The sequence below is a fragment of the Echeneis naucrates genome, chromosome 21 (genome assembly GCF_900963305.1).
Source record: "Echeneis naucrates chromosome 21, fEcheNa1.1, whole genome shotgun sequence".
NCBI classification, from domain to species: Eukaryota; Metazoa; Chordata; class Actinopteri; order Carangiformes; family Echeneidae; genus Echeneis; species Echeneis naucrates.
Genome location: NC_042531.1, coordinates 16764285 through 16999392, shown reverse-complemented (window position 1 = coordinate 16999392; position 235108 = coordinate 16764285). Strand labels below are relative to the sequence as shown.

Genomic DNA, 235108 nt, shown 5'->3' with positions numbered 1-235108 from the left:
ACTTCATGCATGTGTGTACACATGCTCACATGCACACATGCACATGCAGACCTTGTGTGTTTCTGTCTGAGTGGGATAAAGTACAACAACCACAGCCAAATGTATTGTACTGTTTTCAGCCTCATGTCCTCTCTGTACCTGTACTCTCCTCACTTTAGTGTTTTTGTCTTTCCTCCATCTGTCGCTCTGTTACACAAAACGCACACACTGACACAATTATCTGTTCCTTTTTACTTTTCACTGATGAGGTTTTGTCAAATTTACAATGCAGTGGTACAGTTTTGCTATGATCGCTTTGGACTTAAATGAATTAGGTTTAAAATGAAACAATGACCATGAGTTTAAAGTACTGACTTAGATTTTTCTTTTTTTTTTTTTAATTTTATTGCATCTGCAATAAATTAGCAGTGTGGGACTTGCAGCTTTGTTTTGTACATGCACTAAAACAGCAACTAACAACTACTTTGAAGATAACCTGAATGAACCTGTAAAAACTTAACAGGAGCTCTCTGGTCTTTTTTCTTTTTATTTTGAAATTCAGCTGCTTTTTCTTCCACGTGGGTTTTTTAGCTGAAGCAAATGAAGCTGTGATGGGACTGACCTGAGTTCTGTTTAGGCGTTAGCAGTCCACTGTTTCACACGAACAATTATCTGATTTTCATATTCAGGATCTGTGTCCTAAAATGTGTGGATTGATTTTTAAAAGCACCAGTGAGCTCCGCTCTTTTCAGTATGCAGGGATGTGAAATCCTTTCAACACCCCTACAGCTGAAAGTCAGCACTTTAACTGTTTAGGTATTGTTTCATTGCATTGTCCAAACGTTCAATGGTTGCACTGTACAAATACTGGCATTCTGTGTACGGGGGCTAACATATTCTAGGAAGATTATAATCCTGGACGCTTCTCTTTGCGTGTGTACCCACTATGTTGGAAAAGTGAACAGCGTAACTTGAGGAGGACAGACAACAAGCAAAGCAAAGTACAGATCAGGCCCGTGCAATATTTCACAACCAGTGAGTGTGCTTGGTAGCTACCTGACCAGCTCTGTATATTCTGGCAGGTTAGCTTCCAGGAGGCTAAACTACCTGTGGATTAGTTTGCTACAGTTCCTGTTTGCCGGTGAACTTGTGTTGGGGATGGTGTTCTGCTACTGCACTAACCAGTTTCTGATGAGGTTTACTGCACTTTGGGCTGGTGGACTCTCTTTGCAACGCTCATTTCTTATGTATTTTGGCCATACAGTGCATGGCATGTCCACACTGTGTGTGTGTCACAGTCAGAAAGGGAGAGATTGTGCCACCCAGTTAGCCAGTGAGCCTGTGGTTTGTGCGTGCGCGTGTGTGTGTGTGTGTGTGTGTGTGTGTGTGTGTGTGTGTGTGTGTGTGCGCGTGCGTGCGTGCGTGCGTGTGCGTGGTCCTGGCTAGCATTGTGCCTCCAGTTTGTTTTGCATCTCATCTTATGACTGTCACCTCACTCAGCTTTGTCATCACACTTCTGCATGAGGCAAAGTCTATGTAATCTGCCAGCGGTGCATTTTGCTGAGGATGTCAAAAATATTTTATTGTAAGAATCAAACTTCTATTTTGGTGGTGTGTGTGTGTGTGTGTGTAAAGACGTTTGTGTTTGTTGTGTGTGTGCGTGTGTATGTGGCAGTATGACATGTTGAAACGCTGTGACTTGTTAGCATGCTCTGGTCTCCTCCCGCCCCTCATTTCATTTTGTCATTCTGGCCCAGCTCTAATGTTTTTGTTTTCCTCGTGAAAGTAAACAGATCAACGGACACTGTCAAAATAAATGACCTGAGAAAATGAAAGGTCTGTTGAAAACAGGCTCCTGCCACTGCCTGCTCATTTGATGCCATCCTGTGTTGTTGCAGTGACAGTAATTGCCTCCAGGATAAGGTAGCCCAACACCCTGTACTTTATCTTAGCCTTACTAAAACTCGGACTTCAGCTTGTCGATGGACGCCTTGTCATTGTCATATGTCCTTTAGTTTGGCAGGCAGAAGTGTTTTGACTTTCCCAGAATGTCACTGGGGAATGTCTCTGCTTGGGCTAACTCCATCTTTGGGCCGGAGAGAAGATTAACAACCTGTTTTCCATCAAATCCACAATCTTTTCTTTCTCAGATTGTATATCCGTTTTTTAAGATATATTAAAGAGAATATAAATAAAACAGTGTCTTGTTTTGTCATGTGCGTCTTTCACTTTGATTTACTAGCTGCTTTGCAAGATAAAGGTTTCATTAAAATATTATTTGCCAATAATTATTTTCCTTCATATATGAGCAGGACACAGGACATTTTTCAGAATTCAGAATTCCTATTTGCGGCAAGTCATGGCTTTATGTGCTGACCGAGGGGGGGGGGGGGGGAAACTTCAAATCTGGCTGATACCTATTAGGAGTCGTCATTGCAACCGTTTATATATTCTTTCAGCTTTTAGCCACATGATCTTTCCTTTCTCAGGCCCATGACCCATCACCATATAAACCACCTCTCTGCTTAACTGTGTCCATATACTGACTGGAGTGAAATTCTCCAGGTGATATGGTGAAATGTACTTATATTTCCTGCCTAGTGTGAATATAAAAAGTGTTACCCTGCTCTCAACCCCCCCAGAAACCGAGAGGGGAGCTGTGCTAAGCCAGGAGTGGGCTATGGCTTTATGCTCAGTCTAACAACTGTGGGTGAAGAAGATGCACCCTATACTGACGTCTGTCACTCACTTGAGCAGCCTGTCATTTCCCCTGCATTTTTAGGAAATGGAGTAATCACACTTGGCCTGTGGCCATACAGAGTTGGGACTGTCCTGTGTGTTTGCAGCTACAGCTATGAGATGGTGGAGCGTTATAAAGTATGTATTTCTCTTTATGTCCTGCTTCCAGCACGCCTACCTGTTGAACCTAAACACATTATGAATCGAGTTCTGTTTAACCAACCTTGGCTCACTCAAGGTTAGCTGCCGTTAGCTTCAGTGCTCCTGTAGCTGACTTCACCTACTGCCCCCGTAAGGTTAAAAACATCTTTCCTGAGGAGAAGATGTCTGAAACATACAACTCAAACTTAAAATCTCTTTTAAAGTAGACGCATTCTATTGGCAAGACTAAAGAATTGCAAAAGCTGATTTAGAGTGTTAACTTGTTTAAGCGGTTTAGGTACCTGTTCTTATCCATCACACAATACCATCCAAGTGGTCCCAAACTGATTGCCTGTGAGCTCACAGTTTACAACGAGCCCATGCGCACAACCAAACAAACACAGCTGTTCAGCAGCAGATGGTCCTGGCAGTCAGTCCAGGATTAAATGAAGAGACAGAAGTCATTGAGACACCCCAAATTTTCTGCACACTGTAGTTTGTCTTTCTATGAAAGGATTTATTTCATGGCTCATCTCACTCATCAAAGATTATTATTATCACAGGTTAGTCATTTCTTTTTGTTCATTGTGACCAAAATCACCAATTGCAAGGCGTATTCTTCTCCTGAAAGCTGACAGGAGTGGTGCAGTCACAAGTGAATCACTGGCTGTCTGAGTCGTTGGTTCACTGCAGCTGCAGAGTGAAAATGAGCTGCCTTGGTGTGGAGCTTTGCTGCAGTAATGATATGTTTTTGGTTATGTAAAAATAAAAAATGAAATATGTGTTAATACGTTATAAATGTGAAAAACTTTCAATCAGAGCAGTGTTTAAATATACGTTGTAGTTGAAATCAATTCAAATACAAATGTTTATTTCACTCAGCCATGCAATTTATACCTATAAATCAAGCACACATCATGTTTTTCAGATCTTAAATGGAAATTAAATCCTTTGCTTTGATGACTGGATGCACCTTTTTGGAGTGTCAGTGCTGTCTAGTCAGTCTCAGCTACCTTTGTAGAAGAGGCACTTTTTAGGTTTTAATGACTTGTGACTATGACAACAGCTCCAGATAAAGATTAAGCCGGCTTTAAAGACCTGAAAAAGACAGACTTCTGTCATATCATTATGTGAGTCAACTCATCTGCTTCTTCCTTTTGTTTATTTCTGTCATCTCACAAAGCAGCTGATTAAACTGTGTGCATGTGTTGTTTATTGTTGTTGCGCTGTCCGGGTGATGTGTGTGTGGTGACAGGGCCGCTGAATGATTCTCTGTGTGGTTTTATGAGGTTTAAGCTCCTGGCACATTCATTATCGACCTGTGTTCACTCTGACGCTGGAATCTCATTATTATCTCATTTTAATTGCAGTTAGGCCTCCTTCTGATTTCCTTCGTTTCCATTTTTCTTTCCTTGCATTATTCTTTCCATAACTATTGTGGAATTCTCCTCCTGTCTAATTTCCTTTTAGTCATCCTCCATTATAATTAAATGCTTCACCAAGTAACACAACAAGCATACTGGCAAAGTGATTTCTTAATAAAGTGTTTCCTTGTAAGGATTGTTTCTGAAAATACTATGTCACAAATGAGTAACTTGGGATTTGGGTATTTTCCACCCATCTTCTCTTGGTGCTACAGAGCTGAGTTGTGGTGCCACCAGACTAAACTGGGAGTTTTAGATGTCTTTCTCCCCAGGAAGGTTTTCCCAGCTCCTCTTGGGGGATCTCATAGCGTTCCCATTCCAAATGGGATCAGTATTCCCTCGAGCAATTTCTGGGTCTATACCTTGCCGGTAAACATGCTCAAAAAACCTAACTAAGGAGGACACATTGCACCCAGATGCCCCAAACATTTCAACTGGCTGCTTTTGGGTATTTCATGAATCTATTTTAGATATGATTGACAATTATTAGCAATGGCAGTCAGCCCTGAAGCTACACAATAAGAACTAAATCAGATGTCAATGGTTCAACTGTTCCTCAATTAAGCGCAGTGTGTGTGTGCATACCTGTGCTTTTCCTCCCTCCTGACCTGGTGGGGGTCCGGTGGAAGCTGCTTATTTCTCCTCTGCCTCTGTGTCTTACCTCTCCTGTCGCTCAGCTGTGTACAAATCATCTCATCCAACATGCTGGGGGATTCCAGCCTTCCCTTCATTTCTGCAGCTCTTCAAAAACCTATTGGTTCTGGCCAAAATTTCACTGTGGAGCTACGGCCCGGTGAGCAAGATAACTGGGGAAGATAGGGAGCAGGTCAGAGCTTCGGGAGGTTTATGTCTCAGTCTCCCTCATGGGGTCGATAGGGTGAAGCCGCTGACAGCAGGTGCAGAATGCGTTCATGATTGAGGTCTTGTAGGTTAATTGTAAGAACCTCGCTTAAAATTGCTTTGAAAAAAAAAAAAAAAAAGAAGGTACCAGCTTGTGATATGGTCCAATAATGTTAACATCGGCTGATTCCAGAACCACCGATTGACCTTTTAGATAGTTTAATAGTTATTCTGAATTTAATAAATGCTGTTTTTTATTGAGATTATTTGGCTTTCTTGTATTTGAGATAGTTGTGTTGAAATGTCCCAAATACACTCACTGTTATCTTGTCTATGAACATTGTTGTATAATTCAGAACACATTGTGACCCTCGGTCCCTGCAGCAAACGAGAGCAAACCTCTGCAATGATAATAATGATGAAAAAATATCCAGAAATCACTAAAACTAATGAAGTGTATCATCGGAAAACAAGAACTGTGACAAAATAAATGATTGCATAGAAACAAAACAGCAACGTGAAGGATAGATGAAGGGGCATGTTTTAAACAAGCAATTTATTTCCTTGTTGAAAACATTTTCTTGCTGGGAACAGGCAGTGTCCTCTGAGCAGCACCATGTTGACGCTATCAGAGAGTGGCCAACAACAACCAGACAAAGCACTCATTCTACACTGAGAGTAGCACAGAATTTATAAATTGCTCCTTTCTGGCAAGATCAACCTATATTCACCACTTGGATACACCCAGAATAATTTACTCTGCGGCACGTAATATCTTTTGTTCCGAAGACGACTGCAATGTTAGGCCTGTGTCAGTCACAGCTAAGATACTACGAAAACAAAAATAGTATGTTTACGTTTATGTAACAATATAGAAAAAGAAAAATTCTGCTTGATTTTTTTTGAGGTGACAAAGTTAAGGCTGCATTTAAGCTGTCATATGGATGGAAACAATCCAATTTCAGTAGCAATCGTAGTTTGACTTCAAATCTCCAGTTGTGCCTATTTTACCTGTAACCTTTGTGCATATCGATGTGTGTCAGTGTGACTGATGTGTGTAGGCCTTCAGGTCAACATGTATGCTCCACCTTGAGTGTTTATTTCAGGGTAAATGTCTCTCTGTTTGCTTTGTTCTGCTTCAGAAGCTTCCCACAGACTCATTACAGCCGTAGGAGGTATGCCATTGTGCTATGAGATTAACTTGGCAGGCTGCAAACAGCAACACACTTAGTCATGCCAACTTAAACAGAAGCAGAAACAATGACCACTTCACTGTAATCAAATAAAGCCCCATCTCCAATGTTGCTGCTTTGTCAAAACAGTGTGACGTTAATGCCACAACATGTGTATTTGAAATTCTTTTTTTTTTTTTTTTTTTTTTTTTTTACAGTAGCAACCTTGATTGTTGACATGTGCCAGTCACACTGACTGACATTATATTTGTGTTACATGGTGAAGACAGCAGCGTCAAGCTCCAGTTCTTTTTAACATACAAGCATACAGTATGGGGGTGTACGTAACAAAGTCTGTTTCCAGACCACAATGCCATTATACACACACACTAAAGAGTCTTCCGGACACCACACAGGATTGCATGGCTTATATAGAGTGACGTAGTGAATTCTCCCTGCTGAAAACACTTTCAGCTGCAGTGTGAAATTCAAGCTAATCCAAACACGTGAAAAGCATGGAGAGCGGGGCAAACCCTAAATCCTGACTGGATCTGACAGCAAAACAAATCTACCTACAGGTACAAATAAAAAAACTTCAACCCGAACCCTCCATCTGCATCTTCAGTCACTGATGTGCACAAATGTTTAAAAATTGTTTTAGTTTTGAAAAGTTTTGTTCACTACATTCCACCATTTCTATGAATAGAAGCACATAAAGTCAATTGAAAAGCCAGTGTGGTGGATTTTCTCCTCTCAAACATCATTCTGGTGGTTTTCCATAGCCAGCATTTCATACCAAGCAATCTGAGGGTCGAGGCTTGAATACATTGTTGTGAGTTCATGGCGCATTTCTTTGAATATAGATTCAGGTACTTAGAGGTGAACACTTGCAGATAAGTAAGAAAAGCATGTTCTCACTTTAAACAACAGTTTTGCTTCTGTGTGGCAAAACTCGATTTCATGGACTGACTCAAGTGTATCTTAATTAAATTAATTTAGAAAAAACAATCTCCTAAATATACGGAGGTACCTCTCACTGCTTTATGTTTTGCTTCAGGTCTATCCTACATCAATGAACCCCCCCCCCAGTTTATTTCTGATGAGTGAAGCATCGTTCGCACAAGCAGATTTCCACAAAACCTCCTCATCGTCTTCAATGAAAATGAACTAATGATACTGCAATTATCTCTCTAAGAGCGGGGAGCTGTGCCAGGAATAGCTCACTTTATTTTAATTGAAGTTAAATTCTTAGTTTAAAGAGTTTGTTGGGGAAAAGTGGATGTTACTCAATTACACGTCCTTGATGGGAAAAAATATCATCACAAATGAAACATCAGTATAAACATTGCTTCATGATGCACCCACGATTCTGACACTATATTCATTTTTCTGAATCTAATAAAGATAATAAAGATCCCTTCACTGTGATTTGTGCTGAGAAAAACTGGTGGATTGACACTGGACCTGTACTGTGTAACACATTTACACCATTCAGACTGACCAATATGTTGACTAGGCCAACGGATACATACGTGAATTGAAGCACAGGATTCCTCCCTCCCCCTGTTCTGTAAATCCGCCCCCCGTGTCTCTGGAGACAGGCCGCAGTAAAGCCTCTGAGTGTAGAGCGTGAGATTGGTCTGATGAAGCTGCTTCATGTGTCCTAGGAACTAAATTGGAACTGGCTCATACAAGCTACATAGTATACGTGACTGGTAACTCATTTTTTCCTCCTGATTGTTTTGCCACCGTGCTACAATGGAAATCATTTTAGAGCGGGTTTATTTTGGGGAAAATCAGCCAGCAGTTTTTAAACCTCAAGCACAAATGAAATATTGTTTTATTCTTTTATCGAGCCACCAAAAAAAACTCAAGTTATATGAATGAATCTACTTTTTTCGCGCACAGCGTCATCTCCAAGGCTGCCTGCAGATTGAAATGTTGCTAGAGGTTCCGTTGGGAAATAGTGAACAAGCCAGAAATACACCAAAGCCACTTGGGAACAGGAAAAAGCAGAATTGTGACACACATAGAGTGCAGCGAAAATAACCTCTATTAATGTTAACCACAGACATCTGTGAATGACATTATGGTGTCTGTTGTTAACCTGTGGGGACGGCAGTGGGAAGAGTCTGTGACGTTAACGCCCGTTTTCTCTACTTCTGTTCTGTTTTCTTTTTTTTTTTTTTCTTTTTTCTTCCTCTCTCCCACATTCTCTTCATTTCCTTCTCCCAGCTGGTGGCAGGACAAACTGCGGCTGTCAGAAATTCAAATCTAAATTGAACAGCATCGGTATTTACATGCAGAGCTATTTATTTTCCTGTTGTCGTGGAGGATTTTTTTCCTTTGTTGGCTCACACCAATACATACTTTATAGCTCTGCTGGAATCAAGTCATTGAGAAAAAAAAAAAAAAGAAAATACAACTACTACAAATTCACACTCTTAGTTAAGGCTACTTTACATTGCCATGGCTTTGGACTGTAGACAACTGAGAAAGAAATGCAATATTAGTTACAGATGTTGTGATTTAAATGAAAAAAAACATATAGCTAGAGGGATAGATAGACTGATATATATTTTTTCTTTACTTAACTGAGCCCAAAGTGGGAAATTCTTAAGGACACCCCATTCTTCATCTGTGGATTACTGTAGCCACCTCTGTGTTTCATAACGTGCTGTAGGAATGAATCCTGAAAAGTTAAAGGAGATTGCATTGTAGTACTTCTGGTTCCTTTCATGTATGTGCTGTAAGTATCCTAGATTGTTGCATACAGAGCTTATATTTTGTGCTGGCTTTTGGTTGAGGGAACCATCTGGGACTGATGAAAAAGATGTGTCTTCCCTGTGACGCTCTCCAATTGTCATTTTTGAATCAAGGTTAGGGGAAAAAAAATCTAATACATGAACAAGCACACAAACCAAAGCATTGGAGCAAAGTAGCATTTCTTTTTTTTTTAGTTGCTTTGCTGTAGTTTCAAATTAAGAGCAGCAGAAAGTTGATGGAAGCTGATACCTCCGCTATATATATATATATTTTTTTTTTGGGGGGGGGGGGTTTACAAAGCATTCAGACGTCTTTAAATGCTTTGTTACAATGTTACACTGTTACACTGGTGAAATGGAAAATGGAAATAGAAATGTTTCTGTTGTCAGATGCATCCCACACCGATAACCTCATAAGCAGTTTCTGAGGTCTGGTCTCATTTGGCTTCTGCCAACATCCACCTCCTCTACTCATGGGCTTTGTTGAGGAAATCAGTGAATATAATGTATATCACAGGAAATTTAGTGGCGACGTGTCACTAAAGTCACTAAAGTGAAGTTTGAAGTATAACACAGTGAGAGACAGTGAAGGCTCATTACAGCTTACCACTCCGTCTTCAGGCAACTGTGATCTCAGGAACATTGTATCCCTCTTCAGACTCCTCACAAACAGATGTGCCGTAATGGACTGCACCTTTCACTGCAACAAAACAGGAAGCAACGGATGAGGCAGGAGGTTATATAGCTCAAAGGCAAGACACAATCAATCCAGATGAAAATCAGAGTTGCACACAATCGTCAGTGTGTTATCCCGGCAGAGGCTGACCATTTGAGCATTAGCACAACTATCTGTAACTTCTCTAGAAGGTTACAGTGAATGAACTGATCCATGTGAACGTCGTGACTCGTGACTCCTCAGCCACTGTCACATTTTGACCAGGTCAGCTCTCACACGGCTGGTTTTGCCTCCGGTAGAACACAGGTCCTCTGTGCTGCAGAGGTGTTGGAGAGAAAACTCATTTATGTTCGTATATCATGTAAGACAGCTGTAAATGTTTGCATATAAGCAGTCATAGAAAAAAAAAAAAAAACCTAAAGGAGTACAGATGAGAACACGCCGCATGTCCGGTATGGCTCTGTCGTGTGCAGCTTTAACACTGAAATCCAAATATGACTGTTTAATACTTAAATGTTAAATTGCTGATAATTCTTTTTCCCCTGCATTATGCTGCACACTGCATGATTATCTAAATTTATACATGGTGGCAGCTTATAGCAGGATTTTTTATAATGTGTTAAACGTTTAAGTTAATTTGAGTATGATTTGTGCCAATAAAACATAACTGATGCTCGTAATGAAGAAATACTAGGAACAGTGTGACTGAACCAGAGTGACGAGTTTGATAAAATGCAGGGATTTATGTGGTACAGTGGAGTGACTCTGCTCCATGCTTTGAAATACATTATGATGTAGCAAAAATCAACATTTCTTCCATGCAATCTTTGGATGGAAGTGAAGCTTTAACTGGTAAGAACGGAAATCTAATTTTACCAATGAACGGTACATTTTCACCCCTGCCATTCTTCTACACCACCCACTTATGAAAATGATAATGCGAAGAAATTTAAATAATCCAAAATAATATGATAATACCGCGCCGGTATTACCTGCTTTTTCCTGATAAGGATTATTATATTTCACCACCTTCACCTTTTCAGGAGAGCTTAAAATATGATTAGGTCTAATCTGAGAGGTAAGAACTGAAGATGACTGTCAAGCACTGTATAGAATTAATGAATAAAATTACTTCTATTCGATTTTCGCAAAATATGTTTTCCTTGATGTAGTTCAGTGCTCTGTATTTGTAATATTGGCTAATTTAGGGGTTTGTCATTTTCATTGTCAGTGAATGATAATTTGATCACTAATAAATCAATCACAACTTATACAATCAGTGCATTAATTACAAAGTGGTACCAAAAAACTCCACTTGCTGCTAAGTGTTGGTTTACAGACAATAGACAGAAAGAGCCAGTAAAATTACTTAAGAATCTTAAACCTGATCGGATTCAGAATAATTTTTATGGTAGAATTTCATGTATCTGTAAAACAAAAACTCTTTTAGACTCTTTTAGACTCTATGCCTCCCGGTCTGAACACACTCACTGACCTTGGTTATCATATAATTATTAACAGCTTTGTGTACTGTTGTTACTGCTATAATTTCTGTCCTTGCAGTCACATGTGGCGTTATCATCTGCATCTCCTCAGGTTGCCTTTCTCCTCCATAATTTATTCACCAGGGAGAAAGTTAGTGTAGGTGGGAACAAGACAATTCTATTCTAAAATACAGTTTTAAGTGTTTGTTTTTCTGCCCTTTTTTTTTTTTTTTTTTCTGCATCGGATCGTGTTTTTCTCAATTTGTGCTATGTGTTATGTGACAGTCAAGAAATGCCACCCAAACTCTGACACGCATGGAACAAACACATTTCCTCCTTTATTTTTAGAATGCGATCAGCTGTCAAAAAGAGCCTTTGACCGTCAGACTGAAGGCTTCCCAGGCAGTTTAACCGGATGTGAAGGCAAAGTGACAGGCAGGATATTCAGGTGGATGATGGCATCGCATGCTACAAAGAGGGAGATAATGACTGACACAGACAGAGCTACAGTTTAATGGGATCTCTCAGCACTAAGTGTTGGCCGTGCTGGCCAAAGCCTGACCCACGATGCACACAGCACAAGTCCCATCATCAGAAAATACACTAAGTGATTATGACCTTTTATTGGCTAGTCTGACACAGTCGGGTAACATTATGAACTGCACAAATCTACCTGTGTAGCTGCCATTTACCGTTTGGTGTCCAATGTCCAACTATGTTCAGCTATCTGCAGCGAAACTTTCTCTTTCTGTTCCCCCTTTTTTTCTGGAGATGAACTCCGGTTTGAACCCAGTGCACCCACTCCTCCATTCATATTTCACACACAGCACTTTTGTCCCACCCGATCTTATCAGAAACATAAGTGTCAATCCACACAGTATCAGACACAGTATTCCGACTTTTTATTGAACTTTTCTCATGATCATAGATTTTAAAATTCAATAATTAAAGGTCACACCACAAAAAAAAAAAAAAAGAAAAAAAATTGAAACATTTCATAGCAAATTTTGCCCTCTATGTTCCTAATGCTTTTGGCACAAAGTACAAAGTAAGATCATATTAGGGAAATGTTTCTGTGTTCTACAGTGTGTTCTGCTGACGGGCAGGCTTAAGGTCAATGAATCCATAAAGGAAATAGAACAAGCAACGTGGAAACAGTTCACATGACACTTTACCGCGCAGGGAGATTATACATCAATAGAAACAGAAAAGGTCCACCAAACACAAACTGTGCTTTAGGCTACGGCAAAACTGAACAGCATTGTGTGTTGGCTGACTTTAGTCAGTGCTGTGTTCTTTCTTTTTCTTGTATTTATTTATTTATTTTTTGTCTTTCTTGTCTTTTTCATTCTTTCAACACGTTATTGTAACTGACTCAACTGCATTCGAACCAATATTACCATCATCTTTGCATACAAGAAACAACATGGATGACAGAGGAGTTTGAGAGTAAATGATAAGAAGGAATGTCAGGAATTTCAGCTGGTGAACTTCTCTAGCCCTCAAATCTTAAGCCACGTGTATTTGCCTTCAAAGCCTCAGCTCCTGGTGCTCGGCCTTAGTTTCCTGGAGATGGGCATGTTAGCTGCAGAACACAGTATCATCACAGCCTGTCCAAAGTCTCTGTGCAGCACATCCTTCAATCTTCAATATTTTTGACATTGCCATCTCCTACATTTTCTTCAGTTGCTGCAGTGTCCCTTATGGCATTGAGCTACAGGCATGACAAGAGGTGAGGCCACGGTGCCTCATATGAGCAAAGGGAATGAAAACTAACTCTATACACTATAAATTAACATTTATGTGATTCGAAGAATATAATTCAAATGTATTACACTTTAAAATCAGGCATATCTGCAACTCAGAAACTTACATTTAAAGATTTTTAACTTGGTGGACTAGCGTTTGTCTTGACTTCAACATGCATCCTGACGATCCATTGGCAGAATAATCTCATGTTGTACATAGTGTGTATATTTACAATATATTCTATGCACAGTCGAATATCCCTGGGTTCCTTTAAAGAGGTCACAGGAGCTGTCTGTCGGACGTGGTTTGACCTTTTGTTGATGATTTCATGGTCTCCAAAAACAGTAAATTATTGTTTATAGTGTCATTATCATCACATCCAAATGATATAGTTCTTCTTCTTTTCTTTTTAACTACAATCCCTTGTCACCAGTCAGAATTCTGGCCCAGATGATTTTCAGGTAAGCAGTTCAGCCCCTCTTTGTTCCATAAAAATGAAATAATTCCAATATATGCTAGATTGAGCTGCAAAGGCTTCATATTGGTGTAGATGGTTTTAGGTGCCGAAGAAGAATGTGATTATAAATGTATCTCCTTCATCTGCTCCAGGTCCATAATACAGTGAAAGCCGTTCCCCATTCAGTCCTTTGACCCTGGCTCCCTCCTTCCCTTCACTACATGATCCCCTCGCTGCGTTTGCTCCTCCACACAACCAGGGCTGTCATAAGAAGGGTGACGAGGATGGGCACTACAATGAAGGGACCCAGGATGTGGTTGGGCGGGTCCCTTAGAAGCCGACCAGAGAGCGAGCAGTCGTGGAAGTATCGCTTGTGGACTCGGATGAAGAACTCGTCCACTAGGCGGTTGGGCCAGAAGCACTCCATCTTGAGCGCCACCAGGTACGTGCAGTTTGTCAGGTCACCGTAGATCCTACACGTTGTTGACACAAAAGAAACAGATTGAGGTTACAGACCGAAGCTTCACATTTAACTATTTTGGTCATTCTTCGAATAATTTTACCTTTAACATGTGGGGGAGGAAGTACAGTGAAAAAAGACCTTTGGGCTAATTCTGGTCCCACTACAAGCTCCTGCATGATTCTGCGCTCAGCTCTCAGCAGGTATTTGGCACAATCGGGCCCAGAGTTATCTACTACTCTCAGCAAACTGGCTTTTCAATAGAGAGAGATTGTCAAACTATACAGAGAACAAGATGTAAACATGTGATTAACAGACAGACAGTATCATATACCGTTCACAGCAACATCCATTACATACACAAGGAAAATGAAAACAGGTTTGTCTTACAAATCCTAATTATAACAAAGAAAAAGACCAAAATAATCCTACCCTTGAGCATGACAGGGGAAACAATAGATTGATTTAAAACAAACAAAAAAAAAAAAGATAAATAAGTAGGAGCCTGGACTCTGGTATCAGATTGTCTCGAGTGTTCAGGTGCATAACACTTTATAAATAGAAAGCAACAGTGCACACTGTACAGTACATGGGTTTGTTGCTCCATGATGAATGAGGTAGAACAACCCATGATTATGACAGACACAACTGCACGTATAACATGCCTCATAACAAACATTTGGCAATATAAGTTCACTAATGGCAGAGCCAGGCTGCCTCTCAGCAGTTCTGTCATACATACATTTATATTCATTTCAGACTCATTGTTCCACCTACTTGGGCAAAATCTCAAATTTTTATTTGAGGCCAAATTAATTACATTTTTTTGGTTTCATATTCACTCACATAGGCAACATAGTGGTTAGTGCTGTTGCCCCACAATAAGAATGTTGCGTGTTTGATTCCCAGGCCTGGGGATTTGCATGTTTGCATGTTCTCCCCGTGTCTGTGTGGGTTTCCTCCCACCATCCAAAGACATCATGTTTGGGTTAACTGGTGACTCTAAACTGTCTGTAGGTCTGAGTGTGAGTGTGAGTGGTTGTTGGTCTCTGTCTGTCTGTGTGTGTTGGCCCTGTGATGGACTGGTGACCTGTCCAGGCTGTACAGGTCCCTGGACAAGTTGCCAGTCCGTAGTTAACATACACATGCATGTCTGGAGGAAACCCATGCAGGCACAGGGAGAACATGCAAACTTGTGCAAAGACCCCAGGCTGGGAACTGAACCTGTGACCTTCTCATTGTGGGGGCAACTGCGCTAATCACTCTGCGCTGCGCAACTGCTTAAATAAACAAACAAACTTAAACTACAGTCTGTTCTTTATTCTAAATACAATATTATTTCCTATTGATTCCTAGTTAATAGAGGTCTGAAAAACGATAGAACAGACACCCTGGTATATTATCACAATATCCAAATGTTTTGCCTGATGTAGCAAGAAAACAATTGCTAATTAACACACCAAGTAGATACAGGGCAACATCAGTATCCATTTTGGGTCATATTTATGCTCCCTGGCTAAGTTAAATCCAATATTCACTCTCATTTTTAGCTCTGTGTTTGTTCCATCAACTCCCCAGGGAAGCATATTTATCAGCTAAATGCTTGACTATGTTCAGCGGCTAGTTGGTAACTTTTATTGCCTGCTATTTGGTGCTGGGCGTTAGTTCACAGTGGATTTATCAGAGCCTTTTTTCAAGGAAAACAGTTGCCTGCTGCTGCTGGAAATTCAGTTAATGAGTGCCAGGAGACCAAGTTAAAAGAGTAAAACCAGAATAATACTAAAATGCTTCGTAAACGTTCAGCGAACTGGTGGATAATTCTGCGTGGCTTTATCCCTGCAAAGGCCCCCTTTCAAATTACAAGTAGTCAGCTGACCCACTTTCAAAATGCAAACCTGATCTTGACTAAGGAATATCTGCTGAACATGTTTGCTTAGTATTCTAATAACTTTCGATGTTGCACCCCAACTCAAGTCTGTCTGTGTGAAGGTTCTGTAGATCTAAACAGCTCATGGCTGTTTGGCGTGGGACCAGTGGTGCAGAGAGGCATGGCAGCTTCACTTGGCTCACGTTTTCTCTGTTTAGTTGTGTTCTTTGTTCTTTTTTGTTTTTTTTGTTTTTTTTGCTTGCAAATGCAAATCAGTTGGGAAAGAGGTAAAAAGAATTGCGGTCTGCCGTTGGTCTAATGAGCACTGAAGTTTGTGAGTCACCGACTGAAAGAAGTCTCTGCCGAGTCGGAACACGGGGGGCTGAACGGTAAGAGGCATGGTCGGTCACCAGTTCACCTCATTTGGCTGAAGTTAGCGTCAAATCAAAGCTGACAGCACGCGCATGTGTGTGTATGTGTGTGTGTGTGTGCGTGCTCTTCCTCGTGTACAATTCACTGCTGAATAAACTCCTCTGTGTTAGTTTCTCTGTCACTCACTCACTCACTTTCTACCACCTGAGGGTCACGGGCGGTGCTGGAGCAAATCCCAGCCTGGACAGGTCACCAGTCACTGCAGGGCCAACACTAAAGGACAGAAAGTGACGAACAACCATTCAAGCTTTGATTTAGAGCACAATTTAGCTTCACCAACCTACTGAGACATGGATGTCAACGACTGCCGGCAAAGAATTCCTTGTAATTGTTCATATACTTGGCAAATAAAGCTGATTCTGATGTCATTACACTGGAGGGGGGGGACCTGAGGACCCGGCATGGGAAGAACATGCAAACTCCACACAGACGGGCCCCAAACTTTGGAGTCGAACCCACAAACTTCTTGCTGTGTGGCAACAGCACTAACCTCTACGCTGCTCCACACTGCCAAGGATAAATTACAGAGCTTTATTTCACGGGCTAGAGAGTGAATTCAATTTTATTTTAGCATTTCTAAAGTGTTTGTGTTTTAACCTAGCTTTTACATGTGCAGGAACCAAGACATTAGGAATTGTGCTAAAGCCTTTTTAACTATTCAGCAGCTATTGTGTTACCTGACGCTGTCTGTAAGGCCACGGGACAGATGTGAGTGAGTATTTATGAGGCAGACGGAACATCGCGTGTGTTTTTTTCCCCCTAATTAATAAGAGAGAAGGCCTTAGTGGGCAGCATTTAAATACACGGCTTGTGTATGTTGTATGTATGTTTTGTGCTGAAGAAGTGATAAAATAGGGATAAAAGCTGATAGCCTGCTTTGCTATTCTTCGATTTCAAACAGAAAAGCTTCCACTCAGCACAGTGATGGAAGCCTTTCATTTGATGTCCTCACTGTGGGCCATTTGGGAGTGACGCATATTTTCAGGCGTACCTGGATGCTAGAATTATTCTGGTTTCCTCCACAAGTAGCCAGAGGAAGCATCCATCGGCTTATGAAAATAATCCTATCAACAAATAATAGTGTATGTTAGCTACATGTTTTATTCAGCAGGATCATCTTCATGAGCAGCACGGTGGCATAGTGGTTCAAGCTGTCGCCCCACAATGAGAAGGTCACAGGTTCGGTTCCCAGCCACAAACTGCGGAGTTTGCACATTCTCCATGTGGCTGCGTCGGTTTCTTCCCACTCCCCAAAGACATCATATTTGGGTTAACTGGTGACCTGTCCAGGGTGACCCTGCCCTCACCCAGTGTGAGCTGGGACTGGCTCCACTGCCCCCCTGCAACTTGGAAATGTAGAAGCTGTAGAAAGTAGATGGATAAATGAACAGCTTTGGTCATTCTTGATCACAATCAAGAGGCCATCGGCTTTATTTCTCCGCATTTGCACTAGAACACTTTTATCCCTATTTTATCACTTCTTCAGCACAAAACATACATACAACATACACAAGCCGTGTATTTAAATGCTGCGCCCTCTTCCTGCCCACTAACGCCTTCTTTCTTATTAATTAGGGGGAAAAAAACACGTGATGGGAAACACACACATAATGTATAGTACTATGTTCCATCTGCCTCATAAATACTCACTCACATCTGTCCCGTGGCCTTACAGACTCTTAATCAGGGCTATGAAGGAATTAACACCAAAATCACATGACTTAACCATCACCACCACTAAGCTGCCTCAGTGTCATTCAGTTTAGTGCTTACCTTTTCTAAAAAAGCCTTCCTTCTCAGAAGTTACAGTTTATTCAGGCACACACAGGATTACCTGTCGGAATGATGACCTTAAATTCCTGAATTAACTCACATATATCACATATATCATCACATATAGCCACTTGTTAGCATCCAGCTTTTTCATGAGATGCTATAGACTTTGTAGCGCGCCATTAAAACAAAAATCAAATTAGGAAATAGACCTCAGGATAATGGAACTCTTTCCAGGTTCAGGGATAATGTCTAGTAGTGTGAGCAGCAAGGATGGACAGTTAGGATTTGTCCAGTGGAAGTAGGATGTAGAGGGTTTGTAGATCTGTTGTTGTTTTGTTGAGGGAGTTAGGAGGAAGGGGACAGAGTGTGAGGAAAATAGTGAAGGAAATGTCGGATGAGACAGAAAGATCCAGTCAGTGGATTTGGATTAGAAGAAGTAATAGTAGCTGGGGGCCCAGCAGGGGGAGCTCTTAAGACAGACAGACTCTAGGGAGAAGCAGAGGAAGAAATCCAGGAAGAGGAAGTGCATTTAAGTGGAGGGTGTGGCCTGTTTGAGCCTCTTTGAGACCAGGCGGTTAGTCCAGGTGAGTTGGCCTGTACTGGTTTGATTTGACTTGTGTTCTTTCTCTGTTTATAGGACTGTTCAGGTAATTTTTTTTGGTGAACCTGCTTGTATAGCTTGTCCTCCACCTCCTGCACCCTCTATACTTTCATGCCCCCTACCTGAACCAGGGTCTGTATCCCCACCCCGCTTTCACTGGTGCAGTTGGTGAGAGGTCAGAGTTGACAGTGGTGCTGTTTGAGACAGTTGTCTTTGTGTGAGGAGTGGTGATGGCTGGCATTAGGGGTGACTCTGGGACGCCAGTGTTCACGGTCCAGCCTCCTGGAGGTGTTGTGGGCCTAACTAGACGAAACACCGGTGAAAGGAGGTTCCCACCTGATGACCCCATAGACATGATAGCTATCACTGCTCACTGGCCTAGTTTAGATATAGTTATCTTTAGGGCACGTAGGGCAGGTGGCAAGGTTGTTGTTAGGGAGTTAGTCACTGAGTCTGGTCCTTTTTTTTTCTTTTGTAGCACAAGTTTCTTGCGTTTACTCTGAACTAATTCTCGCAACACTATGTTCCTTATGTTGGAGAATGTGATTGGATGATTTCATCTGAACGTTGTCAAAAAAAAGTTTGGCCGTGTTCAGTGTTCTTGTGTTAGACAACTTTCAGTTGCTGTTTTGAGGCTGAAGTCTTTTGATTGCATCTCTGGGCTTAACACAGCCCAGACACGCTGCTCTAAATATATTCTGGATGCTAATGTTTAGACAAATGAAACTTGTGATGGCTAATTCTACGAATAGATGGCTTCCTGAAATATAGTAGTGCTTGTTCAGTGCGTCGACCATCGCCTGATGTGTTTACTTCAGGGTGGCCCCTGAGTTTAATCGTCAGGGTGGAGATGAGAAGGTTTACATGCATGGTTTGTCTTATTTATACAGAGTATCGGACAGCAACATACCAGGTTTGCTGTTCTAAACACTGGAGTATTTGGATCCTTACAACTGCTTACAGTCAGAAGATGTTTCTATTCAAAGCAATAAATATATTAGATTTTCAAAAGCCCAAAAATAGCTATAGATGAATGAGAAAAAGATTTGGAGAACCTCTGAAGCTCAGATATTGTCAGATGAGACCTGAAGGCTGAAAGTACAACGCTCGGTGTAAACAGCCACTTCATGCTGATGTGCTTGGGTCTGTGTTTCCAAAACTAAAGGAACAAATGGAAGAATTTCTTTCTGCTCTAACTTTCAACTTTTGAATTATTTGCTCAGTTGCATATTTTGTTTTTGTTTTACTTTTTATGATCATGGACATTCTGTGTGTTGTGAAGGTGCAAATGTTCATAAAGGCAAAATAATATCTTTGAGTGCTGGAAGCCTGTTGCTTGTTTTGGAGAGCTGCCTTCCTCTTTAAGTGAAATAGGTAGGGAGAGGTGGGAAGATCGGCACTTCACGGATGAAAACACAGAAATGGAGATGAGATGCAGACAGGTTCATTGGCTCGCTGACTGTTTTTTTATTAATATGAGGCAGGGGCATTCAGCTTATAGTACTTTGATCCGACTGCTGAGCATAGTTTGAATAAATAAAAGCTAAATGAATAAATAAAGCTGACACAAAGCAAAGCTGCTCCACAGACATGAGGAACAACTCATGTTGTTTCTTAATTCTACTGAATTGACAGCCGCAGAGCCAAAGGGAGGAAGTTGGACAGGCATGATACTGCAGTTCATATTGCAAAAATATTTAATAGAAATTAGGATTTCATGGTGCGTGCCGTTGTCATGTCACCAGGACAGGAGGATGACGGTGATGCTCACTTTAACTGGCGTCTCCTCATCTCTGATAGGAGCAAGGAGGGGGGTGCAGATTTTATTTATTTCCAATGTTAAAATAGCCAAATTGTAAGAATGATAATTGGAGGAAAAATGCTGTTGCTCTCCTGACAAGCTCTGAGTCATATTACATGAAAGGAAAGTTCATATGAACATTAAGTGCTTTGATTTTACCATGAGAGGTGAACATCTTGGGGCTGTGCTGTGCTGTGAAGCAGAGACTGCAGGGTTCAGTCTGACTTTGAGAAAACACAGCCTTTCCATTCACATTGTGCAGCAACGCTGTAGGGGTGTTGGCCGGCACGTCGTGGGTTAAAAAAAAAAAAAAGTAAAAAAATGAGCAGGCTCAACCTTTGCCCTGTGAATATTGTTATGACCTGTGGTTGTTTGTTCTGTTTTGTGCTGACTGATATCCGTCTCTCTCTTCACCTCTCAGGCTGTGTTCAGATCAGTGTGTGTGATTGTGTTGGATGTGCAGGTGGCCTGTTCCTGTGTGCTGTCAGCTGATTGGTTGCACTCCACCTGATAGGCTCCTGCTGAGACCCTTTCCTTTTCACTCCCAAAGCTGGTGGCCATGCTGTCGAGTGGCTTGTGTGTTTGTCAGATATAGTAAACTACAGTCTACTCTGTGGTGGTACAACTGTGGTGGCTTTGTGTAATGTAAATGCGTAAATATGTGAAATCTACCATTACATTTATCACAGTAGCAGTACTTAGGAGGGAGAGGCCCTTTCCTTTTATACTCTGTTTCCCAATCAGGTTTTGAGTTGTGTTTTGTTGTTTTGGGTATTGCTTCTGTCCGACTCTTAAAAACAAATCTGCTACATGTGAATTGTGCTTCTTTGTGACTGGTCATCCTTGGGAGTGGGACGATACAATGATGTGCACGTTTTATATTTTTACTATTATTTTATGGTATAGGTTTTCTTCTAAAGATGAAGTAAGTGCATTCCCTTAACCTTTTAGCAACTATTTTTGCAAATTTTGTGTAATTATTATATTATACTTTTTAATTATTTTACTTTTGCTCATTGTAATTGAGGGAGCATCTGATAACTTAGAGAAAATGGGTAAGGAAACATTAATGAAGTACGGGAAAATTAAGATTAATTTCATGATGCGCCCTGATTCACATTTTTGCCGATTTCCTCAGCCAGTATGGCGGCAGAGCAAGAAGCTTGTGGGTTCGGTTTCTGAGCCTTGGGCCTTTCTCTATGGAGTTTGCATGTTTCCCCCCCCCCCCCCCCCCATGGTTGTACTGGTCTCCTCCCACCGTCCAAAGACATCATGTTTGGGTTAACTGGTGACTCTAAATTGTCCGTAGGTCTGAGTGTCAGTGGTTGTCGGTCTCTGTCTCTGTGTATCAGCCCTGTGATGGACTGGGGATCTGTCCAGGGTGTACCCAGCATCCCGGGACCTACAAATGGATAAGGCGTAGAAGACGAGTGACCGAGCTGATTGTCATCTGTTTCAGTTTCTAAACATGTCCCACAATAGTGAACCAGACATTGACCTGATCCCATTTAAGAATGTTGGGCTACCACCCAGAAGGGAAGTCTCTGATCACTGTTCACTGAATCCATTCTTTCTGTCACTCTTAACTTTGGAACACTAAGGAAGAGATTCCTCTATCTCAACACACAAAGACCCCCTCACTCCCCAAACAGAAATGGAAAAAGAAATGAAAAAAAGAAAGTGGCCAAAGCTGTCACAGCTGAGCACATCAAAAACAATGTTCTTTTTCTTTCCACTCGTTACTTTTCTCTGCATCTGCTTCTTCTCTGGGGGAGATTTCCGATTGTGCACAGTGAGTGTCTCTTTTTCTTTCCTACATGAGGCCAAAAAAGGATGAAATATTTTTGTGTATATGTATATTTTCATATTGTGTTGCATGTTCTGCTGCTACATTTGCATGGAATATTTTGTTCCCAAACACACACACACACAAAAATTCCAAATACATAATTGATAATGAAAACATTATCACACCACAACACCTCCAGGAGGCTGGACCGTGATCACTGGCGTCCCAGAGTCACCCATGCCAGCCATCACCGCTCCTCACATAAAGACAACTATCTCAAACAGCACCACTGTCAACTCTGACCTCTCACCAACTGCACCAGTGAAAGCGGGGTGGGGATACAGACCCTGGTTCAGGTAGGGGGCATGAAAGTATAGAGGGTGCAGGAGGTGGAGGCAATCCAAGCTATACTAGCAGCTTCAGCAGCTAAACTCTCCTGAACAGCCCTATACTCAAACAAACCCAACACTGCAACACAGGCCAACAAATTGTAATGAAGACTGCATGTCTGATATTCATCATGCTCCATAATTGAGGCTGCTGTATCAGATATAACTTCTGTAAATAATCTAAGAGTTTCTAAACATAGTTTTGATAATGTGTGTGTGTGTGTCTGTTATTTAGGGATGATTGTAAAGTTTGGTAAAGCAGCACTGGTGGCGACGGGGGAAAGGAAAGTAATGGTCCACAGCAGGAGGAGGAAAGCATTCTTAGGCTACTTATCCCAGATTCCTTTTCTGCTTCAGCTGAGACCCAGAGGGACCAGTGAGTCCACAAAGTGGATATTTGCAGTATTGATGCAAAGGCTTAGAACAAGGAGTTGGCTCAATTAGAGCAGGGAAACACGCCCTTTTGTGTCGCTCCAAGTGCTCCACTGAGAACATGCTCCAATCAATCGTATGGGAGGCCTTTGGCTATAACAGCCATACCAACAGTGGGGTTGTCAGATTAATTTACAGTGCTTCAGTGTGTTTTCAACTGCGAACTGCTCTCTTACTACACACAAGCTCAACTCAGTCTCAAAGTGGAGCTCTGTGAAGAAACACAGATTTAAAACTACACCTTTTTACTAAAACTGAAATCAATACAAGTTGATTATTATACTGCAAAATTGGATGTTTACGTTACAATATTGACTTGCATGATTAATTTAGCTACAGTTTTTACACCAGATGCCCTTCCTGCCACCACTGCTACTGGTTTGCCCTCTGGCTGGGGTTTGAACCCAGGGCACTCTACCGCTGAGCTACACCCCCCCGGGCATTGACAAAATGCTATTAAAGAAACAGAATTAAGTTACCAGAAAAGTGTGGTTCTAAATCTGTTTCCTGAACTTGATGCAAAATTGATAATCGTATGCTGGGAGCTTGTATAATTTGTTGTTCAAGAAGGAGAAATCTAAATACTAATAAAGCATCTACACAGAACAGAATACACCAAACAGAATATTCTTAACTTCTACATATGGAGAATAGTTCAAGTGCAAACTAATGGTAAATGCAGGTTTCTATCTATGCTTGCTAGATTTACTGCCTAAAAGATGCTGCATGCTCAAAAAGGACTGATTTAAGTCATTTAATGTGCATTGTGTAACAGCTGTAGTCGTTGCTGGATGCCATCCAGTCGTTAGAGCTGAAAAAACCCATGTCGATCCATTTTTTTATTTCTGACTAATCAGCTGTTTAATCAGTGATCCACAGAAAGGGAACTTCAGATAGAGTTCCACACTACTGAGCTCAATGGATTTTTCTGGTCCGGGTTCGCACATAGCCCGATTTGAGCTCGCTCACAAAGGGGTTTTGAAATTATTACAGATGGCTGACAGGCATGCATGACTGACTGACCAAAATACCCTCAAACAACCACACAGTGAAACCAAGATTCAGAGCTATTTTTAAACTGAGCGCCTGCAGTGTGAAATACAGAGGCAAGGGAGAATGAAGACAAACAGAGAGAATAAAACCTTAATAGGATTAATCGCAAACATAATATTGGTCTGTGGATTTATTGGAAAAGCCTTTGTTCTGTGGTCTAATCCCATATTTATGCCAACCTAGCTGGGTGCTAAGAACAAGCTAAATTTAGAGAATCGCTGGTTACATAACAAGGCCCCATCATGTATCTTATATGGAAATAAAGCTTTGTATGAAATAAGGATACATTATTGTAAAAGTGAGAACATTAACACTCGTAATGACAACCAAAGACATGCATCCAGGCTTAAGGGATTAATTACTTGGGGGGGGGGGCTTCTTCTGTTGCTTTTTTTTTTTTTTTTTTAATGCAACAATTAATTTTTTCCTCTAAGAACTTGTGATTTTATCCTAAGCTACTGCCACGCAGAACACATGAATATAATAATGTGGCACAATTAGCCAACTAACCCAGCAGACAGAGCGGATGGATGAGCTGTTACAGCCTACAGATCTGCTGCCGCTGCCAAAGACGGCAGATGGATTACAACAGCAAACGCATCGTTAATAGACCCCATGCATATTTATAAGGAGCAAAGTATCTCAAGTTGTTGGGGTTAAAGTCTTGAGGAGGAGATCGGGGGCAGGATGAGGTCTGTCACATGTGCTGTGACGGAGCGCTGTCTTTCCAACTTTACTTCTCTTATATAAATAGAAAAAACAAAACACAGGTGACAGAACATCAGGAGTCAAATGTTCAGAGTTTTCAATCATTTACCAAACTTTCAGACTGTTAGGATATTAACTGCTAATTTCAGTTAGCACTCCAAGGCTAACTTAAATTTTGCTTTTTGAAACATCATGTTAATACTTTGCAACACTTCCAGCTAGCGTGCGTGCGTGTGAATAAAGCCACAGACTTTGGCTATATCCACAAGACTCCATTTTGTAGTTCATGTGTGTCCCCTGCCCTTCAGTGGTCATGGATGTAGGCATTCATTTGTGTTCGCATGGATGCAGACCGTTTCTGATACAGAGCAGTTTTCATGTTAAAATGGGGGGGAGATAACTTTATACTCCTTGTTGTGTTTTACACTTGTACTTTATACTGTGGTAAACAGCAATTCCTTTTCCAGATTTCTTTTAGAAGAGCTCTTATTATAATGTAACATCTTTCCTGCAGAAAAGAACAATTACACCGTCGCTTTGTTCAGAGATGTCATTGGCAAAAAAATAATATGATGTATTAGTTTCTAAAGGATCCTCAATTTTTCTGTCTAGCAGTTTCATAATTGCCTTTATACCTGAATAAAACCTAGGTGCCAGCTATGGTACACACCTCTTTCTGATGCAGTTTTTTATGGTCCATTTTCAATAACTTCACCATGAAATGGCTACAGTATAGAAGATGCGCACCATCAGCATTCCAGGTGCAGAATACATTTCTGCACATCCTCCCAGTGTAGGCAGTGACCTGGGTGCCATGTGTATTATTGAGGAGTCTGTGACACTCTGACCTTGTGTAGCGGCTCCAGGGCCCCTGATGCTATGAAAGATTTAGTGAGAACTTTAACAGCTGAAAGGGAAAATGTCATGATGGAAGAAAAGGATGGAGTGAAATTAGGAGTTGTGGGCTGACTGTAGTGATCGGTTGCTTTATGGTTCAGACTCTGTGGTGTGCTGTTGAGCTGCCTATAAATGGCCATACATGGCCTGACTCTTCAAACAAGCTTGATAGGTGCTTCCTCACCACATAGCGCAGCTTTTCTTACTTCTGTTTAGTCTGTAGATGGTTTGTACATGTCCTGATTACTCACAGAGAAGACTCTGAACTTTCAGAAGAACCTGCGGTCAAATCCCTGTCGCGTCATCTGACATAAACAGGAAAGACAAAATAAGAGAAGACTGTGCTTTGATTTCTTATAGAAGGACAGATCAGAGAAACAGTTGGAAGATGCATAGTATAATCTTTTTATGTTTTTTTTTTTTTTTCATGCTTTGACCTTTCAGTCATAGTGTGAGAGACAAATGCAAGAGAACTGGTGGAAGAGATGGTATGACACGCAGCAACGGGCCACAGGCTATTTTCGACTTTACTACAGCTGTATTTTAACCACATTTTCAGTCATTTGTGTTTGTCAAAACATTTTTAGAGCATTGTGTGTGTGTGTGTGTGTGTGTGTGTGTGTCACTTTGACAAAAAGTAGAAAACGGTCAAACTGCCTTTCAGTCTACACAAATAATATTCTGTTAATATAATTAAATATGGAATGATGACAGTTTTGAAAGAAAAAACAACAATGAACGGTTAACATATTTTGTTTGTGGCAAATTTATATTCCCAATGAGATACAAATTGAATATATTTATTTATTTGTAAAGGAGACGCATGCGACTCAGATTTATAATTCTACCCCTGAGTGCTCCGACTTGTAAAACACTTGCCAGCAACATGCTGGAAAATATTCAAACTTGAATGTCCTTTCTGTCTCTGAATGTTCAAGTCTCTGTCTTCAAATTGCATTAGCACGCTTGTCATATTTTCCATCTGCTTTGTGTCTTGTGCACACCTGAGGGCTAGCAGAACAAAATAATTAATCAGAACAGCACCTTCCTTTGAGTTATTGTACAACTTAACCCACAGATCGGATACATGCCCCCAAAGGGTCTATCAACAAAGCCCACGTTTCTCACAGCTGTGCCAGTACTAGAACAATTTGATTAGTCACAGTTATAAGGTAGGTGAGTGGCAACAAAATGACTGTGTCCAAGACACCCTCTACATCTACACAGTTTTGAGAGTACTAAAACATCTTCATATTTCTCCAAAGCTGTGTAAACAAATGTCACAGTCTTTCACACTGTCTTGTCAAACTGCATTTATCCGTTCATTTTGAAATGATTGATTTGGCTAGTATTAATAATAATACGTTTTCTGTCCTCGGCTGTTCAGCTAAGTGCTTCTTAGTCATGCTGAGGTTACACCGTACCATTAGTGTTGCTATGTCTACACCCCGGCCATTGTGGCTGAAAGTAATATGACAGCCCTGACATCACATCATACATTATACTGACTAATTAAGCAGCACATTTGAACTTTGACATAAACCTGACATGGTAGTGAGCGTTTATGTTTCTCTGTTAAGGTAAAAAATGTGCTCCAGTCTTATTTTGGATGGATTTTCAATCGGCACCAAAACTTTATTAGAGCGCTACATGAAGTTGAGACCGACAAAAACACACGAGACTTTGATGCTCACTTTAACAAAATTAGAGAAACTTCCAAAAGTTTACAAATTGATTATCATAATATAGTATCATTCGTAGTATCTTTTTTTTTTTTTTTTAACCCAGCAAAATGTATGTTGTTGTTGTTGTTGTTGTTGTTGTTGTTGTTAAATAATCTCATTCAACTAATGGCTGTTACAGTGACTCGGTGATTAGCTCACCTGAAAGTTATTCTTTTGCAGATTGCATCATTGTATCTTCTTGTTTTTCCCTCCCACAGTCTAAAAATGTGCCTTCTTCACGTTAATGGCAGTGCTTCAATCCTGAATGGATCGGTGAGTCATCCTGATCCTTCCTCTCCTATTTAATAACCAGCCACACGCCAAACAATTCATTCTAGTGCCTCCATGCTCACTAGCAACTTCCTGTGTGAAGCTGGAAAAGATGAGTGCTTGAAATTTATAAACTTGCATGCTTGCATAAACCATCTTTAAATGTTTGATGTTGCTGGAATATCAAAAAATGCAGCTTGGATGATCACCTTACACCAGACAATCAAGATTACATGACCACAGCGTAACTCCGGTGGTCCCTCTCTGATCACTACACTAAACATGAAGACAACAGGATATGGCTGATCAATATCTCAGCAGTTGGACCTGAGAAACATGAGAACAAAAGCCAATGAAGAAAAAAAAAAAAAAAAAACAGCACGTAGCAGGAGAATGAAATTTGTTTCTCTTTAAATGTATATTGGATGTAGGACACCACCAGCGCACACACACCAACATTTCATAATGTATATGCTGCAGTGACTATACATTGAGCAGCATTGGCAGGGTTGTACAACGCACATACATCATGAATATGTGAAAAATTTAATCATGAAAGTGCATTAAACATGAGGACTTTGATCACAAGAACATCATTCATGATTCCACTCCTGATTTCTGACATTCCTCTTGAACAAGAAAGATTGACAGAGAGGGAGACACTAACTAACCAAGAGAAGGCGAGAAGGCTCAGCTGTGTTGAGAGATTTATAAACTCTGAGTGACAGCTGAGGACAGGGGAGAGACCAGAGAGGCGAGGAAGCCGCCCTCCATGTAACAGACACTGAGAAGTAGGAAGGAACTGTGCACAACTGTTATGAAACGCGCACACTCATACGGTCAGAGACATGCACACACCAAATGACATTTCAGTTGATTTAGAAATCCCCAGTGACATCTTGGCCAGAATGCAGCTTTTCCTTAAAGGGGGAACAACTGTCCTGATACGTGACCTTTTCGACTCTACTGAACCCTTTTTGATATTTGTCTTTTTATTTATATATATATACTTCTTTTTTTGTTGTGTTTTCTTCGCTGCTATTTAATTAATTTGTAACAAGGTTGACACAGAAATTTGGGAATTAGAACTATTTGAAATCTTAGATATGTTGATCTTTGCACATGCAGTTGTTGTCTAGTTTGGTTGCTAAAGAGCAAATTCTGTGGTTTGAGATACACTACACAATGGGCAAAGAGCAATATTTTCTGTATTACATTCACTGTCAGGGCCTGTGTAAAAACAGGTTTAACCTGCGGCAACAATAAGAGATGAGGCTTTGAAGCAATTTAGCTTCTAGCTGCAGTTCAGTACCTCTGCAGTCCCTGGAGAAACAGAAATAAACATGGCAAAGTTATCATGCACGAGTACAGTGAGTCCCTTGCTCAAGATAAAATGTTTCATAAAGACATATGCAAAAGTAAACTTACACATTTGTATTAGTTATATGTATGACAAATACATTTCAATTTATTTATTGAATTTCAGAATTATCAGGAAGGCAGTTGACTTTAATAGTTTGGTATGAAAAGGCAGCTTGGGACATTTGCATCAGCATTGGACAAGAAGAATGGAGCTCTTTAAAAGCAGAGCAGCAGAAATGTGATCAACAATGAAGCTGTCGAACTTCAACATGACGTATTTAGCATATAAACACGCTTACATTTTCTTTTCGTTTTTAAGACTTGATTCTTAAAGAAAGCCAGTTGGTCAGTATTTGTTTTGTTTCTAAAGAAGTTATCTAAAGTCCTGACTGTATTACAGTACAGGCCAAACGTTTGGGCACACCTTCTCATTCAAATGAATAGGAAAGTGTGTCCAAACTTTTGGCCTGTACTGGATATATACATTTTTTTTTTTGTTTGTTTTTTAATTGCATATAATTCATTCATTCATTCAATTCAATTCATTCATTTGTTATCCAAATACCGGCAGAGCCAGTGAGGTCTGATTTTAACCACTTGAGAGTAATTTTATTGTTTTTGTCCGACCGACTTAGTTCAAAGTAATATCTAGCTCACTATCAAAGGCCCCAAACAACTATGCTCCTTTACCCAAATTAGGCTCACAGTTTGGTTTTTCCAAACCTACTGTGGCATACTTGGCTCAAGCCATGGACAGATTACTAAATGGGATTAATGGACACAGGCTAAAGGGCCCACAGGGTCAGAATCTCAGTTTAAAGTGATTGTTCGTGTTGTTAGGAAATCAAATGACCAGACACAGACACAAAACTACCACAAAAAGAGACAACCGTGTTGGTTCTGTGATGCAGAACCAAATGAGTCAACACAACCGCAAGGAAATGCAGAACTAAATGATACAAAATGACAATGACACACAAAGGCAAACACAATGACAAAGATGAAAAACAACCCCAAAGAGAGACCCCACATAAAATCATCCGCACAGCCACAATTAGACAACAGAAGTACAAAGAGATGCCCAACTGTAAAATTAAGACACAACGCCACAACACAAAGAGAGGTGTCCTTTGAATCTGTGGTCCTTGCTCTGTGTCTTGGGCTGAAAATTGTACGAAAAAGTTTCAAAAGCTTCTCAGGAGTGCAGACAAAGAGACAACAACCTTGCCAAAGCTCTGGTGTCTCCTTTAATGTAGAAATCAACTGTCAGTGCTAAATAATTTTTTTTTTTTTTGTTTCAAGTTGTTGGAGGGTGTCGATTTGATGTAATTATTTCATTGTGCTAATAGATGTTGGGAACTGACTATCAAACTGTACCAGTGTTTATAAAAACCACTGTCTTTACAGTGAGTGCAAACATATTTGAGCATTCCCTCCTGTCCCTTTATATTTTCTTTAACTCTCTATATGCTCTCACTTTGTTATATAGAAGGATTTGCATAAACCTGTTTATTAAAAAAAAAAAAAAAAAAGCAAACAAAATCTGACTTACACTGGATCAAAAAGGATGAATAAACAAAAATGTTTTGGTGTGCTTATAGGAACCACACTGTGATCTGCGATTGCAGATGTTTAATGATCTTATAGCATTAAAACTACCAAAGAAGAAGGAATTGCAACAGTCTTATAGTAATTTACTATAAGAGTAATTTGCGTTTGCCTCTCTTGTGTGTCTTCTCCTGAGTGTGTGTGTATTCTACTCACTCGACTGTGTCCTCCCAGCTACACCATTGTCTCTGATCCAGCTCTTGCATGTCCAGTCTGAATTTGGCCAGACAGAACTCCTCAATAGCATATTCATAGTGGGGTCCACATCCCAGCGCAGACACACACTTCATCGCTGTAAGAGGCCAGGTAAAGAGAGAGAGAGCAAGGGGTGAGGGAAAACAGAGGAGGAGGGGGAAAAGAGGAGAGAGAAGAGAGCAAAGTCAGAGCAGGCCCTAAAAGTTTTTCACAAAATGGTGAAGTGTGTGTGTGTGTGTGTGTGTGTGTGTGTGTGTGTGTGTGTGTGTGTGTGTGTGTGTGTGTGTGTGTGTGTGTGTGTGTGTGTGTGTGTGTGTGTGTGTGTGTGTGTGTGTGTGTGTGTGTGTGTGTGTGTTACATTTAGCAATGTGACCCACTAGTAAGAGGAATTATCAATTCCTTTCCCTCCAGCTATTTCAACGTCTATCTTCTCCTTTTGTTACTTTTCCTCCAGGATTCCTCCAATTATTTTCTTAAATTGTGTATCTACTCGTCCTTTCTCTGGCCTCAGATAAGTTTTTACCTCATGAGACTTATAGAAAGGAGAACAAATGAGTGTGTTCTTCTGGGTATTTCCTTCTCATTCACAGTATCAATATCAACTGCATCAGGGTGGTGACAAGTACGTGTGTCCATGTTTGTACAGGACAATCCGGTTGGCAACATTTTGAAAATCGGTGGGGATTTTCAAAATGGACGATTAAAATGATGCTTGTTTATATTGCTGCAAAGATTCTGCCTCCTGCCGCTTGGGAATCAGATGGAGCAATTTATCTGCATGTCTGCACAAGTCTGATCAAAGACTGAGATGGCGACCACTTCATTTGAGACGCAGACTGAAAGGAAGGAGCAGAATCGGGAGACAGGGGGAGGGGGAGAGATAGCACGGTTTTTCTGCAAATCAGCTTTTGGTAACTTCTCCATGCTTCGTTACACTTACTCCTTTGAACCAAAACAGCAAAATAAACCTCCGTCCAGAGTGACCCATGGAGCGATTTCTGATATTGGCATTGCATATGCAGGGTCAGTCAGTTTCCCCTTCAGAGAACATGAACCAACCCTGCTGCTAAAGATGGAGGTTGATAGTGGATGATTCTGTAATCATATTTTTATAGAACATGACAACTTGTGCATGAGTCAGATTTGAAGCAATATCAACACAACTCCTGCATGCTGGCTGCTGCTGGAAGTGTGGTAAATAACCAGTGCTGTTGTTGCTCTGCTAAGGACAGCTTCTTTTGGAAAATTCCTCTGTATGTTGACTCTAACTCAGAATGGAAAATACTTGTATGTGTCATACAAACACTGTTTTTGATTCATCACTGTACATTCTTTGCTTTTGCCCTCACACGGAGAGAGAAAAGCTTTCTTCTTCATTTTAAATTCCTAGAATTAGAATTTACATAAAGAAAAAAGCAACAAAAGTACATGTGAAACAGACACAGTAAATAACACAATTTGGTGCAGATTGATAATCTGAGTTGTATGTGTTGTGTGAGTCTCCTATTAAGTATACTGCTGAATAATCAGCCATTGCAAAGTTAAAAGCACATTCAAGCAACCCACTTTCACTTAGACTAGAACCTTAACAGCTTAAGTTGAAATGCTGAAATCAGGTCAGCAGATCTGACGAGGTAACCATGTAACTGTAACTTCTGATACTATTAATTAGCAGCTCAAAACTAACATTGTAATACTGAAATGGGCAGAAGAGCAGCCATGAGAAAGGCTCAGTGAAGTGTAAGCATGGTGAGAAGTGAATGTAAAGAACAGTGAAAAATAACTTAAATACGTGATGGATGCAGAGCTTTAAACTGCATATCTGCATGATTCATACGTTCCATTTAAGAGGCCGGACTGAACTGTGCTAATGATGGCTTAAAAGCATGCGCCTTGGTTTGTCTGAAAGGAGTTACACAACGAAGACAGCACTCTATGCTAAAATGTGTAATTTTAGATAAGAATGACTTTCTTTTGACTTCTTTTATTATTGTATTTTGTAAAACTGACGCACTAAACGGACAGGAGTGTCGCTTCATCCTAACGCATTCAATTCTATTTAGCCATTTATCTCATCACTCTATTTCAAAGGCATCCCCGTGCAAGGTGCAACTTATCATTAGGTTGTCACACAGAAATTCAAACAGTGTAAGAGAAAATATCTCTGATTACTGGTTGTGTGGAGAAGGCACTATCATCTGGTAGGAGTCCAAAGAAAGAATATTTGTCCTTCAAAGAAAACGGCTTGTTTCCCCAATCCTCCTCCGGTTACTTTACAAAAAGTTACAAGAAAATATCGCAAAGAGAAAACCTGAGTCACCTTGTCCCCAACACTAACAAGTGTCTCTCCCTGTGACTGAAGTTCTAGACTGCCTGCACACTCAGGTTGAGACAGTATGTCAAGGAAGAAACTGCATTCATATACACATCTTTGCGTTTCTACTTGCAACTGGTCATTGATTTGAAGCTGCACACACCTGGTCTCACCCACTCTGTTGTGATCCAACACCTCCCTCTCCATCATAATCATGGAACCAGAGGAAACTAATGTGTTTTGATTAAATCTCTCATGCTCTCTCAAAATCTCTTCAATTTTAGTTCAAAAGTTTTTTTTGGGAACTTTGTTTTTGTTTTGTTGGGAACATGCTGTTTATTTGATCCTGCTGATACTGGGCTTTATAGGCTTGACCCAAATAATTCATCCCTGTTGCTGCTATAAATTAAAGGAAGATTTTAGTCAACTTGTCTAGTTTAATGAGAGGTAAACTCGTCCAATGTATACTCCAAGGAGGTGCATAATTACAGTATTCTTGGAAGTAGATAGAGGGTGACCTTTGACCTTGCACATGCTGCCTCCTCTCCCTTCTCTGTGGTGAACCCCTATAGAATGCTTTGCTCAGTGTGAGTGACCTGACCCAGCAGACTGTTTCAGGGGTGTGTGTGTGTGTGTGTGTGTGTGTGTGTTGAATGGAGTTGGACTATCAATCTATTAATAGGATGTTTTGCTCTCTGATCATCATCACAGGACACAAACCTTATAAAAGCGCCTGCAGGAGCAGTCTGTTAGGATCTCATTACCAAAGGAATTCCATTGTTCGCATTCTTTAAATTTTTTTTTGCATAAACAGAAAAAATATCAGATGAATGGAGGCGGCAGTTACTGAATCGTTTCATTTAGTGTTTGTGTATGGATATTTGTGTGTGTGTATACCCGATATACAGTAGATTTACACGGCTGATTCTGGCTGAGGTTAACTAAAGTCCCGGTGAGTGCAAGCTGCTGCAGAAGTTAACTTGTTGAGCTGCAGGAAAACAAATATTCTGGGCTCATTTCAATTCAATATATGTCCTTATGGGCTAAACCAGCGTGTCAAACAATGAAGAGAAACCAAGCAGAGTAAGCTGTTGGAAATGAGAGCTTTTGGGGTATTGATCTTGTGGAGCTATCTTTCAGAAGATGAGCACTTTGATGTATCCAGGTTTTAATGATTTTAGAAATCCTGTCTTGTGGCTTGAATTACTGTGTATACTTTCATTGTAGCCTATGATTGTAATTCTAACTGCTGGTAGCTTTGCTTACTTTCGTTTCTCAATAAAAGAAGTAACATAGTTCCACTCAGATTTGGTCCTGCTATTGTGGGCTGAAAGCTGTTCCATTAAGCCTCCATGATAATCAGAGCCAAAGGTTTAATGTCTTCAGGTTGTCCGTTGTATGTCCATCTGTAAATCTGTCCAAATGTCTGTCTGTATGCCCGTCTGCTTGTCCTATTCTCGTGTACTCAGTATTTATGTATTGCCTTGGTATACGTTTGGAACAACCACTGAAAGATGAACTGATTAGACTTTGGTGGTTAAAGGTTAACGTCATCTTGACCTTCCAAATTTGCTTTAAGCTATAATTCACAAATTCTTATGTTAATTATGGTAGTGATAACAAAAGTTCAAATCACTGTAACATCAAAATGCTGCTGATAATTATTCCATGCCATCCTCGGCTTGATGCACCTGAAGTAAGGTCAGAGGCTCTTCTTTGTCTATAGCCGTGACTCAAGACCAACTGTGCAAATCTCAATCATCTTCTTAAGTTCCTCAAAGCATAATTGCATATGCAAAATGTGACCATCTCCAGTTTTTACAAAAGGAATTAGTGTGAAAGCAAATAATTTAAGATGAAAGAGCAACAACAGATTCAGCTACGATATGAGTCTTTAAGATGACTACTGAGAGAGGATTGCAAATGGAGCTCATGACGCAACTCAAAGCAGGTGAAATAAAGGTCTAAATATCGATGAGGCAGGGGAAATGAAGTACACTTGGCGTGATTTTTCAATTTTATCTGTATTTTTGCACACTTCTGTGACACTCAGTCTCAATTACTGCATGCAAATGATGCTTGAGAAATGCTTTTAGTATTTTTTTTATTTTTAAGTTTTCTCATGCTAAATGAGAAAGCTTTTCAAAGAGACAGTTTGACTTTGATTCAAGTCAATATATTTCTAAAGCTTTATTCAAATACCTGAATTTGAAAGTTGAAGTGGACTTTTGCTGAAGACAATAATCAAATAAAAGTGTAATGCTTGATGATGTCTTGTTGAGGCGGGTTGCGGGTGCTTTGGAGAGTTTTATCTGTGGCTTCTGCAGCAAACACTTTGTTCCTCAGTGAATTAAAGCAAGTACTTTGAGAAGAGTTGAAGGGAGGAGGGAAAATGTTCTTCCCTTGTGTTACTAAATAATACCCTCCATTTATTCCATTCAATCTGGTGAATTTAATTGTTGACAGGCCGTCACTTTCACCACAGCAGGCCCTGAGGATGTGCAGTCCATGATGGAGTCCAGGCCTCAACAGGCCTGTGCTGTTTTGGTGGAAAAAAAGGGACTTAGACAATACAAGGCAGGTAGTCGTAATACTATGGCTAACCAGTGGTGCAGTAAAACCCCCATCAGAGGTGCGTGATCATATTCCCTTCCAACAGCAAATATCACTTGTCTATGTTGGAGGTAGGAAGCTTTGCGTGATTTAGTAAAACGAAGATTTGAGGGTGATCCGAATGTTGCTTTGAGATGATAGCTGTAATTGTTTTTTTGTTTTTTTTTTTAATTAAGTTGTTTTTATTACTCTGTTAATAGTCTGGTTTTATTGTAAAATGTAAATGTTGCTGAAATGTGGCCATTTGAACCAAAGCATAGTGTTGTGTTTGTGGTTGGTTGTATTTTATCACGTAGATTTTTTTTTTTTTTAACAGACTCTGAGTGTTTGACTTTGGCTACAAAACAACAAAACAAATTATGTTAATAAAGTTAGCTTGACATTTTTAAGTTGACTCAATTTGAGGCTCAGATTGTGAATCTCCTGTCTCCTCGAAGGCTCGGTGCAAACTGCTCTTTCACCGCTTGCTCTTTCAAATAGCTTTAGCAGTATTGGTACCAATGACATGGATGTACAATTTTACATTTTTCCCCTTTTATGTGGCACAACCATAACGAACAAAATGTTAAAGAGAGTTAAGTATTTTAAAATAGTTTAAAAGATGTTTACAGTGGAACTTAAAATAAATCAGATATATTGGGCAGCATAGTGCTGTTACCCCACAATAAGAAGGCCTGGGTCCTTTCTGTGAGGAGTTTGTGTGTCCTCTCTGTGCCTGTGTGGGTTTCCTCTGGGTACTCCGCTTTCCTCCCACCATCCAAAGACATCATGGTTGGGTTAACTGGTGATTCTAAATTGTCCGTGAGTGGTTGTTGGTCTCTGTCTGTCTCTGTGTGTTGGCCCTGTGATGGACTGGCGACCTGTCCAGGATGCACCCTGCACTCAGTCAATGTGAGCTGGGATTGGCTCCAGCATCTGGAAATGAATATTAATAGATACAGTAGGACCAGAGGGAGATTTGAAGCGTTGTGCAACTAGCTGCTAAGGTATCTTTGAGTGATTTAGGCTTGAATAAAGATGACGAACTAGCTGAGGAGTTTTATACTTTTCGAACTTGAAGTCTTCACTCCCACCTGACAAGTGACTCAAGTAAAAATCACTTGAGGCAGTTTTTCAGACTTCACACAGCTTCCCTTGGGGGCCACGGAAGGCTTTATAAATATTACATCTGTGATAGTAACTACTCCCCAAGAGCTGTGCACCCGGGCATTCATGTGCAAAAACTGTCTGCTTGTGTTTTATGAGATGTTAATACAGATAAGTTCAAATCAGTAGTAAAATGCAGTAAATCCACAAAATATTAGCCAAACTGGCTCATAAATAATGAGCATGCATGCACTGCAGCAACTGTGCTGGCATCACTGACAGACAGTTGAGTCGCTGTCAGAGCGGTGGCAGTAAAGTGTCTTGAAATTGTTCACACATTGCAGCCTAGGAGGACTCCTTCCAGTCTGAAAGTGACAATGAGCCAACAGAGGCAGGCAGATGTTTCTGTCAAAGAGTAATTATGCAGCCAGATCTGATGGTGGCAAATGAACTGCTTCGTACTCTCTGCTGCTGTGCTCTCTTCCTCTTTCTCTCACTGGCATCGTTTTATCACAGATGCTTCACAGAGAAGATTTCTTCAACTTTGGCCTTTGATTAAAATAATTTTGCCAACTTATTCACCCAATCTAACATAAAATCGCCTAATTCCTTGACCTTCAAAGACATTTTACTCATGAGTCATCTTAATTTATGAGCTGGTGGAGGAGACAGAGAAAAGAAAGGTTCTATTTCATCTCAATTTAGACTGCAAAGTAACAGTGGGTTGCATATTTTAAAATCCCACACAGTTTAGCTCTTAAACTTGTAAAAACTTGTTGTTTTTTTTTTTTTTTTTTGATGTTCAAACTCAAGCTGAATGTGTCTAGCACCTTGAATTTTATAGCTTTGCCACTGCAGTCTTTAGATTTGGAAAACCAAACCAAATCGGGGCACCTCCTCATTTCACATCATTATTCAAGTCTGGATGGCCAAGCTTTTAACTGCAGAAGTCAGACACTGCTTACGTGTGCAGATGAGCCAGGAATCAGTCAGCCTCCATAAGAAGCAATCCCATGGCCTCCTCTCATGTTGCTACCTTTGCTCCTTCCTATCTAATTTAAAAAGGTACATTTTAATTTTAATTTTGCACTGTTTATACTTGATTTCAAACTTAGGACCAGTACCTCATTTAAGAGTTAGCTATGTTGATGCTGTTAAAATTTGCTGCCTTATTATGTCCTTTTGAAAACAACTAGATATTGAAAAAGGAGCTCCACTATGGTTTAATCAATTAGTCAATGGACTAATCAGTAAAACAGTAATTGCTCCAGCCTTATTGCTGATGTAGGATCAATTGACAGGCCACAATCCCTTCTCTTGCGTGATTTATTTCCCCCCTGCTCATCCTCTGACACATTCCTCCTCTGCTCATATCTTAATTCTTTAGCAATATGTTTCCAAATGGCTCTCTCAGTCATCCACTCATTATAAAGTGGAATGTTCATTTGACTGCCTATTTTCTTTGTAGCTTCATATTTATCTTAGATGTAAAAGCAAAGGCATCAAACGTCTTATGTAACCCTCAACCATAGCCTCAGGGCTTTTTAATTTCATGCTCACTTGGTAATCCATCCTTGGTATAAGTATCAAAGCAAATTTTATCATGATGTACTGTTAAAGAGACTTATGCTGTAAGAAATTTTCATTTGCAGTTCACTCTCCCAAGAGCCCAAGAACAATAAAAGTACAGAAAAAATATGCTAATCAAGCAGCCAATTATCCAAGAACTTGCAGTACTATACTTAGATAAATTATGTTATTACATAAGTAACAAAGACAGTCAAGCAAATTTTTAACCCATTAATCAAAAACCAAAATGCCAATGGACATGGGCTGTCTTGTGACATGCTTTGTTATGACTGTCATTTTTCTGACCTACAGCTGGTTACCAGATTCTATCTGAGACCAAACAGATGTCAACAAATTCACAGTACTACTGACATGTATGGAGCAAAATTAGATGTTTTTTTACACATGGACACAGAGTGAGTCCTTTGTTGTGCACGAGTGACGTATGTCTGATGCACTGGATGACAGAAACACCAATAGCAGTGCATCAATTGCTGTCATTACATCTTATTACAGTGTTACCCTCCAGCGCTGTCGCTCATGCTCAGAAATGAATCCTGTGATTGTGTGCGTGTGTGTAATTTGCCCTAACCAGACAGCTTCAGACCCAGTGGGTGTGTTTTACTACGAATTCACATAATTAAATAGAGAGACAGAGAGAATGATATCCTTCAATTTTCAGCCCACCATGATGAAGTTCTCATCTCCAAAATGTCTCGGCTTTATTACCCGCCACTACGCACACACATTACCTGAAGCTCCATCAATAACATGGTGACCTCAGATGTCCATGAAGTTCAAAAATCCTGTCTCTCTCTCACAGGTATTATTAGTCTTGTTATTAAAACCCAGTCCTTTGTCCCAGCCTCTTGAAAGGCAGAAAATAAGTCCCTAAATTTGAATAAAGCCTAGAGCTAGCTGACTGTGCCCAACATCAGAGGAGATACCAAAAAAGTGGCTGCATCAGCTTGTGCAGCGAATGTGCATTAAATAGGCACATCGGGCAATTTTCCCCGGAGTGGCCTTAATTTGGGAGGTTTTCTTCAACAGTTGTTTCAGCTAAGAGACGCTGAAGCTTTTTTTTTTTTTTTGTCACAACCTCATTATTCTGCTTGATGTCAGCTTTATGATTTCACTTGGCGGTTTGGCTCCAACCATTCACCAGTGACCCTCTGACATTCGTGACATTCAACAATGAGGCTATGTTAGCTAGCAGACAACACTTTCACCCTGGATGAGTTGAAATTAGTTCTGCTTCATTGCAGCTGAGGGGTTGACAAGCTACAAGTTTGAGCAGCAAGTGTTAGCCTGTGGCGACGGATCGCTGCAGCCGTCTTCCATCTGCACTATACTGCAAAAAATTAGACACATCCTGTCACAAAATAATGCCAAGAAGTCTGTCCAATTAATTCTAGGCTACTGTTGTTTTAGCTGAAAGCTCCTGCAATGTACAATATCATTTTCAACTCCAATTCTTACCTCCAAGCTCTCAGTGACTAAGCTTCTATCTCAAATAGCTAAGAGCCCATATTTCCTCAAGAGAACAGATTTAGAGTTTCTAAGGGCAGAACACAAGGAGAGCCTTCATCTGTCTACCTCCTCCTTAAAGTTCAGGACGGAGACAACCTCTAAATTGAACATTTGGCTTAAAAGATAAACCTTTATTCATGGCTGGCCCTAAAACCTTCTTTAAGTAGGTTGCTCTAGGCCTACACTGATGGGGGAACTCCCTTTATCACCACCTACCTCTCCTGATTTTTGACACACCTATGCACCTAAGACTTTGTCTTTCTCTCCCCTTTAGTTTGCAGTCCACCTGTCTGTCTCTCACTGGGTACTCAGTCCGCAGGGATCCCCGACTTATACACATACTAATGTGGAAAGTAAAAAAACCAAGTGCTCGTCATCTCCTGCATGAAGCAATTGTTTAGACTGAAGGAAAAACCCAAGAAGAAGCCAGCCACCTCCACTTCCTGCATATAACTGAGCAAAGACAGACCCTTTAAATGGTGTGTGGATAAAAGTGATTGGTATGGTGCTGATGTGTATTTCTCATGACGTAAAATGGCTGCTGCTGCTGGTCACTAATAGTTCCTATTAGAGCTGGTTCTAAGAAACAGCACAGCGGAGGGCCAGAAATTGTTTCCCTCAGAGCTAAGAAGCTTTTTATTAGGTCAATCTTACCTGTACTTACCCTGTTTGCACCAGGCAGAAAATAGCACTGGTAAACAACCTGCGCCTTGAAATGAGCTACCCAGTGTTGTAACCCTCGCCCACTGCTCCAATGTCAAAGTGTACATTACAAAGAAGAGGCATTAAGTCAGCAGATTGCATAATACAACCTGTGACATTCAAGGAAGCTTTAATGAATTCACAAAGTGATGCTTTAACATGTTTTAAGTAAGCAATAGAAGCCTTGTGATGAAGCAAACTAATATTTATGGTTACCTTTACGTTTATCCAGAAACAGGTTCCTTAATGGTTATGTTAAAGGAGCCAGCTCCAGAGCCAAGAGATGCTGTGCTTAGATAATTCAAATATTGTAGTATTCATTCATTCATGCATGCATTCATCTTTTACTGTTTATAATTTTTCGGGTCGCTGGAGATGCTGCCTGTAGCATTATAAGCAAATAATAAAATCAGGAAATAAGGAAGGAATAATATTCTTATTTTTTTTGTTCTATGCTAAGCTAAGCTAAGCAATTCTTTAGAAAGAGAGTAGTGCCATCTAATCACAGGTAAGAATTGTCCCTTACTGCTCACGACTCATTTAATGGTGCTACATTAGATGGAGGGTTTTTCGGCTGATAAACGCGGTCTCTTCTTCTGCTGGCAGTTGGAGGTGATTGTTGCTTTCCAGGGCTTCAGCCATAGTTGTGTTGGTTGGAAAACTGGCCTCATTAGCAGTGATAATGATATACAGTATATTGAAGCATAGCAAGAATTGGTATTAGTGTTACTATCACACTGGATAAATAAAGATCAATAACTAAAGATAGATAAATGATCACATCAAGGTTGGTAATGAGCTGTCTGCCACCTTTGGCTACATGGTGATCATTAAATATGGCAGGTTAAAAATGGTGAGGCAGACACAGAACAAAGAAAAATGCTAAATTACAGTCAAAACTCATTAGCAGGCAGTTGGACACATTTTCCCATATATCCACATGTTGCCCTCAGCGTGGGCAGTGAAAGATGGGTAGTGGGAAAAGATATTCTCAGACAAATTCTTTGTTCTCTTCTAACAGGTACATCATCCATAATGCAGGTATCATCTACTGCACTTCAGAGTGTGGGTGATGACAGAGGCAAGATAATCGCGTTGACTTTGAAGAAGGCACATACACGTTCAATCAGCCATTTGTTTGTCATTAAAATTGCTTCATTAACTGCAAGTTTCACAGCTTCGCCTCCATGAGACAGAAGGGAAGAGTATGTGACTAACCTGCCAAAGACTTTCCTATTTTAATTTTTTTTTTTTTTTTTTATCAAATAATTGCATTTTTGATTGAATATGATGTCGCATGAATAATTGAATGTTGTCTGTGTTTGTAAACGCTTCTAAAAAGTTGAAACAATGTGACACAGTGGAAAATCAGTGGCCAGCCTAAATGGGCTTTGAATGCACAAAATAATTCCAAAATGCAATAAGTCACAAAAGGTTAAAGTTTCTACATCATACTCACAGTTTTATTAGTGTACAGCATTGTTTCTGGTCTGTAGCTGCACATTGTAGTTATTTTGTCAGTACGAGTGTGTGTCCTATTTATTTACTCTGTTATCTTTACAGCATGCTGCCTCCTAGTTTGGGGGTGTGGCAGAGACAATAGAGGACCCAGTTGGTCCAGCTGTCCTGAATCCTGGAAGGGACCAACTGTGGCTGCTCCTGGGGAGATCATTTCATTTTACTTACTGTTAGATACGTTTATTGAGGTTTGTATATTTTGTACTCTTATGTAGAGTATAATTCCTGTGACTTATTTTCTCCAGCCTAGCCCTGTTCTGTTGTTTCTACATGGTCTGATCAGCCAGCATAAAACCCCTGTGTCATTTGTAGCAATGTCAGGTTATGTTCTCTTTGGGTTGAGCTTGGCCTTAGTTTAGGTCTGCTTAGTCGTCCTCTTTTCAGGGCCCAGAACTGTTCTTTTCATGTTTTTGTTTTGTTTTGTTTTTTTTCATTTTGAGTAAGTAAATGTCCTACTTTTCAGACTGAAAACCTGCATTCTTGGTGTCTGTCTGCTTGGTTCCTCACACTGGAACTGAAAAGTCATCCTGCAGTTATCAAACCATATTAAATGACACGCATTAGTTCAGGTAACAAGGCTCAATAATAAATGACTGCATGAGCTCTCTCATATCAGCCTGACCTGTGTAAGTAAATTAGATTTTTATCAAGAGATTAGGCTTGAGGGGATGGTTAGCAAGACAATATAAAATCATTTTAATGAAATTTACAATGGATTTGGTTTTCAATAAAAATAGAACAAGAAAGAGAGCGTGAGTCTGAGTACTGGATTTGACAAATACCTCACTGAGGTGTGACATCCTATGATGTATATCAGAGACAGAACTATAGAGAACAGCGATCACGGCCGAAACTTGCCTACTTTTTCTTGTCATCCTCTCTTTTTCTGTCAGCTCTCTGTCCAAAGAAACAGTTGAGATAAATGATTGAGAAGATTCATTATCATCTCATCATCATAGAGACAGAGTATTGTCCCGTGTGTAAAAATTTAAAATGGGATAGAGACAGAGAGTGGCATTTTTAATCAGCACAGCTCTTGATTATAATATTTGGTGTCACTTTCTGGTTCAAATCAGATACATAAACCTAACAGTGAAACTTTGTGCGTAAGTCTCCCCCCAACCCGCCCCATTGCAACATTTGAATTTTCATTGCTATATTCCTATTAACTGCTCTGCCAAAGCAACTGATGACATTGTTTCTGTCACCATTTAAGCTTGTACTGTGTTTAAGGAACACTAAACAAAAACACTGCAGGCTACATGTATTTATCGACCAGATCAAGCTCTGCTTCTTTCTTGGTTTTCCCAAACTACATGTAAATCAGTGTCTGCACCTCTTGTACAGAAGGTAGTGGTACATATTCACAAAGTTTTTTTTTTTTTTTTTTTTTTAATGCTGTTGCCTCATAGTAAGAAGGTTCTGGGGTTAATTCCCAGTCATGGGTCCTTTCTGCATGGAGTTTACGAGTTTGCATGTCTAAGTTAATTTGTGGCTCTAAATTGCCTGTAGGTGTAAATGGTAACAGTTGTTTCTCTATTTGTTGGCGCTGTGATAGACTGACGACCTGCCCAGGATGAACCCTGCTTTGCCTGGAGCACGCCCAGCACCCCCGGTGACCCTGACAGAAAAGAGGTATAGATAATGGATGAGCTTTTTGATTTTTGATCACTGCCTAAAATACTGTTTTATTAGAACAGTAATAGTTTCGTTAGTTTGGGTTTACCACTATAAACTTACAATATATGTGTGATTTGGTGCATTTTGATTATTTTGAGTAGCGAGTACTTAACTACGAGGACAACAGTTGTTTAACGTTTGCATGTTTAGTTTAATTCTTTCTTTTTTACCATGACGGGTCCTGTATTGCTGTTTTTTATAGTTAGTCTTTTCTTCTTGAAACTCTGAGATGAAACTTTGAAGAGAGATTCAATGAGGATTTCAGTTTCATTTTCTTCCGCACAGCCTGTCCTCTGTAGTTCTTCCACACAGGCTCTACAGTGAATGTCTCTTAGACACAGTGGATGGGCTCAATGTCCAACCCCTCCCTTTCACAGAAGCATGTACATGTTTCTCACACTTTGTAATTGATACAATGATCAGTTTCTGTCTCATCTTGACAGATGTGACACATTTATTACAGACTGCAAACACAACCACTCAGCCCACAATGACACACACAAACACATGCCTCTCCACCTCCACATCCATACACACTGTCACCTTGTGACATATACTGAATAGGAGGTGTGTGTGTGTGTGTGTGTGTGTGTGTGTGTGTGTGTGTGTGCACACAACATTTATTTCTGTCAAGTTGAGGCCCATCCATCACAGGCTAATCACGATAGCAGGCAATGCTTTCAGCAGAGATAGCGGTCTGCCCTAACTGGCTCTCTCAGGTAATACTACAATTAATGCCAATAAAGGACATAACTACTGTATGAGATGAGCTTTAAGAATGTTATCTACAAACACCAGAAGGAACAAGCAAAGAGTAACCCTCCTCTGATACGTCATGATTTTTCAGAGGCACAATTAAAACGTATTCTTTATCAGCAATCCACGTTGAAGATGAGCATAACATCTATTTACAGCCAGGTATTATTTGATACAGAGTCTTTCCACATTTCAGTTGAATAATAATCAAATAAAATCTGGAAGTCAGATGAAACATACAGAAGGCTGAGGTAACCATCCTTATTATACTGACTAAAGTCAAAGCCACTCTGAGGAAATTTGGCACAGAATTATTCCATCTATATATCAGCCAGAGGCAGAAATAGGTAACACAACGCTGTGCTCTGAATATATGAAATATAACTAATCTGCATTTACTTCTGTATTTATCTGAATCAGTATGCAAATGAAGAACTATCCCTCTGAAGAAGATCTCTACCTCACAGCATGTTCATCTTCAGGGAAGCTTAGCGATACTCTTTTTGGTGATATCTCTTCAAGCGCCGGCAAAAGATTGAAATTTTCCATTTTGAGTAGAATCAGTGCCAAGTGGTCTCTATTCATGTCTGCCTACAAGAGGAAACATTGATGATCCACATTCTTTTAGCAGCAACCTTATGAAGGTTATCAACTACCAGTGTAAATGAGCAAACTTAAATTATACACAGATAGCTTGGATAAAGTTTTAGCTCTTTCCCAACTGTTACCATGCCAAACACTGAACCATGATGCCAGTGTCCAGAGCAGCTAGCATGTATATGAACTGTCCCCTGTCCACTCTCCACCCACTCCACACGTTCACAAAGAAATAAAAAAACAACAGTTCACTGGTGTAAAAATCATCAAACTGAGTTAGACCAGTGCTGTGTGAGGACATGCGGTTTGACCATAACGATTGGCAGCTTAAGAAAAACGCAGCAGCCACGGAAGTATGGCCACTTGGATTTCTATACACCACACACTGACAGAATCATGTCGATCGGCATTTTGAAACACATGAGGAATCGGCCCTGGATTTAAGTGAGCAGTGCGACCTCATTCAGGAGTTCAGTCTGACAAAGCATCTGGAGGACACTGAAATTACAATTCCATCCCTGAGCAATTAAAACACATGGAGTGACAGGTTGAGGAACATCTTGAATTGCTTACATTCTCAGCAGGTAGATTTGGCTTAAATGTTTTTGATCGAGAAATGCCTGTGTGTAGCTCAGTGTATGGGGACAGTATGTGTATGTGATGCTGACAGAAAAGGAGGGAAATCTAATGCTTGGAACAGCCAAAGTAACAGAATATGTTAGAGCTTTAGGTATTTATACACACACACACACAAACACAGATGGTGTGTGGCACAACCTTACATTTGTTTCATCGATTGGCTGTAATGGAAAGATTCATGGACAAAGGCAGTGAAAGGACCTGTCTGCGGACAGAGCGAGCGTCAGAGCAGGTTTGATAAGAAATGAGCAGAGGGCTAGAAAAGGTCCTGAGACGAAGGAGATGAGGCACATTTGTTAAGGGAGGGAGAAAAAAGAAATCTGATTCCTGGCCTGCTTTAGATTGGGCTGCTCAGTTTGTCTTTCAAGGCGTTTGTGTCTCTTCTGCTTTTTTAATATTGGATCATTTCAGGTTACAGTCGGGGTAAATTTGGGACATGGACAGAGTTTGAGTTAAGGAGCCACGAGAGGCTACTTTTCTATGCTGGGGGGAGAGGGGGTCTGGCGGAGCTCTGACGGTCAGGCACGATTATTTCACACCACGTGTTGTAGCTTCTCTGAAATATGTCTCTGTGGTGTGAGTGTGTGTGTGTTTTGTGTGTTACCATGCTTTTGTCTGTCTGCCCTTAATAACTTCAATACAGCACAGTTATCGGTGGGCTCCTGCGTCTTGTGTAATGACTCCACGGAGGAATGAATTTTGTTTATATGCAAAATACATTTTCAGCTCTTATTTGGCTTATTAAATTCACCAAATGAATCTGATTTGCTGAAATTAGCTTGTGATGGACAGTGATAGACGCATCTTATTGCAGTAGTAGTAGTTTCCAACAAAACCTTCCCAGGTAGTTCAGTGTAACTCACCATCCGACCTCTGTCAGGCCAGTTGATGCATACATCGCACTAATTCATTCTAAACTGCGACATGGAGGAGCCGTTCCTAGATTGTTGACAGTGTCACTCAATTATACGACAAGCCACAAAAAACGCACGCACGCACGCACGCACGCACGGTGTCTCTACTCCATCACTTCTACTAGTATGCACTCAGACACAGATGATACATCTGGGCCATTTTGGGGTTTGGGATGAACCCCTAATCTACCAAAAAAAAACATTTTACTCTACCAATCTACCAATACATTTCAACTTCAGGTCACTCCATGTGTGTACAACAGATACTGTAGTAAGGAAATATGTCTGACGTTACCAACATCATTTCCCATGAGCTCTAGACCACAGCATTTTTCTATGAATATGGACAGTGAACCCCAGGAACAATTTTTCAGATGGACTGATGAAAGGCATGATGGATGGGAGATTTAGCAAATTCACTGAAGCTGATGGAGCAGAGAGTAGACTACAGCTGATGTTCAAATTCTTCTTCCCTTCAGTATTTGGATCAACCTGTTGCCTTTACTGATGAAAATTTTCAAGGCAGTGATCTGAAAGTACTTCGAATTTTAAGATCATTACAATATAGCTAAAATATTTATGTTCAAATTTTACATAAAAATCAACAACTTTAGTGCAGAACATGCAAACGCATGTAGTGACATTCCTGTAAGTCTATAAGGAATATGTTTAGAGTAATCTCGAGTCCAAAAAGTATTTAATTTTTTTTATTACCAACCCATTTAATTTCTGTGAGAAAATGAACTCCATGATTTTTGCAATCACACTGTGAGGTGATGGGTGCTTGACAGATCTGATAACGGCACACAGCATACGTCTCTAGAGAAGAAATGTTCTTTTTAAAAGGATGAAACCATTCACAAACATGATCAAGGTCACTGAGCATATCCCCGTCGTTTCCTCCCTCGGGATAATGCAGCATGCCTTTGGCTTCATTCTGAAATAGCGGTAGTTTGGGGGATTAGAGAGCGAAAACTTGCTGATGGAAAACGGCCATATTCAGTTCAAGGGCTGATTAAAATGTTTTGGGTGGGAGCGAGTTTTGGAGGGCTGATGGTTGTCTCAGCCCCTGTCACATCATCGCCTGCAGCTCTGCTAAAACCAAAACCACTCATCCACTCCAGTGCTGCAGTGGAGGACTTATTGAGTGGCCAATCACAGAGCTGCTGCTGCTGTGTGCCTATCATTTCATTATTTTTATCTTGTTTTCCCTGTGACTGAATTAATTTGACGCATCATTTTCACTTATGTTCACTAACTGAGAGTTTGATCCCGACATTTACTGCACACTGCAAAAAAAACGTATTAATCGTAGTTTTACACCATGATGCTGATTTATTTCTAGCTGGAGTTTGATTTGTATTTGAAAAAGTCAGTTGTGTTTTTATCTTTGCTTATTTTCCAGGTATATATATATCTTTTTGTTGCTTGATGTCTGTGTGGGATTTTCCCTGCTCTGTGCTATAGGAGCATATTCAGGCAGTAAAACAGACATCTATACATAATGTTGACGGGAAGAGGACGAAACCTCTCGGTTGAACTCTCTGTTCTCCCGTTCTGCCCTAAAACCAAATTGTGGCATAAATCTTCTTCTTTCTCTTGTTTTGTCCAAGTATCTGCTTCGACGCCGGAGACCCACAGGACATTTCAGAGGTTCTTTGGGGTCACATTCCTGCCAAGGGGGCCTCAGTTTCAGTCTCTGCCTTGCTCTGTTTTTCTCTGTTGTTTCAAGGGTTGAATTTAGTTAATCTAAACCTCCAATTCCAGTTGGAGTGGAAATCTTTAAATCTTATAAATGCAGAGTGAAAAAAATGTGGCACAATTTAAAAAAAAAAAAAAAATCCAACTTGTTGCACTGAAAAAATGTTTTTTTAGTTTGTATCTCATCAGCAGAATGATACTAATCCATCTCTGCTTTTATGCCAGGAGCTCTTCAGAGCCAGTGAAGAGCGCAGGAACTACGACATACAGCTGAGATCTCCGTCTGTTTCAGTGAACATTAGCTGTGACCAAACTTATACAGAACAGACGGAGACTGAAACCCGTGTGTGTCTGCTTGGCATTAGCAATGGCTCTTTCGGGCTCATTACACACTGGCACACTTGCAAAAGCAGTGTGATACTATTTGACTGGAAGGGAAAAGAGGCATTAGGGGAGATGGGCAGTAAAATAGAGGAAGTGTTGGGAATTTAACTGTTCGAAAGTGTCATTTTACGTAACGCTGGAGTGTCTAGACAGCATGAAAAAAACAGTGACAACACACTATACTGTATTTTACCACAATGCTGCGGCTGCTGTGTGGGAGCAGAGGCCAGGCCTCATCTGCATTATGCACAGTAGCTCAAATAAGGATGTCTTCTCTAACCTACAACAACTCTCTCTGCTTGTAAACAGCTCTCCCATTGTTACTCTGCCTCGGTCCGTACCTGCGTGTCGTCATTCGAATCTTCCTCCTCACACATCACACCTTCAGGAGTTTTCCTCAGATGCTCAGATTACACCTGGAATCTCTTCATGCTGAGTGGACCGGCCTCCATTTACATGCTTGTGAAATGGTCGATTACATTTTTAGGAGTTCCAGCTGGCTGGCGCTGGCTGAGGTGGTAGGGCAGAACGGAAGTAGCGATAACTTCAGATGATTCTATTAAGCGTTTCTGGAGCAAATCCGCCCGTGAACAGGAAGCACCTCTCTATCTGGTACATCATGTAGGATTTTTACATGCTTTTAATTAGCTTCAATTTATGGGAAAATGAGCTACAGATTTTAAATGTGTTTAAAAAAATTCCATCACAGGATTTGTTAAGATACTGTTATGAAAAAAGATCTTTTACTTTGAAGTATTAAAGAACCAGTTACACATTTAAAGTCTCCATAGGAGCAGTTTGTATTTATCTTTTATTTTCATTTATGTATTTATTTATTTTTGTCGTAAACTTCCCACCACCAATGGAAGTTAGTTGTGTTGTGTGCTTTCAGTGGGCCAGAGGTCAATATAATCAGACGTGTTGCTGGTTGAGAGCAGAAAATAGTTTCAGAATTAAGTGATTAGTGGTTAAGTTTTTACCGTGTGTTTCATGCTACAGTGACTGTAGGCTTGCACTGACTCTGGGTGAGAAAATGACCTGTAAGGAACACATTTTCTTTTGATTATTTTCTTATGGATGAATTTAGATTTAATTTTGCAAATTAACTTTGTATGTAATTATTCCCCATTCTGCCCAAATATACATTAAGCCCCGTCAGGAATCATTCAACTCCAGTCCAAATACAGCATTAAGTTAGAAATAAATCCGTGTTTGCTGGTTTTTTTTTTTTTTTTCCAAGTCGGAAATCTTGAACTGAGTCTGAGTCAGTAATTTCTTGATTCAAACAGATGGTATGTTGATTTAAATAATGAAAAAAAAAAAAAAAAAAAAAAAAAAAAAAGACAACTGCAGTGTGCAACAGCCCTCGCCCACTTGTCAGCAGACATCGAGAGAGCCAAAACTTTAAATCAAACAGCAGAGAACTTGGCAACACAACAAAACTTGGTACTGAATTAAGTTCAAGGAGGTTTTTGAGAAAAACCGAGCAAAGAGTGAAATAGTGACATGAATATGAGAATCATTCGACTCAAATGCCATTCAGCACTGTAGATCAGTGCAGTGACACATGAAAATTATTCACCTTCAAATGCTCCTGTCACTTCTGAAAATAAAGAACTTGGTATGAGCTCTATGATCGAATGCAACTGTCCATATTAAGATCCTACGTTAATACCCGATTCTCAGCGGCAGAGCAGTGATAATTTCACCATCATCTGTGAGGTCTGTGCATACTGCTTGCTTTTACTTTTGCTTGTGGCTCAGTGTGTCAGTGGCTGCTTACTGATGGGACATTTATCGTACTATGTGCGCCTCCCTTCGATCGTGAATTCATTAATATATTTATGCACACATGGCCACACCGTGCAAAAGTTTAACGGTGCGATGCAGTGTTGGCAGCAGATGTATTTGAAGCTTAGGATGTCAATTTATGATCAGTTTAAATGTTTATTGGAACAATTTACGCATGTTTCTTGGGGTTTATAGTGTATTAATGAAAAGGAGTCTGGCAGCACTACTGCCACGGTTTACAGCTTGAGTCCAACTGGGATTCCCCATTCTTAATAATATATGAATTTATATGGTACAATACTGCACCTGAGAGGTAGGTCTCCATTACTTGGCGTATGGCAAACGCGTGTCACTCAGTGGATAGCTGGCTGAGGCAATACAAAGATAGCTGCACTGTTCTTTCTTTGTTCTGAAGTCTAACGACGGCGTGTTAAGTTAAATTTAATAACATATACCACTGATCTGCTCCGGAGCCGAGGGATTCATTCTTATTTACCCATATACTTCCTCTACAGGTAATTAAGAATAATTTCTCACACTCAGATTACTAGCTTCACCTGCAGCTCTATATATTGATTCGCAACAGCTTCTTTGGCTGCCATCAACTGTGTATTAGGTGTCTTGCTCAAGGACACTGCTATGACATGGGAGAGCCAGTGTGACTCACGTGGTTGTTTCACATGAATGTGCTCACATACATGGCGTCCATGAGAGTTTGTACACAATTTCTTTTGTGTTTCATGTACATGGGTATGTGTGAGACTCTCACACTTCATTGTCCCAGAGTGGGTGCCAAGTATGACAGCCCATAAGTGTGTGTGTGTGTGTGTGTGCGCGCGCGTGTGTGTGTCTACTACTGAGGTGCTGAAATAGCTGTTGGCTCCGTGATGCCTCGCCAGTTGCGCATATATTTTCCACTATAGACAGAGCATGCATACATCCACACACCAGTTTCCCACTCCCACACACACACACAGTGTACATATACATTTTCACACACATGCTTCACTAGGCAAAGCAACTTTATTTGTATAGCTGCATTCATACATTTAGCAGTTCAGTGTGCTTTAGAGTTAAAACAAAAGACATCTACCATTAAAAACATTAAAAATAATAATGATATATAATAATTATAATAACAATATAAATAAAATACGTTTGTTTTTGGTTTTTTTTATCAATTTCAAAAAGAAAGTAGCAGTGCCTGGATGCTGCTCATTAGAGCAGAGGCATGACAGCGAAAACTGGGTTAAAGCTTAGCAAGTGCACAGCGTAAACAAACAACGTGCACAGAACTATAGGAAAACAGCAGTCACGACCAGCTACAGCAAAGCTTAATACGGAGGGAAGAAGACAACAGCAAACGTACCTTCTCCTGTTACCAATAGGGATGTGCTCATTAGACCTAAATTCTGTTTGGACACCAGTGAATGTTACTCCTTATGATTGACATTTTGATATGTTCACATCTTAACTGAGCCGAATGAGCCTCAGTCACCCATGCAGCGTCAGAGTATTATTTTCTGCTTCCTCGCAGATTTTGTGTGGAAATCCATGACTGGCGAAATTACATTTTGTAAATTATATGCTAATCTTTTGGCCCAGTTTTGGATATTGTGCGCTGCTTTGCTTAATGCGATTTTAGGCCCCCTCCAGTAAATTGGAAAGTTACGCATCGTAAGCATCGGAGAAAGGAATAATCAAAAGAACATTGATAGAAGGCAGTACAGTTGAGCTCCAGTGTGTAGTTCAAGATGTAACATACCCCTTTTCACTTGAAACCGATACTCAAGATCCTACAAAGGAGGTTCAGTCATTTGACTCATTTCCTCACATAAACAGGCTTTGAAATCTTTATAGCTCACTGTAGCAGCACATGGCGTAATACTGCTGAATCTAGGGAATCTAACTCTGTGCTCACAGAACAGATTGGAAAAAATTAAAGGTCACAAGCTCAAATCCCTGACCTCACCGTATCTCTGTGGAGATTAAATGCCACCAGAGCTGCTCACCACAAAATACCATAGTTATTATTTAAATCCTGTATATTTGGGGGAAGATTAACTGAGCATGCTCAATCTAATACAATCTAACAGCTATATTGGTGCAATGGGAGACGTGTTGATGCCTCCATATATTTATATTGTCCTTACCCACTTCCATAAACACCAAAGATACACACACAGACACATCATGACAAAAAGCAGGCACCCATTGTTGTGGCGTTGATCTGGCTCCCTGGCTTCATATTGTCGCATCATCTACACAACTCCTCCTTAAGATATTCCAGTTCTTTCATAGCTTGTATAGTCACCTGACATGCCATCCACTGAGTGTGCTTGAGAGGATCTGGATTTGCATTTACGACAGCAACATCCATCTCTTGCGAACATCCAGGGACTGCACACAACCACTGAATAGGAGAAAAATCCCATCAATCACAATCAACAACCTGGATAGCTCCAACCCCCTCCAAAATGCACATCAGTAGCCCAAGTCATACGCTTCAGTATCTACTGTGAGCAGCCCTCAGCACCTGTCTGTGCGTTAACAATTCTCTGCATCAGCACCTTGACAAGCAAAGAGATGAATGATTACAGTATTAGTATTAGAGTATAAAGAGTATTTAAACCATCCATCCATCCATCTTCATCTGTTTATCCAGGGTCGGGTCGTGGGGCGATTTAAACCAAAGAAAAAATTTCTTAGAAAAAAATCTTACATCGGTAGGACTACAGGACTTCATATCGGATACAGTGTAGACTCTCAAAGAAAAAAAAAAAAAAAAAAAAAAAGATTAACACCTGCCTTCTTAAGTGTCACAGAATTCAAGATCTGCACACTGCAAGTTTGCAATTGCAAAATACAATCTGGCATCTGCTTTCCGCAGAGGGTTCAAGAAATCGAATGCTTTAACTTCATTTTCTTTTCAGTCTCTGAAAGTGAAAGAAATAAAAGAGACTCTTTCAATGAAAAAGCTCTTCCAAACACTCGCTGTCATCTAATTCATGCTACCTTCAAATCAAGCTTAATAAGATTAGGTCATGCCTGTGGCACATACTAAAATCAGCGTGCGTACGTGCTCACAGTGAATACTAACAGGCTGATGTTGAAGATATAATATTTACCATGTTCACCATCGTGCATATTCCTTTTTGCTTATTAGCACTTAGCTCAAATTACAGCTATGGCAGATGAAAAGATTAGTTTATAATGAGACTCTTACTTACCCCCCCCAAATTATATAATTACTGCTTTTTAGAAATGTAATAGTCTGCATCATGAATTACTTTATTGTGGAGCAGTTGCACTTTCAGATTTTGAATATTAGAGTTTAATACGCTTGGTTCTCATAGTAAAATGGCCCGTTGGACAAACCGAGCATTCTCAATCTGTTCCTCTCTGGCATGTCAGTTGGATTTAAAGGCTGCCGTAGGATTAAGATCTACCTATGAATGACTTTATCCACTTTTGTGTTCCCAGCAGGCCACTGGATTCAAACTGCTGACCCTGCAGTTATATGCAGTCCAACATTAGAAGTTTTAGCAGCAGGTTTGCCTCCTGCTGCTTAGTGCTGTAGCCCTGAAGCCACAGACTGCTCCAGCTGAGCAGCTAAGTGGACAGACAGCTCCTGAATACACGTAGCATGTCTCTACGCCTCAGTCACTTCTTCCTGAGCTCTTTACTATAAATGCCAGTGTGTTACTATTTGGCCAGTCTGGTTAGATAAATGTTTGGAGAAATCCCTTTCAGGTTTTTTGCTGGTTTGGAGGTGACTTGTGTGCCACGAGCGCTTGATGTTATGGGCTTTGATCCTACATACAACCACTTGGATGTGTTGTCATGTACTTTCTGTGAAGCAGAAATGCTGCAGGGAAAAAAAAAACTTCAAAAGGAAATTCCAATCTGATTCACTGGTTGAATAAACCAGTGCGACGGGCTCACTACGTTGCTGTTATGTAAGGTTAAATGCAATCTACGCAGCGGCCCAGAAAAACGGCCTGTAAAATCTACTCTACTCTCAGTGAGGGAGATGATGTCTTGGATTTGAGGGATGTGAACTGTAAATGTGACAGATTTTATAAACATTAATATATGGGCTGTATTAAAGACGCTCACTCACTAAAATGACATCTAAAATATAAATGCGAATGAGCCTGTACTAGGTCAGAGACATAAAGCAGAGGTCTAATGGCGTAATTCATCGCTGCCCATACCGATGGTTAATGTGTAGCAATATGGTAGTAGATCATCATTTTGCATGCCTTCAGCAGTTCATGAAGTACCTTTACATTAGAAGCTTAGCTTGTTTCAACTTTATGAATACTGAGTCTTGAGTCTTGTTGACTCTGAGTTTGTGGCAATTGTGATGACTGTTGTTGTCATTTTGACTGACAGATTCATTGAAAGAAGACAGTTGCTTGTTTTAGATTGTGTGGTGTCAGCTAAAAAGCGTTTGAGGTTGTATCCCGTCCTATATTGACCTAAAGTTGTTTTCTTTTTCTCCATTCTGATTCTCATTGCATTCAAAATTGCTTCTAAATGCTGGATCATTTAGCAGCTAAGGAGCCAGACGCTTTTCTAAATGTTGCTTCAGCTACTTCAAGCTCAACTTTAACTTCACACTGTTGTTGCTGTGGTGGGGTTAGCGTGGTCCTGTCTGCATTTGGCCCACAGTCCTCTGCTGCATGTCACCCCTTCTATCTTTCCCACCCTGACGCACACTAACAGTATAATTCAAAATCTGTCATCGGTGAAAGTGTTCCAGGTTTATGCAATATCATTCAGGATCAACCCGGCCTGATGACCACGTTACAGAAATTCAGTGGATTGTGAACACACACACGCACGCACTCACACAATGGGTGGCTTGTTCATTTAGCAAGCAAATGTGACAAGAGGGAAGGTTGATGTCCCTCAGCACTAACAGTGGTGCCAAAAACTTTCAGCACCTTGTACATTCCTCTCTCCTCACAGCAGTGGACTTGAATCTTGACTGGACATCTTTTGTAAGAAAAGGAATCTTTAAAGTAAAGTTAAAAGAGTTTCTTCAAACTGTGCGCACACATTGATTAGGATGCAGTAAACCCCTTTTGCTGCAGCTGGACCACCCTGAACACTGAAGACCCTCACAACAGTGTTGACTAAATGTTAGGTTTAGGTTTAGGTTTAGGTTCATGATTTGGATTTACTGTTGTCGTTGTTTTTGTTCCGTGGGTTGGTTTGCAGAAAACATACCTACTTAAAGGCAGCACGGCGTAGTGGTTAGTGCTGACGCCCTACAATAAGGTCACAGATTTGGTTCCCGGCCAGTTTGCATGTTCTCCCCGTGCCTGTGTGGGTTTCCTCCCACCATCCAAAGACATCATGTTTGGGGTAACTGGTGACTCTACATTGTTCATAGGTCTGAGTGTGAGTGCTTGTTTGTCTCTGTGTGTCTTTGTGTGTTGGCCCTGTGATGGATTGGTGACCTGTCCTGGCGACCTCGCCCGAAATGTTGGCTGGGATTGGCCCCAGCACCTCCCGCGACCCGGAAATGGAAAAACATTCGAAACTTGATGGATGGATGGATCCCTACTTAAACATGAAACAGTGCTGTCGCTTTGTCACTTGCTGCATATCTTTATTTATGTCCTTCAAGAGGACCTCAAAGTGGGGAAGGGGGAGGTCACTAGGGAGAGGAAGTGTGAGAGGAGATTTTTTTTAATATTACACATCTAAAAATAGGGCCATCGAAGGACATGGCTACTTTTCTTTGCTTTTTTTTTTTTTTTTCATCCCTCATTCACCATCTATCTAATTAACCAAAGTCTGGTAGGCGTGTCTGTTGCACAGGATGCAAACAAACACACACCATAAAAACGGGGACAGATATATAGCAGCGCTCTCTGTCTTGTTAACAGGCTCCTTGCTCCCATTGTCCTCCCTCTCTGTTGATTTATAGGGATTCTTAAAAACATCCTCTTGAGACTTTCACACCAGAAATATGTGGTCTTCTGTCCAAGCAGAGCAGAGACAACAGGAGTCCATGCATCCTTCTCTAGAGAGAAAAGAGCTTAAGTGAGGACTGGGGCTAAAAACCTGCCAAATTATTGTTACTGTCTCTGCTTGTAACATCACAGACTACAACTCTGTGGTTCTGCCTCCCCACTGCTCCTTTCTGAATCTCATCCACAATCTTGCCTTTAAAAGACATTCGTGCCTGCTGGTTTTGCAGGATGTCAGCCAAGCAACCACAACATCTCAATTACCAGAAAATACCAGATCATTTTTTATTTTTGTTTTTATTTTTTTGGTCTGTTTTTACAATTGTTATAACTTCTCTATCTTCCAGCTCTTTCCAACTCTTCTAGGCTGCCATCTCATCTGCATGCTAAAAAAACAGACACATTTAATTTAAGAATGTGATGTTTAATCTAAGCCGAGGATGTGCTTCTGCATGGCCACCACTTACCAGCTTCTCGCCATGCAGTCCTGCGACTTCCCCAGACAGCTTTAGAACCATTCAAAAAATTCACCGTCAAGACTCTGGCAGCCCACACGTGACGTCAACATCTCCCAAGGTGTTAACAACTCCACAGGAGATAAATGCCCAGGACCCAACCACAAGTCCAACTGCCTTCATATAAGGCAAATCATTACCTGCACATCTGGGACTCATCTCTTTGAACTTACCTACCTAGTAATACCTAGTACCTAGTATTAGCCTCAGCTGTGGGCTCAATTCGTTACTGTGAATTGAGCCATGAGGAGAAGGACAGGAGGAATATTGGAGCAGCTGGTCCCTGTTGATGTACACAAGGCCTGTGAGTATTAAACTTAAAAAACTTTATATCAGCAAGAATGATTCTGAATGAAGGAACCCCGACAAAGATAATTAACTTGAACTTTTCTTTTCTGGTCATTCTCAAAGAGGAATAAATCCCTCAACACCTGAGACTCATTACACCAAACTAACATCCCACTCACTCATACCACATAGGTACCAAGCGGACATGGCCACATAGCCCACTACAATTGCAATGCAGTCTGTCAACTATTTTGATTGCCTATAGTATATTCATTGAGTCCAGTCAAATTGTTAGAGTTGCCAAATGTATGTCCCCTGAGTCATTACTCAAAGTGTTCCCCTTTGGCCATTTGACTACAGTCTGGTGAGTTCCTTACATGACTGGAATATTTTACATGAATTCAAATTGGATCTGGAGCCCTCCAGTGAAAGGCGATTGTGTCAGGCAAAGAGGATTAAAGTGTCTCCGCCTAACCCTTCCTATTGATGTGAAAGAGTGAGGAGACTCTTCCCCCCTTTATACATTTTCTACTCATTGGCCAAAAAAATTGTGTCAGGGAGAACGGCAGACTTAAAGTTTCCTAGGTGGATAAATAAACTGCCTGAATGGGGATAATTATTCAGGGATCTTGGGAGGTAAAAATTGTTTGCAAAGAGAATTTTTAAGACTTCAAACTTTCAAAATGACTGTTCTAGATGGGACTGTGGTATAAAAGTAATGAGGCAACCTGGTGCTGCTGTGATGAGTCATAACTTTCCCTCTCTGTAAATATAAAACACCTACATGAAGCCAAAGAGCTAAGAGGAAGTCTGCCTGAACGGCTTTGTCAGAGAGAATCACTGTGTGCATACATACGTACCACATCTATTTCTGACAAGTATTTCAATTAAGTTTGTGTTTATTTTCTTTTTTCCTAAAATAATGCAAAATATAATTATAAATCTATTCAGCTGTACAGTGGCACCGAGAGCAACTTAAGAAACGCATCCAAAAAGTCAAAACGTCTTCATCAATTTGACAACACCGCCAAACACACAAATGCGTTGCTGAAATCCCATAAAGAGTGTATCCTGGTTTTATTATTCACCCAATCTAACTGAATCCACTAAAATTAAAAAGTCTATTATGTTTTCTCAAGTATGTAGATATGAATTATGTTCTATCCCCTTCCTTATTACCTAACCCAATATTAAAACAGAAACAATAACTATAACCCAGCAACATAAATGCTTGGCATCCATGGTTTTAACAGGTACAGTTGGGAGGTGTACGAAACATTAGAATAGTTGTCCCCCATCTTGATGCAAAAGCCCATGCATTGTGTTTCATTCATGGGCTTTCCTGGTCCAGGTTAAGAGCTCAACAGTCTGTTACCTACAAGAGGAGGGAAGTTAACATCGGGTGCTCAAGGCTGGGCTGACATCATTAATCTCACCCATTTAAGAGAGAAAGCTAAAAGCTACAGAGATGAATTTCCAGAAACTCTTATGTATCTTATGTGAAATGTTGAATAATAGCAGTTCATTGTTAGTGTTTTCAGGTTGGCGATTCTCCAAAATCTCCCGCTAAACTATTGGCTGGGCTACTGACCCTCGAAAAGGAAAAGAATGTGTAATATTTCAAAGCACAATATTAAGTTGACTGTGTATTAAACTGTTCAATTAAATTAATACTTTCATCCTTCATCAAGCCGGGGGCCAAATAAGTTATAAAACTGTAACAGATTATATTTTGTTGCTATTATTCAAACAAATAATTTTTATATTAATACTATAGCATTAAATAGAATCAATAGTGAAAATTCTTTTTTTTTTTTTTGTCCCACTGTTTGTCACTTTGGCAGTAGCACAGACAGAACAAAAACATACAGCAACATTTTGAATCACAAAAAAAGGAAAAAATATCATAAATATAAAACAGGAGGAACAAAAGAATAACAACAAAACAAAAAAGTTTCTGGTATTCATTATATTTTGCTTTTCCTGCACAGTGCACACTACTGTATTAAATATAGGGCAAAAACTGGAAGATCAAAATGCCCAGCTGGTTAGTAACAGGAGGAAAGAAATCAAGGAGCGATCTGTCCTTGTCAAACTAAAAAGAAAAATGTTCCATCACTGGCATTTTAGATCAAAACCTGCTTTGCGTTGTTATGGTGTTAGGTGTTAGCTGCCAACAACTTTAATATTTTCAAGTGGGCCATTAGCTGGGAAAAAAAAACAAATGGCTCCATAGCAAGCATTATTGCAATTAAGTGAGAATAACTGAATATTACATTTTTATTTATTTTATTTTTTTTTATAGAAAACTTCACTCCAAAATCTGAATCAAAGTCTTTCAAGCAGCCTACACCAGACTGGCATACTTATTTACTACAGCCCACTCATTACTCCAGGATTTGGTTTACTAGGGTTTAAATGAACGATTTCACAGCAGTAACTGGAATTGCTGTTCTGTTATCTTCACACTAAAGTGTGTTGTTTCCATCTTCCCTGCAAAGAGTCTTACATCCAGTCTGAGCATATTTTTTCTGCTAATTCAGCATGTTAACACAGGTTGAGCAGATAACTTTAAGCAGATTTGCTGATCTTTCTATATCTAATTTTTTTTTTTTTTTTTTTTTTAAGGAGAAGAAGGAGAGTTGACTTGGAACATTATATATAGGTGTAGCATTATTTCATGGCTTATGAGGGCTGATAAATTAGGTCTTTTACAAATTCTGTAATATATGTTCACATTTCCAAATGGAGGAATAGGAAATAACTCAAAATCTGAGAAATACTAATAGTTAAAGAGACAATGATACAAACAAAATGTGTTAATGGTCAAATAGTCACATTCATGCTGTATACTACTCCTGACTATTCACCCACATTTAAAAAAAAAACAAAAAAAACACTTGTACATGTATCTGCCCCGTTTGCAAAGATGCCACAGAAACCAGAGGCTCTAAGATTCTTCCACATAAATTCATAGAAATAAAAAAAAAAAAGCATTTGTACCAACCAGTTGCTTCTCCCTTAAATCTTTCCCTATAGTAACCAACCTCCACAATAAAGGTCCATCACTAAATCACACAGTTACTATTTCATTTAAATAATATAGTTTATACTTCACCACAGAACATCCACCACTAATCCAATGATAACTCTAATATCATGCCAAACGCACAGGTTAGGCCAATTATATTATAATAATATTGTGTGTGTGTGTGTGTGTGTGTGTGTGTGATATAGTATGATAAGGTTACTAGTCATTCACACCTATAGGGTGGTAAATATATTTCCCTTTCAATGGACATGGAGCAGACTAACTCAACACATTTGCTCCCAAGAAGAGGTCAACCGATTTTGCGCGGAGCATCTATTTTTAATGGCTTCCAAAGCAGAGGCAGGAGTGATGGAGCCAACTCCGTGGGACTGCCTTTGTCACACATAATAAACCCAGTCACAGTGTGAGAGACTCACCTACAATGAACCACAGGAGCGTGTGTTTGTGCAGAGCTGCCCCGGTCTGAGATCCCATCCTGTCGCTGGCTGAAGTTTTGGGAGGGATGCGAAGACGATAGAGCAACTTACGGAAGCTCAGAGTCTGTCGGCTCACACCGGAGGGAAATCCATGAAATCGCGGCCGCCTGTTTGGACAACTCACGTTAAAAACCGATGCGGGGGCAAAAGACAGGTGCCGGTTCCCGCTTTGCCTGAACTCCCCCGGGTCCTCCTGTCACCGACCCTCTGTCAGCCACACTTCACACATCCCTGAGCCTTGAACCTGGAGCCCTCTTTATTTGTTTACTTTTTTTTTTTATCCGTGGAGCATTGGAGACGCGCCCGGTGAAGTACCCGGCGGAGGAGACCGAGCTGCGCCGCGCGTAACGGGAAACACCAACCGGCCCGGGACAGACGGAGACAGGGCTCAGTGTTCCTCTCTGGGAGGACACGAGCTGTATCTGAGCTGAGAGGGGGACCCGGGACAGACCCAGAGACAGCAAATATACAGCGCAGGGAGGGGGGAGTGAGGGTGGTTTTGATGAGGGAGGAGGTGCTGGACTCTGAATGGTACTTCTCCATTGGTTCATTGGATACACAGCCTGTCAGCGGACAATCCGGCACATTTCAAACTACAGACTTTTTCATGACTTTCTATAAATATGTCTGCTACCGTGCGAGGGGAACACCTGCTGTTCAGAGAGACAGCGTTTCCTGAATCCACAGGACACTGAGGCCGCAGAGCTTAGTTTGCGTTACTATGCCGTGGCCCACCTGCGGTGCGCAAACGCAGCCAGGTGAGGTGGGGACTCGTCGTGTATCGGCTCTCCGACTGGTTAGAGGCGTCCCGGTTGTGCGACACCTCCATCTAGTGTTTATGGGGAGACCTACAGTTGTCACACAGTTGAGGTTGTGCACATTTCCCCCAGATTGCCAGATGCTGTAGACTACACACCCAACCACTGTGTCCATCATGTCATCTTTTGTGTTTTCTCCTTTAATTGTGTTAATGGTATTTTACTAAAGAAGAATTGCTAGAGATTAGATAAAGCCTTCATTGTTGTGAGGAAAATTCAATTAGTTTACCACATTTCACTGCGGCGAACCGGCAGTGTGCTGGATCGGCACTGTTAATGTACCATGTTGTTTTATTGTTTACAATGGATTAGATTCCATATGAAGTTTCTTTGGATCATAACAGGAAACATCTCAACACAACAAACACAAGACTTGATAAATATAATTTTTGTCCATCTGTATAATGTACACAAGATGGGAAGAAAAAATGTTTTCCTGCTGTAGTAAAAGAAACAGTGAAAGTAAAACTACAGAATAACATATAAAAGGTGTCCTTGGTTGGCTTCAGTTCACTTTTAACTCTGTGAAAAGGCACACTCATTTGTATCAAAAGCCCTGAAGATGACTCATCTACGTGGGTTGGTACAGGAGTGTAACTTTAGGTAAACCTCTGCTGTTTTCTCTGCTTTACTGGCGGATATGTGTGTGACCTCATGGTACATCAGAGAAATAAAGGAAAGTAGCACAACTAGATGGAAAACTGGGCATAATCAATGTCATCATCACCTGTTCCTGGCTTGCAAGTATCTGTTCTCAAGACTTTTTCCAAGTGGGACATCTCTGAGTGGCTTCACGAAGAAACAGAAAGATTGGGGGGCGGTGGGTGAAAACAAAACAAAACTCAAGCACTGAAGCATGTCCTTGTTTCATGATCCACTTGGCACAAAAAAGAAAAAATAATGTTATGCAAGAAACATCAAAGAGTATGGTGGGGGGGGGGGGTAAACCAAGGAGGAGGACAAGAAGTTTGTATTATCTGTACTGAGCAGAGAGTACAAGGGATGAAGAAAATATGAAATGCAGAGCTCTGCAAATGCTGGGCAGGATAGTGGGAGGAGAGACATTGATATTCTCACTTTGTTTTAATGGGTCAGGCAACGAACACGGCCTGCTAAGATTCAAAACCCCTGTCTGTCTGTCTGCCTGCCTGTCTGCCTGTCTGCCTGTCTGTCTGTCTGTCTGTCTGTCTGCCTGCCTGCCTGCCTGCTTGCCTTCCTGCCTGTATGCCTGCCTGCCTGCCTGCCTGCCTGTATGTCTGTCTGCCTGCCTGTCTGCCTGCCTGTCTGTCTGTCTGCCTGCCTGCCTTCCTGCCTGTATGCCTGCCTGCCTGCCTGCCTGCCTGTCTGTCTGTCTGCCTGTCTCCAGGGCAACCAAGTGTAAACGTACAGCAGGAGGCGCGCAGCAATAACACCGGAGTGGAGAGTCTGTTGAAAAGGATCAAAGGTTTGGTCTTCAAATACGGTTAGACAAGACAAAAAGAAGGAATGTGAGGACGAAAGACTCACAAAGACTCAGATGAGATGGCATCACCACAGTAAGTGTATTTATCCTTTTCCTTATTTTAGCACAAATAATATTTGTGACTATCAGCAGTGAGGACTGAAATGATCAATAATCCAGGCTAGAAAGGTAATTTATACTAATATCCTATTCCTTTCAACTTGTTAGTATATGCCACACTTTACCTATCATGACTGTTGCTCTGTTAGTGTGGTCACATATTAAACCAGAGGTCAGCTTTCATAGGCTCATTTCTTATTTGCACGGACACACACTGACATACATAAAGAAATACACATGCTCCTGCACAAATGCATGTAAACTTTCACTGTTAAGTGTGTGTAAATGAACAATGATGTATGGCGACTCAGTTGCAATGATAATGTGAGTGATTTCTGTGCTGTCTCCGTGGGGACCTCTGGATCACTGGAGAGTTACATCACAGTGATAGCATGACAGTAATAGTCACAAACTCAAAGGCTACTATCACTGCAGTGTTTGCAATCGTTTGCTTTTTCCTTTCCTCTCTTTTATTTTTTTTTATCATAATACCAAAAAAAAAAGAAGCACACGTCTGGCCCAAAACTTTTCTTTTCCTTTGGTTCACACAGATCTGACCTGAAACCTGTGAACTATGGAGAGAAGTGACAGGACAAAGAGGAGGTGGCAGGGCGTTGATGAGACGCTGAGAAGGAAGCAGCAGGAGAGAGATGAGGAGTGTTTGGTTTTCGGCTCTGGACGAAATGTGGATGGCTGGGAGCAGCTGGAGGTCTCTGACACGGAAGATGAGGAGGAGCTAGGATGCACTCCACTCATCACTGCCTGCCGTAAAGGCAGGACTGAAGTAAGTTGTTGGTTTGTGTGTGTGTCTGTTTGTGTGTGGGAGTGTCAGTTTGGCACGGGGGACGTGTACTGTTGTATAATGTAGAATCAAGGCTGTGCTTTTACTTCAACATCAGTCCATTGTTTCTTACAGGTGAGCATATCCAAGGCTGGAAGCTATGAATGTGTTTGTCTCTATATGTGTGTGTGTGTTGGTGCTGGGGGGGAAGGAAGCGAAGGGCTTTTGACATTGTCTTTATGTAATACCTCTGCCTTCTCTCTGGGGTTATTTAAATTCAAAACAAGCTCATGACTTATCGGTAACAGGGGACACACTACCCCGTGATCCCCGGTGAAGTGACATAAGTCACAAACTGACAGCAGATATTTATCTACATCTTCTGTTTGAAAACTGGAACACTCACGAGGTGTCTCAGAAGCTCTGTATATTAGTATACAGATATAGAATATGATCCGCAAAACATTTAGTTTCAATCAGTCCACTGTTTTTCCTTTTGGTTTCACTTATTATTTTTCTGTGCGATGCTGTTCAAAGGTGGTGCAGCACCTTCTAGAGACCGGGGCAGATATCACCTTATGTGACTGCAGCCAGACGACGGCGCTCCATGTCAGTCCTCCGGGGCTCCAGCAAAAAGTGTTGGGCTGGCTGCCAAGGCCTCATCTGCCTCCCCAGGCACAACTGCTGCAGGCTTCATGGCAGGGAAACTTGCACTCCTTACAGCAGCTACTGGTAAAGCTCTCCCTGTCTTTCTCTTTCTCGCTCACATTCACACGAACACGGTCAGCTGTTGGAGGATTTCCCAGAGGAGCAGAGGCAACAGAGAGAAAGAGCTGATTTTTCCTGACTCTGTATTCTGTTTGTTTCTCAGAAGTGTGTTTTTCAGTAATTTCCAGATTTATTTGTCTTACTTCAATCGTGGATGGATAGCCTTTTCTAGTAGTACACGAGCAGTTCTGTGTGGAATATATAAGCTAAAACTGCTAAAATAAGAAAAGCGTTTCAATTTCTAAATTTGAACAGACACAAATCGCTGCATCTGTACATGCATGCCCTCTGTGCGACAGGGTCCTGTGTATTATTCATGTGTCTGCACCGTTCAGGCTCAGACAGCCAGGATGGATGTGAACGTTCCCAACAGTGACGGCGTGACAGCCGTGATGCTCGCCGTCAGGGACGTCGACCTGTTTCAGAGCATAGAGACACCCTTACCGTGGGACCACAGACCTGTGGAGGTGGTCAAGCAGCTGCTACGACTCTCAGCGTAAGTACAAATGTAGGACGCACACAGCAAAAAGCAATCCCCCCCTCAGGTACACCTCCAACATTATTTGGTTATGTTTTTCTCAATGGAATTCCCATCTTGAATTGAAATGCTCAAATTGTACTTAGTGCCCCAGCCAATTTTACGGTGACCATGGCATCAAGCAATATGTTTTTGTTTAGACTGACACAACAACAACAACAAATAAATGAATAAATAATATGCTTGAGGAATAGTAGTAGTTATGGTACTGTATATCCAATGAGAACATAAAAACTATTTTTCAACTTCCTGATTAGTGATCTGCAGCTACGAGACCACGGTGGCTGTTCTGCTCTGCGCTATGCTGCCAACATCAATAGCCCTCTGAGGGAGGAGATCATTCATGTGATGGTCGAGGCCCTGAGTCATACAGGTACACACACACAGCCCCTTGATCATGGATCGTTTAGCATGATTCATTGGACAAATAGGTTTTATAGTTGTCAAATTAGAGCAGCATTAGTCAACGCTTTTAGATCAACAGTGGAAGTACTTGTCTATAATCAGTTACATGTACACATGAACCCACAGAGAATTTTCAACTCTGTGTTGTTCGGCTTGTTGTTTTGGTTTCATGTTTTCATTGCCTGCAGCTTTAATGTCATGCTTCAGTTGCTGTCATCCACAGCGCACAGCTGTTTTCAGTGAAAATGCTTGACAAATGCACTGTACGCTGCCCCGGCAGCTCGAGGAGACTTAAGTGCCTTTTCTACTGATCAAAAACTTGCTAAGACGCACTAACATCTGGCTTTTGTTGTTAAAGGTAAAGGCCACAATTAGTATTCCCACCTGGGCCAACTGACTCTGCAGTAGACAGATATATATCAGCTCCAATTTGATCGGCACTGATGTGAACACAACACCACATCTCAAGGAGCGCCGGCAAAGGCCGGTCGCACCTGTCCAGCACAGTTAAACCAGCATCACGTGAGCTTGAGCATGACAAAGTGAGCTGCAGCCTTGAAATAAGCTGGAAGCATACGCAATCACTAATGGAAGCATCCACATGGAGATTAGAGCAATTCCACAGGAAGTAGGAGACGTGACTGATTGATTTGAACAGTTTGCCCGAAGACCAGCAGCTCATTCTTTCTCACCTCCCCTGTCTGTTTGTGCATGTGAAAATGTTCGTGCTTTCACTTGTGTATGTCCTTCGTCTGAACAGAAACGCAAACTCAACGGTCAAAAAAACGTAAATGGGGTTAATCGGCTTGAAAAAAAATAACAAAAAACTGATAGAGTGAATCTTAATTATCAGTTCCATATGTGTAACCTTACTTAATAATTAGATTTCCTGCTTACTGTTTTCAACTGACTGTTGACTGAATTTCATCAGTACTTGCTCACTGCTTCGTATTGTTTGGTTATTTTGATTCATTTATAAACTACGACTACTAACGCAAAAATAATGAACAAATAAAAAGCTACCATTCCAATTTATGATCCTGTGTAAGCACACACACACACACACACACACACACACACACACACAAAGAGCATACCACATTCATTCATAATCCTGTTTTTTTTTTTTTTCCTCAAAGTAAAACCTCCGCAGTTGCATTCAAAGCCGCTTCTGTGGGAAAGTGTTAGAAAGGCTTGTTTGTGTATGTGTTAGTGACCAGGCTGCTGAGGGCCCCAATGAATGTGTGTATCAGTTTGGACCAAGGATGGTGGTACAGATAAAAGGTGACGGGGGGGGTTCAGGTCGGACGTGGAGTGATGGAGTAAGCAGAAGGTTACAGGTAAAAAAAAAAGAGTTGTTTTCAGACTTTTATTTTTCAGTCTGTTCTCTTATCCTCCATCTTGTGTTAACAGGACAAGGTGTTGGATTCCGTTTTTCTGCTCTGCGCCTGTCTATCTCAATAAGCAGAAACAGTCTTTGATTGCTGCATCTTTTTGATGTCAGGAGAAGCTGGAAAGATTTAAAAGCATTTCTGTTACGTTTCTATTCAGAAGCTGCTCCTGCATCACCCCCGGCCCTGGAGAAATACTCATACCAGGATTTGGACTCAGACTTTGACATTGAGGTGGACATCGAGAGCCTTTATTCTAATCGTTCGGCAGTAACCTCCCCCACACAGACACACACCCATCAAGACCTACTGTACAGCCACACCAGGGTAAGTGATTAAAATCAAACAACTCTCTCAAAGGCCTTTTTCTGAGGAGAGAGGTTTGCATTTAGTGACTGAATGACTCATCCAAATTTTATATTCTACATCTTTACGCTGCATAATGCTTTACATCACCAGAACTATGTGAACACAGCATGAACAAAACTCCTCTGGTTAACTTTTAATGGCAATTATTGTGAAATACAGGTAGCTTGTTATGGATAATGAATACATGGAAGTATCCATATCTCATCTCATCTCATCTCATCTCATTTCTATATTTTACCATTTTGTGTGATACAAGTCAATGAAACACAGATACAGATGGAACTTCACTTAACATCCACTGAACCTGACAAACAGGCTCTGTGTCGAGTGCCCAGTGTGACTGTGGCCCACAAGTAGCTACACTTGACAAACACATGCAGACTGACAGGGAGCGGTGACCCAAAAGACAGATATGTGGAAGCAGTAATTGGCTGTTGGATAAGTGTGTGTGTGTGTGTCTCTTTGTGCGAGTGGAGAAGAGTTGGTCTGTAAAGCTGACACTTAGCTGTGTACACAATGCTAGTGTATTGTGGCGTTTCTGAAAGCAGGAGGCCACAGGCTGGGCAGATGGTTAGCAGGACGTGGTGTCCCATGTGGTCTGCAGGGAGACGCTACAGCATAAACATCCCATTTGACTGGCATACTGTGTACATGGGAGCAGTAAAACTACCAACTGAAAACTTAATACCAATAACCCAAAACCAAATTATTAAAATGATCTGAGTGCTAACCAGGAGACATGGATCTAAACCTACAGCTCCATTCTAGGAGCTGTGAAATACTGGCCTGTCATTTAGAAGCAATCCTTTAGGTTTGTTTGTTTGTTTTGGTAATATCGCCTCTTTTAGAAAGTTTTATAGAATAATTGAGAAGAGAGAAAATTAAACTAAACACAACATGGAATGTATAAAAAGAGTCTCTTGCAGGCACTGAGTCAGTCTCAGACTGCTATTGCAGTGCTTATACCAGGTTTAGGTTTTTAATACTGGTGCATATATAATCAGCAAATTTGCTCACTTTTGGTTCTTTCCAGAAAGAGCTGGAGTCTGCAGGTAGTCAGCCTCTACCTGATCATAAAGATCTCAGGCAAGGTAAGAAGTCTTCCACTGACTACTGGGGTTCAGATGGTTTTACTGGATGAACATGTTTGGTCAATGTATGAAACGGCCAGCACTTACTTTGTTGTTGTGTACATAGAGATGTATTTGCGTTGTCCTTGTCCAGAGGAAAAAGGGGCGACAGAGCAAACATACCAAGGTTATTTTTCACCAGTTTTTGGCCTTTTCAAGTGACAAATGGTCAGCTTTATCCCATATAGACCTTCAGGTAAAATCACCTTCCAAATGGAGGGCAGGGAAGGAGGCATGACAGGATGGGAGGGGTCTCAAATACAAAACGACCACTCAGCTGAGCTTGCTGCTCTTCAATGTCAGCTGCAGCAGCATGGCTAAGACACAGTCAAAGTGTCACAAGGAGGAATAGACAAATAGGGAAAACAGATACAAAGGCAGAATAAAGATGTGGAGAACAGGAGTTAACTAATTCCTTTTTGAAACCTAAGCTTGAAATGGGAGCTGAGACAACCATCGGACTCAGAAACAGGTAATGCTGTTTTCTTTAAACTGTGTGTGGATTTTTGGTACATAAGATACACTGGAAGTGTATATTTATACATTATATCTGTGTGAGCACCAGATGATGTATAAAAAGGACAGGGTCCAAGTTCTCATTTGTATGTGGTTATCAAGTTTCCTTCTAGTGTGAATCGAAACTTTGAAATCTGTAAAAAATAAAATTTGAGTAACTAAAATACCTTGAACTTGGAAAACCTTAGAATATATGTATATTTTTTGTATAAATGAGGCTGCAGCCTATAAAACCGTCGGGACAGAAGTGTGTGTCGCTCTGTGTTTTTAGTCGTTAACACTGTGAGAATACAATGTATTTATGAATGGTGGGTGTAGCTGTGTGTGTCTGTGTGTTTCTGCAGGAGATAAGGGGATCCCCCTCTGTCACCAAAACACCATGGAAACACAGAGAGACATGAGACAAGCCTACCAGGACACAGGGAGGGGAAGCAGGTTGGCTGGATAAAATCTCCCAATCTTTCTTTCTTTTCAAATGTAAGCTGTAAAGAAGGAATATTTAACGGGCTGACGGTGCTGAGCTGATAATATTAACAGTGCTGGCACACATCGACATCTGTTCAGACTTAACATGCAGAAATATTTTGTGTGTGCAGTTAACACACATCGCCCCCAATGCACTCACTCTCTTGTATACACAGCACGCTCTCTCCCTGGGCTATAGTGCACAACAGCCTCTTACTTTTACAGCAAAGGAGTGTCCTCTCAGGTTACAGCCACAGACCTGTACGCAGGCACCTGTCACTTTGTCCAGAGGACAACCTGTTCTACCCAAACAGGTTAGAAATTCAGAGACGGAGCAGGGGGAGGTAGGGCTTTGGTGAATCAGCCCATTGTCTGCAGTGCAGAGCTCTCAGCCCTGAAACAAGTCCAAGCTCTCTGTGAAGAATAAAGGTCTTTCAGCTGCTCTCTAATTTCATAGCAACAACTTCCTGAAACAGAGAAAGACAGGAGGAAAATGAGGCCTTTCGCATTATCTTCAGGGCAGCCCAAAGACAAAAACTGAGGCGTTTGTAATTTTTCTTAACTGATATTAAGACAAAACATGCACAAACAGGAAAAAAAAAAAGCATCACAACAGTGAGACCAACCTTATAATCGCTCTGTCTTCCTCGACAGAGGAGGTTTATCTCTGCCAAGTGTGAACGACAACACCAGACGCTGGGGTCACTTGTATCCCACACCTTCATGTGGGTTGCAGATTACCAGGACCCCCTGTGTCCCCGTTTCCCCCAGACACAGGTACGCAATGCAGCTGGACTCATTACTGAGACATTCAACATTGAATAGGAAGGTAATCAAGAGCAGATCTGTAGCTCATTGCCCTGAGAAATACTACCAGAGGGACTCCGACTAAAACAAAGAAGTCTGTTTTTCTTGACATACTCGTATGTACAAAAAACACAAAATATTTCTGTAACATTCCCAAAAAACTCAAACCTAACCCTGCGTGTCTCTCACAGGCAGAGGACAAGAAGTGTGGTTGCCGTGTGCACAGCTACCCCTGGGCTCCTGTCTGTGGCTGAGCCCAGCCAGCTCAGCCAATCTGCCCCCAGCATCATGGAACCACTGCTGTGTTCAAAGGCCATGACGCAGGCCAGGGTACACATCCAGACCCGTAAGTAGACATACAAAAAGCAGAGCATCACTGAAAGACTTAAAATTCATGCAGCACTTGTATAACACGAATATTCCAAAATTATGCAGGTTGACATTGTGTTTAATAAAAAGTCTGTATTAGTACGAAGCATTTGTGTTGGATAATGATGCCTGTTGTTTTGATTCCTAATATTCTATTTGCAGGATTGGGTTCTCAAGATACTGTCAATGAACAACAGGTGATTTTCAACCAAAAAACCTTTGATATAAACAGATATAAATCATCTCCCTTGCTATACTGATGACTTGTCTTATCATGCCAACCACATCCACCGAATTGTCATCAATGTCCTTTTTTTATACAGTCCTGTAAGGGTCTGCATTCCCGAACACCCAAACTGTTGGCTCCACTTAGGAGTAGGCCCAGAGACAGTACAGCTCTACCAATGCTAAAGCACCAAGTTCCCCTGAGGCCCATCAGCCAAGGCCCCATTTGCTCCAGGACCATGCTGGACAGACCGTCCTGGGGCAGCCAACACGTTGCCCCCCCCACTACTACTAAGGGTGGCAGTGAGGAGAGCGGGTCCAGCAGCGGCCACAGCTCCATCGATCTGGAGGATGATGAGAGGGATATAGAGGAGAGAGCCTCAGAGGACAGCCATCTGAAGTTTGTTGGCGACAGGCTTTTGCAGAATTCAAAGGAAGTGAAGTCTACTGAGGCTGATTTGGTTGAGGAGACAAGGCAGCCTTTTCAATACCAGTCAAGGATCAGTCATATTCCGCCAATTCACCAATCAGCACAGAACCTGGATGGACAGCCTATCAGTCACAATCGTCTTGACACTAAAAAAGCTAGAAATTCTCACTGTGAAGGCAAAGCCACCAATGTGAATTATATAAGAGAGTTTGTTGACAATCAAACATTTACAAAATGTAACAATGAGAAACAAATTGACATGCTGAGTCATCATAAAGACGCTGTGAACAATGAAATGTCAGTCACATCAGACCCTAAAGACAAAAACCATGTGGGAAGTAACACAGAACCTGGAACTGACATTAGCGATGTAATTGTATTTGAAATGAGTAATGACCAGACTGATGGAACTGCACTCTCTGAGAGGAATCACAAAAATGATCTGCAGCACATTCAACCGGCAGAAGAAACCATTAAAGATTCCTGTGATAAAGACACCCAAGTAGATAACCCAGTCATTCACAGTGCTGAGGATGCAAGGTTTTACCTTCACAGTGGTGCTGTGGGGGAAACTCAGCGCCTTAATGCAGCCCTAAACCTTTCTCTGTCCGATATTGGTGCCAATGCAGATGAGATGATGTTGAAAGCCCCAAACTCTGCCTGGAACCAAGAGAGAAGAACCAGCAAGAGCCGTGAACTAAGGGCAAATAATAAAACTAACAAATCAAACTCCAACCTACAAGGACATCAAGACCACAGTATTTGGAAAAAATCCAAAAAGAATCTGAAGTACTCTCCTCTATCCACACAAGTAGGGGATAAAACCAGGAGAAGCCCTGAGCTAATTATCAGTGGAGCGGCCGCAGCCAGTAGAGGCACTTCAAAGCTTAAATCAGTAAAAGGTGCTCATCGTACCACTGACGCCCCGTCGCTACAAAAGAAGGTTATCAATCATCCACAGAGCAAAAAGGCCAATCCAGACAAACTGAACAGCAGTAGAGCTCAACCTCCAGTGAGGGAGCTGAAGAGCGCCCAGCCGCTGAAGAGACTCAGTGTAGCGGGGACGCCGAGGTCGAAATCTGCTGTGGACTTCATCACCTATAAAGATATGTTTCAGCAGATACAGAGCCACAACGAAGGCCCCGCCATCTATGAGATGTTTGCAGGCCCTGTCTATGATAATCTTAGGGTTTCTAGCTCCTGTGAGAAAACAACGGACAGACAAGTGCAGTCTGCCGCATCTAAGAAGATGCAACAGTCCTCTAAAGTCAAACACAGAGCCATGAAACAGCCTCCGTCTAAGGTGAGGAGAAGCCCTGGGGAGAGCATGCAGGTCTCAGTGAAAAGCAAAGCAAGACTTGCATCTTCCAGAGTGACACCTCAACTCACACCCCTTTCAAGAAAGAGCTCTTATATTCCCAAACAGGAGACTGAATTAGTTCACAATAGTGCTCCAGAAAAGACTGAGGATCATATATTATCCACCATAGAGGAGGCTCATTCAACACATGGCTTTAAAACATTCAAATCTGATGAGAAAACACATACGACGCCAACAATTACACCATGTGCTGAAGATTCTCATCACATGCTGATGAATATGCAGGATATTATTGTGGATTCACCAAAAGGAAACCCGAACAGACCACCAGTTCCCGAGTCCGTGTTACAGCACAACACCCAACAGCCAAAGATCTACACTTGGACATCCTCCAGCAGCAGCAGCCACACTGTTATGTCACCAATTTACCAGAAGTTTCTAAATGAAGTGGGAGATGGGCCGCTCACAGATGACCTGCTGCAATGTCTGGCTGAGGAGTTGATCTCGCTAGACGAGAGGGATGTTTCCACAGGCCTGTGTCCTCAAAACCAGGAATCAAGCATTAAGGAGTCCAAGAGAGATGATGATACTGGATCAATAGCAAATGTGTTTCCCGAGGTAAATTGTTGGTTAACGTTGTTGAAAGATACAAACTTGACAAAAAAAAAGCATCATATTAAGAAAAGGCAATGATTTGTTTTGATTGATTTGTTACATAACGTATGAAAACATTTTCAGTGTCTAGTTATTGAATCAGGGACTGTCGTAGGATGGCCTTTTTCGGTGAGAAAACAGGGGAGTGTTCTTCTCTTTCCAATATGTGGTTAATTTTGATGCAGAGACACACATACTTGGGTGACTGGTGCTAATGTGGGGTGTTTAGGCTTTCTTGGAAATGTTTTCAAACTGCATTTCTTTTCTTTTTTTCAGTTATGCAAGACTTAAGTAATTAACAGTAACTGTTCGGTTGTCTCACACACAGTGGATGATGGTCTTTTACACATGTACTGTACTAATCTGTTGAAAAGGGCTGAAATAATAATTAGCTGTTTAGAGATTTTCAGGGAGCCCAAGTTTCATGCCCTACTAAATCCTAACGATTAGTGTGAATATCACTGTAATCCCGCAAAAGCCCTTTTCATTTGATAATCTGGTTCGTGCTGACAAACATTGTTCAGTTTCTGTGATTGAGTTTATTTAATTGTAGGTCATTTCGACGGACAGCAGACCTCTGCGAGGCTCAGGAGGGGCTGCTGATGATGTCATCACATGGACAAAGGGTGAGGTGCTTGGCAGGGGAGCCTATGGGACAGTAAGTCTGAAGGTTTTAATGTACCGTTCATCAATTTTACCTATGTGAGACTCCTGAAGTTCTTTTGCGTGCTTTATTACACCCAAAGTACTGCGGTTTAATCCTGCAGGCTAAGAGATTAAACAAACTACCTGTTTAATACTTATTAGGTGTATTGTGGCCTGACCAGCCACGGCCAGCTGATAGCTGTGAAGCAGGTCAGTCTGGACAGCTCTGACCCCGATGCCGCAAACAGGGAGTACAGTCGCCTGCAGGGAGAGGTGGAATTGCTTAAAACGCTGAGCCACAGCAACATTGTGGGCTTTTTGGGGACTTCGCTTTATCAGCATGTGGTTTCGATCTTCATGGAGTACATCCCAGGAGGATCTATCGCTAGCATCCTTCACAGGTTAGGATGATTTAAAATAACTTGCCACTTACTCATTTGAAGTATCTGCAGAAACATCGGGACAGCTTCAGTCCTGACAAAAACTACATAGCAACACCTTACAATAAAAGGTCTCTACAGTTACCTTTAATACACAATTTGTTCTCGCCACTGCCCTCAGGTTTGGTCCTCTGCCAGAGCGAGTTCTGGTTCTGTACACCCATCAGATCCTGAAAGGGGTGGCCTACCTTCACCTGAACAGGGTGATTCATCGAGACTTGAAAGGAAACAACCTGATGCTGATGCCCACCGGCATCATCAAGCTTATAGACTTCGGCTGTGCACGGCGTCTCAGTTGCTTGAACCACTCAGCAAGCACCAGTGGAGACCTGCTTAGGTCCGTTCATGGTACACCTTACTGGATGGCACCAGAGGTAGCTATGGAGCTCTTTCAACTAGTCTTCTGAGCACTACTATTGACTTAGCAACTTTTGATGTTTTCTGATAATTTGTCATCCACCATTTAGGTTATCAATGAGACAGGATATGGCAGGAAATCAGATATATGGAGTGTAGGTTGCACAGTGTTTGAAATGGCCACAGGGAAACCACCACTTGCACACATGGACAAGATAGCTGCATTGTTCTACATTGGTGCTCAGAGAGGATTGATGCCTACCTTACCAGATGGGTTCTCAGATAATGCCAAAGATTTTGTAAAAATCTGCCTAACAAGGTGAGTGCATTTATTTGGTAAAAACAGATATGCTGTGTGAAATTTGAATTGGAAACAGACAGCTGTGTATATTTTTCTGATGTTTGTGAATGAATCCCCTAAATTTTCTCTTGTTGCTGTCCAATCCAGAGACCAGAGACTACGGCCATCTGCAGACCAGCTCCTGAAGCATTCTTTTATCCCCAAAATGGAGACAGGAGTGAACTCTTCAGAAACACAGAAGAACTTCTGTGGTCACCCACAGGGACACTGTGATTAACATGGAACTGCATTAAAATAGAATATTTTTGAGGAGAAGGGGGCATTTATTCATTTAATTTAGTGGTGAATCTTAACACAAAGTATTGTTCAGCGATCCTTAAAAGACCTGACACTGACCCCGGTGATGCAGCAATAGTGCCAGTGTTGGGAACAAAAGGCACTAGGGCATGAGCCAGAGACTTTTCTTGAAACTACAATGCTGAGAATGTAAAAAGATAAATATATCATTCATATTAGATTAGAATTTGATATGTCTTTATGTAAAAAACACTTGTTGATTGAACTAAAACAACTGGTGTCAATCTTTTGTTACTAACTTCAAATGTGCCAATCGTATCATAAATGCCCTAACTGTGTGGGTCTAGTGTATTTAGGTTGTGATAATAGTGACTAAACCATTTAGCATTATATATTTATGTATAAACAGGATAGTTTTCTTCAAGTTCAGTACCTGAAATATGAGCTCTCACCTCCTGTCAGTTTTCCTGATGAGTTATTGAGGAATAAGCGTGTTAAACTTGAGATGAACCAAATATAGCATACTATCAGCAACCATGTCTCCTCAAATTAAATCCTAAAGTTAATCAGTTTTCTTTTTAAACTCAACATGCATATAGAGTATGTGTAGTAAGTCGAAAGCAACAACCAGGATATATAATGTTTCAGGAGAGTGGGAACTCTGAAGTTTATTTGTAATATTGAAATGAAAAAACAATATAAAGAGTGGCTTACACTAATTTCTCCCCAACTGCTCTCGCTCTGTGTCCCCCACTGTAAAATCCCCAACAAGACTACAAACAATCCAGACTCAGGCTTCGAGTATTTTGCACCCTAGAAATAAATGAGTAACCTGGTCAAAAAAATAAATAAATTAACTGGGCCATGTCAAGATTTTAGAGCAATGGCGTTTAATGAGCTGAACTAATGTATAGACTTGTGACAGTTACATGGCTGTAAATATAATTCAACCAATTGGGTGAAACAAAGAACAAGCTTGGCCACGTTGTCGGTTTTCAAAATACGCAGCAGTTCGTCTTGTATATGGCATTAGTCACTGTTATAACAACTGCAGCTGGAATGGATAGAGCCAATGTTTTTTCCTTCTCCTGAACAGTACCCTGTCACTGATTGATTGAATAATACATCTATCCCTTTTATGGGCTGACATCTGAAGGGCTACAGCGTTGTCATGAAATAATGTCTGATGCACTTCAAAATGAAAATGGCAATGTAAGCTTTAATAGCAAACTATTGTCATTGTCAGGGTTTTTTTTTTTAGATAAAACCTTTGGCATCCAGCTTAAGGTCTACTTAAAGGTCCAAAAAAATAGTTCTTGATACAAACTTGCATCGCTCTGATGTGACTAGTGGGCTGTGCCTGTGTTGAGAGCATCAACCAACACTTCCTGCGATGGAAAAGCACAAAACAGCACCCTCTGTAGGAAGATGTAAGAAGCACACACCACTGGAATGCTGCAATCATTCACCCCATGATGCCCAAGTGGAAGATCAACAAAATAAGTCTTTTATAGATATTATAGTTATCTTGTTATAATTACAAGCAGCTCCAAACCTGAGTAGTCATAGAATAGCTTTTTTTCTTCAAACATACAAAAACGTATGTACATTTATCTCCACTTCCTGTAAACAGTAAGTAAGTGCTCTCCTTTTAAATCCCTTTGATGATTGAAACATGCAAATCATATGCACAGTACGTAAGTATAAAAAGAAATAAAGACAAAGTAATTGAGGAGATGAAATTTTACATCTAAGGAAAAAAAATTGCATCCATCAACAGTACTAAATGGAATGCCAGCAAACGTAACTTGAACTCATCTCCAGCTGGCCACTGGCTTCCTCAAATAAACCGTAAAAATGTGATTCAGTTCAATTATTAATAACACTTAATACTTTTGTTTCCCCCTATGGAGATCTTTAAATATTGGGAAAAATCCCGTATGATGGAAACATACACACAATCCTTCCTCACCACATTCCACCAGCCCACCTTCGCACACTCCTCGAGGCATTTCAGGAGGAAGGAGAACCAAGCAGCAATTCAACACTAAAAGAAAAATAGGACTGAGCATCAAAGTCCAGAGATGTGACAGTCAGGAAGCATAATTTTTTTGTCTAGTCTCCCAGAAATTGAGTAGTCCAACAATACTTCTCATGTTTTTGTAGATAAGTTATTCTGCCTTTAAGTAAAGGGTTTATCATGACATAAAGAGTTATTTTTCTAGGGCACTTGACAAGGAGGTGAGCATAGTCTTCAATGTTTCAACTGTGGGTAGTTTGAAGCCATTTCCATGTGCTGGCCATATCTGCAGAGGGGTGGACTCAATGTCTCTGCTCTCCCACTTCATGTGGCGATTCACTAGGAGGAGGGTACTGCTGAGAGGTCCGCAGCCCACCTGGGTGTGACAGGAGGGAGGAGGAGAAACAAGAATAAGGAAGACGAGCAGGAAGGAGGGAGGGAGGGATGGAGGGAGGGAGGGAGGGACGGAAGGAAGGAGGTATGGAGCAGGGTTAGCCAAAGAGCTGCAAGCCAGATGAGACACACTGCAGTACAGGAGAGGAGCAAAGGGGAGAAAAGGGGGAAGAAAAAGATGAAGTACCTGCAGCACCAGTGCCACCCTTGGAGATTTTGCTCACTTTGGAGCAAGAAGTGGAGGATGCGGAGGGAGGGTGGTTGTTGTGACTGCCCTCTGGGTACACCCTCTTGCGTGCTGTAGATGAAGACAAAGAGCCGGATCCTGGAGGAGCGAGTGTCATCCCTTCCATGTTGACCAATCCCGGGGTACCTCGTAACAGGGTGCCCCCACCACCTGGGCCCTCGGGACCTCCTCGCCCATTGCCGCTGTGTGTGTGAGGATGACTGTGCTTGTGATGGCGATGGAGGTTGTGCTCCACTCCACGATGTTTCTCCTTGTTCACCAGTGGGCTGGAATGTTTACTTTTGTTGTTGGTGGTCACCATGCCTTCATCCGATGAGCTGTGACAGTCTGATGATGACACTTTTATCTTCATCTTAAGCTCATCTTTAATGGGTTGACCACTTCTATCCAGCTGGGAGCTGCCACCCGACCCAGGAACAGCCAGCCGAAGTTTCAACGAGCTTTTGTCCCGTTTGTCAATGTGATGACGTTTATCTTGGCCTGAAGTTGAGGAGGAAGGAACTTTAATTTTCATTGGGGAGGCAGTGGTGCTGCCATCACCACAATGGGATGTTTGGTGGGGCTGTGAATGTTTTCTATGGTCTACTTGGCTCATAGACGATGGTGCATAGGTAGAAGAGGAGGAAGACGACATTTCGCAATCCATTGTGCCCCCATGCTGCTCCTGCCGGCGTTTTGGCCCAGAGACAGCAAGCTCTGCAGCATGTTTTTCTCTGTATTTGTCCAGAGACAGCTTCTGAGCTGGAGAAGGTTGTGGTGGATGGGGCTGAACCGGTGGAGGGTATGCAGGCAGAGATGGTGGGTGATGTTTGCCACCCCCACCAGCTCCCCTTTGCTCCTGTTTGACAGGGTTGAAGTCTAATGTTTTCTCAGTCTTGTATATTGGTGGATGTTGGAGCAAAGAGGAAGCGGAGGTCTGCAAAGACAGTGTCTGCTCTTGGATGGAGATGCTGAGGGGCTCCTGTTTTATGCAGGCTGAACTGTATCCTGCTTGGTTCGATTTGCCCTGGGGCCATTCACTAGCAGGATTGTATGTGCCAGCCATGGTGTCCAAGGAAAGGAGTGCACCTGCAGACTGAACATTCATGGGCATGGTGAAGGTGGCGCCTGCCTTGGAAAAGCTTGGGTTGGATGAGGACATTCCAGAAATTGAGGCATCAACTTGGTCTTGGAGCATGGATGATCCGGCAAAGGAGTTATCCATCAACTGGGTGCTCTCACTTTTGGGCTTTTTGGCAGCTTGTGTCGCCTATGAGGGAGAGATTTGTGAGATTGTGTGGAGTTTAGTTTTAATTAGCAGTAAGCTGTCTGATAGAGGTCCAAGGGGTACAAATAATTAATGCAAAAGGATTTGTTTTGCAACTGTTAACCCTTCAGTGGCTATAACTTTGTCACAAAATTGTCAAGCAGTTATTTGGTAAAACAGGCATGCTAAAACTGTATGTTTTCAGAACTTTAGAACTTAATTTTGACATCCAAGCTTTTTGCTGGTTTTTTAAAGGACCACTCAATTGTACAGAAATGTGGCCTACCCTCCAGTTACGTATCCTCTTTAACCGACTGGGAGTCTTTTCCAAAATCTGCAGAAACTCGTGGGTCAGATCTGCAAGTAAAAGACGTTTTTGTTGTCTGCTGCTGAACATACACAATGGAACTGTGTCTTCTCTCATTTTTGTAGAATACGAGTTAGAAAAATTTTAGGCAAATGCTTACAAAGAAAAAAAAAAAAAAAACAAATACAGAGAGTACAATAAATGTATCTATCTATATAATGTATCTATCTATCCATCTTAAATTCAATGCAATACATTATGGCAAAGTAAAGTGACTCACCATCAAGCAGCTCCAGAGTGACAGAGCTGTCCACATACTCCCACCAGTGTTTCCCATCAGTAGAAACTGGGATCTCCCAGTTAGACCACTTACACGCCAGGTGGATGCAAACACAGGCGATCACTGTGGGCTTGTACTGGAGGCAGAAGGTAGTGAGGTGGAGACTGTGTGGTGGTATGTGCAAATGATTGTGTGCAGTGTGTGTAAGAAAGTGAGAATTTCACATGTGTGAGGGCATCGGAGCAAGTTAGTTCAGGCCAGGTGTAGTCAGGATTGGTCCCACATGTGGAGAAAAGAGAACAAGAAGGAGCAGATAACTTTAATTTACAGGTGGCATTGATTGGAAAAGACAGGCCACAACTTGAGTTTAGATATGCAAAACTCTGTTGACAGTATAGGTGACATTTAACAACGTTATAATTAATGTCATAATAAAGGACAGATTCCCTGTGTGAGGTGAGCATTTACTAACAATTTATGTTTGAAGTCATTTGGTCGGTTTTAATTTTTAAGAATCAAAACTACATTCAGGGAGTTGGTGGGGGGCCACGTAAAGTAACTAACTGTAGCATGCCCATTGTAAAACACTGAGGCCACCCATGTGACAGTTGCATATTTGCAGTTCTCATTCTTTGGACCTCGTTCACTGGGGTTAAAAATTTAGCAGCACTGCTGCCTGTAATGGAGGTACACTGAAGTCTGAATACTAAATTAAACATCATAGCTGTCCAATAACTCAACCACATCATCTTACATCAATAAGATAGCAAGAGTGAATTAAACATTCATTTCACAATCAAAATAAACCAACAAACGAATGGCTACCATCCAAGTATTGAAAGCTAAAATGAAGACACAAGCTGCTTTTAAACTCCTTTTTTGATTTCTGGCTAAGTGCACACAAGTTCTTTTTTGGAGAGCCAGATAAATCAGCTAATCAACTTAGCATTTAGGCTTTTTCTATTCCCAAAGTGGCAATGAACATAGTATTGTATTCCTTATGAATCAAAGATTCTAATGGGAAACGTAGTCCATGTTACGATTAGATTTGACAGGATGAGTATCTGTAACAGTTTGGTAAAAGCTGGATGGTAACCTTGTGCAAGTACGATGTCTGGAGGCTGTTCTGCCACATTATAATGACTTCAACCAAAACAAATGCGTCATGGCCAGCTCTTTCGAGCATGTGGCTAATGACTACACTAAAAACATATCTGCCATTAAATCATACAAAAAAAAAAAAAAACATTTGAGTCTTTATAACTACATTTAAATGCATTTGTTGTTTGAGCTATCTTTACAAGACAGTTGGTTAAAGGTTTCATTCTCAAAAGTGTTAAAACCTCTAACATCATTCACAGTCAGCATCCAGACATTGTCAGAGTTGGAGAAGTTAAATACATTAATACCAAATCTTTTCCACCACTGCCTACATTAAAAAGACCCTTTAAGGACCCAGTTTTCTTTCTAAAGGTCATATCAAGAAAGACATCTTTTTCTCACTTAATAATCCATAAATCACCTTATGTACTTTGATGTACACAAGAGATAATCGATGGCTTTGCATACTTTACAGGTCCTTAATGGGTCACAATTGTGTTTTCTCTTCATATCTTTTACATAAAATGTAGAGCAAGAAAAGAAACAAGCAATATTGCAAAAGTTGAAAATATCTGAGGATATAAAGCATGTTTAAAAAAAATGGATATGAAAAAGAAAATGTTAAAAATGATTTTGCGGTACTTACCGGAAGAACCTCTACGAGAAATGTTTACATCTGTGAAATCTTTAGCTGCTATTCAGGCTACCAAAGTGTCTTTCTCTTTTAGAATTATGCACTTTTTCGCAACCAAACAAACATGTGGGTTTCAAGCGCACCACTACACTTCACATCTTGCATTCAACCCATCTGTGCCAACACATGGTCCCTTGTACAATACACCGCACAGCGGCTGGGGCCGGTAACGCTACAAGCCACCCTGTCCCGCTGCCTTTGAACAAGGAAGGGGAGCTGCGGGGGAGGAGACAAGCGTCCCAACAACCACCAGCGCAAGTAGGGCCCGTTGGACACTGAAAGGGTACCCTGCATTACAGGAAGCTATGGTGTGCAGTCAAAGTGCAACAAAGGAGGGGCAGGATAACAACCTGTTGGTAGCCATGAAATAGGAAGTCTGTGCCAGATCCTTGCTTGCTGTAGAAGACAGAGACACAAGAGAAAGACAGGCCAAGAAAAAGGGATTACTATTTATGGAAGGCAAAACATTTTAATCTTTAGGACAGACTGAAAATTTGTCTTTTTAGAGTTAATTTTCATTGCACTGATTAAGCCAAGACTAAGACAGAAAAAATATTTGGCACAAACATTTTGTAGTTTTCAGTAACTTTGCTGATTTTTCTTAATTTGGTCTACAGGAAAAGCTGCAAGATACATCAATATTACAAATCAATTGCTTTCAGTGTCTCTTGATGACAATCAAATTATCATATTGCAAATATTCAGATTGGCAAACTAAATACATTTCTAGACATGTAACTGACAGTTTAATTAAACATAGGAACTAAGTTCAACACACCAATGACCAGATTACATGTGGTTTGGTACATTTTTAAAATGTGTAAAAAAATAAAAAATAAAAAATTTCAGCAAACCTCATAGTAGAATTGAAACATCCTACCCAGATACAAAATTACGAAAATCCAGTCTTCAACTTGGCCCAATAAGTGTCAAGATATTAATGCTGTTTATGTGCTATATCGTACAATAAACTCATACAGTCTTCAAAGGCAAAAAGAATAACGTGTGTGGTTATGTAACCATTAAATCAGCAAGGTTTTCACCCCCCTCCCCACCCATATCTGGTGGGACAAACAACACCAGAGGGCACAAAGAGCAAAGAAGGAAGCCTCTACCTCGAACTAGCTGGGAACATTTCACCACATCAGTGTGTGGGTGATCAATAGTAATTTCAAAGCCTGGAACAAAATACATGACAGGTGAGTTCAACACAGACACAGTTGGGAGGTGACATGTCATTTTACGATGAAATGTACAAATGCACTGAATATCCAAGTTATTAATTCAGAATCTACAAAGGTACCTATATGTTAAATATAAACAGTGGAAATTGATGGTCAGTTTTTTGTTTACACTACAAATTATAAATTGAGCACAAACAATTTGCTCACTTTCCTTATATTAAATATGTCGAATGTAATCAATCTGTGAGCAAAAATTTTGGTGACTGCAAAATAAAATGTACAAAAGTGAAATTGAGATCAAATTTAGAAATGATTGTAAAAATTTCATATGGCTTACTCAATACCATAGTTCGTGACTACTGTCAGCATGGAGAGAATGACATGCCACCTTTACATGATTTATTTAAAATACATATTTGATACGATACCCATACAGTAGCTAATAAGTTTCAGTTAACAGGCTGTGATGAATGTGATCGGTGTTAAATAGCACTACTCCCTTACTAATAATGACAAGCCAATGATAATGATCATGATAAACAAAAGTGCTTTTTCTCTCGCTCAAGTCATCCACTCCAGTCACCACTACTTACCCAGGGTCTGCAGCACTATGGATTCAAGTATCACCAGCTCTTGAGCTTGCTGGAGGTATGCCTGAAGTTTGATAGACAGTCATTACAACACAATTGTAATGAGTCTATTAATCAAATGGCCAAAACTCCAAACAGAGAGGCTCGTTTTACTATTAATGTCAGTTCACTAGGTGCGGGTGTTTGTTGCACACCAACAGCAGGCCAGATGTCTAAGAATAAGACCCTTTGCACAGGAAGAGGGGATGTAGCACAGCCAGCTATACTGTACAGAGGGAAACCATGACCACTGAGAGAACAGAACTGGACAGATGTGGAGAGGGAATAAAAAAAACAACATTCAACCATATAATATGCAGAGCTTCCTGAACTTACATTACTTTTTGTGTCTAGAGGTTGTTCTTGGGGATTTAGGCAAGCATGTGCAACTTTGATCACATGTTCGAGTTTCCGAGGTTGCTCTTCCACTTTTGCAGCCAAGAATAAGGTGGTTGGAGATATTATCTGTGTGAAAGCATCAAGACATTTAAATACAAACCCAATCGCCCTGAATGAGCTCAATTCCATCAGTCTGCCCAACATGTGATTACAGGTTGCATGCCAGTAGTATTATGTAACAGGATACTTACATTTCTGTGGAATTTGGTGAAGGAATGGTGCATATAAAATCTATGCATGTAAACAATGGCTGTATTAATTGTTAATTGAGAGCTGAAAGGGAGGGAGGTCAAGGAAAATTCTGAGTCATGATCGATTTCAGGAATGAACTTAGCGATATGCGACTTCATCGAGCCGAAACACGTCGATGAGGGATTCATGTGCACAAATACACCATTTTAGATTAATAAAGAAAAGCTGGAAAGATGACCCGACGACAGTTTAGCAAGTGTATTAGCTTTAAGCTAATTATAGCAGTGCCATGTAGAAAATAAAGATTTTTCAGATAAAGAAAGCCATACGCCAGTTTAGCGAAGCGCATGAGTATTTGATTATTTGTCAAACCTAACTATAACGGATGGAGAAGGCAAGACTTCGTTTATCTTAGTGGGCAAGTGATTAGCAGCAGCTGCAAACTAGCGGCCTGTCCGCCATCAGCCTCTGATAGCTAGCTGGCGTGCTACATTAGCACACAGCTAAACGTACGCGTTTCTTATCGAGATTCCATGTGAAAACATATTAGTACAACAACACTTACACCAATGCGTGTGTACAAGTGGCAAAATGTTCGCCACTAACCTCAGCAACCCGTTTAAAATGCCTTAACGCAAAGGGCCCGCTCCAACGGTTAGCGCCATGTCTGCTTCCAGTCCGGCTGAGGGGTTTAAGTTTGTTTACAAAGGATACACGTTAAGTCTCTGACCCATATCTTGGATCAGATTCGCCGCTTGCTGTCGGTAGGAGAGCTCCCGATCTGGTTCTACTCCACATCGGCGGGACGGCGTGGTTTCGAGTTGCTCCCGGGTGAAAAACCACTTCGATGAGGATCCCCGGCACGCCGCCATTGCTCTCCAATGCTCACTGGGGGCATCGGTGTATCGGACGTGACGTCAATGCCGCGCTTCTTCGCTGGTGCGACTGTTGGTGCGACTGTTGGTGCGACGCTCAACGCGCTCGACTGACGGCTGATTGGTAGAAAGACATTTTATAAGGTGTTAATAATGTAGCCTTCTCTATTATTGAATGACATTAATGAGCCAAACAGGAGCCTAACACACTGAGATGCTAAATAATTCTCTCAGTGAATGAATTGCCCCAGTCAGCCATGGACTGATGTATGCCGGCAGGATGACCCTTAGTGACTTTGTGGCCCTTTGATAATTTGTGTGGTTCATGGTTGACATGACCAACCAGATGAGAAGCCTTCCTGCTCAGACATGGCAGGGATGGGATGAAGTCCATGAGAGCCATGAATGGAAGGCCTCTCCGTCCATGAGGCTAGAGCATGGGGCTCCTGCCAACACACCAAAAGTCCCTTATGGTAGAGCAACGGTTATACAGAAAAAAAAACATGGTTTGATTAACTTTGGAAAGTTTTCAGACCACTGTAACTGTGAACATTGTCCAAACATTAGGCCAAGAGTTTCTCAAACAATTGGTAGAGGCCTGCATGGTCCAATCCTGCGAAAACCCCTTGAAACAGGCCACATAATACTGCACCTTTTCTTTACAGATGTTTTTATTTAGCAATTCAAGCTTATTGGTTTGTAGCAAGTTATGTATTACATTAAGAAGAGAGGAATGAGGACAAGTCTCAGTAAGATTTCATAAAGAAATTAAAATCTTAATAAAAAAATAATTGTGATTTAGGGAGATTATTCCTGCGTGTTATCAGTAACAGCCTCAAATTTCCCTCTCAGAAGTTCTTATGTTTTATATTGAGTTAAAATAGCACAAAATAGTGATAGAAAAATACTTTATTATAACTAAACAAAGTTAACTTGCATCTCCTATCCACATTTCAAGGGGCTTTCTTTCATCCAAATGTGCATATCTGAATAAATCTGACATTAAATCACTGGATGCATTTCAGTTGTTACTCAAATTGCTCTCGTTCCAGTCCCAAAAATTCCAGTGCATTTCCAGCGAGCAATTTATCCTGCAGTAAAAAGAAATACGCATTAAATTATATAGGAAATACTGCACTTAAAAACAAAAAAGAAAAAATGCTTGTACGTGATTGATACGATTCAGCTTGCAGAATTTTAACCAGGTCTCTACATCAGAATACCTGACTACACCGTGTCCCTGACTAACCTTTTCTCATTTGCTATGTGTTTTAAAGTGAATTCACAGCAGCAATGCATGATTTTAATCTATGAGATGGAAATATTCTTACCTTTAGAGTCTCATCGAACTGATCCATTGACTCAATCAGTGACCCAGGTTCCAGCTCACCCAGTGGAAAAGGATAATCCGTTCCCAGCATAACTTTATCCTGAAAGAGAATTCAAGGAATTTATAAAACTATTGCACTACTGAGAACATAGACAGTATTAATGTCAGTACAAAGGCCAGGAACCATGTCATTAACAGAACCACTGTTAAAATAAGAGTTCCACACATAAAGGAGCCCTGTACAACCTGGTATGCAGGTTGTTTGTCCAAGGTTAAAGTGGTGTTCCAGAAATAACTGCTAATGCACTCAGACTACCCATGTAGTCTCCATGGTCTGTTCTGCAAAGCAATGTCTTTAAAATATATGTCCCCTCTCTAACCACGAATAACACATGGTGTGTGTTGAATGAATGAAGCTCACTCTTCCAATAACATCAACAAGTAACTTCAGAGCAGAGGTATCATGAACTAGGGAGTCAGTGTAGAAAGAGCCAAGATATTTCCGTGGGCTGATCTTGTTGTCGACTGCACACAGGTCAGGACGGACTATATGCCCATGGTCAATTCTGCCAACGGTGAATGGGAAAGAGCCACCTGTAACCAGATGGACAAGATACTGTGTATTTAAGGTCAAACAACACTAGGAAGTGCCATACACACATACAGTGAAAGTGCCTTGATAGATGTATGTGAAGTTCTTAAGCAACACCTGGTGTCTTCTGTACCTCCATGAGCAAAGCAGACTTTCAGTTTGGGAAATCTCTCGAAGACACCTCCAAAAATCATTGAGCAAATAGCCATGGTGGTCTCTGAGGGCATACCTTTATGACAAAAAGTACAATAAAATATAATGTTTCTTTTCGTAATTCTGGTGAAATGACTTGTTGCAAACAGGGTATGTGGGTTATTATCCCAAGTGGCAAACAAAATTGAGCATGCCAGGTCACCACTGACCATAATTAAAGTGCCTCAAATATCATGGGAAAAGCTTAGAAATCAGCACTGTGTGGGTATTTTAAGTGGAAGTACAATTATTTGGTTTTAGTGTGTTTATTGATTATTTTAGAAAACAATGCTCATAATGTTACAGCTGTGCTTTTACTGGTGTCAGTGTTACTGTTGGTTTATCGATTTTTCCTAGGCCATCTCCCTCACCCACCAGCCAGGGCAGCCAATACTTAGCCATCCTCCCATCAGTCTGCATGTCCCATGGGTGTACGAATATGGAGCAGCCCAGCTCCTCAGCTGCCTGTTGGGAGGACACACAACAAGACTTCTCTATGAATTTGCAATTATTACAGGGAAATCATGTAATATAAGCACACTTCAGTATGCAATGACTCACAGCATAGAAGGGATAGAGTTCGATGGCATTGAGGTCCCAGTTGTTGATGTGTGAGCCAATCTGCACCCCTGGGAAGCTCAGCTCCTTCACGCAACGCCTCATCTCCAGGATGGCCAAGTCAGGAGCTTGCATGGGCAACGTTCCCAGACCCACAAACCTCTTAGGGTGACTACGCACTGTCTGGGCCAAATCATTATTTAGCATGACACAGAGATCCAGTGTGTCGTAAGGTTTGGCCTGCAAACCGAAAATATAATTAATACAGGTAATTACATTAGCTGAGAAGCACTTTAATCATACATGCTTTTGAGTGTTGATACCTGGAAGAACAAGCATGGCAAAATAGCTACAGATAAGCAACCATGGTGCTGCACAAAGGAACCTAAATTAAATTGCTGTCTTTTTTCAGCATGAGTGGGTGGATGGAGCTCACATTAAGTCTGGGCATAGTAAACAATACTATGTAATTTCAAGCGCTCAGCAATAAAACGTGACACTGTGGCTGCAGAGTTTTTGACCTGCACTCACCCAGTAACTGAACATAACAGGAACAGTAGAAAGGGCTTGAACAGTCACACCTGAATATCAAGAACAAAGATTGGTAGTGAATAAAATGATGAGGTAGCTGTAACACTTGTTTGTGTCTCTCAATCTGTGCCTGTACCATGTCGATCCATCTCTTTCATGCGTGCGCTGGCATCCCAGCAGTTTTCTTGAATCACCCGGAACAGCTTTCCATCCCTCATCATCTTTGCTTCACCCTGTTATACAGCATTAACACCAGTCACATGTCTAAATTCAATGACTGCAGTTAATATATATATGCTGTCCCTCCAATGTAGAGTCAGTATACCTTGACAGGTTTATTGTTCTTGTTTTTTGTCATTTCATATTACAATTTTCAAGCTCTCGAGGTGAGGTGACATTTGGATTTTATAACATTTCAAAATGGGGCAACACGGCGGCAAAGTGGTGAGCGCTGTTGCCCCACAGAAGAAGGTTGTGGGTTCAGTTTCAGGGCCTAGGGCCTTTCTTTGTGGAGACTGCATGTTCTCCCCAAGCCTGCGTTGGTTTCTTCCGGGTACTTCGGTTTCCTCCCACCGTCCAAAGACATCATGTTTGGGTTAACTGGTGACTCTAAATTGTCCGTAGGTCTGAGTGTGAGTGTGAGTAGTTGTGTGTCTCTGTGTGTTGGTCCTGTGATAGACTGTCCAGAGTGACCCTGCCCTCACCCAGTTTGAGCTGGGATTGGCTCCAGCAACCCCTGCTGCCCAGAATCGAATAAGTAGCAGAAGATGAATGAATGAACAAATACAACCACATGATGGCAGCAGACAGCTGAGTCATACTTTAACACACGAAACGTGTTTTTTATATATATATTTCATTGCTGACCTAACTACCAAAACAACATCTGGTGAGTTTATCATCCCTGTTAATGGCTGTAATTAGCAAGCTCTCATCTTTGATGTCACACTTTGACTTTGTCATCTGAGATCTTGCTTACAACACTGGCATCAACAATTAAACAGCTGCACATCACCTGGCCCACCTTTTGCATGTATGTATGCGTCAATGCGACACGTTCAACTATTAGTCCAAAGGTAAACTGTTGTCTTCTGCAAAAAGTTCACTGGCCATGCAGCTGCCCGACTGCTCTGTGTTCTGTTGTGTTGCCTCGGTGTTTGAAGTGAATCTCTCTGCTGACGCAAAGACAACGTGCTGAGTTCTGCAGCTGCTCACATAGCCAGGAGCAGCCTGACAGGTCCAAAGGGTGTGGTGGAGCCAGGAAGAACCTGCTGTGTGCCCAGCATAGCATGCAATACAAGTGCATACATACTCATGTACACATACACAGACACAGCACACATGCTTGCCTATCCGTCTCTCTCTAGATATATATCGATATCTAGAGAGAGAAAGAGAATACCCACTCACCTTGCAGTGATGGTGAAGCTGGACAAACCCATCATATCCATACCTCTGTAACACATGAAAAACGTAATTAATAAAAGTGCTGCAAATATTCACATGAACAAGCCCAGGATTTGGTGCCTTCATGCGCCTTCCCAAATAAATCCTATATTGACTGTGCAATCACCTTTGCAAGGCTTCAGTCTTCTTCCTAGGAGACTATCAAGTCCAACAACCTGGATCAACAGAGTGAATGCCAGCTGCGGTTGTTGACTCTTTTGCATACAAATGAAGCCGCAAATGATATATGAGAGCAATACAGTCGGTAAAGTACCATTACATATCAGCAGATCAGCAGAACTGTGCACTTAGCAAATAGATTTAGATATATGCATAGTGAAGCTTGAGCTTTTAAAAAAGCAAATGGGAGTTTTAGGTACTTTAACTTTGAAAGGTGTGATGTCTTCCAGTAGCTATTTCAATGGCAGCTGCTTTCAAAAACAACAAATGCATGCCAGATTATGGGGAGGGATGATTAGAAATTAATTTCTGTTTAATGTTTTCGGAGCCCAAGTTCAACAACAGCTCTGAAGACATTTCTTGTAACTAGGATCCTTTATTGCTTTGATACTTGAGACTTCACAACTTCTCACCCAGTTCTATTAGAGTTGTATAAACATGGGTTTGAGCTCATATTGCAGCTTTGTTTGGGCTTTTAAAGTCTCCAGGTATAAAATATGGTCAGTAAATTTTGCTTTTCTGTGATTGATGTTGCCAGTGTGTTCCAGGCAACATTACTCCTACAAATCCAAAATAAGTGTGTTTGGATCGCAGTTTGGGTGTAATATCATTTTTTTCTGTTTTCTGCGTTGTTTGAACTGTATTGTAGTATACAGCAGGGCTTTTCTGCTATGTAATCTACCCCTTACTGATAGAAGAGATGAAATGTGCATTTCATGGAAATGTAAAAGTCACTACATCTGTAGTTCTGTAAAGTAAGAAAGCTTGTATGCAATTGCAGGCCATGCCTCCTGACCAACAATAAATGTGGGAAATTATTAGCTAAAGTCAGGACTCCACAGTGACAGAGACATAAGAGCAGGATCAGATAAAGCAAGGCCAGAGCCTCCTATTGATTAAAGTTTAACCATCCGTAGAGGAGACAGACTTATGGAGTGAGCTGTTAAACTCCTTGCTGACACTCCAGTGGGAAATGTCTGCACATGTATTTTTGACTGCTGTATTTAGCAGCATTGGATTCAAGGAAAAGCCCCTTCGGACACCAAACAGATACAAAGACTTTTTTTTTTTTTTTTAAACCCATTGAACCACACAAAATACAACCTGGTCCATAGATTGTGTGCACTGTAGGCTAAGGCACCAGGCTCTTATGAAAAAAGCAAAAAACAAAAACTCTGATCTTTCATGAACTTTTTCTTACCTCCTTAAGATTGGGCCACTCCTTTGGCAAAATGTGATTGTGAATATCAACCTTCATCCTCGTGATTATCTCCAGCAAATTTGAGATGTCTGGTTCAGAGAGGTCCGTTGCAATAAATGCACACACAGTCAGTAAACAACTCCTGTCCCTCAGCCTGAAAGCAATGACCGATAAGTGAGTGCATGCTAGGACAGCCTTGTCATTTATTACCGAATCTGTAGACCAGAGTTTAGTAGAGGTTAGCAGAGTTTTGAGCTGGCTGGTTAATGTTGCCAATACCTGCTTCTTACTTCATTATTCAGTCCCTCGCATCTGCAATGTCTTCACATAAAAGAACCCTAAACTGAGAAAAGAAACTGGGATAAGAAAGTATCTCCCATTTTTCTGGGGATCCCAAACATCTGTCAAAGGCCTCACTTTGAGAAGCACTGATTTACGCTTCTCACCAGCACAAACACAAACACACGTGGTTCAAAGCACTTTCACAGTTCTGAGGAAATTCCACTCACCTACACTATAGGTTGGAGTCAACCTCTGATAATTGGCTGACTGACTGACCTGTTCACAACTTTGTGCTTTAGCGCCCCCTGGTGGTTATTAATGCAGCCCATTAAGCGGCAAAGCAGAAGGCAAGGCAGGTAAGAAAAACCTGAGGTGTGATAACAGTTGGTATCTTTGAGCTTGATAACAGATGGTCAGTGGGGCCACTAAAATCGAAATTAGAAGGTTAATTCACCATCAGTAGATATGTGTATTATTAGATACGTACCTTAATAAAAACCATCAGTAGAAACAAGCTATGACTAAAAGCCCTTAATGAAAATTTGTACATAATTATAAAATCATTTGGAGAAAATCCCTGTGTAATAAATGACAAAGGTCTCTGGGTGTTGCATGTAGAGGTCTTCAGAGGAGGAGAGAAGGAGGAAGGGGAGGAGGGGAAAAAACTTGCTGGCACCGCCTGCCAGATTCGCAGCAGATCTCAGCAATTTATAGCATCGCCGCATCTAACCCGAAAGTCTGTGTAAGTGAGTGAGCCGGACAGGGTGTTTACATCCACAGCTGATCCTTGCAGTGTAGAGTTTCATTGCTGATGCCGGAGAAATAAATCCTCCAGCCCCCCTCCCTCCTATCTTCTCTTCCTCTCTCGCCATCTCTTATCTTCATCCCCTGCGCAACTGAGTCGACACCGGTGGTTTACAGGACGCGCTGGATGGCTGCTGCACTTAACGGACCGGTGTGAACCTTTTTTTTTTTTTTTTAATCTCCGCCTGCCTTCTGCCTTAGACCCCGAAAACCGCACAAAAAAACTACAGCAACAATGTCAGATCCGGTGACCCAAGAGTCCTACCCTGTCCCAGACCCGACTATTGTAGATCCCTGCCCGGCCACGGTGCGGAACGGCCAGTGCGCCCCGGATGGCTTCACCAACAACCACCATCAGCAGGACAAACCCCCCGGCCAGCCGGAGCCCTTCACCACGGGCCAAGAGATGAGAATCACTGACAGTGTGGAGGGAGAAGGTAAGTTCAGTGTTTGTTTGTTGGTTTGTTCTTTTAACTTACGGATGTGAAGGTGTGAGGGTTTTGGGGGGTGGGGTACCTTTGGGAGACGGCAGGGTTATTTTTAGTCTACGCGAGATATTTTTAGTCTTTTCTTATTTGAATAATTCATGATTGTCCTACATTGGCTGGATCCACATTCAAGCAAAAGTTGAATTCAAGGCTCTAAACAGGAAAACAAACAAACAAACAAACAAAAAAAAAAAAAAAAAACAGTTTCTAGTTTACCAGAGACATTCATTCATTGATAACAAGAGGGCCCCAACCTTTTTGCGCCACGGACCGGTTTCATGAAACAATATTTTCACGGACCGGCATAGAAACAAATAAAACCAAAGTGTTTAAAAACACAACTCAGCATGAAGCTGAATGTATGAGCGGTGGCCGAAGTGCTGATAAAGCCCATGTCTGCATGTGCAGGAGCCTGTCTCCTCTTATGATGCACGAGGTGTGTGAGAACCATCTGTATCAGTACATCCGTATTTTAATTATTATTTAGGACTCCTGATGTCGTCTGTTATATGCAGCTTTCTTTTTGTTGGAAGATGTAGGCTCCTCTTTTTCTGTCTCCTCGTCGTCTCCCCTTTCCAAAGAAGCTCTCCAAACACGTTTGCTTTTACTCATATTTTGCCAGCTTTTGGGCTTCATTTTTGATGGACGGTATCACGTGACCGAAACAAGCGCCTTGACAAGCGTCCAGAGGCGCAGACGGATATATCTGGTCATTTTTTTCAAAATAAAACATATTTGGGACTCTGACAAGCAATTTTTTAATTAGACCGGAACCACATGACCCGGTACCGGTCCCTGGGTCACGTGATTGAGCATCACTGATTCAGATCATTCCCAAAATCAGAATTGCTTGAGGGAAATCAATTGTTCATGCTTTAAAGCAGAAGTGTAATCCGAATCACATGTATGTCTCCCTGACTCTGACATGCATTTGCATTTGCTGAACCATACCTTTTTTTTACCAACATGATCCCATTCATCATCTCATGTGCATTCAAACTTTGAAACAGAACATTCCATAGTAGATAACAGTTATGTAGTAGCTATACATGATATACTCTGTACTCTGTTTATTTATAGACTTTTAGTAGCTGTATTGGTTGTAATTTATGTTTATGTTTACTAGATATGCTTTTAAGTCATACCTGTTATGTCAATTAGACCACACACCACTGATACTGTTTGAGTGGGCCAGGAGGACAGAGAAATAGATACTGAAGAAAATGCCACCTTGTGCCCACCCAGGAAAAGATATATACCAGGTCAGAAAGGAGTTTATGTGTCCAGCATTTTTCTTCTGGTTAAATGTGTTTGAGCTGTCTTGCTCCTTTAAGACAGCAATCAGTAGTAACACTGTAACTGATTGATTCTTGAAGGTTATTGAGCCCTTTAAGGGGTGCTCCAGGGAATCAGTGTGTCACACTTGCGTGAGAGACAGATGGTGGAAATGGTCGAAATCAAAGCAGCAGAGACTGAGCTCAGCTTTTAGCCCCTCACACGGGTCAAGTTCCGATACCACTGGATCCACTGCAACAAGATAGCGCCTTTCATTAATTGCTCTCTGTCTGGAGAACATTGTTTTAACTCTACACTTTCATTCTTCAAGGGTTTTTTTTTAAACCACTGCCTTCTCTAAACTCGAACAAAGGTAAATGTGAGCACATCACCATGACATCAGCAGTTATTTTCTCACAATTGGCAAACACTCAGTCAACCATCAATGCCACTAAATTTACTGGCAATTTTAACAAGCTAAAGCATTACTAACCGTGATTAGAGAGGGGACCTTTATGCATGGAAATTTCTGGAATGTCCATGTAATTTGTTGTGTTACGGTGTGACGTCACTTAAGGTGAGGTAAATGAAGGCCATTGTCTTAAAAGCTGCGTAAGCAGGCATCAAGCAGAAAACTTTAGTGGCACATGTATTGTGAGCACAATTAATTTCACACATTCACACACTCCCTGTCAACCTCCTCCTTCCTGAGTTTCCCCCATCGCTCTCCTGTTTACATAAATGTCCCAGTTAATGCTGTTGAATACCTCTGCAGTCATTCATGCCATGCCTTTCCCCTTTCCTGCTAGTTTAATAACAGTGTAACCCAATGTTAAATACTTGTTGGAAGAAAAAGATGTGACAGAGGCAAGTGTCAGAGAAGATACACACTCTGACACACACACACACACACACAGCCACAAGAACAAGCGTGTGTCATGGAGAACCGTGTGACATGATGTTGGGCACATGCCCCCTGTCTGATCCCTCAGCCAATGATCATGTGAGCAGTGATTTAACCATGCTCTTTCACTTCCCTCTCTGCAACACACACACATGCTATTTAGGTCTTTAACAGTTTTAATCAACTCTGGAGTTAGTTTTAAATCAGTTTTAAAATCCATTTCCACTTCGCTGACAGGTGTTCTTGCACTTAGTTAACATTAATATTCATAGAAATCCACTGTGGCTATTTCCATGAACAGAAAATGTCCTGTCACTTCTTAGAACAGCATACACTGGGACTTTGCATTACTGACCCCCCCTCTCCCCCCGCAGTTGCCCAGGTTTTAATTTTTTTCAGGTGACTTAATTTTCCATTAAATGCAGCAAACTGATCCTGTGTCTGTCCTAACTGATGCCCTCCAGATGATATGTGACCTCCTTCAGGCACAAGACCTCTGCTTGTATTCTTTGAAGTTTCGTTTTAAGTATCATAAAAGAGATCGATTCGAACCATATTCATTGATTTCGTATGAGCGTGTGGTGAAAATTGGATGAAAAAATGCAAAATATATTCATCTTCTTCCGCTTATCCATTTCTGGGTCGTAAGCGTTGCTGAAGCCAGTCCCTGCACACATTGGCTGAGGGCATGGAACATCTTGGACAGGTCACCAGTCCATCACAGAGCCAGCACACAGAGACAGACAGAGACCAACAACCACTCACAAACTTTTGATGACAAAGTTGACTACACAAGCCTGTGAGCTGCACTTTTTGAGAAGTAATTTATTAATACATACACTGTAACAGTCTACCACAATTGCACATAACTGCCTGAACCAAGCCAGTGTCAGCTGAAATAGTGTACTGCCTGGGGTGTGGAGGTTTGGCCGTCTTTAACTAAACAGTTGGTGGGAATCTGGTGAGGAATTATTCTAGTAACAGCATCATCTCCCTCTGGATTCTTTCTGCTCTCTCTCCGTCTGTCTCCTCCCACACTAGACAGCCAGAGTAAGCAACATCAAGACCTGCGGGGCAGAGTGAACTGGCCACTCCAGACTGTGAGAAAAATGTGGAATTATGAAAAAGAAGCACAAGTCAAGCAAAGGTGGCAGGCTTGGTATAATTACACCAGTGATTGTAGTGGTTCACTGTGAAATTGTACTTTAAAGTTCTGCCCAACCTTTTAGATTGGAACCTGCACACACCTGCAAAATACAAACTACTGGGGGTCGGAGTTTGAAATCTAACAGGTGGCGTACTCATGCCAATGAAAATGCCACACTTGTATTATGTTAAATGAACGATCTGAAGACTTTTTGTTGAAACAACAATTTTCAGGGGGACTGCTCTTCATTAAAATATTCCCAGAGTTTTTTGGAATTTTTGGAAGTACAAAAACACAACTCTGAGGTTCTCTTTTAAAGCCAAATACTGTTTGATTTTGCACTTCTAAAAATAGAATATTATCAGTTGAGATCATATTGTGAAAGTGACTTCTTACTGATAAAGTAATCACATGACTTTGTCAGCTCCCATTCAGCAGTTGTTTCTGGAATTATTCCCTTTGCTGTGACGCACAGTGAGAGAAAATTCCCCCAAAGCTCTACTTTTCTTTGGTCATTTTTTTAATAAATACCCTTTCTGTACATGAAGGCCAGGAGGCCTGAAAGAAAATCGCAATGCTCTAAATTGCATTCAGAACATAGGATTTAGTTTTCCCAAAATTTAGTTGCCGTTTACAGCACAGTGGCATAGATGTGAGTGCTGTTACCCCGCAAGGTAATGGGTTCAGGTTCCCGGCCTGGGGCCTTTCTTCTGTCTGTCTCTGTGTGTTGGCCCTGTGATGGACTGGTGGCCTGTCCAGGGTGTAGCCCGCCTTCAGCCAATGTGACCTGGAAACAGATAAGTGGTACATGATGAATAAATGAATAAATGAATAGCTGCCATTTACTGCTTGTTTATGAAACCAAGCTACAGCAATTTAAGAAGGAAATACCCATGACAATTTGTGGCTAGAATGATAACCATTAAAAGCCCTTTTGGATACCAAGGTTTAGGCTCCTCAATATTACATGAATCTGCAGAGCCAGCCTTACATTTCATGATAATAGATCGGCTTCAGGCAATTCAGAGGTAGGGCTGTATTGTCTGTGACTTCAGGCGAAGAGTGTTGAGCCATTACGGGAATGTATGCGGACCGTCTGTCTTTGTCTTTGCTCAGCGTGTCAGATGTTAGAAATAAATTTGCATTAATCTCAGGGACTGCTTCGTCCTGTTCATGTATTCTGTGTGATGGAGTCTGCAGGTCCATGAAGGTCAGTGTAGAAAGTACAGAATTGGCCCCTGTGCCTTGCTTCACCCGTGAAACAGCAATAATATTGCTGTTTGGGACTCCAAGATGAAGACACAGCCTTGAGAAATGCTGCAGTTTGCAAATTTACCAAATAATAAAGAGAGTCTTGTTGTTATCTAAGATCAAACAAGCACTTAAGCCACCCCAAAATGCCAAGCATTACACAACACCAGCTTTATGAATCACAAAGGAAGAAAATGAAGGAGTTTTGCACAACAACAACGTGGCTTTATGTGTCTCACCACAGGTCTCCTCGAGAGCAGCATGCGGCTGAAGCCACACGAGGCTCAGAGCTACAGGAAGAAGGCACTCTGGGTTTCATGGATCTCTATCGTGGTCATGCTCATCCTGGCTGTGGCAGCTTTCAGTAAGCATTTACAACACTGATTTATATATTTATTATATGTAACATGTAACATGTGCCAAAGCGCCATGTAAGTTTCTTGGAATATTGTGCCATATAGTGCTCAGTAGACAACTTACTTCTCAGGAGATATTCTCATCTAAATGTTTCTTTACCTTGATTAAAAGGAGTTGCTATAGTTTCATTTGATATTTTTGGGACAAAATATCACAAATGCTGAATTTATATATTTTTTTTATCGTATATAAAAATTAAACTTTCAACTTCAACATCCTCAGATTTTAAGGATGTAAGTTTGAAGGCTTTACCAGAAGATAAGGTAAATTTCACAAGCTGAGAATTGCTTGAATTTTGTGATATTTATTTGAAAATTAAAGCCTGAACTGGATTTTAGCGTATGTTAACAACTGTGTGAGTAACTATTAAAACAGGAAGGAGGGACGAGTGCAGGGAAGTGTAGAGAGACGTACCAGCAGTCTCACGAGGATGGGTCAGGGGCATTGGGTTAGCAAATTAATAAATTAATGCAATGCTTCCCTCCAGTGTTGCTAGACAGCATGGAAAAAAAGAGGAAGGCAGAGACAGTTAGAGATAGATGGATATGGAGGTGTGGAGCGATGCTCTGAAAGGTGCAATGGTATCAGGGGACGAGCTGGGATGAGTCCTGGCAGTCAGCATAAGGGATTTAGCGGTTGTGATGGCTCAACTTTAAAGAACACCATGGTGCTGTTATGTGCTGCCCGTGGCCTAGTTTCTTTCTCTTCACCCTCCTCCATCTTTTCTCTTTTGTGTCTTTTCAGCTTGTTTCCTTACCTACTACTTTCTTACCTCTGCTTTATCTGCTTTATCTGACTCACGCTGTCTTGCCCTTCTTTGCCCAGTGTTTTTCTTTCTCTGCACCAACACACACCGTCTTTATTTTTTTCTTCCGTCTCTCCCTGCACCTTAACCCACCCTCGCCCCCACCCACCGTCTGTCTCAAGGTAGAAAACACAATCATTTATTCATTTATTTTCTCTTCCCTCTGTATGCGGTCTATTTTTACTGGTAGGTCGCCAAGCAGGGTAGAATTGCCAGCCTATTTTCTGCCAGATTTAGAAATCCAAATAACTAATATCCTATTGTTTGTCTGCCACATTTAGTCTTTTTCTGTTTCCCTTGCCTGCATTCCCATTATCGTTTATTTCAATCTGTTGGTTACTCTTTCAGTTGTCAGAAATATTACTCAACATGCTTCATGCTATGAGACTGCTGGTGTTACTCTGACGTCAGCTTTGTCTGCTCACACACTAGTTTGCTTTGTTGTGATCCTTGTTGATCTAAGTGTGTTATCGCAGCATTTATATGTTCTTCATGCATGAAGTCCATGCAGACCTCTCACTGAACAATTTACTTTTCAAACACAAATGGCGGTCACATTATGAACTAATACCAATACAACAATAAAACTTGCGAAACGCACTTGTGTACAAACAAATGTCTGTTTCTGTGAGAGTGAGACAGTCTGAGTTTAGATGTAAATTTGTGCCTTTGCATAATGCAAGGAAAACACCGATTTAGCCCTTCAAACATGAAGGAACAAGTTGGTGATGCCTGTTTACTTATTCTGAGGCTTTTTTCTCTGCCGCCACACTGCTGAGGTACAGAAACAGTACATTAGTGGTCTTCTTCTCCTTTCAACATACACTATATTGCCAAAAGTGTTGCATATGAACTCAAGTGACATCCCATTCTTAATCCGCTGGGTTTATTATGACATCGGTCCACCCTTTGCAGCTATAACAGCTTCAACTCGTCTGGGAGAGCTTTCCACAAGGTTTTAGTGTGTGTTGATAACCCTAACCCTAATTTCTGACCATTCTTCCAGAAGCACATTTGTGAGGTCACAGGCCAGCTTTACACAGAGAATTCATACCAACTTAGAAAAAATACAAAAGTACACAAAAAACCAAAATAAAAGATACAAACCTTTACCTTTTATTCTATACATCTTAAATCACAACTGCTGCAGCAGAAGTTTGTCTTGGACAAATAAACCATTCCCTGAATAATGTTTCTGTTGTCAACAGTTAACCCAGAGCAGTAAACCTTTAACCCCCAAAGATGGGTCAAAAAAATTGCCGCTGGGTAGATTTAATATGTTTTACATTTAATTCCAAAAGAGTCATTTCCAAGAGTGTTGTGTTTTCCAACAATTACCTCTTTTAGGCCCAGATGTAAAATGCCATGAGCCTCCCCTCTACTTATCTGCCATCTGCCGGAGGAAGAACCCATCGTTACGTGAACAGCTGTATATTCAAACTGGATTGCTATTATCAGATGAGCCAGGAATTCATAGTGGATAATTTTCCCTGAGTTCTGATTGCAGACACGCAAACCAAATCACAGATAGCTCTTGTCACAGATAACTCTTCAGAATGCATCCTGATAATTTAGTAACTACTGCTGTCATTACTCTTGTTTTTTGAATAGAAGACAATGTCGTGTAGTGGAGTAGAATGGGCTCATGCACTGGCAAACTGTTGGTATGTTAATCTTTGCTGCTTAAACGTCTCATTCCTTGCTGTGTCTGTATGTGTCTTGTACAGCCTCTGATTCAATGGCATGTGCTGAGGCTCTTTTTGTCATTTACTACCAATTATATAGCAAGTGGCAGCTAGTTTGTGCAAGATTTGTAGCTTCAGCAGCATTAGGCATCACTGTGTAGCATTTTACTGCTGGCAGAATGGAGACAAGGGTACTTTGACCTGTCAGGGATAGAGTGGGGTCAGTGAGGTGTGAGCTGCAAAGCATAGCTGCCTCTCTGCATGACTCCTATTCTCTTTACTCAAGGGGAAACGGGCTGTGCACGTTCACTATGTAAAAAAGAAAAGGTGTTGTTTAAGCATTAACAGTTTAGTGTGGCTTATGCAGCTGGTGCATTACTGCAGGAATACAATACATGAAGGCTGGTGTGAAGGCTGAAGCGGCTTGTGTGATCCACTTTAAAGCAAAAGTTATAGTCCAGCAGGGCATTTGTCATCCTGATTCAGCCACTCCTTCTTTATTGATTACAGGTTCGGTTGTAATCTTGATGTAAATTGCTCATAGTGAATTATTAAGTGCAAACATCTAATACTAATGACGCAGTGTGATAGACACCAGCATCGATTACATAGCAGCACTCAAAGATACCAATGTATTGCCATCTCCTGCCATTTTCTTACCAGAAATACACTCCTATCTTCCTTATGCGGTTTTGGTAAAGAATGAGAATGAGCAGCTAATAAAAAGTGCATTCATTTATTCTCTTTCATAATGAAACTTTTCCACAGTGATTAACAATAGGTCGTCCGGTGCCTTGCACCTCTGTGATCTAAACTATTAACACACAACGCAGTAATGCTGCGCAACACTGTCATAATAAGTAGATCCCCTGCTATTTCTCTTCAGAGCGCTGCAGTTAGGTTATCTTCAGTGTTTTTGCCTTCTCACACCAGATACTTCATTCGCATAATTCCCCCTCCTGCACTGAGAGCCTGCACATTAATCTCGCACAGACACGCATACATACACATATAAGGGTGCCCTCCTTGTATTTTAGCTAATTACATAGGTTGAGGATATGAATATACTTCAGGCAGTAAGGGCAGACATGTTTGCAAACATGGTGAGCTCATGGCTTCCTTAACTAAATAAGAAGTGAAGGTGTAATCACTTAGATTTTTGTCACCAGGACTCTATTCCTGCGCCGGTTTCAAGGATTTTATTAAATTATGATATGAGCCACAGTCTAATTTTAACCGTTAGTGACGGAAGCGTCCACTGGGTGTTTGCTTTGGTATGTGTGGTTGCATTAATCTGTATATATCACGTGTGTCTGTGTGTGTGGGTCCTTCTCCTGTAGATATGAAATCTTTATTAGCCAGAGGATAATGTCAGAGCTATAAATCATGAGCACACTGTTTCCCATTTCAGTACTATGTACATTTTTCTTCTTCTCTAAGAGATTTGGTCATTTTCCTGCATCCATGCAGCCATTATGGTTGTGTTATTATTTGTTCATTGATATTATTATGAACATCTTGTACTACAGGACATGCCTGCATTTAAATTGATTTTTGGGTGTTTAAAACCCTGTTTTTTTTTTATTTAGCACAGCAGCCAAGATTGTCAAACCTTGTACACTGCATAAACGCAAGCTGCTGCACAGACACTTGGCCTGAATAAAACACAGTTTATAATCAGGTCATATGAACTTTATTCCCTTGCGCCCTTTAGGGTCTTTCTTTAAGTTTTAGTTTGTGAAATTTTAATCAATGATAACTTTGTGTATGACTTTTGTAGAATTGCACAAGATAACTTTTGGCCCATGAGCAAGCAGCATCAAATCAAATCAGGTTTATTCATGTAGTGCCAAATCATAACAAAGGTACATCAAGACACTTTACATATAGAGCAAAGTTGGGTAGAGTAGGAAGAGAATGAGAGCAGGAGGAGGGGATATTTAATACAGGTGCAAGCAGGAACATATGATGCTGCATGAAGTTCATAGAAACGATACTGTGTGGAGTTCAGAGAAATAAGGGAGCAGCAGGCGTTGCAGGAACATGGGTTGTGATGATTCAACACCTGCAGGATGCGGACAGGGAGAGAGAGGAGAGGAACTGGGAGAGACAGAGACTTCGGGAAAACATGGTTAGTAAACAGTTACACATGAAAACACTACTTAGAAGTAGCTTCGTTATTTCTCACTTGTGCCACCACTACAGGTACCCCTCAAAGAGATGAAATGAGCGTTTCACGTCACTGAAGCAGAAATAACTCAGTTTGCATAAATGGTAATTCTGTGGCTTTTTCTGTAAATGGAAGGATATGGTACAAATGTACAGTAAAAGGCAACAATAATGTCAGGTTGCATCTGTCAAAGTAGCAACCCTTTGAAACAAGTGTGTGCGTTTGTGTACACCTGCGGTGTCCTGGAGAGCCTTGATGTTTAGTGGATACCATGTGGTAATAGAAGGTCTACTGCACAGCTTCAGTCACCTGTAGGATCTGGTGACTGAACTGCATTAAATGTGAGCGCTGAAGTAGAAACACATTGAAATAAGTGCAATTTGGTCAATGTGGCTTTAACAACATGAACCTCAGACTGAGGACTTCATCTGTTGAAAAAGGGAAATTTAAGCATTTCTTTAAGTTGTTCGAACTTTTTTAGAGAAACTGAGTAAAAGTATTTTGTAATGCTACCAAACCTGTTTGTTGATTTTGGGAAATCATCACACACTGCCCAGGCCTGTACTGACTTTTCAACTCTGTTTAAATGTTTGGTCAGACCTTACTGCTGTGCTTCCTTCTGGTTTTGAAGAAACAAATTTCTTTCTCACACTTCTTTCTTCATCTTCGTCTTAACTTGATTATGCGATGTCAATGGAAATTAGTACAAGATAACTAGATAGAACTTAATGGGCTGAAATCAGGCAGTGGGGCTGAAACAGACAACCTCATCCATTCTCCTTTGTAATGTTACAGCTTTATGATGTATCCATTCATTTCAGTCATAAGATATGACTTTAAAAACATGCCTGCACACTAATATAAAAGACTAAAATGTTGAAAATATGTTCCGTTAATATTCATCCTTCATCATTTTGTCTTCATTGTCTTTTGGTTGAAATTTGTTTGTGCAGTCTATATGATAATATTTATTGGTAATATTTATTGATGACCTGGAGCTTTCAGTTGTAACAGCCAACACTCAAAGTCGCCTTGAGGAGTTTTACTGATAAACCCAGTGAAAAAACATTTGCCTTTCTGCAGCATTGCAACACTATTGATCCCCTTCTTAAGAAAAAAATGTTGTACAACCAAAGTACAAGGTAGTTATTTAAATGTTTGAACCTGTTTGATTCCAGCCCTAGACCATAGTTGTCCACCATCTCTGCCAAATAAGACAAATAATATCAACAAATCTGTTGGTATTCTCAGAAACAATGCCTACTGGTAACACTTTTTTTGGAGTACGTCCCTCACACACTCTTACCTCACTGGAATTGTTGGTATGCATTTTTTTTTATCAGCGGTTAGGAGCATTTTGTGTGTTTTGCTTGGCTGTCAAAAGCTCTCCATCTGGAGCTTAATTATAGGACAGCCTCTCTATGCAGCCTCACACCATCTTTTATCAGACAGCTCCACTTGTCTATTTTTAATCTTTACTGAGCCAAAGGAGTGACGTGGTGCAGCATGCTCAGATATAAATGTCAGAAGAGAATGTCTGTGTCTGAGTGCCTGCAAATGTGTGTGTGTTTTTTTTTTTTTTTTTGTCACACAGCATGGCTGCGATGTTGTTCGTATTCCATTTCGAGATCTTAAGATCAAGACACTCTCAAATTGGATGACTGTCTGAAAATCTATATTATTTACTGCCATTGCTGTCAGTGTAGTCACCAAATACAACTGCAGCTGAAGTAGTGACAAGGACTTTGTCTGGATTAGTCCAAGTTTTGACCTCTTGGCAAAAAGTTAGGACATTTGGGGGCTAATAGATATTATCACAAAATTCCACAGAAATTCTTTGTCCAATCAAAAGTGGAGTATGCGCCAATTGAACACTACAGTCTCAATAGTGTTGAGAAGTTTGATCTGGACTTGGAATTTTTGTGCCATTGTGTATTATGTGTTTGAACAGACATGTCAAGACAAATATCCTTCTTGGACAATAAAGACTATTCTATTTTAGAGTCATGCTGCTGGCCTGGATATACAATACCAGTCAAAAGTTTGGACACACTTTCCAATTCATTTTAATGAGAAAGTGCGCCCAAACTTTTAACTAGTAGTGTAAAGTGGATGATCATCAGCATAATTTTCTCAAATTCAACAATGCTCCTCCACAATCTAAGAAAACAACTCCATACTTGACTGTTATTGTCATCCTGGTGTTTAAAATCAGAATTTTTTTTCCTTGAATGCAATTAAGAATACAGGATAAGATGATGTTCAAAAGCTGTCATGAGGACTGTAGCATGGCAAAGTAATGTTTCAGGATCTTAACTGGAGCAGGACTGTAAATCGATGTTTCCAGCCTCATTCTCACCATCACTGCACCAGTCAGTCCGTCTTAATCACAACGGAAAAGGAATCAAATCAGGCAACACTTTCAACATCTATAGTTCACATTTTTCCTTATCTTATAAAAGAATGTTTTGAGGCTCGAACTTTGGTAATGGCTTTTTGTAACAATGGCTTTTCTTGCCTTATGCATTTTGAAAACACAAACGGCCAGCCAGTGAAACTCCCAGCAGCCAACAGCTAGTTCCTCTGTGATCAATGGTAAACTGATGCTTGCAGTGGATCCATTACCAAAAGGCCCTGGGTTTCTGCTTTCTTGCTATTTTGTTCTTGGGAACAGATTACACTCTGGCCAGGGTGGCCTCAGGGAGAAGGGACTGGGAAAGCCTCATTTTCCCCCCTAATGTGTGAATGTTTTATCGAGCCCTTTACTGTCGAACTGATGAAACCTGTAAATTGTCTAGATAATGCTATAGGGACAGCTGAAAGCAGAATGGTTCAAGCCATTCATTTATCTTCATTCCACAGGGTCAGTTACCTTCTCCTCCTTCAACTTTGAAGGGATCAAATTGGTGATACCAATGTCAGCATCTCTTTCTATTTCAATGTACTTACAAATATAATTCCCCCTTTCAAGGATTTGAAACAGAGCAGTGGCGTGTGGTCAGGGGAGGCAGGCTGGTATCATGAAGAAAATAAAAACATACAATGATGACATAGAATTAATATTAATATGTGTTCTGTGTTGTAAATTTATTTTCAGTATGATTCCAATAATTTCAAAAATGCTTGTAGACAACACTGAATTGGTGCAAGCCTGTTACTGTCTCTGCATGTTACCAAGGCTATGTTGGCAGATTATTATACATCCTGATTTTCCACAGCTTGGCTAATATCTTTAAGATATATGTCTGACATATTTCGCTGATTGGACATAAAACCGCAGTGAAAGGGCCCAAGGCGAGGCAAACAGTACTGTGCCACATTGAAAGGAGTTGTTTGTTGAGCCAACGGGTGCTTGTTGCTGCTGTCCTTCTATTCCATGGCGATAGGCACCAATTAGTTAGCTATTTCCGGGTGAGTCAAATGCGCTTCAGTGGGCTGTTCGTTTTTCTGTTTTGTTCTGCCTGTATGGCAAAATGAAAGATGTAGATGTTATATTGAAGCTTCAAAAATTCTCAAAGTTGGACTTCATGCACTTTACATTTGTGCGTCTGTGAGGAATGCTGATGAGATATGAAACATAACAGTGTGTATGCTGCCTGTTGAATAGTGAATAAGCCATTCTTTTCAGTTCACATAATTGTAAATCTGACTCCTCAAGGACTCAGTGCCTCAACAGCCACAAACCTCAACGCTTCACTGAAACAGTACTGCGCTGAAACAGATAGTTACGCAGAGGGAGGGTGAGAGAGTCATCAGGTGGTAGAGAATAAGAAGAGAAACGAGTGATGGGGAGATGTGAAAGCATCTCCGGGTCATCAATAAGAAGAGAAACGAGTGATGGGGAGATGTGAAAGCATGATCGAGCCAAAAATGGTCAAGAACAAAGAAGGAAACGAGATCTTTACACTCTTTCTTTACACTCAGCCAAGCACTTGAGTCCAAACTAGCGAAGGGCTGTAGAACCCTGCTCAATGTCTCTATAGTTACCAGAAATATTGGTAATGATGATGTTTGCTCCTTTGTTGTTTCTGTTGGAGAAGATATTATTCATGTTCCGATGATGATGGCAGATATTGCAATATGTGCGCAATATCAATGAATGAATCAGTGGTCTATTTTCATATATAAGGCGTTATAAGGCGCATGATAAAACATCTATAAAGCGAAACAGCACAGTCAGGTAAGTCGAACTTGCACTGCATAATTAGTCTGTCGTACTAAATTCAACAAAAGCCACTTCCTCAAATCCATGTGTATTTTTATTTTTCATACACAATTCAAAATTCAATTAAATTCAAAACATTTTTTACATGAATGCTTATAACAACTTAACATAGGCCATTCTTCTTGTTACAAATTATTCCTCCAATATTCATTCAACAGTCATGAAATGAGCACACAAAACCCTTAAGAAAAAGAAACAGGGTGAAGTAAGGCACAGACTGCCTCTCAAAAAATTACAATTCTTTTCTCAAAAAATAGCCCCCACAGCTAAAATTGTGCACATTCATGCTAGGTTGACTAGCTAATTTTGTTGCTTATAGATACTAAAATTGATGTATAAAACAAATTCAAACGCATCTATTTTGGTCTAAGCAAAAACCTCATGAAACTTATAATCAACTAAATTCACTTTTCTGGGTGAAAAATGTTTTTTTGGACCACTTTCCCCATGTGGCTCTTACCTTCACAGACTCCATGAAATGATGCCTTCCTCCTAAATCATTGGTCACATGCTCATTTTGTGTTATGGTTTCCTAGCAACAAGGGGTGGCTCAACTTACCCCAGTCTTCCCTACTTTCAATTGACTTGATTTTTGCATTTTATTGTCATGGGACAAAAAACACAAAAAAGCAATTAATACCTGGATAATATGATTTGTAGACCACAAAAAAAAAAGCACAAAAAAAAAAAAATAAATTAATTAATTATATTAAAATATTAACTTAGATTAATATTAAAGCAATCCAATCAATGCACTTGCATTTTGCTTGCAGGGTCTGTATTCTCCCCTTAACAATAAGACATATTCAAAACATTTGGCTCCTGTGCAGCTATGGGAGGCAGTTTCTTAAGAGGTGAAGGGTTAATGCAGTCTGCACACCCCCTGTGATCAACTAAAGTTTTACACAACTTCCTTTTGTCAGCTCGGGGATCATTTGTTTTCTCCGCCACTGAATCACAGTATCCTCTTATGAGCACGGAGCAGACAGGGAACCAGCACCCACTCAAGCTAGGTTGGTATGAAAACAAACAGCGCAGTCAGGCAGAGGAAGCTGTATGAAAGACAGAGGGAGGGCTGTCAGACAACTAAACTGCAATTAGGTTAAGTTTAGATTTATAGCAAAGTCCATGCAGTGGGAGACACCGGTGACAGGTTACCCACGTTAAATGGACTGCTCACTTCGGGTGAAATTATATCATCCTCCTCCTGAGTAACATCTTCCTGCAATTTGAACCTGAGAGTTTGACAGTGTTTTGTCTTCATCTATCGAAATCTCCCAGGCAGCACTCCACATTCACAACCATGTTGTGCGCACACATGCACAGAGAGAGAGAGAGACACACGCACACACTTGAGACAGACTAATTTGCACTCAATTTTCAACCAGCTCTCTGTGATGGCCATGACTCCTTTTATGGCTGACTGCCTGTGCATGTGTCCTAACAACATGATCCTTGCTGATAAACCACAAATAGATTTTTCTTTTAGCAGTCTCAGCAGTCTGTAACAGTGGCTCTGGATATTTTACTGAATGGACAGATCACATCATGCGTGGTAGGTGTTTGTGTGGAGGTAATGCTCTTGTATGAATGGGCAGACAGATGCTGATGTGACAGTTACTGTCAGTAAATGACCAGTAACCATTTTACCTCAATCCTCTGGCCATCCTTCCCTCTGTGTCACTGCTTTCTAAGTATTCTCTCTAGTCCAGCACTCCTTTGACATGTTGACAGCATGTCTTTCCTGCATTGGGTTCATTACACAATTTTCTGTTGTTTCGTAGTTTCCTGTTTGTGAACCTAACAAATATAAAATGACTTGTCGGCTCAGTTATGTGAAACAAGAAAACATTTTTCAAAATTTGCGAGATTGAAATTCAAGCAGTAGTCTCCCACCTAGAGCCACGCAGGCCATGGAGCTGACTTTATCACTGACAGGATTTTATTTGCAAAATGTGGGGAGATCAGTACTTAAAATTACTGACTTACTCCATTGCATTTTTCCATTCAGGTTGGGTTATGACTTTCTTCCTTTAGTGCTGTTGCCACTGTCGCACATTGACAGGTTACCATGGAACATTGTTGGTTTCTGAACTTCACCGTAGTAACCTGCCTTGTGTTAATGTAGGAGTGTGTTTGTATTGATTAAAAGGAAGATATGAATGTCGTGCTGCTCTTTTTGTACCTCCTTCCTTTCAAGAATCTCAGTGACATTCAATAAATGATCATGGCACACTGCTCTTACAGCTGATGTTTTTAAAATGCCTAGCTGAAGATATCTTACAGGTGTGCCTCTCTAGCTTCCTAATTTCAGACAGACATAAACTAGTACAATGGCTCCAATAAACAGGATGATGTGGAAGTCTGAATGTTTTTATTCTTTATTTTTTATTTATTTCCCCCATTAGAGGAAAATTCAAAAATTCAAACATAAAAGTAAGAAATCACATCACATGTGCAGGTGAGGCAGAAACCCATTGCGGGCTTAACTGAAAACCCCACCTAGGGAAATTAAAATTAAATTTAAATATTAATTATAATAACACTAACAATGCAGTGTAAAGTATCAACAAAAATCTCTTATCTAATTAAAATTGTATTCAAACAATGAGAAAAAAAAAATAAATTCACAAAAGCACATATCTTGAAAACATAAACATAAATCAATCAAGTTTCTGCAATATCAAATCTCTTTGACACTGACACTTTTTTGACTTTCATTTTATATCTAGATAAAGAATCACTTAATAGATGCAAATATGTATTCCATAATTGGACTCCACGTTATCTTAGTGAATACTGTCCCTGAGATGTATGATAGGGTTTGGGTTCGGGTTAGAATGACCCAAACCCTAACCCAAAGAATGTTTGAAAACTTTGTGGCAAGTCTGTACTCATGTACTCCAATTTAAAAATGCATGTACATATTTGAAAATATATATATTTTTTTAAAAATAGCCAGTACTTTGCATTTAAAAAAAAAAAATGGAGCGGTTGGGGCACATGACTTGGAGAAAGTTACCATTCTGACAAAATGTTTTTGCAACAGTAGAATTCTATGAAGATATGTGGGGAAAGTGCTGGCCCATACAATATTACAGTAGGTCAGATATGGATATACTAGAGTATAAAATAATGTTAAAAAAAGAATCCAAATTATATTTCATTTTCTCTGCAAATATCATAAAATTTGATTTTTTTCACATTCACTGCCATTTATTAGTTTGAAATAATTTTGAAAATGCTTGATTAAAAGACACTAACTCGTATGATGAACAGTTCCAAAAAACATAAGGACTCTGACGATACTGCTCACTCAGCGCTGGTTTCCAATGACACTTTCTGTCAGCAATATTAAACTAAGATATCACAGGGAACCGAAAATAGGAGGCAAGATTTTAGGTGCATTGTTGATATTGATGTCAAAGACACATTTATGTCAAACTGCTGCAAGCTACCACCAGCTTTGATAGTTTCATTAAATGGCCACTGTACCCCTCTGAACTTGGTGGTGTTTGTAGGTCCATAGATCTTGTCGGATGTTGAAAATGAAAAAGGGAACATTCGCACAAAGGCCTGCATTAGTGCCACATTTTGCAGACAAACAGGGCATTTTCATCCAGTGTCTGTCTTTGGTGTTACTCTAACAGCAAGTGGCAGCACAGAATCTAAGTGGATGGAAGTAGTTGCTAGTCATGACTCAAATCTTGAGTCTGCGTGGCCCCAGAGCTGTTTGAATGAGGGAACCCGGGCTGCAGCGAATGGGTTAGCTCGCAGTAAGCTTCATTCCTCAAAGCTCACCTTCAGTTCAATTTCTCAGAGGAAAAACGTTTCCAGTTTTGTCTTCCCAGTTATGTTAAACACTTAGAATAATTTCTTCAGGGATAATGTGACACAATGTCGCATTTTATTCAGTTCCAACGGCTTCAGGGACCTTCCTCAGCTACCAATCAACCCACTCATCACACATTTTTTCAGCTGAGAAGCCTATCAGTGCTGTGTGAACCGTGATAAAACAGAATATGAATGCTTGTCACAGAGTCTGTCCAGAAACTCCCAATCCCTCTTTTTGTTTGATATAACAGCACAAATGTACATACACTAAACGCAAACAAGCCATAACTGATTTGGAGAGGCATTTCATCTGAAATCCTCTCATATTTTCCACTGACTTACAGAATACACGCAGAATACTCACGAGGAGAAAGCACAATGATCAGCTGATTCTCTCGGATCCTCGAATAATTAAAGTTTTTATTATGTATCATTTCTGGAATTTCTTCACAGTTGCAGAACATCCTCAATGCCACTTTTCTCGTTTCATGGACCAAAAGTCATTTCATACAGTTTTATACATATGACACTGGTCTAGTCATACAGTGCTGCCTGTCCACTAGTCTAGAAGGATTTAATGAGCCTGCAGAAAAGGTATGTACTCATACTGTCATTTATGAATCACGTTGGCTCTCATGGGACCAGTTAGAATCTGTCTTGTCTGGTCTTCAGGTTTGTACATGTCATAGTGAGAGAGCAGCGTGAAACCCAGAAATGCAAATTTCAAATAACACCACGCAGTCGACAAAAGGTCACAAGCATGACTTAACATTTATAGCCACACATTGACAGATGATACGTTGGAACCATGAGCATTACAATGTGAAAGGTCACCTACTTCTCTTACACAGGGGCACAGGAGTGTTGTTTTTGGCTTCATTCAATTTCAAAATTTTGATTTGTTCTGTTGTGGGTCATCATTGTATTACGAGGAAAAGGCCTCATCTGGGCCTTTGGGCAGATGAGTTCCATAAAACAAAATAATTAAAATTTCTAATATTTATTAACTATTGTGGAATGGCAAGCTTTGCAGTAATTGATAGTATGTGTGTTTGTATTGATTAAAAGGAAGATATGAATGTCGTGCTGCTGTTTTTGTACCTCCTTCCTTTCAAGAATCTCAATGACATTCAATAAATGATCATGGCACACTGCTCTTACAGCCGATGTAAAATGCCTAGCTGAAGATATCTTACGGGTGTGCCTATACACTCTCTAGCTTCCTAATTTCAGACAGACATAAACTGGTACAATGGCTCCAATAAACAGGATGATGTGGATTTCTAATATTTATTAACTATTGTGGAATGGCAAGCTTTGCAGTAATTGATAGTATTTATGCTTCGCACTATGCACCCACATGATCTTTATGTGCGTGCATGCCCATATATGTGAGTGTTTTGGACATCTCCGTCTGCATGCATGTCTTTATTTGATTATGCAGAACAATCTCCAGAGAGCTCATCATTAATCTGTGGAGGAAATGTTTTGTCTTCAGTATTTCAAAGGAGACTGTTCTGGGAATCTACTCTTTTGGCCTTTAGTGCATTACACAATTGCATACATAGTCATTTTTATACATACCAGGATTCAAAGTAATGTCCAAAATATAAAATGCACCTGCACATATCACTCTGTTTTCAACCTTTCACAAATTTCCCCTGTTTTCATTCTTGAAATGTCTGTGTATTGAATCTGCAAATGAACCCTCACCTGATTTATGACTGAATCAGCACATCCTAAAAGTCAGCGAGGCAAAGGCGTAAAGCGAATACAGAATACACTGAGATATGAGACACAGAGGAGTGGGTAGAATTTTTTTTTTTTTGCTCACTGAAATTGCAGCTGAATAAACTTGCAATGTGTACAAAGCCCCCTTTTGAGTGGTTTAAAAAAAAAAACATTTAGTATGCGCTAATTATCTGACAGTGGAAAAGCTACAATTAGCATTTAGGCCCGGGAAAAAGACTCAACAGTAAACAAATGTATTTATCGGCTCTAGCACCAATCCTTATTGATGCAAACATCAACACACAATTTTTTATCCCTGTTCCAGCTGTTTAACCAGAAACACACCTGCTACTCTGAGCTCAGCAATTACACAGTGATCAGGCACACAATCACTCCACTTACAGAAGTACAAACTGAGATATTTCACAAGTTTGCCTGGTGTGTAAGAGCTCACTCTTTCTCCTCTGCGTCTCTGTGTGCATGAGGTAGTCAACTGCCTGACTTACCATTTACCAAGTTAGAAGTACAACTGATATCACAAAATGTCTGATCAAAAGGCTCAGTATATAATCCATTGAACATTTTATCAAATGAACTCTTGATTATTCGTTAGCAGGCAAATCCAAGAGCCCATAAACAACGATGTAGGATACACTGATGGGCTTTGTCTCCCCTTTTGTGAAAGCAACATGAATAACAAATATCCCTGACCCTGTTGGATCTGTTCTGCAAAATTCTGCATTGTAACGCGACAGCTGTTTGCGTTGTTCCTTGTTCAGAGTATTTTTTGTCACCTGCAGATAGAACAGTCTGCTCCCGGTTAGCACTGGCATGCATATTTCCGGTGTACGCGAATGGCTGTGTGATTTGTGACATTATTTTTAATATGGGGTTCAAAGGTTTGTCTGCACAAGTCATTTCTAGATTTTGAAATAAAAGTAAGAAGTCATGCGGATGGAGCCCAATTTATGTGGACTTTCTCACTTTAAGTGAAACAATGCTGATCATTTAATAACGTAATAACGTTCAGAGTATTTCAGACTATGAAATAACTGGCACCGTTACGCTGCGAGAACATCGTTGAATGGCTCTGATACAAAGAACAGGAAATCAGACTCACATAAACCCCTCACTTACCATCTCTAAACAAAAATTATAAAATTATGATTTCACATCACCCTTTAGCATTTGGCAGAAAGGAAAGTAGAAATAGAGCTCGCTTTATCATAAAGGTGAAGATGTGTGAGCTTTTAGTACTTAAAAACATCTACCTCCACACATTTTGCTGTATTTCTATGAAATTAAAAGCAATGTAGAAGCGCATCACTCATAAAAAGTTGATGCGCTTCCATAGTTTACAAGTTGAAACTCCTTGTAAACTATGAGGACAGATGCAATGAATGATGAAAAGAATGATGCCAAAAAATCCCGGGAGCTTGTGTCTAAACTTATGAAATGTTGAAAATAAACCGATCACTGAACATCGGAGGAATAGAAGGTGTAAATGAGTGTGTGTCATAAGGAGTTCTAGAAGGGTGTCACACATTCTTCACTCTGGACACACTCACTTTACTGGCTCGCAAAGAAACAACCAAGTTATACTTTTCAAGAGAGACATTCAGCAAAAGACTGACAATGGAGTTCATCAGTGGCGTGTACGGACCATCAGGGTTCTGTGTAGTACAGAGATCTATGAACGAGCCCTACAGCCAGCTCTTACAAGGCACAGACCTCCCTGGTGGTACAACTGCTCTGGCTTCAGGAGAAGAACAGGATCCCAGCTGAGGTGACTGTGGAGAAAATGACAGACCTGCAGCCTCCCAGACCTCCCAAAACTCTTAAGAAAACAGTGAAATTTTCACTCTCTGTCTGCCCCCACCACTCTCTATTTTTTTCATTCTTATATATAATAAGAAAGATATCAGAATATACACATTCTTTGATTGCCCAAGGCAAAGTAAAAATCCTGTCTGTTTTCCTTCAGCTGGAAGCCTCAAATTCCATAATAAAATATACAGAAACACAGATGCACCTGAGTGTGGCTCATTTTATTACTCTAGCATTGAGGAAAAATATTCTTTAAGTTTTCTTTTACCATAATTAAGAGGGGAAGGATTCAAATGGAACACATACTGCATTTATTTTGATGTGTTTGTGATGTGTATGTGAAATAATGATACCCGAAGACGTCAACAGGACTGATGTGATGCAGACTGCTGACATGGTTTACAGATTATGCTCCCAACTGTGACTGTAAATCACATCAAGGTAATTAACTGCAGCTATACAGTTACACATAGTGGACATCCGCTACTGTGGAACTAGAGAAGAGCCAGTAGAGGTCAGACTGTTTTTGCCATGAAAAGCTCTTTGTCTGTGTGTGTCATCATGGACCATGTGGAAAATTGACTTGGTACCCTTTCGGCCTTTGTACACCAGCGATTAAGTGTTAAATGACATATGAACCGTAGCATGGGCTGCTGTCCGAAATAAACAGGATCGTACTTTCCAAGCTTTTCAGCAGCAGCAGGCAGCCAGCCTTACACTGTCCCTCCAACATAGATGAGGTGTTCCTTCACCCCCCCCCCCCCCCCCCCCCCCCCCCCCCCCCCGCAATGAGCTGTTTTTTTATTTGAGGCGTGCCTGATCTGTCTCTATCTCAGCTCAATATAATCTTGTTATTATTTTAATGACCCTCCTACACAGAAGACTACAACAGCTTGTTAGCTCAGAATATGAATGGATTTGATTTTCTCTGCTCATGCAGTGTTCATCAGCACAGAGAGTAATATCCACAGGGATTCAATTAGATCTTGTTTATGATAGATTATAATGAGGAGAATTATTCTGCACTTTTTGGAAAAAAGGGCTCTGGCAAGGGGAGGAGCATTAACTTATTATCTGTGATTATTTATAGAGATTACATATACATACACATTAATTGATAGTTGATAATATTCTGTATATGTACAGTCAGGAGTCATTGGTTGGATTGTTTAGCTTTTCTATTTCCTTGCACTGAACTCAGTTACTCCATATTAGGTATGTGGAAACCAGAGAAGTGAGAATCACAGTCAAGTCTTCTTAAGGCAAATCATTCTATTGCTCAGGCTGCCAACACAAAAATCTCCTGTGAATGATGCACTGGCTGTCGCTGACGGAACTTTCACACCACAGCCAGACACTTTGAGAGGATATTTTGTGTGCTGTTAATGGATTTCCTCATAGCACTGTCACATTGGTTGCCATGAGATATTATTTAAGTAGCTGAGTCAGAGTAATTTTCCCTGATGTAAGGGTATTAACAGAAAATGAATTGTAAGAAGACACGTCATTGATACCAGTACATTTATGTCACTGTTGGCTTTTGCTGACTGGGATTCATTCTTAAATGTTGAGCACTGAGTTCAGGGCTGTGATTAATAACAAACCCTTTGTGAGTGCTTGTGTATTATCGCTTCAACAAACACAATAGCATCTTCCAATGTCAACCAATGATGCTTCTTTCTCAATGAGAAACAGCATAGCAGCATAGCAGCATAGCGGTTAGTGCCATTGCCTCACAGCAAGAAGGTTGTGGATTTGATTCCCGGCCTGGGGTCTTTCTATGCAGAGTTTGCATGCTCTCCCTCGTTCCACTGTCCAAAGACATCATGTTTGGGTTAACTGGTCTGTAAGTCTGAGTGTGAGTGTGAGTGGTTGTTGGTCTCTGTCTGTGTGAGATCAAATTGGCTCCAGCACCCCCCATGACCTGGGAAAGGAAAAGCAGTGGAAGATGAATGAATGAATGAGAAACCCTGAAGTGAATGCAGTGCTGGAAAATCCTTGACTTCTGCTGGAAATGTCCTGAACTGCTAAAATGTTACCAGAATGAAGTTTTTTTAAATCTCCGGATGCATACAAAGCATTATTCTGGTCAGGCATGTCCGCATCTCGCCTTAATCACCACACAAAACCAGCTGAACCCCCAGTGGGCAAACTGCTCACAGATCGCTCACAGATGGCGCCTCTCTCTGTGCCAATCCATTGACTGCAGCCAATGCATGGGCGGGCATGAATATAGATCAATACTGCTGGGCTGCTGTGAGCAGAGAGGGCCGATGGAGCGAGGGCGTGACAGAGCCCACGAGGCAGGTGCTGAAGTGAGGGAGGGTCAGGAATATCAGGTGTTGATCTAAGAAAGAAAAAACTGGACAGGGGCTGGAGACAGAGGCAACAAATAAAGGGGCAAAATGAAATGCATGGAAATAGATCGTGAGCAGTAGGGCAGAGAGGAAGATAGTCAGTATGGAGGGATGATTACGGGGAAACTAAATTGGGGTGAAGGAGGACAATTGATGGGAGGATGATTGCAGCAAAAGGGACGAGAGAGAGAGAGAGAGAGAGAGCAGGAGGGGTGGAAAGACAAGCATGGCTTCTGTTTTAGACAACAGGCAGAAACAGTCGGGGACCAATAGGGCTGTTAATGGGGCTGGGTTGTGAGAGCAAAGGGGGAAAGGAGCACAGAAAACACAGGAAGGGGTTAAAAGAAGGAGGCAGGAGGGAACAAGGGAAGAGGAAGGCAGGGAGAGGTGAAGAATCCAGTAGGGTTTTCCGCAGGGTGTGTGCGCTGCAGAGCTGAGCAGTAGGTCCTGAATTATTAAACACAATATTTAGCAGCTGAGCAAGCGGCTGCAGTCCTGTCAGATGTGTCTGCTGAGGAGGCAAAGGTTGTGCGTGTGTGTGTGTGTGTGCATGTATTTGCATGTGTGTTTTGGGGTTCACAATAAAGCTTATTCTTCTTCCTTAGTGGTCCGATTTTCGGATGTTTTATGTGTAATTGATTGTTGCTTTTATGCACTGCGTTGTGTGTCTGTGTGTAGTTGTAAGAGTGAGCGTACGCCCATTGAGAGCTGCTAATGAAGAAGCAGTATCCTGAGGGCTTTTGTGTTAACTCCCTGACCCGGTGGAGAGCAACCTGGAATACCACGAACATTTTGTTCATGAGTTTTGACACACAATTACTCCCCAGTGACATTACACTCACTCTGTTTATATATTTCAAAGCTGTTTTCCTCAATTACGGCGTGACGGGAAAGGTACCCTCAGGTGGACTGTGTATCAACCCAAAGATTTTCAAGGACTGAAGCACAATATTTATGTGTGGCCTGCGGCCAGTGGCGTGGTTTTGCACCCTAAATCCCAAGCTCATGTGGAAGTGACAATACTCAGCAAATGGATTTTCCACCTCGCAAAGTGGAGGAGGAGGGCTCTTGTTTTCCTCAGCCCAGACAGGTGTATTCTGATACAAATCTTGTTTGGGCCAGTTTTAATGATGCATGATTCCTCCTCATTGCCTTCTCTCCTCCTCCCGTGTCCCCCTCTGCTGCTGTATAAACCTCTCCCTCCTCTCAGCCAAGCTCTCTGGCCTTTTACTTACTTGCCTTTGTTTACTATTCCCCTCACATCATTACATCCTGCAAACAGGAAAATCTCACACAGAGCAGAAATAAAACGAGCCGCATGTGAACTAGACGACTGTACTTCAAACACTTCGAATCCCAGCTGTCATCTTAGGCCCATTAAGTGGTTTTCTTCAGCGTCAATAAATGCCTATTGGGAGAGTTTTTTCGGAGCACTAACACACATGAGTCACCTCGATTAGAAGGGAGCTGAGAGAATTGCTAATTGGCAGCCAAACGTGGTGGCTCTGTAACTTTCTCGCGATCTCTCTGTCTTTCTCTCTCTCTCTCTCACCTTTCTGTTTCTGCCGCCCTCTCACCCACAGTTACTCTCCATCCCACTCTGCTCACTCTGTTTTTCTGTCCATCTGTTGCCCTGTCTACCTCTTTGCCCATCTCCCGCCTCCTTGTTCGCTGTCTCCCAGATTATTCCTTTTGGTCCTTTTGGTGTAATTGAGTTTCACATCCCTGAATTTAGCTCGTGCCCCTGAGGATCACAGAGGAAGACATAATTACATTGCAGTTTGGCGGCAAATGATTCTACTAATTTGATAAGGACTATTTTCATAGAGTCAGCAGCAGTGATGGTTTGATGGATGGGGGAGCAGGAGGCAGTCTGTCTGTCTGCACCTGTCAGAACCCGTGGTCCCAAGCTGTGTGAGCATTGACAGCTGATTTAACAGGCTCATGTCCTCAGTAACATTTCAAATATGTAGGTATGAGTTTAAGGCATTTGCGATCATTGATTATATGGAGTCAATAAACAGAAGAAGAAGAGCATGAAGTGGCACCACGCTGACAGCCAGATTGTCCCGTAACTGGATACTCTGTTAGTTGAACAGGCCCTGAACCTCGATCGGGCACTTTATCACGATGTCTTTGATTCTAGCGCTGATGATGAGAGCTCATGCCAGTGATTGTGTGTTATTGTGACAATGCAATCACTGACTGGCTCATTTACTTTTCTGTTTTTTTCTAAAATGAAATGAATGAACATCTGTGGAGTCCCCAGGAAGTGATTGGTCAGGAGGGCATGGTAGCACAGCTGTCATACAACAGGTCCAATCCACATTCCCATCTGTGCATATGGCAGCAAAAGCCCTTTGGTTAAGCGTAGCCATGTCTGAAGTCAATGCATTCTACATTAAAGTGGATCATAGCCCTACTTTCAAATAAAAAATAATCAATCTGGCAATGCTGTAATAACTGCTAACACATGTTTACCACTAGATCAGTGTAAAGTCAGTAAACAATCCCCTGGAGACATCTTAATTATATTCATTACAATTCAGAATCAACTCATTTGTGACTTTCCATATAAATGAGTTTCGTAAGTCAATAGCGAATGTAATCCTCTGCCCATATGTTTGTATTTACAGCAGGTCAAGGGGAGATGTGTAACATGAGAGAGACTGTTGGACAACAAAAGGATAAAGGCCTTACAGGGGATCAATGGGATGAATTTTAGGTCCCACAAAGAAAAATCAATCAACTTCTTGTAGTTTGTAAATCGTTTAACAGTGCTGGTTTATTTTGTCTAACATCAGATTTCTTTAGTGTTCTCTCCAGCAGCCCTTACGGTATGTGAGTAGCATAAATGCTTGTGTGGTGTGCTGAGAGTGTGCAGGTCACCAGCACCCTCAAAATCTGCTCTGCAATTTCTATCCAAACAAAAAGTGCTTCGTCTGTCCATCTATCTTCTGCTGATAATCAGTGCCAGGAGAACCTGGGGGTGGGCAGAGTGAGAGTATGGGTGTTAAGTGTCGGTTTCGACCCTGGCTCTTGCATAATTCCCTGATAATTAGGGTGTCACTGCTGCCAAGTCGGAGCCATAGCTACAGCTACAGCAAGCTATCTGGCTACACTATGAGGAACGTGAAACAACACAACAGGATCAAATATGATGAAATCATCCCGGTGTCATGGTCTGATGGGTATGGCATCTCATGACAAAGGGAAAGAACTCAAACAGCTGTGCCAAAACGTTGGTTTCTGTGACAGAACATGCTTCCACAAACACACGCACACGCCGCACATGGAACACTATACCTGAGTGTTTCTGCTCTCTTGTGCCTTTGCTTCCTCTCACACGTTCTCACCGTTTAAACTTCATCCTCCCGTCTATCCTCCTTGATCATCACACGCTCATCTGTCCTCAGCCTCTGCTTCTCCTGATTCTCATCTTGCTTATCTGCGTTTGGTTTTCTTTACTTTTTTCACACTTACACACACACACACAATATTAAATGTTTTAACTGGTGCTATTCTGCACGTTATCAAACGATATTAAGAGAAAATGTGGCCCTGAAGTTTCAGAGATAATACAGTCACAAGGTAGAGGCCAGGCTATATAAAAGCAGTACACACACAACCAAGTGAGGGCATTTTTGAGTTAAGTAGGTTTGTTTTGGCAGGGTTTGTTTTCTCAAAGCTACATTTGCTGTGCAAACAAGACAAATTGTGGCAGTAGAATAAAAACCACAGTAGTGCACATATGAAAAAGGTCATTCCAAACAACTTAACCACTCACTTATACAAATACAAATTCAAAGTGCACCGTGTTGGTGAATTATAATCATCATATAACTAAGCATAGATGCTCTTATGCAGGAATGTGTCAGTTGAACAGTTAAACAGTGGCAAGAATGTTCAAATTATAGCAAACCATTAAACTGATAGTGTTTAGTAGAAGCTAAATTGCATTCTTCTGCTGGACATACAAATGATAATCTGCCTCTAATCAATCCAATCTTTAGGCAGTATCTATAGTCATATGTGCTCTTGCAAGCACTTTATCACAGATGAATACAAGAACAAGGCTAAACCCACAAGTGTTTATGGGTCAGTGCTTCTCAGCCGGCTGGCTCAGCTCTAAACTTTTTTCATCCTAGGGTCTCTTGGAATGTAGACAGTCACACATAGCGGCTTTTACATCCAAGAGCCAATTATCACAGGTCAAAGCCTACCACATCATTGGATGTACATCGAGTGGTGTGAAATCACACTGAAAGATACCACTGAGTGCCTTTGTGTTTGGAGAGAAGAAGAAAAGAATGGAAGAAAGAACTTCTATCTTACATTTTTAAGCCCTCATTTTCACCACAGCACTGGCTTTACTCCTCTGCAAGTGGGAAACCCCCGGATATGGTTTTCCCTGAACAGAGCACTAAGCATTAAAAACTACCCAGCAGAGACGGAGGGGGGGGATTATGGCTGCCCAGGGCAGAAAATAGGTGATGTCCTGATCCTGGTTTGGTCGCTCCTGAATTTAAGACAAAACTTCTGCAGAATTTTGCACACAAATCGTGCTATGCATGCTCTCTACACTCTTAAACATTTTCAGTCGAAGTAATGAACTGCAGCAATGCAATTAAGCAACAAATTGTGCTGTCCCTGCATCTCTTGAGTGCATGGGATGAGTGTCTGACCTTTCTCCCAGTTTTTGAGCGAGATGTGTGCTCATGCCAACAAGTAAAAAAAAAAAAAAATAAACAAAAAAATTGCTGGATATGTTACAGCCATCAGATAATCCAAATGTGATTAGTTTTAATCAGAAATACACAAATCTGGATTTTTTTCTCTATTATGGCATCAAATTGATTACAAGTTTTACAGCTACTGGCTTTAAACTGAACTTGACCAGATGAATTTTGCTGTAGATTAAGAGTACTACAAATAAGCTATTATTTATCTACTATACTACTATCTACTATATTATCTACCTTTTAACACTGCATATGGCATAGAACCAGGAAGTCACATCACTCTTCGGACAATAATCAAGTAGACAGTTCACCTCAAAACTGTGCTTGTGTTCATATTAGCTTTGACAAAAATGTATTTCTGTGTGAATAAAGCACAACTTTTGGTAATATTCAGCTGTGACCAAGAAAGCCATGTAAAAGAAAAGCCCCAAAAAGAGCAGGTTGCCTGCAGTCGCACGGAATTCGTGGTATTCACCAATACCTGTGCAACAGTCTGCTCCCGAATAAATTTCAATCTTGCCAAACTAACAAATGAAAATATGCCAAAATGTCACAGGTACAGGAGAGAGAAGTCACATCCTGCCTGATGATATGAATCTGGTTGTTGAATCCATGTGAAAGCTGGCACGCTCTGTGTTTGGCTCAGTGTCTGGACCGCACAGATGGGTCAGAGGCTTCAGAGATTCAACTCAAGCTCTGTGTGCGAGAGACAGACAGAGAGTGTGTGCGTGAGAGAGAATACAATTGAGGAAGAGGACAAATACGAAAAAGCTGGAGACTGCAGGTCACGGTCTCCACGACAGAGTAAGACACAGAAGCGGCATATGCATGTGCGTGTGGGCAGTGATGTGTTACACAGCCAGTCTAACAGCGGCAACTGTCTTGTATCAGGGCTCTGTCTAGTACTGTCGTCTTCTCTACCATTCCTCTAATTCTCTCATTTCACCTTCTCTGTTTCCTCCTTTTTTCATCACTTTTCTCCTCACCGTACTCGCCTTTTTATCTAAATAGCTTAATAGTTTTCTTTTCACAGCCGTGATACTGTGAGGAAATGATATATTATTGTTTGCATCAAATGCAGATAACTCTTTTTTTTTGGCAAAGTCACACAGTGAGGTGTGAAACCAAAAAGGCAACCTCTAAAGGAAATAAACAAAGAGATAGAATGAAATCAGGATCGGAGGGTGTGAAAGAAAAGGACGACAAGAGAAAAGATTGGGATGATGAAACATGCAGAGCACAAGCGAGAGGAAGAGGATGAAAGCTCTGTTGACTTCAAACCAACTCCCCGCTTGCCCTCAAATCTCCTGTTACCATGGTGACTTAACAGTCGATATGGTGTCCCCTGGGACTCTGTCCTGCGAACACAGTGGGAGGAGAGAGTGGCACAGACACAAGGACACCAGAGGAGAAAACTAAAACAGGTAGCCTAGACTAGGACTGCTCTGCAACAAACGTACGGCTGAAATGTAACACTTCAGCTTTAAGAAGGTTATTTGGAACAGAGAAACTAAGTTATGAATGATGATCAAATATTGTGTCTGGCCCAGACTTGCTCTAAATGAAAATAAAAACATCTGCACTGGACAGTATTTTTATATTGCAAAAAGATGAATCAAACTAAATGTAATGTGGAAGGAATTGCTCAAATAAACCCCACAAATGTCACCCAACTGGGATTTTGCAACTTTTTGCACATTATTTTGGTTTTGCTGTCTCTGTAGCTTAAATGTTTTGGTTCACCGCTGTCATGAACCTTATTCACAGACACAGAAGTGAGATGTCATGACAGACCAGAACATTGCAACACATTTAGCAGCTCAAGAGTTCGATGGTTTTCTCATTCATTTGTGGCGACCAAATTGGAGCTTAACTGTCAGTAATTATTGCACTCACGTTCATCAGTTATTAGAATCAAAACTTTAAATGAGTGTGAATGCTTATCTGTTCCATGAATAACTGTTGAACGTGTAATTAGACTACCATTTGGCACATTAGCCATGTCAGCTGAAGAGCATTGGACCAATGGATCTGAACACTGATGGATGGTTTCCTATAGCATTTCATTTCTACACAGTACTTTGATAGTGCCACTTTCTCCAGATGCTTACACCTTCCACAGTTTTATACCTTAAAATGTATAAAACTGTGCCTTGTTTGCAAACTTGCTGCCGATTTCTTGCTGATTTCATCTGCATAAATTTCATGTCGTCATTTTATCTATTGGAGCAGCATTTCATTTTCTCTCGTGTCAACAAAGACATCACCCCGAAACGCCTCATTATGAATGCATTACTTGGAGCACATGATGCTCAGCAGCATGTTTGCTAAACAACATAGACGTTGAAATGAGCACATGAAATGACATCAAACAATGCAAATTTAAGCATGTCAAATTATAGCAGAAAAAAATCAATGACATCTCTTTGTCTCTCTCTCTCTCTCTCTCTCTCCACAGCTGTATCATTCATGAGACACAGTGCATCAGCCTTTGGATTTGCTGTGAGTTTCACTTTGCTCCTTCACTCCATTTTCATTGATTAATTACTCATAACTTGGGTCTCAGTGATTTATTAACAAATACCAGTACTGAAGTGTCATTGGCCCCTTTGTTTCCAAGGAAACGGGGCAGAGAGCAGCACAGGTTCAATGTTGAAATGCCATGTTTGTTCAATCGATCATTAGGCCTTTACCAAAATAAATCTCCTCATTACCTCTTATTCTTCAGGGGAAGTGACTGTGTGTGATAAAAGTGAAGTGTGAATGAAATCATCTAAGCCACTGAGGGAAAAGGCGGTTAGCATAAAGTGATAGAACCATTACCTTAAACCATTACCTTCAGTACTAGCTATCTCTTGATTAAAGATTGGATTTTAATTAGCAAGTGCTTGGCTGTTAATGGCAGTTTCAATAACGCATGGGGAAGACAGTACATGGGTGGTAGATCACAGCAACCCATCTTTGGTAGCTATAGTTACTACGAAGTTGGGAGTTGACATTTTTTTTACAGGTACGCTATGTGTCTCCAAATGGAAATGATAATAATCATGCTATGCATTATGATATAGCTCCAAGGGAGACAAGACTAACTTTCATCTTACTTTTGGAAGCTTAATTGAAAAATGCAGCCAAAGTCATACATTAGGTTCATAACAGTGTTCATCACGTCGAGTTCCCTGTAGCCATCATCCTCAGTCTCATGGTTATGCTATAAAACTGATCCCTTAACACCGCTGAGAAATTCTGAATGACAGCTGAATAACTGCTCAAAAAGTCTGCATATTTTAATTTTCTTCTTTTCAAGTATGAAATGTAGATCCCATTCTGTACAAAAGATGTCCATGTCTATTTTATGTCAATTGCAACACAGGTCTTGGTTTGATACTTATACGATAATAATATCAAAGATCTCAGTCCACAGGCAAAAGCACACAGCCTGTTTTCAGAAAGACAACTGATCCTGACAGGACATCTGCAACTTTGTGATGTCACAGCACAGTGTTTACTTGAAATCTAAATTACTTTCATTAGATTACTCAAAAAACAGCCAATCAAAAAGCCTGAGAGAGGAGACACAAAACTACACCGAGATGACTTTTGGTGTGTAAAATGTCAAATATATCTTCTCGTAGATATAAAAACTTCAAATAGAAGTGTAAAGTGTAGGACGTTTCTGTTACACTGGATTTTCACAGTGCTGGTTAAATGTTTGTTTCATTTGGAACACGGAAAAGGAAATATTGTTCTAGACATGACACTGTAGATGTGATACGTTTAGTTTTTTTTTCGCTGCTGATTTTTTTATTATCAAATATATGTTGTCTGCAACACAGCAGAGAGATGAATTATACTGCAATTTCAAAGAGGATCTTTCCTTTTTCCCAACTATGAGTTATTCCAATCTTATAGTGTTCTCTCTTGCATTGTGTTACTTGGTTTCTGTTTCTGTTGTAGTTTGAGGCCACTCTGGACATCCTGTCATCGCTCATTGTCCTCTGGCGTTACAGCAATGCAGCTGCAGTGCACTCTGCGCACAGAGAGTATATGTGAGTATAGAAGATTGCTAGTTTGATGAATAATAAATCTGCACTAAGATGTGTACGCATTTCTCTCTTCACCCACTTATGTCACATTTATATTTCCTTTCTTCTTTCTACCAATCATCTCGCACTGTCCCAGATGCATATTAAAAAATCAAATCTATCCATTGCGTTGTTTTCTGATGCTGTAAAAAAAAAGTGTTTACATGGGCTGCTGTATTATTTTGAATATTCATTATCATGATTCAGTGGCAAAGACTGTGATGCAACAAAAGTTTATTTTAATGTTAATAATATGAATTTAGCATCTTGTGTAGTTGTTGAAAATAAAGGGATGTAGCCTCCGGGACAAACTGGATAAAGCTAGATGATAAAGGCAAAAAGCAAAAATGTCTGTCTGTGTTGGGCCACTGAAAGCAGTCTCTGAACTCGACTGCAGGGCTAAGATCACCGTTATCCCCAAAGTTGTGTTTTTATGATCGTGGTGAAGAGTGCAGCCCAACACATCATTTTTCTGTATATATTTATTTTAAGAGCTTGCTGGATTTATGAATGGCAGTGGGTAGATAGGTTTGAGACTTTTAGGACTCAGAAAAGCTTTTTTGGTCTACTGAAAAATATTTGGGGGAAAAAAAAAAAACTTTTATGTTTTTTTGAAGTCGAGAGCAGAATAAAACATAATAATAAAACTTTCAAAGCTGCTGCAACATTATTTTACAACAGCACCTCTGCCTGGCTCTGAGGTGTCACAGACACACCACTGCTGATTTACACACATACACTAGCATTAACAACTCAACTGTAGCAACAACAATTGAATAAATACAGATAAAGGAATCACAATCATATGAAGTAGGATTGAGGCAATGCATCTCCCATAAGTGACCTGTTTGTTGAAAACTGACAGAAATCAGTGTAATCAAGATGAAATAATAATGATTCCATTCCACATACTTAGACAAGAGGGTTAGCAAAGGAAATGGAGCGATAGATGATATTTGCACCCTTTTTAAACAAGCGATCTGATTGTGGGTTGTTGTTTTTTTTTAGTTGCGTCGTCTATAGATAATTGGTGCTCTTGTCCCAGTTACTTTTTTAATACATGCACCTTTAATGTTTTCTGGAGCTACTTTTTCTGCCTTGCATCAGTTTTTTGAGGCAAGGCGGAAAAAGTAGTGGGACGAAGCTTTTACAGCACATGCTGTACTTGAAATTGAAATTAAAATAGTTTGAGTGTGGCACAAAAGTTGCACTTTTGTGTGATTTGTGGAAGTTTTACTATGATTAATCACCATATTATTACACCTGTCAAACAGTGTGTCCCTGTTCTGTGGTGAGCTTGAGAGGAAGAAAAATCCATCATGTTAGACCACCCTCTTCAATCATTCACCTCAATATCACATGTCATTTTTTTAAATCAACAAATTACACCAAAACCACGCAATCCTTGCTGCAGCATGAAAAAGAAAAATGATCATGATACAAATGCAGGAACGGGAAACAACATGGAGACGGTGTTAAGCCCTGTCTGTTGCTGCTTGGCAGAAACCCATATAAAACCTAACACCTAATCTTCTTTCTGTTGCAGAGCATGTGTAGTCCTTGGGATTGTGTTTGTTCTCTCCTCTATGTGCATCCTTGGAAAGGCAATACATAACCTTGCAACCAGGATGCCACCAGAAGTGGTAAGATCGAGTATACATACACACACACTAACCTCCCAGAATTACGCTGGTAGCTGGAAATATTACACACAAGTACAGAATCTGTGTTCAAGGCCAATGCAAAAATTGTGTAATATGTCTGTAGTTTGGTTAAAACTTAGGATTCATTCAGAAGGTTTGCTCCAGTTTATTTATATTCTGGAAGGCTAGGGAAAGAAATATATTTAGAGACAGGTACACTGTGTCGTTTTAAAACATTTAAACTAAGCTCTGACTGTAAATCATGTGTGTTACAAAACAATACCATTATTAGTCTCGTTATTTTGCAGAAGCAAAGATTTACATTCAGCAGTTTTGAGTTTCTTGCTGGGCAGCACAGCAGCATAGTGGTTAGCACTGTTGCCCCACAAAAATAAGGTCATGGGTTTGGTTCCCGGCCTGGGGCCTGCCTGTGTGGGTTTCCTCCAGGGACTCCGGTTTCCTCCCACCATCCAAAGACATCATGTTTGGGTTAATTGGTGACTCTAAACTGTCTGTAGGTGTGAGTGTGAGTGGTTGTTGGTCTCTGTCTGTCTCTGTGTGTTGACCCTGTGATGGACTGGTGACCTGTCCAGGGTGACCCCGCCCTCATCCAGTGTGAGCTGGGATTGGCTCCAGCACCCCACATGACCTGAATACGGATAAGTGGTAGAAGATGGAGTAATAACTTTAATGCTTAGGTCATTGCTTATTTATTTTTGTGTTGTATGATTCAAGAGGGCATTCTGCTGGGCATTTCCGACCATGCAATGGCACACAGGTGTGTCTGAGTTCACGGCAGCATGCAACTGCTCTAAGAGATGAACACGAAGCGGATCTGGAGATCCATATTGGCTTAATTTGAACCAGTGCACACACCTACAGCGCACGTGTTCATACAGAGAAGCACACGTGCGCACACACACTATGTATTGTTGTGAGCTATGTGTCTTTTTTTAGCGCCCTGCTGTCACATTTTTGATGTCAGATTTTTTTCAATCATGCCACCTGACATTTGTTCAATTTTCCCCTTCGACACTGACACGAACACATTCTTTTTTTTCTTTTTTTCTTTTTTTTTATGTCAACACTCAGCTTCCCCCACCTCTCCACCTCTCTCCGGAGCTGTTGAGAATGTAAATAAGTCCCCAAAATAATCTCTCCTTCAGCTCCTCCGTCATCTCGCTGTTTAGGGAGAGCCCATGTCATCCATTCCAGTTCTCTGCTTTGAAACCTGTTATTTGGCTTGTAAATGATTCAACCCTTACCATCTGTCTGTTTCACTGACCAGTACAGCCAAGGCACAAAGAGGAGCCAGATTTTTGCACTCCAAAAACACACAGTTCTCTTACCTTTTGTATGATGTAGCTTGAGAGCTTTAAGATGCACCTCTTGATGTTGTCGCAGAGCCAGCAGCGCTCCCAAAACCCCAAAATACCTTTACATTGCAGTGTTCATGTCTTGAAGAATTCTGAAACAGCTGTAACCTGCGGAAATTTGATATTTGGGAAGCTATTGTGCGCTTTAGCAAAATCATGGAGTGAATTTTAAAGGGTCAGTTTGGAGTTTTTTTGTAACCAAGAAAAATAAACAAGCTTTATCTCGGTAGTGACAAAACCTTTTTGAGCTGATATATTTTATTTGACTGGTTTATATCAGTTTAAATCAAACAGCGGTCTTGGTGTGTACTCAGTATGTGTCTGTCAATTGGATCATTGTTTTTAATAATACTATTTAATCTCATAACCTCTCATAGTACATATCATGTCATAAAAAAATAACTATTTATTACATGATCAAGTACATGCAAGTTGAGACAAATGTACCTTTTGTTCAAAGGAATCCACAAACCCTCTATCAGTTTTCCTGCTGCGGTGACTTAAAGTTGCATTTTGTGTGCCGCATCACTTTTCATTTCTTTAACAGGCTCTTTATCTCCAAAAAGAGCGTGAATCATCTATATGTCAATCTTGCTTCGTCGGTGGTGATGGCTTTTCTTCGAGTTCTGCAGTTTTTCATTCCTGTTTACGTCACTGTGTCACTTTGATTTTAATCGTTGCTGGGTGAGATAGCTCACTGTACAGTGCTTCTGTCCACCAGTTTTGACAGTATAATATAAACAGTAAACTGACGGGTCTGGAGAGTGTGCTGAAGTATTAAGTGTCTTCTGCTGGATCACAATATCAACAATTTCAAAACAGTCTATTAGGCTTGTCGTGCAGACAGCAAATTTTTGATAATAACAGTTTGAATTGTTATTATCATATTACATCTATCTCTACTTTTCCCCCTCGCTGCTGTAAATTGACAAAACCACACACAAACACACAGACACACAAAAAACGAGAAAGAGACAAGACGATGACTGCTGTGCTGCGCTCAAAGAGTTTTGGCGGCTTAATTGAAAGAAAATGAGAAACAGCAGATTAAGAGTCCACTCAGGTCAGAGTGTTGATATCCATGGTAATATAACAGGATCTAAAGGAAGAGATGAATATGCAGATTGAATGTGAGCATATAATTATCACCATTTTCTTCTTTTCAGCGCATGTTTGCATTGTCATTGAAGCCACATTGACTACAAATCCAGAGAAACAGAGCCGAGAGAAAGACAACAATAGCAAGTTGAGGGCAGCTGTGATGCTCCAGCACCATTATGTTAATAAGTGATGTGGGTGTCGGGTCTCAGAGGAGCCTCCTGACATCAGGAAGAGCCTGTTACTTCTGCCTGTCTGTGACATTCTCCCTCCATCTTTCTTTCTCCATCTTTCCTGTGGAATTTCACTCCCGTCTTTCTTCCTTTGTTCCTTGTTTTCAATATAGGCATTTGTGATTTTATGCATAATAACTTTAACTTTTCTTTTTGGTCATCTCCCATCTTTTTTGGTCTTCATTCAAGGTTAGATGGGAGAATACAATGGACCGATTTTAGCATCTCACGTACTGCATATATAACTGATTATAGGCATTTAGCAGCGATCTCAGCCATCTGGCTCTGTCTTTTTATGTAAGATACTGTCACTGGCTGCATGCCGTGGCTGGATTTGTAGACGTACTTCATTTTATTTCTGTCTCATTTATCTCTCTATACTTTCTTTCCATGCTACCCCATTCATTTTTTCCTCTCTCACCCCTCACTCTCCCTCTCTAACCTATCTGGTTCATCATTTCCTTTGGTGCTCCTTCATCATGATACCCATGCTCTTTCTCTCACCTCTCCCCACTAGCTCACCAAGCCTGCCTCCCACCATTATTGTGTCTAGCTTTACTTCTCTGTCTTTCTTTTTCTTACTGGTTTCTAGAAAAAGAAAAAAAAGACATGGAGGTCTTGATTGGGCAGCAGTCAGAGCCGATTTATCACACCAGCAGTGATATACTTAGTTGCTCAGATTGTACAGCGTGATAGACAGCTTGTGTGATATTAAGAGTCCGACAGAAATGACTAGAAGTGGTTTCTATGTCGATAGCGTCAATCACTGAATTTACTTCTCTGGTTTTTGTCTCTGAGAGATTCCACTGTTCACCACTGAACTGACCAAAATGAAGAAAATCGCACTACAGTGTGAATACTGTGAAGTGTAAAGTGCACTGGGCTCAATAATCCACAGATATAGTCGGGGGGAACAGGAAATCAGAGATCCTGATTCCTGTCACGTCCTCAGTTGCTCTTCTCATGGCAGGCTGTCTGTGTTTAAAGCCAGATTAAACACAGAGACGAGCTCTCTCCACATGCAGGAGAGAGAGGAGGCAACATATTACATGTATAATGTAACACAGATGAGATTTCCTTAATGACCAATAATCAAAATAAGGAATCATCTGTAAAGAACTGAAAGGGATATTTCTATTACCACTGGGAAACTACAAATATCTGTGTAACCCAGGTATTTGGCACAAAAGGGAGCCTGACTGGGTAATAAAGGGCTCATATTATTTACATAGCGGGTATTTGCTCTTTTATTTTAGGCTTGGGATTCTTTTCATTCATTTCTTTGCCTTTGCGACTGCTTATCCTTTGAGGTGTTTTGGGGGTTAACAGGAGTCGAGATGACTTTGGACGTGGGCAGGGTACACCCTAGAATGGTTCCCAGTCTACAACAGGGTTGACACATAGAGTTAAGCAAACTAACAATATTTGTATGACACTATCATCTCTATACAATTGAACACATTATAGTGCTTCCCTTTGCATGTGTGCATAGTTCTGCTAAGAATCCCACAGTACAATTTATCATGTAACATTGATGGGAAATGTACAGTTGTGCTTCTGCACAGTTTTCAGTGGAAACCGTCTGATGTCCGACAGCAATTCAGCTTACAGTTCATGACTGTGATGACTGATCTTGGAAAGGCAGATTTCACACACGCTGAGCACTGACTTTAGCCATGGCTCTGTCTGGTTTTTGTGAAGGTGCAGATGTTTGAAATCAATCACTTTAGAGCACGTAATGGATTAGCTAATTGACAGATGATTAATTGCCATAACATTAACTAATGAATAACTGAGGTCACAATTAATGTGATGAAGTAGAAATCGCTCCCAACAGTATTAACTTGTTGGTCTACTGCATATAGAGTGGAAAGAGAAAAGTGGATCCTCTGAAATGACTTGTATTATCATTGCCGTGAGTATTGCCAAACACAGTGTTCTTAAGATAAAACCACAGTGTTTACAATTCATGTTTTCATGAACCACATCCATTAGACACTCCCAGTGAAGGGGAAAACGTAAGTGAACTTAATTCATTTAATAGGTCAACCTCCCATGGCAGCAACACTTTCAGCCAGTTCCTTCCAGTTTTGTTTCGGTTTTTTTTTTTTTTAAGAACTGCTTCAGCTCTCATCGGGTCATTCCACAGAATTTGATTGGTGAAGGTCTGGCCTTTGCTGCCTACCCAACAAGGCTTCACCCCAAATGTTCTTTTTTGAAGCCATTTTAGAGGATTTATTTCCTACATCACCCAGATTGTGTGAGCTTCAGCTGGCAGACACATTGACATTATCTTGTAGGGTTCCTCGATAACTTCAATGATTGCAATCTGTCAAGGCCCATACATAGTTTCAAAGCAGCTAGAAGAACTGATGCTACTCTGAAGTGTTGCAAAGTGTCAAGGTGTGCTTTGGCAAACTTTATTTATTTTTTTTTTTGACAGCAGCAACTTCCTCTGAACACTATACGTGCATAGACTGAAGTCATGAGCAAAGATCTTACACAATCCCAATGATTGCGTAATCAAATATTTAGCTTTTTGAGGGGTCCTCACTGTAGATTGAACATTGAGTCATTTTGACCTTGGTCCTTCCAATTGGGTGAGTAATCTCACAACTAAATTGTTGCGATTCAACTTGGAAATAAATGGAAATATATCCTTCTCAATTGCAGGTCCATACAGGAAGCTCTATTTTCCAATACATTGTTCATATGAGTTGAAATTTGCTATTCATGAGAATAGCAAACTCCAGCTGGCCTCCAAAGTCCAGCAGGCTTCACCAGTCGGCTTTATTGATTGAACCCCAGATATGCTTACTACTGACTCCACTTAGCTTTAAATTGAGGGGTTAACATACTTTCCCAAAGCCACAACGTGAAAGTTTGAGTCGTCTATTCAATATGAACAAAAAACAATATTTTGGATGTGACAAACTTTGATGAAACTTAAACTGTAATTTAAGATACATTATACATTAATACACTTAGCTAAATTTGGTTCACGCCTTTTCTTGTCATGCTTTGATAATGAACAAAGTATTTTTGAGTGTGTTTTTGGGTGTTCTTTAGAGAAATCAAGACATTTCGGGAATCAGGATCAAGCAATCAGTGATCTGATCTAACTGATCAATCAGTTAATCAAAATAAAAACAATGTTTCCTCCGCAGAGAAGGAGAAATCTTCCAAAGACTACAGAGGTGGCTTGTACTTGTGTATTTGTCGTTATACACCTATTTGTGTAACTAAGTTCCGCACTGAACATGACTGTTTTACACGAGTTTGGATGTTGGTGTACGTGACTAGTCATTATATTCCACTCTCTTCCTTTTTCTCCCTTATCGGCCTCTGTCTCTGCTCCTCTGTTGAGCCAATTAAGACAGACGTTCTGAGACAAAGGTTCTCCAGGGTCAAGTGTTGCTTTCTGCTGAGTCTGTTTGAAACTAAAGTTGAAAACACCAAACACTGCATTTACGAGCATCAGCTATACGACGTGAGGTTGAGACACCAAGTCAGTTATATATATGTAATTATTGGTGGAGATGGCAGAAGCCTTCTGAGGATATTTCCTGTCTTTGTTTGTTTGGTTGTGTTTTCCTTTGCCTCTGTTGTCATCATGTATTTTTCACCTTCCCTCTTCTCTTCTTTCAGGATGACTTCCTCTACAGCGTGTCCATAGTGAGTGGATTCCTGTGTGCTGTCCTGGCTGTGGCCAAGTTCATGTTGGGAAGAGTGCTGACAAGTCGGGCCCTTATCACTGATGGTAGGACACACACTTACACACACACCACTGTGACAAAGTTGAATACCTAAAATGTTTGCTGATAAATGGCCCAGATAAGGAAGTTCTTCCAGGCTACTATATATAGCAGAGCAAGAGAGATCATTAGATGGCACCCAAACAAAACAAAACTTTCATTCAAAATTAAATATTTGCATTACAAATTAGCTGCTGATGATTTCCAGAGCTGATATGTTTAAAATGTGTCCCAGTACAAACAGTTATTACAAACAGTGATAGAAGTTACATTCATTTTTCTACTAAAGAAAAATATTTTCAGAAGAAGAACTTCAAGAATCAAAGGTATAAGAACGCATTCTGTGGTTAAATGTAGATCTTTAAATTTTTTTAATGAAAATCCCTCACAGAGTTATCATTAGTTAATCTAATTATCATTTGATTTGCATTAACAATATGTGTCCTTTTCAGTTCACAATTTATCGCACTAATATATAGCACATTAATATGCTCATTATACGTGTTGAGTTTAAAAGTTAAAGTGTGTTATATTTGAATCTGGTAATGTGGTAAAGATGTTACAGTTAAGGTGAGACTCTATGTCTGGGTGTCTCAGTGTGAGAGCTGAAAAAAGACTAGGTTATGACCCACTAGCTGCTCATTGACACATGCATAGTTGAACAAACAAACACACACATTCAGAAACACACAGCGCTATCCCTAGGTCCCAGAGCACACACAGCATCAATTCAGTAAGCCTGAGGTTGCTGTTCTTAGGGCTTGGACTTATTTCCCACAAGACTATGGACTTACTGCAGGCGAGACAATAACCCAGTATGAAAGCTCTCACAACAGGAGAAATGTAATTATGAAAGAGTATACTGAGTATATACAGAGTAACTCAAGTGCAGTCAGCACTTCTATAATCTACAGCCTTTTATAGTTTAGTGTAGTTTTGCTTTAATTCAAAGCAAATATTTTTTTATCCACTGTCTGCATGCCGGACATATAAAGGAAAATTCCCACTTAATCCCACTTGGGAAGTCTGCTGGTCAAGCTTTTCGTTGCAAACATGAGCAAAGAGTTAGTCTGGCTTGGTCCATAATCTTCCCTCTAAAACTGGAGTCCCTAGAAAGCCTCCTCCCCTGTCACCAAACAGTGTGGCCAAACGTAATTCTCAGCAAGAAAGTGAAGCATATATATCAAAATATCATCAACAGATGTCTTAAAATGAGAGGATGAGTGAGTATGGTGATTTGTCTGTATCGGTCATGACAGAGCAGATATATTTTCCTTTTTTTGTTTTTTTTTTCACTGCAGCATTTAACTCTCTGGTTGGAGGCATCATGGGATTTTCCATTCTGATCAGTGCTGAAGTCTTCAAGCATCACACTGATGTCTGGTTTCTGGATGGCACCATTGGAGTTCTCATTGGACTCATCATTTTGTTATATGGGATCAAGTAAGGGATAGAGCAACACCAATCGTGGGCCAACATTTGTTTGTCCATTTAATTTTAAACATTAATCATTTCTGTTATTATCTGTTGATTTCAGGTGTTGTCCATATTTCTATTAAAGCAGACTCATTAAGGTTTTTACTTTACAGTGAGACCTTCTCTCTTTTCCCACAGACTCCTGAAGGACATGGTGCCCCGTGTGAGGCAGACAAGAAACTACGAACGCTTTGAGTGAGATGGCGTGCGTTGTGTTGACTGGTCCAGCAGGTTCACGTTTACACAAGCACACCCACACCCACACAACCTGGGTGCCTCCTCCCTCTTCTCTCTTTCATGAGCACTAACATACACACTTCATCGACATATTCATAGGAACGTTACACACACCTGTTCTCAAACACCTACCTAAACACACAGGTGGTGTATATTCTGTACATAGCAAACTCATACATGCAAATCATAACCTCCATGTGCACACACAGACACACACTTATTGTCTGAGATAAAAGGACGCCATTGATGATTTCCTCCTGGAAGAACAGTTGAATTATTTTCCTCTCATCTATTTTTTGTTTTCTCCATGAAACCAAATGTTTAACCAGCAAGAGTTGTTCAGTCATTCATTCGCTGCTGCTAGGATCACTTTCACACATCTCAGTTGTTGATTTGTCCATGTGGCTTCATCTGCTGCCAAGGTTGGCATAACACATAAACGTACATGATAAATATTTATCAAAAAAACGGAGAGAATGTACAAGAGGAATTTAAATTGTGTTTATTTATAATTGTTTTATTTCTAATATGATATTTATAGATGTAGATTTCTTTTCTAAAACATTAAGTGGATCCAGTCGACTCCTCACCAGCCTCCTCCCATCAGTGCGGTCATGATACATCCTATTTTGTTCCTGAAAGGATGAAGAGAGGAATCAGAGAGCAGAGAGAAAGACTCAGACAGAGAACGTGCAGGCAGCGTACAGTCGATAAATGTAACTTATTCGAACTTTTGCGAACATTGGTTGAGGTCAGCCTTGATCTCACACCTCTACAAATAAGATCAAGCAGAAATGAAGGGGGACAGGAGAAACATTTGTCAGACAATGGCTCTAAACCTGTGCACAAGGTCTGTGTTAGAAGACCTACTGTAATTTTATTCCAATGTGTGGTCTGCTGCACTGTACTGTACTTGACGTGTACAAGCACATGCTTTGGTGTAACAAATAAACGATTTCAGGGTATTTAATCTGTTTTGTCATAGCGTCACCATCTGAATTTGCATCCTGTGTGTTCTTGCCATATATTGTTCATTCAGTACTTCTTTTATTTGTTTACATACATGCGCATACTGGTATTTTGATACATTTTTCACTAAATGCCTGTTTCTTTTTTTTTTTTTTTTGTTTAGTTTAGTTTTGTTTCCGCCTTTAAACTATTCCCATTCGTGTAACGCCCTTTCAAGCTGAAATTAATTAATACATGTAAAAACACTATGAGTAAGCAGGGACGTTTGCTATAATCCTTATATTTATATTATCATTTTCTCTGTGGAACACTGTATTGAATCCATTTGGGATACTTCTTACAATTTATTTTTTCCCCATCTCTTTCGACTGAAGCATTCATATGGGAAAGATGACTCTAAGCACAATGACAAAGATGAAGTAATCACTGTTAATACCACTTACGCAGGGTGTTATTTGTTTCCTCCTGCGGCTGCTTACCTTCTTATTACCGATTTGTTTTGCATGTTCCCATTGTTATCATCCATGATTAAGTACGATGAACAGAATGTAAATAGAAACAACACAGTTTGTAAATATGTTTATTTCCTACAGTGTTTAGGTGCATTGGTAACAGCAGTCACAAATAGTCATAGTGCTACAAGGCCAGCATACCAGGCTTTCTGGGGTAGACAGCTCATAGTTAAAGTACAGGATGGTCTGTGTTGCTATAAAATGTTTACTATATTGTGCATAAACTGTAAATGTTGCTTTACATATTACTGTAGATTATTGGTGAAATGAAATGATCAGTCTTAACTTATGTTTCTGCACTGTAAATCTCAGACTGGATGTAGGCGTGATTAGACAGCATTATTCAAGGCTCAGCTGGGTTTTCTTGATTCCTCCTCTTGTCACTTATCGGAATGTGTGAAAAGAAAAAGAGGAAGAAGAGAGAAAGAACAACCCAATGTGTGGATTGATGTCCTCCTGGAAAATACCATTCTTCAACCGAGTCATGTATAATTAGGTGCATGAATTGATTTTATACAAATTGGATCTGATATAAATATACTTATTTAAATAACGCATGGTCTTATGTGTACATTGTTTAAGGCCTGGGTTCTTCCTTTAAATGTGAATCCATAATACTTGTGAGCCCCCTTGTGGTTTCAAGCCATGTGAGAAGAGAATTAATTAATACTCAGCCCAGTGGCTCCAGGGGAGAGAGTCTAAATTTATCCCAGGCATAAAAATGTTACAAATCCTTGGACAGTGACGCTAAAGGGGCCTACATCCACTCTACACTGTAATTATCAGCTGTGATTTGAGGTACTGGCAAAGGTGCAAAGTTATTGGTGTTATTTTTAGTTAGATCGTGTGAAGAATAAGGGTTTACTGGAAAACTGTGTGTGTGAAGCTCACACCACTTCAACTCACCAACAGCACGCTGATTTGTATCATTTTCCCCTCTCTCTAATGCACCGATGACAATCTTGAAAATAACTTTTACAAGCAAAGCACAGTGTTTACATGCTGACACCACCTCACAAGGCACAGAACAAACACATTATAACTCTGTCTCAGTAAAAGTATGCTTTACAAACACTGTTGCTCATATGGTAGACTAATGTATTTGGATAAAATGAAGACTCCAACGTCCTTTCTACCTCTCCTCTTTGCACTTTGTTTTATTTTTGTTCCACTTCTCTTGTGCACATTAATGCTGTAGAAACTTCATCATATATCAATTATGGCCCTGGTCCCTCTAGGTGATTGGAAAATCAAATTATAATCCCATACTCTCTGTAGTTGTATTTCACCGACCTTAAATGGGACTTTTTCCCTGCCTTGTTAAATGTCTTGATCCTCACTCTCCATCTCACTAAAAACGCTCCACTTCTGAACATCAATTTATCGTCTGCACAAATATAAAACCGCACACCTGAAATCATCATTTGAAAGCAGCTCGGCGAACTGTGCCAAATCACTGAGACCACATGTCTGGTCTGTTTACATTTGCTGTCTTTTAGCTGCATTGATAAATGGACTGATTGATGTTCCTGCCCCGTAAATGGAATTAAACCATTCAATTTAGTTACATTCACAAAATTATGATAGCAATACTAACCACTTGCTCTAGGCTTTGCATGGGCATATAAAAACCCGACCAGCTTCAGTGGTTAGGAATGCATTGCACGCACACACACACACACACACACACACACACACACACACACATATACTGTACGCATACATACAAACATACAAACAAATGGTATTGTGTAACTGAAATGGCTATTATTTGTCTGTTTGTACAGTAATGATATCAGTGGTATTACAGATTATGTATACCCCAGCTATTTATGTAACAGAATAATGACATCTCTTTGTCAAAGAGTAAAGTTTTATTGATTAATAAAGTTTTATCCTGCTTATTCAGCATACACATGTGAGCTTTTTTTGAACACCTCTGAACCCCCCCCCCCACACCCCCCCATGAACTGACTAGGGAAGATGATAATTACTAGTTGATAGTCACAACAAGCAGGAGGTGACAGTGTCAGATTATCTGATGTGTGAGAAAATAATCATTTGGGGACAAGATGCTAATTCTTTTTCATTTAAATGAGCAGTTCAACAGCACTTATCTCAGTTCCCAAACAAATATCAAACACATACATTATAGTGAAACCACATTAGGGTCGTTTTTATTTTAAATGAATCTCTGTTTCCAGCCTGCTGTCCTCACATATACACTTGAGTGAACCTTTTAAGTCCCTGCAGGCCTTTTACAAACATAAATGGATAAAGTGCCCAAAGTAGTGAAGGGATTATTATGTATTAATTGATGAGACATATAATTTGGTGTTGTTATATTCTATTTCTATTACAGACTCTTGGTTCACAAAATGAAACCTGACACAAAAGACAACAATACACACAATCGTCTTTATAGAAATGGAAAATCTTGTTGTGGTAACAGAAGATTTGCCCCAAGGGGTAACATTCATATGATACATAGTAATAGACTCCACATATACCCTATTTTGTCTTGACCTATGTCAACTCTAAGTACTTATTAATGGAGGCAGAGTGGAGAAAAAAACTCAACAAAAAAGAAGGATCTCAAGAAGGCTTCTTTATAAGGGAGTAAATGGCAAAGGGGAATAACATAGAAACTGTGAGAGAGTACAAGGTGAAGCACTTCAACTTTGTCATGCCCAGTATACACTACTAAATCATATGTAAATAAGGAAGATAAGGGCAACAGCTCTTAAATTTCCCAAGAATTAGACAAATATAAATGGGTAAGAGGAAGTTTATCAATTCAAGTGAAGTTCTAAAGACTCCCAAAGGAAAAGAAGACAAGTGAGACTAGGAAACAACTGAAATCATTTATTTGTATATCAGTCTCTCTCAACTTATCAGGGAAAATATTGACTTCATCAGGGTTAATCCAAGAGTCTATAATGTTGGTGTTGTTGTTGTTGTTGTTTTTATTGTAGTTAGTAGTTGTTACATCCTCATCAATGCTGTTTCTGAGTGTCACAGGGCTAGTGAGCACAGAGCTACAGTGATTTTAAAATCTTGCATCCACAGATGCAAACCAAAGATAGCCAATACTCAGAATGTTTGAAGGAAGTGACTGTGTCAGAACAGAACTCCTCAGGCGTTGAGCTGTGTCTGTTAGAGGCTAAAGTGTTGATTGTTTTTATTATAATGCTAATCCTACAGTTACGACTGCACATGTGTGAAACCTGGTATAAACTCCATAAACTCCAGCAGAAACACACACAACACTGTGGGGATAACCTTGCTGCACTCACTCATCACAATTCACAGGTACCAAGCAGCAATTTGGAGAGTAATAAACAAGTAATAGAAAATATTGCTGTTCTCCCTTCCTGTTCATCACACAAGAAAGCTGTACTGCCTGGCTTTTTTACACCTCAGTGTAAAGTCAGTGTGAAGATGCCACATAGCCAAAGTGGCTGCAAATAAACATTCAACAATGAGGTACGGAAATTGAAACTCAAGACCAACCACGGCAGGTGTTATCAAATGCATGTTGTAATGAAGTCTCTGCTGCTGTTTTGAAACAGTCCGACTGGTTAATTGAGCAGCAGCTAGATACATGTCTTGCATAAGGCTATCTGGTCCTTAATGTAGTCTCGACAGGGGCAGATGCGAGTCAAAGACTGGCTTGACCTCACACAGCTGAAGAGTAGAGGATCAGACTGGAGCACACAGTGTCTAGTCGTGTGGTTGAAGGCTGGGAGGACGAGGGAACTGTTAGAAACTTCTGATGTCTGGCAATCTACACTATAGCTGGAAAAACAGGATATAATCATCATCAGCTGTATATTAAATCTGAAACTTCTTTAATTCAAATGGTGATGGATCATTTTAGATATGGAAGTGGACATGAAAGCTTTTGACACAACAGAAGCTCAGAACTTGTCAGGCTGTAGAGATGGACAGCTCACGCACCACATTTGGTTGATCTACCACTAATGTTGTTGAATGAGGGAAAAATAAGTCAGAACAACCTGTTAGAGTGTTCATATCGATTCCCTTCAGTCCCTATCAACATACTGCGTAATTTCAAACAATAAACACATAAGAAGATGTCAGCAAATCAGGCTCTATATCTCTTGATTCACGTGTGTACTTACTTCAAAAGATTTCTTGTGTTGTTTAGATGTGAGAAGAAGGCAGGTTCACATATAAGGCCCCTCCTATGGCATGCCTGTTTACAGGAAGTGCCTGGCTCTGCCTGCACCACCTGAAGTGCACTCATTGGTGGCCAGCTCACTGTGTTTGAGCAGAAGTCCTACAGCAAAAATGAGAACAAGATGAGTATGTATATAGAAAACAATCTTTATTACAAAGAGTGATCTAAAGTTTCTAAGAGGATTATTTTCTTCCTCCAACCTGTTTTTCAATTAAGACGCTAACCCTCTGAAGCATTCCTTCACAGCTAAACTCATAGGGCAAGTAGGGCTCAATCTGTGAAGAAAAAGTAAAACAAGTGAAACACAAGTGGACTACAATAGCCAACTTTAAACAGCAGTATAATATTGTGAAGTACTGTTAGGTACAGTGCAATTTCTGGGAAATAGGTAGCTCTTAGACTTTCTGTACACTACTTAACCCTGACCATACATTTTGATTGAGTATAGCAGTGAGCGCTCTCTCCACATCTGTTTTGTTGAACATATCTACCATCCATACATAGGGTTCTCCTATGGCCTCAGCATAGGGATGCTGGGATGTCACCTACAGCACAGATAACAGATAACCAGTTAACATGCCACAATCAGCACTTGATTCATTGCTGCCGATTAATTTGATTTGTGTTAAAATGATTTAAGCACAGTGTGTTTAGTTTGACAAAGGTCCACCAGTTAAATATATCAGTAGATCATGTGATTGAGAGACCTCTCTGGTGTTGGGCTTTCCTTTGAAAAACTCTGAGTTCAGACTGCTCTTTGGAGGGTGTAACTTGGGATTCAGGAAAGCACAGCCATTGGCTAAAGCCTCCAGAGGGGCCGGGCCTTCATATGGAAAAGACAGCCCAACGAAAACCTGCAAGAGACAAATGATGCTAAACTCTTGCACTTCTTTACTGTCACCACACGGTGCCAGCCAACACCAATACAATAACCAGTCACTTAACACTCAGCTGCTCATTAAGTCATTTTACATAAAGCACACACAGTGAGGAAAGTAGATATCAACTTATGAACATTTATTTTGGCTTGAGTTTGAATTTATATAAACACAATCAACATTTCAAGCATATAAATTGATGTAATTCCATCAATAATTGTCTGTTTGTTGCAAAAAATAAAATAATAAAATATGCAATTAATGCCAAAGTTGAAAAAAACTGAGAGGGAACTTGAGAATCACACTTACCTTGCTCTCTCTCAGCAGTTTCTGTATCTCAGTGCCTTTGATAATGCCATGGTTTTTCACGTAACTTGGAATTTGAGAATTATCAACTGTCCCATGGACCTCAAAGTACTTGTGGACACTGTCTAAATAAGACTCTTTACCCTGCAGGTTAACAGCACAGGAAGCATTGAGTAAAAAATCATACTGCACCTCCCTCTTGGCAAGGAAATCTGAGTGAAACACCTGCTGATAAATACTTTTTGAAAAGAGCCAACATTTATGCAACATCTTAACTATACCATTTTCTGCAATGATCATGTTATTGTTACCTTCCAAAACATGGCACGCTTGCCATAGACAAGAGCCTGTTGTTTTCTCTGACTAGACCTGATCTGCTTCTTTTCTTCTGAGGTCATATAGTGCTCCACTACAAAGCCCAGGAAAGTGTTGTCTGGTGTGTGCGCTGATCACAGTAACAGAATAGATATCTTACAGTGAAAAATGTCAGACCAAGTAACAAACTGTATTGTGAGTCAGAAACTTTGCCAATGTAATAGTTCAAGACCAAGACATACGGAACATAGTGTAGAACTGCGCTGGGATCAGATTGAGGCCGCCAAACGGACCTTGAAGGTTGTGCTTTTGGACCCAAACTGCATGGTTGAAGTCTGGCTCAGTGCCAAAAGAATCCAACACACGAAAGATACATCTGAACAGCATGCAGAAACATATACATAAAGTTCACAAACAAAAACCGACTCTGACACCAACTGCAAAAGTAAATGCTGAAAGGAAATATCATAAAAGCCTGACACTAGATGGCGTGTACTATGAGCACACTGGGCACACAAGCCATGTACAGGGGCGGCTGAACATTAACAAATTTTGGGACATTTTATTCCAAATCCACAGTCCCAAGTTCTCTGCTATAGTTGCCTGCACAGTTAAATGAAGGCTTCCTACAATCTGACTGATTTTTAACGGACTCCCACTTTACAAGAAAATCATCAGTGAAGTTTCACACTGATGCTGGATGATAAGGTCTGGCTAACAGTCATGGTTCTGCCAATCATCTTACCTCTTGGACATACTGTATAATGTATTGTATGCAGAATTTAAATATTTCAATATGTGAACAAAATCTGTCAATTTCAATTGCAGTCAAGAGTACAGCTAAATGTACAGATAATAAGAAAACACATGTGAACATTGTCATCATGTCTCCCTTGCAAAGTGGGTGTGTCGCTGCATGCTGTTCCAAACTCGCACCTATTTCATTTTAATTAACGTTGGCAACCTTCTATCTACTAACTGAAAATCTGTGATCGCACCCAACAGGTTTTTCCTCAGACTGCTAGAGTTTCTCTGGGATGTGCAGGAAAGATTTTTTTTTTATGATCTAGGTTGCAGATCAATAATTCCATTACAAAATCTAATCTTGATATTTGATTTTTTCATTGAAGTAATGGAACATGTTGATAACTCCAAGTAAATATTTAATGAAAACTCCGAGCTGAATGAAGTTCATGAATATTAGATGCCATACAGTTTTTTCATTCATCTTTTTCACTCATCTTCTACCTTTTACCCTATCCATTTCCAGGTCACGGGGTGAGTTATTTAAATACTTTTTAAATTGAATTGTTTGTTTTTGTTTATGCATAACTGTAATAAATTAATTGGAGTTAATCCCATTATAATCTGATTATTTGCCCCCTAAAGCTGTTTCCTGGGCTACTCTTCGCCTTACCTCATATGATGCAATTTTGTTTTTAAATTTATATTCCTATCCAAAACTTATTGTTGCTCTTCCACATTTGTATGATGTGATCAATTTTCTTTTGTTTATTTTTTAATGTATTGTTTGTTTATTCATATATTTTCTCACCATTGGGACCTATCATACACTGGATTTGGACATCACATTACATTTCTCTGCACTCCCTCCTTATTTAAAACCCGATGATTTCATTTAAAATGCAGTTCATCTTGTTCCGTGTCCCAGCATGTAAAAAAACTGGCTTAGCAAGCCAAGCCAAACTTACAGAGCGAGTGTGGTTTTCGATCCTAACCGTTACTCTTGCCTGTTTTGGAATTACCCCTATGCCTCAACCTTTTTCTGCCTCTTCCTAAATCCTGTCTGCTGGTTTGACACTGGCCTGACTATGTAGATAAACTTGGATCTCAGAACTTTTACTTTATTGAATTGTGCACAGTTCAAGACCTGGATCCTGATTCTCACCTGTATTTGATAACGGAATGATTGTGTACTTTCTCAAACTGTTTAAACCCAATGATATCTGTATAGATCAGGTCGATTTCCACTATTGGTTGACGAGGTGGACAACCGCCATCCTGAATCCCTAGAAAACTGGAAAGACAGAAACAGTTAAAAACCATTCCTCTTTTTAAAAAAGGGCATGGCTCTGTTTATATGCTAGTATTGTTTAGCCAAATTCAACAACTCTAAATGTTGTCCTCTTCTAACATTGACCACTGACGCTGACAGCAACAATCACCAACAAAAGCTTTGTTTCGTAGGCATATGTACTCACAACTTGAGGTTAGATGTGGAGGAAGAAAGGTAAAGATTGTGACCAAGGATGTGAAGTGTAGCGATGAGGTCACTCCACTGGACTAGCTCCCCCAGAGGTCCACCACTGAAGGCAGCCTCTGCTATTTTAAAACCCGATTCATCTGTCAAGGCACCAGGATGCACCAGGATCTGTGGGGGGAGGAAAAAAAAGAAAAGAAAAATTGATGGATGACTTTTCGAATGAATAAAACTATATTTGACTGCATCCAAATAGGAAGTAAAACAAACCAAACTTGTTTTGAACTACATTATCTGCTCAACCAAAAACAAATTATGTCTGGCTCCACCAGCCCAGTAATAGAACCCACATGTCACATTAATTATGATTACTTTTGTGGTGCTGCATAACTATGGCCAGTTTATAATTTTTCAACATTATAGCATAGGTGGTAGTAGTTTTTTTTCTCTGACTTGAGGCTGTCGTTAGTAACTGTGCAACTCTATTTCTTTTCTTAAGGGAGAGTGTACCATCCAGATGTTGTTATGTTTACCATCATCGTCATGTTATCATTCTCAAATGTTGAAAAATAATGAATAAAGCTGCTCCTTTATTGCTGTCCTCTGAATAAGAGCCAGAGAAATGTGGGCCAGCTTTAGTCTCAGTATTATGTCACACACTTTGTTTAAAGTGTGCTGTTGTCTACATCTGTCTTGAAGTATAGACCCAGCGTTTGTGTACTGCATGAATGGGAAATTTGATGGGCATAGCAAGGGGAGAGGGCTCCTTACCTGTTTGGCTCTCCGCCCTGTGAGGTTATATTTGGCTGAGAGAGAGCGTCCAGCCTCAATCCAAATCTGTTCCATACTTTGAACTCTTTGCTGAATCCAGCGGAACTGGCGTCTGTTGTTCAGAGATGGATATAGGCCTTCTAAACTTTGTCGTACCTCCATTGGGTCAGCGCTTTCCTAAAAAATTGGATGGCTGACTGACTTCGTATGCATACAGGAAAATAACATGCAAACATGATTTCTATGACTTTTTCTGTACCTCAGAGGCTTTGGCTTGGGTTGAGGAAGCAGCTCTTCCTGGAAGCATGGGACACCAGGACTCTACCTAAACACAATACAGAAATATGAAAAAGCAGACAGACTGACATGATCACACAAAGATTTTCATCTTTGTGCATTTCCAATTGACTATGTTGTGAGGTATTAATGCGGCAGTGGGTACCTCACTGAGGTAGATGAGGATGGAGCAAAAAGATCCATTCACTCCGTAAACACTATAGCAAAAGTCAGTCTTCCAATTCGCCTTCATCCACTGGGGCAACAGCAACAGCAACAGATGACCAGAATAGAATAAAACAAAGAAAACACACAAACAAAAACACATACACGCTGACGATTAACACAATAATACAGCTCACAGTATTGATTAACAATTTCAGTGATACAGTAGCCATGGCAATGGTAAAGAAAAACGATTACCGTAATTTCTGGACTATAGAGTGCACCTGAATATAAGACGCACTAAATTTAAAAAGAAAAACAGGCCGCACTTGTTTATAAGCCGCAGGTGTTGGAAATATGGGAGGAAGAATTATGTGACACAGAAAGATTTCGCCTTTTGTTGCATGGTGCATGGTGCATGTTGTTTTCCATGATAAGGCTGTGTGCATGAAGCGCAAAATAAATGCCTGATCTGAAGATTTTAGTGTGGGTGCGTTTAATTTAATGCGAACAATTTCATTGGTCCACTGTGACCTGTTGGGGAATTTCATTGGTCTGATGTGATGCTTAATGTTTTGGCGGCATGATTTTTACCTGTAAAAATCCATAAATTAGCCACATAGTTGTTTGAGCCACAGGGTTCAAAGTGTGTGAAAAAAGTAGCGGCTAATAATAAGGAAATTACGGTACCTCCAATTTCTGCAGGCAGTGCGGATATCCTTCCAATGGCGGCAGTGAGCAATCTTGATCTGAGCAAAGAAAATCATATTTCAGTCGCTTCTTGAAATGTCTTGCTCAAAGCCTGAAGACAGGCATGTGGTTTCTGTTGAATAAGCCATTTCCAAACATGTTCAATTAGTGAGATTTAGTTCTGCAGTATAACTGCATTATTCATTAAAGCCCTTACTTATCATTCAAGACATATAGAGAAAGATATCTTATTTTTCACCTGCTGCTTTAGAAAGTGTTTTAATTTACAAAGGCTCATCCAAATCATAGTGTACATAAATAATATGTTTGTGTTGTTAATTTGTTTCCGGCACAGAAAAAAAAAAAGAAGGAATGCCATGAAAGCCCTTTAAGATGTCTGTAAAGTTTAACTTTCACAGTGCAGCCTATCTCTATGCATTTAAAATTTTGAGCTGGTTGCCCTTGAAATCTTTTATTTTTAGGATATGACAATTTTACAGTTGTCTCTTTGACTTTGATATTGCCATTCGTTCTTGTTAAATTGACATGATAACAAGAAATGCTGCCAACTACTTCATATGTGCTTTGTATTCTGGTCCAGAGGTACCATGACCATTGGTGCCATTTAGCCCTTTGTTCATCTATATCCCCTTTGAATTCATCACTTACCTATTGATAAAAACGTAACTGCTTTTCTCTCAGTCCGCTTGCTCAAGTTAATGTTTTTCCTTGTTAAAAGCAAGCACCATGTGAATGCAGTTATCATTTACCAGTTTTGGGTGGTGGGACCGCCTCCTCTGTTGTTTTCACCTGCAGCTTGAGGAGATTCTCAAAGTAAGCCACTTGTTGTTGCAGATGGGATTTCTCAGAAAGCAGATTTTTGATCAGCTCATCATTCACTTTTCCTTTTTCTTTCTCTTGCTCCATTTTAATCTGGAGCATTTGTAATTCATCTTTGTATTCCTCCAAAGAAGTTGGCAGAAGGATTAGGACAGAGAGAGTTGTAAAATTATTCATTTGCTTTAAATAACCTGTACATATATGAAGCACTCAGCCATGGTATGATCTTAGTTGGACTATTCAGTTATTGAATATTGCCTGAGAAGACTCTTGGACATATTGCTACTTGACTGAAAAAATAAAATAAAAAAAAAATATATGATATTTAACTGTGTGTTTCTACAGAGCTCACTCACCCAAGCAGCTATGACTGGTGCTAATGTGAATGCTATTTCCAACTGTAAGCTATATTTGACCATATGCAAAATCACTGGGCCCATAACTGTTAGGAAAAAATTATAATTGTAATGGTCAACTGTCACCATCTCGGTTATGCAGCAGTAGAGAAGAAACAAAAAAAAACTTGATGACTGATACTGATACAAACGGCAATCAGATAAAAGTGCTCACACATTGTTAGAGCCAGAGTGGTGTGGCTCTACTGGTCACACATGACACACGCCAACATATTTCATGCCTCTGCAACAAAGCAAGCGTGCACATTACTGTATAGTGGTAAAACTACTTAAATCCATTGAACTGAATGAGATATCCTGGTTTTGTTTCACCTTTCTCTCAGCAGCGACAGATAAGAGAGATATTTTCGAATGTATGACTATGGGTTAGAAACACATTTCCATTGAGTGTAAAAACACAAACATGGGTGTGGTGTTTTCTAAAGTATTCTGAAGTATGTGCTTTCAGACAGGGTGCAATTTGCAATGACACTGTGTCTCAAGAGTGAATCATTCTTTCATCTATATTTTTTTTTTTTTTCATCTGCCTCATCTAATTGCGTTCTTTCTCACCTTGAGTCTCTGTTTTCCACGTCTGACTGCTCCACCTCTTGTAACCACTCACAACTATGCCCTCCTGGTCAGCATTGCTCTATAGCCAATTAAAATACAAAAGACGTAACATTAAACCCACAACCAGCGTGTAACAAAAATTATTTTTCAACCATTCTGAATGTAAACACACAACAAACCAGAACAGGCTCCTAAATATAACAGTATCCAATATATCAGTGCGTTAAAGCGAGTCTACATTACAAGGAAGGAGGGTCCTATAATGAAGGAGAAAGGTTTATTCATTTGTAGCTAGCTCAGGATTTCTAAGCGCTTTAGCTTGTGTACTGTATGTATGATGGGTTGAGAGAACATGACATGAATGGACAAATGAGATACAGACCAGGATGATATACGAGAAACTCAGACACCAGATGAACCCAATGCCCATCAGCACACACGTTGTCCTCCACAGGATGCGCTTCATCTTTTAACTATTCAGGTGGCACTAGATTGTGGGGGAAATGGTGTGTCCAATTTCAAGCAGAAATAAGTAATAATACATTTAATTGAAAGGTACTGTGCTATTAAGTGAGAAAGGCAAGAGAAATTATAATCCTGTCAATGCTGCTATTTTTTTTTGTTGTTGTTTTACAATATAAAGTCATGAGATAAGTAGACTGGGGAATTTAAGAATTTAACTACAAAGCAAATAAAGTTATTACCAAAAAATTTTGATTTCCTTTCAGATTCACTTGCAGTTTTTTTTTTTGTGTTTGCCAGAAGGTATGACTTTTTCATTACTTCCTCATGAAAGTGACTAAACTGAGTATGTAAACAGTGTATTAGGTCATTCATAATTATTTCTCATTATAGATTTTGGTTTTTTTTTATGTGACTATCGAGATAGAAAAACATATGAATAATAATATAAGAATAGTGTGGTGGTCTGATGATCAAAAATAACCCTTTTCTTATTCATTGTCACATACAACGTTTTTTTCAATTATCAAAGAAGAATTAAAGAACAAAAAAAGTTGCACACTTACCTTTGTTCTATTAATTAGTTTGCAGTTGTGAAGGATTAAAGGCTGTATGCTCACCGAACAGTGATCACCACACAAAAAATAATCTCGAACTGGAACTTACTGACTGCTGCCAAAATTCCCCTGGGCTGGGTCACATGGGGCTGTGCCATCAATGCAGTCATTAAAACCTCACAATATGATACTTGTGGCAGCTCATTGTTCTGGGCAATGATAACAGAGGCAGTTAAATCTTATTTCCCGTATTATTTATCATATCTCACAACTGCAGAGACCAAAGGCCAAGTGAAACATGCGCACCAAACAAGGAAGTCGTTTGGTGTGCATGTTTTTTTCCCCTCCACATTACACCTGTGTGGGCTGATCTTTTTCTGAGGCTTCTGGACACAAGCCTAAAGTTGCTGGTCTAGTATGGTAAATAAACCCAACTCACATTACATCTATCATTTCTTACAGATTAAACAAACAAGATACATTATGATGACCATTTAGACATAAATGTGCTTGTGTGGTGGACTATAATGGCTCTACCTCTCACCCAGCAGGGCTGAGAGTTGGGGGCGTGGTTTACGCTTTCCTTGTTTCAGTTTGGATTTGGAGCTTTGGTCTCTTGTGTTTTTCCTCGTCCTGCCACTTTGTTGACCTCGAACTGAGCATGTTTGGAGCATAAGAAGAGCGTGTTCCAGCATGTTGGCACGCTGTTCCACCTGCATGGAGTCACTGCGGATGACTCCAGATACTATTTGGTCGTCACTGCACTGGACCAGCAGTCCTCTATTTTGTTGAGCTATGATAAGAGGTGGACATTATCAAAGCCAGTGCATTAAACACATTTAGCAACAACCACATTTCAAGAAATGAGAATGTTGTCACCTGAATCCCCTCCTATGGCCTCATTGTATCCTGAATCCTTAATTTCCCTCAGGAATAAATGAGATGTCTATCTGGCCAGCTATTCATCTTAATGGCGGCATCCCCCCAAAACTGTGAAAGCTAAAATTATTTTACTGTTACTTGAATAAAAGTTCAATGGAGGCCAGAAAGTCACATAAAACTCTGAAATTAAGCTGCCTCATAATTCTTTCTGCTGTTGTTAGTTGGGACTTTATATCATAATTTTAATTTGCTCCCATCAAACCTAATGTTATTACATTAATGGGATTGCCTAATCCAGCTGTCATCCCACAGGCTGGTAATTTGAGGCGGCTCTGCTGTTTTCAGGAAGTCATTCAGCTTGACGAGGAAGAAATCACCTACCTTTGCCCTCAACCCTTTTCCTACAGCTCTGTTCAAATAACACATCTTTCCCCTCAGTCACCTGATCACTACAGTTATAAATCTGTCTCTTCAGGCTGGCCATCTGCTTTAAAAACGGCCATTATCAAATCACTTCTGTTGATCATCACATGCTCTTCCAGCTGCTGCACCACTCCATTGGACTTGATATTATACCTGATTGTACTTGATATTGAGGTGGCAGGTCAGTAAATGTCACCATGGGAGGATCAAAGTCCTGTTCACATGTTGTAGGTCCCACAAGGGTCAAATTCAAGAATTTAATGAGTAATTGTGGCATAAAACCAGTCACTCTAAACTAGATTAAATGAAACAATGGCAGTGCCATTCGTGTTGAAAGGATCTAAGGAAGGATGTAAGGACTGAATCAAATCATGACATTCAAATCAAAAACAAATCTAATTGAGGATTTGAAGAATCATGACACACCTGCTTGTCACCAATATGACAGGACAGTAAGAAAGGGCTCCAGGTGATTTTACAGTAAGCTGGTGCAGAATGGTGAGGGGCTTTGCATGCCTTTCATACACAGATCTACTTCCATTTTCCATCAGGAACTCAAAAGCCCAAGCTGTTCAGCCAGTAGCTCCCCTGCTTCCCTGGAAATACCTTGACAAATGCAAATGTGAGCTGGAATTGGCTCCAGTACTCCCCATGACCCAGAAACGGATAAGTGGTAGAAGATGAGTGAGCGAGTGAGATTTTGGACTGGATGGCGCATGGATGCTTTTATGGCTCTATAACGCGTAGTGAAAGAGCCATCAGTAATCCTGGCACGATCCTGGGGCTGAGTTCTGCTCCTCCCTGAGGGAACCAACTTTAGATTGTGTTGTTGCTGCACTATACAATACTGCACCATACAATAGTCAGCTGAATACGAAATTACCACCCTAATCACATCAAAGATTACACAACTTCGTTACATCAGTTGTTGTTGTTTATTTTTAATGAAAACTTTTACCTCACTCACTCATGCATTGTTAGCAAAGTTGTTGGCTCAACCAACAACTGAGCCTCTAAATGCTCCACTATGTCTGCCAGCTCGTCTCATCAGTACTAGTATTGACAGTTATTCACTGTCATTGACTGAAAAAGCTGCCTGTTGTGTCTGAAGAGGACAGTCCCAAAGGTGGATCAAAACTGCAAAGTAGTGGATGGGAAAACAGTGAGCTGAAAGAAAAACGTTACAGTTGGTACTGGCTAAAGTGGTCACTTCACTCGCGGGGCGTGAGATTCACGCTTTGCGTGAAATGTACGTCACAGCTGAAGTCAGTAGGTGGAAGCTTAATACTGAAATACAGCTCAAAAGATTTTGAGCCAATTCCACGTTTGACCACAACATAGTTGCAAAGGAAGAGTGGCGATATGAATGCTGTCATTAGCAGCTGTGGTCGAGAGATCTAGAGAGTGAATGAAGCGAGGGACCAGCATTTTTCTGATTGCTGCGCAGCGGTTACATTCAATCAGACAAATAAACCACTCAACCCTGCAACTCCACCTCAAACCTCTGAATGCAAAACGTCTGCTTTAGTTGGTTCAGTTTAAAAACGCTTAATCATCTGTACAATAAATCAACTCTGATCCTGACTTATATTTATTTATTATATTATATGAATAATTAGCCTATAGAATAAAGACGGGGTTGGGATTTTTCCTTGCTCGCGGCAGCCACGGCTAAGTGGAGAGAAAAACAGAGAAAAAAGAGAAAAACTGTTCGGTCTGTATTTCATTCATTCAAAAAATTAAAAAAAAATATTTATAACATTCAGTTTTTATTCAAAATAACTGAACAGCTGAATTTAAAGTTTCGTTAAAGGAAGAAAAATCAACATTTTCAAAACTACTGGTACATTAAAAAAAAGTTGCAATGTTATAGTTACTTTCCCTGGCAACTAGCTATAATACTGTAACTCCATGACTAAGTCACTTGTTTTTTGAAAGAGCTAACTATAAATTCTATAACTTACTGCTTAAAAGTAACATACTACTGATAACTTGTCATCTCCAACAAGGAAGTGAGCTTTGCAGTGTGACAAATTTAAAATGTGAAACAGCTATTTAATTTGTACAGCAAAAGACAAATAAGCGCTCCCTCCGCAGCTCTGTCCGTGTACAAAAGCAATCCATTCATTGGTTTAGAGAAGGCCTGGCTCTAAAGCAAACAATGTTCCACTGAAAAGAGAGCGTTGCGTGTTACATGGAAGACACGTCACAGCCATTTAAAATCAGGGTAAGTGTGTGAGTGCATAAGATGAGGAGGTGAAGCCACTTCTTTTACACCTGCAGCATCTGTTTAAAGAAGTTAAATGGGAGAGATGTGACTAACTTTTGATCTTCGACGCTCAAACAGAAAAAATGCTCTGGACAGTTCTGCAGCTGGTGATCCTGGTGACTCACAGCCATGCAGCAAGAAATCACGATGAGTCAAGGGTTACAGTTTCATGCCCAGAATACCAGATGGGCTTTGGAGGCTCCTGCTATCAGTTAGTGGCCCAACGACAGTCTTCTTTCAGTGCTGAAGCTTGGTGTGAGGAGCATGGAGGACACCTAGCATTTATTCCAAATAAAGACACCCAACAGTTCCTTCAGAAATATCTGGACCCCGAAGAGGACATGTGGCTTGGAGTAGCACCTCCCATCTCTCCAAATTCAGAATCTGCACCTGGTGAAGGTAAGAACAGAAAAATGTGAAATGCAGCCAACGATCATAATTCAAGAGAGTGAAGGGACAGAGTCTCAGTGAGCAGTTTATTCTATGTTGGCCCATGTCTTCAGAAATAAGTTTATACTCAGATATTGATGATGATGCATGCTGTACTGATGCAGTTCCCATGGCCACATAGTGAAGAAACAAAAGTAATACATGCAGCTTCATTATTTGACTGATTGACTGTAAATCTATGTAAATATAAATGCCAAAGAAAACCAAAGACTGCTAGGACATACCTTTGAGGCCATGGTACAAATGTGAGCACCTCAGATAAAATATTTCTCACTCCAAAGTACTATTCAGCTCAGTGTATTTCTTCTATCCCCAGGCGCTCTCTCTTGGCTGGATGGTTCACCCATCACTTACTCTAACTGGGGGAGCAACCCACAGCCAGGAGCAGCTTGTGGATACATCTTAAAAAACTCAGGTTTCCGATGGGAAGCCACAACACAATGCAACAAAAAGCTACATTTTATCTGCCAGTTTGGTGCGTACTAAACCAAATGCTACACATACCATTTCAGTGAATAGCTGCCAGATGAATTACCACTTTGTGTTGCTTTTGTATTTTTCCCCAGAGTCTGGGAGATTCATTGTGTGTAGAAGTTCTCAAACAACTCTGCAGTGTGGTTCTGGTCAAGTATTGATTATAGATAGTGGCTTCTACGGTCGAAAAAACGTTCATTATTGTCGGGCTGCGTTCTCCCCACCAACAACAGCCACGCAGTGTGGCTGGGTGGATGTTGGAACGTCAGTTGCAGGTAAATCATTTTCAAATCATTCTGTTGGCAATCAAAACTGAGAAAAATCAAAAATTATTTCCTTTTTATGATGTCTGTTTTTTAGTGTACATTTTATGCTGCATGAGTGAAATGATGGATATCAGTTTCTCTTTCATCTCTTTTTACCTAAACCATCACCAACAGGAAAGCCATCAGATCTACACAATAACAGCTCCTAGCTTCACAATGCTTCCTTTCATTTAATCTGCTGAACAACACAAAAAAAAATTAATGGGTAGGATGACAAACGCTCAAGTCACCAAAAAGGTTCTACATGGATGAAACCTGTGATGAATTGAACGCATTTATGAAGGACAAAGCACATATTGTCTCCCTGGGACCATTACATGAGAAGGACACACAATGAAAGCTTAGTTTAATAGCCCAAAAGGCACGTTAAAGATATCAATCTATTTTGAGCAAATATTGACAAGCATAATGGAAGCAGACTAACTATAAACTAACTCATTCTCTCCAAAGACTTAGGGAACTAAAGGTTTTCCCAGCAAGCAATGGGTAACCATAGCATATCCTGCCACCAATGCTCTCCTCCTCTCTCGTGCACACACACGTGCACACACACACACTCACACACTCACACTCACAAAAGGTTCAGAGTTTGCATGCATTCCAAAAGCAAAGCCACACCTACTTCCATTTCATTATTCCCACAGTAAATTGTATATGGTGACTTTTTTTTTATTTTATTTTATTTTTTTAACCTTTTCAGTCATCTAACAGGTTTCTTTGAAGCTGCTTTATTCTAAATAGACAAAATACCTACATATAATGTAACATGGTAGTAATTTTTTTTTTCACATATCACGATAGTTTGTCAACCAAGACGTGGGAAAATTCACATCATACACCTAATCCACATTCCACAAAATCCTGTTTCTTAATGCCAATGATAGCGTAGTGAGAATGATTCAGAGGCCCAGAAAGGTTGGAAGTTGTCTCCCTAAACTTGTTCAACCAGATATGTAAGGGGAAAGCAGTAATGTCCTGGCTTCCAGATTGATTCCTGTCTGTTCCCAATTCCCCCAAAATGTAAGGGAACCGCGTACCCTCCCCAATGCTTGGGGAGATAAAAACAGCGGGATTATATGACATTGCAAACAGGCCAGTAGAGGTTCTGCAGCTCTGGCAATCAAACTGAGCATGACCAGGACAAGGCCTGTGTTAGTGTTTGTGGGTGAGTGTGAAGTGCTTTTTCCTGTGCTTATGTTAGAAACACTGTGCAAGTGCTGTCCATGAATGATAATGAAGATGAATACTGATGACTTTGTAAATTAATGGTTGCGCTATTGTTGACTCATTAACATATTGTTAATATTTATAGTATGTGCTGTCTGTGCACAAACCATCTTCAGTGGAACACGAAATAAGTAAGCCTTTATTAAGCATTCCATTGAATGAGTGTTATTGCTGTGTGTAATATGTAATTCCAGCTCACTGTCACGGCAGTCAGTCTTGCCAGCTGGCGGACATTGTGAAATCATTTGATGAACCCTGTCCTGAGTTGGGGAGCTACCTGTCCCTGGATTATCACTGCAAGAATGGTCAGTCTCACTATTTTTGATCAGTTAAATTCTAAATATCTTAAGTGAAAGAATCATATTTTCGACATTCAGTCGACACAAGCAAGTTTGAGTGTTTGTCATCCCAAAACTCAACATCAAACTTCATTCCTTTCCTCACCAAGAGCTGTCTACACCTATGGAAAGAGACGTCATTGCTAACTCTTATCTGTCTTACATGTTGTCCCTTGTCCATCTTGTGGCTTACCATTAACAGTTTATTGTAGCCTCCAAAATGCTCTGGAGATATAGGGAAGCACTGAGTGCATTATTACAGCCATAGTCAACACCAAGCACTATCAGCAAGTAGCCACACACAGCAGCCTCACCCTGACTGGTCATGTCCAATCCTGTGTCCACAAACTAAACCAAAATATGCTGGGGAGCTTGTTTGTTATAATAAAACCCAGCTGCTTATAGAATTATCCCTACATATCTGGTAATTTTTTTCCTCAGGGCTCAAACTGACAGTGAGCACTGTGGCTGCTGTTTTTGACAATATCACCATTAAGTGGCTTTTAACTTTATCGTCGGGGAATATTAGCTGCAGGCTAAGGACCGGAGATGGCAGGGTTACTTATCTGGACAGTTCACCCGGGTGAGTACTGAAATTCACAGACTCACTATCTGAGTTTGAAATAAAATAGTAACGATACTAATAATGTGTGTGTCTTTGTAAATATAGCATTTCGTCTACTTGTGGTGCCAGGGGCTTTTATTTAGTGTACTGCAGAGCATACAAGGCCTTCATTAGAAGGAAGGCTTATCTTAGAGAGGCGGCCCCTACTTAATGAATTCAATGCTGCATACAGCAGCACTTTCTCTTGGCTAGCTCGTGCCCCAGACAGGTGCCATGTCAGCTTGCTGTGTGTGTATTTGAAATGATGCATGCTTGTACAGGTGTGGGTATCAGATATCACAGTGAAGGTAGCTTTTCAAGGCTAGCTCTTTTCCTGGAGGGAAAATAACACGCGTTTATCCGAGAGAGGCTTATGTTTGTTCAAATTGCCAATGCACCCTGCTATGAGTAGAGATCTATTAGAATGTAGGCTGCTATTAAAGGAAATGCGTTATATATTTGCAGATTACACCCCATCATTTGTTGAACATAAGATGCTTATTTTATTGGACTGCATATATAGTGTTTCGGCAAGTACATTCACAGGGGCTTGCACAGAAGTAAATGCACAGTTTTTTGTTTTTTTTAGCTACATTAATCAATAACTTATATATAACCAATAACTCGCACCATTCACAAAACAATAGCCAGACATCTGATCAATAATATGTATAGTTTCAGTTATATTTGCATCATCAAACAATAGTTCTGTTTTCTAGTAGGTGAGTGGAATTTGTGAGAGCAAGGCGAAATGTCAAATTATTTCTGAATGTGCCTTTTTCTCAGGTTGGAGAACATTATGGTACATCAGTACACCTATCCAAGCTCATTTGTTGTGGCAGTTGAATGCCGCAGCAATGATACACACATTACAGCTCAGAGAACAATTACTATCCTCGAGCCTGTCACGGGGCTCAGTGTCACAGGTTGCTATTCCGGAAAGCTGTCATTTAATGCAAGTTATTGCAGAGCCCTTAATGGTGACGTTTTTAAAATTCAAACAGAAGTTAAAGCAGGTAGGTAGATGAAAATAATCCATTATTCCTCCCGTCAAATATGTTGTCACTGCTTTAAAGTTTCAGTTTTTTGTGCTTGGTTTTTAATCATTTTCTGTTCCCAGATATATTGGTTGAATTGCTTGCTCAGTAATGCATTTCAATATTTTTTCCTCCGGAGGTTCAAATGTAACCTACAGAATCCAGAATGATGAAGTGGTATTATCTGGTTTGTCTGTGGTCAGAGGAAATGTTCCCCATAACATTACAGTAACTCCTGACGTGGTAAGGCAGCTTGGACCTGGCTGCCATCAGCTTATCATTAACGCATCTAACAACGTCACATTCCCTGATGTTTCCACGGACCTGCAGGTAAATCGAGTAAATGTTTATAAAAACTTTGTTTCCTGTCAATATAGTAATAACACAAAAACCTTGCATTTTTCACTTTCCTTGATCTTTCTGTTGTGGCTGTGGTAGCGTTATTTAAAATACAAAATACATTTAAAATATAAAGTCTGGGGTCAACATTTTGATAATTTCAAGTTGATTCATAGCATCATACCAGACAATTAGCAGCATATCTGCAAACACACAAACATGGTGGATGAACTTCCATGTTGAATACAATTACATCCCCATATAAGCATTATCACTATTCCTCTTTTTCTGTGGCACTGTTGGTGCATTGCTTTAAACTTTCTATCATTCATGCTGTTACCAATAACACGATGAAAACTTGCAGTGAAACCACTTTATTAAGTTGATTAAGTTTTTTTCTTTTTTCTATTTTATTTGATTTATAACAGCTCATTGTGCAAAGATAGAAATGGGTATAATGTTGTCAGGCTGCACTTTTTTTAAGACCACCATGGGTCATTACAAACTGAGAGCATTGTCTCAATGTTGTCTCACAATGGACGTTTGATGACTCACTGTTTTCAAATTTGTAATATTCTGCAGCTGTGTGTTTTTGAGGAGGTAGCTGGGCTTCAGGTCTCCGTGTTGGCAGAGCGGGAAGACCAGGCAGAAATGACTGTTGCCGTCTCCCTTGAAAGGGGATGGCCTGTGGTGCTCATCTTCTCTCTGACAGGAGACGACTCAGTCTATGAAAGCAGAGAAATGAATCTGAGGAAAGGGACATTTCATCTCAAAAAACCAGCTCGAGGTATGGAAGATACAGCAAAAGGTGGAATAACAGTGTAAATGATGAATTAGGAACTTGTGCTCAAAGCAGTGTCTTGCTATAGGAACTGTCCAATTGGAGCTCTGTGCGAAAAATGTATTCTCGTCCCAGGAAGTGGATGTGGATATGTTTTCTTTAAGTATGAAGAATTCAGCTCAAAATGTTCTTAAAGACAATTACATCAGTTTAAAGAAGAAACAGGTAAATTGCCTACAGTTTTCTTGCAACAGTATCAGTCCATTGCACAGAAAAACACTTCCCATCTTGTGTGCTGGATTATTAATAAAAACGCGTTGTCTGATTTCAGCAAACAAGCCATATTAGAGTTGTCAGAACTCCAGCAGAAATCCATACACCTGTACATTCAGTATCTAGTAAACTGGAAAGGATCACGCTCAACATGACAGATGAACCCAAGCTAACTGACGGTGACGATGGTTACCATTGGACATGCAGTAAGAAACTCCGCTTTTTCACTTAAAAAGTCTCAGTGAGATCAAGAATGAAACATTGTGCCTCTGCTTCAGCATATTTTTTCATCTTTCTGATTTCCAAATTTCCGCTGGGATATTTTATGAGCTGGCTTGGTAATTAGGCTAACATTCGCTCCAGCAGAGTAAGTCTTCAGCAGCTAATTTTCTGCTCTGACACAAGCAGTTTAACTGCATATCTTGCATAGCCTTTCTGCCCTGTGTGTCTTAGAAAAGCAGCACAGTGTTGAACAATAGCAACTGAGTGTCAATTCTCTTTCATCAAATTAACAGCAGGACAGAGGCGCTATGGTTAGCTTAAACTTTGATAGCATCAAGGACAGGCCAACACATAAACTTCAGCACAGTGGTAGTTTTCCTTTTAACATAATCTAATTCACTCATATGCTCATCAGTTGGTATCCATAACTATCACTATCAACACAATTTTTTGCAAACCAAGAATTTGCCTTAAGTGTTCTGTGTAAGGCAGCACGGTGGCGTACTGGTTAGCGCTGTCACCCCACAATAAGAAAGTGACAGGGTCGGTTCTGGGGCCTTTCTGTGTGGAGTTTGCATGTTCTCTCCCTGCCTGTGTGAGTTTATTCTGGGTACTCTGGTGTCCTCCCACCGTCCAAAGACATCATGTTTGGGTTAACTGGTGACTCTAAATTGTCCGTAGGTCTGAGTGTGAGTGGTTGTTGGTCTCTGTCTGTCTGTGTGTTTTGGCCCTGACTTGGACTGGCCACCCAATGTGAGCTGGGATTGGCTCCAGCACTCCCGCGACCCAGAAACAGAAAAGCGGTAGATGGATGGATGTTCTGTATAAGCCCATTGAACTCATCACTATACCTATGTTCCATGTTGATCCACAGAAAACCCCTGTAAATGCCAAGGACAATTTCAGACACTGGTTTACACCATTGAAAAAAACTGCTTACCAGATCCTTTTGAATTTTATAAATATGATTTTAATGTGATCGAGGATGATGACAAGAAAAATAAGAAATCGGTATGCATCACTCTTACCCCGAGGCTTGGTAACAAAAATTGGTTAAGGTAAGTGATCTTTCTGAAATTCATCTGTTTGCATTCTCACTCATTTTAGAACATAAAGTGTTTTTGTTCTTTCTTATCGAACATAGTTTAGATAATCATGCATACATAAACGTAAACCTAATCTAAACTTTTTTACTTTTTTTTACATCCCAAATTTTACATGCAAAGACACTGATAGTGTGTTAACTAAATTATATGTGCACTCCTTGTACCATAGTCTCAGCTGCATTAGAGGCTGTGACAGAAAAAAAAATAGAAATACAGAAATTAAAATGGATTGCAAGAGAAAAGACTTGTGTTCAGAAGTTGTGTGGAACATTGAGGACCCACGTGACAGCAAAAAATGGCCAGTAAGTTTGTTAAACTGTAAGATAAATAGTAAGTTTGTCAAATGATAAAATACACATTTACAATTGATTTGACATGGATTTACATGTACATTTATTGACAGAAAGAGACAAAGAATTGCTACGAAAGTAAAATGCAGAGGCCCCTTATAGAGAAAATGAATGGTGGGACTGAATACACTGTGAAATTGCAGTATCTTGCCCTGGCAGGCTCTAAAAATGAGGATTTAATTGTGGTGGTAACTTATGGTGAGTATACATTAGTCAATATAACAGTATTTAAGGTTAAAATTCTCTTGTCAAGGTGAGTTTTGGGTTCCAGCTCAATGAATTTTCAGTAGCTTGACAGTAGGACAGTAGCACCAATGTAACAAATGGTTACTTGAGATTTAGCTTCAGTTTAAATTTTTTAATTTATTTTTTTTATTGATTAAACTTCACAAGCTGTTGCAAAACACAGATTTTATTTCTATGACACAATAAAAATTACATGTCATTGTTTTATTTTTATCCAAAAGGTGGCAATCAAACTTTTTACTCTAAATACACCATAAAGACATCATCCTCTACGGGAAAGCCATCTCCTAAGCCAGGTGAACACAGTGAAGAAGACGCAACAATCACTTCTGGTTCTGGTGCTAAAGGACCTAACACATTCACCAGCAAACCTGTCATCAAGACCATTGCCACCAGCAAGCGTGCTACTTCCCCATTAACCACTAAGAGTCCTGGTAGCTTCTCATGTAGCATATCACCATCCAATGGAACAATCTTTACTGCTTTTAGTATAACTTGCAAGACTGTCGATCCCTGTCCTCATTGTCGCTATTGTTTCAAGACTGGGGGTAAGTACTCAACGTTTGCTAATTTGATCTGATCTCATCCATTTAAGAATGCGAGATTTAAACTGAATACTACAGTGTTTTACACTTTTTAGTGCTTACATAAGAATTCATTGTCTATTCTACTAGTTTAACCAATAACCTTTATTATTGACAGGGAAACATTTGCGTTGCAGCAAAAAAAATGAAGTGAAATCTGTCTTCCTTCCACTTGGCAAGAACCATTCTAACCACAAGCTGATGATAACAGCAACTGCTAAACATAAAAGTTTTGTCGTTAGCACTACTATAATAACTCAGGTTGGTCACAAACATGATACTTAGAATGGGCATGTCTACAGGACAGGGCCTAAGTGCTGCGCTTCCATGACACAACTGTAAGAAAAGTCTTTTTCTCCTCAGGTGGAGGATTGCACAGGTGACTCCGAGTCAGTTGATGGTCTTAAGATGTTGCTGGACAATGGTGTGACTGAGCTGAAGAAACAAGGCCTGCTGTCAGGAGAAAGTGTGGGACAAATCGTCAACACTGTTTCCAAGAAAGTTAATGATCAATATAATAAAACTGAAAAGGTTTACAGGCAAAAGGTATTATCTGCCATAGGTATTGAACCTTTTTTGTCAGTTTTTGTCACATTGTTCAGTATTATAAACTATTATACTACTATTAAGAAATCCTCATATTCAGTCCCGACCACTAAGTCAAAAACAGAAGCTATTACAAATCTTGGATTTTGCAGTATGGCCACGGCCATGGCTGTTAGCCAGAACTGGGCATAGCTTGACTGCATTGTCTGCCTAAACTAAACATCACCATCTTCCATATGTCGTCTTGACGTATGCACCGGAACAGCAGTGCGTTTACTGATATTGTACTAGTATATGAGAAATGAAAACGAGAAATAACAAATAAATAATTGTCTGTTGAAGCTTCGTGAGGAGATGCTGCACATAATGATTGACACAGTCAAAAAGGTTCCTGTCAACAGCCCAGAAGAAGTTCAGGTGGTCGCTGGAAGTCTTACTGCTATCGTCCAGAGAGGCACTGAACTCAGCTCCTCTGCTCAGGTACGTTTAACCCCTCCACGGATAAAAACAAGAAATTACAGCAGCAGTAAATCATTGAATGAATCGTTGAATAGCCAGGACATGGCTAATTTATCTATAACTTGTGATTCATACGTGTAGGATCGTCCTTGATGACCTAAAACTGTTATACTCCTCAAAATTGTATCTGAGATTGTGTGATATTGACCTGCAGGAAGACGCTTCATTATTATTTGCCAACCTGAGTGCATCTCTCCTTGACCTGGATCTGGACAACAGTGAAGAAAATATCAAAGAAATATACACTGCAGCTAGCAACATTGTGGAAGGAATAAGCACTATTCTGAGCTATTCTTCCAGTGTGAGTCATTTAACCTTATGGCCTCTGCTGTTACCACTGAGATGTGTGATTTGTGTGATTTCCAAATACAATGTGAATGGTATTTATGTTCTGGGAGTATTCGTTGCTCGAAATGCCTCTCTCTCTGTATGTGAGGGTTAGTATTTTTTTAATGTCTCAATTGGTTTTCCATTTACTTCTAACCAAAACAGGTACTATATAAAGTAGTGTTGTACTACCAATTTTTGTTTTTGTTTGTTTTACTGTCAGGGAATTTTGTTCAACTCACTGCAAATGTAAATGTTTGTTTAAATCTGCAGATGACTGACAAAAATCTCGCCCGTCATAATTGCTGTCTTATCTTGCAGAAAAACATCAGTGATTCCCTTCTTGTTGCCCTAGACAACACACTGAGTGCACTATTGATATTTAAAGATCCTGACGCAGAGCCAATTACAATCCAACACGCCAATATTAGTGTTTTGGTCAACAGGTAAGTTCAACACCTGCTAATGTACAAGCTATGAAGCAGACCAACAAGGTAATAGTTCAAAACTCAATTGATTTCAGACTTAATACCCCTCACACCTATGTGTGAGGGGTATTATTCTACACTAATCTCATTTTAGAACAGGAAAAGAGCTCACCAGGCTGTAAAGAAACAAAATCCACTTATCAGTACAAATGGGGCTGATCTGTTTTCTGTTGTTTCACAGTCAGATACAATGTTCAACTTTATTACTTGATCCAGTTAAAATCCTGTATATCTTGATTCTTGATCGATTGTGCTTTTGCAACATAGCCAGTGTTAGCGTTAACAGCTTTCACAAAGGTTGATTTGAGGGCAGAGTAAGCTTAGTAAAGATTAGCACTGGTTTTTAATATGATTGTATTTTCTTACAGAATGACACCAGGGAGATTGCAAAAGGATGTAAATATTCCCAACAGTTCCAGCTCCACATTTTCTCTCCCAGATCTACCCTCCAACATATTTCCTTCAGAGGAACCAGTAGATATACGAGTAAATTAGGAAGAGTGTCAGATGCAAATTCACTCAGTGACATTTATTTTCAGTCAGTTTCTTCTTTATTTATTTTTTCTTTACTTTACAGATGTTGAGTTTAAATAACAATCCATTTTCCTGGAATGAGAGAGCGAACATTAGTGGCCAGATTGCTGCTCTATCCTTTACAAAAACAGATGGCTCCAGTATCTCTGTGGAGAATTTGAGCAAGGAAATTGAGGTGAGTGCAGAGGCAGTGGAGCATCTATAAGAAGAGCACTATATTAGTCTGTATGTGTGTGTGTGTGTTTGTGTGTGTGTGTGTATATATATATATATGCATATGCGCACACATACACAAAATATACCTCAAAGGTCTGGCAAAAGAAATGTCCCATTTCTATTTCAGTAGGCTGTGGCGAACATATCTGATTTATGTTGATATTGTTCATTCTGGACTGGTTGTTGTTGATGGCAAATTGCTATTTTTCACACATCAAAAATTCGACTTTTTTTTTACAGTAATTGCAGTGAGTACTGTAAACACATGACTTGAAGGAAACCTGTTTTTGAGGACACTAAGCTGGAACTAAATGACTGTAAATTCATGAGCACATACACTGATGCTCAGATACTAATTAAATAAAGTCATGCTGATAAGACTCAGCTTGTGAGCCAATAATTCTTAGAAGCAGAGGGACAAGAAATGAGGATACTAGAAAGCATACTGGCATAACACCTGCATGGATTTGTTCTCTGGCATGTTTCCTGGCATACAGATCCTATTGCCAAGGCCTATTGGAGAGCAAGTGGAAACCTCAGTTTTCGATCTGGGAAACTTTAGCACAACAGTCATTGATATTCATTCAACTGATTCCACGCTGGTGTTAAAGGTTCAGTAGCATGTTTTATCTCCACTCCAATGAAAAGTTTTTGTTTGATTAAAAAGGAATATTGCTACAGATATGTTATTTACATTTTAAAGATGGTACCTTCAAAGGACCCGTTACCCTTCAAACTGTTCCTTGGCTATTTGAGCTACCCCACTACAACAAAGTATGTAGCAATGACAGAGATGCCTCACCAGGGAAATACAGAAGGTAATGTTTTTTCTAATGCTGCAAACAGTGCTTCTATCCCTTAATGCCCTGAAGCATGATTTCAGTACTTTTGCACTCTGTCTGATACAGAGGAGCGATACACCTGGCTACTCGACCCCAAGAGTTTAAAGGGAAACACAGGAGTGCATTATCTTGTAGTGAGGCCCATTGTAGGTCCAGGAATAAAATCCATTAATGCCAGTTTATCAATCACCTCATTCACTGCTGCATGCAAATTTTGGAATGAATCAACACTGGATTGGAGCGATACAGGATGCAGGGTAAGTACAGTTCAGTCTGTCAGCAGTATATACAGTGATACATCCAAGATCTTGTAAGAATAAATATGCTGTCTTTCAAGGTTGGTCCTCAGACCACACAATTCTTCACCCAGTGCCTCTGCAACCACCTCACCTTCTTTGGGAGCTCTTTCTTTGTCACTCCCAACCTTATTGACCCATCACGCTCTGCTGAGCTCTTTGGGACTTTTGCTGAGAATCCTGTGGTTGTGTGCTTTGTGGGTTCACTTTTTGCAGCTTATCTCTTGGTGCTTGTATGGGCACGACGAAAAGACATCCAAGACACAGCCAAGGTACTCACTATAAATAAATAATAGAGAGAAGATGCCCAAAGTGTTCTGTTTCACAGTTACATCACACAACTCAGTGAGTTGAGTCATAAGATATTTGCACATTTTTCTGTTGCTATAGAGCCAATGTTAACATTGATAACTATTTAGAAGAGAAGTGAGTTCAGAATCAAACTTCATCCCTTTAGACAGCCACAGCTGCCCACGCCGATGGTAAATAAGTCACTGATGGTCAGAGTTAGTGATGGTGTCTCATATGTAAATGAGTCACCATTACTCACACAAGAACCCATGTTAAGTTGTCGAAGAAAAAAAAAAAAATGTGTAACTCATTTAAGAATTTCGTTACAACAGATCTAAACATTTTGTTCACTGGGCCGACAGGTGAATGTGACAGTCCTGGTGGACAATGACCCCATGGACAAATACTGCTACTTGATAAGTGTTAGCACTGGCCATCGAAGAGGAGCCTCCACATCCTCTCAGGTAAATATGTTTTAGCTGGTTAAAAAAAAAAAAAAAACAGCATCTTCACTTCTTTCACAATCTTCACAGCAACAATGATTCAACAGATTAAAAAAATTTTAGCGTTTGACTTAATAGCTATATTTTTAGTTTGGTGAGGGACTGGTCTACCTTCCCCACCAAAGTTAGAACTGCCCACATTATATTCAGTTAAATTGTATGTTTGTTTGGATTTCTGTTCAACATTTCCATATTACATTCATGCATATTGCATATTTACTCATGCTTCTTCTGTTGCAGTATTCTATTTCAGCTTTTCAACCATGTGGACCAAACAAACTGTTGGCTACAATGCTTGCTAAGTGGTACTCAGGGAGTTTGAAAGTACATCTTGAGACCCAGTAAAACATTCTACCCACTTCAGGTTAAATCCAAAAGACACATGCAATAGTTTGGTTCAAACATACATACATTTATTAATTCAACAGAAATCGTTATTGCTAACCCACAAACACACATACTTGCCATATCTAGTTCCACTGACTCAATTCCTTGTGAGGGAGGTGTTCAATGCTTCATTTATAGCGGGAGTGATGTCATTGACCATACCACTCACCAGGGGGGTTTTCACTTACTGCTAAGCATATTGCATTATTTTACATTATTACAATTAACCCCTAATATTACATTATGAGGAGTTAATTGGTTAAACATGATTTATACTCATGTGTTATACCTTGGTGTTGAATATTATTGGCTGAATAGGTTTTGGAAATGTTTTCTTAGTTTTAGTTCACTTGAGTTTAAGGTGAGGTTGTAGATATGACCTGTCCTGTAGACAGATGGTTTTGCCCTATGAGGAGCAGACAGGTGAAGCCTATTTGAGTCAGTCTGCCGTGAGATCTGGAGGGGTGCACATGAGGTTGGGCACAATGCTCTTGCAAGCTATGCCCTCGATGCAATTAGACATACATCAGATTAAAGACTGTTTTTCTCAATACTCGTTTTCTTTTTTTGAAGTCACTTTTTTTATTTTTATTTTTTTTTTGAGGCATTTTTTGACACTTTTTTTGGGGGGGAGGCGGGGATCTCTTTTAAGATAAAGAATAAATATTTCAATAGCAATTATTTGGATTGTCATTTCTGTGCACCTAGCCCTCATCCAGAAGGACTTTTTACTGACATTGTCCAATACTGACATTGGAAGATTAAATAAATAAATGAATTAATAAATATATACTATTCGAGTTTCACTTAATAATAGCTACATTTTTATTTTGGTTTTAATTTAAAGGGTTGTTTTTACTGATGGGACTGCCTTCACCAGATTTTATCCTTTTTTTTTTTTTTTTTTTTAATCTTCCATTATGACTTAACCCTAACCCTAACCCTAACCCTTTTTTTACTGGGAGGTCATTTTGCGCTTCTTATCTACTTATTTTCCATTCAGTCTCTGATAAGTACTTCATACTTCAAACTAAAGAAATAGCAATGCTTACGTTTTTGGTGTTTGTCTTGTTCTTTGAAACAGCCATTTTTCTGCCTTTCTGTTTTAGAGCTTGAAGATAATTTTTAGAAAACAGCAAGCCTTTTGTCAAGACAACATAAAGTAAATCACTTAAAATCCAAAAGTATTGCTGCTGAGATTTATTGTGATTTAGGTGGTGTTGTGCCTTGGATTGTGTATAGGGTTGCTCTCATCAAATCTCAGTCTAGAAGGAATGTTCTTTACTGTGGTTTGACAATTACTGAAGTGTAAAAATGGCTTAATTTATGGGGGTTTTTATTAATAAAAAAAGGGGAAATAAAATGTGCTCATTATATACAGGTGCAAGTCAAAGCATAAACTAGGTGAAACAGGTGAGCTTGGATATGTGTTATTCCTAAGGAGAAGGAGTCTTCAGAGCTGAGGCAGTTCCGTATGATCTCTCTCCTGAATGTAGAGGGGAAGATTTTCTTTAGTGTAGTTGCACGGGGATTAGCTAGTTATTTAGAAAGGAATAGCTTAATAGATACTGCAGTACAGAAGGCAGGAATACCAGGTTTCGCAGGGTGTTTAGAGCACACTAGCATGATTTGGCATCAGATTCAGGCAGCCAAGAGTGAGAAAAGAGACTTGCATGTGATATTCTTGGACAACCTCTTTTTGCAGAGAAGTCGGTTCGGCGTCTTTGCAGTCTCTTACTTGATCGGAGTGTCCTATTTCTTATTATATCAACCCTGGTGGCCTTATGAGTATGCATGCATTCCAGAGTGCTGCCTGATAAAGTTATCAGCTCAGCCTGAGTGGAGGGTGCCTCTGCGGGATGAGGCAGGTTCATGCTGATTTGTGGCACTGACTGCAATCTGTTGTCTTAGGAAAGCAGGGTCTCTAGATGCCAGGTTCAGATAAGGGTCCAGGACGGCACTTAACAGAGACCTGAGAAATCTCTGTCGGAGGCAATAGTCTCTTAGAAGTTTCTTTCTTTGGACCTTACAACAGTGGATATTGCAGCATTTGCACTTTTCTTTTATCTTAATGATTTCAGTATTAACTGTCCAATTCTGCACATCACCTTAGAAATTGAAGTAAATTAGGTGCATTTATTTCCGCGTTGGACTCTTTTAGGTGACAGTAACCCTGCTGGGTGCTGATGGGAATAGTGAGCCACACCACCTGACCGATCAGAAGAAATCTGTTTTTGAGAGAGGTGCGGTGGACTGGTTCCTGCTAACTACACCCCTTGCCCTAGGAGACCTATGGGAAATCAGGCTGTGGCACAATAACTCGGGGGGGCATCCTTCCTGGTAGGTAACGAAAGAATAAAAAAAAAAAAAAAAACATTGAAATGTATGTATTCTATCATGACACATATTGTATACATGCACGTTACACAATATACACTTTTTTTGTTAAGCTATAAATACAGTGTTTGTTAACATAGTGTAGTTACAAGTTGGCTCATTTAGACTGCTCTCTCTCAGGTATGTCAGTAATGTCACGGTGCAGGACTTGCAGACGAACCAGAAATGGCACTTTCTATGCAACTCTTGGCTGTCCATAGACATCGATGATTGCTGCCTTGATAAAGTATTTCCTGTCTCTACAGAGATGGACTTGAAAAAGTTCAGGTGAGGTTAAGACATTGAAACACAAAGGGAGCAAAACTGCAAACACATAAGCACGTCAGTAAAGTGAACATGAAGCGCAAATTTTTCTATTGAGTGATTAAAAACTGGTATTACAGCCAAGTGCTGGTTTGGATCAATATTTCGAAAACTGAATATTTTCTCAAAGCTTTTTTGGCATATAAAGAAACAACAGAAATGCAGCCTACAGATTTCAACTGTCAGATTTTCTTTAGATATTCAGGTGTCAGGTAATCCAGACGCTAATCCAACTATAATTGGCAGTAAATTTATGATTAAAACTTTTTTATTTCTTGTTACATTTATTTTACAGAAATGTGTTCTTCATGAAAACGACCAAGGACTTCAGTGATGGACACCTCTGGTACTCTGTGATCAGCCGACCACCAAATAGCACCTTCACATGTGTGCAGAGAGTCTCCTGCTGTTTCTCCCTGCTGCTCTGCACCATGCTGACCAGCATCATGTTTTATGGTATCCCAGCAGACCCCTCTGAGCAGAACATGGACTTTGGTACAACACATTTTCATTCCAGCACTAGTTACTCAAAGAACAAAAACTGTGTTATTAACGGGTGATGTTACTTTAACATATCCTTATAGAAAATATAAAAATATAAAAATATATAGTTTTATCTTAAAGTCTTGAAGAGTTGACAGTTCTTTCCTGTGCAAGTGTTTATTGGAGGAAACCATTAGTGATTAGCAGTTGTGTAAGAAGCAAAAGAGCGACACAAGACAAAATACTTACTTTATTTACTTAAGAAACAATTTGAGGTGCCCATCTTTACGGTGTCTTCTATTTCCCAGGTCACTTTGAGTTTACTTTGCAGCAGTTCATGATTGGAGTGCAGAGTTCCCTCATCATGTTTCCGGTAAACATCCTCATTGTTAGTATCTTCAGAAACACTCATCCTTGGGACATGTCTTGTTGCAAGAATAAAACAAAAAAGCCAGATGCCCTTGAACAGGAGAAAAATTTGCGGACTCCCTCCCCACAGATTGCTACAGCCAACATAAATGTCACTTTAGACACTATCATCAAGGTAAGAGGACCATTTTTATATGCTGCCACAGTGATTAAAATCAACTACTTTAGCTTATGTATACATGTTGCTTTAAGAGATGAAAACACTTTTGTATTGGAGCATTTTCTTTCTTAGGATATCACAAGAATTGCCCATTCACTCTCCACGACCATGAAAAGCAACATCCCCTGCACAATGTCAGAGTTTGGACCAGGACAACAAATTGATATCAACGCCATCCTGTCTGTAGTAGAGGATTTCATCAAACAGAATAACAAAACCAGTGAAAGCACACAGTCAGAAACTCAGCTACCAGGTTTGTTTTGCTGTAGATGATGAAGTGTTCTTATACTTATATATTCTAATTATATTCTCTAATAAAAAGAGAAGTCAAATTAAAAACTGAAGTCCTGTCCCCTTTTCAGTCAGATGTCTTTTCTCCTCTACTACACATTTTAGGCTTTCTGCCCATAGTCTGAGTTGAAAATGCACTCAGTTCGCTGCTCTGTCTTTGGAGGATACTAAGATATTCAAAAGTGCTGTACTTGCAGCATAACAAACATTTTTTTTATGTCAGACACATTATGTTTACAGTGTGTCCATCTGTCTAACTGTCCTATTTTAGTTATCAGACTTAAGGGAATTTCCTCAAGCATAGATAGAGGCCAAAGGTCAAGGTCACATAGCAATCTTGTGAATACATATCAGGTATGTCTACAGGGAATTGTATTACATCTGACACATTTGCCTGTGTTGTTTACTCTTCAATTATTCACTCTTCCTATCTAACTATACAGGATTGTATGGTGAGCTCATCAGTCAAATTTAAAATAGGTGGATCATTTTTTCTGCTCCATTTTCTTCGGTTGCACGAGACCTGATGTATTGTGGGATACAATTAGTCCAGTATATAGGGTATAATATTTCCTCCATACATTCATACTACCAAATGACAGATTCTCTATATGGTGGACTATATTGGAAATATTCAGTAATATTTTATATCACCATAGCGTCATGGATGAACTTAGAAAAATATTGTGGTCAAAGGTCAGTGTGACCTCACAAAGCCCCCAAAATTCATACTGCTGCCATAATAACATTTAATGCAAACATCTGAAAAAGCTTCATAAAAGTTTAATTTATGAAGGGAAAAAAATTTGGGAGTATAAGAAATTTCAACAAGACATCCCATGAGTCACATTAGGACTACAATAACTTGTAATTATTGCATTTTAAAGAAAAATGTTATCATAGTTAAAATGCGGATGTGCCCAATTTTTCGGTTCAAGAGGCACCTCTCCATTTAGCATTATATAAACCCAGAAAGCATTTCGATTTGTTTGCTAATGAAAGACAAGTAGAAGAAGAGTCAGCAGGCAGTGCTTTACTTTCCTCAGCATAAATGGCTTTTTCTTTTACTTTCACCAAGGACTTTGTGTTGTCAGCCGTCTCTGGTTTATCACGTTGCTGTGTTGCACATAATCTTTAAAAGAAAGTTTGGGCAAAGTTGTTTTTTTGTTTTTTTTTAAAGAAGTGAATGAAGAGCAGCACTAATCAGAGGAAATGAAAGATGAAGGGGAAAACACATTTTTAATCCAATCACAGGTACACAGGTAAGGTTGATAAGTCACAGGAGCAATGCTTTAGTGCAATAGCAAGGGCGAGCATAGCTGGTGACATCACATCGTCAGACAGATGCAACCCCTGAACAGACAACAGCTATAGAATGAGACATAATGGGACCCAGAGAGGAATGCAAACACGGGGGATGAGAACATATACATATATATCTGTTCTTCTTCTGGGAAATCCTGGAGCCGGGATTCCAATACTCAGGGCATTTTCACTCTTTACAAAAACAGTTTGCAGCAGTTGTACAATTATTCTAACTTGGGGAGAGTAGAAAGTTCACTTAGGGAGCCCCATTCATTTTCATACAGGAAGCCCCGACACGGAGTCATTAGAAGCATCAGTGACGGAAACTTGCAAAATAAATCAAATTGTGGAGAAATAAACACTGACTCCTGTTTATTTATATACTTCCAGAGGACAGCCTTAGGGTGCAACCTGGGACAGAGATGGAGGGCAATCAGAAGAAGAGCAACAAAGCCCAGTACCTCTACCTGCTGCTGTGTCACATCGACAAAGAGCTGAGCCTGCTGGGATCCTCCGGCTTCCCCTCTCCACACAGCTACAGCCAGGCTCTGCAGCAAGTCCAGGGCATGAAGAGGTTCCTTGAAGATCTGCTCTTCACATCCAGCTGCATCCACCTAGATGAGCCCACCCAAAACAAGTACACAAGATCCCTCGCTTAAAGTATTTAGCAGTTTAGCATTTGCTACTCTGTTATCTACAAACTGTATTTATTTTTACCTTGCAGAGAATATTGAAAGGAATCTTATAATCTAAAAAAAAAAATCACTTCTCACAGTCACAGTCTCAAGCAATGATTTGAAATACTGTGGTTTTTGTAATTTCATGTTGGTTTCCTTTGTAGTTATGGAGTTTGGAGGTGGCCAGTGCCCCTCAGTGATTCATATGCTTATCTGTCACTGTCATGGAGGGCCCAAAGCTGAGACCAGGCGTGGGTTCACTCTGGGCCGGTCTGCGTCCCAAACCCCACACATACACTGCTAACCACTGCGCGGCAGCCCCAAAGGCGTTGCTAGCTTTGCACAGAGTTCACCTACATGTCTTTGTCCGTTGTCACTCTTTGTACTTTGGCTGCTGAGAGATTTGCTGTATTGGCATGAGCCTCTGTAATGTTGAATGATTTATGAAGGAATACACAGAGCGTAGGTACAATTGGCACAACCACTGGGATAAGCCTTTAAGCAACTTTGTATGCAGTTTCTATTACATATGAAATCCAAGGGCAGATCAAACCTGGGAATGAACTGAGTGTCTGTCACCCTTATACTGTAATAATGCAATAGTTTGTCAGTTGTTGCATTTAATAGAATGCATTCCCCCTCTCCCCTACAGGCTCACTTGTGCAGATGGTGACAGCGGTCAGAAAAAAAAGGGGTACTGTCATGAAGGGCTACCCTGGTGGTTTATTTTCATTGGCTGGCTGCTCGTGATCGCTACCAGTGTTGTGTCAGGATTTTTCACAATGCTTTATGGTTTGAAATTTGGTAAAGAACGTTCCATAAGCTGGTTGGTATCCATGATTGTCTCCTTTTTTCAGAGTATCCTCGTCATTCAGCCATTGAAGGTAAGAAAAGCAAAAATATTTCATAGCTTATTTTTTAGTTGAGTTTGTATACGATATTTATCATTGATGCTATCAATATGTACCAAATGCCACATTCAACTTGAAGTGAATATCCGTCTCATTTCTGTTCATGCCTCATATTACAGGTCTTATCCCTTGCACTTTTCTTTGCACTTGTGATAAAAAAAGTAGATGAGGAGGAATGTAAAAATGTGCCGTTTTTAAGAAATAACTCAAATCTCGGTAAAACACATGCACACACGTATAAAATGCAAATTTCAACTTACTGATCATCAGCATCAGGTTTTGCAACCAATGACTACTTCTTTACCTTCAGGTGATTGTACGGGCCAACAAATATTCAGACGGGATAAAAATCTATATGAACCACCTCCTCCTGCAGACATTGAAAAGATTAAAAGGAACAAGATGATGGAGCAGAAAGCCTTTGCCCTCCTCAGAGAAATTCTGAGTACGCTGAAGCTGAGATATATATAAATATATATATATATATATATATATATATATATATATATATATATTGTTTTTTTTCCTCATTTGTGGGACAAGAGAGGAAATTCTAAGCTAACATGAGGAAATGCAATGATGAAATCATTGATGGTGCAGTTCACCACCGCACGCAGTGTCCTTCTTCCCTATTCCACATGCGTGTGACAAAATGTGTCTGTGAGAAGTACAGGTGGTGACAGAATTGAACTTCCTTCTGGGCTCACCAAAGTGCACTTACTGCTGAGACCATTCAGCACTACTTATGTACAGGAAAATATTCACACTTGACAGCCCCTGGCTGCTGCTGGTGCAGGCTCTTGTACAAACACCCCACTGTCGTGCTGAAGAGTGTCAAAGAGGCTCATTAGACGCTTAAAGCTTTGCTATATTCATTCCTTTAACTGAGTAAAACAGGAGGCCAGGCGCATATTAGCCTGTTAGCCTGTTGGCTGCAAGGTTAGTCCGCATCCCTCGTGTCTTGGACTTTGAAGAGACTCTCTGCTACATTTTGTTAGTGTTTTCTTCAACTGGAGGTCAGCTTATTTCCACTACTCTTGATACATTAAGTTTCTTTAATTGTGATATTTACAGGAATTCAACACATGCTAAAATGTATTACTGTTTATGACATGAAGTTGTACTTTAATTTTAAGTTGCTCTGACACACAATCATGTTCTCACATACAGAACTATAATGTGTGTGTGCGTGTTTCAGCTTACTCCTGCTTTATTTGGATGTTGCTGCTGGTGGCTTACAGCCAGAGGGATCCCAATGCTTTTTTTCTAAATCAGCATATCCGGGACAGCTTCAGTGAAGGGATTTCAGACAGCATGAGTCTTGACGACGTGTTCAAATGGTTGAATACATCTCTCCTCGGTAACCTCTTCGGAGTTTACCCAGGTAAAAAAGAATTCATTCTATAATAAGAACTAAGTCTTAGGAAAGATTTCTCATGCCAAAATCCAGTTGGCATGAAGGTGCCACCTGGGTTGTTTAATCAAAGCACTTTTTTCTCTGTCAGAGCAGCATAGAAATCTCTTGCGTTTTTGATTAAGTGTTGTGCGTCATTATTTACAAAGAAAACCCCATTAATGCATGAGGTCCAGTAAATACAAACAAGGTGAATCTGCTTGATTTTAGAAGCCCAACATTACAAAAGCAGTTCTTTTACCATTAATCAATGGTGAGGAAATTACAGTGTTTACAGCTGGTACCATTAGGTTTATGTATTACCTGTTTTTCATCAGGACACAGCCTTTTCCGCACGCACTGCTTAGTACAATGCAGTTATTTACAGATAGAAAGGAAAAGGTTTGTGTTTTTCTCTTGCTACAGTAGATCTAGAATCACTGTTACACGATTTACCAACATGGTTATTAACCTGCACTACAGGACAGTTATGATGCAAAGGCAGAACGATGGACTGTACACAAATCATTTTGCCTGCCTGATTTTTCTCATTTCATAAAAGTTTGATAAAGTGGTATTTTTTACAGAACCTACCACAATGCGAAAAAAAAAAAGCCTTAATATGCTTTTATGCCTCCACCCAAATGTAGCAGCACATTGTGATTTACATTTTCACATTGTCTGTGGGTCTGCCCCTTTTTTTAAACCATGTATGATGTCATACATTTTGTAGTAATGGCTGTCTCCGTATATTTCTATGTGTCAGCCCTGAAATAGTTCAGGGTTCACCTCACCTTCACCCAATGTCAGCTGGTGGATAAAGGCTATATAGTCCTGACTTCATATGTTATGTAAGCCTGCACAGATATAATTCATGACTGGTGTTGGAGGAATACAACTGAACCACTGTTGTTATTGTAAGACTAAGTTACTGGGATGCCAAACATCTGTTGGGATGAAAGCTGTTTAAAACATCAAGTGCTGTCCACAGCAGCAGATGTGGTTCTCTTGTAGTGTAGAGTTAAATAACCAGAAACCACAGCAGAGGAGCTGAAAGAATTACATCTTTTCAGTGATCCCATCATCTCACTGAATTACTCCAAGTCTTTCAAAATGTTTCAAGACGTGGCAAGACCAAATTAAAGCGAAACTAAAATGGCAGCCATCAACATTATCAAATAAAAGCACACGTGACCATAACAGATAGTTGAGAATATTTTGTGCCCAAAAGCAAAAATGAAAAATTCTCTGATAAAATTAGTTAAAAGTAACAAATGAGTGAGAAAAAAAAAGGCCTTACCTCACTTTCTTTCTGCGCTAATTGGGCTGAAATTATGTGTTCCAGGGTTTATCACAGATGGAAACTCCAAGTTAGTTGGTTTTGCCCGCCTTCGTCAATTGAGAGTGCAGAAAAATTCCTGTGAGTTTGCAGACTCCGTGCTGCAGTTTGTACCCGACTGTCATGCACTGTATTCGAGGGAAGCGGAGGATACGGGTTCTTATGGCAATGCTTGGAACCTCTCTGTGATGGGAAACATCTCCACTGGCACCTCCAGTCCTTGGAGATACCAGACACAGGCTCAGCTCAGGGCTCCCCCAGTCTGGGGAAAAATAATGCTCTACAGGGGAGGTGGCTTTGTAACAGAGCTTGGACCGGATATGCAAAATGCTAGCAGGTATCTTTTTATCTTTTTAAATATAATACACATTCAATGAATGCGTATTATCAGTGGCTCCTCAGATATATGAAGTCTTAAATATTACTACATGACAATTGTGACAATACAATATGTTTGTTTAAGAATAGCTTTTGTTTTTGCAAAAGACAGTTAAAATTTTTTGCACAAGACAACACAGTTGAAATGTTCTTCTATACTTTATTCACAGCACCCTTGGGTATCTATATAGGAGTAAATGGCTGGATGTGTACACACAGGCGTTCTTCGTGGAGTTCACTGTTTATAATGCAAATGTAAACCTCTTCTGCATTGTCACTCTCATGTTCGAGACTTCAGCTGTGGGTAATTTTGAGCCTCTAACTATCTTGACATGTGAAGGTAATTTTCTGTATGAAATATAACATTATTATCACAACAGCTATGCATATTAAAATGAACTGTTCCTTTTGGTTTTATAGGAGCATTTCAGTTCCGCAGTGAGCTGCAGAGTATTCGTCTTTACCAGTCAACTGGTGGTTTTCACATCTTTGTTATGGCTGCTGAGATCATATACATGCTTTTTATCCTCTATTATATGTTCCTGCAGGTAAACATAACTACTACAGGATGTGACTGAAGTCAACATAATTGCTTGGTGCTTTGCTATGCATGCATTACCTGGTTATGAATTCAGACAGTTATTGGGGGGCTTGCTCTCACTCAAGGTTGACCTCAGTGTGCAGGCAGGTCTCATTATTCTGTTTATAAGCCTCCTTTGAAGGCAGAGTGCTGCACTACTACATTCTGTGTTTTAGCACTGAGTCATACGTAAATCACTGGATGGTATTTCCATCTTCATTCCAAATTCACCCCTCATTGTTTGAGACAGCGAGATGCCGCTACGTTTGCTATGTTGCCCGTAAGGGTGTTACTGTGATACAGTGGGCTATAGTTGTTTGGTTTTAGGGTCAAATTCATAGCAATATGAAAAATTTAATACTACTGACTTTTATTCTTTGTTGCACCCCTCTAATGTTCCACAGGAAGTTTGGATATCAAACAGAATTCAGATCAAAGTTTCAGGTTACCTCAAAAACACAGATTTTTAAAGCACAGCCTTTGAAAATAAATGTAATTGATTCCTGAAAATGAAAAAGTTTTGCATAATATGTGTAATATAAATATATTATTTAAATTGTCAGGGTTCAAAAACAAAACATGAGTTATTAGTTACGGTTAAACCTTAATCCACACTTTTAAAATTTAATACATTTTACAAAGGGTCATTTTAGCAAGATACTGTTTTCTGATACATTCCAAATCAAGGAACAGTCCACGATTTTTTTTTCTTCTTTTTTTCTTGAAGGGAAAATTACTTAAACAACAGCGGTGGGCATACTTCAGGAATAAGTGGAACCTTCTGGAGTTGGCTATCATTTTATTGAGCTGGAGTGCCATGGCCATCTTCATCAGGAGGACCCTGCTTGGAGACCGTGATATGGCCTATTACCAGAACCACAAAGACCAGTGAGACTGACCTTTTCCCTGCAGCTTATGGTTTATTTCAAGCTGAAAGGGTATGACATGAAATGTCAAGCCTGAACTAATTCAGCTTCAGGGCGTTGTTAGAATCACGTTTTCTTTCTGATGCTTGTTAGATTGGCACTACATCTACTCAGGTGCAGTACGGATTCAAACTTATTTTTCATTCATTGCTCCAATTTACATTTTTTGCTTGTGCACACTTTGACTACATTTCAGAGGGAGATATGTATATATTTAGCACATTATGCTCGTGGTTACCCTTGAGAATGGGATGTCACATTAAAACAAATTATATAACAAGATTTGTATTGTTTGTTATAGTTTCCTAACCGAATGTGCATCTTTCCAAAAAAAGTGTCCCGCTTATCAGATTTCAGACTTACTAGCTGTTTCTCCAAAAGGACTTTTGTTTAAACCTCTCAATAAGAGTTTGACTCCCAAAGAGGTCATGTTATGATCCACTGGATCGCGACCCATACGTTGGACTAACTGACTAAACAGTAGATCAGTCAGATAAAGCAATGGCATACTGTTTTGCACAAATGCATTTGTAACGCATTGGTCATCTCTTGGTGCCGTATCCTGTCACTCTACACTGTGCAATCAAAATAAGGGCGGTGAAAGGTATTGAGCTATATTAATACCTTTACTCAGGCAAAGGAGAGAAGTCCTCTTACTGCTGTTTATGTCTCACCTGTCTTTTCTGTGCAGATTTGCCAGTTTTTATGAGTCAGCCATGGCAGACCTGATACTTCAACGTCTGATTGCCTTTCTGACTCTGCTCGCTACGGTCAAACTGTGGCGCCTGCTCAGACTGAACCCCAACATGAACATGATCACAGCTACACTGCAGCGAGCCTGGGGTGACATATCTGGCTTTCTTGTGATCATTGTGATTGCATTTCTAGCTTATTCCATTGTGGTAAGTATCATGTCTATTTAATATTTATTCAGAAAAAATAGTGGTGACTGCACCGTCCTCATGAACTCTATTAATGTTTAATATTTTCTTTGGATCAGCATGTTAAGCAATACATTATCAAAATGACCGCAGTTATCCACATCTGTGTGAGTTGTTGCCACTGAGGGTCATGGTTTCATTTAATATTGTAATTTAGTCTTTACAATATTACAGCATGTAGATGTAGATATACTATTGATCTGTAGTCCATTATTGTCAAAGTTATCTATGTATTTGAAATTGAAAGCCCAGTAGACCGAATTGCTATTGCTAACCTAAGGGATGTGATTTTCTAGTGCAACATGATTTATGGCTGGAGGATATCTTCTTATCATACTCTAGCAGATGCCCTCCTTACCATCATCTGCTTGCAGATAGGTATTTTCAACTATGATGAGGTGGGTGAGATCTTTTTTTTAATTTTGCATGACAAAGTCATTTAATATGAGGACCTACTACTGCATGTCTATCTCTACAAAGTAGGGTTACGCTGATTGACTGTTGATGCACTGTGTGCCAGGTCTTGGACCACAACCTCCTGCTTGGTGGTTTACTGTTTGGTTCCTGCATTATCATGGTTACATTTGTGCTGCTCAATATCCTCATATCAGTGATCCTTGGGGCATTCAAACAGGAACAGATCCATCACAAGGTAAAACCTGTCACAAAACCTCTAAAGCCTGTCATGAGACTGTCTGAGAGCCAAAATAAGTTCAAATGTTTGATTTGTACTGTTATGACAGATACAGTACAGGTTAAGGCAGACACATAGAGTGCGCTGCTGTTAAGATTCATTTTATACCCAAACACAGAAGTCAAATGCAGAAAGTGGAGTGTGGGGTGTAATATTTTGAAAGATGGGGTGAAAAGCTTCAGGCACAGGAGACAGACAAGAGGCTGAGCCAGGTAATTGAACCAGGAAGTCCAGGAGAAGTAGTCCCAGGCATGAAGACACACAGGGGTTGTTTAAAATCACTCGCTCCTTCGCTCACCTCACCCAGTCTCTGTCCAAAGATTTTCTATACAGAGGTATATACAGCAAATCCTTCAGGGAAATGAGAAAACACTTCTAGACAATGAGGCTCATCATTTTTTCAGCACATCCAAAATGCAAAGTGATACATATTGTATGGTCAGTGACCATTGGTTGCACATTACTTTTTCATGGTGGATTATGACATAGCACATGTTGTACAGCGATTTTCATTATACATTTAGACAGCATTACAAAATGGCAAATTCACAAAACATTAGACTATTTAATTATAACTTCCTCATTGTTTCATATTAGATGCATTTGTTTTTACATTGTTCAAAATGTCATTTTTTGGGCTTATCCTGCTGTGGCACCTCTTAAGGTTCTATGAATTTTCTGGAGATGCATCCATTTTGAACGAGGTGCTTAGCTTTCATTGCCTTGGGAAATGTTCAATATGACATATCACGTATGGGTGTCATTCTGGAGCAGGTGTTTGACTCCTTCTGCACAGCATTAAAAAAAACCTCATCACTCTGTCCAAATAATATATGTAAAATATAATAAGATCCATCCTCAAAATGTCACTCTAAAAGACGAAAAATAGTTAGCTTCTTAGTCTCTGTAAGAAGAAATAGATGTCTCTATTTTACACCGCCTAAAAAAATTAAGTCCATATAAACCCAAATCAAGGTTCAAAGGAAATTCTTACATGATTTTTGCTAGGCAGTTGAGTTGAGATTGAACCCTCTCCTCCATATTTGTTGATACTTCCAAAATGACTTTGTCGCCTCTCCGTTCTTTTCAGCCCTCGGAGGAGGAGGAAATTGTTAGACTGTTGCTGAAGAAAATCTGCAGTCTTTTTGGGATAATATATAAAGATTCAATAGATTCCCAGGGATCTGAAATGAGTGACAGCAGGCCCCTGACCCTTAATAACAGGAGGATTCTCCCGGACAGTTCATTTAATGTCAAGCATTTCGAGATATCTGACAACACAGCTAACACTTGATGCCACAACGCTATGTTGTGATGTTTCATATCTCCATAAGTAATGTGCTAATTTGTCAAGTTTATTATTTTTTGCTTGTTCCCTTCTGGAAGGACAGAGAGATGCTGTGCTGCGTTGGGAGCATGCTGTGGTAGATAATTATCATGTACAGGATAAGACTGCTGTTAAGGATAAGATATGCTGATTTGGAAAGCATACTTAGGATGCATGAAAATAAGGTCACACACTTCGATATGCATACAAGTTTCAAAGCACTGAAATGAAACCTGATGGTTTAAATCCTCAAATTAAAAAAATGTAAAAATGATACCTACAATTTAATTTGAATTTGAAGCATGTCTCAAAGCATATTGTGACACCCAAATAAATATACACAACTCTAGGCTTGGTGTAACGCATGTTGGTTGTGTTATATATTAGTTCTTTCATTATATTTATATAACATCTGTGTATATGTATCTATTTGTTGAGCATGCTGTTTGTCTGGTCATTAAAGGAAAATGGTGTTAGTTTTGTTTCTTTTATTCCTGTGATAATGGTGACATGTTTAAAGTGTTGTATTAATTTGTCTTAAACACAGCAGATGATCTGATTTTCAGTGATCTCAAACAAATGTTTGTCTTTGACATGCAAATGATGAGAAGTGATGCTTTGGTTTCACTTGCCAGCTCTGGTTAAGTCACATCATGAAGAATTGATGAATCCTTCCTAAAATGGGCAGAGCTGTTCTTTCATTCCATCACTATGAATCCTGTCTTGGACACGGCTCCTCCTTCGGGACACCTTCACCTACCTGGACTCGATCTCTCCAGAGATCTACACAGAAACCCCTGGACTCACTTAATCGTGAGTGAGGTGACAGGAAAAGCACAGCATCATTCACTCCACCAGTTCCTACCAGCACCACCTGCTTCCCTTCCCCCGTCCATCCTTCCATTTCTTCTCTATCCTTTATTCCCCCCTATGTGTCTGAGGTGTAGCACTGCCCTCCCTGCCACACAAAGATCATTGCGCCCAATAAAGATCCACAAACTAGCTTCCAGGGAGGGCTGGTGATGGTCACACACAAACACTGAAATAATAAAATATTTAGCTGCAAGACTCTACTGCATCAATCTCATACAATGTTGGCACCCTGAAGTGTTAAGCTATGAGGACAAATGCAGACAAAAGAAAACAGGACACACTCAGTCCAATTCTATGTTTGAAAGGCAGATCATTTCATGTTTGCTCCCTTTGCTGGCTCTGGGAAAATCTTCTGCCCTCTCCCTCTGCCAACATCTTCATCTCTTCCATTAATTCCAATCTGTCATACTTTAATTCAATTCAAGCATTCATGCACAGTGCATAGCACTGTGTGACCCCTGTGAGGGAAACCCACACAGTGTAGTGAAAAGCTCTAACTGCTAAACAAATGAGCTATTTTGGTCTTCATTCTCTGGTTTTTCAGATTCAAGCCAAGAGTGAGACATATAGGGAATGCTTATACATGAATCAGTGTAGTGTGGATTTGGTCCTACGCAGTTTTCCTTTCTAGTATACCTTAACTTACCTTACCTTGTGTCATCTTAAACAGACGTTGGAGGGAAAATGGGCCAGATGATTCTATTAAAAGCACAATGACTCTGATGCCAGAGATTGAGGATCTATGTTTCCAGCCTATTATGTAGGCTGCCACTGACATTCTGCGAATTTTATTAAACTTACTCTGCTGAGTTCAGAGAGCGCAGTACAGGAGTTTATTCAGGAGTCACAGTTTCATACAGAACAGCATTTTGTGTCTTTTTCTGTCTGTGGCACTGATGATGTTGCATTGGCATGGAAACAGCCCAGAGGTAATTAAGGTTTTGTATTTGAAAGCCTAGCATAGAAAAACATGAATTCTTCTGAATCACACTGTTAGTGACTCTGAAGATCAGAGTGATAGGTCAAAAAAAGAAAACAAGTAGCCCACTTAGCTTCCACACTTGAATGGACTGAAAGCTGTTGACACTGACAACTGTGTAAGTACAAATAATGTCTCAGGCTGCAGTTAATAGTTTGTCAATGAAGTCAAGCTCTGTGTTTTAAATGATCTTATTGTTTGTCAACAGCAATGTGGCTGCCACACGTTCATCCATTATATCATTTATGGTTGTACTTCCTGATGGAGTCAGTACATAGACCCAGACTCTGTCAAGACTGGGCACTAACACCCATATTGGATTACCTCATCACAAGTACAAAAGTATGAATGTACTCGAGATGCATTTAGCAGTGTGCCAGCATCCTCTGCCACAGTTTAATTAGTCCCAACACAGTCTTAAATAACCAGTCAACCAGGTTTCATTGAGCTTGCATTCCCGTCACAAGGTGAGGTGTGACTCTACATCATCTTTTCCAGTCTGGAAAAGCACACTTTCCAGAAACGCAAGTCAAGTTTTGAAACTAAAACCGATCCGGCAGCAAGCATAGCAAAAGTGATTCATTTTAATATCAACATCCATCAGCGTGGACTCAGCTGGAGGCGTGGAGGGTGGAGCGTTTGTGTTTTGCCAGCTACAAACTGACCTTAGTTGGATGGGATGGAGGGCAATTCATTAACACATGCTTTGGTTATACACTACCAGTCAAAAGTTTGGACACACTTTCTCATTCAAATGAGTTGGAAAGTGTGTCCACCAAATGAATTAGCCGGAAAATCTATGAGAGGTTCTGAATGTTAGCTTTTATATTTCTTGTACTCTGCCTACTGCCTCAGAAACTCAGTTGAATAAGTATTGAAAATGTTAGGATCAGCACTTATTTATACATTGACGAGTGCCAGTGGGTTGCTTATTTGAAAGAAAAGTAGTTATTTACACGAATGGACAACATGATTATACAGCCCTTGGGTTCTACTGCAGTATCAACATGAAAGCAAAAAAATAGGAGGAAAAATGTACAAGTACACTTATTTTCTCAGAATTGCTTTGCTGAACACATCACCAGACATTTTTTGCCTCAAATTGTTGTCAAGTTGATGTGAAAGTCCTTAAAATTATCTCAGATCAGGTTTATTTGTCAATCCTGACGCTGACGGACTCAGACTGGACCCAAATGCAGCCACTGAGGAGGCAGGCAGGAACAGCGAGTCATCATCACTCACAAATCTGTGCACAGCGTTTCTCAGAAATGTTTAGCTTATGATATCTAATAATATTTTGAAAATATAAAAATTCAAATGTTCACTTAAATTAAGCTAAGTTAAGACATGCCCTGGTGCTGAGTGGCCTTCAGCCTCTGCAGCTGAAAACATCAACATCCCTGCAGTGCTGACATTTTTGTTCCCCTTATTTAGTGTTTTACAGCCATTACATGTTGAGGCAGCGGTATAAACCGCACAGAAAATTTGAATAACCCCATGAACTCCCTCCATTTACTTTTTATTACCGCGTGAATCAGAATATTCTATAAATCTTGCATCACAATTAAAATACAGTTAATGGCTGCGTGCTGTTCTGTGTGTGCATATGTCTTCCTTCTGCTTTCAGGAGCTTTCAGATATAAATGAATGCAGATTACATTTTAAAATTGAATGATTTTAATAATGTTTTTATTTTGATAATTTAGCATTATAATTAATTAACTCAGTGGAAAAATTATTACACTTTTGTAGTGTAGCTGGAGTACCAATTCATGAAGTCAAATTACATGTGATCCATTTGCAGCCCAATGCCTTCCATCATAATTTGTGATGTCTCCGTGTTTGCCAAATGAAAGAGCTGTTCCTATGGAGCAACCTTTCCTTGTCAAATGTTCATTCATTACATATTATTTCCACAACATTATAGCTGCCGGAGCCCTCTGTCTGCTGAGCTCACTGTAATGTGCCGTTGTGTGAGTGAGCCATAACATTCATATACATTCCTGTTCACTCATTCAGCGTACTGTTGACTCAGTCACTTCACTTAGTGAATACATACATTAACAAGGATTTATTGGACTGGCTATTTTATATGACATTCTCCATGGATGTTTCCAGGATGACAATCAAACACACAAAAAGTGTAAAAGCTTAAAAAATTACAAAAAATTATTTCCATGAACTGACATAATCTCTTCATGTCCTGTGTTTTTTTTTTTTAAAAAAAAGCTTTGCTTGTCTGTCCACTCTTGATTATGTTTCTTCTGAACAAGAGTTTTCATTAAAATGTGACAAGAAATCATAAGAATTGCCAATAGTGGTCTCCTCCATGTGTTTATCTGCACAGAATGCAAGAGGGAAATGTCAAAAGCTGCGCTCAATTATGATTATCTATTGACTACTGCTTCTGGATTCAAGCCTGATATTTTGATAGCTTATCCACACCAATCAGATGAGATTTACAAGAGTCAAAATCTATGATTGAGAGTTGCAAATACATTAACTTTAGCAGAGTTTTAATTGTGGTTTTATTTTTCAACGAGGTTGCCACACAATGTGGACAGGCCACCCAATTGCAGGGTGGTTAATTTTTTTCTTTCTTCTTCTTTCTTTGCTTTCCTTTTCTTTTCTTTTCTTTTCTTTTTTTTTTTTGACCATATTCCTAACATCATAAAGTATGTGTGCAAAATGCCAAAATGGGCTCTCAGTAAATGGATTTTCAGGTTTTTGGCATAAAGCTGTCAGCTGAAAGCAGCCTTTACATCATCAGTCCCCAAGCACCTTTCAAGACCTCCTTTATATGCTACCTGCAAATCAAGTTGTCATTTTAGATCACTATTAGATATAATCATTATGTAAATACCTATTTTAAAGTTTCTAATGAAGGTCAATGTAATCAGCTTACTGGACTCTTTGTGTAGCTTGCTTTATATGAAGGTTGATTTTTGCTGAATTTAAATCAGCCATTGTTCGAGATTTTTCTTAAGAACCGGGAAAGTTGCTGCTTTTATTGTGTGTCTTGCTTTAATATAACTTACAGCAACTTTCCCAGAAGCTTTGTGTATTTTCAAAATAAATGTCACATTCTACCAAGAGGTCAGGCTCTTTCTTGACTTGCTTTGAGGCTCTCGGACCCCACAACACCATTCCGCCCTTCCCTCTGACGACCACCAGCAACATCTTCGCATCCAGTCTTCACACCAGATGAATTAAGACTTCAGGGAACCTGTCAACAGACAGAGTACTAAAGTTCTAAAAGCCTGTGCAGGGCGGCTGTTATGCCTAATTGGAGTATATGCCTGTTTAATTGAAAGTTTTTATTGATATTTACTACTATGTGGGAATGTTATTATTGCAACAATAACACTGTTTGTCTGTTATTGTTTTTCTTTCACTTGGCAGAGTGCCCCCCAATTATTTTGTAAAGCTTTGTGCAATATTAAAATGCTTTTCATTTCATTACATTCATAATGAAATACCCATGATGTTTGAGCTATTATTTTTGGTCCAATCTGGTGCAGTTCAAGCCTTAACAACCAGGCAAGGCTGTACAATTGATATTCCACAAAGACGATTAAAATCAAGTTTGTGATTTTGTTAACTTACTCATGAGCAAAACACCTTAGCTATTCATTTTCACCTTGGAATGGCAGTGATATGACTCATGAAAGCAGCTGCAGACAGGCACAGGTTCACTGGTAGTTAATTAAAGAAACAGTCCTATCAACGTTTGGAGAGTGGACCAAAATGGACCCAGCTACAGTAGAGTTTCCATGAGTCAGAGTCAGAGTCAGTGCGCATCATTAAAATTGTCTAGTCAAGAATTCACAGCAATTTAGGCTGGAAAAAGAAGTAGGCCTTTGATTCACATAAAACAAACAGGAATAAACGACTAAATGAAGTGAATAAAAAAGCAGAAATCAAACTGGGAATTCTTTTCATGTCACAGTGTCAGTATAATGTATTCATATCCACAATTAAAGGTGAGGAGAAGCGTTGCACACCCAATTAGCCCTGAGTTGTGGGTTCAGGTGCTACCTTGTTAATCCTTCAGTGTTGTACATCTACTGTGTATGTTTGAAAGTCAAGATATCTCAGTGAGGTAAATATGAATCATTTGAAGTCAACATTATGAGGCATTATGGATGAATCTGTCCTCTTTCTCAGCGTGTTAAGGACTTGTCTAATTGTGTTGCTTTAATTGGTTGGATGTTCACTCAGTCATGACATCCGGCATGTGCAAAATTATTCCATCAAAGCCATGAAATTGTATTAGTGACGGGATGTGTCACATACAGGGTACAAAGTAGTACAGTCAACATCCGGCGTCCCATTTTTCAGCGGGTTGGCTGATGAAGAGATGCTGCTGCAGGATCCATTTTGCCCTCATGCAGGTCCTTCATCACAGTTGTGAGACAAATAGTGAGAAAATACACAGCTGTAATTCATAAGCCCCCTGGAGATGAAGAGCTAATTTACATGCCAGTTTTCTCTTTCATGACTGATACCTCAGATTACACTGACTTGCATCTCTCTTCCAAGATGTCATACTATCTTCAGATCCAAGACACATTAACTTCATCCAGGATATGAAGTCGCTAGATTCATGTGACTTTTTCATGCCCTGCTTACCTGGTGGCAGATCCCTGATGATCTTCCATATGGACTATTGTCCTGCTGCGCTTGGTGCTTTTGGTTTCATGAACTCAAATTAAACATTAATACTTAAATTCAAACTCCATAGAGGAGGTGTACTTATGCATGTGTAAACTCCTTCGACAAACTAATGAGGGCTTGATTCCAACTTAGCGCTGCAACAGTTGACAACTAGAAACTCCTTCTCGGCAAAAGACATGATGCAACCGTTGATGTGAAACAAAAAGGCTGTTGTGTTTGGGTCCATTTTCATATGCAGTCTATGGCTTCAAAAGAGGACTGCTCAGTCATACCACTGTAACACAATTCATCTTCACAATCAGCTCTGAGTCGGTAATGAGCAATTGATTACTGTACAGAAAACTAATGATATTATTGAAGACCTTTCGAGTGAGGACAGGTATAAGAAAGCTGCACCTTCATCCAAATACTCTTCATCTATACATTATATAGTTTTTGTTCCCTTTTTAAATTAAGAAAAGTGTTGCAAATGTGTTGCTTTTTAGTGTGTGTGAATATTTATTCACTAAATGTATACGCTAAGTTGTTTTGGGGAGGGTGGAAAATAAAAATTCTCTCAGTGGAAAGCAGAATTTTAACAGCAACAGCTTTGTCACAATACTACCTTTAGCAATAGAAGAAGTCACATCTGGACCTTCAACAATAAATCCGATCTTTAGTTTTATGCTGTCGTTGTTACTTATATGTTACACACATGCAATGGTGTCATTTGCAACATAGGCATAGTAGAAATAATATTACTGCTTGTTGTCGAGAATTTAGTGCCACAAAGCATTCAAATGACATATGGTTAGGTGCTTGGATAAATGAACTGGTGTCTTGAGATAATATGAGATACTTCACAAGAAAGCTAACTTATAAGAGGTAATTCATTCTTCTAACTAAAGACCTTCAATAAATGGTCTTTTCATTTGCAAAGTAGGATCTTGGGCAATGATGCACTACAAGACAAGAGGTCATAACACACTCTCTGGTGCTATGTCAGACTGAAGGCAGCGGTGAGTCATGATCCATAAACAATTGGGCAGGACAAGCTGGTTAGCTGCTTTTTGCCATTAGAGACAATTCGTGCCCCAATTGATTCCTCTTGAGTATGAGGAAAAATGTGTAATTTACTCTGCAGTGGATGTTCAGAGGGGATGCTCTGATGGTTGTTCAAGTAACCAACTGCTGCAGGAAAGGGTGGTCTTTAATGAAAGACTCTTTGCTGGTATATTGTTAAAGTTAGCAATTCAGTACTCACTTTAATATAAATTTTCTCTCCACTTGTTGAGACTAAATCCTCTGCAGAATGTAAAGATTCTGACTCGTATATCCAAAGCTCAAGTCCAAAGCTGGAGTCCTACAATACCTACTTACTTTTCAGCAACCTACATCCCCCACAAACGAAAGAAATCCATGAAAAATGACTTACATGTGCTTAATTATCCAGAGTCTTACCAGAGCAGGACAGACCAATGGAGCACAGATTCCAGATATGCAAGTCGTTGCTATATAAGATGAAGAACATTACTTCAAATACTAACCTTACAGCAAATGAAATGCCATTTGTCCTGCTTACAATGTAAACATATTAAATACTGACATAAAATGGAAATTTTTGTAATTACATATTATTCAAATAAGACTCAATATGTGGATAATAGTAATGTACAATGTGGCCTTAATACTACTTATAGCACTTGATATTAATATTTTATAGAATATTGTATAAATTGTGTTTATTTCATTACATTTTTAACAAATAATACAATAATATTACTTGTGGATGTCTTCTTTATCTGCAATTCATTCATCATTCCAGCTGCAAGAGACACAAATAATGTAGGCAGGAAACAGACTCATGCCAAAAGACAAGGTTATTACAGGAAAGGGGGTAAACTGACAGCAATTACTTGGCGCTGATTGAAAGTCTGTGCACAGAGCAGCAATTAAAGCTCATGCAGGGCTTGTTTTTTGTTTGGAAACCTGCCACGCTGCTATTAAAAACATGCCAAAATATAATCTAGGTTGTTAGGTGAATGCAGCCTCCACCTTCTCTTTAGTGTTTGTCTCATTTTTCTTAACTCGTCCTGCAGCTTAACTCATCGACTGCATCACTTTAACAACCCATAGTGACATCTACTGTAGCCTACAGCATGACACTTACCAGACACAGTACTGTATCACACTTTAATTTTTATGCTTACAACACCACCTTAACACAACATATCATTGAACTTGAAGTGTGCTCGGGGTGGGGACCAAACGCTTTATAAATGGACTTAAAGAGACCCAACAGATCCCCCCATCAGCAAGCACTTGGCAACAGTGGCAAGGAAAAACTTCCTTTAAGAGGCAGAAACCTCAAGCAGAACCAGGCTCGGGGGGGGCGGCCATCTGCCTCGACCGGTTGGGTTGAGAGTGGGAGAGAGAGAGAGACACACACACAAGGGGGGGCAAAGTTGGTTAGAGTAGGGAGAGATGAGAGCAGGAGAAGGGGATGTCCAATACAGGTGCAAGAAGGAACATATGATACTGTTCATAGAAATATGGGAGCAGCAGGCGTTGTGATGAGTCACCACCTGCAGGATCAGGACAGGGAGAGAGAGGAGAGGAACTGGGAGAGACAGAGACTTCAGGAAAATATGGTTAATAAATACAGTACACATGCTTAGAACTGGGAGGAACAGGGATTTCGTAGAAGAATGGTTATTGATATGTCGGCACATGCAGGAGGGAAGGAGAGAGAGAGAGGTGCTCAGTGCTTCCCCCAGCAGTCTAAGCCTACAGCAGCATAGCTAAAGACTCAATGAACTTTAACTTTTTAACTATAAGCGCTGTCCTATAGAAAAGTTTTAAGTCTGGTCTTGAAAATTGCTAAAGAGTCCGCCCCCCAGACCGATACTGGAGGAGGAGCCTGATAACTGAAAGATCTGCCTCTATATTTACCTCCATCTAGAGAGGGGAGTGGCCTACTGGGACTGTAAGGAACTATGAGCTATGATGAGAGATATGATGGAGCTTGGTCAGTTGTCTAAATTCCATCCCCTTTGGTTATAGAGTTGATTAAATCATAAATTAGGGCTAATAAAAAAAGGGGGGGAAAGAACACACGCTGGAATGTCTAAAGCCAACATGTGTGTTGATCTTTTGTGTTGTGCCTTTTTTAAATTATAGTTGTTGTCGTTGTTGTTGATTTGTTTGGTTGTAAATTCTGTTTGAAGTATTATTTAATGAAAGTAAATTGTGTTTTAATATTGTGGTTTACTTTCTTATTTAGGATTACATTTACTGAACTTCAAATCCATCAGTATCGTGAGGAGATTCCTTGTGAATTAACAAGCTCCATTTAGCACCAAAAAGTGCTATTCACCATATTGGATTTCAGAAAAATTCTGATGTTGCAGCATTTAATTAAGTGCCACTCTATACTTAGAAATTAACAGGAACTTATTCTTTGCCCTTTCTCAAGGGTGCTGTGTAGGTGGTGTAAGAAACACATTTGGAGATAATGGCACTGTTACATAAAATTTCATGAGAACATGCTTGATTATCAGATCTTTCTTTCATTTACATATTCATGTGTTCAGCAGCATAAAAGCTTGTATATTTTGAACTCCCTTGCTGAGTAAAGATAAGACACAACAAATTCATTCCAAAGTCTATGCTCACAATAGTGCCCTGCCTCTTGCACAGACACAAATTACAGCATGCATAGCTAATATAAAAGCTATAACCATAAACAACTGCATTCAGTCCAGTTCAGTCCACTTCAGCTTAGCCTTTAAGGTGTAAAGATCACCTCTTTGTAGCTTTCCTCACATCTATGAGATCATCAGATTCCTTGTGTTCATCACACTGGTTGAAAGTGAAAGTCTGTCCTGAAATATGTCCAGCGATATGTTCAGTTCTTCTGCCTCATCTCAACACTGTTGTGTTGTCTTGAAAAGTCCCGATAGCCGATAGCTCCCTTTAGCAGATTTAGGGCTTTGTTTTTCTTTGTTTTCTGTTCATCTTGGTATACTTTATGGTTTATTTTCCATTAGTTGCCCTATTTAACTGCATATTGTTGGACATTTATGTTCATACATTATTTGGTTAGTAGTAACACCTTTAATCACCAGTTGAGGAAAGCTCAAAGCTCAAAGTTTCAGTGAGTCAGTGTTAAAACACTGGGCTGCAAAAACACAATTATCCATTTACTGTGAAAGTTAGATGGAAAGTTTTTACACAGAGGACCCTCAGACCCTCCCGGTGACCCTACTACCCCCACCCACAAAGGCGCCTCCAGAGAGGTAACAGTAAATTCAACCCAACATATGTTTACTTACAATCCATTGCTGCTGATTGTGGGGGAAAATATTTGCTGTCTTTGTACTCAGGTGGAGCTCGTTGATGATGAGATGCTTTCTTTGTCTCGTCATCAAGACCAACGCTGCAGGTACACTTTTTCCCTCTTCATAATTATGTCATTTAATCAATAACCTGTATTAAGAGATGGAATGTGCACACTAAGCAGTATGCTTAGTATGCTTCAGGGCTCCTTATCTTAAAATGAATGAATTGCTGTGATGCTTTCATACAGGAAGAATAAAACCCTCCTTTTGATGAGCCCTTACCGTCCACATCAAAGCAAGCAAGGAGACAGATATAAATAGTTTTATTTCATAAGGATAGTCAGTGTGATGTTGATATTATTTTAAATTGAACCATAAAAAGAGCTAGTATGTTTCTATGCTAAAGCCACTGTTTTCGTGGATTTAATTTGTTTCAGGTGAGTGCTGGAACTGTGAGAGCAATTTCCAAAAGAAATCAGAATCAGAATAAGAATCAGAATACTTTATTGAAATTGTTTGGAGGCTGTTTGGAGGTTGATACAGGAAAAAAATGGATGAACAAAAAACTAGAGCACAAGAAAAATGTAATTCAGTCATTTATTTTCTTTGGCATTGCAAACAATAACACAAAATTGACACGCTATTTTTGTTTTATTTTTTACAGGAATGGGAGAAAAGAAATTGAACCAGTGAAACAAATCAAAGAAACAAACACTTTGTACTTAACTAAAAAATATTTTGACGATGGTCTCTCTTACAAACCTCCCTGAGGGGTAAACAACGGTGATGGGGTCTACAACATCAGAGAGGAAGGGGCTTAAAGAAGAGGTCCTCTCCTTCCTGGTGCTCGCTACATTATATGGCATGATGATGCTCACGCAAATTATCCTGCAATCCTGCTCTGGGGCCACCCTCAGCCTACGCAGACAGGTAAAGCGGACCTTGTTGACCCCAGAATTCCTCTCAATCATGACCCTGGTTTTGGAGAGGGTGACATTTTACTGGATTTGTAGCTCTAAACCAGGGTCAGGATAGGGGGTTCATCAAGTACAGGCGCAGCCCCCGTCACCCAGCGGCAATCCACTAAACTGCCCTAAAGTTAAAAAGATTAGCATCATATAACACAGCTTAAAAACACAATGAAGAGACCATCAACTGATGGTCACATGTATTCTGCAGGGGCATATGAGTCAATGCTGCTCATATTTCAAGTATGACAGTGTTGTTTAGCAGGCTACATTTAGACTGATTAATTCAAAAGAAAGATGCAAGTAATGCAAATGTAAGCTTGAAGCATTATGTATGAACTGGCTGAGTTTAAAAAGTTTATTGTGCATTGTAAATAGTATTATAAGATGCATACTACCTGAATGCTGAGGCTATGGATGGACCTGCCTCATTGTCACCCAGACTTGTGAAGGGAGGGAGGAATGTGGGGATAATCAATAACGCTGGGGAACCCTGTGAAGGGAGCAAGCTGCATTTAATATGCAACCGTAGGCTCATAGGGTGTAGCTTAAATTATATTCCTATTATGTAATTTAGCTTACCCACTATCTCATAAAGTCCCTCCTTCATTGCCTGCATGGGCAGGAGGGCAGGAAACGCCACAAAGGCCTCAGCAGCCCTCTGAGGGCCCTGGCCCCCTTGTGGATAGCCCTACGGCACGTGTTCTTGCTGAGATTCTCAGCATCGCCAACAGTATACATGAAGAAATAATTTACACTTAATTTTTGCATCATTTTTGCCCTGTAATCAAAGACTGCTTCCCTGAATAAGTGCAGTTTTGCAATCCCAGAGCGGAGAGGTGTAATCAGAGAAATCAGGGTGGGGTGGGACATCACCTTGTATGTTTCCCATCTATTAGTGTACACATGAGCACATGGGTTGTTACCCCTAGTTTCTATGGAAACATGATGGTAGATTTGTGGTAAAATTTCTCAGTTGAATCAAGGTAAAATATTCACAACATTTATTTTGTAAATTTCTACTACGTTTCAACTTTTTTTATATATATGTATACATTTTCCCTGTTTTACTAAGCAACCTCCTCACACGTTTTAATAATTTAATGTACAATCAATGAATTGGCTTTCTTTTGTAACCAGGCGCCTGTCTTGTTTCAGTTGCTGAATTTGTACAACCTTTCAAGTAACCAGGGTGTCTGCCCAGGTTCACACAAGATATTTCCTGGGGTGAAATTTTCCAAGTGGAGTAGCCAGGTTCAGGTGATTTCTATTCTCGTAGGCACCGGCACAAAGACATTATGTGCTAATTTAGATCTACAGTGTACTGCAGCTTTTCAAAGAACACACATGTTCAGAAAGAGAAACTGGATGTTCCTGTAGCGGCTGTTGTACTTTACATTGGCATTTCCATATCATTTATTCCACTGAGCAGATGAGCGTTGTATCTCCCTGTATGACTGCCCAACAGGGATTATATTTGTTTTCCATCCCTGGGCTCCAATTAACCTCTCCTCTGAGACGCTCAACTCTGACACACCACGAAGTGGATTATATCATCGAAATGAATTAAACAGCACAATGGGGGAGAGGTGGAATGGAGTCTCAATTACACCCATAACCTTTAGGTAGGAATCAGCAGAGCGTGCAGATCTAACTAACTAACACTCAACACTCCCCATTGGATGTGGAAGCATCAGCAACATACAAAAAGGGCTGACGCTCCTAGGCACTACTGTTCCCCATACTTATTATTTATTTCTTATTCTTCCGCCAAATTTCAGGGCAAAACTCATCCTGCAGCTTTGAGAAAATCGCGCCAAAATATATGTCAAAACGTGCAAAACGTACTTTGGGAAAACAAAGTTATTCTGAAAGAACCAGCCAAAATTTCCAATTGGAAATGAATTGGAACTAAAAATAAATAAATGAATAAATAATACCCCAAAACCTCACCTATTTTGTATTTTGTATTTTTACCTAGAAATGTCATCCAAACTTAAAAACGTAAAACTTGCGCTTTTCCTACATAAGAAGTAAACTTATCAAAGGGGGAGTCCAAATCACTTTTTGGTCAAAGCTAGAGTGGAGCTGAGTGGGAGAGGCATGAAAAATAACCATCATCTCCATTTTTAACGGCCAAGCCGTAAAAAAGGAGACAGATCGCCAGCCACGCCTGCGTCATGTAATCCAACGTTTTATTCTGAAGACTCTCTGTCTTCGCACTGAGTTTATGCGCTCATTTTATGGAGTATCTGATTCAAATAAAGAATAAGAATTTAATTTTGCATCATATCCGCTACATTACCAAACGTTTAATCACGAGATGAAATCCTTGTTTTTATTTGTTTATTTTAATTCTATCAGGCACGTCAGTGGGCAGACCTTAGAGGACCCGATGCCTGTGAGCGTTTTCAATTTTGACGACATAGTTGAAGTGTCTCAACAGATGAACCAGAAAGTGTCCAGAAAAGCGCAAAAATATGATCGTTTAACGTCACCCATCAGTTTTCATCAGTTCTTCTCCGATTATGAGATCTCGACGGGCGTCTGGGACGTTAGCGGAAGGCTACATTAAGGACTGTTGCCATGGTGAAGACGCCAGCTGAAGCCGGTGCTGAAGTGAGCCCTCACAGCGGCAGTCCGAGCTGGAGATCCTCCGTTAGCACCCAGACTGATCCCACCCTGGATGTAAATGCAGTTTCCCCGTGAGAAGACACTTGATTGCTCTATATTCTAACATTAAACAATACGTGACAAAATAGATTTTTCCGATGTAATGTGGTTCTCAACCAAGCATTAATTACAGTCATGAGGTTATTCAGAGAAGTGATGGTCTGTTTCAATGGCAAAGAAGAAGAAAGACTTATATTATTATTGATACAAATTGATTGATTGATTGAACATACATACTGAACATACTAGTTGGCCCAGCAGACTGTAATCACTCTTTATTTCTTTGGGATAACAATGACTCAGTGGACAAGAAAGGCCGATATGGGAATGTACTGTCAACGTGGAAAATTTTAAAATGTGTGTATATGAAACCAAAACAGATTTATTTATATAGTGCCAAATCATAACATCAGTTACATCAAGGTACTTTACACATACAGCAGGTCTAGACCAAACTCTTTATAAAATAATTTAAAGAGACCCAACAGATCCCCCCATCAGCAAGCACTTGGCAACAGTGGCAAGGAAAAACTTCCTTTAAGAGGCAGAACCAGGCTCGGGGGGCGGCCATCTGCCTCAACCAGTTGGGTTGAGAGTGGGAGAGAGACAGAGAGAGAAACACACAAGGGGGGGCAAAGTCCAATTAACCTCTCCTCTGAGACGCTCAACTATGACAAACCACAAAGTGGATTATATCATCGAAATGAAGTTGGTTGGGTTGAGATAGGGAGAGAGACATAGGGAGTAACACAAGGGGGTGGGGGGCGCAAACTTGGGTCGAGTAGGGAGAGATGAGAGCAGGAGAAGGGGATATTCAATACAGGTGTTCATAGAAATATGGGAGCAGCAGGCGTTGTGATGATTCACCACCTGCAGGATCAGGACAAGGAGAGAGAGGAGAGGAACTGGGAGAGACAGAGACTTCAGGAAAACATGGTTAATAAATACAGTACACATGCTTAGAACTGGGAGCAAAAGGGATTTCGTAGAAGAATGGTTATTGATATGTCGGCACATGCAGGAGGGAAGGAGAGAGAGTGAGGTGCTCAGTGCTTCCCCCAGCAGTCTAAGCCTACAGCAGCATAGCTAAAGACTCAATGAACTTTTTAACTATCAAATCAAATCAGTATAAGCTCTGTCATACAGAAAGGTTTTAAGCCTGGTCTTGAAAATTGCCATGAGCCCTTTGTGAAAACTGGGGGCGCTACAGTATCAATGTAATGACAAGCAATTTCTCCAAAGCAGAATATGATTAGGGTGACTTTTGAAGACTAGAAAATAAATCACATAGACTAAAGCCCCCGTGGCACTCAATATTTCCCTGGAATTTTCCAGTTTCAATTACTGTGCTCATCTCAAGCAGCTTTACACCCACAACCCCATAGAAGTGCAAATAAAATGAAGCATTGTGGTTTCACAAGTGGCTTTTGGTGACCACATCGGCTCACATTGTGACTGGACACAGCTGGTTGGCAGGAGTGCAGCAACAGTTTCATTAAACCACACGCAGAAATACAGAGGCAACATAACAGAGTTTAAAACCATTGCCTGCTCAACAGCAGTATATAATTTCATGATGGGCACAATAGAACAGGCGACAAAATGGGAAAGCAAATGCAATGTGTCATTCCCTTTGTTTTTGGTTTTAGTTTTGACAGAAACTTTTTCACACTTGACACTACAGCCATTGTGATTATTTTAATGTCGGGCCAAGCTTAAAAACAGGTTTTGTCACTTTGAAGGGCACATGACGTCCCAGCTAGAATATATTCGCAAAGACACTTGTTGAAAATATTAAACATTTATTAGCAGTTAACAGCGAGGAGGGAGAAAAAAGAAAGATGAATGAAGAAGCATATATCAGAGTAGGTAAAACAACAAGCTACAGTTTAAAAGGAGTCTTTTCCAGTCTGATTTTGTAAAGGCTCTGCAAGAGCAGGAGAGGCAAAGGAATAGATTATTTTTTTATAACAAGCACTGTGTCAAATTCACTGACAAACATGCACAAAGCGGACATACAGTAAAACCATTTACAGTCCTCCAAATGCAACCCCTGACAGTAAACACAATAACGGATCATCAAAAATAGAAACTCTCATGATTTCAATGCTGTTTTAATGAGCTATTTAAAAAATTGGATATTAGAAATGGCAGCAGTTCAAGGTAGTACATTTAAAATAAATAAATAAATAAATTCTGCGTGTGTGTGTGTGTTCTCTGGAGAAATGAACATCATTTCATCTTGATCTGACAAAAGTCAAAAAGTTGCTTTATTCCAACAGGCGATGTTTCTCTTCACAAAATACATGAATCGTCATAATGTGATCTTACAACTGACAAGCATGCACATTACATCAGTTTTTCAACAAACTAAAAAAAAAAGGATTTATCTTTCATTTCCAGGATGTATTCTCCTCTTACACAGATGACAGACACTTTTGATGAGATTAAACCAACAAGAGAACTAGAAACTTCAGAAAAAGGCCAACATCACTGTTTTCATTTTAACATGTGAGTCAATGAGGATCGACTTTCTTTTGGAGACAGCCCATTTCCACAGTAGCTGAATTTCCCAGCCTCAGATTTTCAGCCCAGTGGATGCTGGTCAACAGAGGGCTCGATGGTGCTGCGCTCCTCCCTGAGGAAAGCACGTGTTTCTGTTTAGTCAGTAATTTGAGTTCTTTTTAAAATACAAATTACAGACATGTAGCCATTTCCCAGCTCTGTGTCATTTCTAATCCTGTGAAGGTGATATAGACGGAGAACAAGCTAACATCTCTGCAGCTGAATTTGTGATAAAATGATTTATTTATTTCATTATTCATCTTTTTTTTTCAGCTCAGTGGGCTGCATTTTCTCTTCAGAACTTTAGTTTGGACTTGACACCCCTACCTTCTACAAATTTTGCATCATACAAACACTTAGCCCCAAATAAGGCAGCACTACGTTTCAGTGCCTGCATCTATGTATTTTTCCTTCGGTTGCTGCTAACTGGCCTTCCAATTTTCTAACACATTCATAATGCATTTGTTTGTATTTTAATTTCTTATTCTTGGAGTGGGCCATGACTTTTTTCGATGTTTTGTGTGCAGTTCAACATTTTATTTACTTTAGCTTTCCTCTTCAGAATTTGAATTGCGTGAAGCTGTGGTGGGTTGACACAGTTCCATCCACAAAACAGTCCCTTACTCTCCCAAGCCTTCATTGGCATTAGACAGCTGCTACAGTGTCTCCTCCTCATCCTCAGCTGTTGCATTTATATTTAGAACAGTCAGATTTTCCTTCAGTGAGATATCGTCTACTTGCTTGGGTCCGCTGTCCTCCGGTTCTTCAGGTATGGATGGGTCTGAGTTACTGATGACATAACCTGGAAGAGTGGCGTGCATGACAATCACAGGGGGGGCCGTGCTCTGGTAAGCCCGACTTGAAACAAGAGTGGTTGAGCGGGTGGAGGGCCCAGCCCCAGCCAGGTGGGACTGACTGCTGGTGCTGTTGTTGTTCATGCCGACAACCACTGAACCGTAACGGTAGCGGCCACAAACCACTGGGCCCTCCCACTCAAAGGCCAGGTTCCAGCGTGTCCATGTTTTCTTTATCTCTGTCTGGACCTGCAAGGATGGGAATCACAAAATAATATTATGTTTATATTTTCACACAGCAAAATAGGTGTCTAAGTTATCATGATTTGGTGTTGCACTGTAATTTTAGAGTGTTGATGGTTTACAATCAATCCCAAATATAATTTAATATAAAGTAAATGCAAAAAATTGTTTGTGTTTATTTTTTGTTTTTTGTTTTTTTTTTTTTTTGAGAAAAACTGTGGAAAATTGTGGAAAAAACATCATGACTTTATGGTAATCTTTGAAAGCATCACATTCTCTATCAATCTCAGGGAGGAAAGTCTCAACTCGCCTAAGCTTATTTTCTGGATCATAATCAAACTGCATTGGCTCAGAGAATAAAACAAGCCTGGAAAACAGTTTAATGCTGCACGCAGCTACAGAGTAAGGTGTTGATTGTAAGACCTCACAAATAATCAGTCATTTTATTCAGTGGTAGTAACAAAGTGATGCACCACAGAGCTCCAACTCAACACACAAAAAAGGATTTGACAACTTTTGAGCTTTGAGAACAGATTGTTCTGCCGCGGAACAGAGTGCTCCGCAGGATTCAGAAAAATAGCAAAACTTCAGATTGCCTGTTAAAAACTAACTTATCAGCTATTAGAGGAATGAAGAGAGAGCGTGAACAATTCCATGGTAGCACTTTCTATTACATTTGAGATGGTAAAAAATTTGGTGGAAAATTTACAAATATGTCAGCTGCATCATGTTTTAACTTCAAGAATCAGACCCTTCATTGTGTGTATATTTGCTTTAGTTTTGTAGCGTTTGAGTTCCTTCTGTGTGATGCAATAGAAAAAACTGACCTCTCCGTTGCAGTAGCAATAGATGATAGACACAAAGAAACCCTGGAAAACAAGGTTGACTCAGATAAGCTCAGATCACAGCAAAATTCAAATGTACAAAAGGCATCAGATGACAGCCATGGTTTATAAAATATCATTTGTATCTGAAATACAACACTAATACTGTCTTCCATTAAATAAAGATGATGAGGAGGTTTCAATACCAAATCAAAAGTTCAAATTTTACACCCAATATTCCTACGACGGGAACAGGGAAGATACTACTACAGCATACTGTAACAGTGATAGGCATAAAGAGGGAATTATTTGATATAAAGCAATAATATAGGAGGTGGTTGTGATAGTCGCAACCATATCAAACCAGGGAAACCTTTTTGTCGATAGATAATAGATAATGATGCTAGATGTCTAGTTCACGTAGATTAAGCCATTTGGATTTCGTAAGATGTCAGATCAATCTACGACTTCTACAAGGATTGGAGAAAACTGCAATTACTGATTCTTCCTGCCATACATTCATTTGTTTCTTTCACAAATGCCACAGAGAAAATTTGATGAGATGATTTTAGCACCTGGACACTTTCCACTCCTTTATGCCTTTCCTCCATTCCGAAATTTCTTGCACAGAACATCTTCATCAGAGCAGTAATATATAACCATTGTTCAATAACCTTTTTACAAAATCTGTCGAGGTTTTGCAGATGATGAAAAATGTCTAATAAATGACCTAACAGACTGATGAATAGAGCTCTTCTGTTCTTCCTGCTTTGCCAGCATCCATTATAGTACATGAGTTTTGAGTAGTGAAAGTATAATTTCAATATTTTTCACAGATGTTGGGGCTTCAGACAGTGAGTGATAGAAATTTTATTGTCTTTCTGGTGACTGACACTGCGGTGACTCCTGTTTTTGGCTTTCATTGGCATAGAGCCCTCTCACAAAAGACCCATGTGGACTTTGTATGATGTGCTTGTGGAATGGGTAAATTCAATTCTTCTCAGATGATTACACATGTGACGCGCATCTTACTCGCCGGAATCTGCCTCTTCAATAACTATGATCAGCACAGTGGCATCGCGGTTAGTGGCTACAACAAGTAGGTCGCAGGTCCCGTTCCCGTTCTGGGGCCTTTTTGTGGAGTTTGCATGTTCTCCCTGTGTGGGTTTCCTCCCACCATCCAAAGACATCATGTTTGGATTAACTCTACTCTGACTCTAAGTTGTCTGTGGGTGTGAGTGGTTGTTGGTCTCTGTCTGTCTCTGTGTGTGGGCCCTGTGATGGACTGGTGACCTGTCCAAGGTGAGCTGGGGTTGGCTCCAGCACTCCCAGCAACCCAGCAACAGATAAGCAGTAGAAGATAATAGAATGACAGAGTTTTGGACAAAACAAACATGATGCCTTTATGCATCTATGGAGACAATTATTCCATGAGAGAAAAGGGGGAGGTGCGGACACGCCTGACAGCCAGCAGCAGCTTCTGGGGAATCTTTCCCGCTTTTTTTTTTTTTTTTTGTGGGGGGGGTTTCTTCTCAACCTGATTTAGAGTGTTGGGTTTTTTCATTTTTCTTTTGATAGGAAGGGGGATGAGTTGGCATGGCTGGCCCAGTAACTTTTCATCTATTGTTCTCTCTGGCTGGGATGTCCATCTCCTTATCAGTTGTTTTTCTTTACCCTTTAAGTATGACCGATTTGTAAAGTAAAGTAAAACTAATGTTTTTTGTTAAACTAGGGGTCTTGACATCCTTGTCATGATTTGGTCCCTTGGTCTCAGTCGAGATGGAAGGATGCTTCCAGTGTTAAAGGATCACTGAGCGCACTGAAAACACGACATATTAATGCCTGTTGATCAAAGCAGCATTTGCTGCCACAAATGAACAGTTGCCAGGACAAATATTCTCATTAGGTGAATAGAAATGTAATCCGGGGGAACTAAATTGCCTGCAAATGAATTTGCACACATAAAATAGTTATACTTGTGATGGGTGTGTCTACTGCGGGACACCATAATGCCCTTTCATTTTATGTTAATTTGCCTTTACGCCACATCCCATCTCTCCATCAATAAACCTTCCAGCTGTTCATGCAAAAGATGATTACATATTCTGAATTAATCTAAGCACTGTCACAGCTAATCTATGTAGCACAGCATCTGTGTACACTGGTTTTCTTTTTCAATAGCTGACACATTATCTCCCATCTCAGTACACAATTTTAATATACAAATGGTTGGCAGAACATTAGAGCAATTTAAAGTTGATCCAAACTTCTAAAACTGATTATCAGCCAGAAAAGGGGTCAATTTAGATTTAATACTATCTACACTAAGTGGACAGTGGCCTTTTTCAAAGAAGCCCAGACTGAAAAATAATTAGAGATAACTAACTGGTGAGGCATCTACCTGAAATGAGCATTAGTGACACAGTATGCTTAACTATTCATGGCTGAGCTTCTGTAGTAGAATTTTATTGGCCCTTCAATTTTAATTTCCACATGTCAAGCCCTTCCACATACACGCATTGCATTTGAATTTCTATTATAAACCTAGACCAGGCTGAAATATGGAATGAATCAATTTCCTTACCAAAATGCTTCACTGAACAATGCAGTCTTGATTTGTGTGTCTTTTACAAGTCACAATGAGACAACACAAAGCAGTACATAATGCAGCCATGTGATGTGAATTATGTTGTGAGTGCATTAATAAAACAAAGCTTGTTGATGTGTGTGGAGTTAGTGGGTGAGATACTATCTATGAGTTATTCATTTGTTCAAGCCCACACGAATCTGCCAAAACAGTACAAAGGTGTAAGTCTAATGAGCTAATTTAATGTATGAGTTAAATTAAATAAAACGACGTTATGCAAAGAGGTAATGTCACATGACTGAGATGGAGATAGGACGTACCTGAAATGAGTTTAAGAACAGTTCACAGTACAAGCGGACCTCCCAGCTCGGCCCCTCAAAGGTATGCGGCATCCCCACAAAGATGATGTAGTGTATGCCAAACACAAGCACAAGGACAAGGGTGGACTTTGCCAGTTTCCTGTGGAAACACACACACACAAATATAGAGCTGAACTGCATCTGTGATTATAGTAAATTAGAACGGATATATTAGATATTCCATTGTTAGTCTTCATTTGTTGCCCTCCCACTTCATCTATTAATCTACTAATTATTTGGTCAGTGCAATTCTACCAATGTCTCTATAGACAGTGTGCACAGCGAGATGCTGCTTTAGTATTTTCTGGAGTGCAGAGGGATCACAGCAATGGCAGGGGGTGGCTAATTGTAATGAATTATTTACTTTGTCATTCATTTTCTTTAATTTCTTTGGAGGAAAAAATAGGATGAAGCGATATGAGACATATCATCGAGATAACGCTCAAATAATACAAAAGGACAACCAACAGAATCTAAAGGTTTTGCTAACTTGGTTTCAACAAAAGGGTCAGCAAGTGTGCCAAGAGTTCTTTTTTTTTTTTTTTTTTTGTTTTGTACAGCTCAGACCCAACATTTAAATGTGCCCTTCTCAACCATTGTCACAATATATAATACAGAAAATGAATAGTTACTATATTCTATGCTACAATGTGTGTTTTTCATAAAGGAGTGAGTATTCACTAAATCACTTAAGTAAAAGAAAATAAGCTGTTGTCATGAGCAATTGCTCAGCACTGATTCAGCTGACGTTGTTTCCGGGGCAGCACCTCCACAGCCAGCAGCTGTCCATGTCATCACCGGTCCGACTGGGGAGGGGGCCGGAGAAAACCACAGTGTCCGACATCATTTTAGCAAAAGTACACACCGATGACTGGCGAAGTCAGGTGTCGTTACTGCCGACGTGAATAACAATATTAGCATATTTTAGCCAGCAGCAGTTTCAGATAAGACTGGATGTCCCTGCTCCGGCCCCCGGGATACACTTCACTATGGCCGCCGGTGTCGCTGACTTCACGTTCCTCAGAATAGAATCACCTTCACTAGAGTCGGCTTTTCAGCGGGTGTGTCGCTGAGAGGGGAGAACCTGTTGGAAACGTGAACTGGTCGGTGGTGAACCGGGGGCTGCTGCCTACGACTATGCCTCTTGTCTCGGACAGTCACCCAGCCGCCCTGACTAGATCCCGGCTGCTCGGGAGCCACTGGGGGGGAGGAAACTATCTTAGCTGCCGTATGAACTCGTCTAGGTCGGCCCGCACCGGCTACAGGACGAAGGCTAGCTACACTAGCATAGGTTTAATTTAGCATAGTTTGGGCTAGCTAAAGTGCGGAGCCGTGATTCCAACTCATTAATTTTCGCCTCCATTTCTACCATCATCCTGCATCTATGACAAGAGGTGCCATTATAAAAGGAGGCAGAAGAATAACTACACATGAGGCACAGAGAACAGGAGAGGAGGAGAAGGACGAAGACAGAGCTAGAGGACATTGCTAATCGGGTAGTTTGATTAGCGGAGGAGCAGAACCGGTTATAACCTTTGGAGAAAGGAGAGATATCGACTTTTTAACCTAGTGTTGGTGTGAAAATAATTTGCTGTCGGATTAATCGAGTGAATTAGGAAATAATAGCAGAAGAACAGTGGAAACAACACAAGAGATGACAGAGAGCGCACCCGCCAGTGACCGGAAATGACGCAACACGCCCAATATGTAGCAGTCCAGTATTGACAGGGGAAAATGCACTTTTAAATCAATAAATGGTTTTGACTCAAGCTGCTCTTTCCATGCAATTTTAAGTTGACATGTAACGCATGTCTTGACTAGGCTGTGGAAATCCATATGCAACTGTGTAAAGATGTGTTTGCTGTTTAAGGTCCAGAGCTGCATTCATAGTGCATTTCATAGTTTCAACTGAAAGGTTTTCAGCCCCATTTCTAAGCCATGTTTAATGAAACTCATTCAGCTGGCTGTTTTACACACATCTACTTAAAGTTTTGGTTAGAAGTTTACATACGCTCATCAATGGAATGAATGTCATTAACTTTTGAACTGCCCATTTGAACCATTCATTTTCCAGGGTGGAATGATTATACAGCATACATCTTCAATGATTTTCTCTAAATCCACACAGGGTTAGAATTATATATACAGGCTCAAAATATTTACATACCTTCACCTAAATCTTTAAATAAGTGGTGATGAAGGCTGTAGAATTTCTTTAACTTGACAAGGCCAAGCCCAAGTAACTTCTCTTTAGTGATCATGATTGACTGCAACTGGTAGTTTCTCTTTGCCAGCATACAAAGCATTTGTTTGAAAGTGCTCACTGAACTGACCAATACTCAGAACGAAGGGAAAGTCCAAGGAACTCAGTGAAGATCTAAGAAGGATGATTGTAGATTTGCACAAGTTGAGAAAGTTATTTGGAGCCGTTTCTAAACCGCTGCATAAGATCATTAGTTAAAATAATTCTACGCAACTACAAGTTATTTGGATGTGTCACCACTTTGGAACCACCAAGGCTCAAGCATGCCATGAAAGCTGGGTCGGTGGCAGAAAACTGAGCACTGTAAATTAACTCTACCATTTCTGCCAAAACGAGTGGTCCATTATCCAGCCAGCACACATTACTTCCTGCCTTTGTGGCCACGGAATGGAAAAAAAGACACCAATTAAACAGGAGAGTGAAAACAGCTTAAATGATCACTGATGCCTTGCTGGCATCTTTGCTGCACATACATCACCAATGCAGCATCTGCAGGGTAATCAGCATCATCAGAAACTTGTGTGTATAGGAAACTGTTAGGGGCCTTTTCAGCTTTCATCAAGGATGAAGTGAAGGACTGTACACTAGTTAGGCATGGAACTCTGTGCATGTGCTCTGTATCTAATTCAGATTTATACTTCACTAAATGCTCAGATGTATATTCAGAAGAAGGCAGGTAAATATATGAAAATGTGGGTGAATAAAACGAAAAGCGAAAAACCAAGAAACAATATTGATTTAGAAACCACTGTCTGTTTTATATCACAGCTTCTACCTATTGACACATTGATTCACTCTTATAAACAATGCATTGTGAGTCGATCCAAAACCGTGTTCAAATACTCATCTGACTATTTCCGCTGTTGAAAGCATCTCTGCAACAATTACATCCTTCTGGAGGGATGTTTGTGGCACTCTCTGGGAAATAAATCTGTTTTTTTCACCAGTCAAACTTCAGCAGTCTTTTTAGGAACAGTGAATTTTATGTTGAGATCCACAGATAGATCAGGAATCAGACAGAATGATGAATGTCCCCTGCTTTGGTGATTAAACAGGAGCTCATTAATCCCACCTCTGAGTAAAGATGGACTACGGGCCTTCAGATTCATAAAAGCACATGACAGAATAAACATGCAGTAAATCAGTCAGTTCACTACCTGTACTGTTTCCTGGTGTCGTATCTCCCTGCATTTGTCTCCCGAATTTTAGTGGCCAGGACTCGCACAATGTTCACAAACAAGACAAAGTTAAGCTGAAACAGAAGAGATGAACAAATCGTTATTTGCGCAAAAATGTGAACATTGCTGTTTTTTCGTTTATTTTATTTCTCCCAGTAAGTACATTTGGTTTACAGCAAGAGTAATCAATCTTAATCATACAGACACATTTAACACACAGCCCAGACAACACCACATAAAGAATTCATTAAATCATCAAATATAGCCTCTTTCAAATGACAGACAGATAACGGAATAAAGCTCTCCTCAAACTGTTTAATCCTCAATGATTTTGGGACTGAACTTCACTGTACCTGACAAAAATATAACAAATTGTTTTTAAATAAGCCAAAAAAGTGATCAAAGAATCTCTAAAAGTCTCACTTGAATATATGGACTTTTTTTCATCTTGTAATCCTCATTGATATTTTTTCCTTTAAATTGCAAAACATATCATTTTGAGAACAATAGAAAAAAAAAAATAGCACTTTTTGCCAAGTTATGGAACATCTCAATTTGCATCTTTGAAAGATGCAAATTGTGGCTTATGTTTTCTGGATGCAAAGACTTGTATCAGTAAATATACATAATCATTTTATCCTACGAGTGAATGCAGCTGAATCAGAAAATGCAGTTCCAGAATAAATATGCCATAGATGCCAAAGCTAGTAGCATCCAGACATGAAAGAGTATCTTTGTTTTTGTTTAGAAGGTGAAGGCAGGCAATTTAAAATGGATTGATGTCATTGCAAATTATGTGCCAAGCTCCTGCCACATTATGTTAATGTACCACATCTGTCCTACATGATCAGTGTGGATGGGAGAGTGCTGTGTTGAAATACAGCAGGATTTCTCTACTGGCTCATCATGTAAATAGTAGAGCACAAGGATTTTGTGCATTGCAATTAGAAGACAAAAAGTATTAAGTAAAATTTCACTCAGGAATTTTTAGTAATGACAGCGTTGTCAGGATACAATCAAAACGTGGGTATTTCAATAATTAGGGAGTGCAATGGCTAAGTGTTGAATCATGACTATACATAAATAAAATGTCTCCCTCATTCTTAGCTTTCTTTATTGAGTGGTTTCATAGCAGGATCCAATATTAACATGTATGGAGATACCTATTGTTTGTCCTTGGCAATTTTCTCAATTTGCATTGGTGACGACTTGCTGCAGGCCATAACACTCATTTGAATTTGAATTTGAGTAACATAGTTTAACATATTTATTCCAAAACAAATCCTCATGTAGAGCTTGAATTGTACCTTTACAGTCTCTGTTTTAAACCCCTGTTGAGTGTGAATACACATAAAGTGTGGAATTTAGAAGGGGAAAGGGAAGGAGAGGAAAGTCAGCTGTTTCATGGAGCTTTCCTGCTCAGTGCCTCTGTTGATGTACTGCAATAACCTACAGTATCTGTGCTGCTGCTTTATACGAAGAATAAACTCACAGAGCGTTAGAACATACATTCTACCAACTCTTATTACTTTTTTTTCTGCAGTTTAGGGAAGTTCAGAATTTTTTATCGAAATACACAACACATTTTCTCACTTTGCCTCACAGGATGAAGTACTTCAGGGACACTGCAATTGTTTATTTTTATGGAGGTAGTACTAAGCTTTCTTCAAATAAAGCTATGCTGTAAGAAGTCATTAAATTCAACTTGTGTAAGAAGGGGATACAAAAGAACATGACTATTACACACTCAGCATATACAAGATGAGCCAATTGGATAAAGGATAAATGGAGCCTTGTGAAAGTCAACATGACATCAGTTGACAACAAGGCAAAGATCTGTAGTTATCTTGAAAGATCTCTTTTTACTAAGAAAATCATCCGTGCTTTGCTACTAGCAACACTAAAACTAATAAAACATACAGATAGCAAATGTGTTTTGCATCCTTACCCCAATGGCTGTCAGGATGGGGACCTGGTAGATCCACTTAATGTTCCCAGCACTCAACTCCCAACATCTGCAGCTCACACAAAGACGCAAGATGACAAGAAAGAAGACATTGACGTTGTTGTAGAAACAGACATAGGAAGGAGCAAAGCTAAGATGCAAAGGTGGGTGCTATTATCCAAAAGACACCTGGAGGTGCAGAGAAAGATCAGGCAACAGATAATATTAATGTGAAGTAAGAGGAGGATCGTGATAAGATTTTGGATAGAAAATAATCCAAGTTTGAACTGGGAGGCAGAATGAAGAACAGGAAATTCTTAAAAAGCCAAAAGCAAATGTTAAATGCAAAACAAAAAAAATTTTGGTTATTTTTCCTGGAGTACTTTGCCTAAATGGAGCAAAAATCTGTTTGGCTTGTTTTTTTTTTTTCTGATTTTCAAATGTGCATAAGCATTATACCATTTCTTCAGTCTTTGAAAAGGACTGAACTAATGAAAGATTATCACTGGTTACTGGAGTGTAGCAAGGGGTCATATTTAACAGCAAAGCCATTACATGATAATATATGAAAATCAACGCTGAACTTCTAATATTTTTGACCAAAAAGCAGAAACATTTGGACAGAATTTCACAGCACAAGCATCTATATTTGTATATATTATCATTATATCAATGCCAGAAAAATTAAGTATGAATATTGCTTTTCTGGGTCTTTTCATGTGTTTTTAAGCCCGTCCTTTAGTACCATTCACCTTTTTTTTTTTTTTTTTACATGTTTTAACCTTGAACGTGAAAGAAGATGAATTAATGCACATAGCAGGAGCTGTTCTCTCACCTCACGTCTGCTAGTGTTGCCCTGACAATTGCCCACACTGCCACAAAAACAGCTGGAACACCTGAAATAACAGAGTGAGCAATGAGCTGGTTGATCCCAGTGACATCATATACAGTGCTTATTTTGCCTGATTCATGGCCAGGTCACATCTCACTATGATAATGAATCTACTATAGGTCATATGGCTTTAAGACAAGAGCCTTTAAGGTTAACTCATCCACTTTTCATCAACCACTCTGACTCTGGATGAGCATTAAATTATGGAGTGATCTCACCTGCTATTTACTCTATCCTTTGTGTGGTGCAGTCAGACATACAGATGATATGTGTTGATACATATTCAGCTTTATTCACACATAAAAACACACATCATGATAAATCCGTCTCCTCTGCCGGCCATCTGCCAGAACTGGCCATCAGTTGTATGGACTTGCGATTCATTCCAGCAGTGCTATGTCTACAATGCAGTCTGGCAGTGAGTCGAGATCAAAAAGATGTGAACTTCAGTAGATGAAAATAGTGATAAGAGGCAAGAATTGATGCTAAACTCAGTTCAGGGATGGAATGATCTGATTTGTATTGATACATCGAAATGTGCTGTGATCAGAAGCAGCTGAGGAATGAAATCAAGATGCATTGTGTCTTGCATACTTGCATTGATAAAGTCCAATCCATTAATTATTGTAAATATTCTCACTAAATTAAATATTTCAGGCTATCTCTCCTTTGCTACAGTATGTTAGGGAACAAATGACGACTGCAGCTGCACAGCACAGATTTACAACAAACTCAGGTCTGTGGTGAGAATGGTGGAAGTAGAGCAATTGCACACACCAATGAATTTTAAATTTAAATATTGGCAACATTGCAGGCTTTTTTGGGAAAGAGGGACAACTTGACAGATCAAATGCAATCTGCTAAATTTTAATGATTGCGGCATTTTATCTTGCAAAATTCTCACCACAGCAAATCTATATCACTGACATGACTGTTGTTGTTTTTTTTTTTTCAGCAGAACACGAATGCCAAAAAGAATTTACCTTTGTTGCATTTGTTGCAAAGGTGAAATTTTTTTTATTGTGTGTATTATACAAATTGCATTTTGCAGCACACAAAGTTTCTGAAAGAATGTTAGGCGAATTGCTTTGCATCACTCCTTTGCTTCATTGTATTTGCATCAAATTGCCATGCGTTGAATCGGACAGCAACGCGACTGTGGGATGAATCATATTGTGTTCCATCAGCAGTTAATGATAATATATTGTTAATGGATCAGATTGTTGGCAATGGAAAGAGAGAAGTTAATAAGACAAGTAAGAGTCAATGTTTTTCTTTTTTTTTTATGATATAATTTCAACAACAAATATTAAAATAATATGTAGGAGGCAAAAAATATTGTAGAGAAATAGGCTAGGAGCCAATGTGACTGAGTGTGATTATGTATATATAAATTAATACATATTCACAGTTTAGAAATGTGATAGAATTCCAGGTTTTATTATTATTATTATTATCATTATTATTAAAATCAGCAGTAATATCAATGATGAACCAACCCCTGTTATCTAAATGTAAATAGCATTTCATGCTTAAAAGCCTCATCTTGATAGAAGTGACGACATAAAATTGTTGACATTTGACGTAATTTAAATTTCACTTCCTTCCATCATCCTTCCAAACATCTCCTTTAAATCTGACTTCTTATCCCAGCTGACATGATTAATTAATGAAACGTTCAATGGGGGATAACTTTCCTCTAATTCATATATATGTATATATTCCACTAAATAAAGACTTTTGGAATGAATGATATATTTAATCTTTAGCTAAATATGAAAAATTAAAGAGAAATAAATTTTGACAGAGCTTAATTTGGGATGTGTCTATGAGCATATGGTGGCAAGAATGGAAAATAAAAGTATTTTTGCCAAATTATGTATACGAGTAAGAAAAAAAATAGTTTACACTTCATATTTTTTTTTTATTATTTAAACACATACTGAATAAATCACTAAATTGTTTCTGTACCAGAATTTTCCATTCAAGTACATTCAACATCCTACTGGTCTTTGTTGTTAGAGAAAACACAGGAGTCTTTATTTTCCATCAAAACAGTGCACTTAATTGTGACTGAGTAACTGAACCCTGAACCTCAAGTTATTTCTCAGGTTATTTATATTTGTCACGTGTTGCACTTTGGGCAAGACCTTCATTTCGCCCCTGACACAACCAGCGAATATGAATGCCCCAATGTGATTTACATATGTGAGGGCACAAAAGCTGTTATCATGGTTGTTGTGCCTAGGATTGTGTATTTTATTGCCCCTTGTCAAGTCTCAATCTTGAAGGAATGTTCTTTACTGTGGATTGACTTAAAAAAAAATTATTGAAGGAAGGAGTATAACCATGGCTTAAATTTTGGGGGGGTTTTATTAATTAATAAGAGATAAATCACAAACATGTGCTCATTATATAAATGTGCAGATCAAAGCATAAGCTAAATGAAACGGGAGCTCGGATATGTAAATAGAATGGCATGATGTGACAATGATAATCAAGCAGCTGGTGACTAACTTGAGACCTTGGGAGAAGCGAGGGAAGGTTGTTTGTCAAATACAAGGACTTTTCGGAGGAATGAGAGCTTTTAAAACTAAAATTTGGGTTAGCATTGTCTAATAGCCATGGTTACCACGGCAACTCGAGAATGTATGGTATGTGTGTTAAGTTGTAGTCAAATATGTTGTAACATACCTTAATATGTGGTTTACAGACGACATATGTGTGGTATAAGAAATGTGTTTGTTTGTTTGTTTTGTTTTGTTTTGCTTTGCTTTTTGCTTACCCCATCCAATGAGTGTGAAGCCCCAGAGGTATTTTGAATCTGATCGGAAGGCCATGAAGATGAGGCTGTGAAGGTAGAGGCCTTCTACAAGGATCCAGTAGTAGTTGGTGGCCAAAAAATAGATGAAGAGCAGTACTGTCAGTTTGCAGCCAATCTGAAAATCAACCAATCAATCAATAAAAATACAAAAACACTTTGATCATATTCTAATTGTAACAGCTATTAGCCTGTGTTGTTTAGTTCTTCACCTGTTGTAACACATCTGTAGGGGCTACATGAGAGTAGAGGATTTAATTACATTAGTCACATATTTTGATGTATAAAAGCACAGTGATGACAGTGAAATCCATTATGATTGGTCTACTGAAACCATATGAAAAAACTATGTTTATAAACTCTTGTTGAAGTGCAGCGGGGTGTATTGTGTAATTTTATTTGATATGAACTTAATCAAATTAAAATGATTGAATGCAAAAACCGTTCACCTACTCTCTGTCAACATATTTCCTGAAGCTTTCTCGCATACACAACACAAAGAAAGGCATAAATGTTGGCCAAAAACTGTATATTCTTTACCCACAGAGAGAGGATGTACGATGCAGAAAAACTGACTGACTGTCAGTGTGACTTCAGTTAAACCAAGCTGAACAATGAGCACGAACTCAGTACCCTCAGTAGTTGCTGACTGTCCAGACTTGGACAATTAAATGATCCCAGGGGATCATTTGTAGTAGCGCTATAATGTCAAAGAGAGAGTTTAAGAAATTAAAGTCTCCCAGCCACAAAGGAGCCACAGTTTCACCATGACAACCGTCACCGTCGGAGTCAGACGTTTTATTTGTCAGCATACTGAGAGAATCATACCACATTTTAACAACTTTTTTATTCATTCATCTTCTACCACTTATCCATATTCAGGTTGCAGCGGATGCTGGCGCCAATCCAAGCTCACTCTGGGTGAGGGTGGGGTCACCCTGGACAGGTCACCAGTCCATCACAGGGCCAACACACTGAGACAGACAGAGACCAACAAAGCCCACGCAGGCACGGAGAGAACACGCAAACCTGTGACCTTCTTACTTTGGGGCAACAGTTGTGGTCAGTTTTGTTAGTTCAAATTAATAAAAATTTTCTATCTTGTTTGAGACCTCAGTTGTTCTAACTTCTTAATGTCTTTAAACTTAAACTTATGAGTTGAATAAAGGAACTGCTGAAAGTTGAGTGGTTTTAGAAGACAAAAGTAGCAGCGTATCAGACACTTGAAATATTGCCACTGAGAACAGTCAGTGCCTGTCGTCTCAGCCTGTTGTAATGACTCAGCTGTGGATATACAGTGTAAATACAAACTCATGCAATTTCTCTGTACACACATACATTTTAAATCTAATATGCCAGCTATCTTTGTCTGGGGGGCACAGGAGGCTCACTTGGCACATTGACCTGGCTTCAAGGAAAACCTGCGGCTCTTTGCTGCATGTTACCTATCTGTCTCACAGCAAATTAAGTTTCAGGGGTTCATCATTTTATTTTCTTGAAACAAAAATGTCTCACAAAAGGTAAATAAAAGGCTTTTATTTCCTGAGCCTGCAGTATTATTCTTTAGTTTTGCAAAAAAAAAAAACAAAAAAACAAAACCTGAAGTATAATTGAGTTTTGACTCAAGATATAGCCAGGGTTTGAGGTTTAGAACTGAGACTATATAAGGCCGAAAAGGCCCTAAGTTTATATTAACATTATGCAGCCTTAATAGAATTTAACGCTGTTGTGCAGAAATATTTGTGATTGTTTCAAGTTTCTTGCACTACAACACCTTATTTACCATTTGGCCATATTGGGGTTTAACAGGATTCTGCATAACTGCATCCAAAACATTTTGGAATTACAAATTCCAACACATCACAAAATGCTTTTGTAGTTTCTTTATGAATGGTGTTTCAATGTGTGTCAGTGAGCACTTCTCCACTGCCATGATAATCATTCACCTCTGGGATTCGGCATATCAAAGTGCCAGCGAAGCAGCATGATTGGCCAGACCATTGCTGGGGGCTTCCCAACAAAATGAGCTGATACTGTGCAGTGGTATTCATTACTTGACCAGTGGGATTTGGATTATTAACTGTACTCAGCGGTCACTGGATATTGGCAGTAAACGGATGTTGCTGTCATACATGAAAATGTGGGTGATGATGTGCAGCGACTGTAAAGGCAATGAAATTGGAATATCTTAATCCACCAGGAGTATTGTAGATTACGCCGCAGCATGATGGATGTAGCAGCACCCACTGGCCCATTCCTTGGTTTATTTTTGTTTGTCTGTTAACCAGTTTCCAGTTTGAGTCATAAAACTGTTACTTCCCTTTCCCCTGAGAGCCAGGTTGCAACACCGGGCAGCGTGGCGGCATAGTGGTTAGCGCTGTTGCCCCACAATAAGAAGGTCACCGGTTCAGTACGGGTACTCCATTTTCCTCCCACCGTCCAAAGACATGCATGTTTTGGTGAAATGGAGAAGTTAAATTGACCGTGAATGCGAGTGGTTGTTGGTCTCTGTCTGTCTCTGTGTGTTGGCCCTGCGATGGACTGGCGACCTGTCCAGGGTGTACCACGCCCCTCACCCGATGTGAGCTGGGATTGGCTCCAGCAGCCCCGTGACCTGGATACAGATAAAGCAGATGAAGATGAGTGAGTGTGTCAGTGAGCCTTATCACCTGCAGCACCAGCTGCTCAAATCAAAAAAAGTCTTCTGGTACAGAATCAGAATCAGCTCTATTGGACAAGTTGAGTTTTGCTCTCAATGTAGAGAAGTAAACATAAAAGTATGAAACCTTGATTTAACTTAACATGAATCATAAAGCCAATGATTGAAATTTTAAAAGATAAAAAATGTAACTAATATGTACAGCTGACCTGCGACCAGACCCCGGACAAGCGGATGAAGATGGATGGATGGATGTACAGCTGGGAGGACAAGTGAGTAAATCAGTTATTACATCCGCACCAGGAGTTTGACTTTAACATGAAGCCACTCAAAGCACTCTGTTCAAGTTACTCTGGCATTGGATGTACTGGAGGCAGAAAGATGAATACAAAAAGCCACGATACTTACATACTGAGACTTGCCCAGTGATGCTATGCTAATTGTCTCTAAACTGTCCAATAGGTCGGAGTCAAAGTCCTGTAATCCAGCACTGGAATGGACCACTTTGTCCTTCACAAATATGCTGACTGCTCGCAACATGAAGGAAACAAACAGGTGGATGTGGATGTAGTTTCTGGTGCAGTGAAGACGCCTGGCAAGAAAACAAAGTAAAGTCACTGTCAAATTAATGAGAACTGTGCACATTTACTGGAGCAACACATGATTGTGGGCAGCAATGCCTGCAAAAAGCACCAATTATTTTTCCAGGCAAGTTTTTCAGTTTATAATTACAAACCGGCATCAGGTTGAATTACAAAAAGGACGACTGACTGGTTAGGATACATTCCATCTAGCTGACACAACCAACAGTAAAAAAGCAAGAGATATACATAGACATGTTGACTGCAGAAGTTACAGAAAGACTCAAGACATGCGTATTACCTAACCTCTTTAAGGATGAAAAAGAGGAGTGATTCCTCTGATGCAATAAAACCTTTATTTCTAATAAACTGAATGACAAAATGGTCAACTAATGATTTCACTTCCATATTTTGGCATAGAAAACCTACCTTTTATCACTTTAACTGTGGTATCACTGTTTCCAAAAGCCTGCACTTCTGCCCATCCAGAGTAAAATGAAAGAAAACCCCAGCAGTTGGAAACAATGAAATAAGAGTGCGGGCCTCTTCATGATTTGATCACTGTAACTTTATAGTTTGATATTAGCTAGGCTTCACTCATGTCTCCTTGGCCTAGACCTGCTCTGTATGTAAACTATGATTTGGCAGCATATAAATAAATTTGATTTGACTTGACTTGATCCTCCTCACCTGCCATTTGCACCCAACCTCCACAACCCGAGAGTCAAATGCCATAATTTGTCAGATCTCAATCCAATGCAGTTCAGGCATCCAGGGACGTCTTAGACAAACAGGCCTGATGGAGGCTCCCCATTGCAACTTGCAAGACTTAATGGATCTGCCACCAATGTCTTGGATACCACAAGAAAATCTTCAGATTTTCTAGGTCTAGAGGAGTCCAGGCCAGGCCTGGCCAGTTCAGGGCCATTTTGGCTGCAGAAGAGGGACCTCCAGAAGGTTGTCATGTTGTTATGCCTGATCGGTATACATCAACTTTATGTTTTCACTCCAAACAGCACTGGTGTTGCTGCTGCTGTTGCTGTGACTACTGCTGATACTATAAAGAATCCATTTGAAGATGGAGAAGATGACTTAACCAGCAGTGAGATTTATTTCTTCCTTCACTGACCTGTTTTTTGTTATTTTGTTTGTTTGTTCCAGATGCTTCAAAATAATTGTTATTCATGACCTCACCAAGGAAAATGTTGTTTACTGAACTCATTGTGTTGCATCAGATATCTTCAGTATCCCGTGGTTTAATTGCAGACTGTTGCTTTCAAAGGTTGATGTGCTGTAACTTTTATTGAATAGAGCTTCAGTGTGTTTGAATCAGGTGACTGGTTACCCATTCATTCATGCATTCATTCATTTTCTACCGCTTTATTGTTTAGCCAAACCCAGCTCACACTGGGTGAGGGCGGGGTCACACTGGACAGGTCACCAATCCATCACCCAGAGACAGACAGAGACCAACAACCACTCACACTCAGACCTACGGACAATTTAGACAATTTTCCTGTATGTCTTTGAACGGTGGGAGGAAACCAGAGTACCTGGAGGGAACCCACGCTGTCACCCCATGTTGTGTTGGTGACAGCACTAACCACTATGCTGCCCTGGTTACAAATCAAGAAAATACAAATTAACCAAGTAATTTAGAGCCTGCCTCTGAAGCCACACATGGCCAGACAAGTGCCAATGAGAGGATTAAGACAATTGTAACGCAGCCTCAGTGGAAATAAAAAGAAAACGTTAAATGCAGCTCCAAAGTTATTTAGCTATATTGGCTTTCTCTGTGTGTAGGTCGGTGCGCAGAAACAGAACTGAGCCCCACCAGCAGCATTTCATCCTGTAATCAAGGTTTTTGCAAACACCCAGCTCTATGAGGTGTCTGCTCTTTAAATATGACTTTCAACTCATCCAAACTCATGTCCTGTTAACCCATCACCTCACTTCCATTCTGCCTCTCTCTGCACACATTTTACTTAGATATGGTATATATTATGGCCCCTGCAACGCAGAAACTGAAAAGCGGTAGAAGATGGATGGACACATTATGCCTATTGTGTATGTTTACATGGTGTTTTAGTTAAAGTGAAAGTACGTGTATAGCACAGTATGTATGCAGTAACTTGGAGTGGTAGCAGAACACAAACAAGAAGGCTGAAAAGAGGAAGATGCTGCCTATGTTACCATGGAAATTACGCTCCCCATGGAGTCAGGCGCTCTTTAATACCAGCTTTAGATAACACATAAAGTTCATGACTGGCAGCTATGAAACATGCTGAGGGGCTGCAGATGATAGTTTCTACAAAGAAGAAGACCACGTTTTCACATTATTCCTATTCACTGACGTGCTTCTGTCTTCATGGGCTGTGTCAGATGTTTTTTTTCTGCAAAGGAAAAATTTCTTCTCCTACCTAAAGTATCCAATGATGAAGATGGCCACAAGCAGAGAGCTGAAGGACACGGCATACCCGATGGTGTACATGACATACAGCCGCTCAAAGAAGTCTTGCTGTGAACACAGAAAAATATTTAAGGTTAAACTGACTCATTAAGTATACACACACATCACCATCAGCTTCTTGGCAAAAGAGGACTTCATCCCCACAGTTTCTTTGGAGCCTAATTATTTTGCATTTCCTTTTTTTACAAGTGAAGTTAAAAGAATAACAGTGAATATTTCTGAAGTTGGAACTGATGCCAGTACTACTGTAGCAGGTACTCAGTTACTTTTCCCAGTAACCCTCTGTGAGTGTGAAAACAGGCATCTTCAGTTCACAAAATGGGCAATGGATAGATGTAATACCAGGCTATTTACCTCTGGAGAAGGTGGAGGAGGCCAAAAACATGGATAAAACATGAGTGAAAACTCAAATACAAATATTGTTCTGTATCTGCTAATGCATGTATACATTTTCAGCATCTTCATCTTTGTCGGGCTTTATAATATAACCTTGTTATATTATTTAAATTGTGTTCTGTTTCTGTTCTGACTTTAAATGTAAGATTATCCTGAACAACAAATGGGCCATTTCTCTCCCTCCCTCTCTCTCCTGATCTCTCTGTTGTATGTCGTTAGATATCCAGCTGGGCAGGTGCTGGTCTCGAAAGTCTGTGGGGGCTCAGTGTAGTTGTGCAGCCTAGGTGGTTTTACTGGTCACTCCATCCTGCTTTGACTCTGGTCACTAAGCATTAATGACTCTTTACTCTTCCTGACAACCAGGCTCTGTATCGATTCACTTATTGCTCTTCCACTCATCAGTTGGTCCAACTAGAACGTTCCCTTAGTCCCTTTTAGGAGATGAATAATTGTCAGATGCTGCTATAGGATTAATGAACTGCCTTTGAGTACTGTAGTTTCTAGAGGAGATCCTTGCTGAGTGCTGCCAGGAAAGGAAATGTTATATGGGTCACTACACATTAGGGAAATGATTTCTGAGGCACAATACCACAATTTCTCAACCCCTCTGCACAAAAATTGTCTAATTATTGTCCAGTGGGAAATGATCAGCTGCCTTTGACAAGGAGTGGAAAGTTGACATGGACAATGTGGCCCTGCAAAGGACCGCCAACCTGTCCAGGTGTACCCGGGCCTCTCTCAATATGAGTTGATATTGGGATTGGGATTGGAAACGGATAAGCGGCAGAAGATGAATGAATGAATGAATGAAGTTGATATTGTTTCAGGAGTGAACAATCAAAAGAAGATGGGAGCTTCAGGGAAAACCCCATGCATCTCGTAGTGTACATTTGAATCTCATACTTTGCACACGGTGCTTATATAAGATGAAACACACATGGCTGTTTGGGATCTCATTTTGTTCTCAAAGAATACAGCTGAGTACCATTTTAGCTCACGAAGAGATCCAGGGGAATTCTCATCTTTGATTGCTACATATGCAGAAATGTTCACCAAACAAAAACAGAATAGCTTGTTAGCTAAATCAACAGCAGCGTAGGTACTTTATAGTCATGCGTACTTTCTCTTCCGCGTCACTAGGCTGAAGGAAGCGCAGGCACTCTGAGTAGTTGGTCCACGTTTTATTCCAGTGGTCCACAAACACCCAGGAGCTGTTGGCATCACACTTCCTGTAAGCGTGTCCTGTTAACATATATTGTAAGATGGTTTTGGACACTCATGCAGACGGAACAGGAGGTTGGTTGATGATTGATACAACTACCCTTTCATATTGGAGGAGTTTCATTTGACATTTTTCCCCAACCTGAGGTAAATAAACACCCTGAACAAGTAATTTATCTTATTTTTGGCTGATCCCACTTTTTTTCAGGAAAATGTCAGGTAGGAAGAGTTTGCTATTTTTATGTGTCATGTCAGTAAGTCTATTTATCTTCGTCTCTAATGTTCCTGCAGTCTAGTTCTTAATGTTGGTGATGTTATGTTATATGAAAAAAGAAAAACCTTTGTGATTGAAGTCATAGATATAAGACGGGCAGGGAACCTTAGTTACCAGCCCAGGGGAGCCACGGGGCCAACAGATAAGACCATCCCAGTCCGGAGGGCACACTTCATCTGCAGTCGAAGGACAGAAAGTCAAAAGCTTACAGCTTTTTTTGCCAAAAAAAAAACAACAAAAAAATCTATTGCAAAAGATGACTATCTACAGAGATTTAGATGCTTGATAAAATGTTTGGTTTTCATTCACAATAATTGATGTTTAACAGGGTAAGCTTTGTCAGAGCTCTAAACCAAAGAATGTGGAAGCAGAAGATGTATAAAAGTGTGTAAAGTCACTCTGAAGATGTAAACCAGAGTAGAAAAGAAAATAACATTAAACATTGAGAAGAGTATATTATCAAGTCATGGGGTAACAAACAGAGCTTTGGGGAACCTAACTTACTAAGTAGCTGTTATCAGTGTGAGGGGGTACACGTTCAATTTCTTAAAATATACCCAGTTCATAGGATAACATCAGCTTTTCATTGAGGAAGGAGAAAATGTAAGTTGAATTACGTAGCTAACTAGCCAGAACTCATGAAATCTACCACTGATGGTTTTCATGTTGGCTGATTAAATGGATGTTTGGCAAACTACAAGTGAGACATCTGCTTTGTTTCTTTCCATTAGAAATCGAAGAACCATTAATAAATGTGCCAAGATTAGGGCTATAAACTACTGGACTGCAAAACTTTACAATTACTTTACTTTACAAAAGAGCGGTAAAAAAAATAAACAACATGACATAATTTCACATAGTATTTTACACCTAACACTCAAGTCCTTCAGCGCACATTTTGTACCTGTTGTCCCTGAGCCAGTGTTGGAGAGGTTCTGGTAGCACTGCAGTTTGATTTCATAAAGGATGTACATCTGCTCCTGCGCAGAGAGAGGACCATCAAACTCCATCTGTGGAGCACAACAAATGAAATCAGATCCTTCAACCCTGTATGTGGCTCAACTGACATTTTGGACATCTGGCCACACCTTACACATACAACAACAACGCACATTATACATACTGCAATAACTGGAATAAAGCCCTGTGCTTCTTACACCTGCCATCCACCCCGACCTTCTACACAATGCCATAGCGCAACTGCTCTTCTTCCAAAACATATTAAGCAGGATTATATAAAATTAATTTGAACGCCAAAGGGCTGTACAAGGAGATTATGATACAGGAAAAAACGGCACAGTAAAGTTTTAATAACAGGGCTGGTAGATGATGAGTTATTTTTTCCTGGCAGTAATTTTTTGTGTGCAGTCACAGAGAACAAGTTTATGCATGTATTTTTATTTTTATTTCAAATGTGATGATGCCTGCAAGTAAGAGCACTGATATCATGTTTAAGATGTCAAAGGTGTGAAGGTGCTGATTATGACGTGTTCATGTCCATATCTTTCTGCACAAGCTCTTTTTAATCATATCCTCACAAAAGTAAAAGCAAACATACAACATTGTGCATGATGTCTGCAAAATCAGGAGGGCGCCTCAGCGGAATAGCCAAAAGGATCAATATTTGAAAAACAAACCTAAAAAAAAAAAAAAGACCCTTAAGGCTGCCCAGTTAACTGGTCACTCTGAAGTGTGTGAGTGTGAGTGGTTATTTGTCTGTGTCTCTCTCTGTGTGTTGGCCCTGTGATGGACTGGTGACCTCCACTGCCCCTGCCCTCATCCAATGTGAGCTGGGATTGTCTACAGAAATGGATAAGTGGTAGATGATGAGGGGAAATTAATGTCTGACTACCAAGCAAAAGCACAATTAGTTCTTTTATTATGAAGGCCATGAATGTGCATACCTTCACAAGGGCCGTGCAAGAGTCGCTTCTGCTGGTAGGCATTAGCACAGGTGAATAATGCATGAAATTTCATGTTGTCTTCATCTAGCAAGTATTTTGTTCACCTTGATTTTTTATTTATTTTTTCTTTAGTTCTAATGAATGATGTATGTTGTTTTTGTGAAACAGCGGGATGGACAGAGTCCATAACAAATTTCTCTGCAAGGACTTTCAAGTATGTTATCTTACTTATTTGGAAAAAGCCTTTCAGTGAGAAATATGGGAACTATCACTTACAACTATCACAACAATTACGTGGATAAGTTATAAGGACAATCGGAGAGTCCCACGCAGGATATATTCGTGTACACTTTTACTGTTTAAGGTTAAAAAATTTACTTCTAAATCAACCAAAAAACCAGGCTGTTTTGTTTGTAGATTATTCAAAATGTATTTATCTATGATTAAAATTATTACACTCTTTTATTTTCATCACTACTTTCGTCCAAACGTGGCAGCAGCACATCTTGTGTCTGTGGGTGCTGTCCATGGTACTGATACACGGAGGAGACTTCAGCATTGAATTCAACAGGATGACCATGTTGCAGATTAAACTCCACACCTGCTGGACATCCTGCCTGATATTGTTTTTACTCCACAGAGGCTCACATTTCACTTGTTGTACCCTTGCGCTCAATACTGCCAGTGTATTTGTCACTCAGAAAAACTATTTGGTATTGTTCCTTTAAGAGCTTTGCACCATAGTTCATGTTAATTAATACTCCAATAAAAAATTTTAAACTCCCATCTGATTCTGGGAAGTACAAATATAACATAATCCGTGAAGAATCCAATACAGACAGAGTGTAAGACGAACTGACTGACAATGCTTGGCCTGCCAATACAACTCCCAGGTGAGCACTTGAAAAGTCCACTTTATAATCAGCACAGACAGACTTTCAGCAGTGCCACTGCTGCATGGGTTAGCCAGGTTACAGGTTATGTAACAAACATGTAGACAACCTACCACGGTTCAGGATCACACAATGTAGTGTATATATACCCCGTATATGCAAATGTGTGTGTGTGTGTGTGTGTGTGTGTGTGTACACGATAAGACATAAACAATGTTCAGAAACAAGAAGGGGGTGGGGAAATCCATATGCCTCACAAAGCAAGCAGAAAGCACATTATCTCGTGAATAAATATTCAACCTCTCTTTGTTTATTCCTTTTGTAGCCTAAAATTAAGGGAACATACAGCCAACACGGAGCTCGAAGCCCCGAGGTGAAGCGAGCTGTTGCTGCATTTTATCTTCTTTAGATTGGCGAATCCTCTACGATATTTTTTTATCTCAATATACAGACATTAAGTTTTTTTTTTTTTTTAACAAACTCCAGTAGTGTTAAAATGTGTAGCCGTCGCTGTAGTGCAAAAATAGTTTGATCGTTTCTCACCTGTGCGTCCACCCACATCCACCAGAGAGAAAAGTTTAGGAGCATTATCCACCAGAGTGAGTTCATAGTTCCTCTGTGAGCCGTCATCTCCAGCAGTGTCATCATAGAAATTCCAGCATCCTCATGCTTCGGGTGAACAGCAGCTCTGCTGTCGACGTATCGCAGGATCGAGCGCTTCACGTTTTCACCAAAGTCTCATCACAAGTTGTCCAGCGCATAGTGTGTGTGTGTGTGTGTGTGTGTGTGTGTGTGTGTGTGTGTTGGGGGGGGGGGGTTACTGGGCTTCCTCAAATGTTTAAATCCACGTGGTCCGCTCACTTTCTCAGAGGTGGTGGAGGGGTGGAGCGGACCAGCCCTGACTATGGCGCTGTAGGTAGCACAGTCCGGGTGGAGCTGTTGTGTTGTTGTGGCGCGCAGAGGGATGAGCTGTGGACCTGACCCTCCTGCGGTGATAACTTCTGTAGGTCAGCGTTTGCGCTCTCTGGAGCTCAGAGTGAGTAAAAGCTCCAAATATCCGCTTTATACGACTCCACACCACGTGACTCCGGGAGACGTGTGACACGCGCTCCTGGTGAAGCGGATTGGGGGTGTTTGTTTGGGTAGCAGGCTCTGTTTGTGGAATCAACTCTGGAATAAATAAAAATGTTTTGGAATTGTTTTCATTGTATCTTGGTTTTGATCCTTTTTGCCCCAGGACTGTAGCTAAAGGGGAATTATATGAACTCACCTGGTTAAATTTTAAGATTTAAAGTTATGCACAGTTGAGGCCTAGCTGTGAATTATAGGGCTGGGTCATATTGTTTTTGGTAGGAAGAGAACAAGAAGACAGAAAATACAACAGAAATGGAAACAAAAATATTCAGATAAAAAGAGGGATGAATGGCTGTTACCACTAAATGTGCATTGGTAAATAATAGCAGTAAGTAAAAATAATGGAAATAACTAATAGTAACTAATGCAGCAGAGATGGTTCAACTCCTGCAGGATGAGCACAGAAGGGAAACAGTGACTGAACAAACTTATTGACATGTAATGCAGGGGCAAAACAGAGAGAGAGAGAGAGAGTCAGAGAGAGGTGCTCAGTGCACCCCTCAGCAGTCTAGGCCTATAGTAGCATAACTGCAGAGTAATTTAACTTACATAGAAGAATGTCTTCAGCCTGATCTTGAAAGTTGAGAGAGGGTCCCGCGGCCCCACCCACCTGGACTGGGAGTTGGTTCTATAGTAGAGGAGCGTGATATTGAACCTAAAATACATTATTTCAGGCCACTTAGTCAGTGGCAGTGGAAACAAACCTCTATCTGTTTTAAATGTTGGTAAGCTGAAATTCTTCACAAACGCTCTTGGACACATCAAGCAGATGGAACAACAGCAGGTAGCTGCTTTTCCTTCATAGTGTTTCATACTAAGCATGAAATGAAGACCAAAGACTTCCCTTAACTGGGCATATTCAGAAAAACTAATAAAAATTGCTTCCGTTTCAGTTACACTTTAACAATCAATACTAATATTTTACAAGGCAGGCTCCTCTATACTGTCCTGTCAGCACCTTGGACAGCTCAATTCAAACTCGGACAATCAACTCAATCAAGTATTAAAAAATGAAGTGAAATGAAATTTGGTGTAAACAGTCGGGAAAATGATTGTTGGTTACACAATGGCAGGAAATGGATCACCATGGGAAGCAGGAGAATGAAGTGCTTTCAATATGCAGGACACCACTCCCAGGAGGCTGTAATGGTGACGAGGAATTGAGCTCGGGAATGGGAGGTCTTTGACATAACTGGAATATAATTGGAGTGCTTGTTTGCTTCAAAAATAAAACCAATTCCTGCTTTTTATTTTGCTGAACTAGTTACGTAGATTTGATAAAATAAAAAAAATAAAATGTTTCTCATTGAGCTTGTTTTGTGTATTTATTCAAAAGTCTGGCATTATCCCACTGACCTTAAAATGAACCATGATTAGATTCACTTCTGCGGTTTTTTATCCTGTGTCACATTTATATTTTAATTAACTTATGATCTATAAAGGCATTACAATGGATTACACCTCACTTATTGGTACACATTGCCATGCTTTGTTATATAGCAATGCTGTGTAAATTCCCTGTAACCCTTCTTAAAATGTCTGCTAAGTTTAACACAATTCATATGTAGGCAGAGCCTTCCCAGTGACTCATAATGCATGCTGGCACATCACACAGTGTTTCCTTTTGTGTAGGTATTAGCAGCCAATTGTCAAATTGCAAAAAAACTACCTCATAACGTTATATTAGCATTGTAGCAGTACAGAAGAGAGACAGGAAAGAGGGAAAAACTACTATTTGCAGAAATTGAATGAGAATCTGGGAGTATGCACAATCAAATGTGTGTGTTTTTTTCTGCTCAATTCTGCTCAACTACTACTTATCTATTTATGAGTCGTCTTCAGCATCACATAGAGGCATCCTCAAAGGCTGGGCGGGTTTCATCAATCTTCCCTTAATTGATGGGAAGCTAGCACATGTCCTTGCATGAAACCCTGAAAAAAAATTGATTGCCAGTAACTGCTTCCACCTTCACCAGGCAATTATATTGGTCTTTGGAGTGGCTTGTTTGGTGGTAAAAGGTATTTGAAAGTTTCAAATGTGAGAGACACCAGTGTGATTACACAGAAACAAGTGGTTCTCTCATTTTAAAAGTAGTGGCTGTCCTATATAACAGGTTTGGAATAAAAGGAAAAAAGTAAATGGTCATATTTTAAGAAAACCAACTCCATTACATTCCCACTGCAACTGTACTGTTTATGATATTTCATGCCGTCCTTGATTCTCAAACATAATAAAGCTTTACTTTCGATATTAGTGAACACACAACAGTAACGACTTGAGTCACTTCGAAAGAGGGGAGAGGTCATTGCTGAGTATCTCCTGTCATCGTTAAAGCCCTTTAAAGCTTTTACTGTTATCTTCATCTCGTTAAAGTATTGGTTAAATGTGTCTTATTTTGTACCTACCGTATTTTTCACACTATGAGGCGCACTTAAAATCCAAAATAATTCTCAAAAATCGGCAGTGCGCATCATGTGTGAATTCTTGCTGTGCTTACTGACCTCGAACCAATTTTATGTGGTACACTGCGCTCAGAAATCTGTCGGAATGTTTTAGTGTTTTACTTTGGTAAGAAACGAAGCCGCTCCGCTTGATGGATTGTCGGATCGTTCCCAGCTGACACAGGGATGTTGTGTTAACGTTGGTCCTTGGTTGGCTATGGGTTGTAACGTCAGACCACGTTAGATAACTAATTATGTAGTGCTGGGAACCAACCACCATCTAACATTTAGTCAGTGGTACCTCACTGTGATTAGACGTCAAGCCAACGTTAGGTTTTTAACATAAGCCCAATTTTCAAATCCATATCATAATCCAGTTATAATCAAATGTTGTTCCAACGCCACACTAACTTCAGGTGTTTGCTGTTGATGGCAACGATAAACCAATCAGAGAACAGAACGCAGTACGCTTACCTCCGCCCCTTTTTGTAATAATGGTACATGCTGTGCTTCAAAAATATTTACTGTACATTAAAATGTGAGTGTATTTTTGAGCAGTATTCGGATAGTGATACTGTTTTGTTTCGCTTTATATATGTTTTATCATGCGCCTTATGTATGAAAACAGACCCGTTTATTGATATCACGCCTTATGGTCCACAAAATACGGCATTTTTAAAGCTTTTAATGAAGATTGAGCCGGATACTTGGCTGAAAAGAGTATCCGGTATGGATATAGCCATTTTACGAGTAAAACGAGTACGAGTACGAGTCAATATCCGTGTTGGGCTGAAGGAAAGTCCTCCTCAGGGCGTCCTGTGATAGGACAGAGCGGAACGCGTCATACTACAATAGCCACGCCCACCGGAGGGGAAAACAATTGGCGGCACAATTTAAAATATACTGTTCAGTAGTTAGCTTAAAACATTATGTCAGCATGCGAGATGATTATTTTAACACGCTAGCTGTACCGGAGAAAAAACGGTACAGTGAAGAACTCACAGCTGTGGGTCGTTCTCGTTCTCCCTTCTGTTTGCCTTCATTTTCATGGACTAATGATCCCACTGAATGGCTGCAGGTGACATACATGGATATTTACAGCTACCTGATGGAGTCCCCGGCGAGATCATCATTTAGCCTAATAGAGATGTAAAGGTAGGCTACATCCACACCACTGCGTCATCATTTTAAAATAGCTTTTAAGAACCCAAACGTTTCAAATCTGCCCCACTTTATGGGGTTATGGGGTAAAAGCTTGATTTGTAACAGAAGCGGTGCTGCATGCAGCACGCATCTTCTTTTCTGTTTCTTCCCCGGGTCAGGTTTTTTCCGGTCGGCTCGCTCCTCTTACCTTGGTCTAATACAAATCCATCTGTAAATACAAATATATTGAGGCTAACAATAAATATAGCAAGTTCTGACCAACCCATATCAATTTCAGGCTTATAAATCACGCCCACTTCCGGTTTAACTCCCGCCCCTTTACGAGTACGGATATGGATACAGATAGTGGTGCACTCAACCCTCATCCCAATTTGTCTGAATCGTGTTTTTATAGTGTGTGTTATGTATTGTTACATTGGAAGTCAAAGGGAGGCCAGACCAAAGATTTTTGCTTTGCTTTTTTTCGATGTAATATAATGAAGATGAAGATAAATCTGAATCTGAAATGCCCTGCAGTGTTTCAACTTATGTCACTGGTGTGGGAAAAGTTGCACCAACAGAGAACTTTCTTTCATTATATTTAAGACAGTTTATACAATAAATGTCCAGTGAAGAAAATTTGAGATACACAGTACATTTAGATTATTATATTTAGAGTAAACGGACCCTCTTTCATTTATAGTTGAGGCCCCTATGACAAGGCAAGGTTACATTTATATTACCCTCAGCAATCTATGCTCAGTAAGAATAAACTCTTTAAAAAATGTATTGAAAAGTAAAAGCTTTAGTTTTTCAGTGAGATAAATATGTGCGGTATATCAGTATTCCTTGCTATGACACTTGAATTACCACTCCTTTTTTATATCAAAAAAGCAGGAGAAATAGAAGTGGTTTTTCTGAATTGACTGATACTGTGTGCATACAAGGCATGGTTGGACACAAGCCACAGTCTCACCTGCCCAAACAAGTGTAATTGGAACCATTTATTCACTTACTGCATCATACTGTAAAATAACATAGATGGTGTATCTGTCTAGTATAAACAAACTCAAAAGCAAATGTGTTGCTTTCCTCTGAATGATGGAGGACACCCAGTGTGACTGCTCTGCTGCTTCACTTTTGAAGGCCTGAGATGAGAGAGGAGTTGATTGTGGCAGTGCCAGTTAGTCGTCACTTCCCAGCATGCAGTTTGTTTCGTAGTGACAAATTAACCAGTCAGCATTATGGCAGGTTGGTGAAAGCCCCACTGTTCTGTGTCACAGTTCTGTGAATCATTCATTGTGAAGACTGATTAAACTGCAGTCTTTTCAGTTTTATCATAACTGTTTTGATTCTCAATCATTCAAGCTGCTGGATTATCATTTGCAGACATGTTTGAAGGAAAGGAAAAAAAAAAAATCTTAACTAGAAAGTCAAGATAAAAAGTATTTCTTATTTAGTGCCCTTTGTGTAAACTGGGGTTTATTTGTGAGTGTGTTTGTGTGTGTTTGAGTGTTCAAGGTGTAGATGTATTCTGTAAAGCACTTTGGGGCAGCAACAAGGGCAGTGCGGCTGCGTAGTGGTTAGTGCTGTTGACCCAGCCCAGCCTTTCTGTGCAGTTTGCATGTTCTCTCTGTGTCGGTTTTCCTCCCACCGTCCAAAGACATGATGTTTGGATTAAATGGTGACTCTAAATCATAGGTTCTCAAAGTAAGGCCTGCGGGCCAGTGGCAGCCCGCATCGACATTTCAACCAGAGCAGGAACCAGAGCTGGGCCCCTTGAGAAAAAACATTGAACCCCTGTTCTACATGAATGGCTCAGCTTTAAAATAATCTATAATAATTAGTCCAGTGCTAAGTGTCAAATGTAGTTCAACAGTTTGAACGGCAACACTTGAGGTGTAAAATTACTGGCATTTTAGTTCTCCTGCTGGGCGCCTGTCCTCTTCAACCTCCCTCCTCATTAGACCAGTCGTCCTCCACTGGCTTGCTGCTTTTCTGTTCCCCTTTTTCTGATTATTATAATATGATTGTTATTTTTCTTAATTTTTTCTTTCCTATATATGCAAACAGGAATCCTGGTGCTTCTGGTCTGCTGTCCAAGCCTCAGACCTCAAATTAAAACATCAAATGAGACCAGATTGTTCCTTGTAGATTCCCAAAAGACTTAAATGGCAAAGGGAGACCACTGCCAGGTGGATTTAAGATAATGTGAGGCCACAGATACTGTACTTCCTCAAATGCCTTCATACAGATTGTCTGTAATTCAAGTTTCCTGTAATGTGAAATATGCCTTGGCAGCCCCAGAAATGAATGGTCATATCACAGAAATTATGGCAATGCCAATTATTATGCCAATAAATATAGTCATTTAAAGAAAACTGTAGGGGATTAAACCAAATGAAAGAGACAATACCCAATACACACAATACACAGTGAATTCCCTTTGTGTCGTTAGATTATCTGTGTTGTAACCATGACATCATTTTCAGCGAAATGTCATCTGCCAGGTTTTAGGTCCACGACATTATTTGGCATGGCCCCTCTCCTTCATATATTATTATTATTATTATTATTACTATTATTATTTCAGTCTGGTTCCTTTCATTGACGTCCAGCAGAAGATTTTCTTTTCTGGTTCAGGCCACTTTTGTTTGTTTAGTTTGATTAGCAGCCACAGCAATTTTATTATTGACATAAAAAAAATAAAACACTAAAAGTGTTTTTTTGATTACAACATTAACAGACAGGTTAAAACCACTGTCAGATATCAAATGTCAGGTTTTAAAATTATTCACTTTTAATTCATGCAGATAGATTGTGATCAGTTTTGAAACCATGTTTGTTTTCAAAACTGATAGGACTTGAAAACTTGAAATTGTTGCTCCATAATGATGGTTCAAAAGCGCCAAAAAGACATTATTCCAGCTATAAAAAGCATGGACATTAGAATTTTGAGTATAAAAAGAATTCAGATATTTAAAAAGAAAATAATTTTAATAGCGTTACTCCATCTTTATCTTCAGTTCAATCAACCAATAGTTGAAGTTGTAATATAATGTCATATATGTATAAACAGTATAAACTACAAAATAAAATAAAATGACATATTCCAAAGTATGTATTATAGAAATAAAATCAATCAATATGACATTGTGTAAACTCTAATTATAAAAACGTTTGAGTACATTGCTAGAGACAATAGTGGGAAAGTGGTTTTGATGATAAAAGTAGTAAATTGTAATTTATACATATAATCTGGAGAAAGCAGAAAGTGACTTTTGAAGTGGATGTTTCAGTATTGAGATCAAGTCAAATACTGGACTACAACAGCGATGAACAAAGTCCAATCCAAAAGTAACCTCCAGATTTCACTGCTTCAGACTTCTCCTCATATTTAATTGGGATTTGACCCACAGGCACAACCCAGTTAGACCCATTGATCTTTGCATAGGCCTGTAAAGATCAATTGTCTTTATGGGTGCACTTTATATTCACAACGGTGAGGCAGGGATGCCAACTCCTTCACATTAAAAGACAATCTGATAATGGATTAGTTCCTTAAAGTGTTGGCTGTGTAACCATAGCATTTTAGTAACACATATTTATTTCATCCATTTGTTTTGTTTTTTCATTCATTAACTCAATCAGTTCTACCGCTTATCCGTTTCCAGGTCGCAGGGGGTGCTGGACCCAATCCCAGCTCACACCAGGCAAGGGCGGGGTGTGGAACACACAACTTTCTTGTTTTGAAGCAACAGTGCTAACCACCATGCCTCCGTGCTGCCTTTATTTTGTTTTTCTAGTTCCTAAATATTTCCATATTACTATACCTCAGAAATGAGGTGCTTACTGAGGCATGAGCCCATATCAAATGCAGAAACTAAGCACACAATTTTCTTTATGGGCTGATAAAAAAAACGGATGTATAAAAAGGGAAAATGTGTTATGTGAAATTGAAATGTTTTCTCCAGAAACCAGTCTGGAAACAGGTCTGCTGAAGCCCACCCCACTGCTTTAAAGGAACTCAGACGTACTAATTTGATTTAGAGGTAGGATGGATGTGTCATTGTTATCCACTCCATGTGTGTTTGGCTTGTCATTCTCCTGCAGCGGTACAGTGTTGTGAATTTCTGTGTTACTTTATGTTTATGGTCTTAAAAACAATTAAAAGCAGAGCAGATTTCTTACCCATTCTAGTGTCACCAACTGTTGGATGGAATAGCACGTTGTTTACAGATGTTTATGGTGATGGTTTGAGATAAATTTGGTCAGTCAGTCTGTTACAGCATGCGATGGTGTGAAGAGTAATACTCCCTAAATTCCTTCAGCAGCAGTATCATCATCAGATTTAACTGCAGTGATCCTTCCACCAAACTGAACCCTGCTTTGTTTTTACTGCTAATAAGAAATATCACCATGGTAACGCACACCATTCAAACAAGGTTATAATTGTAGTGGAGGTGGGGTGACCCACACACTGACCAGGGGTGATTACATGCCCTAGTTACTTGGTGCACATTTCTACTGGCATCATCAAAGCTCTTATCTTCCTCTTGAAACTCTTGGAGAGTCAAACCTACAGACTCGTGAAGTGAGTTGCTATAAGCTATATATGAGTGCTCTGCATAAAGAATGTTGTCACATCCTGTAATTTCACACTGTTAATTCTTCCCAGTTAAAGCACCAGGAAAACCAGCCTCCAAGTCAAATTAAGGTGGTGGCTTGTGGAGCTTAATTGAACGTTGATGTGCAGCCTAACAGAGCTGATACACGGCTTATTGAGGGAGGAGCGCTGGAATGGTGGTCAGCATGAAAACAAGCTGCAAGCCAGAAAATATGAAGCAAGTTGATTTAAGCTGCACAACCACTTCTACGCCTCTTGCAAATCTGAATTACACAATATACATTGAAAAACAAATGGGATCGGAATAGCTGAACTGTTTGAAATAATGAAGGGGTTATTGATTACAAAACCATCTGGCTGACTTGAGATGGCCTCAGCAAAAGCGACATATAAGAACAGTTTAAGGGCTGATTGCTGCAAGGTGATAGAGGATTTCTGAAAATATTTACATGGGTTACAAGGGTTGAAACTTGGAATCAAATGAACCAGAGAATGAGTGTGGATGAAATAGAGCTCTTGCTGACATGTACAAATACACTCACTGTCTCAGAAAAGGAGCCTTGGCAGGGGTTTTTGGTGCATACTGGCTCGCTGTATAGACTGCAGTGTCCTGAAAACTGAGTTCATCCGATCCTCACCAGAACAGAGACAGCTCGACTTCTCAAATGTCATTTAAGAAGTTACACACAGGGTCCCACAGTATGTATACACGTGTGAAGTGGCATCATGGCAGCTGAGCAGCAACAGCTCTGTGTGTCTGTCTGAGTTTGTCTACACTTTTAAGCCAAAATCACATAAGGACTGGAATATACCTGGAATGTACCTGGAACAAACTGAAGGGGCCAAAATGGCCCAACAAAACTGTATGAATTGTTGTTATGAATTGATCTTTAGATTTATTTGATGCCAACCTTTAATATATTTAGGTGTCATTTTAATACAGCAGCAAAGGGTGAGTAATCAGTGAGGTGCTGCCTCCTAGTGGTGAATACGCAAAATGTGCATGTCTACCTCCTTTTAAATCCTCTGACGGAAATTCTGCAGTACTTTTTAAAATCTTTCTTCCTAATGACCCTCCCGGTACTGCATAGTCTACACTATAGTGATGTTCCTGTTGAATCACCACTAATGCTTTCTCTTACTAGCACTGAAGGCGATATAGCAACTCTCTTGTTCCTTATCGTCTTACATCACTTTCCATGTTTCCCTCTGTGAGGAGCACGGAAAGTATTCAGACCCTTTTTGTTGTGACACTCATATTTAACTCAGCTGCTGTCCATTTCCGCTGATCATCCTTGAGATGGTTCTACACCTCCACTTGATTCCAGCTGTGTTTACTTGATTAGGAAAGGCACACACCTGTCTATATATGACCTTACAGCTCACAGTGCATGTCAGAGCAAATGAGAATCATGAGGTCGAAGGAACTGCCTGCGGCGCTCAGAGAAGGTTACAAAAGAATTTCTGCTGCACTTAAGGTTCCTAAGAATACAGTGGCCTTAAATGCAAGACGTTTGGGATAAATAGAACTTTTCCTAGAGCTGGCTGTCTGACCAAACTGAGCAATTGGGGGGAGAAGAGGCTTGGTGAGAGTGGTAAAGAAGAACCCAAAGATCACTGTAGCCGAGCTCCAGAGATGCAGTGGGAAGATGGGAGAAAGTTCTAGAAAGTCAACCATCACTGCAGCCACCAATCAGGGCTTTAGGGCTGAGTGAGCTGACGGAAGCCTCTCTTCAGTGCAAGACACATGAAAGCCTGCATAGAGTTTGCCAAAAAATGCCTGAGGGACACCCAGACTATGAGAAATAAGATTCTCTGGTCTGATGAGACCAAGATGTATCTTTTTGGCCTAAATTCTCAGCAGGATGTATGGAGAAAACCAGGCACTGCTCATCACCTGCCCAGTACAATCCCAACATGGTGGTGGCAGCATTGACTGGTTGCAATTGAGGGGAAAGATGAGTCTGGCCAAGTACAGAGAGATCCTGGATGAAAACCTTTTCCAGAGTGCTCAGGACCTCATATCTTCCAACAGGATAATAACCCTAAGCACACAGCTATAATAATGACGGAGTGGCTTCAGAACAACTCCATGTCTGTTCTTGAATGGCCCAACCAGAGCCCTGACTGAAACCCAACTGAGCATCTCTGGAGATATCTGAAAATGGCTGTCCAGCAATGTTCACCGTCCAACCTGACAGAACTGGAGACGATTTGCAAGGAGGAATGGCAGGGGATCCCAAATCCAGGTGTGAAAAACTTGTTGCTTCATTCTCAAGAAGACTCATGGCTGTATGAGCTCAAAGGGCTTATTCTTAAATAAATTCACATTTGTGTTTTTCTGTCAAAATACTGTATTGTGTGTACATTAATGAGGAAAAAAAATCAACTTTAATAATTTTAGCAAATGGCTGCAATGGAACAGTGAAAAATTTAAGGGGGTCTGAATACTTTCCGTACTCACTGTAACTCAATAGCAGCGATGCAGTACCTTTTCAGTGGCTGCCTGCTTCACTTCCCCGAGGAGCTGGAATCAATGAGGTGAAATGGAGCTTTCAGTGCTCACGGTGTTGATCTCAATGGACCATGACAACGCTGAAGATTAATGAGGGGAGCTTCTGCTGAACAAGCAAGTTTGAAGTCAAAACACGTGTCACCATGTTCACTGTGGCAGTTGAACACAGCTTTGATCCCACGCTTATTCAGCTGTGAGTTGGTGTGTGTGGCCCTGCAATTTGATATATTAACATCTTACAACAAAAAATAAAGGTGTCACACATGTAAAGTCACAATACTTTATTTTTTATTGAAATATAATCGAACCCTGAGGCTAGATAAGAAGGCCACAGTTTGTTTGTGCCTCGTCTAGCTCCTCAGTCTGACACAGTCAGTTTGAACACAACAGACCTGTCCAAAAACTAACATTATACAACTGGTGTGACTACTCCAAATTTGTTGTTGTGGTTGCTCTTGTTGTTTACACGGCCCTTTTACACACTGACAGAGTTTCAGGATGTGCGCAACTCAAATCGGTTGCATAACCCCATCAATATTTGGTCTTTTTTTATGCTACCTCTCCTATCAGTGAAAACAGAAGTGTTCAGTTTGGCTCACATATCATCCAGGATCAACTACATAAAACCATCATATTACATAAAATCAGCAGGTTTATTTGTACCAGCCACAATGACTTATTAAAGAAAAGTAAGAAGAACATGGTCTGTTTCCATGAATAGTTTGGGAAGGATATGTTCTTGCTCTCTTGGTGGCAGACAGATGATAAGATTGATACCACTCTAATGTCTGTGCTGCAAATGTTAACCTAACTGGTTAGCATAGTTTGGCAATGGAAAAAGTTAGGCATCAGGGAGAAACATCTAGCCTAGCTCTACCTGAAGGTAAGAAAGACTCCTGGGAATACACCAAAGTAAAACCAAAATTGTGCTGACAGTAATTAATGAGCTTAAAAGGTGTCGGTTGGCTGTTGACCTTTCAGATCATTTTCACTCCTTATGCTAAGATGAGATAGCCTGTTGGCTCGTTAGCAGATAGCAGATAAGAGTGGTATCAACTTTCTCATCTGTATTTGCTGTAAAAGCAATTAGACATATTTCCCAACATGCTGAACTATTACTTGAAAGAATTTCACATTGCAGAATGAAACACATTGAACATTTTTCCTGCTTTGACCCTTGAGGTCTTCATCATGAGCTCCAATAGCGCAAGGCCTCCTTTTTTCTGTAGCTCAGGAACAAATGTAGTTTCTTTGTCTTGGTCAACAAAACATTATAAGTCTCTTTGTAGCAGTTTCTTCATATATCAACGAGTCTCAGTGAAGCCAAAATGAAAGATAGGGAATAAAAAGAAATAACAGGGGAGTTTAGTTTTTTTTTTTTTTTTTTTTGTCCAGGTCTGGGACACGCTG

General features: G+C 40.1%; 8 protein-coding genes across 18 annotated transcripts; 3 read left to right on the top strand and 5 right to left on the bottom strand.

Annotated features, from left to right (window-relative positions):
• Positions 1-12188: 12188 nt before the first annotated feature.
• On the bottom strand, positions 12189-61323 carry ramp1 (receptor activity modifying protein 1). Its single transcript, XM_029530862.1, has 3 exons — positions 60843-61323; positions 30752-30887; positions 12189-13899 (listed from the first exon to the last, which is right to left on the bottom strand). Exons 1-3 carry the CDS (start codon positions 60898-60900, stop codon positions 13644-13646), a joined length of 450 nt encoding a protein of 149 aa, XP_029386722.1. The 5' UTR covers positions 60901-61323; the 3' UTR covers positions 12189-13643.
• A 1768-nt stretch (positions 61324-63091) lies between these two features.
• map3k19 (mitogen-activated protein kinase kinase kinase 19) lies at positions 63092-75953 on the top strand. Its single transcript, XM_029530854.1, has 17 exons — positions 63092-63255; positions 63833-64065; positions 64600-64794; positions 65166-65326; positions 65626-65741; positions 67325-67491; positions 68567-68624; positions 69524-69614; positions 70299-70421; positions 70643-70797; positions 70983-71017; positions 71144-73414; positions 74004-74108; positions 74258-74496; positions 74657-74909; positions 75003-75211; positions 75341-75953. The coding sequence occupies exons 2-17, from the start codon at positions 63856-63858 to the stop codon at positions 75468-75470; spliced, it is 4518 nt and encodes a 1505-aa protein (XP_029386714.1). The 5' UTR covers positions 63092-63255; positions 63833-63855; the 3' UTR covers positions 75471-75953.
• Positions 75954-76732: 779 nt separating this feature from the next.
• Positions 76733-85077, bottom strand: ccnt2a (cyclin T2a). Of its 3 annotated transcripts, XM_029530836.1 has the most exons (10): positions 84897-85077; positions 84182-84263; positions 83928-84056; positions 83556-83616; positions 82894-82956; positions 82129-82174; positions 79984-80147; positions 79683-79753; positions 78091-79399; positions 76733-77886 (listed from the first exon to the last, which is right to left on the bottom strand). In XM_029530836.1, the coding sequence occupies exons 1-10, from the start codon at positions 85052-85054 to the stop codon at positions 77813-77815; spliced, it is 2157 nt and encodes a 718-aa protein (XP_029386696.1). In that variant the 5' UTR covers positions 85055-85077; the 3' UTR covers positions 76733-77812. The 3 variants fall into 3 exon arrangements, 2 of the variants coding, with proteins under 2 accessions (XP_029386696.1, XP_029386695.1); XM_029530835.1 differs by having other exon boundaries at positions 76733-79399; XR_003842371.1 differs by lacking the exons at positions 76733-77886; positions 78091-79399; positions 79683-79753 and having other exon boundaries at positions 80011-80147; positions 81731-82174.
• A 993-nt stretch (positions 85078-86070) lies between these two features.
• On the bottom strand, positions 86071-91144 carry acmsd (aminocarboxymuconate semialdehyde decarboxylase). Its single transcript, XM_029530968.1, has 10 exons — positions 91088-91144; positions 89671-89715; positions 88397-88493; positions 88261-88310; positions 87733-87969; positions 87543-87636; positions 87113-87208; positions 86809-86981; positions 86389-86487; positions 86071-86148 (listed from the first exon to the last, which is right to left on the bottom strand). The coding sequence occupies exons 1-10, from the start codon at positions 91142-91144 to the stop codon at positions 86086-86088; spliced, it is 1011 nt and encodes a 336-aa protein (XP_029386828.1). The 3' UTR covers positions 86071-86085.
• Positions 91145-92408: 1264 nt separating this feature from the next.
• Positions 92409-134893, top strand: LOC115062376 (transmembrane protein 163-like). Its single transcript, XM_029531026.1, has 8 exons — positions 92409-92610; positions 97483-97602; positions 123490-123533; positions 124986-125077; positions 126660-126756; positions 133112-133223; positions 134520-134661; positions 134833-134893. The coding sequence occupies exons 1-8, from the start codon at positions 92409-92411 to the stop codon at positions 134891-134893; spliced, it is 870 nt and encodes a 289-aa protein (XP_029386886.1).
• Positions 134894-138496: 3603 nt separating this feature from the next.
• On the bottom strand, positions 138497-149313 carry LOC115061501 (alpha-1,6-mannosylglycoprotein 6-beta-N-acetylglucosaminyltransferase A-like). Of its 6 annotated transcripts, none has more exons than XM_029529854.1 (18): positions 149075-149313; positions 148429-148533; positions 148047-148125; positions 147009-147191; positions 146239-146297; positions 145550-145639; positions 145367-145432; positions 145108-145284; positions 144338-144507; positions 144025-144153; positions 142358-142491; positions 142112-142245; positions 141804-141944; positions 141324-141470; positions 141048-141161; positions 140817-140891; positions 140558-140715; positions 138497-140154 (listed from the first exon to the last, which is right to left on the bottom strand). In XM_029529854.1, exons 2-18 carry the CDS (start codon positions 148510-148512, stop codon positions 140136-140138), a joined length of 1959 nt encoding a protein of 652 aa, XP_029385714.1. In that variant the 5' UTR covers positions 148513-148533; positions 149075-149313; the 3' UTR covers positions 138497-140135. The 6 variants fall into 6 exon arrangements, with proteins under 6 accessions (XP_029385714.1, XP_029385712.1, XP_029385713.1 ...); XM_029529852.1 differs by having other exon boundaries at positions 138502-140210; XM_029529856.1 differs by lacking the exon at positions 149075-149313 and having other exon boundaries at positions 138504-140210; positions 147009-147054; positions 148429-148490.
• A 3328-nt stretch (positions 149314-152641) lies between these two features.
• LOC115061500 (polycystic kidney disease protein 1-like 2) lies at positions 152642-180962 on the top strand. 4 transcript variants are annotated; one of them, XM_029529850.1, is made up of 45 exons: positions 152642-153038; positions 153406-153564; positions 153656-153838; positions 155311-155421; positions 155896-156037; positions 156845-157074; positions 157235-157425; positions 158017-158221; positions 158304-158440; positions 158547-158694; positions 159585-159768; positions 159986-160118; positions 160220-160364; positions 160634-160960; positions 161115-161257; positions 161360-161542; positions 161885-162022; positions 162216-162362; positions 162710-162834; positions 163245-163362; positions 163454-163585; positions 164124-164237; positions 164330-164444; positions 164535-164725; positions 164806-165036; positions 165418-165519; positions 168107-168285; positions 168463-168609; positions 168941-169140; positions 169437-169501; positions 169628-169672; positions 169790-169970; positions 171704-171950; positions 172643-172874; positions 173021-173117; positions 173212-173346; positions 174100-174285; positions 175640-175970; positions 176182-176315; positions 176432-176559; positions 177319-177479; positions 178209-178419; positions 178755-178856; positions 178979-179110; positions 180243-180962. In XM_029529850.1, the coding sequence occupies exons 1-45, from the start codon at positions 152723-152725 to the stop codon at positions 180444-180446; spliced, it is 7467 nt and encodes a 2488-aa protein (XP_029385710.1). In that variant the 5' UTR covers positions 152642-152722; the 3' UTR covers positions 180447-180962. The 4 variants fall into 4 exon arrangements, with proteins under 4 accessions (XP_029385710.1, XP_029385709.1, XP_029385708.1 ...); XM_029529849.1 differs by having other exon boundaries at positions 168941-169101; positions 169437-169672; XM_029529848.1 differs by having other exon boundaries at positions 169437-169672.
• Positions 180963-198189: 17227 nt separating this feature from the next.
• On the bottom strand, positions 198190-227741 carry pth2ra (parathyroid hormone 2 receptor a; the record flags this gene model as incomplete). The annotated part of the gene is given in 14 exon segments (XM_029530853.1): positions 198190-198576; positions 199398-199439; positions 202302-202440; positions 205761-205855; positions 207730-207796; positions 208562-208622; positions 211404-211557; positions 214507-214690; positions 217100-217197; positions 218666-218787; positions 219106-219216; positions 219945-220050; positions 222381-222430; positions 227675-227741. Coding segments are annotated over 14 exon segments (1683 nt in total), but the record flags the coding sequence as incomplete, so codon positions are not given.
• Between the last annotated feature and the right edge of the window lie 7367 nt (positions 227742-235108).

What these genes read in the sequence shown, in the direction of transcription:
- LOC115061501 (XM_029529852.1), bottom strand. Translation starts at nt 148,512, where the DNA reads ATGAAGCGCATCCTGTGGAGGACAACGTGTGTGCTGATGGGCATTGGG. An exon ending in AACTGCTGAGAGAGAGCAAG is followed by an intron (nt 141,471 to 141,803) that starts GTAAGTGTGATT and finishes TGTCTCTTGCAG; the next exon opens with GTTTTCGTTGGGCTGTCTTT. An exon ending in AACACAAGAAATCTTTTGAA is followed by an intron (nt 140,211 to 140,557) that starts GTAAGTACACAC and finishes CTGTTTTTCCAG; the next exon opens with CTATAGTGTAGATTGCCAGA.
- map3k19 (XM_029530854.1), top strand. Translation starts at nt 63,856, where the DNA reads ATGGAGAGAAGTGACAGGACAAAGAGGAGGTGGCAGGGCGTTGATGAG. An exon ending in ATACTGTCAATGAACAACAG is followed by an intron (nt 71,018 to 71,143) that starts GTGATTTTCAAC and finishes TTTTTTATACAG; the next exon opens with TCCTGTAAGGGTCTGCATTC. An exon ending in ATCGCTAGCATCCTTCACAG is followed by an intron (nt 74,497 to 74,656) that starts GTTAGGATGATT and finishes CACTGCCCTCAG; the next exon opens with GTTTGGTCCTCTGCCAGAGC.
- ramp1 (XM_029530862.1), bottom strand. Translation starts at nt 60,900, where the DNA reads ATGGGATCTCAGACCGGGGCAGCTCTGCACAAACACACGCTCCTGTGG. An exon ending in GCTCCTGTGGTTCATTGTAG is followed by an intron (nt 30,888 to 60,842) that starts GTGAGTCTCTCA and finishes GGCCTCTTACAG; the next exon opens with CGATGAAGTGTGTGTCTGCG. An exon ending in AGCTGGGAGGACACAGTCGA is followed by an intron (nt 13,900 to 30,751) that starts GTGAGTAGAATA and finishes AACAACGTGTAG; the next exon opens with GATCTACGGTGACCTGACAA.
- acmsd (XM_029530968.1), bottom strand. Translation starts at nt 91,144, where the DNA reads ATGAAGGTTGATATTCACAATCACATTTTGCCAAAGGAGTGGCCCAAT. An exon ending in CTGTTATGTTCAGTTACTGG is followed by an intron (nt 87,970 to 88,260) that starts GTGAGTGCAGGT and finishes TTCGGTTTGCAG; the next exon opens with GCCAAACCTTACGACACACT. An exon ending in TTGTTGATGTTATTGGAAGA is followed by an intron (nt 86,488 to 86,808) that starts GTGAGCTTCATT and finishes ATTCTCTTTCAG; the next exon opens with GATAAAGTTATGCTGGGAAC.
- LOC115062376 (XM_029531026.1), top strand. Translation starts at nt 92,409, where the DNA reads ATGTCAGATCCGGTGACCCAAGAGTCCTACCCTGTCCCAGACCCGACT. An exon ending in CATCAGCCTTTGGATTTGCT is followed by an intron (nt 123,534 to 124,985) that starts GTGAGTTTCACT and finishes TTTCTGTTGTAG; the next exon opens with TTTGAGGCCACTCTGGACAT. An exon ending in TCGGGCCCTTATCACTGATG is followed by an intron (nt 133,224 to 134,519) that starts GTAGGACACACA and finishes TTTTCACTGCAG; the next exon opens with CATTTAACTCTCTGGTTGGA.
- LOC115061500 (XM_029529848.1), top strand. Translation starts at nt 152,723, where the DNA reads ATGCTCTGGACAGTTCTGCAGCTGGTGATCCTGGTGACTCACAGCCAT. An exon ending in TCACCAGGGAAATACAGAAG is followed by an intron (nt 164,445 to 164,534) that starts GTAATGTTTTTT and finishes TGTCTGATACAG; the next exon opens with AGGAGCGATACACCTGGCTA. An exon ending in TTCTAGCTTATTCCATTGTG is followed by an intron (nt 178,420 to 178,754) that starts GTAAGTATCATG and finishes GTGATTTTCTAG; the next exon opens with TGCAACATGATTTATGGCTG.
- ccnt2a (XM_029530835.1), bottom strand. Translation starts at nt 85,054, where the DNA reads ATGGCGGCGTGCCGGGGATCCTCATCGAAGTGGTTTTTCACCCGGGAG. An exon ending in ATGGGTCAGAGACTTAACGT is followed by an intron (nt 84,264 to 84,896) that starts GTATCCTTTGTA and finishes CCTCCCTTTCAG; the next exon opens with CTCTCAATTAACAATTAATA. An exon ending in AGAGGATACGTAACTGGAGG is followed by an intron (nt 79,400 to 79,682) that starts GTAGGCCACATT and finishes TCTCCCTCATAG; the next exon opens with GCGACACAAGCTGCCAAAAA.